Source organism: Sphaerodactylus townsendi, linkage group LG04 (assembly GCF_021028975.2).
Source record: "Sphaerodactylus townsendi isolate TG3544 linkage group LG04, MPM_Stown_v2.3, whole genome shotgun sequence".
Classification (NCBI taxonomy): domain Eukaryota; kingdom Metazoa; phylum Chordata; class Lepidosauria; order Squamata; family Sphaerodactylidae; genus Sphaerodactylus; species Sphaerodactylus townsendi.
The window spans coordinates 68,215,683-68,504,040 of NC_059428.1; the positions used below are offsets into that span (position 1 = coordinate 68,215,683).

Sequence of the window (288,358 nt, forward strand, 5' to 3'; positions counted from 1 at the left end):
CTCTGAAGGTGATATGGTTTGAAGAAAAATTACATCCATGAATGATGCGCTCCCCTTTAAATTTAATGCTTCGTGCAGGGAAGCAACATCTATATTTGAATACACACTGAAAAAATAAAGTGCACCTGAAAACAATTCTGTATTTTTCAAATTCAGGTTTTGGGAAGAGCACAAATATTGGTATTTCATGCTATTTGTATTCATTATATTTTTGGCATTTTGGTTCAGGCTTTTGAACATTTTTTTATTCTGATTTTTTTCAGATGCATAATTTCTCATGGGAAACTTTTCCAGGAGGGGTGACGTTGAAGTTTTTCAAGCAAGTGATATCAAAACTGTAGGGAATGTATTCCTGTCTATCTACCAGGGACTCTCCAAGCAGATTGGATCAAGACATCCAGTTCTATGGGTCCCAAAATTCTACATATGCTCCCAGCCATCCTACTTGTCTTGTTTCCTCTGATTAGAAAAAATCCTTGTTTTCTCCAGAGCAAAGAAGCCAATAGCCAAACATGCAAGAGCAACCACAGCCTAAAAGCCTCCAAATGCAAACAGAACCAATAAGAGCAAAAGAACCAACATCAAACTAGGGAATCCAAGATAAACCAATCTGGCAAGTTCAGTATCAATGAAAAACATTTACACACACATATGTTGCTTCCCGAAAAGGACAACACAGAAATATCTTTCTTTAGCTATAGAAGAACTACTGTAAAATGAGAACCATAAGAATATAGAAAGTTAAACTTTAGAACAGTGAAAACTTTAGAAACACAGAAAATGGAGATTTGTATAAATTATAGAACACATCAAGAAAAGATGACTGAACCCTTTTAACAACAGCACAAGACAAAACCAAGAAAAACCATTTTTAAAGGACGAAAATGAAAAGGGCTCTCTCTCTGCACCTACAACCCCCCCAGGCAAAAATGAAAAACATACCAAGAAACTTGAAATAATGTTTTGAAACACAGTCAGTAACTAGACAAGCAGTATTGAAAAAGGCACAGAAAGTGTTCCCAGCCTGGCAGCAGCACTTGAAGGCAGAGACCAAAACTGCAGCAGCAGCATTCCAAGAGATCTATCCATGAAATGGACTCCACTTGTAGGCCTTTTATTCTCTATGCTCATGCTTGGAGATCCATAGAGAGATGACAGATTGTCATGATTGGGCAGACAGTTCAAGTGCCAAGCTCTGATCCCACTGCTTGAATCCTTTCATTGCCCAGGGGTCCTACTAATTTGAAAAGGAAAGGATGGCACCCCAATTCCTGGATATTTATGAACTTTTCCAGTATTTTGGAGACCTGATTACCTGTATCCCCAAAATCCTGAATATCCTTTGGATAATTGAGTATATCTGAAAAATACCAGTAAGGTATTTTTTGGACATGTATTCAAACCAGACATATCCAATCACAGATCTCTTCATTAGGATGCATGCACTGTAAAGGGATGTGGTAGTCTTGCCAGAGGATTAATTTCAATTGCCATGCACTTAGCCATTTAAATACCTTTTAATATAAGGTAATATCAACTGATGCCACAGCAACAGGGTCATGCTTCCTCTAGTTCATGACAACTGTTTGCTGGTGGATAGTCTCAAACCCCTTTGTCAAGGGATGCTAGAACTGGCAAAAAAAATGGAGCTCATTTCTCATGGCTCATTTCTTATGGCTCATTTCTTGCCCATTTCAAAGGACTACTTAGTAAAGAGGTGTTGGAGTGAGCAAAAAAGCTTTGGATACCTGGTAGGCATATTTGCAAGAACAAAAGAAGTCTCTTACTTGGACACTATTTAGAACTGTTTTAGCTTTTATACCTTTTGTCATGAGCCAGCCCCTGGGTACTTACCAGGACACAGAGGACTCTGAAACAGAACCTAAGAACACAGTGCAGCCAGAGGTTTCTGCTTCTGGGGAAGACCAGGCAGCAGAGCCAATGCTCAGCCCTTCCCTGACTGATGACAAACAGGTGGAGGAGCTTGCAGATCCTCCCAGGGAACCCAGTGATGAGCCAGCTGTGCATAGGAGGCAGAAGCAGAGGCTGCTACTGCAGAAGCAAAGAAGGAGTGCTCGTTTGGCAGCAAGATATGGGAGACTAGAAGTCTCTTCATCTGATGAGGATTAACTCCTTGCAGAATCCCAGTCCCTTGAACAAGACTCTCTATATAAGCCTTACTGCGAGCTTGTTTCTGTGTGGTTGCAACAAATGTGTTACCTGTTGCTGCTGTGTGCTTGGTACTTCGTTGATTCCCAGCCTACTCTTTGGTTCTCCTGTGCCTTGACCTATTGGACTGTGACCTGACTACGCCTTGCCTGCTGCCTGCCTTGACCTATTGGACTGTGACCTGACTATGCCTTGCCTGCTGCCTGCCTTGACCTATTGGACTGTGACCTGACTACGCCTTGCCTGCTGCCTGCCTTGACCAATTGGACTGTGACCTGACTACGCCTTGCCTGCTGCCTGCCTTGACCTATTGGACTGTGACCTGACTACACCTTGCCTGCTGCCTACCTTGATTCATTGGACTGTGACCTGACCATGCCTGTGTTTGCCACCCACTTGGCCCTGCAGGGTCAGACCTGAACATGCCCCTGCCTGCTGGCAGCACACCTTTATACTTGGATTTGCCACTGCATCCTCCTGGGAGTTAATACCAATGCTGGCTTCATGGCAAGTGTCTCTGTATAACATATGTAGTTCCAAACATTCACATTACATTTTAGGTCCACACATCAAATTTCTTAAATGTAAATGGAAAATCATAATGTTTAGAATTCATATATTACCATGCCTCCACAAAACACACTTTTGTAGATTAATAGGTTTGTCAAATTTTATTGCCTCATCCCCTAGGGAACACCCCCCTTTTCTATGTTGAACCATATTCTATAGGGACCCCCAACTTTCAAGAGAAACTTAGGGAACAGTTTAGGGAGGCATAAATGGCTGAAATGGAAAGGGGGGGATAGAAAATTTTTTTAATATTGTTCTACATGTGGTAATCTATGCATGTCTACTTGAATATGAGCCATCATGTCAAGAGTCTCTTGCTCTTCAGATGCTTTAAGGCACAGACATATATGACAAAATCACAGCTCTCTGTGTGGAAAAGACACATTGCTCATTTGGACTGTGGTTATGCATAATGGGGGGAGACAAGATTTAATCCTTTGTCCACCGTAAGGTGTCCAGTTTAAGTTGTATGTGATTGCTATCATGGGATGAGCCATTCAGCAAATCAGGTGTCCTCTACATAACTACAAATGTTCAAAAAAATCCCTGCATTCACACACATTCAATGCAACATCAATGCAACATACTCCCCCTGTTTTTTAATCCTACATGCCCTCATTATAATTGTCCGTGATTCTACTACAAAGGGCAGAGCCAATAATGCACATTTTCCTGACTTGATTGCTTCTATCTCCAGCTAGGTGACAGCAAAGGAAAATTTCAAACACTGGCCCCATCCATATGGGTGTGTTTTTCTTTCTAAAGTGCTATTTACATTTCAGGCCATTCCTGTTGCTACAATTACTAAATTTAATTGAGAAACTCAAAGCTCTTCAGGGAATGAATGAGGAACATGTGTGAGTGGTGTCAATAGTCTCTGAGGAAAAAAAGAGTCACAGTTTACTTATATCTTCTCAAATTTAAGGCAGCTGTTTTGTTCTGGCATGGGCTGCATACTTAACCATAAGAACGGCAGTAGTCCAAACCTCTGGATTCCTATGGTTGCATATTGATGACATTAAATGGCTGCTTGTTGATGCTATTCTGGAGAGAAATTGTGTTTTGCTGACATTTATTTCTTTGGAGATAATTTTTTCACATAAGAAGACATATTACACCAGGGGACGGGGGGTGCGTTGTGCACCGGGCGATGCCTGGGGGTGCAAAAATCACCCCCAGGCCTGTCCCCCCATGGCGCCCCTACCCCCCTTCCCACATTTACCTTAATTCCTTTTTCAGGCTTCAAAAGGCCTTGTTCTCAGTAAAAACGGCCTGAGGAACTACAATTCCCAGGAGACCTTGGGGCTCACAAGGTTTCCTGGGAAGTATAGTTCCCATCAGGCCTTTGGGGAAGGGGAAGGGGGAAGGGGAAGGGGCATGGGGGACGGAAAATGTGGAATGCACACCGGGCACAGTTTGGCCCAGCTACGCCTCTGTATTACACCACCCCAACAAGAGCATTATCTGGTCCTGCAAACAAAGTACTTGCTTGTGGACCCATTCTTGCTAATTATGATATAATTTGAAGGGGGAGGGAGTTTGTGGTATATGGGGACATAGGTATCAGTAAACAAGACCCTATAGGTTATTTTTCTGTCTTTTCTTTCTATATGTTAGTGATTTATTTCTGGAAAACCCATCAAAACCAATAGTGCCTAAAGCATGTTGGAACCATTAAGGCAAGACAAAGCCTCTCTCTCTTGATTTCTACTTAGTGCTTCCCAATGTTCAATTCTGGTGTCTTGTAAATAGTGAAGGAAACATTACACATGAGCTCAGAAAGAAACAATGATCAGATTGGCAACACACATTCTAGGATATCAGCTCTGGCTGTGTTTATTACAAGAACAGCATAATGCACTGAACCTGCTGTATATTTAATTCTAGATGAACCTGTCACTTTCTCAGTGGAAATAGGTGTTTGACAATTTTTGTTGCTCTTTTTTTTGAAGAAGAAAAATATTTCGGTTTATTCAAAGCCTTCTTGTCTTGTTTATTTGGGCACCAAGGCCTTGAAGGGACTTTGATCAAGTTTCTTCAAAGATTAACTGACTCTCTAAAAGTACACTGCTTTTTTTTAAAAGCAGGTATTTGCTTAGCTCAAACAGGGCATTGAATTCTATGGAATTATACAGTTTCCTGGTCTTTGCTGTAGGTTTCCTTAAGACATACTGCTGACATCACAAAGTCTCCTCTCAGATTCCCTCCCCTCCCTCTGATTTCCTCTTTCAGGTAATTCCAGCTGAGACTCTAACTTGTTTTTGACTGACAGTGAGTATGAGAACACTTTAGGTGGGAGTGGTGAAGGAGGGCTTTCAAAAGCACACATATATACATTTCTTGAAGAACACACTTCTTCGATGAAGGACCATCCAGCTTGTCATGAGAGTAACTTCAAGAAAGAAATTTGAACCTTGCTCCTTTACAGGTAAGAGGAAATTATAAAAAAGAAATATGCATAGTTCTTTCATGACAGTTGGAAAACTTTGTGTTGAAATTGAAAGCACTGATTAATGGTCTGAACCCTTTAAAGGTTACACAAAATTCCTTGGACGGAAAGCCTGCCTGTGAACTTCTGTCTGACGAGTATAAAGGTATGTAGTACGGCTTCGTTCTACTGATATGATGATACCTCAAATATATGACTGATTTTTTTGATCTGCTCGTGAATGATGGTAGTATCAAACCCCAGAACTTTACTTTGCAAGTCCTTTTCCTATGATATGATTTTTGAAGAGTTTCCAAATGTTTATTTTGTTGTTGTTTTTCTGATATTTTTTCTTTTAAAAATCAGATTTGCTGTTATTTAACTTGACCAGAACTCTTCAAAATCTTTATTACCTACACATAGAAAGGAATATTCTGCAAGAAGATTTTGAGGGTGGAAGGAGAGTACACACTTAGAAAACATGATGAATTTGCATCTAGGAGCAGCAGTGGCGTAGGAGGTTAAGAGCTCATGTATCTAATCTGGAGGAACCGGGTTTGATTCCCAGCTCTGCCGCCTGAGCTGTGGAGGCTTATCTGGGGAATTCAGATTAGCCTGTACACTCCCACACACGCCAGCTGGGTGACCTTGGGCTAGTCACAGCTCTTCTGAGCTCTCTCAGCCCCACCCACCTCACAGGGTGTTTGTTGTGAGGGAAGAAGGGCAAGGAGATTGTAAGCCCCTTTGAGCCTCCTGCAGGAGAGAAAGGGGGGATATAAATCCAAACTCTTCTCTTCTTCTTTTTCTTCTAAAATTATGAAAGTTTTGATCTGAGTTGTAGATTTCCAAGTTGATTTAGTGCAACTTGGTTTAACCTTACCGCTACTATTCCATTTTTCAATCTTCATCCTGAACAAATTTATAGCTAATATGATACCTGTGTTATACCAGTTGCAGAAATCAACAAAATCCAAATGCCTAACGAAGATATGCTATATTTAACTTTGGTAGATTATCCATTTACAAAGTGTTTTGTTGATACTTACGTAATTGTTCTAATTTCCAATTTCATTTCAAATAACTTTTGATACAAATGTCCGTACTAGAATCTATCTTCATAAATTAGAGGTAAAATGGGTCTGAAAACAGAATGCAGTTAAATAACTACCTCCATGTACTCAATTGTCACTGATTTATATAGAAGAGTTAAACATGCTTCCGTTAAATCAACTGGACATAGAACTTTCTGGATTGTGTAATTTGTTTTCACTATTTTCTCAAGGTACCAAAAACTCACTAATCAACCATAATTTAAACATATAAGATCCCCTTCGGGGATGGGGCGGTATAAAAGTATAATAATAATAATAATAATAATAATAATAATAATAATAATAATAATAATAATAATAATAATAATAATAATAATAATAATAATTTATGTGCTGTGAACTGGTATTGCTATTGTAAACAAGGCCTAGAGACTATGCTGAAGTTGATGGCCTGGACTCTTAAGAGCTATCCTGAATATAATATATGATGAGACAGTAAGACTGCCAAAAGCTGCCAGACACTCCTTTTTCCGCCTGAAAGTAGGAGGCAGTCTTTCTAATGCATGCCATATAAAAACCCCTCTATCTAATAGAGCATGGCAACTTTGAAGAAGGGTTTGTTATAGCCTTGATGAGCTGGGTTTCTGCACACAGAAAGCACTTAGGGAAGAATTCAAAATTATGACTAAACATTGCCTTCTGAAGTAATACACTCCACAACCCTACCATTGTGGTGTGTAGAATGGCTCAGTGACCAAAACACAAACAAAACAAGAATTGTTCCAGAACTGTCAAGGTAGGCACCCTGGAATTTGTCCTGTTAAAAGCATGGTCAAGCAAAGAAAATAAGTAAATGTGACAATCGTAGACAAAGCAGCACCAAACTTTATTGATTGTTTGCAGAGATCTTACTGATAGTGCCATTTCTTCTTTCTATTACTTAAGAGGTGGTTTGCTGATATAGACAGCTTGTAGCCTCTGGTACTAAGGAGAGAAGTAAACTCCAAAGTATCAGACTGTGCCTAAGTTTTCAGCCAAGAAAAAAAAGAATGTAACTGTTTTGCATGCTGATCCTGAGGCTGTTTTAGAACTAAGATGGGTTTTCCTTGACTTCAGAAAACCTAAAGTACATCTTGTAATTTTTACAGTCCTTTTTGTGTGTAATTATGTAAAGGCACAATCATTTGTTCTGTATTAACTACAAGGTTGTGCATTACAGTGTTAAAATTAAACTTTCCAGTCTCATAGAATCTGTGAACCGTCAAATACTTGAAGTTGCTGTCCTGCTGTACCTAACCAATTGGAATGAAAAAACACTCATGAATGAATTACTAGATTCCGGGGGCACTTTAATATTTTGTTTAAATTAGTCTATAGATATTCTCCTGACATTAAATACTCTCCTGGATCAATATTTGTTTGTTTGACAAAGTATACTTTGCCTGTCAAACGTATCATTCAAGATAATTTGCAAAATCTTAAAGCAGTAAAATAACCCTAAATAAAACAGAGAAGAATTTTTAACTATGTACTCTGCTCATTTATACCCTGTCTTTCTCCCCAACAGGGAGCCACAACAGCTTACATCATTATATCCTCCATTTTATCCTTACAACAGCCCTGTAAGATAGCTCAAGCTGAGAGTACATGACTGGCCCAAGGTCACCCAGAAAGTGCCCATGGGGGAGTTAGGATTTGAACCTGAGCTCCCAGAATTAGTCCAGCACTCTAACAGCTACAATTGAATAAGACTGGGGATGGAGTTCCATAACCAGGGTGCCACCACAGGAAAAGTCCTTTCTTTGGTTACCAACAAGCTGGGAGTCAGTGAAATTCTTTCCATATTGAAGAAATAAGTTTCTGATGGCTAGTCTTAGGCCTTTTATCTGGTTGTTATGTTCCAGTTTCTGAACAATCTTCAACAAATCGCCCATATTACAGTAATCAAGCTTGGATGACATCTGTCATGGCTATCAGATATCATGTCTGGCACCCTAAAGCACAACCCTAAGGCAGAGTTGAACCCATCTAAGCCAGTGAAGTGACGGGCTTAGAAGGGTATAACTTGATTTAGGATTGTGCTGTTATTTTTAGAGTCAATACATGTGGGGGATACAATGACTGGACAGTGACTGTACACAAGCTAACCCTGTACCTGTGTTTTATAAAACTGACCCCAGGTGCCCTTGGTGTATGTCTCATGTGAATCAGATGTAATGATATGATAGGGGCACAAATATAGTATTTGAGCATGGTGCAGACAAATTCAATATTTTTCTGTCCCATTGGTGGCAATGAGAGCATGAACATAGCATGTTACTGTGCTCATATGCTGCCTCCCTCCCTCCCCCTGCCACTTACAGAGTCTGGTTTTAGACTTCTTGGTTTACAAAACCTTAATCAAATTGGTGTGATATCTGAATGCAAGTGCCTGATCAAAATGGGGGTATATTTCGTCCCTTTGTCCAAAATGGCAGATAAGTCTGTTGAAAGCAATGAGACTTAACAGTGGTGATATGCATTTATAGCTATGTACTTATTTTACTTTTAATCATTTTGGGTTTTTTTCTGTAATTGTTATTACATAGGTTCAATTTCTTTCTTCCGATCTTTGTTTCTATTTGCTATTTTCCACCCAACTGTGATTCTTTCTGCACAGCAGAAATAAAATGTTCTGCAGAAGTTTTAAAATGATCCATTTTGGTCTTTTGTGTTTCCACAGCACAAAAAACAAATGTGTTGTTAGCCAAAACAGTTCTTTTTTCCCACCTGATGACCAATAGAGCTCTGGTCAATTTCAGAGTTGTGCCCACCATTTTGTGTGCTACTGCAGAGATTCTCTTGCCTCCACCATTTGGGGAAGATTTTTCCCAGAGGTTTCCCCTGCTTGCATCTCATCGGCCAGGGGCATACCGCCCAGGGGGACATATGGGGTCAAATGTTCTTGGGCTGCTGCCATTTAATGGGGGGGAGGTGGAAAATCGCCACCCATGCCCCACATTGTTTGGTCATGGTGGGGGAGGGTGCTTGCCCATATGTGGGGGGGGGGACTAAGATTTTGCACCGGGCTACATTTTCCTTAGATACGCCTCTGTCATCTGCCCGCCATTTCTGTGTAAAAAGTAGATGAATAAAGGTTTTTTTGCCTAGCAATTTCGCACATGTGTCATTTTTCCTTTTTTTGGTTTCAGAGGAATGTCTGTGAAGCTATAACATACAAACATGCACATATTGCAGCTTCTCTAATCATGACATTGTAGCTTCACAGACATCTCCCAAAAACAAAAAAGGAAAAATGACACATATGCAGGATCACTAGGCAAAACAAACTTTAATCATCTACTTTTCATACGAAAATCATGTGTGGTTGAGCTGCAAGCAGAGGCAACCTCTGTGGGGAACCTTCAGAGAATCTCTGCTGCAGCACGCAAAATGGCAGCCATAATCAGTAAAAATGAAAGTGCAAGGTTTAAGTGGGAGAAATAAAGCATTTCCAGCTTACTTTGGTTCATTCATCTGGCAGGAAACATTTTCAACCTGGGTGGGGGGAAAAGATTGTTAGTTTAGCAATTTTTGAAAAACTTTGGTTGAGAGAAATAAACCTTTTGGACATTTTGGGGGTGGGCAGGAATGGAGCTGTACAAATTTCTTTCTCAAAACAGTTTTCAGAATGTCCTCAAGACATTTTATTTCTGTGTGGAAGTCACCTGTGATAACCTTTTTCAAGGACTGTACCCCTTGCTCAAAAGATTCTATCCACCATATTTGCAGTAATTAGGATGAAAATTCACGGCTGTATGGTGGCAATGCAAAGTGCTGCCAAGTCACAACTGAGTTAGGGCAAGGCAACCCCTTGAGGCTTTCAAGGCAAGAGATGTTTGGATGTGGTTTGCCATTGCCTGTCTCCATGTGAGCCAAGATAGTTCAAGAAAATTATGACTGGCTCAAAGTCACCCAGCAGGCTTCATGAAGAGCAGTGGGGAATTGAATCTGAGTCTCTAGATTATAATTCACCCTCTTAACCATTATACCATGGTGGCTCTCTTTATAGGCAGGGCAAAATTTCAGCTACATTGCAGTTAAAAGCAAACGGCAACCCAAGAAAACAGATACTAGACGGAAACAATATAGAATTTGGAGCTTTATGAATTCATTCCCATATGAAATGGGAATAGCGAGGCATCTAAGGAGGGCACACTAGATGTGTACCTTATTTTGCTACATTTTCAGTACTTTTCTCCCAGCCCAGTTCTGAGAGTGGCAATGGTCTTGAGGCATCTGTAGTCACTCATTTCCCAGTTTGAATTAGTTACAGCTATTGTATTAAAGAATTGGGTTTGGATTAGTAATTAACTGCACGTACCTGATTAAACGTGTTTACCTTTCTCTGGAATGTACCATCAGTTTTAAGGCAACCGGGTCTTCCAGAATTAGATGGTGGCATGGTATTTACCCTTCATAAATTTTATGGAGAAAGACTTGATGAGTGGGTTTCTCGCAAGCCATCATGGGTTGCTAAATTTTGGGTCAGGGAGGAATTTTCCACCAGGACAAACTAGTTAGTGGTGACTTGAAGGGTGGGGTTTCTTTTTTTTTCTTTCCATAGTAGCCCAAGGCTTGGCTCATTTCCTTGAATCACCTGGAGCTATTGCTGTTATCAGTAGCTGATTGCCATACCCCCATCTCTCTTGGTTGCACTAATTCAAGTGGTGTTGATGGTGACATGTGGATGAAAAGGAAGAGGAGAACCCAGAATTTAACCTTCTATGTAGGGGAGAGAAAAATTGTATCTATAGAACTTATCTCTTTGTGAGATGCACAAAAGTCTATGCCTCATTTGCTTCTGATCATCTTGAGCTTCAATGGTCCTGTCTTTTATGAGGAGAACTAATGTTTGTACTCGATAGGGTATGGATCCCTTCTGCCCCCAATATTGCTTTATGAAATGTCTGTGAGTCAGTCATATTTTTAAGATTGTTGCTCACTGTATTATTCATGTCACTTAGATGATCAATACACATAAAATAAAATTACAAATCCCCAGATAGTTGGTAGTTACTTCAGCATTTCAAGTCTCCAAGTTGTGGAATGGATGCAATGTTGGTGGGTATAGATGACTCCAGATATTCCTGTACCGTCAATTCAAGGTTTGCATATGGAGCCCACTTAAAAATTCTGCAAATTGAAAGGGGTAATTTTTGCTGATTTCACCTCCTATGGCAAACTTCTAACTCCCCAAACTATTCCTGGGGCCCATCAGTCCCCATAAGCAGCATTTCAGGGAACATTTTGCGACTGAATTGGGTGGAGTAGATGAAGTCATATTCCATGGACAGAAATTTTTCTATCCACAGAAAAATTAGGTAGGATCCAAGCAATGGTGTGTAAAATAATTGTTCCGGTACTGCGCTTATCAAATTAATTCCTTTAGATATTGCAGTAATTAATGAAATATTAACTACCATCCTTTCTATGCCAATTTTCCTCTCCACCTGATTAAACTGCCACATTGCTTAGGTTTTTCTCTTGTGGTTTTTATCCTGAAAACTATCACAAACCTGTCAATCGCTTGACAATAATATCTGTTCTATTAAAGTGGATGATGTTGTAAACACCATTAGATCTTCCAACCTTCCTTAGGATCTGAAAAGTCAACAAAAACAGATGAATTCTAGAATGTGCTTGTGCACAAACTGCAAAATTATGACCGTGTGATTGTTAATTCTGATTAAAGGATATATCAGTTCATTGGCAAACATGAGCATTATTTAGCACAATCATTTCAGAAATCAAGTTTGACTTTCTCAAGACTATTGAACTGTTGAGCAGAGACAAAGCCATAAAGAAAAAGTAATAAAGATAAGACATCACAGAATGTAAATAAATAAGTCGCACACATACATACAAAACCTCATTTTGCAACAGTCATGTTTGCTTGATAAGGGAATGTTTGGGGAGTTTTCTGGCAATGTAACATTGCAAAACCTTCCACAATAAAAATATCATTTAAGACACAATAGCAAACCTATCCCAGAATGTTTTGATGGGTAGATTTTACCTCAGTGAAGTGCTGTGGTGGCTCTTTAACACACCAGTTTCCTTTTAATTTTAGTACTGATCACATTCCTAAAGATAAGAATGCATTTAATTGCTTTTTTAATATATGGAGTAGAAATACTCAACATACTTGTAAAGCCAAGTCCATCATTCACACAATCCTCCAGTGGTTCAGAGCTTTACAGTGGAAAATCTTTAGTCAGATAAAACATGTACTGTGGAGTTCTCAGCGTTGTTCAACAGGAGCCTGTTTATAACTCTGTGTGCGTAAAGGATAGCAGAACTATGGCTGCCTACCCTGGACAGTCTATTGGAATCTCTACAAATGTGCAAGTGTATGTACATCGGTTCTGTATGCATGATCAGGCCCTGATTTTGGCAGAGTTTCCAATCACTTGTATATGATGTAAGGGATTCCTACAGATTTTTTGGGGGGATATATACAGATATCTGGGATGTGGACAATAGGTGTGATACCAATCCATTCTTCATGCACACAACCATACATGCTTTGAATAAAGGAAATAACAATAGTGGGCATAAATCTCTTATGTTGTTTAGGAAAGAGCATAACTATGCTGCCTCCTATATACTGGGAAGTCAAAGAGGACATTGGGATTTCCTTGGCAGCTTTTTGCTGTGCTCTCAGAAGGTTTATCTTAGAGAGTGAACTGATATATAAAAGGTTGCCTCTCTCCTCTCAATACTCACAATGCTCCTCTCAATACTTAACCTTGTGCACGGCATAGTTGCATTACATTTACTTGCCTCCTCCGACTGTATTGTCCATCATTTCTCCTGCTGCCCACTAGCTTGAAGTCTTTTATTTATTTTTATTTATTTTATTTGTGTTTACTGCTTGTGAAACTTCAGTGATCATACTTCCTCCACTAAAACCTTTCCCTTAATCTTTATTACACTGTCTTTTCTGTCACTTGGCCTGGTATTGCTAAACTTGATCCTGCTATGGCGCCATCTTGGACTAGATACTATTATAGGGACAGCCCTAATCCTGATTATGCAAATATGTCTCCATTTTCCATGAATGCCTCCAGGCGTTGGCCTTTTTCTGCCACTGTGAAGTTTATGTTCTGCATATTTGTGTGGATCACCTATATATAAATAAATATAATGTGCCTAAACCCTCATGCTTATCCATAAATCATATGTACCATCTTTTCCTCATATACAAATCAATGTCCTTTGCCACTCCTTCAAGTTTATCAACTTGGCTAGTAAAGTACTAGTTATATTTAAAGTATATTAAAAGTACTAGTTACTAGTTATATTTAATACATGACTAGTAAAGTTCTAGTAAAGTACTAGTTATACTTAATATTTTTGCTTGGTTCGTTTTCTTCTCCAAAGAGGTACATCTGAGAGCTGCAATGTATCACCAAGAGATCCATGTCAGAAATTTTGGGCATCCACCTGCTCTTGTTATCCCTATGGAAACTACAGTTGAAAGGCAGTACTCTCAGAATCTTGTGGAATACATGAGACACTCCTTGTGGCTTTGATGGGTATGTGGGAAAGCATCTATAGGAGCAGTTCTAATATCTGGCTCAGCACTTTACATTTTAAATCAAGAAAGCCTGGGTTTGGGTAGTCAAGACAGATATTTGTTTGTGAAACACCTTCAAGAAATCTCAAACATTCCAATAATTAGAATATGTTGCTTACACCAACTGGAGCATCAATGGCTTCTTTCGAATGAGCCAATTTGGAAATCAATATAATCCACAATACTGTGTGGACCTCTGAAAATGTAGTCTGTAGTCACTGCTTTATCTTTGCTTCAAGCAAGATAGCACAGTTCCCTGCCTTTTTACAAAACACTGCAGCCTATTAACTTTTTTTCATTAAAGAAAGGATATGAAGCGGCAGCTGAAAGCTATTATTTAATTATAAAATGCTCAATATTTTTCTTCATTGGGCTTTGATGTTTTCACCTCCCTCATAAACATCAATGATTTCAAGAGTGTTTTTGACATGGTAGTGAAATGAAATAAAGAAACATGGCATCTTATTCTCCTCCTACTTTACAATCATTTTGTAATAACTGTCCCCTTTGTTTCTTTCTACATGTCCTAGGCAATTTCAAACAGTATTTGATTTTCATACATCAGACTTCTTTATATTTAAAATATCTGTGCTTCCATGTTCCCAACTGGTAACAACAGGTATAGGAAAATTCCTCTGGAGCCCTTTCTTTCATTTTCCCAAGTATATGCAGAAATGGAAAGGGAGAGGGGGATTTTCCATTCATTGCATGGAGAGTAAGAAATTTGGCATACTCCCCAGCCTTGTGCTGGAATTTGGGTGGGTCTCGGAAAAAGCACAGACTTCAGTGGAAAACATATATGGGTGTGCGTGTGAAAAAGTATTTTAAACCAAAAATTTACCACATACATAGATGGGTGAGAAAAAAAATATTCAAAATTAAATCAGGAAATTATAGGAAAGCATTTTGGCATTGCAATGGTTATGATTTAAGAAGGAGCTGGTCTAAAACTGCACATATGTATATTTCAGATTTGAAGTGTTTCTGTCCATATCTCATTTATTTTAAAAGGGCTTTTAAAACCACCCTTTCTTGTGTGCATTGTCATTTTAGTGGCAATGAGAAGAGCTGGATCAGACCAGTGGTCCATTTAATCTAACATTAAGTTTCAATAAGTGGCCAACTAGTTACCCTGGAGGACTAACTACAGAACAGAAAGGCCAAGACCTTCCCCTGATGTTGCCTTCTGGTGTTGGTATTTAGAGACTTCTGACCTCTGTCATCAATGCTGGTAGCTGCATATAGACCAAACCTTCACGAATCTATCTAATCCCTCTTTAAAGCCCTCTCTGATAGTGACCATATCCTCCAACAGAGAATTCTATATTTTAATAACTAATTTTATTTTGTCTGCCATGAATCTGTTGCCCATCAACTTTATTGGCTGCCCTCAGTGTAGCATTAGTATAAGTAGGGAAAGAGAAAAGACTCCCTGTATAAACACCACCCACTCTATGCATAATTTTATAAATCTCTATGTGGTCCCACTTATCTATTTTGTTTCCTAAACTAAAAATATGTCAGACTCTACCTAAAAGTGGGTTTCAATCCAATCCCCTAATTGCTGCATTAAGCAGGAGGACTGAATAAAAGTCTAATCTGGATGACTTTATAGAATTTTATTTATAGAACAAAGAATTATATAGAACAATATAATTTATAGAACAAAGTAAAGCTGTTGTTGCAATTCATATCCTAGTCCAGGCAGCACCATGAAATTTTTGGATCCAGTCATCATTAAAGCAGAAGAGAAATGGCTTCTGGGTACTGATCACCTCTTTTCAAAAAGGCTGCAGAGGTGTCCAGGCCATTTAACTTACCAGGAAAGTATCCAGTATGCTGCTGGCCTGGAGGGCCACTGCCAGTGAGTAGGAAGCATACGTAAGGCAGTGTAGCGCCAATGGGATGGGCAGGCATGACGCCCTGGGCATGCGTGGGCAGGCGGCAGGGGTACACGTGCCCCGGGCGCAGTTCCCCCTCACTCCGCCCCTGACCTGCAAACAGTAGGCCTGCAAACAGAGACCTATTTCTTTGGGAGCTAATTTAAAGGGCTGTTGTGAATTTACCAAGATAAAGTACAGGAAGTGATATGTGCCATTAGGAAAAAATACCATATTATTTACTTATTACATATTAATTAATGTATATGATTATTATGATTTGTGGCATTACAGCAATTTCCTAAGATGACTAAGGATGCTGTACCACAGCTCCTACAGCAAGAAAGACTGTGAGTACATATGCACAATGAGTACATAGGAGAGGATGAAGATGACATAAGAAGGAGCAAGGCTGAATATGGTTCATGTAGATTGCACATGTAGACTACAGTAAATCCAGTTGTACTAGGGTAACTCCACAGATACTGGTAGATATTCTAGTAGGTAGGCAAAATGAAACTGCAGAAACTGATAAGAAACTTATGCTCTGTTTATTGTCTTTTCATGAAATGTTGCTGCACTAAGGTCAGTGCAAAGACTCCTCTGAAGAGAATGTGATTGAAACTGCCATGTGACACATATCTTGTGCTCTTAAGAAATCTGAGATAGGGATTAGGTTAGAATGAAAGTAATACCATCTTTTGTTTCAGCTTTGCAAATTAGCTAATGTTTATCTGTCCAAATATATAATTCATTTTTGACACTCTGAACAACTGCACAGGTTTTAATTAAACAAAGCACACTGATGAATTTGTTTGACTGCTTCTCCACGTCTTAGTTTTTTTAAAGAAATCTATTTGCTCAGCTGTTAATTTCATGTGACAAAACAGCCCCAGCTCTCCAACGAGTTTTCATTTGTATGTTACCTGTACAATGCAATTAATAAATCAGTAATCATAAACTTGTTATCAAACTTCTATCAACAGCTATAACTCTGTGTACTTTGTTGCTGAAGCAAAATCCAATGAACTTTAACAGCAGCAGCATGTAAAATCATAAAGATGGTAACAGAGTATTCTCTAACCTTTGCACACTTCTCCTATTCGTCAACATCCTTTAAAAATGTTGAGCCAGGCAGAGTTATTTTTTCTTCTAACTTCCAAAGGGATTCCCAGTAGCTCTAATGAGGGCAGAGCTCAGTCCTCTTTGATTAAAGCTTGTGCCCATCAAGCAGATTTATGGAGGAAAAGTTGATCTATGGCTACCAATCTTGATCCTCCTTGATCTGAGATTGCAAATGCCTTAGTAGACCAGGGTGCTGGGGAGCAGCCAGAGGCGTACCTGAGGTAAATGGCGCCCGGAGACAAATTGTCTCTGGGACACCCTCAGGCTCCGCCCCCCACTGCTGCGGGGTGCCCTTGACCCCACCCATGTCACCATGAACATGGGCAAGGTCTAGTGTGCTTAACTCCCCCCAGACTCCCCCTGCTGGCTGGGCTCCCACCTGGCAGCCTGCAGCCTCTTCTGACCTCCCCTCTGGGCAGGCCAAAAGAGACTGCAGTCCCCAGCCTCAGAGACCTGCTTTATAAGCACTGAGGCAAGGGGTGCGACTTCCTGCTCCCCAAGCCCCACCCCCACCCTCAGTGATTATAAAAGCAGGTCTCTGAGGCCGGGGACTGCAGCCTCTTCTGGCCTGCCCAGAGAGGAGGTCAGAAGAGACTGCAGGTTGCTGGCTGGGAGTCCAGCTGGCAGGGGAGGGGAGGAAGGGAGGGGGAGTCCATGGCGACATGGGTGGGGTTGAGGGCGCTTAGAGTTCCTGCTACTCGTTTTCGCATGCCTCGACCCCGTCCTTGTGTCACTGTCACTGACATGGGCGGAGTCAGGGGTTCTCAGAGACAATGAGGCAGCAGGACTTCCTGGGCCTGGTCTGGTTTGGTAGGGAACCTGCAAGAATCTACAGAGCATGCCATACTTTCCCCTTCCTCACATTAGCTCCTTTTCTCCTCCATCTGACAGCTCCTATATCCTCACCTTTCTCTGATTCCTTCACTCCCTCCCACCCACCAAGCAACCTACCTTTTACCTGCCACTCAACTTCAGCTATATTTATTACCACTTATACCCCACCTTTCTCCAAAGCAGCTTAAATTATTATTCTTCCTTTTTTCTTTACAACAACCCTGTGAGATAAATTAGGCTGAGAGTATGTGACTGGCCCAAGATCACCCAATGAGCTTCCATAGCAGTAGGGATTCAAATCTAGGCCTTTGAGTAGCCAGGCCTGGGTGAATCAAAGAAATCCTTGGTAGCAGGTTGCCAGGTGTTTGCTGCCAGGCTGGCCTGAATGATCACAACACAAAAAGATTTCATCATTCTCTCTCTTCAATCCCATGCACTTAAAGGTAACCCAGATTGTTTCCATGGGCTCCAGTCACTGCCTGAATGGGTAAAAGGGATACATGTGAAAAGGAAAATGGGGTCCTTTACAACAACTGCAGCCTGTTATACATATGCTGTGTGGAATCTACCAAAATGAGAGGTCAGGGCATGGATGAGAGGAGACCAACCTCATGCTCAACCCTGATGATCAAAGGAAAAAGGAAAGCTTAAAACTAGTACACCAAGAAAGGGATAGCAGCCAGTGGTTTGAGATGCCTGCTCTATGTTTCTGACTGCTGCTCATTCATTACAGAATCTGTATAGGTCATTGATTACTTTAGGTTAGTTTCCTCCTATGTAAGTAAATGGGGATAGGAAAAACTTTCTCTGCAAAGCTGTGGCTAGGATAATCAATGTTTGTTTTGCACTTTGAAAATGGAAAGTGATACAGAATCAAGAGTTCAGTATTGTTTTTGTAAGCATGTGAATAAGATCACTTATAAATTACAGTTTAACTCCAACATTTAGACCTATAAGAATGAAAATTTAAGCCCTTTAATGAGCAGATGTCTGTGTGAAAACTTGCTGTCTTCAAGAGGCAAATAATATTCATGCAGCGTAAGCTGGAGGTGGAAAATCAGTGATTTCTGCTTTGGGTGTCTAGCTGTGAAAGTGGTTGAATTCCAGGAAATCATAGCACCACAAGAGAGATAAGAAAAAAATCTGAATGTTTTGTAAGTCCATAAATTTTATTCATAAAAAGTCTTAACACAGCAGGGTTTGGTGGGGGGTGGGGGGGTGGGGAGGCTCTTTTCATGAAGTGTTTGTGTCCCAATAGCATTTTTTAGAACTACTGTTATTTAAAAAATAGCAGAAGATAGATAGAAGATACTACAGTTTTTATTTCTAGATGAATTTGATTCCTGTAATAAAAAAAATCTAGATCAATAAGTCTCAAATAAAGTAAAGCCTGCTGGTCACTAAACAACAGTTGTAACAAGCCTGTCTATGTTGAATGGATTATGGCTGTGGTCCTAAAGCTTTTTCCCACAAGCAAATCTAACTAAAATCAATGCATTTGTCTCATAACATAAATGCTTTATGATCATAGGTCACATGCCATAAACCTATTGGGTTCACTTCATCCTTGGCACATAAATCTTTCATGTGTAAGTATCAGATATTGTTTTATAAATCTCAGAGTGTAAATATATAGATAGTCTTTGATAACCAGTAGGGGTTGCAAATGAGTAAACTATTAAATAGCAATATTTTAGTACTTTATGTAGGAATACTTGGAAGATGTTTATAAAACAGCAAGAAAGGAAGCATGTCTGTTTTTAATAAGAAGGGTATTTTAAAAGTATTTCAAAGGATCTCAGAAAGAAAGTCTGGAAAGTCTTTTCTCTGCCAGAGACCCTGTAAAGCTGCTGCCAGATTAGACCGTACTGGATGGACCCATGGGATGACTGAGAATAAGGTGGATTCAAGTGATCATGTTCTAAATACTGAAGGCCATCATCATGATAAGATTAGCATCAAAGGCCCTGCTTCAGTTCCCCCCACCATCAGAAAGAATTGCCTCAGAAAGACTGAGGTGTTCCACAGCAACAACCCCTCATTCAAGGGACTTCCTTGCTGCTGCGAGTCCACTGGCCAGTTTCAGATACCAGCCTAAGACCATTTTGTTCACCCAGGCTTATGTGTGTGGGGTTGGCTGTATTCTTGATTGTTGCTTGCTGGTTTTAAGAAGTTTTAGAATGTTGATATTGCTATATGCTGTCTTAATAATCAGTTTCAGGGTTCCATTATAAGACATTTTTATGTTTTGTTTGGAAGCCACCCTAGAAACCTATGGCTGGGAACTGGAACAGAATCAATAAGACAAGTAAAATAAGACTGTAAACATGTGCACAAAGTTAATTTTTGTAAGCTGAGCCACAAGCTGTAATACACAGATTACAGAAACATCATAAGCAACACTTAACACATACCAGTATTACAGACAAACAACAGTCATTCTCTACAGGAATAAATGAATTCCTAAAGGTCTGTCCCACTAATGATTTCATTCCTTCCAACTCAAAAGAATTTGATCCTAACGTGCTTTGTTGAAATTCTCCAGCATCAAGTGGAGCTCTTAGTGTACAGAAGAAGTACTAATACCCTTTCTCCTCCTCCTCTTTGCTTGTTCCTTGTACCCAGGACTTTTATATTTTGTTTTGTCCCAGGAAAGTGTCTTTAGAATTGCATGCTGGGTATTCTCCCAGGGCATTAATAATGACATTGGCTTTCATCAGCTAGGACAGCCCTGATCAATTTCATTTTCGGTATGCTGGGAAAGTACATCTGAAGTCCTATGAAGCACAATCCAATCCAATGAGTACACCAATGGGAGGTAAAGTAATTTTGTAACTGAACTCTCATACATAAGATCATTCCTAAGCCTTTCAGTTCAGTCTTTATGGGTGCTTCCGCACTTACTGTGTTGTACCGGTTTCTACTCAGGTTCAACTCAGTGTATCCGCACTACAACCGAGCTCGACGTTGTCTTGTCTCTTGTCTGTTTGTCTACCTATCCATCCCCCCCCATCTATCTCTCATGCCTTTCTACTAAAAGCATTTGAAGAAGTTCTGTTTTCCTGAGGAAATGCAGTTGTATACATGATGTGAGGTAGAATGATGAGGTTAAGATCTCTAGATGATAAAAACTCACTAAATTACAGTTTTCCAGGACTCTTTGGGCTGTTATTATTAAAATAGAATAAAATGGTTGTCTATAAGAGAGACTGGCACATATAACCCAACACGTAGGGCTCTCTCTCTCTCTCTCTCTCTCTCTCTCTCTCTCTCTTTCTGTCAAACACAATCCCTTGCATGCACTGCTACCAACTCACTCTGATTTTACAACATGGTCCAGCCTCACAGCCAGTCCCTCTTCATTTCAGGTGCCTTCCAACCTCCCAGCTAGTCTTCTTAATCTACCTAGATCTTTCTAACTTCCACTCTAACTCCACAGTTTTCCTGAAACCATTCTTACAAGCATTTACTCTTACCACTGTAGAAGATGGATAGGAATAAGACAGGCCCATCATTTCCTTTCAGTCTGTGTTCCAGCACAAGAATAAGGGATCACTTGTCAGCAACAAAAGAAGGAGGATGCTAATCTGGCACAAAGAAATCTTTTCCATCTCTACGCAAAATCAGGCTGGGGAACACATTGGCCCACCATATGTCATTGACAATGAAAAGACAAGAAAAATGGTCTGCATATTTATAGGAGTAACTGGAATATCCAGTGTTACAACAGCAAATATTGGAATAAACAAAGCAGAGGTTTGGAAAGAATGCAATCTTTCATGCTTCCAGGCACAAGTCAGTCAATTTGGGAAGAAGGAGGGAGGGGGGGGGAAAGAGAAATGAGAATTGCCTTTAAGGATAAACTCACTGCCTGCCTCGGGGTATTTTCCTCTGGTGCAGCTAGTGTGGGCTGAAAGAGAGTGATTACTGACCTGATGCAGCACACCAAGCACAGCAGAGAAAAACGTGGAAGTTCTTCAGTCTAAAGTCTCCAGCATGCATTTGTAAAGATACAAACAACCGAAATTCAGGATCGTGTGAGCAGAGAAATGATGAAGGAAACAGCGTGCAGGAAGTTAGGGAGGAAAGGCCAAGGTTCGGATGGGATCCATTCCAAGAGATGAAAGGAAGTGACTCACTGGTACATGAATGCTCCCTAATAAAGAATACAAATGAAGAGAGGAAGGTTCCAAGGACTGGTGAGATACTATTCTAATACTTGTTTAATAGTCTAAGGTCAAGATCCAGAAATTGTTTGCTGTGTAACATTGACAACAGAGGAGACACAGCCTGAAAATATAAGCAGGAAAATGAAAGATCACAGGAGTGAGGGGCATATGAAATGCAAGGCCAGTTGTACTCATAGGTCATGCAGGAGTAAGACTTACATGTTACCTTTGAAATTGATACCCTGAAAAAGTTCCTGCTCAGGAACAATCCAGCGAGGAAAATAGCGCTGTCTTGGAAATTCACAAATGTTCTCCAAGTTTATTCATAGATCAATGTAGGCTGATCTGAAACAACAAAGCTCTGAAAGGCTTTGAGCCCCTCTGACTACTTCTGTGTCCCAGCTAGACCTCTTATGAGTACCTGAGAACACTGGGATCAAAATAACAGCACATGAAGGGCACATCCAAAAGTATTCTTCAGGGCTGCTCCTCAGACCTGGAGCTTCCCTCCACCTGAAAGGTTTGTGTTATTAAGGCACGCATCTTTCATGAGTTTATTCTTCCCCCTTTTCTATTTTAGATGGTTTAAAAATAATTTCAATCATCAAACAGAAAAGAAATAGAAAATATGACAATTGTGGCAAGATTTTAAAAATTCTGATGAAAATAAAAGTTATATGTGGGGACAGAGAAAGAACTAAGGAAACACCTGTTCAAATTAATGGAAAATATGTGGGGACGATGGAGATAAAGTGGGTCATGGGTTCCTAGTGCCATGGTATAATTTTCCTCAGAATTCCAGATTTGCTACTTCAATGGAGTCATGAAATTTCAGAACACAGCTTGTTTTCCTTTGCCTGATTCAGACTTTCCATCTTCCAGTGTTTATTATGGCAGTTGTCTAGGCAGCTCGCATTTCTGGGTAAAAGCTGTTACTCAAACCTGGGCTTTAATTGGTTCTGGTGGGTTTTCCGGGCTGTGTGGCCGTGGTCTGGTGGATTTTGTTCCTAACGTTTCGCCTGTATCTGTGGCTGGCATCTTCAGAGGTGTATCACAGAGAAAAGTCTGTTTCACACTGTGTCACACTCTGAAGATGCCAGCCACAGATGCAGGTGAAACGTTAGGAACAAAATCCACCAGACCACGGCCACACAGCCCAGAAAACCCACCAGAACCAGTTGAATCCGGCCGTGAAAGCCTTCAACAATACACTGGGCTTTAATATTGATAAGGTTCTGTCTCTGATCAAGGCTCCATATTTGGTGATGAGAAGTTTCTCCATCTTTACTCCAAGATTTGTGGACATAACGTTAAATAAAGTGTAGTGTTCCAAGCTAATTTCTGGGTGGAGCAACATGGCAGGGTGCTTCCTGCTGAGCAGATCCATGCACATTACAGGGAGCAAGCCAGTAGTGGGATCCAAAAATTTTAATAACAGGTTCTGATGGTGGTGGGATTCAAACAGTGGCGCCGCCGCACACATGCACCTCCAGTCCCTATTGGGCAGGGAGGTTGCTTTAGTAACCCCTTCTCAGCACTCAGAAAAAATTAGTAACCACTTCTAGAGAAGTGGTGAGAACTGGTTGGATCCCACCTCTGGAGCAAGCTATCTTTGTAAGTACCTCTTTGTTGAGACGGAAGATTATAGACTCCAATGCCAATTTTAATGTATTTATTTTGATTTATACCCCACTTTTCTTCCCAATAGCACTTTTCTTCCCAGCACAATTTACAAAAAATACTTTTCTCCTCCTCCATTCTATCCACACAACAATAACACTGTGAGGTGCGTAAAGAGAGAAAGTAATTGGCCCAAGGTCACCCAGTGATTTGAATGGAAAAATGGGGATTGGAACCTGGGTGTCCTATGTCCTATTCTGACATTCTACTAAGTGCACTGTACTGGCTCTCAGAACTGAAATTCTTCTTTACCAACTGATTCTGACAAGAGTCCATTCTGCATAGCACAAATAAAATATATTGAGGATGCAAAAAAAGGCATCTCAGGGAGGAACTCTGTTCAGCTTTTTCTCCAAGACGTTCCCAGGACACCTTATTTCAGCTCAAGCCATCCTGCTACCTGTGTGGAGCTCAAGAGCTGACCTGCCCAACAATTAAAGCCTTTTTTTCAGTTTCCTCTACTGTTGGCACTTGACATTTTGTGCTGCAGGGATTCTCTGTGCTTCCAACTATTTGGTGAAGGTCACCCTGAATGTTTTCTCTGCAGGCTCCAATCCTGGGTACCTTTTCAGTCTGAAAAGTACATGGTTGTACTTTGCTCATCCTGCTTATTCTGGTAATATATAGACTTCCCTTTTAAAAAAATCGATGAGTTGTCTTCAAAGAAATAGAGACACAATTTCAGAATCATAGCCAATTTTCATATTGTGTCTGTGTAACTTTGAAGACAGCTCTTCAGAAACAAAAAAGGGAAGACTATATATTGCTGGAATCAGCAGGATGTGTAGAGTATAACCAGTGGTGGCATTCAACAGGTTTGCACAACTTCAGCAGAACTGGTTGTTAAAATGGCGCTTGTAAACAGCCAGTTGTTAAATTATTTGAATCCGACCACCGGAACCGGTTGTTAAATTATATGAATTCCACCACTGAGTACAACCATGTACTTTTCAAGATCTTCTAAGATCGGAGACTGCAGAGCAAAAATCCAGGGTAATCTTCACCAAATAGATGCGTGCATGGAGAATCCTTGCAGCACAAGTCAGGCACCAGTGGAAGAGGAAGAGGAATCCTTGCAGCACAAGTCAGGCACCAATGACAAGAGGCTTTAACCGGGGAAGGAGGGCAGGACTCTTTCTCCTCTGATGCCTTTTTTGTCTGTGCTGTCCGAACAAAAAATTAGGAGGTGACTTTTTGAAAAAATGTCCCCAGGATGTTTTGTTTGTGCATAATGGAACACGGACGTTTTATACAAGAATTGAACTCACGAAACAGAAACATTTGCTTGCTGTCTCTCTACGTTTTTTATGAATCTCTTGGAGTTTCCTAGAATAGATGGGGTAGAGATTTTTTGATTAATAAATAAATAGCAATGAAAGCTGACTATACAAGAAGGATCATGCTTGTAAAAAAGGTTTCTACTGACAACAATCAAGCCCTCATTTTTAAAATGGATTTACTTATGAGTAAACAATCCAAGCTGTAGTATTTGTACTAATGCAATTCCTGTGAGAAAAGAAATGAAGATCATTGGCTTGGGGTCAGTCTTATCCCAAAGAACTTGTGCCTGTGTGTGACTCCAGATACCCCATTTGAACATTTCCTCTGGGTTCAGGGAGCAGTCTGATGGACATGTGGAGCTTCTACCCCTAAGGGATTTTTCATTCAGGTTTTGTCCACACAAAATAATCTACTGCTTCTGTGCAGTGACTGGGTGCATCCCTGTCAAAGGATCGCTTAGGGGTGGATCCCTGCCATACCAGCTCTATTTGTGTATCAAAGAGCATTTATATTTTACTCAGGTTGTAGAAACAAAAGGAGGAATCGTCACGGGAAAGGGGGGGGGTAAACATTCCATACCAACTTACTCTCAATTTGATTTAAAAATACAAATATCTGTAATTGTCCAGAGTGTGATCAGCTGTGGACCCTCTTGATTTACCAAGTCATGTATCTCCCCTCCCCCCCCCACGGTTTTCCTGTGGGAATCTGCATGTTGTTAGTTCTGCATGTTGTTTGGCTGCATTTCCTTAGTTCTATTTCTGACTTTTTAGCTTGTTTAAACAGCATTTGTGAATGGATTGCTATCGCCATTGATATGCTCCTGCTCTCTATTGTTGTTCAGATTACTCAAGGTATTGTAATCTCTTTTTCCTGTTCATTGTCTAGATATGTTGTAGAGTGTATGTGTGTTTATTTGACAGTCCCATTATTATTATTTTAATGCACTGGAATCATTCAGTGAAGTAAACCTTAGAGGAAAGGAGTTCAGTCTTAATAGTTGTAGCTGCTAAAGGAAATAAGGCTAAAACTGTCATTTACCTTCATCCTGCCAGCAGTTACTTAGTCATGGGTGTAAACATGAATATTCTTCTACTGACAAAACAGGAAAGTTACAATCATGAATAATTACATTGCTATCCTCAGCTGGCAGACATCTCTACTACAAGTCCGTCTTTGCCTTCCAGAAATGATCTTTTAAGTAGTTACAAGAAAGAATTATTTTTTTCCTGTGGTTCATAAAAATGAATCACTTATTAAAGCGCTCTTTTTAATGCCAAACAATGGAACAAAACAATACTAGCTTCACAAAGCAGCAAACTACAAAGGATGCAAGTTGGGGAGCTTTTTTTTTTTTAGGAACAGGAAGTTTTGTTATTGGAAACTCCTGTTAATTTGCTCTGGCCTTGTACTACGTAACCACCTTCTGATCCTGGAAACCATGTCCTTTTTTGTCTCTTCATGCTGGCCAAGGCAGACTATTCCCCTGCTCTCTGCTTTGTTCAGTCTGGGATGTAGGCACACTTAATCTCCATTTGGACAGAACTGGGATACACAGTAAGCAAATGCGGAGAATTTTGTGGCCCACGGTCATCTGTGGTTGCTCTCAGCTGGGCCCAAGTGTTCTAAAGCTGTATTTGTGAAGTACCTCCAGCTTTCCCCTTTGAAGTGGAAGAGGGAGATAATGTCAAAGCTTTGAAGATTTTTCAGGTGCAAATATTTTTTCCAAAATGTTTTTCTGTGTTCAAAAGACTGTTTTCCTGTGTCTCAAACGCAGTTGCATGTTCAATGTAGAAATAATTGTTTCATTTGTGAAAATTACACTCAAAATTGTTGTTAAAAATATCTTTGCCAGCGTTTCCAGAGGTGGCATAAATCCAGGTTTGGTTTGGAGGGTTCATGTTAAACAAATCTAGTTTTCTTGAAAGACCATTCTCTTGAGTGCCTGTGTTTCATTTGTTGCCATACATTCGATACTTGAGAAGCTTTATAGTACAAGAAAGAGTTAATGTGATACAATTATTTTTCAAATAGACCATCAATATTGATGTGGAAATCAGAAATATTATTTTCTGCTTAGCACATTTCACACTACTTCCAAAACTTTAAAATCTAACTTTTTCTGACTATACAAATGTAACAAAATCACAATCCTTCAGTAATTTTAATGCAGAGTCTATTCATTATGCTGGTGCTGATGTTTTCTTAACTAACCATTTCCCACTCTCTTTTTAGGTCTGAGACACTGACAATGGAAGCCACACAGATCAACATGTCTCAAAGCCCCCTAGTAAATGGGGCCATTGGTGCTAAAGTGAAGAAATGCAAACCTCGTGTGATGTCAAAAAGTGGCCACAGTAATGTCAGGATTGATAAGGTGGATGGTATTTACTTGCTTTATCTTCAAGATCTGTGGACCACAGTTATTGACATGAAATGGAGATATAAACTTACTTTGTTTGTAGCTACTTTTGTAATGACTTGGTTTCTTTTTGGAGTCATTTACTATGCCATTGCATTTATTCATGGAGACTTGGAAGAAAACAAATACTCTCGCAAACATGTCCCCTGTGTCATGAATGTTGACTCCTTAACTGGCGCATTTCTCTTTTCTTTGGAGTCCCAAACAACCATTGGTTATGGCTTTCGTTTTATCACTGAGGAGTGCCCTCATGCCATTTTCCTCTTAGTTGCTCAACTGGTCATCACAACTTTGGTTGAAATCTTCATCACGGGTACCTTCCTAGCCAAAATTGCCAGGCCTAAAAAACGGGCTGAGACCATTAAATTCAGTCATTGTGCTGTCATCACTAAACACAATGAGCAACTTTGCCTGGTGATCCGTGTGGCAAATATGAGAAAGAGCCTTCTGATTCAATGCCAGCTGTCTGGAAAGCTTCTGCAGACCTATGAAACTAAAGAAGGAGAGAGGATCCTGCTTAACCAAGTCAGTGTCAAATTCCATGTTGATTCCTCATCTGAAAGTCCTTTCTTGATTTTACCTTTGACTTTTTACCATATATTGGATGAGAACAGTCCTTTGAGAGATCTTACACCCCACAACCTAAAAGAAAAAGATTTTGAACTTGTTGTCCTTTTGAATGCTACAGTTGAGTCAACAAGCGCTGTTTGCCAGAGCCGAACCTCGTACATTCCAGAGGAGATCTTCTGGGGTTATGAGTTTATGCCTGTGATTTCTCTCTCTCAGAATGGGAAATATGTTGCAGATTTCAGTCAGTTTGAGCAGATCCGAAGTTCAGATTGCAACTTGTATAGTATGGATTCTGAAAAGCAAAAACTGGAAGAGCAGTATAGAAAGGAAGACCAAAGGGACAGAGAACGCAGAACAATGTTATTTCAGCAAAGCAATGTTTGAATTCTTGTTCATCGCTAACTATATCCGAGTGTATATTTTTTCGGCAAATGGATAGGCAGCAATATGTTGTCTAAAAAGCTATGATGCCGACAGTATCTGAATACATCATGATTCAGTTTGCTTAAGTTGAGTGGAGCTGTTTGAGGTTATAATGTGGGATAACGAAGATGGATTTCTCTTAAGGGTCTACCATATGCCAACTTTTGTGGCAAACCCTTTTGTTTTTCAGCTGATAGGTGGAGTTTGATATGTTGAATAAATGTGTCCAAATACATATTCAAAATAATTTAGTTGTATTAGTAGGATAAAAGAGTTGTTTTGAAAGGTAATCTTCAGGACTTTATTTACCTAGTTTCAGATGAGTTTAGAAAAGAAAAAAACCTGTGTTGTGGGGTTAGAAATCAGAATTGTACAAACCAGTTTTCTCAGAGAAAAAACTATTTGTCTGATAATATCAGGCAGACCATTAAATGGTTGCTCAGATGTCATGAGAGCTTAAGGAGAGGTTGGTTAGAGCAACATTTTTTGTGCCAATGCAGATCCTCCTTTGAAAACTGTGACCCTTCTGACTGCTGAAGAGTTATCCAGAAGCAAACATCTAGAGTAAATTGTCCTTCCCAAAGCCAGAGGAAATACCTATGTTATGTCTGAGGAACAAGGGAGCAGGTCTTTGCACAGCTTTTCTCCCCCTCCCCTGGTCCAACAATTAAAGTAGCGTCTATAACAGTTTCTTCCCTTTCTGACATGCATATTTGGTAGGCTAAGAGTAGCGTTCATTCACCAGTGTAACTCGTTAGCTTGGCACTAAGTAATAGAAAGATCTTGGGTGTTTCAGAGAACGGTCTGCTTTTTTTTGTAAGAAAAACGGATACAAATTTAAGCATTAGGGTGAAAATAGTTGTTTAAAAAGTAAGAAAAATGCTATTGCAGTTAACACTTCTGTTTTTATGCAGTGTATATAGCAGTATAATAGCATATTGCAAAAGATCACTTGCTTTGCTTTGGACCATTATGTAATATTTCTGAATAAAATTCTCTGAAACATTTACAGTCAAATGTTTCACACAGTCTGTTTAATGTTTAGCTTGCCTATAAAAAAGAATTTTTTGATTTCATATGAGATAGCAAGGCCAACCATAAAGTTACCCTATATTTTATTGTGCATTGGTTGCTTTTAAAACAAGTGTCTGATATGGTTGGCACTCATGGCAAAGATCCATGTACACAGGGATGCAGGGGAGGGGAAAGTCATGCTTTTGTGCGTAGATTTTAAATGAGATCCAACCCATATACTTAAGAGTGCCACCAATTTTTTAATCCACCGGTTTTTCAATCAAAAGTGTGATGGTAGGGGAGAAAACAAAATGGAACTCTTTTGCTACCAGCTTTAAATCTGCTTCTCCTCCCAGTCTGCAAGTTTGCTACAGTTTTTTGATCAGTCTGTTCCCAAGATCATCTTAGCTAGTCAGGAATCACATGCTGACATTATGTCATCATCCAGCCAATCAGACTTGGATGCCATCATCAAGACAATCAGAATGAGGACTGGAAGAAAGACTCCACTTCAGATAGGTTTGTTGATAATGCCACATACTCAACTAGATTTAGCTATGTGATGATATCACAAAGACAAATTAGAATAAATTCAGTGTTTCATGCTTTCACCCTGCACTGCACCCTCTAAAGATGTGACCAAATTACATGAAAGCACTGTTTTCATTGAAAAAGCCCAATTTCTGGCATGGGTTGATCCTATTTACGGTAGTATGCTGATGACACCCAACTCATCCTTGCAATGGAGGGTCAGCTGGACTCCGCCCCTGATGCTCTCCACCATTGTTTACAAGCTGTGGCTGGTTGGTGGAAAACAAGCAGACTGAAACTTAATCCAGCGAAGACAGAGATCCTGTGACTGGGTCGGGGGGTGGGGGTGGAGAGGCCGGGGAACTTCCAACTGCCAGTCTTAGATGGTGAGGTCCTACATCTGGCCTCATCACTGAAGAGTCTTGGTGGGACCTTGGACTCTACCCTCTCGTTGGAGGCCCAGGTCATAAAAACAGCCCAGATAGTGTTTTTCCACCTTTGCCAGGTGAGGCAGTTGGCCCCCTACCTCTCCCAATCTGACATCGCCACAGTTATTCATGCAATAGTCACCTCCAGGCTAGATTATTGCAACTTGCTCTATGCTGACTGACCTTTGTCTCTGATACAGAAATTAAAACTTGTCCAAAATGCAGCCATGAGGCTGCTTACAGGAGCAGCCAGTAGAGACCATATAACACCGGTTCTGGAATATCTACACTGGCTGTCCATTGAGTATTGGATCATCTTCAAAATTTTGGTGTTAACCCATAAGGCCCTAAGTGGCCTTTGACCCACATACTTGCAGGACCGCATCTCCCAATATCACCCTCAGAGACCTTTCTTCTCTGCAAAGGGTTAGGGTTAGGGTGGTGGTCCCAGGCCCTAGGGATATCTGGCTGGCTGTAACAAGAGCCAGCACCATAAAGGTCTGATGGAACATGCTGCTGAGTAACATCAGGACCCTGTGGAGGACCCAATTCTGCAGGGCCTGGAAAATTGAGCTATTCTGCCAAGCCTTTTCATCAAGCCAGCCGGATGTTTCCCAATTACAATGGTTGAATCCCCACAGGGAAATTCTATCTAGATCAAACCAAGTTTGAAAATAAATGGCACCTTTTCATCGAGGTTTCCCCATTGCAGCATATTTCCACTGAAGTCATCTAGGCCTATCTTGCATTTTTTTATTCCCTGACACGAGGGGGGGGGGCGCAGAGGAGGCAGACATACTAGAGAGGCACAGAGCAGTGCGCGCGGGACTTGCTGGAGGCTAGAGCAGGCTGGCCCCTGCTCGAGCGGCAGGGGCAGAGGAAGAGGGAGCCAACCATTTTTTCTAAACTAAAACCACAGCATTCAGGTTAAATTGTCGGCTTGGCACTTTGCGATAAATAAGGGGGATTTCGGTTGCAATTTGGGCACTCAGTCTGAAAAAGGTTCGCCATCACTGCTCTAAGTCCCCAAGTGTAGATACTATCTGGGCTAACATATTCACCACCCTGGATGCTCTATACTCCTAGTTTCTCAACTTCCACATAGTCCTGCGTGGTAACTTCTTGAAATATCTTATAATCTACACTGCCTTCATGCAGGGGCAGAACGAGGGGGAACTGCGCTCGACGCAGAGGCGCACCCTGCACCCTTGCCCCGGTGCCGTTTTCCCCCTCCCTGGAACACTCCTGGAACACCCTGGAATGCCACGCCTTGGCCACACTCCCCCTGCGGCGTGTGCCCAGGGCATTGGGCCCCCCACCCCATTGGCACTATGTCACTGCCTTCATGGAACCATGTATGATTCCTCTCTTGGTGCTTATACACACCAGGGCATTAGCACCAGTGGTGGGATTCAGCAGGTTCACACTACTTTGCCAGAACTGGTTGTTAAAATGGTGCTTGTAAACAACCAGTTGTTAAATTATTTGAATCCTACCACTGATTAGCATAATAGATTACAACTCAACCTCATCATTGCTATTACAATGTATTCACCATTTTGAAGTAGGCAATAGGACTGAGAGTGATCACTGTCCTTTAAGTATGTCACTTGGCTTCTCAGATACAGTTTTTCTTAACAGAGTGCAGGATCTTCCTGAATGGGCCCAAAAGGAGAAAGAATTAAGTGGTCTGTTCATCTGTATTCTAATATGGAAGATGGTGTATTCAATTGACTATATCAAGCACCAAGGTATGGTTTGGATACTTTGGAACTCTTTGAGGAAATTGTTCATCTTTAGACTCTTTCTCTCTAGTGACAGATCTCCAAAATCTAGATCATATTTTTCTGTAGGCTGGTTTGACCAGTGAAGAGCAGCTAGGAGGAAGCATGTTCATTGTGTATGCCAGGTGTGCAGTCTTGAATCTGGAGCCTTCCCTATTGCCCTTACATCTCTCAAGTCATCTTACAAAATGCTTCTAAAGCTATATAAGCATGCTTGTGTAAATTTCCAAAGGGGACACCCATACTGTTTCCTTGCTGATCTTTTATCTTGAGTTAATTTAACCTCAATTAAAAGTGCAAGCACCACGTATATTGTGGACTCATTTTTGACTGAATGTTCTGTAAAATTCTTGGAAGGGAAAGGTTGATGAAAACGTCTCGGATTTTTGGACCCTTCCATGCACCACAGTCAATTTTGCATAGCAAACAGGAATCCAAACTTTTTAAACACATGAAAGAGAAAGGGTGGAGAAATACTTTCCTTCTCCAGGAAGTTATTAAGCATGTAAGAGACTGGGAGCCAATTGGCTGTGTTTCCCTTGCTTTCTTCTTTTACCACATCACTTCAGTGGTCTGATCCTCAAAGAGTCTGGTTCAAATAAGTAAGGTTTAAGCTGGCAAAGCATTTCGTTCTAGCCCTTCATCTCTTTCAAAAAAGATAATATAGAAACTGTCGGGGGAAATCTGGACAGTGCAGTAAAATATACAGAAGCACCTGCTTAGTTTTTCTTTTAAAAAAGTAATAAAAGCCTTTTTTCCCAGACAGTATGATTTTGAGATGTTTCCTTTACATGAGACTGTTATGCTTTTTCTATCCATCTGTACCTTCCTTGGCAATCTCCAATAAGAACTCATAAATCTGGTCAAGTGTTTTTAAAAGGTTGGGGGAGAGTCATCGGAAAAGAAACACATTTTTTGAAGTTTCACACACAAGATATAGTATAAAAGCATGTAGCATTCAAACTAGTATCTTAAGCACCCTGTTCTTGATATGTGAGTTAGTTGCAAATATATTTGCATACTACTGGACAATAGTTCAGCCATCAATTCTTGCAGTTCCAATTGTGTAATGCAACCTGATCTTCTCCACAGTTCAGTTGCCTGTACAATTTAGCTTTCATGGTATATATTTGTGTAAGGATATAAAAAAGCCAGTTCACAAGATCTGGGTGGCAGCTCACCATATGTGACTCTCACTCTTTACAGTCTAAATATTTAGCAACTTGTTAGAGCAGACTGATGAATAATCTGCAAATATAAGGTGTTAAACTGTAGGAACATCGAGTATTGTTTGCTAATTATAGCAAAAATCAAAGATAAGCATGTTGGGAAGCAGGGTATTTTGTTTGTAATAAAAACTGCCCTTCTTTCGCCACTGTGCAAAACTCCTCTGTAGCAGAAACAGGGCCAGTTTTCCTGCCTCGCCACTCCGGCCTACCCCACCAATGAACAGGTACTGAGAAGCGGTGCCCTCCCCCCACTTGCAGTGAAAAAAAATGGAGGGAAAAACCTTGATTTTTATAAAGAAGGGAGAAACCTTGGGCAAAAAAGTGGCATGTGCAGGTGCTGCGAACGGGAGGGCTGCAATTCTCTTGCACACACAAGGATTTTAGATTTACATTTTAGATGGGGTGGTGGTGGAGGAGGACAGCAATCCCATTGCACATGCAAGGATTTTAGACCGGGGTGGGGTGGGGTAGCGTGGCGAGGGCGCTGATTATTAGTGCCTGATTTTTCAGTCATGTAAAACAAAGTAGTGAAAGTGAGTGGGAGGAATGGGGTGAGATTCAGCCAATCCATAGGAAACGGAGGCTGCCCGTGCATGCATGAAAGAAACTACAGAAGAACTTGCAGTGCTTAAGCAGTGCTTATGGAAAAGCCTCGGGCTTGTGGGGAACCATTTGGGGGTTCCCTCACAGGCCCTCACTCGAGCGAAGAAAGAGCCGGGCAGCAATGGGGAACTACAAGCAGGGTGAAAAGCCCTGCAGCAGGTATGCTCCTCGGCTAAGCCATGGTGCATTTAGAAAGTGCAAAATCAGCTTTAATGTGTTTTAAACTGCAATACTAAGCAGAATTATTTGGAAGATCATGGACTTCCAATAATAACTTGGACAGAACATCAGTTCACATACTGCAGAAAGCAGCACTTCTAGGAACTGCAGACATTCTACACAAATAGCTCTAATATCCTAGGTCCTTGGGAAGGACTCGACATTCAGAGGTGAATTCCAGACACTTGTGCTGTGTTGCTGAGGCCGTCCCAGTGATAATCAGCACGCTGGGCGCAATTCGAAAACACTAGGGCAGCACTTGAAACACCTTCAAATTGACAAAATTGACATCTGTCAAATTCAGAAGGCAGCCCTGCTGGGATCCGCATGAATACTATGCCGATACATTACAAGTTCCTAGGCCTCTGAGTGAGGCTTGAATTGTAATGATTAGCCAACAACCAGCTGAAGATCTGGCAGCTGTGAAATCTACAATAATAATTATTATTGTGCCCACACCTGGTGTTGCTTTGCTTAAATTTACATAGTTAGTGAGGTTTTTGGGAAACTTGGGCCTATATTTTCCAGTGAGTTCAGAACCCATTTAAAGTAATAGGTGACATTTCCATTAAAAAAAACTGAGTGCTCTGAGCACCTGGCATTCACTATTTCAGTGATCCTTGCACTCATCTTGTTATACAGGTTAGTATTTTTCATCTCTGAACTGTAGATGCAGACAACTGTGTAGGCATGGCTTGCCTATAGCCACCTGATGAGTTTGTGGCTGTGGAGATTCTTAGCTACTGAACTACAGTAACTCAGCTTTGTTCAGGTGTCCTCTGAATGTTAACTGATACTGCAAGGAGAACTCTTAGCACCCATTTCTTTCTTAAACATGCCCTTTGCCTTGGTGCTGTCTTTGCCTTGTACAATGCCTTGGTGCATTGTATTTCAGCCTTTTATTTCACATTATGCAACACTTTGTTCAATGGAAAAACCAATTATTTAAGCATGGATTGATTTCAATGGCCTTCATAAGAATGCGGTCTCAACCATCAGCATGGGGAGCCAACCATCTGCATACCTTCTTTTTTGTTGGCTAAATGGTCTGAACATGCAGTCTTGAAATCCAGCAAGATAAACGGTCCTCCAAAGCAACCCTCTGGAAGTTGAGGGATATGACCTAGCAAACTTCAACCAAAGGAGTAATGATGTTTCATTTATCTTGAACACTTGTACATTTATGACCTTTTCTCTTTTTGTCAGATCCATTATTAAATTATTCCAACAACATTCCATATTTATGTTAAACCATGTATCAGTTGTTTCTTATTAGACTTCTGGCACTTCTCCTATGCACAGTAGGCAGAAAGATCTTTAACTGTAAGATTCAAGAATCAGAAGAGTAACAAAGATGACAGCAATTCCAAATTATACAGAAGCCAACGGCATAGCTGCCACAGGGACATGTGGGGACATGTGCCCTGGGCACACACCAATTAGTCATGTGGGGGTACCAAATGCCCCCCCACATGACTATGCCACTGAGCCTGGGATCAGGAAGCAGCGCGGCCACTGTTGGAGCGCTCCAGCTGTGGCTGCGCTGCTTCCCACTCTGAACCGAGACTAGAGGCTGGAGTGTCCCTCCCTCTCAGAGAGGGGTGCTCTAGCCTTCAGCCTCAGTGCTTTTTTTTAAGCTGAGAGAGACCTCAGCTTAAAAAAAGAAAAGCACCAAGGCTGCAGGTTGGCAGCTGGAGAGCCCCTCCCTCTCTGAGAGGGAGGGAGCTACAGCCTTGGAACTTTTTTAAAGCTCTTGGCTTAAAAAAAGGAAGGGAGGGAGGCAGGGTGGGTGGGTCGTTGGGTTTTTCTCTGGCCCGGGGGTCTGCCTGGGCTGCAGCCCTGCCCCCAGCAGCTTCCCAGCCAGTCCCCGGGCTAATGAAGGAGGCAGGGAGGGTTTTTCCCTGGCCCGGGAGTCTGCCTGGGCTGCAGTCCTGCCTCCAGCAACTTCCCCAGCCAGTCCCTGGGCCAAGGAGGGAGGCAGGGAGGGGCTTTCTCCAGCTTGTGAATCTGGCTGGGTTGCTGCTGAGCCCAAGAGAAGGGAAGGCAGCACCTGGTTCCAGGACGTAAGTGAGGCATGGCGTGGGCATGGTGCAGGGGCTTATGGGGGGAAGGCGGAAAACTCAGAGTCCACATCAGGCTCCATTTTGGCCAGCTACGCTTCTGACAAAAGCCCAGTAGCACTTTAATCTATTCTAAATTTGTGACCATGTTCCCTTTCTCTCTCCACTCACTCTTTCCCATCAGCTTAAATGACCATCCTGTGTACAGCAGGCTGTTTCTTTGCACCATGCACTTAGCAAATATGTTTGTGCAGAATTTTACTCAGAAGACAGAAAGCAGGAAACTGCTGTATTTACTTCCACTTGGCATCTCTATAAGGAAATATCAGTAAAATACATTGTCAACAATAACAGCGTGTGAATTAGCTGTATAAACCACATCTTAGAAACATTTTCACGGGAAATCTGTTTAATAATATGGATGACTTTTCTCCTGTACCTAATTTTTTTGGCCATTAGCCACTGTAACTAATGTGAACACAAGAGCTTTACAGCAATTCAAGCCTGTCCTGTGTGCCACTGCATGTTTTTTGAATCCTCCACACAAATCCTTTTTTTCAGTACCATCTATTCTTTGGTGTGGCTGCATTCCTCTGTTCCAGGAGTTGTTTCAAAAGCCTCTTGCACTGACAAAAGTCTCCTTGCATAAAGTAAGTCACCAGGAGTGGGGGGGGGGACACACTCACATGATTGGTTACAATGTTCTCAAACTATTGTCTTCAACTCTTTCACTCCCAGGCAAATCCAATAATTGTTTCCCATGCCAAACCACCAGAGATACCATTTGTTCAAAATATAATCATAAAATTACTGACTAGCAAGGATTAGAGGGAACACATCTTGCTGGTGTTGAAAGAACTACCCTAGGGCTAATTAATCACCAGGTAAAATCCAGTGTACAGTCCTAAAGGGGTATACAAAGCAATGCCTACTTTCATATAAACCTACCCAGAAGAAGACAACTTTCTCAGAGGCCCTGCTCTTGTGTTCTCACTTTTGGAGACAAAATGGTCAGTGTTTTGTATTGGATCACATTAGGTTTTGGGAGACCCAGGTTCAAATCTTCATCTGTGCAACCTTGCTAGGTGACCGTGGGCCAGCCACTCATTCTTAAGCCTAATTTACCTTATGTATTGTGAGGATAAATGGAGGAAAAGAGAGCAATATAAGCTGCTTTGGATCCACATTGGGATAAAGTAATTGAATTAAAACATAGACAGATGGACAGACAGACAGAGCCTGGTAGCATATAGACCTGAGCAAGCAAGCATCATGAGTACTCAAGAAGCAACATTACCTGCCTCTGCATCTTGAAACTTGGTCTCTTCAGAGTAGATCGTTCTTCACAGTGAAGAGATGTAGGAAGTATGTTGTTAAACCTCAGAGATAAAGTACAATGTATTTGTGAGCAGACCTTCCATGAACATATCAAGATAATGAATTGTGTATCGCTCGATAAGGTGAGATCAATTCTCCTTCTTCAAATTGTGTCCAACTGAGCATTGGCAACCTGTCTGTCTTTGCTGCTCTCTAATGGAGACTGCTTGGCAAGGATGGAGGGTTTGACAGAGACATTGCTCAGAGGCAGTTGGTCACAGGATAGATGGTGCTTTTCTCTCCCACTCAATCTGCCACTGACAGCTGGCACTTATGGGAAGCGCTGCTGAACCCAGGCTGCTGGAAGAGACCTGAGCCTTTCTTCCTTTGCATATTCCAGCTGTAAGGCAGATGTCAATTGCTTCTTGCTGAGTTTGCTTGTTCAAGAGCTTGAAATTATTGGGTACAGTGACAACCTGTGCGTTTGCCTTTCTTCCTACTTCTCCATATGTCTGGCCACTGGTGGCAACAGATGGGGATTTTTGCTATTATGAAAACACAGGATTTCCAAGAAAATATACAATATATAACATTAACCAAGTACCTACAGAAATTAACTGATGATTGCAAAATATTTCTAGACTGTTTTCTTAATTTCCCAAATAATCTAATTTCATGATACATAGGCCCAGTGGCAGTCACTTAACCTATCTAAAATGTAGACACACATTTACTCAAATTTCCAGAATATTATCAAACAGTTATCCTTTATAAATGTACAATTTACTTCACAGCTGAGAAGCAGTCCTTATTCGAAGTGAGGCTTCCCTGTGTCTTTTTGTTTGCATTTGGTGTTAACCTACCCCAAAGTGTCTCTATCTGGGCCAATCTGACACCCCCCCCCACCCCCCACCAAACCCAACTTTCTTTTATCTTGCCATGTATTTTGGGAGGTTGTCTGTGTTTTTGTTGTGGTTGTTATTGTTGTTTGTTTGTTTAGAGGCCATCCAATCTATCAATACTTCACTGGAAAAGTTGCTTGTCTTTTTGTTTGTTTGTTTTGGGGCCTTCTGATCTATCAATAGTTCACTGGACAGAAGATCTTCATTCTACTCTGCTGGCATTCACAAACCAGCTAGGAAAGAGCAACAATGGAAATAAAGTCTTGCAGGAGGGGAGGGAGGGAGGGAGGAAAGAAGCCAATGACAGTTGTGTGTGTGTGAGGTGGGGTGGGGGTAAGAGATGAAGCATGGAAGGCAGGCAAAAACAAACCCAGCCTTGTCAATTTCAAGAGCTTCACCACTCCAGCAATACACTTTAAACATAAAAAAGAAGAAAGCAGGGCAACCTGATCATCCTGAAATGGTGGCCAGTAGGGTGGGTGGTAATGTGGTATTGGTGGATGAAAGTGGGGAGGAATGAGAAAACCCAAGGAAATGCTCAGGCTTATGGATTTCCTTTGCTTTTTCTGCAAAGGGAAAAAAGAAAGTCACACTTAAAAGAGCTTTCAGAAACTGCAGGGATTCTCTGATCTGAGAGCGGGGTGAGTACCAAAGAGATGGAAATGTGTGCATAACCAAGAATCAAATCTGAAGGGAATGTACTCTCAATGTGAAGAAGACCACACGAGCATAAATAGCCAATGTTAAGATACATAACTTGGAGCTACAAATTGCAGCTTCGTCTCTCATAAGTTTAAATTGCTATTTTTCTTCTGAGCAAAACATCTCTCTCTAGGCAGCAGCCTGTTGAAATATTCTTAATGGTGGATGTGCTTTCAAGCAATTCATGCACATTACCATAACAAATATGAACAGTTTCAGTTCCATCCATCATTTAACTGCCTTACACTGAACATTATGCACAAAGAAAGGCTTCAAGAATATCCAAGGAAGACATTACTAGCCAATGTTAAAGGAAGGCATGAGGCTCATTTTCCAAAATTTGTACAGAATAACAGTTTTACGTTGTCTTTAGCATTCTGTGGAGCAAAAAATCTTCATCTATCCTGCTGAGATTATCTGATCTGAAGCTGTTGTTTTAGAATCATACATGCTAAGAGACAAAGGATGGAACATATGGCAAATTCTTGCTCTTGAAGACACTCAAATAGCCTGGAATCTATCAAGAGGATTCACATGTTGAACAGTCATAGCAGAGACTTAAAATGGCTCATTGATCAACAAAAGGGCTTAAGTTACATGATGGTGATACTAGAGAGGCAGTGAAGTTACATTTAAGGATGTAATAGCCTCATCTTCAAGGAGTGCTTTCATAGGAAACAAACCTCTATTTGTGATATTGCCCTTGTAATGCTAACACATTCAAAACACAAATACATTGACTGTTGAATTATCTGCTAGCTATTTCCAGTAGCCTGTGTGTGTTTGTCTAAACTCTCTGCTCCCTTCTCTCTTTTTTGAACTGTGACACATAGCTTGCACACTATCACATGTAACTAGGGCAGTCCCAGTGTTTCTACTGATCTGCTGGCCAGAGAAAGTGCTGTTCCCTGAGAGGAGATTGATCATCATTGCACTAAAAAGGTTTATCCTAAAACTGCTCATTTTGTTTTAAGAAACTTGCTTGTTCTACTAGTGGCATAGGTCCTTCACATTTGCACAGGCACATATTTTATACTCAGTCCACATGAATACGAACAAGATTTTTGGAAAGTCAAAAGAGAAACTGAGACTTGGCATTTATAAATGTTTGTCACTACTCAGAAAATATCTGCCATTCTCATCTGACCTTCAGTCAATCTGCCATTCTCATCTGACCTTCAGTCTCATCTGACCTTGATTTGACTCTCAAGAACTAATTGTGTGTTACAGAGAAATTAGAAGGAGGATTTGTGCTGGCCTATCCTCTAATCCAGGGGTAGGGAACCTTTAACACTCAAAGAGCCATTTGGACCCATTTTCCACAGGAAAAGAAAACACTTGGAGCCGCAAATAATTTTTGACATTTAAAATAAAGATAACACTGTATATATTGGGTTTTTTTACCTTTTACTCTGCTCATTCTGAGAAGCACATGGATTCGTCCGCCCTGCTACCTGCAGGGCGGGCAAGGATGGGGCCAGCGGCTTGGCCTCGCCGCTCCAACGGGGTGGGTGAGAGGGGAAGCCAGGCAATTGGTGCGCCCACCCTGCTGCCTGCAGGGCAGGCAAGGATGAAGCCGGCGGCTTGGCCTTGCCGGCCGCCGGGAAAGCGCCCGCCCCGTTCGAACAGGGCGGGTGAGAGGGGAAGCCTGCGGCGCGGCCCAGCCAGCCATGGGCAATAGGTGCGCTTGCCCTGCTGCCTGCAGGGAGGGCAAGGATGGGGCCAGCGGCTCGGCTCGTGGAGCCGCAGTGCAAGGGCAGAAGACTGCATGCGGCTCTCGAGCCACAGGTTCCCTTCCCCTGGTCTAACCATTTCCTGGGGAATTCTGAGCAATACCGGGAGGCCATGGCTGCATTTCTGGGTACAATTAATAAATCTCATGGATCTCAACAGGACTGACTTCTGAGAAGGCATGCTTAGGTTTGCACTGTGTTTCTCTTAACATCAGGAATGAGAGGAAAGTGTAAGACAACACAACCCACAATCGTCCATGTCTGTACATTGCAGGGGACATTTGGAAGGAGTGGGCAAAATGTCTTTCAGGAAAGCAAGTCTATGAATACAAATGTGCAGGAACTATGGATCAGTGGTACAGCATCTACTTGGCATGCAGTAGGTTCCAGATTCAATCTCTGGCATTTCCAGTTAAGGATCAGATAGTAAATGACATGAAAAATCTCCACATGAAACCTTGTAGATCTGCCATCAGTCTGTGCAGCCTGCATGAACCCTAATGAACTAGTGGTCTGATTCAATATAAGGCAGCTTCACGTGTAAGTGATGAGAAATGTACATGTGTAGATTCCATCTGTCTGACTTGGAATGTTATTTTTCTAATGGTCTTGACCATGAAATGGAGCCTAGGTACATATAATTTGTATGTGCATTTAAATACTATAATCATATCGGGTCATTCACCCATCGTGTGTAATAGATTTTTGAAAGTCCTTGATGTATTCTATGCTAAGCACTTAGTGGCCATTATGTCAATTCCTAGTGTTGAAATTACTAGGAACAACTCTTTGTTATTGGAACAAAGAAGAAGGAGACTGCATGCAGTGTTTCTTCATTTGTGAAAGAAGACAAAAACCTTTAGGAGTTTTTTTTTCTTAAAGAAGAAATCAAGCATGAAGAAATTAGAAGTTAAATGACCAGGCAAGTTTTTCTACAAAACCAAAAGACAAATGACCCGTTGATCATCCAGAAGTCTCAAAGGTGTCTCAAGGCAAATGTAACTACAAATGTTAATGGACTGGTAACCCAACCCACAATACAATGCACTCAACCACACCTTTGCACAGCAAGTTCCACCCAAACACTTACTGATTGGTTCCCCACCCTGGGTCATGGATAATATATACCCCACTAAACATTCTCTTCTCACTAGACAGTGTGTAACAGACTTCTCTCTATGATACACCTCTGAAGATGCCAGCCACAGATGCAGGCTAAACATTAGGAACAAGATCTACCAGACCACGGCCACACAGCCCAGAAAACCCACAACAACCAGTTGAATCCAGCCGTGAAAGCCTTTGAAAATATTCCCTTTTCTAAATTGTGTTTATATGATAATAATCATTGAGGAAGGGTACTGATGGCATTACCAAATGAAAAGTCATTACATGTTGTGGTGGTTTTAATACCATATTAATCAAAATATTTGTGTAAAGTCCAGTGAATTTTATGTTATTCTAGGCCTGGTTTGATGACTTGGCCACATCAGCAAATAACTGTGATACGATACTGTTGCAGTTACATAACAGTTCAACTTGTTGAGTCACAGTGATGTCACAGGCTCACCTAGGACATATGTCCTGATTCGGACTTTCAGCAGATGTGGGTGATGCTGGGGCAAGAAAGAAGTTTGGTCACCAGGGATCCAGATTTAATTATATTTATCTGATGTGGAGTGATGGATTGTAATGGAAATGGAAAACACAAGCACAGCAAGACAGACATGAATTGTGCCATCAATATGAATTGACAGGTAGGAATCCCAAATCTCTTGATATAACTTTCTATGTAGGCATGAAAGAAAAACAGAACTTTGGCGTGGAGAGGGAGAAAAAAAGACCAAACATTTCCCAGTGGCTTCCAAGAACATTTTTTTCATATCTTAATTCTTACAAATGTTCTTGTCTTTGCTTCTGCTTTCTATACTATTTTTCCATTATTATGAGGCTTTCATCTTTTTACCAATTTTGTACAGATGGAATAAGAGATAATTGAATATGCAGGATATTAATTTGTAGAAGCAAAATAAAGCAATAGTTCAGTAGTACTTGAAAGACTAATAAAATGAATTCCAGCATACATTTAAATGAATCAGCAATCACTGCATTAGATGTATGAAGTATGCGTCCACTAGGCAGATACACTTATATAAAAAGCTGGTCTGGAAATGTACTATCTGGATTTTATATTTTATATTTTCTGGTCTTTGACCAAAATAAAATAGAGACCCTGACACATATTTTTTTACGATGCCCCACTCACAAAGAAATGAGGGCAAAACTGTTTGACTCTCTTCCAACATCAATTTTTCTTGGCCCTGAGGATTGTGCCATGGAAAGACTATTAGAAGATGCCAATCCGAATATAACCAGAGAGGTGGCAAAATTTAGTGCTTATGTGGTTAAAAGGCGTGTGCTTATGTGGTTAAAAGGCGTGGACAAGTAGGGCAATAAAAATAGGAATTCTGGATCAATGATTTTATCTTTTATTCAAATTTTATTCCAATTTTTAACTTGAACTTATATTATGGTTTGGACAAACAGTCTTTGGAAACTGGTTACCTCAATTTTATTTTGTATCTGGTCTGGAAATGTACTATATGGATTTTATATTTTATATTTTCTGGTCTTTGACTGAAATAAAATATTGGTTGATTGATTGAAGCTGCAACAAAACAGAAAGTCAGGGGAGAAGTTACAAGAGAAAAAGACTTTAAAACAAATTCTAATCAAAATAATAACCACCCCCATCTATTTGTGGATAGGTAAAGTAGGATTAACATAAAATCAGATTTAATTTAGGAAATTAGAGACATAATAAGCAGATTGTCAAAGTATAGAGATGCGGCTGAGCAAATTAATACCTGTAAGGGGTGGTATGTAAATATAAATGTAAGGACCGATAATGAGTGAAAAATTCCATTACCATCCTAAGGTATGTGTCGGGGGTGTGGGGAGGAGATATTGTTGATAAGTTATCTCTTGAGACAAGAAATGTTTTGTTCTGAAATGGTTATTTTAGGTGCATTCTTGCTGTGGGATATATTCTCACCTGTGATTAGACATATTTTTCAATGGCCTCTGATTTCAAGCAAGAAAATTGAGCTGAATTGTTCAATAGTCTTGTTTAAAGGAGTTCCTAAGCAAAGAATATGGAAGGAGTGAGCATTCAGAAACCTTCAGATAGCACAGCCTTCTCTTTTACTGAATTGTATTGCCACCTTTTGGTGGAAAGTAGTATATAAATATAGTAAATGTATTGTTATTCTTGGTGCTTCATGCAACTCAGTCACTAGTATATCATAGCCAAGGACTGTAGAAAGCCTTTCTCACAGACCAGTACTTACTGCAAGTATATGTGGTTTCGAAGGTCTTCTCTTTCTATAGGAACTAAGGAAAAAATTAAGGTTCAGAGTGATTGTTTCTTCCCCTGACAAAGAAATAGATTTTGTTTTTTAAAAAATCAGTTCATGATGGATTGTCATGAGATATTTTGTATCTGGTTATGGATAACCAAGTATAAAATACATACTTATACCAACAATTCTGAAAAACTTATACCTTTGCCATAGTTGTATTTGTGTATTTAAAATACACGTCAGTCCTTCATAATGGATGTAGTATGCCAAATTTTAAAAATGTGAATAAATAAGAATTGCTTTGAGTTTGATTATGAATTAGGAAAAAAAACCTAGCTGTAAAGCCCATTTTATGAGAAAAGCAAATGTGCTTTAGACAACTGTAGGTAGGTTAAGCATGCTCACTGAAGAGGGCAAGCCTCCCCCCCCCCCGCCAAAGTTTGCCCCACTGGTCAATTTTTGATATTCACCGCCTCTCCCTTTCTGCCTACTTCTTTCTCTCTCTCTTGCTCACACATTCACACACTCCCATTCCCAGGAGGATTTCTCTGTGTTCTTCTCCCTACCCCCCCCCTTTATTCTTTGCTGCTCTTTGTTCCATCATCATCCTTCCCCACATGAGTGAAGGCTCTGTGCTTGGTTTGTCTCCTGTGCTCAAAACATTGCCTCAGGCCCATATCATGGTCAAATGTGTGGAAGAAGGAAAGAGGGAGGGAATGAAAAAGTGGTTGCCATGGAGAGAAAAGTACAGGGAAGGCAGCCAGGAAACGGCAGTGGAATGGGCGGAGGAAAGGAGGGTGGGAGGCAGTGACGTAGGTATAGATTTTTTATGGGGGGCATGGCCTCACCTCCCCAAGTCCTGCCCCTGGCCTCAGTGCTTATAAAAGCAGCTCTCCCAGGCCAGGGATGGCAGACCCCCTGCCCCACCCGCCCCGCCCCGCACTACCCCGCCCACCCAGAGGCTGGGCTCCCAGTTGGCAGCCAGTAGTCCCTTCTCCCTCCCCTCCAGGCAGAGGGGTAGCTAAGGAAAATGGAGCCCAGTGCAATATCTGAGGTTTCCGGGGGCCCCCCTCATGGATGGCTGCTGTAATGCTGGAATCCCCCCAAAAAACAGCATCACTTTCAATTGTGTTTAAATTAGGGAGCCCAGATTCTCTTTTTAAATCCATCTTAAAGGGAGAATCTGGGGTCCCCAGTTAAAACAACATTGAAAGTGATGCTGTTTTGGGGTGGATTATCCCCCACTCTGAAACAGCATCACTTTCAATGTTTAAACTGGGGACCTCAGATTCTCCCTTTAAATCCATGCCAAAGGGGGTAGATTTAAAAGGAGAATCTGGGGAAATTTGGAGGGTGCCTGCTGTCCAGGGAGTCCTTGGACCCTCAAAGGTGTAGCCCCCATCTTCTATTAGCTCCCATTGGAAACAATGGGGAATGGGGCACCTTCTTTGGGAGTCCATAACTTTGGACCCCTTGAACCAACCTTCACCAAACCTGGGTGGTATCAGCAAGAGTCTATTCTGATGGTATCACCTAGGTTTGGTGAAGTTTGGTTCAGGGGGTCCAAAGTTATGGACCCCAAAAAGGGATGCTCCCATCCCCCATTGTTTCCAATGGGAGCTAATAGTAGATGGAGCTACCCTTTTGAGGGTCCATATCTTTGGACCCCCTGAATCAAACTTCACTAAATTGGCTGGTATCATCAGGAGTGTCACCTGACGATAGCCTGAAATTTTGGTGCCGCTAGCCTAAAAATGCACCCCCTGCTGGCCAAAAACCGAAAAACACTTCAAAAATGCAAAAACCCCACAAACAGGGGGTGGAACTTTGGACATGCAATGGGGGGTTGAATCCGAGAAAAAAACCCTTACCTACGTCCTTGGTTGGAGGGAATTAAAAGCAGCCACCTTTCAGTTATGAGACTTTGGGATTATGTCTCAGTGATTGGCTGGGAGTGGGGAGTGAATCATCAGTGTTGACCCATCCTTCAGCAGTTGGAGCCATCACCATTGTGCACCTCACCCTCAAAGTTGAGTGTGCTAGGCCATCACACTAGTGTACAGTGATTGGCTAGAATTTTTTTGTCACCACCTAGCCAGGGTCTTAATTATATATGCAGATAAAAAGATCAATTGATCTCCACACAGCATCTTCATATCATTCTGACCTCCCTGTTAGAAACATCACATTAATATAGAGTTGTACATCATAGCAGCACATAGATGGGTGAATGCCTGCTAGGATATTTATCTGGAGATACAGCTAAACTAATTCATATCTGTAAGGAGTGTGATATAGCCTAAACCTATGCAATAGGATTGTCTCATAGCACTTATAGGGACACAAATCAAGGATGGAGAGTATGGCAGGTAAGGTTGCCACCTTGGATGTAGAAGTCTTTAGTAATTGCGCCCAGATGTGCAGAGGTTGCTTCTGGTGAAATAACCACAGGACACATCTTGGAATTAAATTGGGCCACAGCCCTTTATTGAGGAAGAAGCTGGGCAAGCAAGAGGAGAGCATCTGTATTGTGGCCAGTCAGCACCCCTGGCTGACCCCAGCACCACATCCCAATCCATATTGGGGAGGACAGGAGGTACTGGGCCACCTGAGCGCCCGCCCACTGTGGCCTCCTTTCTGCTGGGGTGTAAGGCTCAAATTGTAGAGGCCTCCACGGCATGCGCCATGAGCCCACCACACCCCAAACCTCTTATGGAGGCCCCCAACCACAGGGAGGACTGGTGTGCAAGCTTGGCCTCCCCTAAAGATGTGCTCCTCTGCCCAAACCACCACGAGTTGACCCTTCAGCTCCCGCCACAGCTTCACAAGCCCTCCAACAAGTCCAAGAGTGCCCGCTGCATGGCATGTAGCCAGATGTCCAGTCCCCATTCAGAGAGGTGCACAACATCCGGATTGAAAAGCACACACTGCCGGGTGGTTATTGCAGGGTGCAGGATGACGCTCCCACAGAGCTCCCAGGCCACCCATGCTACCGCCTTGCACACCTTGCGGCGTGCCACATCCACTTTCTTTGGCTCCCAAGCATACCTCCAGCGAAGACATGGCAGCAGTCGAGACCAAAACAGTTTAACGTCCGGGAGCAATTCCAGGACTTCACAGAGGCCATCCACCATTCACAAGGACAGTTCCAAATCATTTAAAGCTGAGAGGTCATTCTCGCCAGGTGAATGACAAGCCCATGAGGTGCACCAAACCTCTGAAGAGCCTCCCGTATGGCTGGCAACAGGGTCTCCCAATGCATCCCTCGCTGGCCGAGCCAAACGACATCCATGCCCTTGCCAAAAGCCAGATCTGTGCCCCAAGGAGTTGAGCGTGCGTAAATGCTGGCCCAGTGGATGTTACTATGCCCGATTATCCATATATGGGTCCGGCTTTCTTGCAGTAAAAAACAGTAAAACAACAGGTGAGATCCCACCACCATTTATTTGGTTTTTTCAGCAACCAGTGACCCCACCACCAGGCTTCACGCTTGGTGGCCAATCCTTGACTGCATCTTGGCAAATGGGTCTGGACTCTGTCACGGAAAAACCCCAAACACTGATGCCCCTAGCACACTGAGCCACCCAGTTGTACGATAGGCTACCGCCGAGCTGCATCAGGCAAACCTTGCGCTTACAGAGCTTCAGACCCATAGGCTGGAAGCTTAGCCACTGGGTACCCAACATGCCCAAAGAGGGAGGAAACCCAGGTAACCCTCAGCTAGCCACCTACCTTCATAAACCACCTGATGGGAAACCACTGTCTCAACCGTGGCAGCAATGGCCTTAAGCCCGGGAAGCCCAGCCAATGGGTAAAGATGACACTGCCTTCCAAACAGGGTCCCTTTAGTCCACCATAAGTTGGTCTGGTACCCTTCCCCTTAAAAAAATTCTAAAAGAGTTGTGTAGAATTCTACATTTTGAAAAATGTCTTTGGGCTCAACAATCCATAGACAGTAAACTGCTCAGGTCTGTGAAATGCAGAAGAAACAATTCAATCTACCTTATTTTTAGGGATTACTTTAATACATGACTTTTCAAATACAGTGCCAAATAATTGAGATAATTTCAAAACTGTATGCAAAATTTCACTTGGAGTGGTATAAGGTTAATAGAACCAGTCTCTGATCTCGAAAACGTGTTTGATTCCCCACTCCTACACATGAGTGGCTGATGAACTGGATTTGTTTCCTCACTCCTAAACCTGAAGCTTTCTGGGTGAAGTTGGGCTAGTCACAGTTCTCTCAGAATTCTCCCAGCCCTACCTACCTCACAATATGTCAGTTGTGGGGAGAGGAAAGGAAGGGATTTGTGAGTCACTTTGAGGCTCCTTACAGGGGAGAGAGGCAGGGTATAAATCCAAACGCCTCCTCTTCTTCATTTTGTAATTTGTGCCCAATTAACCAGTATCTTTCAATTACAGTAAATGATGTTATTGCCCCCCAAAATAAGGTAAATAATAATCACTTTATAACATTAATAGGAAAACAGAACAAATGTAAGAGGACAACTAATGCGTAAAAAATAGTTTGTGTAAATAATGTGATGGTAGCCTTCATAAAAAATCAGGTGCGAAGTCCTGCCTAGGAATCCTGCTGAATTTGATTGATTATATTTCTATTACGAATTATTTCAAAATTTTCTAAGACGGCAAATTTGTGAAATACTATTATCAAAATCAATATGATAGGTAGCAAAGTGCCAGTCATCAGCTAAGAAATTTGTCATAAGTAATTAGTAATTAGATATCTTATGGAGTACCGGTAGTTTGATAAGTATTACTACTCTAGTACTACATCATTCATGAAGTGCTGGCACTGGAATCCCCTTGGGCCATCCCATAATGATCTGCATCTTTCCCTGTTGCTTCCCTCTGTCACCTCTCATTGGAATTCTGATTCTTTTACCTTTACACTGCAACTGCTGCTCCTTGTCCTCAAGGTCCCATTCATCACCTGACAAATTTCAAGATTGGGCAGAAATCCAATAACATGCCTCAGGTAGACTGCATTAATGGGAGAAAGGGTGGCAGTGATTCCTTCAAGGCTGGAGCCTTTAGAGCTAGAATTAAAATGGAGTCCTGGCCACTAATGCACTGTGAAAGGTCATGTCACTAAGAAGTTGCTCTGTACTATATGAGCAGAGGGGCAATGAGTCAAGTAGGCTGTGGGAACCAAAGCAAGGTAATTTTTACAGCTACTGTTCCAAAAATGAAAAATGTATTATACACACAAATTTACAAATGTTTGAAATACAAAATTTATGCACTAAGTAAAATGATAATGTGGCATAGCTCACTCTTGTACATGTTTACTTGGAAGTAAACCTCATTGTATCCAATGACTATAGTTAAGAACATAGTTTTTATTCAGAACCCAGGTTTCAAAGAATTAGATGTTTAAAATGTAGTTGGCGGCAGGGGGGCAGTATTTTTGTTACATTATGAACTTCCAGCATAGTTCTAAATAAGGTTCTGTTGAGTCTTCTCTAAGTATTCATTGTAAATGTAAGAAGGAAAATTAGCATAAATTGAGCACATAATATAACAACACATAACAATGAAGAGTAACATCCAGGCAAATGTCCTACTATTTTAATGAAACTGATACAGACACTGATAGCAACCATAGGATGACAAGAGCAGTCACTTTTCTAAGGTAGACTAAATATATATTTTTAATATCAGATATTTTTTTGAAGTTGATTCTAGCCTACAAATTAGAGAACTTCTGTTCATCAGGTGACCAGGCACCTGGTCAGGATTCTTCCTGTACACTTTACAGTTATGTAGAAAAGCACAATGCCAGATGGAACTTCAGACATCCCTGCAGCACCATGAGATAACAATGTATACTTGTCAAAACTCCATCTTCTACATGACTGTCAATAGTTTGGGCATAGTGACCTCTAATGCTTGTGGTCATAGAAAGTGTTTTTCAAACATGATGAGAGCTCAGTAAATATCTTCTCCAAGAATTTTGAAACTTTATAAATTTTCCCACTGAACTGATTTACTGTATTTCAAGTTTAAAATACAGGACATTTCAAGGTATTGTTAATGGGCTTTTTTAGATCTTAGTGTTGATGGAAAAGCCAATAATAGTCATTCCACCAAAAAGATAAGGATGAGATTTGGGGGATAAACAATACAACTACAGATTCAAAAGAACAAAGTTCCCTGTTTTAAAGCTGCGAGGTCACTTGTTATCATCAAATGGATTAAAGTCCTGAGATCAGTAGTTCAAACTATCTAGGCATGAGACATGGTCAGATAACATAAGACAGCTCAACAGGGGATTGAAAACTTTACATGCCTTTAATATTCTGTCTTTAATTTTCTCACAAAGGACTGAAATTTAGAAATTAGCAAATTATGGACATAGGCAGTTTCTGCACGGCCAGGAGGCGCCCCCACGCCGGCAGGAGTTCTGCCGGCGTGGGGGCGGGAGCCTGCTCGCACGCAAGCGTGCGAGCAGGCAAAGGGGAGGCCGGCAGACAGCAGGCCGCTCCGCATGGAGCCGCCTCTGCGCCCTCCCCCACCCCACTCACGGTGTCCTCCCTCGTCAAGCCTCATGGGCGTCATAGCCCCGCTTCATCGCTGCCCTCCGACCCCTGGAGGTCGGAGGACAGTGTGGGAGGGGTTGGACGCCCCGCAGGCTTAATGCAGGAGGACACCGTGAGTGGGCGGAGACGGAGACAAGCGCCTGGCGGCGCTGGTTTGCACCGCGCCGCGAAGACGCCTTCCCCAACAACAACCCTTTAAAGGGTTGTTGTTTAGGGCGGCTTGATGCCGCCCTGGGGGGAGGGAAGAAGAGTCAGGTCGCCGCTGCCTGCTGCAGCAGTGGGATCGAAGGCCTGGGGGCTTTTTGGCTCTCAGGTCAGCCATAAATGGGCCGTGCAGAAACGGCCATAGGGATTTTGTAAACAACAGTTCTCATTCTTTGATCAACAAAAGAACCAAGACCTAACCCTACTTTCAAGTAAAACCATTGATTGTCCCTCCACGAGCTTCTACAGGTTGGAGATGATGATATAAAATTTAGCATGAATCTGTGGCATCTAGTATTACAAACAAATGCACTAAATCAGAGTACTTGCATTTAAGCATCGTCAATAGGCTGATATGCTAACTGTTCCTTTTTAGGCAAGAAGCATGATTTTAAAAACAGTGTTGGTCCTTCTTAGACTTTGCCTGGGTTTTGACAACATATATTTCCAATTAAGGCCAATTGGTGAAAGTCTAGTTGCTTATGTGAGAGGCAAACAAAAGGCAGGTCTGCTTTCTTGCAAGCTGTGCAAGGTTTGCATGTCATCTGTATTGTAATTGACATTACTTTATGAAATCTGAAATAACTATTTAGTTTAGCAAAGCTTCTCTTGCACAGAGTAAAGCACTGCTTAGATGTAATTGGAGTTCAGCATAAATGTTTCACAATATAAAGCACCTAAATTGTTTTTGGTTTTGACAAACATATATTTTGCAAGTATATGTGAAAAACTCAAAAACCTGAAATGGTCCCAATAAATGTTAGAATTAACAGGTGAGCAAAACAGGCAGTATCACATCAAGAGTTAATTGCATGGGATTTCACAGCTATACGTGATTCAAAAGTGCCATCCAAAACAGAGTTATAGCCTTCTAAGTCTATTAAAGGCAGTGAGTTTAGAAGAGTATAAAATATAACAAATCTCCACTGGCACCTTAAAGACTTACAACATTATTTCAGTGTGAGCTTTCATAATGATCCTGCAAGTGACAATAAAGCATGATGATAGAGTTTTCTGCTTGCTCAGTTTTTAAAAATAAGAATAACTTAATTTATTTAATAACTATTAAAGAATAGTGTAGTGTATAATTATGGATTCTTTTAGAGTTACTGAACATTGCTCCAAAGCAAAGGATAACACAATTAATTTAAAGACTGGACCATTTAGTGTGTGCTTTATGTTTTAAATCATCAGGCTGTATTTTCACTTGGGTTATTTTACCAAGAAAATGGCCTAGAAATACATATCTTTTTTAAAAAAGAAAATAGACAGATTATCTGAGAATAAGAACAGAGTGGTAAGAGATGGGAAAATAGGTTAGTGAGACTAGAAAACAGGGAAACTAGTAATGAATGGTGTAGAATATGGATTTAAAATTATTTTAGCTGTGGTTCTTTAGAGTGGAAGAACACACACACAACAAACATGGCAGCTGTCAAAAACAGCAGTCTCCTCTGTTAATGTCTAGCAGGGCATCATCATGTTGAGAGTTACCCTGCTCCTGCAAGTCACAGTCAACGAACTGACACAGGTGTGGAAAAACTCAGTAAGAAATGACGTCACATTTTGTTTCACTAGATGTGAACCAAGGAAGGATGAGATGTGTCATTGCTGGTAGCCATACCTACTCTGTCTCTTCCAGATCTATATTCTAGTGGAATTTTCAGTAGCCAGAGTTATTAGAGCTGTGATAAACACTTTTGATGACAATTTTTGAAATGAAATTACACTTCTGAAACACAACGTGGTTAGCGTCAGGGTCAAAAGAGATGAAAATGCAGACTACAGTGTCAATGAGAATTGCCATGCTGCGGCAAGCTTATTTTATTACATACATTCTACTACTAGTTAAGTTCATAATGTAAACATGAAGCATACAGAGTTAAAATTCAAGGCCACAATATTTCTGATTGTCCCTTTCTATGCCTTTGGTTGGCCGAGATCAACTCGTAGTGTATAAATGCATAAGTTATATAATTATTATATAAAAAGAAAAAATAATGTTGACTTGTATATTTCATTCTGACAAACGCACAGCGTTCGCGACTCAGAAAAGAAAAATGGGCACTGCCTAACAAAAATAACTATATGATTTCCAACTTTGGCAACTGGGGATTGTCTCTGACCTTTAACCAGTAGAAAACAAATTCCCTTAAGATGAGGTCTAAATGTCACTTTTAAGTATAAAACAATTCCAGTTTTACATTTTGATAAAGAAATGCATACTCTGATACTACTACCTTCCTCTTTTGGACTTAAAAAAAATCAAGTCCTTGATAACACTGAAAATGGCATAATACTGAACACAATAGTTCTCAAGTCCAAACAAGTAATTCTTCGAAGTTCAAAAACTGTCCAGTTTTCAGTTTCCCACATTTCCAGACAAAATATCTCCTTTACTCTTATTACCTTTGTCCTCCTCTTACCCCTTTCTATTAATGCGTCGACACAGCACTACAGTAGCGCTCTTGTGCAGTCATTCTTCATTTCAGCAGGGTTTACTCCTCTTGGGTTTGCCCCTTACCTTACAATCACACACTTGCCCTTCAGCACATTCTCAGTCCCAATGGTTGGCTCAGAGCTTGTTAACACTGTCAAGGAATCTTAAGCTTGCATTGTCTTCACAGTTTGAAACAGGTGATCCCTTCTTAATGGAATGTATTAATTTCATCCCAAATAAAACTGTTGCATTAAAAAAAACCAGGTCCTGGTCTAGACAAACATTTATGAAACTGTTCTGCATTTTTGTTAAAAAAATACAGGGCTTTTAAAATAAATTTATATGTTCACATAGTATATCTTAGGTCATAATAGAATCATCCTTATATTGCTATAGCAGAGTCCAGTTTGCATTAGCATATCAAACATGATACAAAAGCTTATAAACTTTTTTCCATTCCCCACTTCATCATTACATACTTTTATGTATAACAGTATTTCATCATGTCTGATCTGTTGATTCAATGACAACATTCTTTACATAGTAGCATCTTTAATACTCTCCAGTAATCCTTATTTTTTAAAAAAGAAAGGCACTTTTAGGCACTTTAAAAAAATGTTCTCCAATACAGTTCATTGTATTCCATGCAGAAATGTCCTTTAAAAATATTTTTCTTCTTTTAGTAGTAAGTGCCAAGGTGAGAAGGCATGTGCGTGGCTGGAAGCCTAGTATTAGGGTAGATACTTCCAGTTGGTGAATTCCAGTATGGAGTGGGTCCAGCGAAAAAGTTGGAGGAAGTGACAGGCAAAGCAGGAGCATGGGGAGCAACGTAGTTCATTTTCTGGGGATGGGCATGATAGGAACTCATGTAGGGCAGATCTGAAGGATATTTGTACATGGATGATTCTGGAGGATGTGGCTGGAGGGCTTGAGCAATTCCATGGAAGTCAAACTTGTAGGCATAACGTTTACCATGGACTTTAGTCATAATATTTTTATCATAATAATAACGGAGAGCACGGCTGAGCTTATCATAGTTCATGTTGGGTTTGCTTTTTCTTTCTCCCCAGCGCCGAGCTACTTCATCAGGGTCAGTCATTTTGAACTCTCCATTGGTGCCTTCCCAGGTGATACAATTAGAGTTGGAACTATCTGACAGGAGCTCCAACAGGAACTGCCATAGCTGTATCTGCCCACTCCCTGTGGACATAATAAAAGAAAGGAAAAAGGAGAAATAGCCAACTGCATGCAACTTACAATTGTTCTTTATGTATTTTTTCAAGATTCCAGAGATTGCCTAAATCTCACTATCTCCAGTCTAACCCCCAAACTGTCATGATTTTATTAAAAATTAATTGGAATGCAGCCTTACAAAATACAGTCATACCTCGGGTTTCGTCGCCTTTGGAAATTGTTGGTTTTGGTTTTCACTGATGGGATCCAGCTGTTTATTGCCTTTGTTTTTTGTCGGTCACCTTGGATTTCGCCAGCACACCAACAAAATCCAAGGCGACTTTTGCATAAGTTGCTACACCATTTGCGTTGCGCCTGCGCAAATGACGTAGTCTCGGTTTAAGTTGGTTTCGGTTTTCGACGAGGTAATCCGCATGGATTACCGACAAAAACCGAGGTATGACTGTAAACAAAACAATATATAAGTGGATTGGGAGAGGAAATAATTATACAATAGAAATTGGAATTCTCTGTATCTTACAAACAACACGAGAAACAGATTTGTGAAGTATTGTAAGAATGATCCCATGAAATATACCTTGACATGTGATTACTTTAAAATAAGTCCATTGAGTTCAATAGGACATATATGCTATTAAATAATATTTTAACCAATCATGGGTAATCAAGTGTAGCACCACACAGCTATGCTATGAATTTCATAAACTTAAGGGAATTATAGGTTCCCCCCCCTAAAAGCTGCCAATATTCCATGTGGCAAATTTCTTTTGGAACTAAGAAGAGTTACAAACATTGTGATAGAGCATGGTGGGGGTATTATTTTAATAGAGAACTGTGTTTTCTAGTTTGCTCCTGTTTGCATTTGGTCAATGAATAGAGATTAAATATTGTAAGGCAAACTTCAGGAGAATCCAAGAATATCTAATTCAATCACTCATGTCTTGAGACAACAATATACTCTCATCAGCATCTCTATGTGACCTTTGTAGGGAAAAATCTAATTCAGAAAATAATCTAAATCAGAAATATTACTTCATACCTGGATTTGCAAGACGGCTGCTGGTTGGTCCAAGTATTTGGTAAGGGTCTACAAAAAAGAGAGAGAGGAGGCCCAAATTACGTATGAACATTAGGACGTTAATATTAAAATGCAGGTTATACACTAATATATGTAAGATTAGAATATTGTAAATTAGTTCAGCAAACACACACATACATGGGGGACCCCAAGCTCTTATGGGGATCACTTCATTCCTCTGAATCCCCTACCCCACATTATTTCCTCTTTCCCTCCTCCAGAGCCCATATTTTGTCCCTTTCCATGCTTCCTGTTCTCCTTCCCACTCACCAATCAACCTATTTTTTCCCTGCCTTCACAGTCTTCAGTTTTATTTATTATGTGCATAATTGATAACCCCACTTTTCCCCTTAATGGAAACCCAAAGTGCTTACATCATTCTCCTCTCCTCCATTTTATTCTCATAACAGCACTATGAGGTTGATTAGGTTAAGAGATAGTGACTAGCTCATGGTCAACCAGCAAGTTCCATAGCAAAGTAGGGATTTGAACCTAGGTCTTCCAGATCTTATTCTAACAATCTAATGACTACATGCAACGCTGGCTCTCAGCTTTCCCTCTTTCTGTCTCCTGGGAGTCTCTCTGAAAAAGTCTGGCCAAGTCTGGCCCAGGGAAAAGTCTGGTCAAGCTTCAGATGTCATTTGGTAGCAGGTGCTCAAGTGATCTGTGTGGTGGCCACTGCTGGATCCAGCCAAGTTGCACAAATTGTGTAGAATCTACTGCTGGGCTCAAGTGAGTTATGTGAATTGTGTGGCATCAAATTATCTAAAAGTCACTGCTGTACTTGGGTGACTTGTGTGGGGCAAATTGACCTGTGGTTGCTGCTGGACCAGGGCAGGAAGGGGAGCAGAGGTGGACTGAGAGGCCAAAATAACCCCAGAAAAGGTCCTGCTCCTCCCTCTACCCTTTACAGGCAGAAACCAAGGTGTGAAGGCTGACAATATTGTTGGGATTGCTAGCAATCCCTACAATGGCCACTGAAATCTTAGAAGGCATTCATTTCTTAAAGATACAAGCTCTGCTTTTCTTGAATGGTTTAATGCCACAATGATTTTTTATTTTTTTAAAATTAGATTTGTCTGCATCCCGTATACTTTTTTCAGGTTTGTATGAACAAAGTATCCAGAGATGGGGCCATGTTGACGGATATATTCTAAAGAGAAAAATTTTGAGATTCATGAGTGAAAATTTAGCTTGCCTGCCCTCTCCCCACCACTAATCCTGCCTGCCTAGAAGTATCCTTCCCCACCTCTCTATCTACCAAGCTGCCTGCCTAGAAGTATCCTTCCCCACCTCGCTATCCATCAAGCTGTTCTCCTCCTAGCTGCTATGCCCATTCGTCCCCAGGATGTATCAAGGATGGATTAATCGTATGTAAAACAGCAGACTGCAGTATCATATTGGAAGAATCTGGATGGGAGAAGATGCATCCTTAAATATACACTGTTGAAGGTGACAAAGAAGTATATGCATACATGAAAAATTCAGCCTCGACTGTGATCTGAGGAAGTACTGGGTACTAAAGAGTATGAAACAACCTTTGTAACTGGGAGATCATCAGCTACTTTGTGAAAGAAACTGTTCTACATTATTTCATCTAGAAATTTCATCATAAGGCTTTTCTGTTTGCTGGATATGAATATGTCATCTATTATCGTTCATACATCTTAAGAGTATGTTCAATTCTTGACTGTGGTATTCTTGTGAATTTTTAAAGGGACAGTGTTTTTCTATATATGACTAAAGCAAGCTTATTTGGGGATACATGGAATATTGATCTTTGTGTATCATATATGTTAGACTGGTTACAGTTTTTTTATAGTGTCTATTACACTGCAACTTCTCATTATGTTGATATTAAATGTTCTTAATAGGCTTGACAGAATGATATTACTTGCAGACCCACCTAATTGAGGATGTTGATCTTCTGTTTTGGGTACTGTTGAAGATGATGCTTGAGCAGCTTGAAAAACAAAAATGAATACATTTAGAAAAAATGGATGAAGTTGTAATTACCTATGAAAACTTATTTGCATTAGGAAATGACATATTTACCCTTCAAATAAAGGAAGGGAAATATCCTTAGGCCAATTTATATATTAAAACAAAACTACTAATCACCTTCCCCACAACTGACATGCTAACATATCAACTAACTCTAACTTGTTCTGACATCCAAACTTGGGTGCCTTAACAAACTGAGATTTGCCCCCAATTTCCCTTGCCCATAAGATAATTTTAGTGCTGTGTAGATGCCCTGAGGGGAGAGACAAGTACTATCCCATATAGTTCTCTTAGATTGCTCCATGTATCAGCTCCAGTGATGGGGAAAAATAGCAACAACAGCAAAGCAGAGTACATTGGGTAACTTTATGGATAGTGACTTGAAGAACACCAACTACAAGTAAGTAATCTGTTTTACTTCTTTGTAGCCTTTATGCAGTTCTACATATGAGTCATTAGAAAGCTGCAACCATCTTCTAGAGAAAATTACATTAAATAAAGGCTGGCCAAATATAACGAGTTTTTCAGATATATATTGCAAAACCTCTTCCTGAAGATGCAGGATGTTAATGATGAGGTCATGAAATATGTTGGTGGAGGCACAGCGTCAAATCAACAACATATCCAAATGATGGTGAGAACCCAAGATTCTGTAGTGATCAGTTCCCATGTTGTTTGAAACTGTGTCTAGTATGGTTCCATCTGGTTCCATTGTATGGAGTCAGTAGTAGAGGACTGTGAATGAAATGCAGCTGTCTTCTCTGACAAAGTACTGATCTTTACCAAAGTGTTTGTACCTAGGGCAGTACTGACCTTTACTTAATAGCTACTATTTCTTCTACTTTTTGGAGGTGAAAGTTCAACAGTTTGAAAAACCCTGGGAATTCAAGCAGTTCGCTGTCTCTAATATCCTGTTTATATATATGTGGAACAGATTCACTCTGTTTAAGGGCATGTCTTCAATGAATATTTTAGTAATAGACATAGAGATCAACAAAGCATGCTGGTGAACAGCAGTGACAGGATCCTTCCTGGATATTTTCCTTCCCTCCCTGTCTGTAGAAACTGAGGTAAGTGGTTTGTCTCCCTTTGCTGGAACACAAGTGAACTGGAAGCCAGGTGAATGAAAAGCAAAAGCAAACCTGTTCCTGAATTCAGTATTTACTTTCTAGTCTTCTTTAATGTAGATATTATTGGAAACGCTTTTGAACAAGTTTCTAACAGCATGGCTAGGGTTGGTTAGGCCACCAATGACACAAACTCAGATTGAAGAATTTATATGTACACCAATGACATGTGAAGACTAATATACTTTCTCTACCATTGTAGTTCAACAATTAGCCAGGTTTGTATCCATCATGAAGAAGTCTGATTTATTTATTATGTTTGAACAGAGCCTTATCACCACAGATGTTAATTCCAAGATGCAAATAATTTATATATATGATCCATTATCTAATTAAACCAGTCAATATATATAGTGTATTTTGAGGTCCTTTATGTACTGTCTTAAATAGGGTACCAAGGGTTTGTTAAAGCCACATTCTTTGGTATCAGTTACAGTACAAGATACTTTACCTTTTGACTGTGAGGCAGGATGACTGTGGCTAGTCCAGGCTGACCTCCGGGCTGGTTCATATGGTATATCTGTACAGAAAACAAACCACCTCAAATATACATGTATACAAAAGTGGGAAACAAAGTAGAATCAGATAGTGTTGGAAAATTTGAGTGTAGGAGTATGAAATGAAGCAGGCCAGTGACTTATAGAATTCTGTAAAGACAAGTTATTCTTTGTGAGCATGCTTCAGCCAACCGTGCACATCACTGGATGACCAATACAGGAATCAAAATGATTACATCATCAGAAGCAGAAGATTCTCTCTGCTAAAACAAGACCAAAAGATGATTGTGGTACAGACTATCAACTGTTAATACTGAAGATCAGAATAAAGCTGAAGAAAAACACTAAAACATTCATAGTGCCAAAATATAACCTAAACAACATTCCTAAAGAATCAAAAGATGTAAAGAACAGATTTGCATTATTAAGGTAAAGTGAAAATGAACCAGAAGTACTATAGGCTGAAAGTTAAGATACTATCAAGGAAGAATGAGCAAATTTATTTCTTTAGCCAAAGGAAATGAAAAGCATCAATAAATGATGAATCTCTTAAAATTGCCAAAGGAGCAAGTGTAAATCATAATAAAGAAACAAGTGAAAGGAGACAAAAAAAAAAAGAATTGGAAGTCTAAATACAATGTTCCAGCAGCTGGCACTTAGAGACAAACAGAACCATGAGAGGATAGTGTGAGAGGGCAGTGTTTGAACATGATTGGATATTTATAGCCTGATGGAGAGTGTTTTCTGTTTGGTTCTGTTCGGGTTTTTTGTCTGGTTTGCTGGTGACTGAGGATGATCTGTTTGCCATCCAGTCACAGCTGACCTATAACACTTGCACCATTCTCTGGTGCACTGAACAGAGTGCCCCAGACATTCTATTTGTGTCCATTGCTTCCTATAGGGGAAAATTCAAAGAAACCAATAGCACACAAGAAGAACCACTGGTCAAATGCCTCCAAATGCAAACAAAATCAACAAGCCCAACAGAGCCCATGCCAAACTAGAGAATCCAAGCCAAACCAACCTTGTATTTTTAAAATACCTAATTCTGCATCTACAATTAACTGTAATTAAAGCTTACCCAACATTTTCTTCAGAACCTGGCACAAGAATTACTTTTTAAAAAACCAACAGGAACACCCCAAAACTCCACAACATTACTTTCCTCCCCAAATACAGAAATATCTTTACTGCAACGATAGAAGAACAACTGTAAATCAAAAGAATGCAAAAAGATAAGCCTTTTAAAACAGTAACCAGCTTGGAAATCTTCCTTCCAAAAGCAGAAATCCTTTAAAAGATGTTTTTTTAAAAAAACCTTTTAGAAAGAGAAAAAACGCAAAGCAATTTTAAAACAAGCCAAGAGAGCAACATAAAAACAATGCAAAACAAAATCAAGAAAAGCTGTTTTTGATGAATTTAAAAAGGAAAAAGCTCCTTCTTCCCCTAATTATAATCCATGCTAAACAAAAAACAGAAAAACTTGAAATAATAATGATTGGGCAGACAGTTGTGACCCCCCCTTTCAGATCTGGAGAACAGCCTTCCTCCCCCGCTCCCCTGTTGCATGGGAGTCCCATAAATTTGAAGAAAAAACATAAGAAGAGCAGCCCTGGAACCCAATGATTTAGTATCCCTCAAAATCCCATCTAAATTACTATGAATGAGTTTGAAAACTGGACAATGAAGAAAGATGACGGGAAGAAAGTAGATTCCTTTGAAATGTAATGTTGAAGGAGAGTTTTATGAATACCATGGACTGCAGAAAAGTGATTTCTAAATCAAATCAAACCTGAACACTCTCTAGAAGCTAAACTGAGGCAACTGCACTTTGGTCATTATGAGAAAAACAGGAATCACTGCAAAAGACACAAGTACTAGGAGAAATTGAAGGCAGCAGAAAAAAAGGAAAACCCAACATGAGATGGATTTAGTTTATAATGGAAGTCAGGGCTCTCAGTTTTCAAAACCTAAGCAAGGCGGTTAACCATGTTTTGGAAGACATTGATTCACAGAGTTGCCATGAGTTGGAGGTAACTTGATAGCACTTAACACACGCACAAAATCCCAAACATTGGCTCCTTCCGCACAGGCGGAATATGGCACCCTGGGGACGGCAAAAACGCCATCCCCAGGGAGCCATTCGCACAGGGGGCGCAGCTGCTTCACAGCTGCGCTGCCCTCGCTCCGCCTGACCGGTGCGAAGCCGCCGTTTTCCGACCTCGCTTGGGAAGCGAGGTTTTCGGAAAACGGTGGCTTGGAGCCACTGCCGTGCGAACGGCAGCAGCTCCAAGGCACCCTCCCTCCCCCCTCTCCACTGTTCACCTACCATGTCTGTGGCTGTCCGGCGCATCGCTGAGGCCTGGGGACATGCCCCCCTGCCCTGCGACGCCGGAGCAGTCGTGCAGGGCAGGGGGGGTGTGTCCCCAGGCCTCGGTGACGCACTAGATGGCCACGGACATGGCAGGTCGGCCGGGCGACGGCGCTCCGAAGCGCCGTCTTCCCGGCTGTTTCTTGGACCGTTCGTGCGAACGGTCCCAGGGGGGTTGGGTCGGCGTGGAATACACCAACCCAAGCCCAATCGTCGCCGTGTGGAAACGGCCTTTGTCTGTAAATTCCTAAAACGCTAGGGCATATGTATACAGACCAGATATATCTAATTGGATCCCTAGATCTATCCATGGATGATACTAACATAGGATTGGAGTACAGGAAATATGCAGAACCTTACATAGACTTTATGTTGGAATGAAATAGTTTTCATAAATAATGAAAAATAAATAATCTTTTATTTCTTTCTGGCCTGAACTGATCTGTAATAAAAATCTGAAATAACTATATTTTTTGCAATGAAAGAGTCCTATATATAGTTGCATTTTCAATGTCATTAAAATGTAAATATTCCTTGAGGCTTATTTTTTAAAAAATGTGTGTCAAATATTAATTTTAAACAGTAAAACAAAAACAAAACCACAACTGTTTTGAGATCTTTACAATGCCAGATATTTTCATAATCATAACAAAATATCACCTTCATTTGAAAAATGTTATATCGGAATATGGTCAGACTTTTTGTGCAGCCAGACTCAGCAGTATGTACATAGAACTGCTAATATAGCCGAGGCAGGTTCTGGGTTAACATATATGTTACATATTATTGTGCTGTGCTCAGAGAGAAACAGATAGGAAGGAGATCAGTAAGCCAGATTGAAGCAAGCAAACAAGCACATAAAAAATCCTTCATCCTGCATACCTGGCCTGGTTGTAATTCTTTGTGTTGCTTCAGGGTAAATTGAAGTATTTGGGAAAATAAAAGCTGCACCTCCTGGAGACGAGAAGACAACAGTAGCAACAAGGATAATTTTGCATTGGCTATTATTTCTTGGAGCAAAGCTTATCAATAAGTAAACTGGAGTAAGACTATGATAGAGAGTATAATCTCCTTGTCAGGTACTCAATCAAACAAAAATCAATTTCAGATTACTGTATTGTCAGAAAATCAAGCTAGGCAGAAGAAAATCACACCCAGTTAGAAAAAAATTGTACTAACTTTCATATTCATTTACCGTATATACTCATGTATAAGTCGAATTTTTCAGCACATTTTTAATGCTGAAAAAGCTCCCCTCGACTTATATGCGGGTCATTAAATTGTTTTGTGTGTTTTTACTTTGCCGGCCAGCAGGGGCGCAGTTTTTATGCTAGCGGCACCAAAATTTCAGGGTACCCTCAGAAGACACTCCTGATGACACCAGCCAAGTTTGGTAAAGTTTGATTCAGGGGGTCCAAAGTTATGGACCCCCAAATGAGGTGCCCCCATTCCCCATTGTTCTCAATGGGAGCTATTAGTAGATGGGGCTACCCTTTTGAGGTTCCATAACTTTGGACCCTCTGAACCAAACTTCACCAAACCTGGCTGGTCTCATTAGGAGAGTCTCTTTATGATACCAGCCAGGTTTGGTGACGTTTGGGTCAGGGGATCCAAAGTTATTGACCCCCAAAGGGGATGCCCCATCCCCCATTGTTTACAATGGAAGCTAATAGTAGATTTTCCATTTCTGATAATATCCCTCTTAAAATCTAAGTTGGGTTACATTTGGACATACAGATGATGATGAGGAATCCAGTTTTGGAGGATTTTAACTCTTGTGTTTTAGCTTGGTATCTGGTTGAGCTAAGGTTTTTGTACTTTTAAAGTTATTGTTGATACCATATTGTTCTTGTTGACCCTCTTTTCCACTTACAGAGCCAGTTTACTGTTTTTCTTTGAAATAAATATTCAAAAACATTTAACCTACTGATGCCTCAATTGATGTAATTTTATTGGCATCTATTTTTATTTTTGAAATTTACCAGCAGCTGCTGCATTTCCCACCCTCGACTTATACGCGAGTCAATAAGTTTTCCCAGTTTTTTGTGGTAAAATTAGGTGCCTCGACTTACACGCGGGTCGACTTATACGCGAGTATATGCGGTAGGTCTGCCAGATTTCATATTAGGTCTGCCAGGCACATCAGGTACATCAATTATTTCCCACACCCTGTATAAGCCTAAATGTGTTTTGTAGTGGTTCACCCTAGGTTTGCTATTCTGGGGTAGCTGAGTGAGTCATATATGATATAGACTGAGGCCTTACATTAGTTATTTTTCAACTTAGGTATATGATTTTATTTCTGTAAAGTCTGAACTCAAGCTTAACCTTTTTCGACATCTGTTTGAGGAAATACAAGTTCTGCAATATGCAGAACTGAACTGTTACTTGTCATACTCACAAAGACATTTGGTTGTGTATGATAATAATGAAAATAAACAAAGCAAAAACTAAAGTCTATATAGTTGAAATACAAGGCTGAAGTCATTAGCCATAAGGTTCCTTGGATCCCATTCAAACCTTGTTTCCTCTGTTACTTTAAAAAGTCTAACTTAGGTTACATTCAAACATCACAAAAACACCATGTTGCTTGTAGTGTGAAAACCCCTATAAATCCTTGTCTTCATTTGCTGCCTCTTTTTTCCTGCCTCCTTGCACACAGCAAAGAAACTTTTTCCTAGTCTTCTGTGATGTGAAAATTCAGACACTTTGGCTGTTTCTGCACAGAGGAAGCTGGTGGAGCGTTGGGACCATCGTCCCGACGATGACACTGCCTGCAGGGGCGGCTCCACACAGAGCCACCCAGGGGGTCCGCGAGGGACTTACCTTGTGTTCCTCTGCAGCTTCGGGCAGCTGGAAAGACACACCCATGCTGCCCTCCAACGCTCGGGGGTCACAGGGCAGCGTGAGCATGTCATTCCAGCTGCCTGGAGCTGCAGAGGAATGCAAGGTAAGTCCCTCGCAGACACTGGAGGGGCCAAAAGTGGCACCCTCATGGCAGTGCAGGTCACACCACGCCGATAGAAAGACGCCACTTTTCAAAAACCTCAATGAGCGAGGTTTAAAAGCAGCATCTTCGCGCTGCTTGGGGGGGCAAGGATGGCGCTGCTGCATCCTGTGCGAACAGCACCCTAGGGATGGTGGTTTTTTCCATCCCTAGGGCGCAGTTTTTTGGCCATATGGAAACGGCCTTTGACAAACTGGTGTTTTCTTATCCAAAAACCAGCATAGTAAACCAGGGTTTATTTAAAATTCTAACTTGTACCAGAAACAAATGAGTCAGATGCCAAAATCCACACATCACAGCATATTCTGATTATATCAAAGACTTCCTTAACAAGCTAGCATGGCATGCAAATAAAAGAAGAAAGGGGGATTTCAGGTTCATTTACACCATGAAAATTAGTGTTTTGTTCTTGACATATTTAGAGAAGTTGCATGAAAATATACTGAGACAGAGTGTGTCAGTTTCTGAGGGGACAACTGTGTACAGCGAAATATGGAAATATGAGCTTAAGTTATTTAACACTGTACTAAATACATATGTACAAAACACATCATTGATTTACTGGAGAGAAAATCAAGGTGAGTTTCGAAACAGGTGCACAGAGTTAACTTTTTTTTCTTTTTCTTATATAGCTGTTATTTCTGGTCACTATAAGTCATGAAAACCCTCAGGCATGATAAGATATCCCAAACATTTATTTCACCAAATTAATGATGTTTTTATAAATCTATATTATCTTTTTGATCCACAAATTCAAGAAGTTCATTTTAGCTACCTTATCTACACCCCAAATTTGACCAAAATTACTGAAGATACTGAAAAGCCAATAAAACGTTTCTTTTTTAAAATGATGATTGAATCTTCTGAACTGCTGCAGGTGAATCAGCTTAAATTAAAGGGGCAGCAGAGTATTCTCTGGTAGGAGCTAATACCACCCCCTGAAGTGGCATAAAAGGCCTCTGCATGAGACAGACAAGTGACAAGAGGAGATGTAAGAGTCTTCTGTTTTCTTACCCCATGGTTCTGATTCTATACAACAGCATAGACTAAAAATGCACCTTGCTTAGGGTGATCTGCATGAGTCTCTTAAGCTCCCTTCTCTCTGGTTCAACTTCTCATGTGAATGTGCCCCTAGTACCAACCCATTAGGATGGTGTTTGATTCTTGTTTCTATCACAATGGCACAAACATGGCATGGGAATGTGAGATTCAGGAAAAATTTTCCTTGGCACTGAGCTAGACTTAGACAGTTCTGTACCTTTTGTCAAACACAAATGCTTACGTAGCTCTTGCAGCTCAACCTGTACTAGAATTGCTATGGCAAATGGGATTAAGGAACTACTGGACAATTAGATGCATTCAGGATGATCCCTACATTTAAGTCATGCTTTTCTTGGAAACAGGCTGAGTAGCCAAATGGGCAGAAGAGACCCCTTTTGGCTTAGTTTTATTTCACATCTCTGTCCCAGAGATATCCTGTTGCAGTGGCCCACGACAGACAACATTAGTTCTTTTTTGTTGTTACAATTTTTGGTCAAACTATACATACGAGGAGATTGTTCCTCTCAGCTATGCATGTTCCTCTCAGTTATCCATGGTACGTACAAATAAGTATCCTAATAATCTTGACCATCTAATCCTATGTATCAAAGCTCAAAAATATACACATTGACCCATTCATGTAGCAGGAAGATCATGGGCAGTGCAATCTCCCTTTATATGCAGTACTGTAATAAATGAAAAGGGCATTATGCATGTTGATCATTGTGTATAGAGGAAGAGTTCACTGTCCCTGCATCCCACCTACACATGGCTGCTGGCTCATGATTCTGGAGTCTATGTACAGAGAGTATATGTGTATACGTTCTATCCATATAATTGGGTACATTTGAAAAAAACCCAGCACATAATCTCGTCTGTATGCACATTGCTTTCTATATGCACAATGCTCTATGTTGAGGGATAGTGTCATGATAAATTGCTTAGGTGTTTTTTTAAAATAAGTCTTCTGATAGAATATTAGGGAGAAGGCAAACATGAATCCTTTTTCACAGCACACGAGAAGTGTTTTTATGCTATGGGGGAGGGTGTTTGTAGTAAAGGAGAAAGGATGACAAGCAATGGAGGTGAAGTTTTATGGAAGTGTTTTCGTGTGCCCGTGTGGCCAAATATATAGGGGAAATGGGTCAATATTTCTTTCCAGGTGAAGAGCACTACTCACATGGACTTAATTGCAACTACATGTTGCTCTGAATGGCCTCACTCATGTAGGTAATGTGTGTTTGAAAATTTCTCTTAATTACTATAGTAATATTAAACACTTAAATTCTGTCTCCTTTCTTAATTTAGAGTTAGCAGATAAAAAGTATGGCCTATAGAAAGGGGAGCAGAGACAGCATTACCTGTATTTCTAGCATGCATTAACCGTGGAGAGTTTTGTAAGGCCTTATCAACATCATCTGAAGTCAAATGTGGAAGAGGAGCTACAAAACAAAAAGCAACACCAAAATTTTTAAAAAAGATATCCAAAATTATCTTAATAAGCATGTGATTTTATCCTAAGAGCCTTGTTTAGAGGCAATTCTAACATAATTCTTCTCTGTGTGGGGTTGGGTTTATGACACCACTGCAAGCAGTGAATTCATTTAATGCAGAATATTAGAGGGAAATATCCTGAAGATTAGTAAGGCTAAGAAAAAGACAATGTCATATTGGTGTTGCATTGCCTGAATTTTAAAAATAGAATTTGGTCTTTCATCTGTTTATTATTGTGATCTGCAACATTTTCTAAATGCTTTTAGTAACCAATTTATTCTTTTCCGCTTATTTTCAAATGATGCCTACAAGTTTCAGTTTACTTGTGCCTAGTGGGCTCTATACCTGAAAGTCTACAAATCCCATTTCAATGGGAATCTTATGACATGCTCTCTCTGCAGTACTGAACACATATATTTAATCATGCCTGGCATTTCTTTATGAATCAATGAGTCTATCATCTCATTTGGAATTCTATTTTCAATAATGGAAAACAAGAAAAATCATGTGACCAGAAAAAACACTACTACCGGTACATATTTTCATGTAGATGGTATTCACACTGATTTTTTATCTTTGTGAATAAGAAAGTTCACAATATATTTCATAGCATTTGAACTATCACAGTAGGGAAATATAGTGAACAAAACCTTTTTTTAAAAAAATAGGTAAGGTCTTACTTTCTCTGAGGTAGTGTAGGTGCGAGAGAAGAATGTCTGCATTATAACTTGGTGTGAGCCTCTGGAAGTCATCTTTGGTCATCTTACACAATTCCTTCCCATCAATGTTTTGGAACAACAAGATGTCCACGTCTGGAAGGCCATATTCTTTGATGGCCCATTCCAACCACTGGCGTACATGGTCTGTACTCCATAATGTGGGATCTGTTTGAAAAAGGAGAAAGTTTAATCATGGAGAAGTAGTTTTTTTTCCTCGCAAACATGCTAAAACAACACTGAACAGCATTAATTATTCTGCTTCAGGATTCTAAATTAATTCATAATCTTTACCTGGGTGATTCTTGCCACTAAAGAAGGAATGTGGTTACAGATCCAGCTCATACCTATGCAACAATGTATTTTGTTTTATGTACTACAGCAATGCATTGTTTTAAAATAGTTGTCCAAAAGCCTGCCTGACAAGCCAACAAAGATTACTCCAGCAAAGAGCCCCTATTTTTCAAGAACATTTTTCAATTTAATAGTATAAAAATAAACTCTATTCCCATCAACTTTTAAAATATGATACACTGATGCACCAAACTGAGTCAGAGAATGCCTTTGCTTTGTGCAGGTGCACTTGGTACATGCCTGGCTGAGCACTGATGTAAACAACTGGGAGCATGGATATCTGAATGTGTTCTTTTGATGATGTCAGTTCACTTGCAGACTACATTTACAGAGAGAGAAGTACCTTTTTCATCTTTTTCTGTGTGCAATTTATCTTTTTGTTCAGGTGAGAAATTTTAATATGAAAACCAAGCCCTATGCAATGTATTAGCTTAACTGAGAATTATAAATCTTGCTTTCTCCCTCCATTTTTGCTTTGCCACATCATCCTGCTGCATGCTGAAACTGCTCTGTATAAGTGAAAACATCTGGCAACCAGACAGCAGAGCTTTATCCAATTTTTTCTTGAGCTGCTTGGCAAACAGCTGTTTTTGCATACAGACCTCTTGCTTTCAGAAGAACTATTGCATTCATTTCCAAATATATTTCTTAAGAGAGATGAGGATAGGAGAAAGCTATTTGTGATCACTTATAGTTTGAACACTGCAAAAAGGTAGCAGTGGTAAACCTTCTCACTCCATACTGCCTTAGGCCCTTTCTGCATGGGCCAAAAACAACAGCCTGGGGGCGGTAAAAACGCTGCCCCCAGGCCGCCGTTCGCACAGGCGGCGCTGCTGCAATGCAGCAGCGCCGACCTGACTGCACTCCCCCTCCCCCAGGGCGGCGTCAGGCCGCCCTAAACAACAACCCTTTAAAGGGTTGTTGTTGGGGGGAAAGCGTCTTCCCGGCGGCGCGGTGCGAACCGCACCACCGGGAACACGCTGTCTCCCTGCCCCGTCCCACTCACCTTGTCCCTGTCGTCGCTTCGTTGGTTGAAGTCGGCCCCGCTTCATGCTGTCCTCTGACCCTGGAGGTCGGAGGGCAAAGGCATGGGCTTCACGGCCAGCAGGCTTAATGCACGGGACAAGGAGAGTGGGACGGGCAGGGGAAGAGGCAGCTGCGGCGGAGCCGCCTGCCGCTTGTCGGTTCTTCGTTGAGGCCGCCCGCGACGCATGCGAAGTTTCGCCTCCACGCCATGGGCGAATTCTTGCCGGGCGTATGAGGCGACAGGGAGGCCGTGCGGAAACGGCCTTAGAGTCACATGGGGCTGTGGTTGAATATGTTATCATTCAGTGAAGCAGTTTTGCTGTAGCTCAGAAAATCACTGTCTCAATAGATGTGGAATATTATGCAACAAGTCTGGAGCTTGACAAATAACTGACAGAATGACAGCTTGCAGTTTTAGCCACAACTAGCGTTCTTGCAAATCTTTGCCACTATATAACTGTAGGAATATTAAGCAATACAACAGCAACACAGCAGAAACAGAAATGATTTATATTCAGTAATTTTGGAAGACTGGGAATAAAAGCAAATGCTTTTTTCTTGGTAATCATTATCCTCCCATGGATGACCACTAGTGCAAAATAATGGTAAAGGAATATTACTGATTTCATTTTTTAATCAAGGCTAGTGTTTTTTATTATCCCAGAACTGTGCATAAATTAGAGGAACTGATTATTATCCTAGGTAATATATCAACAGCAACTGACCAAAGAAGGCACCATTATTTGATGTTCAAGGTCAGAAATGAATACAGTAGATGGAATAAAATACTGTAGGCGGAGAGCTGGGTGCATATATGCAGCCATTACTTTACTACTGCTGTTATGTGTGCATATTTCACCTTGAAAATATACTTCCCTGTATCATAGGCCCTTTCCGCACGGGCACTGTATGGCGCCCTGGGGACGGCAGAAACGCCGTCCCCAGGGAGCCATTCGCACAGGGGGTGCAGCTGCTGCGCAGCCGTGCCGCCCTCGCGCCGCCCGACCAGCGCCAAGCCGGCGTTTCCAGAGTGTGCTTGGAAGCGCACTTTCCTGGAAACGCCAGCTGGGAGCCGCTGCCGTTCGCATGGCAGCGGCTTCCAGGCGCTTCCCCCCCCCACTCCCTCCCTTCACTTACCTTGCCCCCTGCCCTGCGACGCTGCAGCAGGCGCGCAGGGCAGGGGAGGTGTGTCCCCAGGCCCCGGCGATGCACTGGAGGGCCGGAGACCAGGTAAGTCCACCGGGCGACGGCGCCCAGTGGTGCCGTCTTCCCGGTTCTTTCTGGGACCGTCCATGCAGACGGTCCCAGCGGCATTGGGTTGGCATCAAATACGCCGACCCGGCCGCTTCCGCCTCCATGCAGAAGCGGCCATAGGGAGGGGCCATGTCTCAATGGCCGAACATCTTCCTTGTGTGCAGAAGGTTCCAGTGTTCAATCCACAGCATCTCTATATTAAAGGTAATGACATATACCTGGGTCCCTGCAGAGCCACTGCCAACCAGAGTAGACATAGTGACTTTGACTGACTCATGTGTTTATGAAATTTGTTACAACCACTGTTAAGAACCACTGTTGCTATAACCATTGTTAAGAAAATAGTACTTCTTCCTATGCACATTCCCAAAATAAGTTAGCAAAGGTGGGTTTGTGTGTATAAATGCCGCTGATAAAGTGATCTTCATTAGTATTTATTCATATTTTAGATGTTTGTGGTATTTTTACAGCTATCAGAAATGGATATGCATTAGGTGCTTGGTGGTTTCAGCTGAGGTTTGTACTGATACACAACCAAAAAGGATGGCCTTCTTTTGTGAAACCGCAAGAATGAGCACAAATGGATGAAAATGCAAGCTTCCTTTAGTGTGCTGACTATCATTTAAGGAAGTCAATACATGGGATCCAGATCTCTCCCTTTGCTTGGAAAGTGATTTGCTGTGTTACATGGCATGAAAATAATTCTAAGAAGGGTGGCTTGTCTCTCTGAGTGGGGGCCAAGGGTGGAGAAATTCTACACAGCACTAGCTTCCACCATCTATAACTCAAGTTGCCTCCAATTCTGGTCTTTGACTGTACTCCATTCAATTCAGTTTCATGGTACCTTGAGAAGTGGTGGGATTCAAATAATTTAACAACTGGTTGTTTACAACAACCATTTTAACAACCAGTTCTGCCGAAGTGGTGCGAACCTGCTGAATCCCACCACTAACCTTGAGTCTTACTTTGGGAGAAAGACCTATACATACAAATAAATAAGTTTCCTAACACACTAGCCAACACAGCACTCAAACTTATTATCTACTTTCACATCACTATAATCTATTTTCAGCATGGGTATGTGCATATATCAATTTATTATTTTTATTTATTTTATTTATTTTATTTATTTTATTTCTAAACCGCCCTCCCCCTAGAGGCTCAGGGCGGTGAACAACAATGATAAAACAACTTAAAAACATACCATAAAAACTGATTCGCAAAAATAAGAATAAAAAATGGAACTATATCTCATCAGATTGCGTCAAGAATTTTGTACATCTCTTGCCTTGAAATCCCCATGGGGTTGCCATAAGTCAGCTGCGGCTAGATGGCAACTTTCCAGCACAGCCATGCATATATTATTATGCATTTGGGGGCTTTACAGAAAAAGCATACCCAAAAGGGTAAAATACATGGTTGTAAATACCTTACTGACCAGATAAATCCCTTCACATTACAGGATATCCTAATCTCACAGCAAAATGTCAAACTCTGCAAAGGTTTTACTGGGCTAGGATTTCACACGATAACTGGTAGCAGAATGTGGATGCTGACTCATCTGAAAAGCAGGAGTCACTATCCAATGAAAGTTAAGAACCTTCAATACCATTGTTTTCAATGAAAGAGAATTAATGTATTGTTGAAGGCTTTAATGGCCAGATTCAACTGGTTGTGGTGGGTTTTCCGGGCTGTGTGAAGTGGTCTTGTTCCTAACGTGGATCTTGTTCCTAAAGTTTTGTCTGCATCTGTGGCTGGCATCTTCAGAGGTGTATCAGAGAAGGAAGTCTGTTACACACTGTGTCCAGAATTAAGTTTGTACTTGTGGCTCCTATTAAATCAGTGCTTAACTTGATGGTTTGTGCTCATATTAAGTGATGAGACAGGTCTTACTAAATTTCTATTTACCAAAAGAAATATCTCACCTGCTGGTACAATAACTCTCCGTTCATTGGTGGTCATGTTTGGTGGTGGAATATGTTTTTCTTCCATGTAGCTTCCATAGTTCATTCCAGCATTTTCTGTGTTGCTGGCCATCTTTCCGCCTTTTGCCACACTGCAATTGTCAGGGGAATTCCTAAGAAAATAATTTAGTTTTCAGGATAACAGACCACCACTTAAAACATTTCAGTAAACAGAATTAATTTTGGAAGAGGATTTTTTGCATGGCACTTATTTAAGAATCTCTATCTTTCCTATAAACCTGTTTCTGATCTTGCTGGTTTTAAAAAGACATGCCAGGTTCTCAACTGTGTTTATGAAAATCTTTAATACTGGATCCCAGATTGGCATCTTGGTTAATCCAAGGCAGCAAATATAATTAGGAGTCCGGTGGCGCCTTAAAAATGACCAGCACGATATTCCAGCATCATTTTTTGTGGATTAGAGCCCTCATCTTCAGATGCAATGGCCTTACGCCTGAATACAATTTGTTAGTCTTTAAAAGTACCGTATGACTTCTAAAATATTGGAGATCTGACTTTGTATATAGGGTTGCCTAATGGCTGGCAGCTGGTGGGAAGATTGTGAGGGTGAAGACTTAATTTTTTTTGGGGGGGGGGCTTTGTGACACCTTCATACTACTATTTCTGGCATGAGCCAAAAGTTATCTCATTGCACTGTGACAATACTTTGGTATTTACCTCAATCACTTGGGAAAGCTTAATGTACACAAATAGGCTCTCTCATCTTTGATAATTAGGAGTGATGTCCTAAATCAGCAAGGCAGTTGTTTTCTGACCATTTAATGACCCTAAATCACACTCCAAATTGATTTAATTATAGCTTTCTTCCACTTAGGCTCAAACAGCATGAGGGTAGTTCAAAGGAACCTTTTCTCTTATGCTGCAAAATACCAAGGATTGAGTCAGATATCTCAAAGTAATTAATAACAGCGCCATGAGCCAAAGTAGTGTACTAGTTTGAATGTCAGACTGGAACCAGGATCAAATTCCTACTCAGCCATAAAGTTTATTGGATGATCTTGGGTCAGTCGTTTTCTCTTATAACTACCTCGAAGAGTTGTGGAGTAAAGTAGAGAAGGAGAGAACCATGTATGTCTGAACTCCTTGAAAAAAGGACAGGAAAAAATGAGATGCAGAGACACATCTGAAGCAATAAAACATGTCAATTGTTCAAATTCTGAAACGGTGGAATATTTTTTTTTTAATTTTAAGCCACATAGTTACACTGGAAGCCATAAAATATGTCAGCTTCATCCATTTATGCACACATTATACATATCTTTTCCAATTCAAACAGTAACAGTATAATAATCATAATGATAGGCATATACAAACTTCATTGTAAAAAGATATTTTTGACTCATCTCTTAACTGTGGATGAATACACACACTTATGGCCTCCATTACTTTTGGACATTATCACTTCCTATGAATGACTTACAGTACAAAAGGAGTTTTGCTGAAGCCATATTGCACAATGTCAAATGTCAAATGGGGTGAAATTTAAACTCTTTTCTAGTATACCCTACTTGATACTAAAAATCTGCCATGAAAGTCTGTATAGGGTTTGAAGCTAGGAACCTTTCTCTGAATGTACTGAAAGCAGCTTTAAAGATTCCAAAGGAAATCCCTTAACATCATTTTTTCTGCCAGAAATAGTTAGATGTTTAATCTAGTTTTCTACATATATGACATTTAGTATAAAGACAAATATAGATTAAATGTAGAAGCTAGAAGGCAAGGAGTTCAGAAAATGCCAGAAATCCCACTCCCCCACCCCCACTGCCAGAAAGCCCCATAGGGCTAATAGGACATACACCACCAAAAGTGTGGCGTAAGACCAAGGGCCGGGGTATGACACTTCTGGCCCTCAAACCTTGGAAGAAGCTGACTAATGTTGGCTCCAACCCTGGAACACCCCACCCTACCACCCACAGTGGTGTCCAAGTGAAACACCAGCACAGCCCTGCCACTGCCTGGATTTCTGGGTTCTATGGTGATGGGTCTGATGGGCTGTGGGCTGTGGGATGGGCAGCCACCAGTGTATTTGTCCCCTCCACCAGGGTAAGTGCACAAGGCCATGCTACTCCATCTAGCCCTTTTGCCCCCCCCCCCACTTTGGATGAGGCTGAAAACGTATAACAAAACAGGGAGCTGGGTCTGTACTAATGAGTCACAGGATACAACACAGAAAACACCTGCCTTCTCCTCCTTCTCCTCCACCCACACCCCAGATTCTTGGAGTGTTCATTCAGTGCTTCATCCTCCACTCAAGAGATAGAAATTATTTGTTGTGTATAAACAAAATATACACATTTTCTTATCAATACTGAGAATTTGGACTTGGTGCTATCCTACAACATCATTGGATCTCAATACTGCATCTTAGAATTCTGAACTTTTCTCAGTGGTGGTAGAAAATGCCATCAAGTTGCACCTGATGTATGGCAACCTCTCATGGGGTTTTCAAGGGAAGAGACTTAAACCGGTGGTTTGTCATTGAAAACTTCTGTATAGCAACCTGGACTTCCCCAGTACTCTCCCATCCAAGCTCTAACCAGGGCCAACCCTGCTCAGCTTTTGAGCCTGGGCCATTAAGATCAGAGCCTTTCCTCAGTATACATCCAAAAATAAACTAGGGCCATTTCCGCACGGGCGGAATATGGCGGCCTGGGGACGGCAAAAACGCAGCGGCTTCCAGGCGCTTCCCCTCCCCTCCCCACTCTCTCCCTTCACTTACCTTGTCCCTGGCCCTCCAGCACGTCACCGAGGCCTGGGGACATGCCCCCTGCCCTGCAACTCTGCAGCAGGCGCGCAGGGCCGGGGGGCGTGTCCCCTGGCCTCGGCAATGTGCCGGAGGGCTGCGGGACTGGTGAGTCGCTGTGACGATGGCGCAGCTTTGCGCCGTCATCCCAGCCAGTTCCCGGACCGTCTATGCGGATGGTCCCAGCATCGTCGGGTCGGCATGGCTTATGCCGACCCGACCGCTTCCGCCTCTGTACACTGTGCGGAAGCGGCCTAGGTTAAACATGACAACCTACTGTTGTAATTTTCTTTAAAAAATTACTTTCCATACCAGTTAAATGTGTAAGTTTGCTGCTACATTGATACTAAGGAAAGGTTTGCCAAAGTCTAATATTGCTTTAAAAAAATTAAATGGAAGTATTTGCACAAACAGAACTGATAGCTTCAATACATTTTTATTGTTGTGCATAGTTTTATTTATAACCTTGTAAGTGTTCCATATGAAGATAAAACTTAAGGAAGTGTGTTCCATTTGGTAATGCTGACAATACATAACTGAAAACCAAGTGGTTTTGTCAATGAAAATAATTCCAAATTATTTGGAAAGAAAAGATGCTAATCCTTCTTTAGATCTTTTTGTAAATTGAAAAACATCCTTGAATTGTGAAGAACATATACTTCTTATAGCTATTCAGTACATCATCAATTTTTTCTTCAATTTACATGGGCAACAATGCACTGAAAGTACAATAAATACCTTCCACTTTATTTTGTAATAGAGTGACAGTGCAGTCCTAAGGTAGGGGTAAGTAGACTCAGGAAACTGACTGATCTATATACCAGCATATCCTTGAGATAGAAGGATCATTGCACTGCTCTTGGGCACCAATGCAGCTCTGCAGCAGCTGCACTCTGATGCAACTCAGGCACAGGGAACTATGCTGGTGTCGATGTGAGTGGACTGCGAGACATGGCCAGTCTGCTTCCTAAGCCACTTCAACCCAGAAATGCCTTTGAGAGAGAGGCAAAGTTCCACTATAAAATGGCAGTGCAGCCCATAGATGCCCATGTAACAGAAAAAATAAGTTCTCCTCACTCCACAGAAACACTCATTAGACCTTAAGCAGCGTTGGATGCCAACTAAGGGGGCGACCAATTACCTCCTTTCCCTGCAGTGGCCAAGCCACCTCTCCAGCACCCAACTGTAGCACACTTAACCCTACGAAAACCCCAGTCAAGCACCCCCTATCTCATGAGGTAGGGGACGTGGAATGGGATTCTCTCTGATGGCTCCCTGGGAAAAGTACAGGGAGGGCATTTAGAACTACTGGGTGAGCACAAACACCCAACAAGGAGAGTAAAATCTACAGTGTATGGCTGACCTCTCTCAGTTTTGAACCCTAACAGGTACTCCATCTTCTCAGGAAGGACAGCCCTCTAAAAAGTAAGGAGGGGACATTTTCCAACCTCCTTCTCCTCTTCCCCTGATCAATGGCCATGAGTTGTCCTGGAAATACTACATCCTGAACCTTCATGAGTCCTGCTCCCCTACTGGTGGAGGGTATTGTCATGACATCCAGTTCCTTCACATTTTATTGTTTAGGATATTTTTAAGCCATTTTTCCATCAAAAGTTTTCTGAGTTGTTTAGTATTCATCATAAGGCATACAGGATATGGTAGTGAAATTATGACGCCAGCATGGGTAACATGGATGTCATGGTTACTGGATTGGGAGTAGGGGGTTAGATCTGCAAGGGAACTGAGGAACTCATATCCAATGTGCAGCAACCAACTTGTACCAAAATGCATAAGGTCAGCCTAGCACCTTTGAATTCTATCTTCTTCATCTCTGGATCTGTTTGGATGCATGTCTTGAAATATCACTATACCACAGAATGACAAGTAAATATTATAGAGTAGCAGCAGTCAATTCAATAATACAAAAGTATATGCAAAGGCTATGTGTTTTCAATAATGCAACACAGCTTTGTGAAAACAGACCATTCATCCTCCATTTCATTGGCTCCCTGCACTCTCCAGCTGCTCTGAGCCTTAAGGCCATCACAGAAAATTAAGGCAGTCAACATCTGGCCCACTAGAGGCCAAGCAAGCTATAAATATTACCAGCACTGCTCTTTGTTTTTGCAGTTCAGGGAAACAGCTGGTTAAATTTTACTATGCTTGATTCTTTCTCCATGAGAGCAGACACTTCAATATTTCTTATGTGTGAGGTTAAGGTGAAGAAAGAGTGAAGGGGGTGGGAAACGTAACTGCCAGTTACAAAATGATGTTCTATGTATACCTAATTTACAATTTAACTACTAGTGGGAGAATTCTGAAACACTGATACCAAGCAATAAACCACAATAGTTTCTCAGTTGGCCTACAGCTTTCTAAATCTACATTCTCTTATTTTGCTCTTCATTATTTTTACAGAAATTCTACTGTAATGACAATGGCTTGTATTTCTCATATTGTATTTCATTTCAGAAACCTGTAAGCATATTATTGTTGTGGTTTCATAAAATAAGTGTTCACTGGAAATTATACCTACCCTGTGCCTTATTTTTGTGAGTCGGAATTGCATGTCATTAGAGGTTTCTAAAACAGCATGCTGTTATAATCAGAAATGAATTATTATGTAGAAATCTATTCCATGCTTTTGGTGGAATTCCTGCAAGTTTTATTTAATCATAATGTCATCTGTTCAAGGTTCCTAATGTAAACCAAAACTGCCAACATAATATGAAGCAAGAGTATATGTGGAATTTAAGATTATATTTAACTAAGAACTTGTCCCCATGAAGATCTTCTACAATTGTAATTGATTCCAAGTCAATAATTTTATCTAAACCTCAGCTTGGACTAGGAGCCTTGTTGGAGTTTCTTCCCTTCCCAAGCTAATTTCTACCTTATACTACTACACTGGCATTAGACATTAACTCAGCACCCACATTATTAGATGCCTTCCAGCAAATCAAGGATATTATAGCACTTGCAAAAAAATTCTATGAAAACTATAATTTTTTTTCATCCCCTAGAGAAAACTTTTTCTCATCCACTAGAGAATCCCCTCAAGTATGATGACACTTCTGCATCAACCAGAAGTGATGTCATCACTTAGATATGCCCCCAACTCCACCTCCCACCTGTTGTGAGGAGGGACCTGGTAACCCTATACATTTATATAGAAGTTATCGTTTGGCATAACCTGAAGATAATGGGAAGAAAGACCTAGAAATGATTCATGCTTTCTTCCTGTTCTGTGAATATGAATGCATTTGCAACACTTTTCCCACAACCCCAGTAGAAATAGTGTTCAGCTGTTTACAAAACCAGTAAAAATCTCCACTGTTTCTATAGATTCTAGCAGCCTCTGTCAGATGGGAATACCAAGACTGAATTATGAAACTATTATTCTTTGCAATGATTCTTTGTGCATTCCAATAACAGCAGTATATGGATATTCATCGCAGCATGCCCCACTATTAAAGCTCAATTTCTTTTCTTTTTTAAAAAATTATTACCATATAGCATACAATAACAAAAAAAATGGTAAGTCAAAAGTTATTTAACTGAGAACTGAGAATAAGTTTGAAATTTGTCTACTAAAAAATCAAAGTACAGTATCAAACTAATATTCTTATTTATTAGAAAATACAATTAATTTGGACCCTAGTTAATTTAAGAAATGAAGTAATTAGGCTATCACATAGATTCAATTTGATCTTACATATTTATCTACGATTACTCTTTCTCAGTTTCTGCTATGTTTAAAGAAGAAAAGAAGAAGAAGTGTTTGGATTTATATCCCCCCTTTCTCTCCTGTAGGAGACTCAAAGGGGCTTACAATCTCCTTGCCCTTCCCCCCTCACAGCAAACACCCTGTGAGGTAAGTGGGGCTGAGAGAGCTCCGAAAAGCTGTGACTAGCCCAAGGTCACCCAGCTGGTGTGTGTGGAAGTGCATAGGCTAATCTGAATTCCACAGATAAACCTCCACAACTCAGGCGGCAGAGCTGGGAATCAAACCCGGTTCCTCCAGATCAGAGTGCACCTGCTCTTAGCCACTATGCCACTGCTGCTCAGAGAACATTTGTAAGATGGTGCATGAGTGGCACCTTTTACTGTTGCTAGAATTGCTAGAATTCTAACTAGAATCGATGGAAACAGTGCAGTTTGCTGATTTTGTGAACAGTCAAATGCTATTACACATGTAGTGGTATTGTAAAAGAGAAAAATCCCTTTGGGCTTCAATAATTAAATTGATGTCTGCCCCATTTAAGGAATCTGAAGAAATTATTTGATTTTCTCTTGTTAATTATACACTGGACAGAAGGTGGCATGGTATAGTCCAGTATTAATACATGAAAGAGAGACCTTCAAGGAAAACTCTTCATATGAACAAATAAAAGCCCAATATAAACAGGATATTAAAGAATGGGGAATAAGCAAAAAAACCTAATGAATTGGATAAAATACTGTTAACAGAACAAAAAAAGACTTAGACATACAAATTATTATTAAATTTAATATTGGAAAAAGAAGATGTAAAAGAAGTGATGGTAAACGGCAAGGGATTTCAAGAAAGTAATAACATACCAAGAATGGGAAGACACTTGGCAGATAAATAGTAAATTTTCGGCTAGCTTAGGGTTACGAGAAAACTTCCTGAAATTGTTCCACCGTTGGTATCTTACTCCATCGCAATTGGCAAAAATAACTAAGGATAATAATTCAAATTGTTGGAGATGCCATAAAGAAACAGGAACCATGTTACATATGTGGTGGACATGCCCTAAGATAAGGAAATTTTGGAAGAGAATACACAATAATGTAACTCAGATACTGAACATTCCAATTGTTTACTCCGGAACTATATCTATTGGGGATAGGACTAAGAAAGATTCCTAATATGAATGTGGAACTCTTCTGTTACATGACTACTGCGGCCAAAATTAAAATTGCTAAAAACTGGAAAAGTAAACAATTGTTAACAATTGAAGATTAGCTGTTGACTTTGTCAGAGTATATGCAGCTAGATAAGCTCTCAGTTACTGTAAAGGACCTACCATGGAGCAAATTCCAGAAAACTTGGAAAGAATATTTATTTTATTTGGAAATGTATAAAACAAACAGTAAGTAAATATGTATTAATGGAAAATTAATGTAAATATGGAAAACTAAATACACACAGATATACTTAAGATTATTCTAGAAATATTTTAGACGAGTAATTATATATGTTAAGGTTTCAATACTTGTTTAATATATGATTTTTTTTCTTAACTCTCCAGATTTAGCTTACCCGATGGGGAAGTTTGAATACGTATTTGCTATATTATTTGGAAAGGGAAAGTTTAATAGAAGAATCAACTATATTAAACATTTATTAGATTAAATAGAATAATGTAGAGTTTATGTTAGTGAATTTGTTAAGTGGTGTATGATTTGTTCATTTCACTGACATTCTTTTATTATTTCTTACTATGTAATATGTAATAAACTATATAATAAACTTTAAAAAAAGGAAAACTCTTCAAAGGAATGGAATGGCAAACCACCTCTGCTTTTCACTTGCCTTAACAGTCCCTTGCTGGGGTTGCAGCAAGTTGACTATGACTTGACAGCACTATACACATACTTTTGTACAGCCTTTTTTCCCACAGCAGGATCAGGTTATTGCACTGAATTTAGTGAATGGTCTTTGATAACTCTGGAAACCAAAGTTTAGACCATTTGTGGCCAGATATGCAGATGCTCTGTAATAATCACAGAACACGGCTTGGATTAAATTGGGCTGCAGCCTTTTGTAATATACACAAGCTGGGTGAGCAAGAGGAGCGCATCATTAGGAGCCGGTCAGCCCCCATGGCTTCCCCCAGCGACAACCCCAATTCTCATTGGGGAGGACAGAGAGGTACTGGGCCAGGGGGTATCCACCCGTCCTTGTGACCCCCAAACTGTTAGGGTGTCAGGCTTGCCTGCAGAGGCTTCCGCAGCATGCGCCTGGAGCCTGCCCCACCACAAGCCTCTTATGGAGGCCCCATATGCGGGGAGATCCGGCACGCAAGCTCGCCTCCCCCCAAGGATGTGCTCCTCTGCCCAAACCGCCCAGGGCTGTGACAATAAAAAGAAACAAAACCCCAACCCTTACTTCAGGGAGGGTGGGTGGGTCAGTTTGCTTCCAGGCGCCGAAAAGGCTGGAGCAACCATGTGCTGCCTAATATATATAGGGAAAAAATGTTTAGTAAGTACACCGTCAGGTATGGCTATAAAACCTCTAGATTAGGTTTTTATTTCGGCAGTCCTTTGTCAAGCCAATAATTGTTGTACAAAGTATTCTTTTTCTTACTCCTCTAGGAGCACAACTGTTTTCTCTTACACTAGATAGTTTCCAAACTGAATTTCAAGTTTCACTTCAATGGCTCTTCTTTAAATAGTCCTTCTCTCTGGATATCAGGATCTCATGTGAGAGCCACGTGCTGCCTAATATATATAGGGAGCATTGCTCCACCCTCAAGCCCACATGCGTGTTGCGTGACCATTGCTGGGTGGTGAGGCTCAGCTGCCAGGCCGGCCCAGGATCATGCATGCTCCCTGCCTCAGGAGCTATTACCACGCCCCTTGCCCCCTGTCGCAATTACGGGCCTAGTTGATTCTAGTGCCATGGTTAATAAGTGATAGGCTAAATAAAGTCAAAGAAGAGTATAAGTTGCTGAAATTAATTTTGTTAAAAAGATCTCAAGATACTGAAAGTGTTACGAGATTTGTTGACTATAAAAACTAAACACTTCCATGCTGTGCACATTTAAATTTAAAAAGCAGATTCTAACTTTGAATGAGTGATATTGATTTACTACTAAAGTATATGAATGCATACTTTTGTACTATAGGGGGAAAAAAGACAGCATATAGGTTTTTAAAGTTCCTCTAGCAAAAAAGCAAAACAACCAAAAAACTCAGTTAATACATTGTGTCTTAGGCTGATTTTGAATGTACTCTGCTAATGTAAGCCCACATCACCATGAAGCATTTTGAAAATCAGATTGTGGTCGGTTTACAATTTATGGCCTTGCAACCTGAAGAACAAAATGTGGAGTAATTAAAAAAAATTAAACACAGTGCACACTTTTGATATACTAATTGCCAGATCTATTATAATATGTTTTCCCTCTCAGCTCACTGTAGATCAGTAGACTTGCTATATTTGCTAGAGGCACAGAAGTTATAATTACTTGGATTGTCCAAGCATACCATGATAAGATAATATAAAGGAGCTCCCAGGAAGTAAAGCATGAACAATCTCATGTTTAAATAACCACTAGATCTTCCTGTTTTACCATTCACCTGTTCTAAAGGGAGGAAACATACATGCTTTCAGCTCACTCCCCCTCCCTGACTGGAGAGAATTCTCAGAAAAAGCATCTTATCCAAATTGGCCCAAAGGGAGCTTCATTTCCGACCCTCATGTTAGGTCTTTACCTTGAGCCATTAACTTGACTTGGATTGCATTCCATCTTAATGGTCACTCTGGTTGTAGGTTGTGACAACCAATCCTGCTGGGGGACACGAGGACTCATCTTTGATGTCTGCCCATATTCACTGGAAGAGGAGGCTGTCATCTCGGTCTTACCAAGGTGGGGAGTTCCGTATGCACACTCAAACAATGACTGATCTTCACTCACAACTGATAATGCTTCCTGAAAGTCAGAGAAGAGAAAGAAAAAGATGATAATCAAAAAGGCAAATTGCACTGAACATATACTTTATTCAGGCATTCTTCCAGATAACAATAATATTTACACCGAGAACAAACTTTAAAACCTAATGAAGGTCCATTCCGCACAGCAAATGTATAACAGGTTGCCATCGTGATAAAGGAATCCATTTTCCTGCTTTCCCATTCACATGTGTTCCATGCAAGCAGTGATTGGAGGCCACAGAAACAATCTGGGTTGCTGTCATGCCTTCACACAGAGATGTTTCTGTTTGTTTTTTTTTTACCTGCTACATATGTGTAGCTACCAACGCCCCATGGTATGATCGGCTGCACCTGTGTAGCTATTCAGATTGAAGCTGCAAGATTTTTAAAAAAGGAAAAGGGGCCTCCCTGCAATGACCAGACAATGGCAGATGGCTTCTCCCTGATTGTGGAGGACAGGGTGGAAGGGAGGGAAATAAAGTGCCTCCTGCCTGGTTGTTCTCTCGGGAGTGGCTCCAACCTGGGATTTTTCAAAAGGATTGCTTGTTAAGTGATTTTCAAAAACCCGGGAGGGGGAAATAAACAGACTCATTTTGGGGATGAACCTGTGGGAAGTCCTCCCCACAAAACGGGTTATATAACGTCCTACATATTTCTTGGGATGTGCAGAATGGGCCAAACGCCTAGATTCTTCAGCAGCAGTAGTGTAAAGAGGGGACTGGAATGCTGACAGTTAGTATTCACACCTGCTGTTTTGTCTTATCTCTGCTTGGCATTTTTCCCAGACTGGCCTGGCTTGGTGTGTGAACTGGGCTGTGTAGGCTGGGCCAGAGTTCTCTTGATGTCTGTCTGTACTTTTCTAATCAGTTCTTGCAAGGACTCTGAATGAATCGTGCCATGTTTAATAAAGATCTTTCTGTTTTTCAAGAAGGATTCAAGAAGATTCTATTGCATGGTCTCCGTTTGTTACAAGTAGTAACATTAGCTCTAGCTCTATGTAAGATTCTCACTCACATTTGTGAAACACCTCTTTAGCTAGGAGCCTCGGATATAAAGTACATTATTAATATTCCCTACAACATAATAAGAAATTATTTTGCTGAATAATGAGAAGTGTGCCTTCCTCCCTGCCTAGGAGGATAAGGTCATGCCCTTTCCTGGATAGAAGAAAGAGAGGAAGAGTCTGAAACATTTGTAACTGCTGCTTCAGTGACGTTTCTTTGTGTTTCTTTTTAATGGGAGTGAAATGCAATCCAGGTTACCCTCACATTGGTGAGCCTCTCCCTCACAAATTCTGACTTTTGAGCTCACTAACAAGTACTCTGGACTCCTTATATTCCTTGGGATGGTATGAATGACCATGCTCCGTTACTTTTATAAAAGGGTTTCTCTATTCTATTTTCACTTTTTAAAATCTTATCAGTAATAAGCACTCCTCAAAATGAAAGTAAGAGAAATACTCTATATTAAGGGCCCTAAAAGTATGCATATTAAATACTGTGTGCAAATTGTTCCAAGTTACACAATTTACTCCAATTGAAAGAGCTGGGCTTTCATATGCTTGGAATGCATATAGCACTTTTTAAAAACCCTTTGGCTAAAGGTATTAAACCAGTCAATTAAACAGCAACAGATGCTGAAAACAAGGCTCTCCAATATGGAAAATGCATCTCTGCCTATGAAGCACTGACAGAATGATTTGTTGCTGTATATTCCTACCTCTTCCTTTCACATATGAAGCCATTCAAAAGCTTAGTCCTTCACTTGATGAACAGCATTAGATTTTGAACAAACTGAAGAATTGATAAGCATTTAGTGAAGCAGAGGCCATTATGGGAATGTTGTTCAAATGTCATAGCTCCTGCTGTACCAGAATTAGGTTTGAAGACAAGTCTGTGAATTAATCATTTTACAGCACCACCTTAAGCAGACTTTTAAGTCTGTTGAAGTCAATAGATTTAGAGAGGTGTAACTCCTTAGGATGGCACTGACCAGCCTTAGCAGTTTGATCATTTAACCTAGAATACAAAGATCCTTTATCTTTCCACCATCTAACTTACCATTAATGCTAATTCTGCCATTAAAATTCAATAAAACCCCCTTTAACCTGGAACATGTCATTTGTGATTTATGAAGGTTAGAAAGTGGGTGAAAGCAATGTTCAAATCTAGTATACATTGTACATTTGAATTACAAATGTAAAAAATGCAAAAAAAATTCCCAAAACCCTCCCACCTCAAAAAATCATGGTGAAAACAACCAGCACACTTGCAGGCACCTGTGTTAAGAACTGTAACACACATCTGGAATATATTCTCTTTCAAACAAACTGAATGGAACAACATGCCACATAGTGTACTCATGAAAGCACTGATGAACAGCAAAAACATTTGTGAAGAAAATCATGAAAGACAGCTGGTTGTCTTAACCTCCAGATATAAGAATTCTATTTTCATTTTGGAAAATATCTATTTAAATTGGTTATGCAGAATGATTAGCTCAATAAAGAAACAGGTAAAAGATACTTAAACTGAGAATGTAAAGAAGTACTTGAAACTACTAGCTTAAATTTGTGTCAAAATAAAACTAGAAAATACAAGGTCAACATCAGAGATGGCATAACAAGGCCATAAGGATGCTACTCCTGCCCAACAAGTACAATAAAGAGAGGTAAACAGAACAAGCAATCACAATATACCCCCCAAAAGAGGTAACAAATTATTTTACAATTATCAATTTTACTCAAGAGTAGTACCAGTAATAGCAATCAAAAATCTAATTTGCACAGGAGTAGTAAGAATGCAAACTGTACAAATCAATAAATAATTTATCAGAATACATAACTAAACATCAAAACAAAACAATATCTCAGTACAAGTGGGAGTCAAAGTAAAGCACTGAACCAAAGCGTGTGATTTGGGGGGGGGGGGCACTGTTGCCCTTTTTTGCAGAGCAGCAGAATCTTCTGAATATCTTACCAATATTTTGCCAGTTTGCACAAATTGACTGAAGCACATTTGGACAAGCACAATGTAAATGTATAGATGTAGTTCAATTATTTTCCAGATTTATGCCGACTTATAAATTCTTGGTATTAAATAGCATGTGCTGATGTAATCATGGGGGAAGCCCTCACAGTTTCACCAGCCACACTGCTATTTAGTAGTTTCTTTTCTTTTTTAAAGTCCAAAGGAACATTAATGTACATTATCCAACCTGCAGTCTGAAGTGATACAGTCTCAAGAGAACTTTGTCATGTATTTTTCTGAGCATATAGAATGAATCTTAGACTGATATTTATGACTGATGGATATGGGGTATACTACTGCCATAAGTCTACCAGAGTAGTCAAACAGAACAGCAAGAGACCTCCTTTTCCACACAGCTTAGAGCAAAATAATAATGAAGAAATTTCTTAATCATAATACCATTCAAAATTTTTACAACTGGTTCTGGTGGGTTTTCCGGGCTGTTTGGCCGTTATCTGGTGGATCTTGTTCCTAACATTTTGCCTGCATCTTCAGAGGTGTATCACAGAGGGAAGTCTGTTACACACGGTGTAAATTTTTTACATTTTTAAAAATAATCTGGTTGTAACAAACTGGTTATGTATAAAATAATAAATGGAGACAAAAATGTAGTTGAAGGAAATATGTTTTAAAAATATTGAGTTTGGGGAATGTAGGATTTTTTTTGAAGGCTACTGCATTAAATATTCATTAAACATAAATTAGGAAAATATGCAAGCAGTTGCTATTTCATTGCTTCCCTAAATATACCTGTTTCCTATAAACCATTCCTATGTCTTTTGCATTGAAGCCAACTTCCCAGTAAACCAGCAGGAAAACAAAGTGTGAACTCCAGGCAACCCACTTCCACAGAACAATGTGCCACACCAAATATAAAGAATTTTTTGTTTTGGTCTGACCCAGAGACTTGAAGAAAAAAGGAAGAAGGAACTTTAAAAATTAAAGGAACAGAGTTGTATAACTGTAAATATGCTGCTGGCAGACTGCCAATGATTTCAAAGGATTTGAGGTTTCAAAATTACCCAGAAGCCCAACTGAAGTTCACTAGAGGTTTTGAGTTTCCAGGAAAGCTTTGGTAGGTCATAGTACTACAAGAAATCAACATAACTTAGGTTGTACTGATGTAATAAATGCAGTTATATAAGCAATTTAAATGCAACACTGATATGGTAAACTGGAGTCAAATAGTACATCACCCTGTCAAAGTAAATATAATTGAAATGAAATTTAGATTCAAGGCAATTGGATTTTTAAGTTAAAGAGATGCACTTTAAGCTAACCCAGTTTCAGAAATCTGTGAAAATACCTGTGAAGAATCAGGTCTTTATTGTATAAATTGCAGACTGACTAAAAAGTTCCAGCCCTTTAACTTTTTCAGTATGCACCATACTATATAAGTCAGCAAATCTTATTCTCTTCCATGAGATTTAGGTAGCCCTTGTCTTAATTGCACCCAAAGGATATTTAATACTGGTGACTGTTATAAATAACAGTGCAAATTAAAATGAAAAGAAAATTAGTATTAGACATATCACTAATCTTTATGCATTTGTACTTTATATTTCCTATTACATTGATCATTTGTTGTCAGTTCAAATAAATCACAGGTTCCAAGAGTATTAGAAAAGGTCAAAACAGCTCTGAAATTAATATGAGGTATGGAAATTAAAACAAAAAGGGAATTCTACATAAAGAATAATATGGGGGGCGGGGGGCAGGGGGCAGGGATGGGACTGGATCTTCTCCTTAGATTACAGGAACAACTACAACAACAAATGTATCAAGTGCCCCGAAAGTCAGCAGTACACAGAACAAGTGTCTGGTTAACGTGTCCCATGTTCCTGGGTTCTGCAAAAGATGAATGGAAGACTACTGTTGTATGAATAAAATAGCATTTGTATTCAATAAACAAGCTGAGATAAAAAATAATTTCGCTAAATTTTATGTTTTAGTGATAAAACCTCTTAAACACTGACAATAAAAAACTTGTTTGTCTTAAATTAATTATTGGACAGCTGAGAAAACTATCATAACATCTCTATTTTGTAAGTTCCACTAAGAAAGGTACTTTAAAATATACATTAACCTACTATTCGAAAAACATCAGACTTGAAATATAGCCAAGTATAATATTTGGGTCATTCATTCCCTGCAACACAGAACATAGCCTTTATACAATAAGTTAGCTCAGGGGATGCTGAAATGTGAAGAAGTGGGGGGAAGCTTAACTCTAGTAGTAACTCTTCAGTCTTTCAGGCAAAAGCTCTGCTTAACAGGATGCCTATAAAAATGAACATACTCCGTGAAGATGCCTGAGCTGTTGCTGCCAAAGTAATGTTGTTGTTGTAAAAAATTACAGTCAATCGAGTTACACTGCACTAAAGCCCTACCTGGATTCACCTACTTTCTGAAGATACACCACAAAAAGATGTATGTGGGCACCATGACACACATAGGTGCCATATTTATGACCTCTGAGTTAGCTCGACATCTGACATAGAATATGAAAATATTATATAAGAATGATAGTGCTCTTTTGGAGGCATTTATATGGTAAAAATGCCTTTCGCGTAGTTTGGCCTGACCAACCCTTAATCATATAGTGGCCATATTGGTATGGAAACCATTTCACATGACCTGGCTTATCATCTACAAATATATTCAACCAAAGCATCACCTTTTCAAGCTACTAGGTTTGTATGAATTGCTGCCTGTTTTGCCTTGACCTTTTATTCATTGTCGACATTTTCTACCCCATGCATAATTTTATATTCAATCATATCCCCCCTCAGATGTCTCCTCTCTAAACTAAAGAGTCCCAACCTCTACAGTCTCTCCTCTTAGGGAAGGTGCTCCAGTCCCTCAGTCATCCTCACTGCCCTTCTCTGCACTTTTTCTATCTTTTTGACATCCTTTTTGAGATGTGGCGACCAGAACTGAACACAGCACTCCAAGTGCAGTTGCACCACTGCTTTACATAAGGGCATGACAATCTTTGCATTTTTATTATCAATTCCTTTCCTAATTATCCCCAGCACAGAGTTTGCCTTTTTCACAGCTGCCATGCATTGAGTTGACATTCCTGTGGAACTATCAACTAAGATGCCCAAATCCCTTTCCTGGTCTGTGACTGATAGCACTGACCCCTGTAGCGTGTATGTGAAGTTTGGATATTTTGCCCTTATGTACATCACTTTACATTTTGCTACATTGAACTGCATTTGCCATTTCTTAGCCTACTCACCTAATTTATAAAGGTCAGCTTGGAGCTCTTCGCAATCCTTTGCGGTTCTCACCACCCTACATAATTTGGTATCATCTGCAAACTTGGCCACCACGCTACCTACCCCTACTTGCAGGTCATTTATGAGTAGGTTAAAGAGCACCCGTCCCAAAATGGATCCTTGGGGGACACCACTCCCTACATCTCTCCATTGTGAGAACTTCCCATTAACACCCACCCTTTGCTTCCTGTTTCTCAACCAGTTTTTAATCCATAGGAGGACTTCCCCTCTTATTCCTTCATTGCTGAGTTTTCTCAATAGTCTCTGGTGAGGAACTTTTTCAAAAGCCTTTTGGAAATCCACAAGCCTGTTTACACCCTCAAAGAACTCTAGTAAGTTTGTGAGGCAGGATTTGCCTCTGCAAAAGCCATGCTGACTCTTCCTCAGCAGGTCTTGCTTTTCTACATGTTTTATAATGTTATATTTAATGATAGATTCTACTAATTTACCAGAAACAGATGTCAAACTGACTGGCCTGTAACTTCTTGGGTCCCCCCTAGATCCTTTCTCAAAGATTAGGGTGACATTGGCCATCTTCCAGTCTTCAGGAATGGAGGCTGATTTCAGGGATAAGGTGCATATTAAAGTGAGAAGATCAGCAATTTCATGCTTGAGCTCTTTAAGAACTCTTGGGTGAATGCAAGAATGCTTGGGTGAATCTGGACCAGGGGATTTGGTAGCATTTAGTTTATCAGTGGTTGCCGGAACGTCTTCCTTATCTACCAAAATCTTTGCTAGTTCCTTGGATTTGCCTCCTAAGAAGCTTGGTTCACATGCAGGAATTTTCCTCACCTCCTCTTGGGTGAAAACAGATGCAAAGAATTCATTCAACCTCTGCAATCTCCCTGTCATCCTTTAGCACACCTTTTGTTCCTTCATCATCTAACAGGCCTACCACTTCCCTAGCTGGCTTCCTACTTTTGATGTACTTGAAAAACTGTTTGTTGCTGGTCTTGATGTTCACAGCCATCCTTTCCTCAGAATCCTTTTTTGCCTCCCTTACAGCTAACTTGCTTCTCTCTTGCCACCATTTGTGTTCCTTCTCATATTCTTCATCAGTCAAGCTGGACTTCCATTTTCTAAAAGACATTTTTTCATTTTTCTGATAGTTCCCACAACGTATTGTCGGAGGCTTTCACGGCCGGAATCACTTGGGTGCTGTGTGGTTTCCGGGCTGTATGGCCGTGTTCTGGCAGCATTCTCTCCTGACGTTTCGCCTGCATCTGTGGCTGGCATCTTCAGAGGATCTTCCTCTGAAGATGCCAGCCACAGATGCAGGCAAAACGTCAGGAGAGAATGCTGCCAGAACACGGCCATACAGCCCGGAAACCACACAGCACCCAAGTTCCCACAACCTCCCTTGTTAACCATGGTGGCTTTCTTTTGGACTGGGTGCTGTCTTTCCTAACCTGCAGAAAACATTCCAGCTGAGCTTTTATTACTGTGTTTTTAAATAACCTCCAAGCATCTTGGACAGATTTGATTCTCTTGATTTTCCCTTTCATCTTCCTGTGCATTATCCTCCATATCTTCAAGAAATTTCCCCTTCTAAAGGCGAATGTAATTACATTAGTAGTTGTCAGCTGCTCGCATGCAGAGATACTGAATTCCTTAGATTTTTCACTGTGGACAAGTCTACATAGGGACCACCAAACACAGTGCTCAGACACGAATCAAAGAACACGAAAGGCACTGCAGACTAATTTAGCCAGAAAAATCAGCAATAGCAGAACACATGATAAATCAACCTGGACACAGAATATTATTTGAAAACACAGAAATTCTGGACCACTCTGACAACCACTATGTCAGACTACACAAAGAAGCCATTGAAATCCACAAGCACATGGACAATTTCAACAGAAAGAAACCATGAAAATGAACAAAACTTGGCTACCAGTGTTGAAAAACACTAGAGTCAAGACAGTGACTAATCAACTCCAAACAAATATAGGATGACTATAGATAGTCATGAACCAAGGATGAATCATATAGCTAGAAGGCTGCACTTCTCCAAGCATTTATCCTCAAATAACTAATATTCATCTAACAAACTAGGATCAGACAGTGATTTAGATAATTCTGGTAGTAGAAAAGTAGCTATTAACTTTTATTGCTTTTAAAAAATGCAACCTGTTTTCAAAAGCTTGCTGTGCCTGCCATGTTGGTCTCCCTTATCCTGGCAATATATACAAAAGTAAAATGCGAGAGATACTGCTTGAATCTTTTCTCTTATTCTCCTTTTTTCTCTTCATGAGATTAAACCTTCTTAAAATCATGGAAATGCTTCTTGTAGCAGCAAAGTGTGATGCTGACTATACGCCAGGACAGGAAGTTCTGTGGAAACACAAAAGCTAGTCTGTTGATTGGTATTAATATTTGTTTTCTGGTTCTGGAATTTACAGAAGTTATATGGAAGGAACAGAATAGCCATCACCATTGTGTTATTTTTGTTATATCAGAACTCCCAAAATAAATCTAGAATTCTATAGACTGTTTTTTAAAGGAGTGATCTCATGTACAGCAGTAGGCTAATTTTGCCAAAAATTCCCAGATTACTTATTTATGCTCCTCTTGGATCAGAGTGACTTATTATTTGTATAAGTAGGTGACCCATAGATATGACTTATAGATACATATTCTAAATTCACCCAGTCCAATGAAATTTTATCAAGAAATGTATCCTTTTGCCACTGCTCCCATACAACTATGTTAACAGATGTGGCTAGAACATGAATAAATTGAGGACTGTGGAGAATAGAAATGGTCCTAAAGATTTTACAGTTTCCACCCCTTTGTTCAGGGTCTGATGCCCACATGTGATTATGGGAAGTTAAATTAGTATATCTTTTTATATAACTTCTAGGATGTAAACATCATTCAATTACTTTAGACCAGATGCGTTAAAAAAAGAGGAAAAGAGATATCAGTTTTGGATAACTGCTTCACTTCCTAGAGTTATACCTGTTTCTACAAACACATAAAAATGCATGTCAGAAGTTTAAAAGTTGCATGCTAAAGAAAATATGCCTGTGGGGAAGCTGTCCTGAAATTTGCATATATTCTTTCTGCACTGCTGGCCTGCACTGTGCCATACAGCAAGTCATCTGAACCAAACAATGAGAAATGCACGGTGAATGGATTATTTCCTGACCATGTGCAAACTAGATTACAGCACTTTCAGGCATCCACACCCTTGTATTTTTGAACTTTTTAACTTATTATCTTATGCGATGAATATTGCTTCTAATTTGCATTCAGTATTTGTACAGCAAAAAAAATCACCAGCCTAGATTGAAATGAAAGCTCAAGAAGCAGATATGCAAACACAGAGGACCCCTGTTTATTTTGGAGCAGGGGTTACTTTAGCATAAGACTCTCAAAAACTGCCCCACAAGAAACAAAGTACACATTTGTAATTAGGACTGCACAGAAACAGCATTTAGTACATTAGACCCTTATACTCCATACTTTAGGAAATTGATTCTTACAAAAGAAATAGTTAAAAGAATGTCAAATTTTCCATTTTCCCCAGTTGAACTAATCCACAGTTGTTGCTGAGAAATCCTTTTAAGAGATTTCAGGAAATAACAAAATGTGGTCTTAAAATTGAAACAGTAGTCTGCTTCTGTCAGTGCTGGCATCTCAAAGGAGGCCTTGAGATGAAGTTGCTTAAGTTTTGTTCATTAAGAGGGTTAATTCAAAGCCATTCAATTGTTTCAGTTGTTTATGAATCTCAGCCTTCATAATACTATGGAAATGTGCTATCTCTTAAAGATGTTCTTTGGTGATATGACACACATTTCATATTGTTCCATGGTATACAAGCATTAAATATCCTAGAGGTAATCCATCCTTTTTTTAACGGCTGATGACAGGTCCAATGCCTGAGCAAAATCAGTTGAAGGAAAGGGAAGTCTTGTCGGAAATGAGATTAATCTTGTAATGAGTGTTCAGCCCTGATAACCCATCTGTGCAGAGAACTGCTTTAACTGGAGTGCAATTAACCTTCACCTGACAAGTTCTGTCTCAACTATATAATCAACATTTAAGACTTCCCTCTGCAGGCAACACAATCACATCTGAATTATGTGATTACAGTTATGAACAACAAGGTACTAAGGATAATTGAAGAGAAAAAATATTCAATTATTAATAGACATCCATAGTCAGGAATCTGACAGTGCCATCCTGTCCAGAGTGACATCATTTAAGTGCACTTAAGTCAGTGGGCTTCGAAGTTTGTAACTCTGTTTAGGATTGCACAGATAGTTTGATCAGTGAAACCATGCTGTTGATCTAATTTGAATCAAGTTCTCCACAACTTAATACTACCAGAGAATCAGCGTGGTGTAGTGGTTAAGGGCAGGTGGATTACAATCTGGAGAACTGGGTTTGATTCCCCACTTCTACATTCCTGCTGGGTGACCTTGGGCTAGTCACAGTTCATTTAAAACTTTCTCAGCTTCACCTTCCTCACAAGGTGTCTATTGTGGGGAGAGGAAGGGAAAGAAGTTTGTAGGCCACCTTGAGTCTCCTTACAGGAGAGAAAGGTGGGGTATAAATCCAAACTCTTCTTCTTCCTAAGCGTGATGTCGTGGTTAAGAGTAGGTGCACTCTGATCTGGAGAACCGGGTTTGATTCTTCTGCCACTTGAGTTGTGGAGGCTTATCTGACGAACTAGATTAGCCTGTGCACTCCAACACACGCCAGCTGGGTGACCTTGGACTAGTCATAGTTCTTCGGAGCTCTCTCAGCCCCACCCACCTCACAGGGTATTTGTTGTGGAGGAAGGGAAAGCAGATTGGAAGTCCCTTTGAGTCTCCTACAGGAGAGAAAGGGGGGATATAAATCCAAACTCCTCCTCCTCCTCTTCTTTTTCTTCTGCTGCTTCTGCTTCTTCTAACAGTTGTAAAGATCATATGTCTTTCTATAACTTGTGTCTACATTTGCCCTGAGTTGATTCAAATACATTGTATTGATTAAACCATCATTCAGAGCACTTATTATTAATAGCAAAAAGAAAATGAGTACCTGAATAGTAAAAAAAAACTTCTACAATGTTATCTTGGCAATGTTTTTGTTCTCCACAGGAACCATTTAGATACACTCTAGCTGGCTATCTTGCTGAATAATACATGCTGTAGATACAGAATGAGGCTTTCATCTTTTCTTTCTAACTTCCAAATTAATAAAACACATTCACTGTTCCTATCCATATTACTGCTGGATTACAGAACCAATATGTGTTTTATAAACATATCTCCATGACCCAAATCAGATTTTTTAAATGTATTCATTTATTTCCTGTCTTTCTTCCCAATTGGAAACCCAAAGCAGATTACATTCCCCTCTTCTCCATTTTATCCTTGCAACAATCCTATCAGGTAGGTTAGGCTGAGAGTGAGTGACTGGGCCAAGTCCCCAGTAAGCTTCCATGGCAGAGCAAGAATTTGAACCAGGGTCTCCTAGATCCTGGTCCAACACTATAGTCACTATAATACATTGGGTCTCAAAAAGGGTACTTGTGCATTGTTCTAGAAGCCACTCCTTAAGAATCAACAATGATTTCCCCATGTTTTCATACCCAATGTAAAAAGCAAGTAGAGGACATTATACTCAATGGTAAAAGGTTTGTTCTTCTTAATGAATTAAATAGTAGTGGGCAGGAAATTCCAATTGAAAGCACTTCCTGTAATGGTAGTTCCTGATCTGGTAAGCTATCACAATAGGAAATGGAGACAGGAAGTATCTGTCTATGGGTTTGTTATCACTACCATGAGTGTTGTTAGAGCATATTTACTGTTTATTAAAGTAATAAACATATTTGTAAAAAAACGTTTTCAAATCCCAAGAATTACAAATGTCTATCCAAAACATTACTTTTTAGCATTGTTTAAGTGCCAGGGTTTTGTTTGCTTTCTGTCCAATAGTTGAAATTCAGAATGGGAAATGTATCTAGCATTTCAATGACAGCATTATTTAAAGAGAGAAAACAGACCGAAGAGGCATTTTATTCTCTTTAATCCTTCTTCCTACCCTTCTTTACTTAAATATTTCATGCACATTCCATTTTACCAGTCTGCAAAGTTAATATTAACTGTGGCAATGTAATAACTACTGTATTTGTTTATTTAACAGCCAAATCCAGATGTTCGGTCTGAATCCACTTGTGGAGACAGTGCGGCCCTACACCAATGTGTTTACCTATGCCAATGTGTTTGCCTTCTCTGTCACTGCAAGGGGCCCCTACACTGGCAGAAGGAGCAAAGGCGCCGGTGACTAGCCACCAATCCCTTCCATGGAAATCCGGTCTACCGCAGAGCTACACTGGCATCCCAATTGGATGGGCAGGCTGGGGCATTTCCAAGGGAGGAGCAAACATTAGTCAGCTTCGACCTCAGTTTTACAACTGGTAAAGTCCTGGACTTACGTCACCTTTTTGGGTGCTGTAAGTCCATTAAGACCTATAGAGAGCCTTCCAGTAGCAGTGTTTATCTATCTATCATCTATCTATCTATCTATCTATCTATCTATCTATCTATCTATCTATCTATCTATCTATCTATCTATCTATCTATCTATCTATCTATCTATCTATCTATCTATCTATCTATCTATCTATCTATCTATCTGTTGCTTTTTCTGCCTCACTGCACTGCCAGAAAACCCTCCGGAGGTGGCGGGGTGGATTCACAGCAGCTCCATTCCCAGTCTCCTGGGGTTCTGAATTGGGCTGCTCAACATTTATTAGTTATCTTTCTACTTTATAGGAAATCAAACTGGCTTACAATGTAAAAAATCCCAACATAATAATCACTAATTAAAATGAACAACTTAAAACTGCCAGTACACAGAAGAACTAATCAAAGGTCATAATGAATAAAATTGTCTTCAGTCTCCTTGAGATCAATAGAGTGGGTGAACTGCATAGATTATATCATGCTAACTTACAACAATGCACAAGGTAAAGGAGTAGATAAATCCCAGCTTAAGCAACTGTTTGCTGATGCTGCTAGCATGGAGCCTTTTGTAAATACTTTCCTCCAGCTATCTTTTTCTTCCTGTGTATGAAATGCTAGTTTTTCCCCATTTATAATTTATTTATTGATTGATTGATTTTTTTTTTATATTGCCCACCCCCGGAGGGCTCTGGGCAGTGTACAAGATAAAATAACATAACATAACAAGAAGAGCACAATCATAATCGAATAATCATAATCTCCAATATAAATGTGGCTCTATAACATTAAAATACTAACCCATTTAAAATACAGCATATATTATATAGCATCCAACAGTTTAAAAACCCCACCTGAGAGAGGGAATGGAAGGCCCCATAGATATAATAAGGACCACCTGGGTTAAAAGGAGGGGTGCCATCAGTAGCCAGCCTCCCCAAAAGCCTGGTGGAACAACTCAGTCTTACAGGCCCTGCAGAATTCACCATGGTCCCGCAGGGCCTGGACAGCTGGAGGAAGAGTGTTCCCTGGCCCTAGTGGAGGCCAGCGGCATCATAGAGGGGCCAGGAACCACCAGGAGATTGGCCTCTGTCGACCGCAGAGCCTGAACAGGGACATATAGGGTCAGACGGTCCCGTAGGTAAGATTTGTCCCAGGCTTCATAAGACCTTAAAGGTTAGCACCAACACCTTGAAGATGACTCAGAATTCAACAGGGAGCCAATTCAGGCAGCGCAACACAGGCAAGATATGATCTCTAATGGCACCACCAGTGAGCAAAAGAGCCGCCGCATTTTGGACCAGTTTCAACTTCTGGATCAAACACAAATGAACTGCATTTAACCTATGTAACTATAGTACTTATCCTAACCTGGACAGCCCAGGCTAGCCTGGTCTCGGAAACTAAGTAGGGTTGGTCCTGGTCAGTAGTTGGATGGTAGACCACCAAGGAATACAAGGGTTGTTACACAGAAGCAATCAACACAAAACAACTCCAACCAACTCTATATGATAGCCCTTCAAGTATTTGAAGATGGCTATTATATCACCTCTCAGTCACCACCTCCCCAGGCTAAACATACCCAGCTCCTTCAACCTTTCCTTATAGAACTTTGCCTCTAGACACTCATCAATTTCATTACTACTGTAGCAGTAGAATTGGAAGAAACCCTCTTTAAAAAAACAAACCTAGTTAAGCACAATCATGCCAAGCAGTTCAAAGTTTAAATATTCCTCCCTTCTTCTCCATTATAGCTTATGGGAATCTTTCTGGGGCTCTGGGGGGACTTTTTTGTAAGTTAAAAGCACCGAATTTTTAGCTGTTGATGACTCTCCTTACAATAACCACCAAAGTTGGTAAAGATTGGGTTGTGGGTCCAATTTTATGCCCCCCCCCACTTTCCCCCCATTGTTTCCAATACAGGATGAATGGGAGGACTCTCTTTGGGAGCCCATAAAAAAGAACACCCTGACCTAATCATTACCAAACATGGGAATTCCTGTAAGGAAAGTCACCAGGAGGTACTTCCTGTGCCCAGGAAAGATGGGGACATGGAGGTACACTTTTGTGAAGTCTATGGAGGTATGGAACTCCCCTGGTTGGAGACACTTCACTTTGGACCTTAGGGTCTCTATGCAAGTGGCTCAGTCTTATGTATTTATTGATAAATTTCAGGTCAAAAATTGCCCTCCAATCCACATTTCTTTTGGGTACAGTGAAAAAGATGAAGTAGACGTCATCTCTGGAATAGGTTTGATGGCTTGTATCTCCAGCAGATGTTGGACTGTGGCTCTGTTTCTGGCATGTTTGTTGTCGTTCAGAGACAGAAAGAAGACTAGCATGCAGCTGGAAAAGCAGGCAAGTGAACTCGATCTTGTACCCCGATTATACAACCATGATGGCCCAGCTGCCAGTCTTTGAATGAATCCATGTCTGGGTGAAGAATGCTAGTCTGCCTTCCCTCCTGAGGTGTCTTGGCATCATGCCTTGCTAGGCTTGGGTTTCTGATCAGCTATGTCATTTCTGGAGGGAAACTTGTGGTTGAACTGGTTCCTGCAAAATTGCTGTCTGGGATGGCTCCAGCTGCTTTGTTTGTAGTTCTGTTGAAACTTGGGTAGAATGTGTTGGGAATGAAAGGACTGCTGTCCAAAGGTCTGTCAATCTGATCATCTGAGAGTCTTGAGCATGGTCTTGGTTTTGGAGGTCTTTAAAGGCTGCTAGTGAGAAAGGGTCTCCTTGAGTGTAGCAGCATACTGTAAAAGTATGCTAGAGTCCTCAAAGTCTCAGGAGCAGCAGTTTGAAGTTGCGGGGGCCAACTTGTCCATTTTTTGCACTTTTTGGTCAAGGTGCTGGAGTGGCCATCACTGTGTTTTCCCCTTGGAAAGCAGCTGTAGCTGGCATGCTTGAGGCATCCATCAACATCCCGGCTTCCAGAGGCAAGGCTAACTCAACCTCTGAGAGAAGATCCTCCAAGTCAGGACCCTTGTGCATGGTGGACTTGGCTAGCTGGCAGTGGCTAGGAGAAAAAAGGGGGTGGACCTTCATGGACCATGGCTTGTGAGCTGCCATGGTTGTTTTCCTGGTAAGGTGGAAATGAATGAAGACAGGGAGGTAAAGCTGAGAAGCAATAGAAATAGGCGGAAAGGAGAAAAGACAGAGAAATAATTGGAGAAAAGGCTAGAGAAAGCACAGATATGCAGATGTCACCTAACTATGCTGCTTCTCCCCTTGACACAGGAATAAGATAGGGGGTGATCCCACTCCAAAGAGGAAGAGGAAAAAAGAATCATTTCTTTCCTCCCTGATTAGAAGATATCTTCCAGCTCAGGAGAAAAAGTATATATAATTTCCTCAAGTCCATATAAGAGGTACACATTATAATAATATTGATGTAAGGGTGGAAAGGGCAGGAATTGCAGAATATAGTGTGCAGAGGATCTAGAGAAATGGCCAATTAAGATGGCATACTATTCTCCCCAGGTGTTATAAGCCACATTTCTCAGCAACATAAAATTATGACAACTAAGTAACTTGTAAGTGGCTAAAAACACTCCCATTGGAATAAATGGAGAATTTATCCTCCACCTACTCAGCTCTATTAAGGGAATGATACACACTAAAAAGATCCCAACACAAAACAGGACCAGAGCAAATTTACACAAGAACACTTACAGCCCAATCCAGACCGTGGAGATGGCCAGGAATGGCACTGCTGCTGTGCCTCCTCACTGCCTCCGGAGGGCTTTCCAGAGGTCTAGGGAGACAGAAAACAGTAAAACCCCTCCCTGCCTCTAAAAAGCCCTCCATTGGGGCCAATAGATTTACACCACCCAAAAAGATTATTACTGTAGACTGATTAATGTCTTCAACACATGGTTATTATAACAGCACTGAGAGAAATATGTGATATTTTGTTTTATTTAGAAGAAGAAGAAGAAGAAGAAGAAGAAGAAGAAGAAGAAGAAGAAGAGGAGGAGGAGGAGGAGGAGGAGGAGGAGGAGTTTGGATTTATATGCCCCCTTTCTCTCCTGTAGGAGACTCAAAGGGGCTTACAATCTCCTTGCCCTTCCCCCCTCACAACAAACACCCTGTGAGGAAGGTGGGGCTGAGAGAGTGCCAAAAAGCTGTGACTAGCCCAAGTTCACACAGCTGGCGTGTGTGGGAGTGCACAAGCTAATCTGAATTCCCCAGATAAGCCTCCACAGCTCAGGCGGCAGAGCGGGGAATCAAACCCAGTTCCTCCAGATTAGAATGTACCTGCTCTTAACCACTACGCCACTGCTGCTCTTACATTGTTTATAGTCCATTTTTCTCAGAGGGGCTCAAAACAGATTGCACATAGTGAGTCAAAAGATATTCAGTAAACAATAAAGTGGCATTTGTTGTAGAACCAACCAGATATATATAAAAAAATAACTCAGAAATGAGGGAAAGTACAAGTGTCAACATGCCTATGCTGTCCAATAGGCATGGCTATATCTTTACCTTTGTATTCCTTTATATGGTGACACCATCTGCTTATTGAATTATTGTTAATTCATGGTAAACTCGTCTCAATTGATTTAATTGTATATATGATGTTTATATGTTCTATTATTACTATATTGTATGGATTTTATAGGTACTATAATGCTATGTCTATGTTGCTATATTTATATTATGTTTATGATGTTATGATCCTATATTTATTGACCCTATGTTTATTGATGTGTTTATTGATGGTTATTGTACAATGGTATGATTTATGATGCTATGTTTATTGACGCATTTATTGATGGTTGTTCTACGATGTTATGTTTATTGATGTTAATATGTTGTTGTGCATCGCCCTGAGCCTTTCGGGGGGAGGGCGGTATATAAATTAAACATACCATTCAATACCATGACACATTAAATGATGCAGAATTACATAGTGGGTTCCAACTATATGCAGTAGTATAGACCACAGTCCCTAGTAATTTGTCCAAGTGACTTTGTGAAGCATTGTGAAGCAATTTGTCCAAGTAACTTTGTGAAGCATTGTCTATTGCCTGTTTAGAAAAGCCCTCTTGAATAACATAGCTTTGCATAGTTTGTGGGAAGCCATGATAGTGGTAGCCGTCCTGATCTCCTCAGGCAGGTCATTCCACAAAGTGGGGGCCACAACAGAGAAAGCAGGTGTGCAGGCAGTTGCTGGTTTTGCTCGTTTTTAAGACTGGCACCTGCAGAATACCTAACTTAGGTGAGCAAAGATGACCTGGCAGAGCATAGGGAAGAGATGATCTTGCAGATAGGAGGGTTCATGAAGGGTTTCTGCTGTAATAGCCGGAACTTTAAATTGAGTCCAGTAATTGATGAACAGCTAGTGGAATGGAGGGACTATATAGTGGGACAAATAAGCACATTCCATAGCTGAGCTGCAAAATTCTGCAGCAAATGGAGTTCATGAATTGTTTCTGAAGAGGGACCAGTGTACAGTGCATTACAGTAATCTATGTGGTGACAGCTGCTAGGTGTTCTATGAGGATTGATGCCATTATTATTATGTAGCCTCTTTCTCTACTGCTATAATAATACCTTTGGGTTTGCTACTGGGAGAGCTTAGGTTACCAACTACCCAAGCTGTTATATGATACAGAATTGTGGCAATCATCTGAAAAATTTACAAAGCTGTGATGATTCCTTCCAAAACCAAACTATCTTCAAATCCTAAACTTGAAATAACTATTCCAATTGGTTTAAAGCATGGGATAACTGTGAGATTCTCCTCCCTTCCTTCTTTTCTTTCCACTTAACAAATTTTCTATAAATAAGGATCACTTCAGCATGGTAAACAGTACTTTGTTGTACTTAGCTAATCACATTTATTTATACTACAATCACATAAAAATAAGTTTTCCCCCCATTTTAAGAGCCTTCAAGTGTATTATAGGGAAGTTTAATCTTGTGGATTTGATATCACAGGCCTAATGAAATCTCTTGGACCTCCTGGATAAATATTATGCATTATTTCTTTTAAAAAATAAATCAAGCATTAGACATTTCTTACTTGGAGAATCTCATTTAACTGAAATGCCAAAAATCTGGATCATCCACAGGTGCAATCAGCAATGGGCTAGGACTAAATTTTAATAGTTATTTGATAAACACCTTATGTGTTCCTGCTATGTACATCAAATGAAGAGCTGAAGATTTATGCTTGTGGTCTCAAAGAGGAAATAGTTATTGCCTGATTCTTAGAATTTAGGACCATAACAAGCATTTGCATAACGTCAAAGCAAACTACCATCTAAAATAAATGAAAGCAATTTTACTATCTAAAGAGCAACACACGTACACCCCAGTTCTAATGTAGCCAACATTTTACAAGCCAAGGGAAAGGGTCTTGCCTGATTAGCCATGCATCCTTATATTTCCATGGGAGAAAAATCCATCTGTTTCTGAATAGGACACAAGGATTGTATTTTGACTACTGGTACTATTTACCTTGTTGGAGGTAAATATATGTGTAAGTGGATTGATATACTTAAGGAGAAAGGGATTATACAAATAAAGGAGAAAGTGTATAAATTGTTTTTATGCTGATGTGTAACACTAGAAATAAGGAAAGAGGAAATAATTGATAATGCTGAACTCTGCCCTATATTGTCATCACATATCTTTAAATATAATATTTTTCAGGTCTCAAAATGCAGTGTCATCTACCTTTCTTAATGCAATTCAATTCAGCCTTAGAAATGATTTTACAAACTAAATTTCATACACTGATTATTATTATTATTATTATTATTATTATTATTATTATTATTATTATTATTATTATTATTATTATTATTATTATTATTATTATTATTTCTAAACCGCCCTCCCCCGAAGGGCTCAAGCAATGCCTTTAGCAATTATACAGAAATCAACTATATATCTGTAGTTACCTTTCAACCCTCAAATATGCTCATTACAGATATGTAAGTATGTTATCTTGGACACCAAAACATTCAATCAAATCACCACCACTACCCCCAAAAAAGGAAACTAGCAATTAAAATATGACTGGGTATATGTATAGGTTGAGTCAACTATCTACAAGTGTAATTAGTAAACCTTCCACTTGTTATCTTGAGCTGATGTTCTGAGTTCCTGAGGTCTGTATTTTGTTAACTGTTTTAATCAGTATATTTGTAATATCTGTACATTTTATGATTTTAATTCTTTTGGATCTTGCTGGTCAATGACCGTAAATAAACTATGTATGTATGTGTAATTAGTAACCAATTTGCAGTATATGAAATATATGAAGTATATGAACCAATTTGCAGTATATGAAGTACTAACAGACTTTTATCTCAAAACTGTAACTGCTCCAGGAGCAAAAGAAGCAAGGAGGGAGCAATTTTTTTTACCACCCCCAGGGAGACCTCTGATCTCCCCAAGTTGCTCCTAGAGCTTGCCATGGTTATTGGTGTAGGCATTTTGGTCAGTCATAGGAGGGAGAAATCATAGAAAATTTACAATCATACCTGCAGAAATCTAGCCAGGATCCAATGTCTACTATGTCCGAATGCTGCAGATCATAACCCATTTGGGAATTGTGTTAGAATTTTTATTTTAAAAACGATGAACCTATTTATTATGGCATTATAGCATCCCAGTGAAAACAGCATAATCATGGGCACTTTCGCACAAGCAGCATAATGAACTTCCAATCCACTTTCAATGCACTTTGCAGCTGGATTTTACTGTGTGAAATAGCAAAATCCACTTGCAAACAATTGTGAAAGTGGATTGAAAGTGCATTATTTTGCATGTGTGAAAGTGCCCCATGATTTTTAGGCAGTAAAACCAGAGCAAATTGTATTTTTAAGAGCAATTGATTTTATTCTTCTCCTATGCACAGCAATCATTTTTAAAATGTTCAGGTTCAAAGCATATAAACTGAGGATCAGTCTTATTGTAATTTGTAAAGTACAAGTTATTTTGAATGCAGAAATATGTTCAGCGCTTGTACACTGCGGTCATTATTCTAACCAAAACAGTTTAATAATAGCTCTTTGATTTTAATATGACTAAATTGGCTTAAAACACATTTCCAAAGATTTAAACAAGCAGCTATTCAAATATCTGATGACTGTAGTACATGGAATAAGAATATAATTGATCCAGATAGAAGATTAACTTTTTCCAGGATTATTTTTCAGAAATTTCCTATTTCAACTCTAATATTTTACAACTATATGTTTACAAAATTTATCTGCAATTTCCAACTATCTATAAAATTGCTCTGAAGAATTAATAATGTACAAACTGGCAGATGACAAACACCTACAGTTTGTTTGCAACAAATAAGAATGTAACCTAGTGTGAAGCTCTTTATTGACAAAAGCATAAGCTAACAAAATTCCAAAGCATCACATTGTTGTGATAGTTATTACTTAGTTTTTCTGCCAAAAGACTCAAGTATATACATGTGAAGGGCCAACAGATTGAGGAGTATGTATATTTATCACCATTTTTTAAGTGTAAGCCTGCACAAGTGGTCTAACCCCCTGCCCCCAACAAATTAGAGGGATTACCATGCAAAACAAAGTTGAATTTTGATGTCAGTAGACAGAATTATGAAAACATTACTGGTTATAAAAGGGAAAAGATCTTCCAGCCATACAGTGAAAATTTCACTGAGATTTTTCAATATTTGGCAATACAAAAGCTTTGATAGACAGTTCTGCTATCTCAGAAAATTGTGAAGCTTAAACAAGAAACAAACTCAAGCTAAATCTAAAGTGCAATTCTATGCATTTTTACTCAAAAATAAGTTCCACTGAGTTCAACAATCCTACAGTTAAAAGTGCAGCCTTAGAGAGCACATCCTTAAATGATCTACTCAGAAATTATCCATTTTATTCAATATAGTTTCGTTCCAGTAAAATGTTCTTGGGATCACAGTCTATTGTTCTAGCTTTGTTGTGATTATTATAATATAAATATCCCAGTTTCCTGAGAAATGTATAAAAATGTTTAATAGTTTGCATGAATAGAATTGGTAAGTGATGATGGAAAATATCTCATTCATATAAATCCCATTTCATTTTCATCAGATTTAAAACAACACAGGTCTCATTATAGCAGCAATTAATCACCGCTCACTGCAGCATATTACTGAAATACACGCTATGCATGGATCAATCTAATTGAACAACAAATACTTTAAAACTCAGCAAAACCATCACAAGTTTTTTAAAAGGAACGAAGAAATGGATCACAAATTTAAGAACGTATTAAATTACTTAGGATGTTCTTTAAAAATATACCCTAAGACATCAACTGAATTATTACCAACGTGATCATTTATCACACTTCTTGCATATTAGAAACAACACCAATAAAACCAAATCAACAATATCTGAATGACAAAAAAATCAGAACAAGTATTTCTTTATTCCTATGAACATACAGTTGTAGCCATGCCTAAAAGGAAAAATGCAAAAGAATAAAAGATTGTTTCAATTTAAATTCCCGATAATTACTTTCCCCCCTTACAGCTGTCCAGATTCTAATCCAGATACATATCCAAATTTGTTTAAATGATGTCAACAAGAAAATTCAGAAGGTCTTCCCTCAAAAATGCTTTGCAAGTATAATCCACAGCACTGAACACTGAAAAAAAAACCACCCAATTTTTTTCTGAGTTTCAAGTTTTTAAGCCTTGTGGACAGTTGGAATAGGAAAAAGGAAATTTACTAGGCAGTACAAAGGAAATCTTCTTGTCCTCTATTGTGGCTGTGGGGGTGTTGCCCAGTTCTAGTTATTGCTGTTCAGAAAGGAACTCAACGAGTATTATTTTTTAAAAAGAATCTATTAAAAAGATATTCCCTTTCTTACCTTAATAGTGCTCGCCATAATGTGATCTAGTTTATTGATTGCTAATAATTTTCAATAATAATTATTGCTTCACTCTGACCAGAAAGAAGTTTTTATGAAGTTATTTAGAGCGGATGAGATTGTGCTAACTCTGGGAAATGAAGTCAGCCAGTGACAGGAAGAGGTTTCTATTGGTCCTGGCTACTGCAGTTTGAAGAAACAGGATATTTGGGAGCTAAAAGATAAGAGGTCCTAAAACAATGTTGTTTTTCTTGCCGATATGCAGCTACAAGATTTTTTTTAAAATGTCAATTGGCTATGACAGTGTCAGCAGGTGTGATATGATGTGCAGTAAATATGATCTGCCACACTGAAGCAGGATACAGATGTTGCATGAACTGGGCCAAAAGTGATGCGGGGTTCTCCAGAGAATTACAGATTTAGGGCCAAAGTTAGATTGGGAGTAAATTGTTGCAACCTTATAGACATCAATGAAAGGCACCATGTCTACAATAGAGAATCTTATCATTGAGCAAATGCCTAAAGTCAGTTGTTTACAACCTTCCAGAGCTGTTTGATTGTGCTTATTAGCAATACCCTGAAGCTCTGTTCAGGATCTTTAAGAGGGGAGTGGACATGTTCATGGAGGATAGGGCTATGAATGGTTATTAGTCAAAATGGATGCTAGTCATGATGAAATACATATTCTCTCCAGCATCAGAGCAGCATGCTCATTACATTGGGAGCTGAGGAACATGGGTAAGACAGTGTTGCTGCAGTTGTCTTGTTTGTGGCTCCCTAGAGGCACTTGTTTGGCCACTGTGTGAACAAACTGCTGGACTTTATGCGACTTGGTCTGATCCAGCATGGCTTCTCTTATGTTCTTATGACCATCAATCAAGTGGAAGAATGTGCTGAGGGAGAGAGATTGTGTGTTATAAAGGGAAGACAGCACTTGACTTCAGAGAACTATAGTAAGTAGTTCTGCAATGTCATTAGACAATTTGGTTTTGTCCTAATACAAGTTGTTCTTGTCCTAATAAAGCACTGGATGTTTCATCAACATATTACTTTATTGACCCCCATGGACATACTGCTTCATGCTGGCTCTTTTCTCTTGCCAATGAAGATAGATTTTGTCCAGTAGAGGGCTCCTTCTGATAATGAAATGGAGTTCTTGGATTTCATCCTTTATGTATTTGGGTGATCCAGAAATAGTAATGTCAAATTTTATGTTACCAAACTGAGCTGACAAAGACAGTTTCAAGCTTTCATGCTAAAGATTTGCTCAACTTGCTTGGTAAGCTGAGGGTTTAAACGCTATGGCCATTTGGGATAGGGCAGGATAGAAATGTGATAAATAAAATTCTTGTAATGTATAAAACACCATACATAGCCAATTAATGAATCTCTACTAAAAACTGCTAGAATTAAAATAAAGCATTAAAAGATAAAGCACTGGATCATTATGATGTTTAATAAAGCATATTGCCAGCAAAAATGACAAATGCTATGCTATTATCTTACATAAACATTTTAGCATTATCAAAAGTTCTTGACTGGAGGGTTATTCTTGGTTTTCCTGACCAAAATATGATATTGAGCAATATTGTCAGTTTTACTGCAATCCAACAAAACAGTGATCAACATTTAAATTCTTCTGAAAATCAATAAGACTTAATTTTTGCAAGCATAAAGTTTGAATTGCAGCTTATTGTTATCTCACAAGACACTTCATGGTTGAGTTGTTCAGACGCATCACAACCAAAATGCCATCATTATATCAAGGTCTAGAACAGTTATATTAATTGGCTTGGCCTTATGCTACCTAAGGCTCTTCTGAGCATTATTCCCCAATGTGGAACATACTTTGTGTTCCAGGAAAGCCATTGAGCTAGAGGGTTTATGGTTGGAAGATTGTTTTCACCTTGAGACAGAGATTGGAAGATGGATAAACTACAGGCCTCATGTCAGGGATGGGAATAAAGGGTCTGTCCTCAGAGATGGAGCTACAATGGGGCCAGGGGGTGCACGTTGCACCGGGCGCGTGCCTGGGGGCAGCAAAATTTTCAGGTTTGTTTTTTGTATTTTTTAGTGTTTTTCAGTTTGTGGCCTGCAGAGGATGCAGTTTTTAGGCTAGCAGCACCAACATTTCAGGGAGTTTTTGGGAGACTCCTGATGATACCACCCAAGTTGGGTGATGTTTGGTTCAGGGGGTCCAAAGTTATGGACTCTCAAAGGTGTAGCCCCATCTCCTATTAGCTCCCATTGGAAACAATGGGGGATGGGGCACCCCTTTTGGGAGTCCATAACTTTGGATCCCCTGAACCAAACTTCACCAAACCCAGCTGGTATCAACAGGATAGTTTCCTAAAGATACCCTGAAATTTTGATGCTGCTAGCCTAAAAACTGTACCCCCTGCAGGCCGAAAACTGAAAAAACACTGAAAAAATACAAAAAGCACAAACAAACATGGAGGGGGGCAGCAAAACTCAGATTTTGCACCAGGCTCCATTTTCCCTAGCTACGCCTCTGGTCCTCTCCAGTAGCCCTTCAACCCTTAATGGCAGCTTGGGCTTCCCACCATTCAGGAAGCATCCAGGGAATAGTAAGCTGTTCACAAAGAAGAGAAGGCACAATCACCACTATAGCAGCCACCCATAAAAACAGTAAGCTAGCCACGGTGGGAGTAGTGGTGGTGGCTGTACTCCCCTTGCTCCAACATGTGCTTGCTGTCTTACAGATACCTTGGTAATCTGACTGTCATCTGAGCTGCTGTTTCTAATTCCAATTCCAAAGCCTTTATTGGCATTATAAACTACAGAGTTAGTAGAAAAGTAGAAAAGAGGCATTTATCTACTAACTGCTGCTGTTTCTCATGATGTGAAGTCAGCAGGAAGGCAGAAATTGAAGTGATTCATTTCACTCCAAGTACACAAGCTTGAAGCTTGAACAGTGGTATGGAGATAAGGTTAGAGTTATATATTTAATATTAAGGGAATGTATCTAGACTAAGTTTTCCACCAATGGAACACAAAATGCCACCCCTCTCCCTCCCTCCCTCCCTTCCCTTTCCCTCCGCTAGGGTGGGTGGGTCATATCAATATGCTGGGCCCCCTGCCTCCCCTCCCTTGCATGCCACCCCTCACTCTCTCCCCTCTCTCACTTCTCTTCCCTTGCATGCCTCCCCCTCTGTCCCTTTCCTCTCCCTCCCTCTCTTCCCTTGCATGCCACCCCACCCCACCCTCGCCCCCCCTCCCTTCCCTCGTGTGTATGTGTGTGTATGTGTTTCACTTCCACTCGAGTTACTGCCTATGTACTGCTTTCACTGCTCATATCTGGCCACCTGAGTGAACATTCTAAGGGCACGGACATTCTAAGGGTGACAGTTACACACAGGCAGCTGCCTGTCCTTCACCATGGAGCGCCAGGAAAAAGGTGTTTTACCTGGGCCAGGTGTGAAATTTCAGGTATGTGAACATCTAAAAACACTCTCGCCTGGCTGACTATAGTGGCTGGGAATTTTCAGAGGAATTGGCCCAGCAATTACTGAGGTATACCATCATCAACAAAAACACTATTAGCTTTTTATATATATAGACTAGCAGGGCCCAGCCACGCGTTGCTGTGGCTTATTGTGGTGAAATGGAAAAGGAACAGTAGCAGCAAATCAATTGCAGAGGCCAGCAGTATGTACTCATGCAAACACGCAGCCTGATACTGTGCAATGTCATTGATGTGTGTGCCCGCATTCCTTGGGGGGGATGGAAAGGCACCCCTCCCACACATCTAGGCTGGCTGGTCATGATCCACCTGGGAGTAAGTTTGGTTGGTGGCAATGGGTGTCACTTCTGAGGAAAACCTCCGAGGAGCGTGATGCAGCCATTCAAAGTATGTCACAGTTGCTGTACTGAGCTTACTCCTGAGTAATGCGTGCCTGGTTTTCTTAACTGTAACCGCAGTATTCAGGGAATCTAGGGTGCCTGGCCCCTCCCTCCCGTCCCTTGCATGCCACCCCTCACTCTCTTCCCTCCCTCACTTCTCTTTCCTTGCATGCCACCCCTCCCCCTCCTTCCCTTCCCTTTCCCTCCGCTAGGGTAGGTGGGTCATATCAAGATGCTGGCCCCCCTGCCTCCCCTCTCTTGCATGCCACCCACCCCTCCCTCCCTCTCCCTCCCTCCCTTCCCTCTCTCTTGTGTGTATGTGTGTATATGTGTTTCACTTCCACTCGAGTTACTGCCTATGTGCTGTTTTCACTGCTCATATCTGGCCATCTGAGTGAACATTCTAAGCAGCACGAACATTCTAAGGGTGACAGTTACACACAGGCAGCTGCCTGTCCTTCACCAGGGAGCGCCAGGAAAAAGGTGTTTTACCTGGGCCAGGTGTGAAATTGCAGGTATGTGAACATCTAAAAACACTCTCGTCTGGCTGACTATAGTGGCTGGGAATTTTCAGAGGAATTGGCCCAGCAGTTACTGAGGTATACTGTCATCAACAAAAACACTGTTAGCTTTTTATATATGTAGATTGATGGTCAGGAGGATGACAAGTTGTGTTTTTTCTTGGCAGATGTTTTCCCTATGGTCACTGTTAAGGTGGCCATTTTTATGTTTTTAGCTACTATTTCAAGGAAGAAATTAGTTACAGATCAAGCTAAAGTGTAGTGTGTGAATTTTATGTTACACTAGCGTAGCCCAGCCACGCGTTGTTGTGGCTTATTGTGGTGAAATGGAAAAGGAACAGTAGCAGCAAATCAATTGCAGAGGCCAGCAGTACGTGCTCATGCAAACACGCAGCCTGATACTGTGCAATGTCATTGATGTGTGTACCTGCATTCCTTGGGGGGGATGGAAAGGCACCCCTCCCACACATCTAGGCTAGCTGGTCATGATCCTTTACCTAGGAGTAAGTTTGGTTGGTGGCAATGGGTGTCACTTCTGAGGAAACCTTCTGAGGGGCGCGACGCAGCCATTTAAAGTATGTCACAGTTGCTGTACCGAGCTTACTCCTCAGTAATGCGTGCCTGGTTTTCTTAACTGTAACTGCAGTATTCAGGGTATCTAGGGTGCCTGGCCCCTGCCTCCCCTCCCTTGCATGCCACCCCTCACTCTCTCCCCTCTCTCACTTCTCTTCCCTTGCATGCCTCCCACTCCGTCCCTTTCCTTTCCTTTCCCTCCCTTTCTTCCCTTGCATGCCACCCCTCCCTCCCCCTCCCTCCCCTCTCCCTCATGTGTATGTGTGTGTATGTGTTTCACCTCCACTCGAGTTACTGCCTGTGTACTGTTTTCACTGCTCATATCTGGCCGTCTGAGTGAACATTCTAAGCAGCACGAACATTCTAAAAGTGACAGTTACACACAGGCAGCTGCCTGTCCTTCACCAGGGAGGGCCAGGAAAAAGGCATTTTACCTGGGCCAGGTGTGAAATTTCAGGTATGTGAACATCTAAAAACACTCTTGTCTGGCTGACTATAGTGGCTGGGAATTTTCAGAGGAATTGGCCCAGCAGTTACTGAGGTATACTGTCATCAACAAAAACACTGTTAGCTTTTTATATATATAGATTGTTACATTTGGTATAATTATTAGTGTATTTATGGGATTTTAGGATATATTTTTGAAATTGTGATGGCCTATGGCTGTAATAAAATCACTACTACTACTACTACTACTACTACTACTACTACTACTACTACAATAATTATAACAAGTATGCATTCTCTTCAAATCATATAATGGAACGAATCAGACTACATGTTGTATAAAATGGAAATTATATCAACCACAATTTTGAGTTCTATGAGCATGAATGCAAATATGCATTTTAATCACTAGATGGTGCTTGGAGTTCTACAGTAAAACCTTTAGGTAAGTTAAATACTTGGACAATCAGCAGATATAATGTCTCCTTCTCTCAGAGCACACGTGATTAAATTACCTTCCTTTAGTTTAACTCACTTCATTTCTACTTCACATTGGACATACTGAGAAGAGTTTTTGGACCAGCATCCTTCTCCTCTTTCATCTAAGGGACCATCACACATTCTTCTGACTCTATACTACTTCCTTAAGTCCATACCTGTATCTATGGACACTGAATGGCATTATTGCAGAATGTCAATATAAGGATGTAAGAAAAGCATAGCTAGTACAAACCAGGTAGTTCATCTAGACCAACGTTCTTTTTCACACAGTGACCAACCAGCTGCTTTGTAGGGCCACAAACAAGAAAAAAGTTTTAGAATATGGAAGTTCCCTTTAATTACTGTAGTAGCCATTGATGGACTATTCTCCATAAATCTATTTAACCACCCTTTCAAGGATGTAAGTAAGGGGGGTTCTCGGGTTCAACCCCCCCCCCATTACATGTCGAAAGCTCCACCCCTCGTTTGTGGGTTTTTTGTATTTTTAGTGTTTTTTGGTTTTGGGCCTGCAAGGGGCACAGTTTTTAGGTTAGCAGCACCATAATTTCAGAGATTTTTTTGGGAAAATCTCCTGATGATACTACCCAGGTTTGGTGAGGTTTGGTTCAGGAGGTTCAAAGTTATGGACTCCCAAAGGGGGTGCCCCATCCCCCATTGTTTCCAAAGTCCAGGGGGTAAGTGGTAGATTTCACAGTTGCCAGTACCTTGTCAACATCAGCCTGTGAGAGCAGACTGAATTTGTCCAATAGTAGACCTGAAAATGGCCAAAGAGTCTACAGTTTCTTTACTTATCAAGTGTCACCAGAAGGTTGTGGTAGAGCATCAAAACTGTCCACAAAAAAGTTCACAAAAGCCTCACAGCTAATGGCCAAATTATTAACATTTTTAGATCCTATAGCGAGGGATTTCAAGGACCGAATTACCTTAAATAATTGTGTCAGGCAAGACCTAGTAGACACAATAGAGGCCACATAGAATTTCTTTTTCATGGCTTTCATAAAGTCCTGTATGATGTTTTTGTAACTTCATTGTGAATATATCACTAACCTTGCTCTAGCCATCTCAGCTCCAGTTTCACAATTAGTTGCTCCTTAGTATACCAGGGAGTTTGGTGAACACAAGGGTGGAGAAGACACTGGGGAGTGATCTCAATGGCTTTGGAGAACCAGACATTCCAATCCTCCACCAGCTCATCAAGGGATCACCATTGGATCTAGGATCCCACCACAGGGCATTCTGAAAACCAACTGGATCCATAACTTCGTAGCTTTAGCTGAAGCTTGCATACATTCATATACAACTAGCTTCTGCTAAGTTCACTGGGGCTTGCTCTCAAATAAGCATGCAGAAAAAATGTTTTATCTGAAAACCTGGGGTATGGGAATAATTATAATTATTTAGACATAAGCTAGATTCTTTCTAGGAGTAGACAAGTGTCTAATATTGGGATGGTAAACTGACTGTGCTTCTTAGTGACTATAAACATGAAACAGATGTGAAATATTTGAATTTAGCAAACCAGAAATACTGGAACTAATCCAGATCATTCTTAACAAGTCAGAGCTGTCACCCTTTGGCCACCAAGGGTTTTTTTCCCCTCTCCCACATGCTGTGGCTGTTATACAATGTGACTGAGATCCAGTTTTGGTTTTTTGGTTTTTTCTGTAAGCATGCCTAACAATGTTCCTTCCAAGCACAAATAGGAAAAAACTATTTTCTTTTATAATAACGTGTTCTGAAGTTGAAGAATTATAACAACTAACTTCATTTTTGGCTGTTTTGAACATTAGACACTAAACTGTCTCATAGCATTTTTACTAGTAATTTTGATAGAAAATGAAGTCATAGCACCATCTGCCATTTTGGTGTAACTTTACAAGGTCCATTTCAATTTGTCATGATCAGCATTCCATTCAACATGTATTTACAGAAAAGCATTTACTTACAGAAAAGCATTTACTTACAGTAAAACAATTAGTAGATTGCCCCCATGGATCCAGTTTCGGTTTTCAGCCCAAATACAAGTATATGAATACATTTGTATACAATGGCATGAATACAGCCTGTTACAAAGATCACATTCTTGTATACAACATACTTGTATACAACAACCAACTGTGGCTTTAGAAAGTAATTGCTTTTCAGTAATGTGAAACAGCATCTTCAAACACCACATCTAGTCAGCACCCTAATTATTTCCCACAACAGTTAATGCAGCTGGTTTCCATTGTCAACTGTAGCAGGCAAAGAACCATGAATGCAAGCGGTTCTGTGGCCCCACAGCCACAGTGTGAAAGTCCTTATGATACCACTACACACACTGGATTGTATCTAATGTATTTTTGGAGCATGGAACTTTTTTCTCTTCTTTCAAAGTTAGGCTTGCACATATCCTTTATTCATCATACATTGTTAACTTCCAATCTTTCATCCTCTCTCAATGACTTATGAACAATAGCCTATTTCATGGACAGTTTTCCAAATGCATGCATATCTACAGTGCCGCACAGGGAAGCTTGCACGACACAGGTAGAGTAACTACTCTGCACTTTGAAAGTGGGAATCAATGTGTCCTACTGCATTACCAGTTATAACTGAAATTTCTTTATAACAGCCATTTGCTAAACAGTAAATAAACTGGATGTCTCCAGTCTAGCCAGTTTCAATATACTAACTTGCTCAAGTGCTTTGAATCCAATTCATTTATTACATGCCACAGCAACATTAAGGAGATGCTGTAGCTGGTGCTGTAGTCAATTTTCTGCATGTATTTTCTATTGCAGATAATTATATAAAATAGTTTTAAAATGGGAATTAAGTAGTAGTAATAATAAGTTTATTGTCTTGACCACAGGCCTCACAATCTCCTCGTACACAACATCATAAAATTAGAATGTACACAAGACACCCCATATATACTAACATACTAATATAACTGAGTTAATACCATAGATATCTTTATCCGTAATACAACACAACATCATTACACTGTACTTAACCTGATTCTTCTGGCAGCATGAGCAAAAAGTGCTACTCGATTGGTAATATATGGATCACCATAATATAATAGACAGATCAATTTTCCGGTATTATCAGTGCCCCCCGCAATTGGAAGAAGCCCTTTAATGTATTTGGTTCTTATGCTATCATAGAGGGGACACTCAAGAACATAGTGCAGAATGTCCTCATCTGCGTCACTACCACAGATACATCTGTAATTAGATACTAGTACATTACTACATTGTGCACTATACACTGATTTAAAGGCAGTAAGTGGCTTCGCCCTACAAACCTGTATGCTGGTATACAAGAATTTAGAAATATGTACTATGACTGATGGCCCAGCCAAATCTGTGGCACTGTACTGACTTTGAAAACAAAGACTTGTATGTTCACACAGAGACCAGTACATGCCTCTTAAGATCTATTCAGTCATTACATCCTGGGGAGATTTCTCAACTTGGACTTTGATTTGGGTCCTGTGCTCCTCTCCACTTTTCTATGGGAATAAATACAGCAGTCCAGATAGTTGGTTCCCAGGTTCATGGGCCTGTTAGAGAACAATAGCCTTGGGAGTTGGGAAGACTGCAGTGAGTGGGGAAGAGGGTGAAATCATTCTCATAAATACGCACAGCAGTACTGACAGAAGCAGCAAGAAAATTTATTTTACCTCCTTCTCCTTTCTCACTGCAACTATTACAGCTATTGTTGTGCATCGGTTTGGTGATGTCAGGAATGAACTCTCTTGAAATCAGAAAGGACTGCTGGGGGGAGTGGGAACTGGGGAAGATTGGCCTGTCAGTGAATTCCACTGATGGATACAAGTCAATGACCAAGCTGTTTATTTGAATGTGGCAAAAGTCCATCCACCTGATACATCCTTGGGTAAAAAAAGTGTTTACATGCATGTGTTCATGTTGCAAGAGAGACACTGGATTCTTACATTTCTATGGGGAAAATGGGGGCATTCATGATGGGGGGGGTCTCCACCCTGTGTAATATGCTCGTTTAAGTTATGGGCTCTCCTTAATTCCTGCAAATGTAGTACCTAATTCAGATTACAGCATGCATGGAGAAGGGGGTTCAGACTTCCCTTTGCACTATTTTCCTCACTTAAACAGCCCTGTTCAAACAGCACAGCCTCAAGACCATTGGAACCTAGGGAAACAGCACAGGGTAGGAGAGGGGGGAGTCTGAAGCTGCTTGTCCTTGTGTGTCATGGCTGCATTGGGCACCATACATGTGAGAATTAAGGAGAATCTGTAACACTTGTGTGAATGTTACACGGTCACAGAGTAAGATCTTAGACCCATATTATGCAATGTGTGGCTCAAACATGTCACAGAAGGTTGAGCATTCTCTCCAGAATGTAATGAGTAAGGAGATACAGAGCCCCATCCAAAGGGCAGGCGTGCAATAGGACTTGAGGGAGTGGCACAATCTCACATGTTTGCTCTCTCCAGAGCACTTGCCCCAGAGTAGGAGGCAGACATGCTGGTGGCCACCTGCCCCTCAGCCCCATTGTGGTGAAACCCAAAAGATTAGACTGTGGCAGGGCTGTGCTGGCATCCCAAACAGACATTAGTGGAGGCAGTGGGCTGGCTGGAGAATTCCCGGAGGTGGAGCTGACGCTAATTGTCTCCTAGTGTTTGGGGCTGGGTGTGTGGTGCCTTAGTCTGCAGTCTTACACCACCCTTTGGATGGGTGTGTGTGTGTGTGTGGAGCTTTTTCTGGTCCTTGCAACTCCAGAAAATCCTCTTGGAAATGGCAGGGTGGTGTTGCATGGGTGCTACATCCCACTGCCTCTGGCTTTGGATGCAGCTGCCCAAGTTCAACAAGTTTGATTTGCCACAACAAAAAGCAGTGAGAATCACATCTGTGTATAAAGTGAATAATACCTTAACTGAAGGGGCAAGCAAGAGAAAGGTTTACTTTTCATTCCCAGATCAAAATCTAGGTCTTTATCATGATCCTACCTTTTTGTGAGGCATTCCTTATATATATATTTTAATCTATATATATAAAAAGCTAACAGTGACTTTGTTAGTCATGCCCTAACGCCAAAACGGCTGGATGGATCGCCCCCAAATTTTCACATGACATCCCTCCCTGTTGCGGGCAGGTAATCGGACCTTCAAATCGCCGAAAGTCCATACCTGAGCCAGGTAAAACGTCTTTTTCCTGGCGCACCAGGCCATGAAGCTGGCTGTGTTTAACTGTCACCCTTAGAATGTTCGTGCAGCCTGTCTGTCTGTGGCCTGAGGGCTTGGTATGCCCTTAGAATGTTCACGCAGATGGCCAGAGATGACCAGTTAAAACAGTAAATAGGTAATACTGTTAGGTAATACGAGTGGAAGTGAAACACATACACACTTTGCCATGTGAGACGTCAGGTGGGGTTCCCCCCCACATGAAGGTAACTTTCACTCTCTGTGCCTCACCCACTGCTACCACACAACACACATACTCTCATACACATCCAGCTCATCCTCACACACCTCACTCTGCCCTCCCTCACATTCAACCACCACTTACCCACTTCCTCACCCATATTCGCCACAGCTCTCTTTTACTAAAAGCGAGCTGGAGTTTGCCTTTTTCTTCTAAGAAAATCCACGGGGTGGGGGCAGAGGTGGGATCCAACCAGTTTTCACCACTTCTCTAGAAGTGGTTACTAATTTTTTCTGAGTGCCGAGAAGGGGTTACTAAAGCAACCTCCCTGCCCAATAAGGACTGGAGGTGCGTGTGTGCGGCGATGCCACTGTTTGAATCCCACCACCATCGGAACCTGTTATTAAAATTTTTGGATCCCACCACTGGTTGGGGGCGAACCAACACTACTGGCTCCGCTTCTTTTGCACATGCCCCTTTAAGAACCCAGGGAGCTGGCCTCAATCTGAATGCCTCACCATCCTGCCTCTGCTGCCTGACTGGGATAGTCTCCTTGCCCCAGTTCTGCCTTACCCAAGCCAGGACTGTGCGTGTCAACCAGCCTCATGGACAGCAGGATTTGCACTCTGGACAGTTCCGTTGTGGAATGGAAAGGGTTACCTTATACTAACAAAACAAGACACCATCATAGAACAATGTGAATTGAAAAGGGAAAGAGGGATTCCATTTGACCTGTGCGGATCATTGGACCTGCATGGACATCTGTGTGGGTTGCGGACTGTGATGAGATGGAAGATTGCCACAGCAACGTGTGGCCGGGCCCCGCTAGTATACTATATTGTAGCTGGTGCCTTTAACTGCCCTGGTGCATTGCTGTAGCTAAAATATCCTCCTATGAGAGACATATTTTAAGGGCAGCACAAGAGCTCTGCACAAGACCTAGGTGACAGTACCAGCCAGCATTCCTAATGACAGCTGCTAGACCAAGAATGCAGTAGGAGGTCTGTTTAAGCATTAGAATGAGGAAAGCAACCCTGTCCTTTAATTGTTGCTGGAATCTTTATACTCTGCTGTGAACCAATCCATCAAGGCAGCAGCTTGAACTGGCCATTAAGAACTATATTTTTACAGTCTACACTAAAGCCAGCCTTTTATTAAATAAACATATTTCTCCCAATATTAGAAATGTAATCCAGCTAGTCATAGCAAAGTTTGCCATCTCTCCAAGTCTCTCCAGGAGGGAAAAACATGGAATGTAGTATCTGACTTAAGCTCACATAAATGCATTAAAATTTGCTAAATGGTTTTAGTCAATTGCCAAGAAGTAGGGGTTTTGTGATTCCTGAATTTTCAGGAGATACAGCAAGTGTCTTGAGATGCTGCTGAATTCCTGTTCTAGAGCTAGAAGATGGACATAAATCTTTGGCAACAGACTGTGTTCAAGATATACACTTTCCAGTGGTCTCACTCAAATCAGTGGTGATGTCACTTCTGAGTTTGCCAAGACTGATTCCCCCCTCCCATTTTGATCCTGTTGCTTCATGGAGCAGCACCAGGAGCCCAGGGAGGCAGAAATGAAGGTTTCCCCAGCATGCTGGCCTTGAATAGACCTAAACAAGATTCTGAGTAGGCTTGTTCAGGATTGCTGTCAAGTATAAGTCAAGTTCAAATGTGTAAAGGAGATCAAGAAATATGACAACCTGGGTGGGGGGGGGCGGGGAGAGACCTGAGAATTTCTCCACCCCCACCCCCCATGAGTTTTTTTCCCCTTCAATTTGGGGAACACTGAAAAAACTTCTTATGAAGCTGTTTCTTATTTGGAATGAGTGAAATGCCTCTTGAGACAAGTGCCCTTTTTACACAAATCATCTAAAACATTTGGAAAACATTTTCAATCTCCACCTCTATTATGATGTAAGTATGTCTTCACTCACCCCTTTGAAATGATTCATGGCTGCCATTATGTGTGTCCCCCCTCTATTTTTAGCTGATGAATCAATGCTTCAGCATTGCACAACTTTGTGGGCAATTCTTTATACCTTGTATGATCAATGCCTCAAAGATTACCCCCCAAAATTTTTTTAAAAACTCACATAAATAATCAAATAAACAGTTGAGGAGGAACAGAGAGTGAGCTCAGAAAATGGTGCCAAGGAGGAAGGTCAGGGATGGCAGAGAGGAATGGAAAAAATGTTAAAGAGATCATACAGCAGCAAAGCCCATTTTAACAATTTTTCAACCTAAATGATCATTTTTAAAGGGGATTCACTGAAAGTATTTTGAGGTTGGAAATAAAACATTTTCAGACCCAAAAGGGGAAAAAACAATGTGTTACTTCATGTTTCCTGACTCAAATTTTTTAAAAAAGTTTGTGTGGAAAGGGCCATTGTTTTACTTGCACAAAGTATTAATTGGTTTAATGGAACAGTGTCTACCGTTTTAGATAATGATAGTTCCTATTAGGTATATAAAGGCCAGGGAGAAGGGGAAAGGGGGGGGGGGTAGTTCCCTCTTCCTCAAAAAGAGATTTCAAAAGCCTCTACTGGAATGGGTGAAATGCTTTTCATTACCAGACTTTACTAACTCAAAATGTATAGCATAATACAATAGATAATCTACAGCATAATACAATAATTTCTGTCAGTACTGTTGAAATATATAACACATTTTCTAACATATTCTTTTTGTTTAAATATGAATAATTTTGGCAACAATTAATATAATATATTTGATAATAAATTATTAGAGACTAGTTTTATCAGTAGTACAAAATTTAACTTGATATCCATATGCCACTAGTCCTATTATGATTATATGAGACTGTTTCTGTCCAAAAAATATACTGTCTTTGTTTACTAATTTCAATTCCCCCCTCCTAAGATGGCAAAACATTAAGAGCAGTATACTAAGGTAGAATAGAGGTGCAGCAATTTGCAGCTCTCTCTCTCTCTCTCTCTCTCTCTCTGGTCCCTTCCGCACACGCAAAATAATGCGTTTTCAAACCACTTTCACAACTGTTTGCAAGTGGATTTTGCTATTCCACACAGCATCAAAGAGCACTGAAAGCAGTTTGAAAGTGCATTATTCTGCATGTGCGGAATGAGCCCTCCCCCCCCTCTCCGTCTTTCTCAAGTGATGTATGTATTTTGTTTGATCATTATGTGTTTTATTTAATCAATCCAAAACTGCATTTAGCCTAGCATCTTGCTTCCAACAATGGCTAGCCAGTGCATCTGGGAAACCCACTAAAAAAGAAAATAGTCTTCCAGTAGTATTTCCCTCCCAAAAACATTCAGAGATATAACACTTTTGAAGCAGGAAATTCTACTTAGTTCTCATGAATCTAGTTCTCATGATCTATCAATTAGTTCTCATTATCTATCAATTGTTATCCACCAGTGTTTTGTTTACCCAATCCAGAAAGTGTTTTTGAGCTTTCTGGTGTCCACTTGAATTTTTACCACCTTGAATAATCTGGTATCATCCACAAACCTGACTGTCCCACTCTTTGCTCTTGACTATGATGGCTAACCTTAAAATGGGGTCTGGAGAGCTTTCGGGATTAGAACTTATCTCCAGACTATAAAGATCAATTTCCCTGGAGAAGTGGCAACTTGAGACTGTAGGGTGCTACCTGCCTGCTAAATTCCCTTCCTTCCCCAAGCTCTGTTCTCACCAGGTACCACACCAAATCTCCAGGAATTCTCCAAACTGGAGCTGGCAACCCTGATTTGACTTCAAATCTATGAATAAGTTGTTCGTGAGGTAGGGTTTCCCCTTGACATACCCAAGTTAATTTTTGCTTTAAAATTCTGAATGTTTTAATAATATTTTCCAGCTATTTACTCCAGATGATTTGTTGTTTAGCATTACAAAATTTTTACTCACCTTTCCATCCTTATGATGGTCACCAAGGTGGCTAGCAATCAAATTGCATTTTAAAACTATTAAAACTAACAACCCCCCCAAGAGCAAAAATACAAACAAAAGATAACAACAATTAAAGCACTGGGCAGGAAGGAGGGATCATGGAAGAAATGTCAAATGAAACAGAAAAGTCTTCACTCACTAATAGAAAATGCCAACAGAAGGGCGCTGACAAACTTGTTAAGATAATGAGTCTGTAATTTCCCATTCCTAGTCAACCTCCTTTGATCTTTTATAAATGCACTTTAGGTCTCACTATGGAGGAACAAGGAATAGCACAGAAATATATGAAATATTCCTTGGCTACCCTTCAGATGGGGTGCATAGAGAAATCAGGGATATCACTGAAAGGATGGGGAAAGGGTAAAAGCAGCAAAATGAGGAACAGAGATTAAAACAAGGTAGAACTAGAGTGGTTTGAGAAATATTTTTTCAGAAGATTTCTTTGTTTATGACAACATTTCAAAAACAGCAAAGTAAAACTAACATCCCAGATTTCCAACAAGAGAGAACAATATAGTTACTTAAATCTTTGTGTTATACAGTGAGTATGCTTGTGGGCTAAACCCTAGGAGATGCCCCTAAATGATAAAAAGCTGTTCCCTGGGGAGAAATCCTAAATGTACATGCCATCAAAATCTTGTGTACAAAAATTATTTGAACTTTCCAAAAAGGGTTTTTTGAAGATGCTTGCCAATAGAACATTGTGCCTTATAGCTATAATATGATAAAATCAATTTGATTTAAATTAATATATTTGGGCAGACAGCTATATTAGAATTCTTGTTGTTTTTGCTCTTATAATGGTAGCCTGTGGTATGACTCATCCTATTCAAAAATCTGTTCAGTTATTGCCTCTCTTTTGCCTAGGGTATATCACATGTTTTTGATTTCAATAAGTTGCAAAGCACTACCTCATTAAAAGAAACCTTTATGCAAAAGAAAAGGATGTGTATTTGTCAGTTTTGTGAAGATGGCATTGTTGCAAAAAAGAAAATCAAGCAGCTATCACTGTAGTCAGCATCTATACCTTGGACAACCTGGATTAAGATTCTAAATTAATTTGGGGTGACAATGGGGTGACAATGGAGAATACAGAGAAAGAAAGGGGAAACTAAGTAAAGTTGAAGGAACCCATCATCTTTCAAAATAAATTTTAATTTCACTGTCCTATGAATTTTTGCATTTAAACTTTTTGCTTCTGCTATGCAGCACTTCAATTTATGAGGCCCCTTGCTACATAGAGAACATAATTTTATGTGCCAATTGTCATTATGACTTTTATATATCAACTAGCAATAAAGCCCATGGGGGCGGATATAATATCCTTTAGAAAACAGGGTCTTCGGTTGGCAGCTTGGACTGAGTTCATTTGCCAGTTTGGTCAGAGGGAGGAGAGGGGGTTGCTCCTCCAGCACCAGCACTGCCTCAGGTGACTGGGAGAAAGAGACCCCAGCTAAGGGGACTGGCCCAGTTGAGCTCGTGCAGGGAAAGAGCCACTTTCTCTTCAGTTGCCACTTGTGTTACTCCTCCTGCTGGTGGCAGTTAAATGAAAGAATGTTCATGCAGCCGGTCCCCCTTCCTTTCCTAAGCACAAATGTGTGTGCTTTTTTTCCTGCCTCTCCCTCCACTCCACCCCGATAGTAGTGGTTAAGTGCAGGTAAACTCTAATCTGGAGAACCAGGTTTGATTCCCCACTCCTCCACATGAGTGGTGGACTCTTATCGGTGAACCCTACATTTCAGCTGGGTGCCCTTGGGCTAGTTACAGTTCTTTGGAATGCCCTCAGACTCACCTACTTCACAAGGTATCTGTTGTGAGGAGAAGAAGAGAAAGAAGATTGTAAGATGCAGTGAATCTCCTTACAGGACAGAAAAGCAGGGTATAAATTTAAACTCTTTTTCTCCTTTGGTTCTTTCCTTCTCTCTGGAGTCACTTCCCTTCCCAACTCCCCCCCCCCCCCTCCCGCCCAGCTTTGGCTTAAGCAGGAGGAGCCATTGACACTGCCAGGTAGGAGGGGAAGAAGGGGGGAAAGATACCCCCTCACATAGACACACACATAATAGGTAAGGTGGACTACCCTGGCTCAGTCAATCTGCTGCTCCCATATAGAAGAGGCCTCAGAGCTTTACCAATCATAACAGAGCTCACAGACTTCATCCAAGAGGTGGCTGGTACTAGGGAGGAGGTGAGTGACTTGTGGGAGGGCAGATATAGGAGAAGAGCACAACAGAGGCAGTAGGTTGTGCTGATGTGAGCATGTGCATAAAATAAAGGGGCAGTGGTGGAATTCAAATAATTTAATAACCGGTTCTGGTGGTGGGATTCAAATAATTTAACAACTGGTTGTTTACCACCACCAATTTTAACAACCGGTTCTGCTGAAGTGGTGCGAACCTGCTGATTCCCATCAGTGGGGATAGGGGGGAAGAAAATCCAGGGTTAAACATGAAACATTGACCGATGCAAGTAACACAGGTCTTTCCTACCAAATATTAAACTGTATTTTGAAGCTATATGATTAGTTTGACCAAAAGAGTGGTTTATATTGAAAAACACTAGACCTGGTGTTGGAAGGGGCGGGCTTGAGATTCAGTTGGCACACTTATCTCTGGGATAATAAGTTAACAAACAGTCCCCCCACCACCCCACTAGGTTTGCTTTGTTAAGAATCTGGAAGAAATACCACAGATATTGTACTCTAATTTGCTGCTCTGGGTTTCACCACATGAAGCAGTGCTTGGCAGATGTTAAGACAGATAATGACAGTTGTGTAAGATAGATATAGTTTAAAATCAAGTAAGAAATGGAACATTACAATATAGGCTAAAATCACAACAGAGAGCAACTGTGATTGGTGGCTACTCAGACAACCTAAGAACTGTTCTGACAAAGATAAAAAATGTTTAAAGACACAGATGTATTTGAAAATTACTTATTGAAGACAAACTCACATCTGATTAAAAAAAGATGGACAAAGTCTGTCTAGCTTTAGACACAAAGAAAAATAATGTAAAGGGTGATATGATAAGTTCGGCAAGAAATATGGGACATAATATCATGATATACACCTGGGAAAAATTATGAACCAAAGAGTTAAACTTCACAAAGAGTTATTACATTATAGAGAACTATTAAAATATCTTTTTTCATTGGCACATGACACCTCATATGCTAGCTAAGATGAAACAAGATTCTGACAGGTGTTGGAAATGCAAAAAGGAATTAAGTACTTTATTTCATCAGTGGTGGACTTGCAGGAAGACTAAAGTTTTCTGGCAACAGATACATGGAGAAATATCAGAGGTCGTAAATTGTAAGAGAGAGATGAAGCCGGAAATGTACTTGCTAGGAATTCTAGATGTTAAGAATAATAGGAGATAATGCAGATTTGTTTAGATACCTATCCACTGCTGCAGAAATAATTTGGGCCTAAAGATGTCTCAAACCCCACTTGCATACTGAAGACTGCTCATACCTGCTAAGGACATGCTCAGCAGCTATTCTCTCTGCTAAGGACATGCACACACAGAGGGAGCAGAAACTCTGGAAGCTCTGTTCAGCTAGAAGTGCAGCTCAGACAAACTCAGGGAAGAATGGGGGCAGTTTTTTGAAACAAAAAAAACATGGCCACAGTGGCCAATCAGGACAGATTGAGTGAAGTCAAGTGGACATATTAGTGATAATGTGATAGGTCACATCATTGATAGAGTGCTTGTGCAAAAAAGAAGTAAAATATAAGGTAAAGGGGTGCCTGTTCATCCAGCATGACCATTTCCCAAGTCACAACTGATGTGATGGCACCCACTGAACAAATCGCCTTCTATATGGACAAGATGAAACTGACTAAAGTAAAACAACGATTCAAAGGTAGGCATGTGGACAAAGTTGTGGAAAACAACTACAAGCCTCTGAAATCAAAACCGTATATAATATGGGATAAGTGCTATATGTGGGAAAGACTGCAATCTTGTAGATATGAGGGTCCATGTGATAGATAATACCTTATATTGAAGCCAATAACTGACAGGAACCAGTGAAGAGCCTGTAAAATGGGAGGTTTGGGTATGCTCCATCTAGTTCTCAATAACAGCTGAGATATGGCATTCTCTACCAACTGGAGTTTCTGAAGTGAAGTGATTTTGAGAGGAGACCAATGTACAGTGCATTGCAATAGTCTAGTCTCAAAGTTAATGTGGTGTGGATCCTGGAGGCTAGATCAGCCATATTAAGGTGAGAAGTCATGTTCTGCTAGGCTCTTAGCTGAGACAGCAAGGTTGGCTAAACTCCATCAAAAATAGGGAGCAAAATGTCCTTTGATATTTCCCTCTTTCCAACTAAAACTGCATCTGTCTTTTCAGGGTGAGTTTCAATTTGGTCACTTTTAGCCAATTTATCACGGCTGCCAGAAGTTTATCAGGATCTCAATTGCATCACCAGGGGATTTGGATAAGTATATATAGAGCTTAGCATATTGATTACATCAACCCACACCGTCCCCTATTTATATATACATCCAATGCTAGATTTTCTGCTTTCTGCTGGTTTTTTGTTGTCTGTATTTTAAGCTAATTCTGTTTTAATTGTTAGTTATGACTTTTAATTGTTTTATCCTTTGTACACCGCCCAGAGCCCTCCAGCCATGGGTGGCAGAGTAAATCAAATAAATAATAATAATAACCCTGAAGCTACGAATGATCTCTCATAAGGGCTTCTCATAGAGATTAAAAAGCATAGGAAAGTCCCACACTGATGACAACTAGTCTCCCACAGCAACCCTCTGAATGTGATCTGTGAGTATTTGCTGAAGATGCTGTATGTTATATCTTGCATTATTCCAATATGATGCTTCCAAAGTCAAATATTTGAGGAACATTCTTTATGCCTATCCCAGATTCCATGATAAAGATAAGCTTCAGCTTCTGCTCGATGATCAGAGAATATATGCTACATGTACAATCTCTTTGTTTTGGAAGTCTGCAAGATTAGTGAAATAATTTTTTCCCGGTCCATTTGTTGTTCCCTCCGATGGAGACAATTGAGTATAGCCGTGTAGCTCCAAGGGGTCAGGGGTGCGCGCGACACACCAGGCACACGTCCCTGTGGGGGTGTGGTGGGGGCGTTCCGGGGGCATTCTGGGGGCATGGCGGGGGCATTCTGGGGCAGGAAGGGGGTGTTCCAGGGCAGAGGACACACCTGTGCACCGGGCATTTTCCCCCCTTGCTACACCTCTGATAGCCAGTGTTTTGTAGTAAATGTAAATGTAATTATTTTAACTTGAATACTGTTAATGTTTCTACTGAAGTATCTAACCCTAGTGTTTTGCCTAGTGTTGACCATATCGCAATGTGTGACAATCATTGATTTTGAATAAATTATTGATTTTGATGGCCCAGCTTACAAAGATAACAATAGCTTTCCATTAATAAGAAAATGGAATTATTCTTTTCCCCAAAGCTCACACGGTCTAATTTAATATCTGTATTATGGGAAGGTGGAAAACATTATGATGGTGGCAATAGCCCAGGAGTATTGATCATGAGCAAATGAGACATTTCAGCCAAAGCAAGACAGATATAACAATCACAGAATAAGTAACTCTTACAATCTCAGTAGCTACTACCATGAACTCCAATATCTTTGCATTCAAGATTCATGTGTACAACTAGAACTTCCAAATGAACTTTTGTAGGAAGAAAGGCCAAAACAAACTGGACTTGCTCATACTTCTTCCCAATATTGAAATCATAGTTGGTCATACTGGTACAAACCAACAAACAACTATTATACATCATCAAGTTATTGCTAGAAATCTAGCAATGGCAAAAAATCTTGTTCATTCAAATATACTACCAAACTTCTGCCCATTGCTTACAGGAGCTCCCACACTGTCCATTTCCACTGCACTGTTTATTGCCTTTTCCTAGAAAGGAGTTAATAATACTGCAAGGAACATCATGAACCTTTTCATTAACATTGATGAATATAATGAAGTTCAGTATCTACCCATTACATTTTACTGGTTATTCAAGCCTGTTTGCACACTTTCTTCAATGTTCCTAAGAAATATAAGTGTCAGATTTTGAAGATTTTTCTGCACACATGTTTAAGAGAAGCTTGTTTGTAAATGCCAGTACTAAGATTAATATGTTTCACTGGGGGTTCTCAAGATGTTTATAGGACAAATTACATCATTATTACTCCAGGCTTAATAAATGTTTACTCCAACCACATTTTGGAAGGTTGTGAAATGCCAGAGAACTACTATGATCATTAAATTTGTACAGCACATTTCCAATGTTGCTTCAGATGCTCGTTAAGTGTCAAAATATACGATTAATGAAGGGACTCACACTCATATTTGCACTGATTTGAAGTTTTAACACTTGCCAAAGTTCTCTTTTAATCTTTCTGGAAAATCAAACTGACAGCAAATTATGCAAATTAACTTGATAAAGCCCAGATACCTTCTTATAAAAATATTTAAAACAAGCTACTGAAAAATTAAAACAAAATAAATATAATGAGTGAATGATGTAGAAAAGCTATCTTACAGACCTTCTATTGTAATCTAATATGGTGCAGAGATATTAAGAGTAGCAATATTTACCTTAAATTTCATTAATTCCATTTAAATTGCAATTAATTAAAACTGACTATTAATACAATGGTCCTAAACTATTATATTACCGGTATTTTGGTACATTCTTAGATATGATTGGTTGTGTGGTGTCTGGAGCAAATCTAGAGTAATAAAATGTTATCAGTATGCAATTATAATCACAAATTTAAATTCAATAGCTGTGATAGCATATCATTGCATTAGATGAGATAATGAAACTGACAGCTAATGACAATGAAACTGACAGCTAATGACATGACAGCTAATTACATACTCTGTGAATTCCACAACAAATTCCATTCATATTCTGGTTTTATATAAGTATTTCTATGAACACTTTCAGAAGGTTTTCTGCCTTGAAAACAGTTTTCTTTACCTGCCACAGAACACAGAGGGTTTATCTCTCTTAGATCGAAGCATGTAAATATCATATCCTGATCTCCTGTCCATGCAAGCATTCTTACACTTTCTGAAAAGTTCTTGCTTCTCAAATAAAATAATGATCTTAAACCACAACCACATGCTGTTGTTGTTGTTTTTTTAAAAAAGATAACGACAGAGGAAACTGTTTGCCTAGCCAAGTCAGTCACACTTTTGGCTACAGAACAATCTTCCTGTGTTTTCAAAGCCAAAAGCACTAAAACCAACAGTCTTGCCATTATATGGCCTGATGCACAACACAACTAAGCCAAAGTCCCTGAGTTAAAGCTGATTTAATATCATTTATTACATTGGCTCAAATCCAACTACCCAGACAAACTAGAATTGTAGATAATGTCTGAAGCCAGAAATTCCAAAATTGTCCTCAATTCCAGACAAATACATGACAATGATTGTGAAATGTTTTATACAGCACATAAGAGTTGCATATCAGACAATGTATACAGCCAATGTATAAAAATTATGTCTAAAATTCATATTTTCAAAGTTTCTCATGGTATCTGCTCCTTTTGCATTTCGTCTTCTACCATAGGATCAAAGTGGCAGCATTCCCATTCTGCTTTGCATACCACAGCATACAGGTATTTACAAGCATTAAGAAATGCACAAATGGATAAGGAAAGAGAGAGAGAGAGAGAGAGAGAGAGAGAGAGAGAGAGAGAGAGAGAGAGCTCTTCAAACTCTGTTCTTGATAGGGAATATCTGCACTCTGACAAAATTACTAGTTTAAGCAATTGTTCCAACAACCCCCCTTTGGACAAAGCTGGGGGAAAGGGTGGGATTTGGCCATGGCTTGGTAGGAATGGAGAGTCACCTGAACTGACACCACATACCTTATGCAAGGTGTCAGGGATGGCTCAAAGGAGGTCACATAAGAGCCAACCTCTGATCTGTATTGTAGAAGGCTTTCATGGCTGGAATCACTGGAATGTTGCTGATCTGCAAATCAAGCTTGCTAATTGCACCCTTTACACTTGTTAACAGGCAAATGGTTCTTTCTCCCACCCTGGACATTCCACAGGTATATATACTCCACTTGCTTTACTACCATCAGATCCTCTGAAGATGCCAGCCACAGATGCAGGTGAAACATCAGAAGAAAATGCTATGAACAAAGCAATACAGCCCAGAAACCACACAGCCTCTGCTCTGTTCACCTTTTCTTGTCCCAGCAACAGGCAGCAAGGTAGAAGGAAGGGAAGGAGCATGAATAGTAATGCCTGAGAGGAATAAGTATTGAAGGTAGGTCCCCTTAGGGACTGATAGCTTCTAGTCCACCAGGCTTCTCTCAGACTTAAACAGCCTTCCATCCATGGGTAGACCAAGCAGTATGGCCGAATTCCCACTGAAAATGTAATCTAGATACAACCAAGTTTCAAAAGAATTGGCACCTTTTCATTCAAGTTCCAACATTCTCACTGCAGCATGTTTCTAGTGAAGACATATAGGCCAATTGTTAAGCTAACAGCACCAAAATTTCAGAGTATCTCGAAGAGATCCTCCTGATGACACCACCCAGGTTTAGTGAATTTTGGTTCATGGGAGCCAAAGTTATGTACCTCCATCTCAAACATGTACCTCCATCTCCTATTAACTCCCACTGGAAACAATGGGGGATGGGGGCACCCCCTTTGAGAGTCCATAGCTTTGGACTCCCTGGATCAAACTTCACAAAACCTGGGTGGTATAAGTAGGAGACTCTTCTGATAATACCACCCAGGTTTGGTGAAGTTTGGTTCATGGGGACCAAAGTTATGGACCCTCAAATGTGTAGCCCCCATCTCCTATTAGCTCCCACTGGAGTGTTTTTTTACAAAAAGGTGTTTGTTTGTTTGTTTGTTTGTTTGTTTGTTTGTTTGTTTGTTTGTTTGTTTGTTTGTTTGTTCAATTTATATACCGCCCGATCCCCGAAGGGCGGTATAAAAGCAGGTTCAGGAAAATCCTGTGATAAGGGGGTGGGAGCACCAGAAATTGAACTGATCTGTGTTCTACAGTTCAGCTGTGAGGAGATCTCGGGTGACTATCCCAGGATTAATCGCCAGTGAGGAAATCACCTATGTTTGGTCTACGCCGAACACAGATTCATCAAGGTTCTGCCGCTCCCCCCCCATATCATGTGTTTTTCCCGAACCTGCACGAATGTGAACCTTTTTAAAAAACACGTCTCCAATCCAGATTGGTGGAGAGGTTCAGGGGTCTAATGTGGTTTCAAATTTCCTGTAGAGAGTGAGGCAAATGCCTACCAGCCAATCAAAGTGTGGCGGGCTGTGAACAATTTGCGTGCAGCCATTTTTTTTGTTTCGCTTGGCTGAGGCTATTGTTGAAATGTGTGCATGAATATCAGACTAACAGCCAATGTATAAAAATTACGTCTAAAATTCATATTTTCAAAGTTTCACATAGTATTTGCTTCTGAACAAGAACCACTCTAACATGGGCACAAGAGAACGGGAACCGCTCAAACGTGGGGACAAGGGGCGGAAGAGCAAACATGCACATGTTACCACATACTGTCCCAACAAAAAAAGTTCCCGCCCCTACACAGCACGACAGCCAATCAGGATAGACCCTCCAAGCCAATCTCGGATTGTCACATTGTTTGAAACTGAGATAGGCATAGATGCCTTCACTAGAAACATGCTGCAGTGGGGGGGTTGAAACCTGGATGAAAATGTTCTCTTTTTTTAAAACCTGGTTGTATCTGTATTTAATTTGCAGTGGGGATTCAACCAGGGGCGTAACGAGGCAGCCCTGGGCAAACTGTAGCCCTGGGCAAAACCTGAGTTGGATGCCCCCCCCATGGGCAGCCACTCCACCACGACCAAATTTTTTTGCACCAGGACAATTTCAGCATATCATCAGGGGACTGTCCTTATGCTACTCCCCATGTTTGGTGAGGTTTGGTTCAAGGAGTCCAAAGTTATGGACTCCCAAAGGGGGTGCCCCATCCCCCATTGTTTCCAATGGGAGCTAATAGGAGATGGGGCTACAGTTTTGAGGGTCCATAACTTTGGCCCCCCTGAACCAAACTGCACCAAACTTGGGGGTGCCATCATCTCCAGATGATACCCTGAAATTTTGGTGCCGATACATCCAAAAATGCACCCCCTGCAGGAACATCCTAGAAATTTGCCCAAGAATCTTTGTTCTGCATTGAGTTTTCTGCATTGCTGTCAATGGGGGTTGCAGGCTGTGGGGGGCACATTTCTGAAGGCACAGTCTCAAAACTTTCAGGGTCTCATCAGAGACTGCCCTAATGATACCCCCCAAGTTTGGTGCAGTTTGGTTCAGGGGGGCCAAAGTTATGGACCCTCAAAACTGTAGCCCCCATTTCCTATTAGCTCCCATTGGAAACAATGGGGGATAGGGGCACCCCCTTTGGGAGTCCATAACTTTGGACTCCCTGAACCAAACCTCACCAAACATGGGGGGTAGCATAAGGACAGTCTTCTGATGATATGCTGAAATTTTGGTGCCGCTAGCCTAAAAACTGCACCCCCTGCCAGCCAAAAATGGAAAACCACCAAAATACTCAAAAACGAACCCAGCATTTTGATGCCCCCCACAAGGTGATGCCCTGGGCAGCTGCCCACCTTGCCCAATGGGCATTACGCCAGTGGATTCAACCCCTGTCTTTTCATGGGAACTAAACAAACATATAGACAAGAAAGGCCAGAAGAGTAATGGGACCATGCCTAATTTCATCAAACGTACTGAGGAAAATGGCCTTTGTTGGAGAAATGAGACCAAGCATCACATAGTACTGGTCTATCAGACTCTTATTCAAAGCCTCTCAGTAATCAGTTGATGAACTCTGAGCCACAAAATGATCCTAACGTGCTAGAATTCTGCCAACAACAGCATATTTGTATTCTCCTACAACTCTAATAAAATAGTTACAACCACTTTGGAGTTGCCTGCTGAGATCACATGTCACTGATCCGACCAAAACTATCCCTAACCATAGACTTTCCTTGCCTGGAGATAGCAATCTGTTTTTTCACCTTCTGAAATCTACTCTCCAATGAAAAGCAGTGCCTGTCAGTCCAAGCCTGGAAGGTAGACCCAAAAGATACCACGATCAATGGGTTTAAAGCCACTGAGAAGCCCAGGAAAATCAACATAGTTCCTTTGTACATCAGTCATTGCAGGTCCTATAAGACGCCTGAAACCAAACTGGGAAAGATCCAAACAATCCATCTCAGCCAGAAATGCCTGAAATAGTTACTGCCCAGCACCTGGATTCTGGCCTTAAATGTCAAGTCTCTCGCTCAGATCTACATGGATGGATAGCTGTAGCCCTTTCTCTTTCCTCTTACTTTCTCTTTAACCTTTTGCCTCCTATTTTGAATGGAGTATACTGCACAATGTGTGTGCACACATAATCTGACACCTTTTACCAGGCTTTCTACTATTGGGTACTATAATGAAATATTTAATGACATTTTGATTGCCTGAGTTGATATTATCCTCTTTTTTTAATCATTTTACTCTTTCCAGATTGTTAGTATTTGTTTTAAAGTACCTCTACACCTTGTGAAAGATCCCTTATCACTGTTCCAATTTAGGGCATTACTTCAACTGGGAAGAACTGGGTGTAAAACCTAATCCCAAGCCTGGAACTCTTAGCAGTTAGAGATAACAAAAAGGGCTTTCGTTCATTCGTTCGTTCTGACTATTTAACTGTGCATTTGGGCTTGGATTTCCAAAATGAACTACTTTATGCATGTCTAAGGTACACAATCCCCAAAATCACACATGTTAATAAGAGCATTAATATGTGGCACAGCTCTAATTTCTGGCTGTCACCTTCGTCTTGCAACAAATATTAATTGACAAACTGTGACAATTACTTTCACCCTCTGTGAAATCATGCAAATATTAAACTTTGCTCAGAAACTGCAGAATCAGAAAAATAAAATATAATCAAGATACTTTAACTACTAGAACACTTCTGTTTACATATGCATGACATGATGTATTTACAAATTTTTATCAGTATTTTGTTTAGCTGGCAAATGCTAAACAGACATATTGACTTACTTTGATAATTAATTCTAAACTAACTAATTTTTATAATCACTATTACAGGACATCCAGTATAGGCTTGTACCTTTCAATTTCCACTCCTTAATTTAGAAACATAGTTATCAATTTATTATATCAGAACTTTAATTTATGTAGAAATATGTGACTTTGCTTATCCTAAGTCATTTTGCTGTAGACACCTAAGCCAAGACTGTAAGCAAAATGATAAGAGACTTACTTTCCTACAAAATACAGAATTATATAGATAGTAAGAAAATAAATCCAATGAGAGATAAGAAAACATGGTGTGATTTTTAATTTTTTTTAAAAAAAATGATTGTATAGAATATATATGTAGCAGTTACATACAGCATATTTATTCAGACTATACATTTTGATTTTTAATTGTTACACTGAAAAAGGTTTTTAAAACTCTTCTTACACTAGTATGATAACACTTTAATTTCAACATTGGAATTTGATTTTGCCCGAAGAAATTTGGCTTCATGGGTCTTGATTCTTGATTCATCCAAACATCTGGCTAACACAATCCACACAAAACAATGCACATATGGAAGATCATGCTCCCACAATTTTGCTGGTCCTCAGGAAAGACACGTTGCCTCTGTCTGCATTTCTGCCTGTCTGTGTCCCTTCTTCGTTTTTTAATTTGTAAGACTGCGCATATGTTTCTTACAATCTGCTCTGAATTTTACCAGTCTGTATCATTTCTACAAAACATCTGGCTAAGGCATACTTAAATGGCTCTATTCTATCCAAAGTATGGATGATCAAAATTAAAGCTAATCAATATTCATAGTTATTTTCACATGAGACCAAATCTTGCATTATTTCAGCAGGCTGTTTCACATACTACTTTTATCCACTTTTAAATGGACAAGGTTTAGGGCTGCCAGTACTATCCTGGTAAACAGCAGGAAATTTTGAATACATTGCTCAGGGTATGATGCCTCTGGGTGATGCTCTAGGAATTCTTTCGGTATCTTGGGATGCTGTGAATTTCACTGTGAGCAAATTTGATGGTCGAACTTTAACATGTCTAGGTCCTGGAGATCTGGCCAATTTCCACCCCGTTTCGAATCTTTCGTTTCTGGGGAAGGTAATTGAGAGAGTGGTGTTGGAGCAGCTTCAGGGCTTCCTGGAGGACACATCGGCTTTTGATCTCTTCCAGTCCAGCTTCCGTGCTGGGCATGGGACGGACCCTGTTCTTGTCGCCGTCACAGATATGCTCCATTTGCAACTAGACCAAGGCGGATCGGCGCTGCTAGTATTGTTAGATCTTACCGCAGCGTTTGATGTGGTTGACCACAACTTTTTGGCCCACCGCCTGGCCGCTTCCGGGGTGCGGGGCACTGTCCTTGGGTGGATTGCCTCGTTTCTCTGGGACTGGACCCAGCAAGTGTGGTGTGGGGACCAAGCCTCCCGGAAGTGCTCGCTTTATTGCGGCGTACCTCAGGGAGCGCTGCTGTCCCCACTATTATTCAACATCTATATGCGACCCCTTGCTCAGTTGGTGCGGAGCTTTGGGCTGACGTGCCATCAATATGCCGATGACACTCAGCTCATTCTGTTGATGGAGAGGGGAGCGGTCACCGCCCCTGCAGCTCTCCAGCACTGTCTGGAGGCGGTGGCTGGTTGGTTGCAACAGAGCAGGTTGAAACTGAATCCATCGAAGACGGAGATCCTCTGGCTGGGGCGTGAGGGGGAGGTTGGGGATTTTCAGCTGCTGGTGTGGGAGGGGGCTATATTGGCACCGGCCCCCTCCGTTTGTGACCTGGGGGTCCACCTGGATTCATCTCTTTCAATGGAGACCCAGGTGGCCCATGTAACCCGGGTCGCGTTTTTCCATCTCCGTCAAGCACAGTGGCTGGCCCCCTTCCTCTCCCAAGCTGATCTGGCCATTGTAATCCATGCAACGGTCACCTCCAGGCTAGACTATTGCAACTCGCTCTACACAGGCCTTCCCTTGCGTCTGATCTGGAAACTGAAATTGGTCCAGAATTCAGCGGCTCATATGTTCACAGGGGGTGCCACCAGAGATCACATCACACCTGTGTTACGCCGTCTGCACTGGCTACCGATCGAATTCCGAATCATTTTCAAGGTGCTGGTGTTAACCTTTAAGGCCTTGCACGACCTGGGACCTCTGTACCTGCGGGACCGTCTTACCCCATATGTCCCGAATCGATCTCTGCGCTCGGCAGAGGCCAACCTACTGGTGATCCCTGGCCCCTCAATGATGCGGCTAGCCTCCACCCGGGCCAGAGCCTTTACAGCTCTGGCCCTGGCCTGGTGGAATGCCCTCCCTCCAGCTGTCAGGGCCCTGCAAGACCTTAATGAGTTCTGCAGGGCCTGCAAGACTGAGCTGTTCCACCGGGCCTTTGGGGAGGCTGACCGTTGATGGGCCCCCTTCCCTTTATAACATCAGTGGATCCTGCCGTTCCCCCCCCTTCTTTCTTTTAGGGGACGATAGTAGGTGCCATCTATTATGTTGATTTTAGTATGCTGCATTTTAATGGGGTGGGTTTTATTTTATATAGAGCCAAAATAACTAACATTTAATTGATTTTAGTCTTTGGTCTTATTGTGCTCTATTTATGTTTTTGTTGTTCACTGCCCTGAGCCCTCCGGGGGAGGGCGGTATATAAATATAACCAATAAATGAATGAATGAATGAATGAATGAATGAATGAATGAATGAATGAATGAATGAATGAATGAATAAATAAATAAATAAAAATAAATATACTTACCAGCTATGAATCAATTTTTCCAGTCTGTTCAAATCATGCCAAGCAGCCATGAATGCCTGCCAAACTGGTTTAAATTGGGTATTCCCAAAACTGTACAAGCACAAAGATGCTGCTAATTCAAACTGATCAGCAGCCATTAACATCACTTAGGACTACTTAGATCAGGGGTAGGGAACCTGCAGCTCGAGAGCCGCATGCGGCTCTTCTGCCCTTGCACTGTGGCTCCATTTGCCGAGCTGCCGGCACTGTGGCTCCACTAGCCGAGCTGCCGGCCCCATCCTTGCCCGCCCTGCAGGCAGCAGGGCGGGTGCACCAACTGCCCACGGTCGGCTGGGCTGCGCCACGGGCTTACCCTCTCGCCCACCCCGTTTGAGCGGGGTGGGTGTTTTTTCCCGCCAGCCGGCGAGGCCGAGCCACCAGCTTCATCCTTGCCTGCCCTGCAGGCAGCAGGGCGGGCGCATCCATGCACTTCTCAGAATGAGCGGAGTAAAAGGTTAAAAAACCCTATATATATAGTGTTATCTTTATTTTAAATGTCAAAAATTATTTGTGGCTCCAAGTGTTTTCTTTTCCCGTGGAAAACGGGTCCAAATGGCTCTTTGAGTGTTAAAGGTTCCCTACCCCTGACTTAGATGAACATCAAATGGAGGGATTTTATTGACCCAAAACATTTATGATTGACTGATTTGTAGCATTTGTGAGTGATCTAATTATCTATTTAAACAATTGCTTGTGTAGCAGAGCAATTGGGCAGCAAGGATGGGGAGGTAGCAGACCTCATTAATGCCAAAAAGGACTAATGATGTACTATATTATTGGTAAGGAATACAATGAAACAACCCATCAGACACCCATAAACAGACTGACAAACTATTAAAATGATCACTGAAAAATCATGTCTCTGTTCGCAGAATTGCAGTTGGAAAAACTATCCCAAGCTTTTAAGTAATTAGCCTCAGGGAAAGACACACTCCTCATTTCAATTGCCAAAAGACACGCAGCACAATTGCCACAGTGATCTCGCATTGATAAGGGTTTTTTAATTGCTTGTCAGAGTCTGAGTGGATCAGAATATCTCCCGATTTCTGGGTTCTTCTACATGTTATCAAGGGAGGAACAGAACAACCAGGGAGATCTTGGAGAAGTGGCTAAAATACAGCTAGGATTGTATCTTCTTTTGAGTTTACTGAATTAAGTTCAGATATTAAATATATTATCCTTAGGTATTGGCCACTTCTCCAAGATCTCCCTGGTTGTTCTGTTTCCACTGCAATTCTGTGAATTCTGTATATTTTATAGTCTGCATTTGTAAAAAAAAATACTATAGTAAAAATGGAGAAAATTGAAATTACGCATATCTGAATACACTTCTCGTATCAGGAATGGAATTAAGGAAGCTCCACTTGTTGACTATTTTTTGCGTATGAATCATCCTTGGAATTCACTACACTTTGGAGTTTTAGCCCTTATCTCTGATGTGGAGGAAAATGTGGATTGCAAATTATGTCGCTTTGAGAGTTTCTTTATCTTTCATTTGAATACACTCCATTCCTCCGGTTTGAATCTGTCAATTGACTTTCAACCATTTTTCTAATGAGGGAATGATTGCACCTGGCTATTCTCTCTCTCCTCTTTGTGAATTGAAAAATTAGCCTTGTCTTCTGGTTCCTTTAAGGACTGACCTTGCAAGAAGTGGGAGTCAAGCTCACAGAGCGCAGTACCATTTAGAATCCTTTATATATATTTTTACATTTATTATTTTAGTTTACATAATGGGTTTTGGTTATAAATTGATTGTATTTGTATATAGTTTTTTTAGATTATCCTATTTCATTGTAAAAAGTTGTGTTTCTTAGTACCATTCAGTTTGTAAGTATAAAATTTTTAGATTTTGGACTGGGGGTTTCCTTGCGGACTTTTTTATTTATTTGCATTTTTGCTATAATTTTTACAGAATGAGCCTTTAAGTTTCATTATGAGATAGGCATTGAGTCAAGATTTCAACTAGTTTGTTCTTGTATAGATGGCTAGTTTGTTACATTTCCATGTGTACATTTCCATTTAAGTTTGTAATGAAACATAAGTAAGAAGTCTGTTGTTATTGCACTCCAGTTGGAGTCTTTATTTTGTCAGGATTAAGCTGTAGCCTTATGGTTTTTTCCTTTACTATCTTATGCAATAATACATGCATTCCTGGTTTATAAAGGCAATAATACTGGCTGTGGGAGTGTGCAAAAAGAAAGCTGATATTTTGCAGACTTATATATACTGGACCTGAAAAATATTGGTTTTCCTGATATGTTCAAATTTCAATCAAACTTTTTTGGGGGGGAATCAAACTTTGGAGTGGGGAGAATCTATTTTTGGTCCATTATTTGCTATGGGGAAACTTTCTGGGTGGCAAGAGAGTTGTTTTTGAAGCTACAGGGACCCAAAATGGAGCTGATGGTGCCTGTCCTTTTAATAACCCCCAAATTTCAAGTAGATTGGCCCAAGGGGTCCAATTCTATGAGCCCAAGCAATCTTCATTCTATATGGAGGGACCCCCAAGCTACCTCCAGGGCAAAAGCCATACCTGCAAGCAGCAATCACATGGAAGAACTAATACAAAAGCCCAACAGAACCACTGCAGAATCTAATCATCTAGTAGAACAAGCAGAACTGAAATCAAACCAGAAAATCTCTGGAGTGCTAACTCCAGGTGGGCAGCACTTTTGCAAGTCCAGCAGAACCAATGGTAATGTACAGAAGTCTAGCAGAACCCAGAGCCACCCTTGCAGTGAAGACTTACTGAATGAATGTCAAACCAGAGAATCTCTAAAGTAGCAGTTGAAGAGGGGAACTTTTGCAAGTCCAGCAAACTAATAGCAATGTGCTGATACCCAGTAGAACCCAGTGCCATTCTGGCAGTGCAAACTCAACAGGATTATTGTTAAACCAGAGAATATCTGCAATAGAAGCTTAAGGTGGGGGGTATACTTTTGCAAGCCCAGCAGAACCAACTGCAATGAGCACAAGTTCAACAGAAGCCAGGGGAATTCTGCCAGTGCAAACTCAAAAAAAGTAATGTCAAACCAGAGGATCTCTGCAGTGGAAACTGAAGGTGGGAACACTGTTGCAAACCCAGCAGAACCAATGGCAACGAGCAGCAGAATCCAGGGCCACTGTGGTAGTGCATGCCCAGCAGAGTGAAAGTCAATTTACCCTGGGGCACTCCGGCAGAACCCAGGGGCACTCTGGCAGTGCAAACTCAACAAGACTAATGTCAAACCAGAGGATCACAACAGAGCAAATCCAAGCAAGGGATGCCAGGGGGAGGGTGTCTTTCAAGCCCAACAGAACAAACAGCAATGTACCAAATGTCCAGTAAAGCCCAGTATATTTTATATAGATCAGAAAACAGCAAATGGTGTTCCACAAGTATCTATGGTTTATATTGTAAATCTTCAAGTTTCTATTCATCAGGTAATGCCTCCACAGAACACCACTTGGCAAATCTGCCCTGGACTGCACTGAAATCAACTGTGTGTGATCAAGTACATATGAAAGAGGCAGGCATAGAACTCCCTGAAGACACAAAAACAAAGGAAGAAAAGTAAGGGGAGGAACAGTCCCCAGGAGCCTGCAAACACCGGCTCCTAAGCTTGCTGATAAATCCTGAATATTTCCAAGATTTTTCAGAACCATTTTTTGCTTTCCCCAAAAATTCTGAATATATCTGGGAGACCCTGACTATAAAATACAAAATATTAATGTAAGGAATTCCAAAGAGCAGAAATAAAAGGCTTTTGGATGTAAGACCGTTTATTCAGACATCTTAGAAAGCACACACACACGACATGACAGGAATGAGACCTCCCGCCCAAACTTCAGGTTATAACGTACTCAATCCCTTCCCCCTCCCTGGGCCATCCAGGCCCATCTCATGGGAACGGAATGCTCATCCTGGACAGCAAGATAAGCCGTCCACCAAGGTTGTTGCCGCCGCTTCTGGCTCGCCGCCCGGCTGGGAGAGAACCAAGCAGAACTGCCATCCTTACACTCTGCTTCCCCCAAGAAAACCTCCCCCCCCCCCGGCTTGTCAGGAAAGGCTTTGTGAAAAGCAGAAATAAGGGAGGGGGCATCAATATTTTCTGTATATACCCATTGGTTATGGCCAGAGGGATAGCCAACCCATGAAACTAGATACTGTAGACGATTGCGGGAGAAGCGGGAGTCCAGAATAGCATCTATTTCAAAGTGCTTGTGGCCATCAATTATAACTGGCGGGGGTGGCTCCGGAGGGTCGTGCCAGGCATCTGAAACGGGAGCCTCCTTGAGCAAGCTAGAATGAAAGACAGGGTGAATGTTACTTAATGAGTTAGGCAGTTCCAAACGAGCAGTAACATCATTGATCACCTTTGTAATCCGAAAGGGCCCACAAATTTCTTGCCAAGTTTTGAATATTTGTACACGTCTCTAAGGTTTTCAGTGGACAAATAGACCCACGCCCCAACACGCAAAGGGAAGTCTGAGCGACGCTTGTCCGCCTGAACCTTTTGTGATTCTTGGGCCTGCTGTAAGGTAGACTGCACTGTTTTCCAACCCTCGGCTAGCGAAGAAATCCATTGTTTGAACTCTGGAGGCTGCAGTACCTCTGCAGGCAGTTGGGGCAACAGTGGACATGACCGACCAGAAACAATCTCGAACGGGGTCTTTTGCGTGCTACTATGAATGGCATTGTTATACGCATACTCAGCAAAAGGAAGCAAATCGCACCAATTGTCCTGATGATAGTTAGTATAACAACGTAAATACTGTTCTTAGCGTTCTGTTAAGTCCGTTCGATTGGCCATCACTTTGAACGTGGTAGAAGCGGCGACCGCTGGGGTGGTTCCCACAGCTCCAGGAAAGCCTTCCAAAACTTAGATATGAATTGGGGACCGCGGTCGGATACCACCTTGTTGGGAGAGGAGTGTAGGCGATAGACATGTTGGATAAACAACCGGGCCAGTTTAGGTGCTGACGGGATTGTGGTGCAAGGAATAAAATGCGCCTGTTTAGAAAAAAGATCCACCACCACCCACAAAACAGTGTTCCCGTGGCTTTCCAGCAAATCGGTTATAAAATCCATGGAAATGACCTGCCAGGGTCGAGATGCAACAGGGAGGGGTTTTAATAACCCATGCGGCTTTCCCGGTATCGACTTGGCTTCCTTTGCAGACAGAACACCCTTTGATATACGTTTCAATGTCTTTGGGCATGGGGCACCACCAGAACAGTCGGCGGGGCAGATGCAATGTTTTTTAAAACCCGAAGTGCCCTGCTTGTGGGCATCATGACAAATTTCGAGAACCTGCCTCCGGAGAGGAGGAGGGGCGTATAACACCCTCCCGTTTCCAAAACCATCCTCTAAGCGCAGTTGTGAATCCCCTTCCTCCGCTGACGGTTCGCGGAGCCCGCCTCCTTGAATCCCTGGAGGAAGGGTGAGACGATGTTAGGGATGGTTGGAGGGGGAGGAGCCGCCGTAGTTTGTGATCGGGTGACAGCTAATCCCAGCTGGGAGGGAGAGAGAACTGTGCGCGGGATATCTCGTAGTGAATTCCCCCCCCCCCCTCTCTGGGGAGGCGAGACAGCGCATCAGCCAGTTTGTTGCTTTTACCAGGGAAGAAATGGACTGTGAAAGAGAACCTGGAGAAAAAATCGGCCCAACGCAATTGTTTTGCAGACATTTTGAGTGGTGTGGACAGGGCAGCCAGATTTTTGTGATCTGACCAAACCTGGAAGGGGTGTTTGGCTCCTTCTAGCCAGTGGCGCCAAACACTCAATGCAGCTTTGATAGCCGCGGTTTCCTTATCCCCCACAGTCTAATTTAATTCAGCCCCAGAAAACTTTTTGGATAAGTAAGCACATGGTACCAATTTGTTATCTTTATTTTTCTGCAAGAGGGCAGCGCCTAGCGCCTTATCCGACGCATCCACATGCACGATGAAAGGAAGATCTGGGTCTGGGTGCCTTAATATTGGTTCCGTAGTAAAAGCTGTTTTTAGCTGCTGGAATGCTGACTGGCATTCTTGAGACCAGAGAAGGGGAGCCCCGGGTTTAGAAGCCTGCGAGTCTTTGCCTTTGGTATGTAGGAGATCGGTGAGCGGTAAGGCAATTTCAGCAAATTGGGGAATAAAGTCACAATAGAAATTGGCAAAGCCTAGGAAGGATTGCAGTTCCTTCCTGTTGGTGGGGGCAGGCCATTCAATTACTGCGGCTATTTTTGCTGGGTCCATTTCCAAACCTTTATGAGAGATTCGATAACCCAGATAGTCTATGGAGGAGCGATGGAAACAGCATTTTGACAACTTGACAAAGAGGGAGTTATCTAGTAGACGTTGTAAGACTTCTCGTACTAGCTTCTCATGCTCCTCAATGTTTTGTGAATAAATTAATACATCATCTAAATATCTGACCACCTTTGTATAACAGATCTTGTAAAACTTCGTTTGATAAGAAGGGCCATGAAGGCTCCTGGGAGCTCCAGCTAATCGTCGAATGGCATTGGCCATTAAATATTCATATTGTCCAGAAGCTTTGTATTGAGAAGCTGTCAAAGTGTTCATAGCCTTCCGCAATGTCGAGACTCTCGTAAACTAAGCCTCTCTTAAGTCCAATTTAGTAAAGATCAAAGCTACGCTTTGCCCAATGTACATCCAAGAAGGTCTTTAATTAAGAGGCAAAAGGATACTTGTTGAATCTGGACACTGCATTCAATCCGCGGTAAGCAGTACAAAGTCTTAACGAACCGGCCTTCGTCTTAACAAATAGAACAGGGGCAGCATGGGTATGTTTAGGTAACAAATGCGTCGTATGAACCCGCGAGCCAAGTTTTTATCTAAGAAGGCGCGGAGTTCCTTCTCCTCGGTGGGACTCATGCGATAGATTCTACCTTTAGGTAACTGAGCTCCGGGTTGCAGTAAAATTTTGCAGTCAGTATCCCTATGGGGGGGTAATTGGTCGCACTCCTGTTCTTGAAACACTCTGGACAAGTCTTGATACGCCTGCGGGATTTCCGTAGGACCAGGGGAGGACAATACATTTAAAGCTTTAGGACCCATGAGCTCATTCTCAGTGAGAGGTAGGCTTTCCTCCCCGTTCATGTGATCTCCACAGGGGGGATCCGAGAATTGGAGGATCCGCTCTTTCCATATGATGGTTGGTTCGTGTAAGAGCAACCAAGGCATGCCTAACACAATAGAGTGTTTAGCAAAGGCGGGAGCAAGGATGAATCTTATTTTCTCCCAATGAGTGGCACAACGGAGAAATACTGGCTGGGTTTTAAAACGTGCCGGACCTTTACCGCCTAGAGGGCTGCCATCCATTTGGGTAAAGGGAATGGGTTTCACCAAGGGTACTCGGTCTAAACCAAGTTCGTCAGCCACTTGTGGTCTCATGAGACAGTGGGAACAGCCCGAGTCCACAAGTGCGGAGGCCAGAATGCGTGTATGTTTACTCGGGTTGGCTAGGGCGGTTAAAATGGTAATGGGAGCACTGCCTTCACTCACCGCATCTGGAGTAGGGTTAATGTCCTCGGGTGCTGCTGACAGGCAGGCGCTACATCTCCATCTTGAAATCTTCCTCGATGGCGGCTTTAGAGCCCTTGATCCCTGAAATGGCGGACCTGATTTCTGGCGGAGGCTTGGCTGCCACGCAGTGCGTGTAGTCGAATTTGGGGTTTTGTTTCTTCGGGCAGTTGGCAGCCAGGTGGCCAGGTCCCCATAATAAAGGCACAATCCCAAGCGGCGACGGCATTCCGAAGTGGTTTCAGTTGCGGCGGCAGGAGTTGACTTCGCGAGTACTTGGTGCTGGTGTTGTGGCAGGTTTTGGGTGCGGGCCGGGCCATCTCTTGTGGGCGCCCAGCAAGACGGGCAGCGACTTGTGATCCCAGTTCGATCCATTCGGCTACTGTCCGCAGGATCCGGATGAGGATAACCGTTTCGCGCAGTTTGACGTCCATGCCTTTGAAAAAGTACTCACATTTCATGCGTTCCGGCCAATCTGGAGGAAGTTTACTGGCCGCTGTACGAAATTCCCGGGCATATTCAGCAAAAGAACGGTTACCTTGCTGGATGGTTTTTACTGTACGTATAGCAATGTTTCTGCATCAGGGTCTTGGAAACGAAGGCGTAACGCCTGGAGGAATCCCCCCACTGTGCGAGTGTCGTCAGCCTGTAATTCGTAGAGGGTAACGAACCATTCAGCTGCTATGCCATCCAGTACTGATCCAATGTCACGAACTTTCTCACGTTCAGAACGATATAAATCATCATACTCTTGCATATGGGCATCGAGTTGTAAGATGAAGTAGGGGAGTTTCGATGCAGTCCCGTCAAAACGAGCTGGGTGGTATAGTGGTGAGTATCCCCGCCTGTCACGCGGGAGACCGGGGTTCGATTCCCCGACGGGGAGCCACTGGCTGATGCGCCCTGGGTTGAGGGGCCGCTGGAACCGGGCCTCGAAGTATCGTGCCTCCGGCGGGGAGGGGGGCTGTAGGCGCCCGGTAGAAGGTGTGGGCGTTATCTGGAGCCCTTGCCAGCGTAGCCCGCTGTCTTTGCAAATCCTGTTCTAGGTCGGCCAACTCTCTTTCCTTACGTGAAAAGGCGTCCTGGTGCGCATGCAAGGCCGCCCTTTCACGATCCAATTTAGCACGTTCATCTCGTTGTATGGCTGTAGTCAGTTCATTCTGTGTTTGGATGGCCCTGATGCCCTCGCGCTGGCGTTGTAAATCCATTTTTGATTGATCCAGTACTTTGTCATGAACTGTCAGATTCTGCTGGAACTGTCGACGCAACGCTTCCCTTTCGCGATCCAACTCCATTTGGATTTCTGCGCGTTGCTTCTCACGGTCCCGTTGCAGATTTACGCGTTCCTCTTCCCAGAGTTCGCGTTCGCGCTCCCAGGCAAGTTTGGCTTCACGCAGCAGGGCCACTTCATCGTCCCAACTTTCCTTCGAGGGCATTGGGAATGGGTCAGGGTCGGGATTAAGTTCCACTTCAGATGGACTTCTTTCGATTCCTCCGACCGCTCCACGGAGCTCTTCCATCCGTTCACTTGCTCCTGGCTCTGGAGCCGCAGTTTTAGTATGGAACCCTCTACCGATCATCGATCCGACTCGCGTCATTGTTCCAGCTTCAGCCGTAGTCTTGGGGCGCGCCCCGGTACTATGCCACTGCTGCTCCTTGGGAATATCATCAAAGTACTTGTCTAGGAATCTTTCCATGGATTCCTGGAGTGTCAGCATGGATGGTTGTCAGTCCCAGTTCCTCAGGGACTGGTTGCATTTGGGGTTTGTAATCCACTTTCGTTTAGCCGAGGGAAGCGAACGATTCGACCCGGCCCGATCCATGGATAATGCACCAAACGTTTCATGCATCTCCATGCGATCGAACCCACCTTGTTCATCCCAATGAAACAAGGGCAAACTTGTACTGTCTCTAGGTCTGGAGAGTCACCAGAGAGATCGGGCCATCTCCATCTCCTAGATCCTCGGAATCTGGAAGGAAACAAAGCCCTCTATGGCGCTTCCACATGGTCAAAGCGTACTCAATCTCTGCATGTCGAAACGCAGAGATCCGCCGATCGTAACAGTAAAGGTTAAAAAGTGATTCCTATCATAATGTAAGGAATTCCAAAGAGCAGAAATAAAAGGCTTTTGGATGTAAGACCGTTTATTCAGACATCTTAGAAAGCACACACACACGACATGACAGGAATGAGACCTCCCGCCCAAACTTCAGGTTATAACGTACTCAATCCCTTCCCCCTCCCTGGGCCATCCAGGCCCATCTCATGGGAACGGAATGCTCATCCTGGACAGCAAGATAAGCCGTCCACCAAGGTTGTTGCCGCCGCTTCTGGCTCGCCGCCCGGCTGGAGGCATTCCGTCAAGGCCAGCTGGCTGGGAGAGAACCAAGCAGAACTGCCATCCTTACAATTAATAAGGTTTTATTGGGTATATTTTTCACTTGGATTTAACTGATTGTATAAATTGTACCATTGGTTGTAACACATATAGAAGTCCATTATACTGCTAAGCAGTTGATTGTTTAAACACTAAATGAAAAGTAATATTTTCTCTAGTCTCATTCTGAACTTGAATTTAGTTTTGTTATCCCAAGTGGATCAACAGAATGCATGAAAAACATGTATATCCAGTAGAAATAGGGTTGGTCAGAAAGGAATAAATGACACAAAATGTTACATTTTACCTGGTTCAATGATAAAATCTACTAAATATCTACACAAAGCATCTATCATATCAATATTTGTATGATGGAAGAAAAGGGGGGCATTAGAACCAGCTTTCAAATAAGTTGATTCAAAATCATTCTTCCATCAAATCAACCAATAAATTCCTGCAAATGGTTGGACTCATTCATCCAGCCCTAGGCATTTCAGCCTATGTGTGCACCTCAGTGTGCTCTGTTCTAGGATAGAGGACAGATATTTTCTATAGCAGTGGTTCCCAACCACATGTACATGTACCCCAGGGGTACACACCAGAGCGTTTGGGGCTGTGCAAAATAAATGTAATGGATTTGCTAATATGGGGGTGGGAAAATGGGTTGCCAACGTGTACATGAATGAAAGAAGGTTGGGAATTGCTGTTCTGTTGTTCTACACTGTGGGTAAAATTACACTATACTGTACTCAGGGACTAAAAATATATCTCTCCTTACTACTTCACTTCTTCCAGCAGTTCTTTCATAGCTCAGTCCTTTTTTAAAAATAATTTTTATTGATATTTTGGATCATTTCTTGTTTATGCTTTACAACATTTTATTACATCCTCCATATCCTTTTAACCCCTTTTTTCCCACCCCAACCCCCTGTTTTCTTCCCTCTGTTCTTCAAATGTGTAGCAGCAGGTTCATTCATTCTGTTCTTCTTTTCCAGTTTCCTTCTGTGATTCCAACTTCATTTAACCAGTCTATGAATTCAGTCCAAATCCACAGCATGGCCATTTGTTTTTCTTGCCATATTTGGTTTCTTGTCATTATTTCAAAAATTTCTAATTGCATTTGTTCCCATTTCATAGCTCAGTCCTAGCACATTCTCCTAAGAGTGTGTGTGTGACTTCTAGTGACCCCTGGTGGGGTTTTCAGGGCAAGTGATTAAGCAGAGATGTTTGCCTTTCTCTGCAAAGTCTTCCTTGGAGGTCTCCATTGCAAGTACCAACCCTGTTCAGCTTCTGAGATTTCAAATGATCGGGCTATACCATGCTGCCTTCCCTCCCTCTTCTGAAAGTAAGCTCCACTAAACCAAGCAATTGACTTTTTGGTTCTACCATAAATGTAATTGACCAGAGACTCCCCTTGCATAAAAGTTTGGTTCTAATAAATAACCATAATTATTGATTCTATTAGTACAATTTCCTACATTTTGAAATGTAATTTAAATTACGCTCCCAATTATAAGCACATTTACATTTCATATGATTAACATTGATAAAAGGAGTGCAATGTATATCAAAACTACAATGGAAAATGCATTATACCCAGCCAATTTGTATTTGATACCATTGCAGACTATAGAATTGTGTACAATCATATATGATGCATCATATGCGTAATATACATGTATCACATTCCTATACACATACCAACTCATTAATCATCATACAAGTAATTTCCTATACAGTGATTTTCCTCATTATGTAAATCCTAGTGGACCATAAGTGTAATATTTATGGAAACCATCTGATAATCGCCCATAAATTGGATGATAAGTCCAGCATGTCATCATCTAATATGTCACATATGGACGTGGCTACTGTACAACAGTTCACCATCCATTGACAGGTGGTCCAATCCTTATTAGGACAAAGAGAATCTTCTGTATCAGAGAATCTTCTGCATCAAAATGGAATACACATTAATGTGCCTTTTTCAAAGATATTATTCAGAAATATGATTTTCTGTTGTTATATTCTATTCCAATAATGTGGGTATGTATTCAAAGTGAAAGGGCCATGCAAATACAGATCGGCTGGGTGTAACACGTTTTCCATTGTAGTATATGATTAACCTTACCAGCAGTTTAATAATCAATCTCGATGTGCAATTTTAATGCTATAAATGCTGCTTGCATCTATTTGTGGTTTTATCCCCATGTTAGCATCTAAAATATATTTTCTTTCTAAAAATGTGATTATCATTACAAAGTGCTTTAAACAACAAAAATAATATTGCTTGCTAAACATATCTTGCAAGGAAGTTTTGTGAAATTCTATGCAATTGAAGAACACATTTGCCTCTCTTTAAGGTTATTATTGCGATCAACAAAAAGGTTTCTTTACAATTCATAATCTATTCTTTAATTTTTTGATTAGTATTCAACTTCCAGTAATGAGCAAAGACCATTGCAGCAGCTTTAACAAATGCAAGATAATATTTCAAATTTCCTTTGGAACATGACTGTCAGCCAAATCCATGGGGTGGGGGGGGGGAGAGATGAATCAACTTAGAAGCAGCATGGGCCTGCACCAATGGATTTGCCCTCCCCAGGGCACTTACCCCAGTGGAGGAGGAAACATGCCAGTGGGTAGAGGCTGTGGCCCTCTGGGGTGCCCAGACACAGTGGGGCATGCTGGAGGCATGCCCAGGGTTGGAGGTGACAGTAGTCAGCAGTAGTCCATTTTTTGCTGCTTTATATAAAGACATTAACCATGAACTGCCACTTATTTATGGCTTTGGCTGGGGCAGTCACGTAGCTACAATGGGATGAGGAGTGCCACACCCCAGGCACACACCATTGGGGTCATATATGGGGTGGAGCAGCCTGGTGGGGCCAGACTGCAGGGCTGAGCAGAGCCCAGCCAGGCTGCTTTTTCAACTGGCTGTACTTTGCAGCCTGGTGAACTAAGGTAAGTGGGGGGACAGTGGGGTGGAGGGAAAGTAGGGTAGGGGAGAGTAGGGTGAGAGCAGGGGTGGAGGGGCCACGAGTCAGGCTTTCTCACCCCCACCCCCTATACATACCTTAGTTCAGCCAGCAGCCCAGCCATGCTGGTTTTTCAGCCAGCTGCTCTAAGGCAAGTGGGGAGGGCGCAGGGGGGAAATGAAGGGCAGGGACCTGTTGGGGCAACATGGGGTGGGGCTCGGGCACCATTTCGCCCCAGGCATCATTTTCCCTCTTATGTCCCTGGGCTGGGGCAATAATTAGTAAGTTAAAGATTGTATACTTAATGTTTGGTACCAGCATTATGTTTACTGAGTTTATCCTAACAAAATAGGTACTGTAAAGCTTTTCCACAAACAAGCTTATTTTTATTTATGATATTACTAATTTTAAATTATGTAACAATTTTCATTATTCTTAATTAATTCCTAAATATGTAACATATTTTGATAACCTTCATGATAACCAATTCCAATTCCAAAAAAAGGAGATGTCAAAGATTGCAGCAATTATTGGACCATTGTATTAATTTCTCATGTTAGTAAAGTAATGCTCAAAATTTTACAACAAAGACTGTTAGCACATATGGACTCCATTTCTGTCTTCTCTATGCTTAATTTCTCACTTTACTTTATTCATTTATGAGAGTTTCTAGATTATTAACCAATTTTTCTGAGTCTGTTAGGAAAATTACTATATCATCATCTTAAGTGTCCCCATAATGTATTCTGAGGAGGATTGTGGTCTATTAACATATTAGTAGTAATTCTGGCCAAGTAATTGGAGTGGAGAAATGTGAAACAAACCAACAAAAAGTATTTTTTTAGTCTATAAAGCTGAAAAGAGGAGTTTCTTTCCAAATGTTCCATTTCAGTCATAACATGCTGATGCAACTAAGTAGGGATGAATTCAGATCAATAAGAATGGCACTGGAATGAAAAGGAAAGCACTGGTCATTAGAGATTGTCTGCTGAGGGGTATGGAATGTTATGTGTCCAGGCCTGACCCCCTAAGCCAAGAGGTGTGTCGTTTGCCAGGGAAAGAGAAGCAAATTTTTTCTAAAGACTGAAATAGAATCAGAAATCTAAATGCAATGTTCCAGAGACAAGCATATCATATTCAGACAAAGAGAATTATTATTTTAAAAAGTGTAAGGAAATAGAAGAAAACAAGAACAAGAGATCTGTTCCACAGTATCTAAGAAATCCAGGGAAATGTTAAAGCAAAGTTAGGCATGCTGAAAGATCAACATGGAAAAATATTAACTGAGCAGAACAAAATAAAGGAAGAAAAATGGGAATAAAATACTGAAGAACTGTACGCAAGAGATGAATGGATGACAGATTCATTCCAGGATGAATCTTTTCAAGAAGAACTTGACATTTTTGAAAAGTTAGGTAAAAGCCAATGTGATATAGTAATTGAGAGCGTTGGACTAGTATCTGGAAAACCCAGGTTTGAGTCCATACCCACACCATGGGATATCACTGAGTGACCTTGGTCTAGTCTCACTCTCTTAGCCTAACCTACCTCATAAGGTTGTTGTGAGGGTACAGTGGAGGAAAGGAGAATTATGTAAGGTGCTTAGGTCCCCCATTGGGGGAAAAAGTGAAGTATAAGTTTATTTAAAAAATTAAAAAACTGAAGCAATAGGGAGGAAAATTCACTAGTGTATTGGACATCAATAAAGCTATTCCAAGCCACAGAAATGGAGTCCATCAAAACCTTAACAAGAATACTTCAACAAATATGAAAAGCAAAACAGTGATCCACAGACTGGAAATGCTCAAACTACATTCCAATTCCAAAAACAGGAGATGTCAAAGATTGCAGCAATTATTGGACCATTGTATTAATTTCTCATGTTAGTAAAGTAATGCTCAAAATTTTACAACAAAGACTGTTAGCACATATGGAATAAGAAATGTCAGACATTCAAGTTGGATTCAGAAAAGGAAGAGGCATTAGAGATCATACTGTAAATATGCATTGGTTACTTGAACATACAAGAGATTTCAGAAGAAAATAAACTTGCGTTTCATAGAATACAGCAAAGCTTTTGACTGTGTGAATCATGAAAATCTATGGTTGGTTTTAAAAGAAACTGAGGTGCAGAACGTATCATAAAGTATTCTGGATCAGATTTAGATGAAGGTGGAGTGAAAATTGGTAGAAAGCACATTAACAATTTGAGGTATGCAGTTTACACCACATTACTGGCAGAAAATATTGATGATTTGAGACAAGTACTAATGAAGGTTAAAGCAGGAAGTGCCAAAGTAAGATAATGTAAACATCAAGAAGACGTGCATAATGACTACTGGCATTTGCACAGATTGATTGATTCATTCATTCATTCATGCAGCATGAGGCTGTGAAGCAGTGACACATGGATTCAACAAAGAACTTTAAAAAAACTAGTGCTGATTCAGCAACTCTGTATCCCATCTCTACCAACAGTGAGGTCCAGGAGATGGGATACAGAAATGTTCAGCAGCCCTAAATGTTTAATTTTTATTTATTTAAGAACATAAGAACAAGCCAGCTGGATCAGACCAAAGTCCATCTAGTCCAGCTCTCTGCTACTCGCAGTGGCCCACCAGGTGCTTTTGGGAGCTCACATGTAGGATGTGAACGCAATGGCCTTCTGCGGCTGTTGCTCCCAATCACCCGGTCTGTTAAGGCATTTGCAATCTCAGATCAAGGAGGATCAAGATTGGTAGCCATAAATCGACTTCTCCTCCATAAATCTGTCCAAGCCCCTTTTAAAGCTATCCAGGTTAGTGGCCATCACCACCTCCTGTGGCAGCATATTCCAAACACCAATCACACGTTGCGTGAAGAAGTGTTTCCTTTGATTAGTCCTAATTCTTCCCCCCAGCATTTTCAATGAATGCCCCCTGGTTCTAGTATTGTGACAAAGAGAGAAAAATGTCTCTCTGTCAACATTTTCTACCCCATGCATAATTTTGTAGACTTCAATCATATCCCCCCTCAGCCGCCTCCTCTCCAAACTAAAGAGTCCCAAACGCTGCAGCCTCTCCTCATAGGGAAGGTGCTCCAGTCCCTCAATCATCCTTGTTGCCCTTCTCTGCACTTTTTCTATCTCCTCAATATCCTTTTTGAGATCACGTGACCAGAACTGGACACAGTACTCCAAGTGCTTCCACACCACTGCTTTATATAAGGGCATGACAATCTTTGCAGTTTTATTCTCAATTCCTTTCCTAATTATCCCCAGCATAGAGTTTGCCTTTTTTACAGCTCCCATGCATTGAGTTGACATTCCCATGGAACTATCAACTAAGACGCCTAAATCCCTTTCCTGGTCTGTGACTGATAGCACTGACCCCTGTAGCGTGTATGTGAAGTTTGGATTTTTTGCCCCTATGTGCATCACTTTACATTTTGCTACATTGAACTGCATTTGCCATTTCTGAGCCCACTCACCATCAAGGTCCGCTTGGAGCTCTTCGCAATCCTTTGTGTTTCTCACCACCCTACATAATTTGGTATCATCTGCAAACTTGGCCACCACGCTACCCACCCCTACTTCCAGGTCATTTATGAATAGGTTAAAGAGTACTGGTCCCAAAACGGATCCTTGGGGGACACCACTCCCGACATCTCTCCATTGTGAGAACTTCCCATTTACACCCACTCTTTGTTTTCTGTTTCTCAACCAGTTTTTAATCCATAGGAGGACTTCCCCTCTTATTCCTTCATTGCTGAGTTTTCTCAACAGTCTCTGGTGAGGAACTTTGTCAAAAGCCTTTTGGAAATCCAAGTAGACAATGTCCGGTTCACCCCTGTCCACATGCCTGTTTACACCCTCAAAGAACTCTAGTAAGTTTGTAAGACAGGATTTGCCTCTGCAAAAGCCATGCTGACTCTTTCTCAGCAGGTCTTGCTTTTCTACATGTTTTATAATTTTATCTTTAATGATAGATTCTACTAATTTACCAGGAACAGATGTCAAACAGACTGGCCTGTAATTTCCCGGGTCCCCCCTAGATCCTTTCTTAAAGATTGGTGTGACATTGGCCATCTTCCAGTCTTCAGGGATGGAGCCTGATTTCAGGGATAAGTTGCATATTAAAGTGAGAAGATCAGCAATTTCATGCTTGAGCTCTTTAAGAACTCTTGAGTGAATGCAATCTGGGCCAGGGGATTTGGTAACATTTAGTTTATCAATGGCTGCCAGAACTTCTTCCTTGCATACCACTATCTTCGCTAGTCCCTCAGATTCACCTCCTAAGAAGCTTGGTTCAGGTTCAGGAATTTTCCTCACCTCCTCTTGGGTGAAGACAGATGCAAAGAATTCATTCAGCTTCTCTGCAATCTCCCTGCCATCTTTTAGCACACCCTTTGTTCCTTTGTCATCTAACGGGCCTACCGCTTCCCTTGCTGGCTTCCTGCTTTTGATGTACTTGAAGAACTGTTTGTTGCTGGTCTTGATGTTCGCAGCCATGCGTTCCTCATAATCCTTTTTTGCCTCCCTTACAGCTAACTTGCTTCTCTTTTGCCACCGTTTGTGTTCCCTCTCATAATCTTCATCAGTCAAACTGGACTTCCATTTTCTAAAAGACATTTTCTTTTTTCTGATAATTTCCTCAACCTCTCTTGTTAACCATGGTGGCTTTCTTTTGGACTGGGTGCTGCCTGTTTTAACCTGTGGAACACATTCCAGCTGAGCTTTGATTACTGTGTTTTTAAATAACCTCCAAGCATCCTGGACAGTTTTGACTCTCTTGATTTTCCCTTTCAGCTTCCTGCGCACTATCCCCCTCATCTTTGAGAAATTTCCCTTTCTGAAGGCGAATGTAACTACATTAGTAGTTGCCACTTGTTCGCATGCTGAGATACTGAATCTGACAGCATTGTGGTCGCTGTTCCCTATCGGCTCAACAACACTGACTTCCTGCACCAGGTCCTGGGTCCCACATAGAATTAGATCTAGGATCACCTCTCCCCTGGTTGGTTCCACAACCATCTACTCTAAGCCACAGTCATTTAGCATATCCAGGAATGCTCTCTCCTTACTATGACCTGAACATGCATTTTTCCAGTTTATATGGGGATAGTTAAAATCACCCATTACCACTACATTTTGTTGGCCTCTCTAATTTCTGTTTCCATCTCAGAATCCTCTTGTGCACTTTGGTCTGGGGGGCGCATAATATATTCCTAATATTAAACTGTCCTTCACACACTGGTATTGATATCCACAGTGATTCTGTAGGAGGAACCAGCTCCCCTTGCATTGTCTATTTTGTGAGTGTGATACTATGCTCTCGTTGATGTAAAGGGCAACTCCCATCCCCAATGCGCCCTGTCCTATCCTTCCTATGGGGAGCCTGTAGCCTGGGTATAACAGGTATCCCACTGGTTCTCCTCCCATTTCCACCATGTCTCTGTAATGCCCACTATATCAAAAGTCCACTCCTTCAAAACTCTGTACTCCTAGCTCCTCCCCATTTCCCAGGCTTCAAAGTCGCTTCTAACTAATTAGCATGCAGAGACACTTACCTGTATACCCCTGTCTCTGGTCGCTTAACAGCTTGGGAGTTTTATGTGCTTTAACTCTCCAAGTCTTTTTTTGCAGACACTATCCCTTGTCACATGCACATTGCTAATGTTCCTTGCTTGTATGTGGATTTGATTTAGAAAAACCCTTCCCTCTCTCTGTCTGCATGTCCCCATGTAGATACTGTATTCCAGGGAACTCAGAGTCACCTCCAGCTCCTGTCGGCTTTCCCCCCAGTGATCCCAGTTTAAAAGCTGTTCTGCGCACGCTTTTTTTTAATGTTGAGCTGCCAGCAGCCTGGTTCCTCTTTGGATTTCAAGATGAAGCCCGTCCCGTTTGTACAGGCCTGCGCTTGTCCCAAAAGGTTCCCCAGTTCCACTGACAAAATCTAGAAACCCTGCTGCCTTACACACCACCTTCTCATCCACGCATTTGAGACCCTGTATCTCCTCGGGCTTGCACTAGCTCTGCGCCCTCATGCTTGGCGTGGAACGGGTAGTGGCATTTCTGAGGGTAATGCCACCTTTGGGAGGCCCTGGACTTCCAACCCTGTTTCTAACTAGCAGCCCTAGAATTTAGCTTCCAGAACCTCCCCGGCTTTCCCCCAATGTCGTTGGTGCCAATATGGACCACAACTGCTGACTCCACCCCAGCACACTGTCTAAAAGCCTATCCTAGAGCGAAGGCGTGACATCCGCAGAACCTTCTCAGCACCAGGCAGGAGCCAAGTCACCATCGCGGTCATCATGCCTCTCCCACAAGAGCCCAACTCCTCTACATTTCTAATGATCGAGTCACCCACTACAAGGAGCTCCCCCACCTCCACTGAGGGGAATTAATCTCTCAGTGCTTGAGAGGGATAGCTGATCACACCAGTTAAGGCGAAGGGATCCCATCTAAGGGAGCATCTTCCCCATCTCGTGAACTGGCACCCTCCTGGTCCCCAAGATCTTCATTCTCCATGACATCTGAAAGAGATGTCGCAGCCTTGGGAAGTGGGACCCGGCTGTTAAGTCAGCCTATGAAAGCCTTGTCTGTCACCCTCTCTGCCTCTTTCCAGCTTCTCCAGGTTCGCCACAATCTTGGCTTCAGAGAGAACGCACATGTTCCCTTGGAGCAGGTGCCATGGAGCTCATTGCCAGCTGTAGGGGGGCATATCCACGACTTCTGTCCCTAGTGGCAGATAGTCCATACACATGTGACACTCAGTGCAAAAAAACATTTGGAAAGCCCTCCCCCTGCTGGCTTTCTGCCTTCCAAGTATCTGGATTTGTTTTAAGATATTTAAATATTAAGCTTTTAGTCGAAGATTGCCCCTGGAGCTATCTGCGTATGTACTATCTGTCAAATATATGTCCTTCTTAATTTAAAAAACAAAAAAATTAAATTAAAATTGCGTGCGCTGCTAGGCGCGCGCCACTGGTTCCAGAGACCGAACTAAAGCCCCACCTCTCAGGACAAAAGCCCCACCTCTTAGGACAAAGAGGAACAAGAGATGAACTCTGTTAACCCCTGTTAAGCCCCACCTTCCAGATTCAGCAGCCTTAGCTCACAGGAGCCTTACAAGGAGAAAAAGAGATAACCCCTGTTAAAATACACTGTTTTAAAAGCTGTGGCTTTGAGAAAAGCCCTCCAAAATGAACACCAGCAGGTCACTCTGCTCTTCCTGGCCAAGTCTTCTTCCCACTGCTGCTACTCCTCTCTGCTGGTTCCAGAGACTGAAATTTATTTGCCATTAAGTCACATTTGATTTATAGCAACCCCTGGTAGGGTTTTCAAGGCAAGAAACATTTACAGGTGATTTGCCATTGCCTGCCTCTGTGTGATGACCCTTGTATTCTTTGGAGGTCTCCCATCCAACTACTTGCCAGGCTGGACCCTGTTTAGCTACCGAGATCTGACAAGCCCAAGCTAGCCTGGGCTATCTAGGTCAGGGCAGATGTTTAACAGAAATTATTAAAATTTATAAACAGCCTTGTATCATATTCACAAAAAGGATTAAAGTAACATGCTGCCCTTTGAACAATTCATTAGCACTGTTTTTCATCTGGCCATTGGCAAATATTTTGAGTTTGCTCAGAAATCCTGAGAGTTACAAAACAAAGAAACCATTCTTGCCAGCTTCTTTTTATCAAAATTGAGATACAGACAATAGAAAGCATAATGTTCAAGACTAAATTTAATCAATATATAGCATCCAAGTTACCATATTCATGTAATGTTTTCTACTTGATACTATTTGATCTGTTGTTTATGGTCCTTTTTATATTTTATTGTGTTGTATTTGTTTCAAGTAAAGTAAATAAACTTTTAAATTTCTTGCTTGTGGTTTGGAAACTGATCTTTTCTCCACATGTACAATGAAACTGAATATAAGAGTACATCTGAGACCAGTTCACATGACCATATATACATTTAATGGAGTTTAGTTTTGAAATGAGCCAATTACAGAATTGCATCTAAGAATATCAGAGTGGTAAATTAGTCTGTGAGTGAATGGTATTGTCTGTGATAGAATATTAACCATAACTTATGACAACTCTCCAAAATGACACCTTCAAATGCTCATTCTCAATAATAAAATAAAACAGTAAACTTCCATGCCACATAAAACACACACCCTGCTATCAATCTAAAATACTTGCCACTAAAATTGATGAACTGTTCCTTTTAACTCTGTAATTATTAAGTAATCCAGTTACTTGACACTGCCAAAGTTCCCCACTTCCAATCTATTCAAACGTATCAACAAGAAAATTAATGTTTGTTGAGGCTCAGTGAACAAGTGACAGGCTTCTGAAACAATTCCAGAAATATCTTAATGTCACTGAATAGCTGAAAAGACAAGAACTTAGAGTGTAGTATGTCTCTGTGGCCCTTTCTGCGCGGGCCATATACGGCGCCCTGGAGACGGCAAAAACGCTGTCCCCAGGGAGCTGTTCGCACAGGCGGCGCTGCGAAAATGCAGCAGCGCCGACCTGGCTCCCCTCCACCACCCCCAGGGCAGCGTCAGGCCACCTCCAAAAACCTCCCTCCAGGAACATGCTGTTTTCCCCGTCCCTCTCCCACTCACCTTGTCGCCTTCATCGCTCTACTGGACTAATGAGACCCTCCCTCGCTGTCCTCCAACCCCTGGAGGTTGGAGGGCAGCGTGGGCAGATCTTAGGAGTCCAGCAGGGCAACGAAGGCAACGAGGTGAGTGGGAGAGGGACGGGGAAGAGGCGGCTCCATGCGGAGCCGCCTCTCCCGCGCCAGCCTCTGTGGGGGCCGCTCGCACGCTCCCGTGCGAACGGCCCCCCCTCCACCGGCAGAATTCCTGCCAGTGCAGGGGCGCCCTTTCCGCAGTGTGTGTGATATATAGCTATATATAAATATAGTTATATATATACATTTTTAAAGCTGGTCCCCCAACTTCTGACTCTTTCTCATGCTATTTCAAGCATGGTAAGAGCAAAGAAATGGATGAGGAATGGGAAGTGGGGGTGGATTTTAGCAGAGCTGCCTCACATTGGCTTTTTCCATACAACACAAATAAAACATCTTCAGGACCAAAAAAAAAGCATTTTGGGCAGGAATTCCACACAGCTTTCCCCAAACAATGTTTTGAAAGTTGTCTATTCAGCCCAAAATGTTTTTTTAATGCTTTTTCACTTGGAACATTTTCAAAAACATTTCCTGCTTGCTGTGAGGAGAGCTAAAAACTGTTATTTTTCCTGCCCAAGGTTAAAGATCTGACTTTTGTTTTCTCCACCACTTGAGCCCACCATTTTGTCATGTTTCAGGATTTTGCATGCTATCCACCATTTGCTGAATGTTTTCCATGAACATTTCCTTTGCTGGCATCATGGCTGCCCCCTTTTTAATTTAAGTACATGAATAAACTCGGTACTGCCTGCAAATTCCGGAAACGTGCCATTTTTTCCTTTTTTGTTCGTTTTCTGTAAGCTATCTTCAAAGCTACAGAGACACAATAAGAAAATCATCAATATGCACAGATTTCAAGTTTTCATATGTCTGAAGCTCCAATAACTCACAGAAAACAAAAAAAAAACAACCACAGAAAGAACAGTTGTCACCAGAAACACTTTTTCCTATGCTATGCGGACAGAAAAAGTCAAAACAGTTCCTTTTAAAACATTTGCAAAGTATTTTATATGTTCTTTGTGAAAAAAGCCATTGTTGGTCCTTCCAAGTATCACTGGAATCAAAGCGCAGACTGTCAGTTTCCTTTTGTGATCTCTCTCTTTCTACCACATGCCCATGGTGTGCCTCGTGTTCCATGGCAAAGAGGTCCCCGAGCTACTAAAGATAAAGAGAGCACCACAAGTGAAGGAGAAAAAGCTCTGTAGCTTTTTCCCTTCTTCGCTTTCCACAACCTGTGTGGAAATGAACTGGCATTTGATTGGAATACTATAATCGTATGTAATTAAATCATTAGCTATAAATAGAAACATGAAATTTACCTTGATATGAGCTGCTGGATCTGGGACAGTTTGAATCATGTCCTTCAACAGCTAGTGTATGAACCAGGTCAGACCAAAAGGCAACTGTAGACCCAAGGAAACAGAATCATATGAGTACAATATTTTTAACTTATGTTTTGTAAACATTTTCTAATTCAGCTGCTCCACACTTCTGAAAAAACATATTGACTGATTAGGTAAAAAAACAATGACAGATTATTTGCAGAATTTTGAAGTTTTTTAAATTTGTTACTATGTTGATTTCGCCACCGACCACATCTGAAGCCAATGCCAATCTATACTATGAGCATTAGTGCTTTAAGTAACTAAGGAAATTTGGCAAGCCTGCACTATTACATGTGAAGCTGATAAACTGAGACGTTAAAGACTTTGTGGGGGGGGGGGGGACTCTCTTAATCATCCCATTTTTGTACCTATGTTTGTTTTATCTGCAAAAATCTTAATAAATTCTTTTCAAAGGATACAAAAAATTCTTATTTTAGGTAATCTCTACTAATTTTTCAAGGAGCTTGGTGTGGCATAAAATATTTTCTTTACCATTTTATCCTTAAAACAAGTCTGTGAGTTTAGGCTGAAAGCAGGAAACTGGCACAAGGTCATCCTGTGATCTCCATCATTGAGTAGAGATTTAAAACCAAGGCCTCATTGGTCCTAGTCACACATGCAACATTGGCCCTCCTATTTCAGCCCCATATAGTTAGTTACAAAGTGCCCAGTGTTTCACTCGATCCTGCACTACTTAAAAACAACTACTGTAAGTTAATTTCCTCCCAAACTGCTAAAGTTGTACTATTAGGAGTCCAAAACATACATAAGGTGTTTAGATAGCTGGAAAGTGACCAATGATAATGGGAATATTTTCATAAGATAATGAGAAAGCTAACGAGGAAGCAGAATTCTCTGTTCATTTTTTGGACAGCAAGAAAGAGCTCTTACATTCCTAATACAAAAAGTAAATTAGGAAGATAAAAAGTTGGAATGTAAAAAGAGAGAGATAAGTATGTAGCTTACTCACAGTATCTGCATCCCTGATCCATGAATCAAATCATCATCTACCCACCCGCACTCCAACTAACTGAAATACACTGAGCTTGAGGTGGAACTGGGGATGCAAAGAATCCTACTGCCAGTCCATTTAGGAAGCACTCTAAATTATCTAATAATGTTATGCAGGCCCATAAGGGTTAGCAAGACTCAAGCAGAAGAATCATAGAGTTGGAAGAGACCACAAGGGCCATCAAGTCCAACCCCCTGACATGCAGGAATACACAATCAAAGCAACCTTGACAGATGGCCATTCAGCCTCTGTTTAAAAATCTCCAAAGAAGGAGACTCCACCACCTTCCAAGGCAGTGTATTCCACTGTCGAACAGCCCTTGTTGGCAGGAGGTTTTTCCTAATGTTTAGGTGCACAGTCCTATTGGTTGTAGTTCTTGTCATTGATCTAGTTGCAAAACTTTCACATTGGCTGATCTGGTATTCATCTCATAATGCTTGCTTAAATAAATAAAAACTAACTGCCCTAGTATTTCCTCCCTATTTCAAGGATGTGAAATGAGATTCTGTGCACAGAAATGGAGTCCATCAAAACCTTAACAAGAATACTTCAACAAATATGGAAAGCAAAACAGTGATCCACAGACTGAAAATGCTCAAACTACATTCCAGTTCCATTTCTGTGGCTTGGAATAGCTTTATTGATGTCCAATACACTCGTGAATTTTCCTCCCTATTGCTTCAGTTTTTTTATTTTTTAAATAAACTTATACTTCACTTTTTCCCCCAATGGGGGACCTAAGCACCTTACATAATTCTCCTTTCCTCCACTGTACCCTCACAACAACCTTATGAGGTAGGTTAGGCTAAGAGAGTGAGACTAGACCAAGGTCACTCAGTGATATCCCATGGTGTGGGTATGGACTCAAACCTGGGTTTTCCAGATACTAGTCCAACGCTCTCAATTACTATATCACATTGGCTTTTACCTAACTTTTCAAAAATGTCAAGTTCTTCTTGAAAAGATTCATCCTGAAATGAAAGTCATCCATTCATCTCATAACGCTTGCTTAAATAAATAAAAACTAACTGCCCTAGTATTTCCTCCCTATTTCAAGGATGTGAAATGAGATTCTGTGCAGGAGCAATCACAGATCAGATATCCAAAACTAGCTACTTTTTACATGCACAAAAATTCTGCATTTTAACTCTCCTGTCATAAATTGCTCTGAAATTTTATGAACAGCTCATCCAACCTTCAATTGGCAAAAATCTTTTACACTTACATTATATTGAATGTTATTTACTTGTTTTTGTGCTTGCTTTTTCTCATCCAGGACTATCCCATACCAGTTTGGGTGCGGGGGAGGGGGGAGTTTGGGGAGCTGTCTGTCAGTCATGGTTAGCACCTTCAGTAGGTATATGCATATTAAACTAATCCACAATTTCCATGGAATAATATAATAGTATGCACATGCATGGCCATGTCAGAGTACAAATAACAAGGTTATAAACCAGATAAGAATTCTCAGAAAACAGGTTTTCTATTTTATTTATTTATTTATTTATTTATAACCCACCTTTGTCCACAAGGAGGACTCCAGGTAGCTACAGTATTCTCTTCTCCATTTTCTCCTCACAAAAACCCTGTAAGGAAAGTTGGGCTTAGACTGTGTGTCTGGCCCAAGGTCACCCAGCACTCTGCTGTGGCATGAAATGGAATTCAAACCCAAGCCTCCCAGAAACCAGTCCAACACTCTGAACCACTAAAACACACTGGCTATTTTAGTACTCATGAAGAAAGCTCAAATTCCAAGACATTGGAAGCTTGCCAATCATTATTATTTACTAATATCAATGGAATGGATTGTATGGATGCAGTAGCTTGAAGACAGAAAGTTATTCGCTCAGTGAACTTTCTATAACTTGGCTCTTTCTATATTTGACCTCTGAATAGAATCAATGGAAAACCTTACATTTTAAGACCTAGATCAACATCCATTACTCAGGCAAAACTCCCACTCTCTTGCTGCATGAAATGTCACATTTTGGTACAGAAACAAATATCATCGTGCTTTTTCATTAAATATTGATTGGTTTGGAAATTAATGAAAATGATTTTATAATAGCAAAATCCTTCCTGGATTAAAACACTACCAATAATCTTTTGTAGAATGATTATACTTAGTTCCTAAAATATCGTACGTTAAAACATTAGAACTCTATGAATTGGAAAATGGCAAATTTAACTGAGGCTGACATAATATGCTTAGAAACAGGAGCTAGACACACTTTTGCATGGTTATTATTTCATTTTCTCAGTCATCCTATGGAATTTTTTTACAGTCATTGGAAAAAACATGACAAAGAAAATCTTAAAGAGATTCTGCATCTTAAAAAAAAAAAGGTATTTTAAAAGGCAAGCCACAAGATAAACTACTGCTCCTTTAGAAAAAAAGTGGGGGAAGGATGCACCCATTAAAAGTCCCTCTCACCAAAATTGGCAGACTTCCCAGCAGTACAATATCAACCCTGGGCTTTGGATTCCAGTGACCATGCCCAAATGGAGTGAACCCTGTTAAAAAGAGGCAGTCTGCTGTGGAGACTGGCTGACTGAAAGAAAATCTAGAGGGGCTGTTAAAGTAACAGTTGGCACTTTGAATGGTTGAAAATCTCTACTCTGAGTTGCCAGAAATCTTTGGAGCTTGAATAAGAGGGAAAAGCAGAGTTGTTGGAAACTTTGGCTGAGTAATTTGAACCAGGCAGCTAGAGACATCTCTATCCATTTTTAGTTCTGCTGACTAAAATATTCCCTGGAAAGATGACAGGCCTTCTTCACCTACCTATTCCACTTTCTATGTTATTTGGTCATTATGGCAAGGAGGGGGAAGATCTATTGCTGCACTGACACTGAGGTCACAGGGTGATGTGTGCAAAGATCTTTGGTATTAGCAGCAATATAGTCAGAAAGGATAAAAGAAAAAGGAATGAAAGCAACAATCTTTAGCATTATGAGCCAACCCTTATTGCTAGTCTTCAGGAGGAGTATGGATCTCATGTTCATATATAATTGTACCCTTGTTGGAAATTCCAGTAAGTTACCACAGTATTTCACTAGAACAGAAGTGTATGCAAATGAGTGCAATGCACTAGTTCTATACAATTTCTTTGGCAAAATTTTATAATCTCCACTTGTGTCCAACATCAAATCTCCCGATTGTACAAGGACCCCCCTAAGTCAAATTTAGCTTTTTTCACAATTGAACAAATTGTGATGATCCAGAAGTTATAATGTTCAGAATAGCAGATTTCAGAGCCTGGAAAATGACTGGTCTCTATTTTTATTTGGAGGATATAAAAAGTTATTGGGGAGAGTGTTTTGTTTTTTGAGAATTAACACTCTAACCAGAGCCTTGAAGAATAAGCATTGCACATTTCCATGTCTCAAGCTTAGGCAAATATTTCAGCAATCAAGACTCTAAATAAACATTTTCCAGGAGGTTTTGCTGCAAATTTATTCTTCGCTATTCTTTAAAGAAATGTGTACCTTCTATGATGAGTAAGGTATTCCCCTGGGATAGAGCCTTGGACCTCATTAGACTAGACGAGAGTCATAACTCATCTTTCCTGACTTACTTCTTTGTTCTAATATGCATCTATCTGAGATATGCTGTGAGAATACTGCAAGCAAACAGTGTAGGACAATAAGGTGAAATTACATCAGACTCAGTGCTGTTTCACAGTTAATTAGAAACACCTTTAAATTGCAGACTTCATCAGACAAACAATCCTATTAACATTAATCTGACCTTTTTTTTACATTTAGTAACAAGCTCTTTTCCAGAACAAGAAGACCATCATGGTTTGATGAAAAGAGCAGGAGCAAGGAAGAAGCATGTTAAGACCATTATCTAGAGAAGGCAGATATAATGCATACCACCACTAAAGTACACCTTTGTTTGCCTGCCTGAAATATAAAGTTCTACTACAGAGCAAAGAACTTTGAATAGAGTTCTCTCTCTCTCACTCTCTCTTCCTCCCTCCCTCCCTCCCTCATACACACACATACACACACACACACATTTAACAAGAAAATTCAGGGACTATTTTTAGGGCCATGGTCATGGAACTATGAAGAACAGTGAAGCTCCCTAAATCCCAAAACCGTTACTAGTGACATAGTGATAGTTCTCACACAGATGAAATGATAAAATTGTGCCTGGATTCTACCAATTCATACTACTAGAAGGAGCACATATGACTGCATACTGTTCTATACCAAAAGAAACAAAAATTCCTGCTCATAGATGATAGGGAGAAAAGTTCTAGCCTTACTATCTTTTTGATGTGAATGAGTACCCTTGCACATATAAAAAGCACAAAAAAGTTTTAAAATACAGTGTGCTTGGAATAGTCTAGCCACCAATTTTTGAGATAGATTGATTCATTTTCATTTCATTACCTTTATTAGGCATTGATAAAATAACAATCAGACTAACAACAACAACAACAACAAAAGTTAATGGGTGATCAACAGGAATGAGCAGATTTTTGGTGATAAAGCTGTCACCAAAAACTTTGAAACGTCTGCAGTTCTTTTAGTGCAGCGATCATTCAGGAGCAGACATATCTTGTCTTGGTCAAAAATGGCAAGACGTGAATTAATATGAGGTTCAATGTGAAGACTCCTGAATTCTGTATAGCGAGAACAGTACAAGAGTATATGAGCAGTTATTTCTACTTGGTTGAGCGAACATTGACACGTTCTTGCTTGTAACAAGACCTGAAGAAATCTGTCATGGAGAACTGCAAAGGGGAGTGTATTTAGACAGGCTTGCAGCGTCTCAGTAGTGGGGATGAGAGATTTTTAATGTAGGCTGGAAGGGATCCATCAGGTGGAGGAAGTCCATAGCTCAACAATAAGGAAGGCCTGTTAGTTTTAGATAGCAGTTTTTGACTTTCCAAATCAAGGACTCTTTGTTTTAAGATGCGAAAGGTACTGATCTCATCCAAGTTGGAAAAAAATTCCACAGAAAAACCTAAGGTTATAATATAATTTGTAATTTGTTGGTACCATCTGGAGCAGTATGAATCAACAAGCATGTGCCACGTTAACCTGGCTGGCCTTGCATTATGATGGAGGTGCACCCAAAATTTCAAAGCTGATTTCCAGACTCTCGTTGTCATGAGATTTAAACCCATTTCTAGGCATAGACTGACATATGCAATACAGTTGGTAGTCCAAGAAGGTTGCGAAAAAACTTGGACTCAATAAAGGAAGGCTTGGCTCCCAGTCTGCAAGACCTTAGCAAAGCTGTTAATGACAGGACATTTTGAAGGTTATTAATTTGTAGGGTCACCATAATTTGGAAGAAACTTAACTGCACTTGAGACACACACACAATCACAAATTTATCTCCTCATCTGCTCTGTGTGAAAGCTAGGTCTGATGTTCATAATATTTTAACATCAGAGGTAGGGATTAACAGCAAGCACCTGAGACATCCATGTGGTGGAGGGTATGTCTGGAGCAGTGCATCACTGGTTGTGCTGAGGGTGTGGTTATGAAGAAGCACCCTCTGGTGCTGAACAACATCTTTCCAAACTTGTGAGATGTATGATGCATCAGGCAATGGGGTTGGCCAGAGACAGATAGTTCAAGATACCTTGTTTTCAGGTATAATAGTAAGGGAAAGAGTATATAGCAATCTGGCAGCTGTAACCATAAATAATAACATTTTATCCTGTTTCTGTTTTTCTGTTCTCACCATGTTTAATAGAAATATTTCCAGTTTAAAACTCAACTCTAATAATATTTTAATCAATATATAAATCATCATCCAGAATATTTTAGCTTATTTACATACCCACCACACGTGGAAGAAAGATCCTACTTTTCTATGACAATTCCAACGCATGGGGGATACTGATTTATATATTAGGGGAAGTTTTTTCAGTGTTAGATAAGTTCTGCAGAACATTTTATAACATTTTTGTTTAAGTTTTACACAAACATAAATTTTTGTTCCATAGTTCCAAGCCTTTCCTCATTCTTCTAGATTTATTGTAAGACCAATATTTTCCACCCAATGGATCATAGCTTCTTTTATTATTTCTATACATAAATTTAATGAAATGAGCATCCTTCTGACAGAATTTTTCCCCATACTGACCCCTGCCTGGCAAATTGGTAATTCTTAATATCTATCTTCCATCTCTCTGTCAACTGTAGATACAAAAACCAACTGCACTTGTTCCATCCTGTAATTTCTACCCTATTCTTTATTTTGAGCTGGTATAAACTACAGTCCAAGATCTTACCACAAGTTAAGTATACTTAGTGTCCAATCAATTGTTAGTTTGCTGCAATAGATTAAAGCTAATGAAACTGTAGTTACAGAGCAAGCTGGGTTTCTCTTCAGAAATCTATGTTTCAATAATGTGTGTTTAGGAATCAAGAGGAAAATATACACTGTATTTCTGGATGTTAAAAACAACAGTAGACTCTGGGGAAAATGTGGAAAACAAGGCACTATGAAGACTCATGCAAACTTTTTAATATGAATTCTTCCAAACAGGAACTAATAGAGAATGTGCATTGGTCAGTGATTGCTTCAGAAGGACGCCTTCACTGTGAGTCAGTCTAGATGTTCTCATAAGGACCAAGAACAGTGGCTGCTTTCCAGGAATCCTTGGTCTAAAGAGGTTTCTCAGCCAGCAAAGGCCCTTTCTCCAGTGGTGGGATCCAAAAATTTTAGTAACAGGTTCCCATGGTGGTGGGATTCAAACTGTGGCGTAGCGCCAATGGGGCTGGGTGGGGCACGACGGGGCATGGATGGGCATTCTGGGGGCGGGGCATTCCTGGGCGGGGATGTGGCAAGGACGCAGCCGCTGCGCCGGTCCTTGGGCGGGAAATGAATACACGCAGGCGCAGGCTGCCACACACGCCGGTGCACCTCCTGCTAGACTGCTTCCAGTTCTACACGCTACTGCTGAGATGAGGGGCTTAGCTAAGGTAAAAATCACGTGGCAAAATCACCAATTTGTAACCCCCTCTTGGCACATACAAATAATTAGTAACCTACTCTTGGGAACCTGTGAGAACCTGCTGGATCCCACCTTTGCCTTTCTCCCATTCCTGCTATAACAGTATCATCAACTTATATTCTAATAGTGAAGTTGGCCAAATCCTTAGAGACTTAAATACACTGACTAGAGCTGTGAAAAGGCACAACAGATCCTTCTACAAATGTGAAAAGAGCTCCAGGTTTGCAGGAAAAAAAGTCTGAAATTGAAAAAAATAGATTGGCTTTTTTTAAAAAATGCAAAAATATCAAAGTCTGAGTGACTTCATACCACCTGATTTGCATGACTCAATGAGATATGGCTACCTGTTACTGTTCAACAGCAGCCACACTGTGAAAGCCAGTGTGGTATACTGGTTACAGCTTCAAAGCAGGGTCTCCAAGATCCAGGTTCAAATCTCCATCATGCTGTGGAAATGTACAGGGTGATTTTGTACCAGTAACAGATCTTACGCCTAATCTATCTTACAGGATTGTTGTTGTTGTTGTAAGTAGCAATGTCTAGCATGCAAAAAAAAAAACCCTCAGAAGACGACCCAGCAAGGGGCAGGCAAGTGATCAGCTGTTAGAGATCCTTCCATCCTTTTGTGTCACCTCTTGCCTGTCCCTAGATTGATAATCTCAGGTCTATTTTCTTCCTTCATCTCAGAAGTATCTTCTCCCTCCTTCCCTAGCTAGCAAGGTAGCTGAAGGCTATCTTGTCTACCAGCTTTCCTATCTGAAATATAGTTCTCTAATAAGCATTTAACTGAGCATTTAATTAGTGAGTCCACCACTTCTCTGTATAACTAGCACTCTGCCAACAACTGTGCCAATACAAGGGAAGAGAGGAGAATAATGTAAGCTGCTTTCATCTCACTGTGGAGAAAAACTGATGTTTTCCAAGGTAAAGACTGTAGGGCAGGAGGAGATGGAAAAAATATAGTAAATATTATAGAAAAGCCTTGGTCAGCAGAGTTACGCAAATGAGCAGAGTCAGTTGCTTTTATAAGAAAAGATGCACTTAACGACAAGGGAAAGGTAACTTGTATTTAAAACAACAAATTACTCACTAATTGGCTAACTACATTACCTCTAGCTATCACATGGTGTATAACACACGTGCACATGGACTCACATACTAACAGAGTAACACAAAGAAGACAAAGTTATCTATATAACCTTTGTCCTATGTTAGCCCTGGCATGCAAGTCATGCTGGATGTCTCTGGCCAGTGCCTGATCAATTGACTAGTCATACACCTCTGACCTTGTTAACTAATTAGTATGCACAGCATTAACTCTTTCATGACTGAATTGTGTGGCTGGCACTTGCCAAATACCAACAAAAAATTAAGACAGGCAGATAAAGCTAGGTTCACTGTTGAATGGGAAGGAAATAGGGTTTACAAACTCTAGGCTGGCAAATTCCTGGAGAATTGAGGGATGGAGCCTGGGGAGGGCCCTCAGCAGGGTATAATGCCATAGACTCCACCTTCCAAAGCAGCCAACTAGTGTTCCCGACATCCAGGTGAGAGATCCACCTGGAGAAAATGGCTGCTTTGGAGGGTGGACTCCGATGGCATTATATCAGTATTATATCATTATATATCACTTCCCCCCCCTAACGTCACCCTCCCAAGGTTCCACCCCCAAATCTCAAGCATTTCTCAACCTGAAGGTGGCAACTCTAAAGGAAACTGATCTTTGTAATTGGGAGATCTGTTGTAATTCTGGGAGAGCCACTGCCACCACTGGTGCTGTGGGAGGAAAGAAAGCAGGTGAGAAACTGGGCTGCAGCTGTAGAACTGGGAGAGGAAGTAGATGGGAGGGCAGGAGTGATGCAGGGCAAAAAGAGAGAGTGATGCAGCAGGATGGCAGAAAGAGAGAAAGAGTGATGGAATGTGATGCAGAAAGAGAAAATGAAAGCATGAAGGTGAAAGTAAGAAAAGGGATGGCAGGAGGAAGAAAGAGGGAGAGACTGAAAGAAGCAGGAAGAGAGGGGAGGAGGCAAAGGTGGATGCCTATTTCTGCAAGTTTCTTGTGGACCCATTTGTCTATGTCTGAAGCATGGCTCCCATCTATGGATATCTAAATATGCATACTGGGGCCACACTTACATAAAACAGATGTATCTGCAGAAAAAAACTGACATCTTAAAAAATACAGGGGGGGACAGTAAAGTGCACTGAGAAGAATCACGAGGCACAGGAGTTCCTGCTGCCACTGCTGATTCAGCAAGCTCACCCACGGGAAAGGAACTGGAGGGTTCATTGAGTTCTCGCTCCACCCCCCCACCTCCACCCCCATACACACACTGAACAGTCACCTAGGGAATATGATAGGGAAACACAGGTCCTCATACTGAGCTGGTAATAAGGGATTGTGGGGGCGGGGGTCTGTAACCTATGCCAGTCTGACAGCAGCAATGGGGGAAGGAGGTTGGAAAATAGGGGAAGGCAAAGAAATGAGGGAAATATAAAGATAGGTTTACAAAGAAGGGAAAGGGCAGATGAATGGATAAGGCATGTGGGGGCAAAAGGAGAGAGAGTAGGTTAACAGATATGGGATGGGGAGAATGAGAGAAAAAGAAGATTGACAGAAGGGTAGGGGTGAAAATGATGGGGAAGGTTTTTAGAGAAGAAGGAAGAACAATGGAAGAAATAAGGAATGGATGCAACTGCTCTGTAAGTTTCTTGCAGGTCTCCACTTATATACTCATAACAAAGTCAGACAAAGTTTTGGATACTTAAATCCAGTGACCGAAGCTTTGAAACCCTAAAATCATAACTACAACTGGTGTTAAACAAGGCTGTATCTTGGCCCCTACGTTGTTTAAACTGTTCCTAAATGATTTGGCTCCATCTCTAAAAGCAATAAACGCATTTTGTCCTGTGCTAGGTAACATCTCAATTCCCATCTTGCTCTATGATGATGATGTGATCCTGCTCTCAAGAACTAGAGCAGGTCTTAATCGTCTCATGTCAAAATGTGCAGATTATTGCACCATCAACAGTTTAAGCATAAATACTACGAAAACCAAAATCATGGTCTTTTTTAACAAACTCAAACTACATAAATGGTCTATACATGGAAAGGACATTGAACAGGTTAAATCTTTTAAATACCTAGGGATCCACCTTCAATCTAACACTAAGTGGGTACACCATAGAAATACAGCGGTGAAGGGCTATACCGCTGCTATAAACATGGTAAGTAATTTTTTCCACTCCAAAGGGCAGAACACATTCCTTCTGCCTTAAAGGTTTTTCGAGCCAAAGTCTTGCAGCAACTCTTCTATGGGGTTCCGATATGGATAGCCACCTGGTGCAGTGCGATAGAAATGGTACAGTCAGCATTTCTTTATAAAATATTCGGAGTCCCGCATTGTACTCCATATGCGGTGCTATCCTTAGAAGCTTTGGAGCACATTTTATGTCATTGCCCTAAAATAACCCACTGAGGGAAGCCCTATTATTACCGATTTTGGATAAAGTTCCTCCCAAAGTATGTATGGTTAAATTACTGAACAGTAATGATCCTCCCACTCTAGGGAGAATAGCCCACTACTTGTTGCAGGTCATGTCCTTAAGAGAAACATAATGTTACAGATTACATTCTATCTTCTCAAAATACAATATGACATAAACATGTCTACCAAAAGTCACTGAATTCAAACTCAAATTCAAAATGATCTTCAAACAAATATAAAACCATATCTAAATGTGCAATATTTTCCATCTTTGGTACCCCTGTTACATTCCAGAATGAGGATTTAAGAAGTTAACTGTTATCTGTTGCAATTTCTATATCAAAATGCAATTAGTCTGTATTATTAATTATTATATACCTCCTTAGACAGATCGTGGGGAAGGTTCTATCTTTTTTGAAAATATGTTGAGACTAGGGATCTGCAACAAATATGTTAAACTCAGATTTTAATCTTAACTGAATTATACCTTGACTCATAATTCTTCTGTTTTATAAACTTTTTGTTTTACATCCAAACTAACTGTTACATTTTTAATTCACGTTATCTGTTTTTATAAATGATCTGTTGATGCTGGTATGTATAACTATCCATAGATGGCAAGTATAATTTTCTTTAAATTCAGTATTTGTGTTATTCATACCTCAACATGTTATGCCAATAAAGGTTTATTGTATTGTATCGTATCATATTGTATTGTATTTATCAGTTTTAATTCTGAGATCTCCTGGCACTATTTGGAGGTTGGCGGTCCTAAGTCCTAGACAGATAAAGACCTGGAGTGGGGGAGCAAAATTTCAGGAAAAATTATTCTCTCTTCTGAGAAAAACTGGGAACTTTGAGGGAGCTCTGAAAGAAACTTTTGTGAAACATTGCCTCTCCACTGGAATGATTATTTCCAGTACAGCAGCTATTCTAAGTTCTACACATTCAGCCTTCTTGCTTCAACTCACCTATCTAAATAAACAGCAGTATAAGTAATAAACTACCTTAAAGATAAAATATAGTACATTCCAATATCTGTGAAAAGTGAACCCTTCAGAAATCTTTAATTCTGTCTTCTAAGGGTGATTAAGTATTGTATATCAATAGTTTATTCTCTTCTCATTTATCTGTATGAATGAGTTCAGTCATGCAGGAGCCTCTTCCACTCCTGCCATATTCCGAGAGTTTTCTGGGGGAATACATCTGTGTAGCAGATGCTCTCTAAACCCCTGTCTAGAATGCAGATGTGTGTGGGGAAGTCACATTTCCACACAGCAAGCTAGATAAATCTGTTGGACTATTTAAATTCTAACCCTCACATCTTATGGGAGGAAATTGTACTGAAATTGTTTCTTCCACTGTAAGAACTTTAGCCAGCAACTTGTAAAGGTCACTATTAGGCTGATGCCTCTTTTCTTCTCTTTTTTTTCTGAAAGGCCACATTATTATGCAAAGCTGTATAACTTATATTATGCATCAAAGTGGAATGCAATACAGTTGTTTCTGGATCTCTGAGTTCTCAAGGCAGACCTGGAATTCCCCAGGCGACATCTCTTCAATTCTAGCCACTTACAAATGTGGTTAGAATGAAATTCAAGGAAGGAGAGAAGAAAGGAGATCTTTGAGTCACATCTGACACATTTATCTGCAATGACTTGTTTCCATATTTCAGGGATATGACTGTCTATCTGAGCACGGTCTGGAAGTTTTGGATAATGATTTGTCGCCAGTGCTTATCCTGTTACCGGATACATATACAAATGAACAAGGTACCAAGAACAGGGTTCAGAGGTTTGTACATTTCTTGTAAAAAACCACCAAACCTTCAGAGAATATATATACACAGAGAGAGCAGATACACACACACACAAACTGTACAGTCTGGGGGCAACAGCACCTCATACTGCAGCTTCCACAACATGCTCAATGGTTTTACAGTTGAGCAGGACATCACTGTTGCCAGGTTTGACATTGCACAAACCCCTCCTTCCCACTCACTTGGCAAAGATTCCAGCCAGGGAGGAAGATGCAGTGCAAATGCTGCAGAGCATCCCAGGCTTCTCAACAAGAAACAAGCCCCAATGTCTCTCTCAGAAACTGCAGGGCTGTAATCACCAGGGGTGGGATCATCACCTGGCAAAACATCAGGCACTAGGCAGTAGGACAGGGGTGGCCAACCTATGGTACCCCAGATGTTCATGGACTACAATTCCCATCAGCCCCTGCCAGCATGGCCAATTGGCTGATGGGAATTGTAGTCCATGAACATCTGGAGTGCGATAGGTTGGCCACCCCTGCAGTAGGATGAAGAAAAACCTTAACCAAGGCCAGATGTTAGCGCAGCAGCCCTCACTACCACCAACAATAGTCCAGAAGTGAAAGCCAAGGACCCATTCCAGCATAGCACCAAGGAGGCAATAGCCTGGCAGAATTTCATACAGAAAGAGGACCAGGAAGGGAAGGAAGAGGGCCAGTCTGGTTGGAGAATGCAACTTAAAGGAGTGGCAGTCCAACCCCTGGCTTAGGTGGTGGCAGAGGTAGTGAGGTCAGGGGTTTGGGGCTGGGGCTAGCTGAAGGATTAGGAGGATAAATTTCAGCAGGTTACAATATCTGGCCAAGGAGGAAAGGAGAGATGCTTGCTTTAGCTAAAGCAGCAACATCCTGGGGAAGGTCAGACATGGTTGCTGCAACCCTTGCTCCTATCCACTTTGCCCTTGTTTAACGAGGGAGATGAATATCTGCCAAAGACAGTGAAGAGGAGCTCTTCAGACAATGGAGGAGCTGTGGACTGGAATGGACAGTAGAATCGATGATAGCCAGCAACTATGATGAATTGTGGGGGGAGTGGGAATGCCAACAAGAGATACACTCCAATCATGATTACGACGGGGACCCCAACAAGGAGATTGCAACTGACAAAGTTGAGGAAATGGACAACAAAAGAAGGCTTGTAATTAGCTAAGACGTTTGTGCTCTCTGCAGGTGCCATTCTCAACCCAAGGCAGGAAGAGAACTGAAAAAGGAGGTGACCTCCCATTGAGACAGGTTGAAGATTTGTCCTGCCTCCAGTAATTATGATCCCTTTACCTTAGAGTGAGTACAACAGAATTTGATTTCATATATTTTCAGTGAACTGAACATTCAGGGAACATTGTCCTTCACTTTAAGTTAAACACCCATTTTTGCTAGGTTTTTTTCCTAATGGACTTTCCTGGATAGGATTGGGAAATACCTGGATAGGTTGGGAAATACCTGGAGATTTGGGGTGGGAGGGTGGGTGAAGCCTGATGATGGTGTGGTTTGGTGAGGGAAAGGACTTCAATGCCATAGAATCCACCTTCCAAAATGGCCACTTTCTCAGATGAACTAATCTCTGTTGCCTGGAGATCAGTTGTAACAGGGAGAGATCTCCAGCACCACCTGGAGAGTGGCAATCCTATGGGGAAGGGACTTCAACAGGGTATCATGCCATAATGTCTACCTTCCAAAGTTACCATTTTCTCCAGGCACTGATCTTTGTCTTCTGGAGGTCAGTTGTAAACCCAGGAACTCTCCAGCCACTGCCTGAAGGTTGGCAACACTAAGCCTAGACTATTTATGATTACCACTGCACTACATCCCTTACTATCAGTTAATATCCCTTATGAATCAAAATGAACACATAATTCTACAAAAGTCTACAACATATGACCAAACCAAGGTATACTTACATTTCAGTGCCAGCTACCCAAAACAGGAAGGATTCAGGGATTCGGATGAAGTAATATGAACCTTGGCATGTATTATCATACTACATTTTAATATTTCTCCATTATTTTAACAACATGTTTCCAAAAAGTTGTGATTTGTATAGGAAAGGAAATACAAGTTCCACACTTTTGGAGAGAACTCATGCAAATTAACAAAACACTTCTACAACTTTCTTGAAGTTGCAGAATTTTTTTAAAATAGTAGCTACTCACACAACAAAATTGGACTGCTGTGATCTATTGTTTCACACCCATTAATTAAAAGATAAAGATAGCAGCCTTCATCGCTAAGCCACTACAGCACCAAAATTTGTAAAAATAAAAATGATTTTTTAAATTGCTATCATTGCAAAGCGCTCATGTAATATTAGTAGAAAGGCACTAGACCGGACATTCTTGGAATCTTTTTTATTTATACTACTTCATGATTTTCATCCATGTTATTCTTTGGCATAAACTCCTTAGTTCTATTCATTTTTTAATGTTGGCACCTCTGTTTCAAATGTATGAACTTTAAAAGGGAAAAAATAACAGCTGTACAAACATCAGACATTTTAAAAGAAAAGCCACTTTCAATAAGTATTCATTTTATTGCAAAAATTCTTCTATGAAGTTTATCACAAAGGCTGGTTTTTCCATTGCCATTTTAAACCAGACTTATTAATGAAAATGTTAATATGTATTGCAGAAAACTGAAATATGGTATGCCCACATCTAAACCATGTCTGCTGAATAAGTCATTGCCAATAAATGATCTGATTTCTTGCCTTCCCAGTGTTGTTCTGATTTTTATTTCAAGTACATCTTAATTATTTCTATAAATAGCTTGGTACTGATTGAATGCGTAATTTTGGCCTTTCCTACTTCCCAGTGTCTGAAGACTGTCCTAGTTTCTTCCATAAGCTAAGGAATATCCACATTCTGATCTATAAAATCTAATTAAAACTTTAGAATAATTATTTTCATAACTGCAAATGCATTTCCTAATGTCAACTGGAAATGTTGTATTAACATTTTGCAACACACACCCTCCACATCTACTTAAAAAAGATAATGCCACCTTTATGGCATGTGAATTATTTTAACTTTGATATGCAGTCAACACAACAGAACCATGTGGTTCTTTGTTACTTTAGGAGGGACAGCAGTTTCCTTAGGAGAGTCAGTGATACCGTGATAGAGCAAACACTTTAGTTCCAAGTTCAGTTCCTATCATCATCATTATGTGCCTGAGATTAGGGCTTGGAAAGACAAACTGCAAGTTAGTAGTCATTATTAAGCTAGATGGATCAATAGTTTAATAGATACGAGATCAATTTTATTATATTACAGCATTGTAATCATTAATGTTAAACATGTGCTTCACATTCAGCATGTTGAAATTTTCCAGTTAAGAAAACTGTATTCTACTATGTTCCTGTTTTAAAGGTCAGGAAATATTTCCTAGCATCTGAAGCTCAGAGAATACCCAAGCTTTAGATACAATGGCTGTGAGAACCATACTGACTTCTCTTGTGTGTTTTCCTATTTTCTCTTCAGTTGTGTAACTGAACTAACAAACCACTTCTTTGAGTTTCAGTTATATATTTCAAATAAATATGACAATCCCCAGTGAGAGTCTCTCTAAAATGTACTTTGGGGTTTTTTTTAATTATTTAAATTCTTACATGGTTATAAATCAGTACAACCCATTTTGCCTGCCATCAAGTTGCTTCTGATTTATGGTGACTCATGAATTAATGACCTCCAAAATGTCCTATCATTAACAGCCTTGCTTGGGTGTTGTGAACTGAAGGCTCTGGCTTCCTTTATTGCACTAATCCATCTCCTCTTGAGTCTCGGTATCCATAAAACTCTCATTTAACACCAAATTTCAAATAAATCAACTGTCAGCTTTATTGTCCAACTTTCACACCCATACACAGTAATCCATACCATGAGACCCAGCGTGGTGTAGTGGTTAACAGTGGAGAACTCTAATCTGGAGAACCAGAGTTGATTCCCTGTTCTTCACAAGAAATCTGCTGGGTGACCTTGAGGTAGTCACAACTCTCTCAGAACTATCTCAGTCCCACCTACCTCACAAAATGCCTGTTGTGGAATGGGGGGGAGGAAAGGCAATTGTAAGTCACTTTGAGACTCTTTACAAGAGAGAAAAGTAGGGTATAAAACTCTTCATCTAAGGGGGAATACTATAGTAGGAGTTTTCTTGGTCACCAGCAACACTTCCTTCCAATTAAGGAACTTTTGTAGTTTGTTTTTGACTGCCCTTTCAAGTTTCAATCTCCTTCTGATTTACTGGTTGTAACCTTTCTTTTGGTTGATGATTGAGCCAAAGAATAGAAAATCATTAATAATTTCAATTTCTTTATTGCTGTGCCCTTCCATCTGATGACAGATTCCCAGGATGTCTCATAGTTGTTATTAAGGCCTTTCTGCACAGGCAAAGTACAGCGGGTTGCAGTCGGGGTTAAGCAACCCGTGTTGCCAACAAGGCATTCACATGCCTCCACGCAGGCAGTGAATGGAGCCCACGGAGGCAATGCGGGTTGCCGTCTTTCCTTTGCACGGAGGCCCATTTTTTTCACTCACCTTCCTCCTCTGCGTAGGTACAAAGCCAGGCAGGCATGGGCCTCCACAGCCATGCTGCTGTCCCTGTGCCCCTCCATAACTATGCAGAAGAGAGGTGGGGACTGAAAAAAAGGGAAGCGTGGCCAAGTAAAGTGCTTCTTGGGGCAGCCGTTCACTCAGCCATAGCTGAAATTCACGTTAAAATTAAAGAATTGCTGACAGTGCGATTCTTGAAAAACCCGGGTTGGAGGGGATCGTGGAGAGGACCTGCATTAGGAGCAGGATCTGTGTGAAGCCCCCCCAACACAGGTTTTATACCATGGTTAGTCCGCATTTATTGGCCCGTGCAGAAGGGGCCTAATACTCACATAACACATAAACAATAAATACATAAATAATAACAGTAGATAAAACCATGTGCCATGGTGGTCCAGCTAAGAACCATTAAAGATCCAACAGAATTTCAGGTTCAATTATTACTCACTACTAATAATTGGCAGTCAATAATAATAATAGCCAAATATTGGAGTACAATGCCATTAGCCTCTATGCTCTAAAACTATCCTGGAAGAGAAAGAATTTCACCAGCTAGCAAAAGGCAAGGAGGGGGCAAGAATGGCCTTGTTTAGTAGAGCACTCCACAGGCCCAGACTATCACTGGCAAGGAGCTCACCTTGGTCATCCACAATACTTCTAAATGTGGAGGTGTAACTCCCATGCTCAGAATGGGTTGACCCAGAAAGGGGTGGAGACCCAAAGCAGGAGGAGGCTGCAGAGCTCATGTAGTTTGGAGGAGACAAGGCTACCAGACTTGGACCTTGATTAGTATAAGCCTTCAACACCTTGTTAAGGTTTTTTTATGTTTGTAATGGGTGAGAGTTCTCCTGGAAACCTTCATCATGTTGAATCCTGTTCACCAAGCCCTTGGAGTCTTCAGGAGCCAACCCACTTGCAAAGAAGAATTGGACTTTGCAGTATCAGAAGACTGTAACTAGAAGGACTTGAAGTGAAACCTGACCAGGACCTTGAAGTGTGATGTTAAATGTTGATGTTATATGTTAAGAAAGCAAACCATTTTGTTTGTTTTTTTAATTTGTTGTTGCAAACTCATTCCAAGTTCTGCCCCACAGAACCCACAGATAGAGGTTACAGAGGCACATAGAGAATGGTTTATTCCACTCTCTAAAGACTGAAGGGCTAAATCTCTTTACCATTTAATTTCGCCCTAGCCTTTGAAGATCAATTTCACTTGCTAGGTGTAATGTTCTACTTTTGGCAATAACAATGGGGAGACACCTAAAAATTCCCAATCAACAAAGATTATGTACATGCTGTCTGAAATCTGTAGAGTCTGTTAATCATATATTACTTTATTGCCCTTTCTATAATACAATTAGGAAAAAGTCATTGAGCCCTTTGTGAGACAAAAGGGAGGGTCTTTCTGACCAACAGAAAATATTTTTTTCTATTGAACACTACTGAACATTGGTACTGTAACAGAATCATGTTGTTATGTTTGTAATGGGTGCTGTAACAGAATGATGCTGTAACAGAATCGTGTTGTTAAGCTGCACTCCTAAATGAATGGGAATGGTGGACTATATTTTCCCCTCTGGCTGTAGTTATTTTTATGTTTATGTTTAAGTTAATGGTGATATGCCAATAAAGGTATGATGATGATGAAGGAAAATTGTTTATCCAGATCACTTACGTCCACATAGTCCCATATGGGAGAAGTTGGCCTTTATTCTGCCCCCATGCCAGTAAAGATTTTAAAGGTTAAAAACAGAATTTTTAATTACACCTACAAACCAACTGGTAATTAATGAAATTCATACCAAATTCGAGATTTATGGTCCTGGTAGCTTGCAGTTACCAAATTCTGTCAGTTTCAAAATGTTCTTTATTATTTTTATTTATTTATTATTTGATTTCGTATACCGCCCTATCCCAAAAGGGCTCAGGGCGGTGAACAATATAAAAGCATATATAAACATAAATATATAAAAGTTTAAAATTTTCATTCTAAAACAGTATCCCACGAACCCATATGCAACCCTCCCAAGAAGAGTGATGGGTCCCGATGATGTTAGGGACCCTATACAGCAGGGGGAGGATGAAAGCAGGGCACCCTCAGCTGGTCTCTCCGAAGGCCCGGTGGAACAATTCGGTCTTGCAGGCCCTACGGAACTCTCCAAGGTCCCGCAGGGCCCGGACAGCTGGTGGTAGAGTGTTCCACCAGGCAGGGGCCAGAGCCGTAAAGGCCCTGGCCCGAGTGGAGGCCAGCCGCATCATTGAGGGGCCAGGGATCTCCAGTAAATTGGCCTCTGCTGAGCGCAGAGGTCGACTCGGGACATATGGGGTAATGCGGTCCCGAAGGTCTTCAAAGGTAACCCCACATAGAGCACATTTCAGTTACATCCATTTTTATTCTGAGTAATAATATCAACAGGCCTCAAAAGGAAAAATAACAAGAAATATGCAGCTTAGATAACCACTTCAAATGAAACAAAAATGTCATGGGAGTTCAAAGGAACATACAGCCAAGTCCTATATAACAATACTTCCACTTCCAGAAAGAACAGAATCAAGTGCTGAATATCAGTTAGTGATACCGGAAGCACAATAGCAATGCTGTTGAGACACTGCTTTCCAAAGGTCAGTGTGTCACAGCTGTGTCTGGAGTTGGGAATCTGACCTGTCAAATATTACCAATTAAAGGTCTGGTATTTTAAAAATGTTACCACAGGAAAATCCACTTACATACTATTGCTAAATTGAATTGAAAGTGCATTATCCAATGCATGTGAAAGTACTAGCACAATATGACATTTTATTGGGTCTGATGTTTATGTTTATCAGCAAACAAAATTGTTACCTTGTGAAACAATAAAATTAGCATTTAAGAACTGTGAGACATTATAAATTTTAACAATATTAGATAAGGCTTCTATAAAATGAATGATTAACTGAACAGCTATTCTTTTCAGCTTTTATCCAGCAACCCAAGGCTTAGTTTCCAATTATGATGCCCTAAGAAAAATACCAGGCATCTCACATCTTTCAACATTGACTTATCACCCAATATTATGCTAATGAACACCAGAGAAAGCTAGCCTTTAGCTTTTTTAGTGGAAATGCTGTCAAGTCACAGCTGATTTACAGCAACCCTATAGGGTTTTCAAAGCAAGAGACAGACAGAGCTGGTTTGCCATTGCCTACCTCCACATGGGCTGAGAGAGGTCTGAGAAAACTGTAGCTGGCCCAAGTTCACCCAGAAGGCTTCAAGTGGAGGAGTGGTGCATTGAACCCAGTTCTGCAGACTAGAGTCCGTTGATGTTAACCACTACACTGCACTGACTCATAGCCTTTTTAGACCTCCACTTTAAATGAAGAATGGGAGAGATCATTCTCTCTAGAAGGCCTAAATATACGGATCCAATATAATCCCTCACATATATTTGTAACTGAACTAGCAAAGCAAACAATAGCAAAAATATTTGGCTCTGTAAGAAGGACTGGCTGGTCATTCTTCAATAGGAATTAATACTTTGTAACACTGGGGGAAAAGTTTTTGAAGACAGTCAAATAAAATAGTCATGTTCAATATAAAATCATTCTAGACTGTACCCACAAAGTGTTTTTTGCCAATAGTAATAATTAAAGCCCATCTTTGTTGAGATAACATTCTGACTGACTTCAATTAAAAGGTTCACTAATAGAAAAAGTACCCAAGTCCAGCCTGCTATTATGAGGTCTTTGTAGGATCAACAACCCAGCTGGAGTCATGAGTCAATTGTGTGATTGGTTGGGCAGTCACTATTGACTCATGTTTGCAATTATTAGCTTGCTTGGACTATGTACACTTAAGGGACAGCATCAGTTGTGGGATTCAAATAATTTAACAACCTGTTCTGGTGGTGGGATTCAAGTAATTTAACAACTGGTTGTTTACAAGCACCATTTTAACAACTGGTTCTGCCAAAGTGGTGCAAACCTGCTGAATCCCACCACTGGATAGCATGGCCAGATTGTATCTAACTACTTTAGAGTTTGTTACTTTTTTGCACCTGTGCAGTTGGTAGCATTTATCATGCTTCATGTTCATAACGTTCTGGATTGAGCTAAATTTCCTAGCACGTGATCATGTAAATCCACTTAATAAAAATATTTACCATGCTTGGCTTTGAGGGCAAACTAGGGCAAGGCTAGAAGAGGCCTGAGAGTGCAACAATGTTGATTCTCCTGAACCTCTCAGCAGCTTTCAATAACATTGATCATGGTATCTTTCTGAATCTCCATAATGGGCTGGGATTGGGAGACATCATTTTGTAGTGTTTCCAGTCCTCCTGGGAAGGAATTCTGGTCACTGAATCTAAAAAAAGATATTACAAAATTGTAAGTGCAGAAGAGGCTGTCCAGAACAATAAAAGGGTTGCAAAACCTTTAGTATACAAAACAGATAAATAGTTGTAGACTGTTCAGTTTAGAAAAGACCAAAGGCCATGATAACAGTTAATAAGATGAATCATAATGTACAAAAAGTAGATAGAACTTTTTCTCCCTCTCCTATAAGGTTACAACTTGTGTGCATTAAAATGATTGGTAATCAGTTCAGGAAAGACAAAAAGTACTTAGCGTATATACTCTTGTGTAAGCCGACCCGAATATAAGCCGAGACATCTAATTTTACCACAAAAAACTGGGAAAACTTACTGACTTGATTATAAGCCTAGGGTGGGAAATGCAGCAGCTACTGGTAAATTTCAAAAATAAAAATAGATACCAATAAAATTATATTGAGGCATAAGTAGATTAAATGTTTTTGAATATTTATTTCAAAGAAAAACAGTAAACTAGCTCTGTAAGTGGAAAAGAGGGTGAAAAAAACAATATGGTATCAACAATAACTTTAAAAGTACAAAAACCTTAGCTCAATCAGCAACCAATCTAAAAGACAAGAGTTAAAATCCTTCAAAACTGGATTCCTCCTCATCATCTATATGTCCAAACAGAGCTTCAGCTATAGCTGGTGAGAGGTTATCAGCACATACTAGGGCACATACAGTTGTATATAAATGCCATATATACTTGAGTATAAGCCGACCCAAATATAAGCTGAGGGGGGGCTTTTTCAGCATAAAAAATGTGCTGAAAGGGTCATCTTATACACGAGTATATACGGTATTTGCTGAACAAGCAATTAAATTGAGAAATCACCACCAGTGGATTTAGTGATGGCTACTTTTTAGCCATTGAGAGTGAAGAGAATGTCCATATTTATGGGGACAAAAATCTCTGAGTACCAGTGCTGAGAGGCATTACTGGGGAAGGTTGTTGTCTCTGTGACCTGTTTATTCGCCCTTTAGGTCAGCAGGTTGGTCACTCTGTGAAATAGGTTGCAAGACTTGATGAACTACTGGGCTGAACTAGTACAGCATTTCTTATGTTCTTATTCTATATAGCCAATTTGTAGCAAAGTGATAATTTCTGCTGAAGAACTATAGGAATTCAGTATACTCCACCACTTGTTCTTCATATTTTATTCCCCACCCCCAAAAAGCTACTTTTCTTATAAGGAACCATATTGTTTCCTATATCACTCTATCCTTCTGGTGCGGTAAGGTCCCAGTTCTGATATCTGGAATACAGGGACCTCACAGTTCACATTTATGTCAGCACATCAAAGAGTCTCAAATACTGGGGGGACTCTGCAAATCACACGACATTGAACAGTGTGCACATGTTCCCAATTGTGCAAATCAGCAGGATAGACATATTCCCTCTTAGAGAAATTTCCCACCACCTCCCCCACCCACCTTTCCAACCTGTCTATTGTTTGAAATATTTACATTCCATAATGAGTGATTTACAAATGTGAGGTGTCCCCCTGATTTAGTGGTTAACCGAAAGGCAAGCAAGCTTTACAGACAAGAAATAATTTGGGCATGAGTGTTCTTGCAACCCTGTGCAACAGCTATCACCATCACCAAATAAACCCCCTATTTTCTGTCCACAAAGAAAAATCATCTGTCAGAACACCTTGTCTCTGCGTTAGGAACAAATTCTCTCTTCACAGCTTGGTAAATTTCCTCTTTTTGTGTGTGTTTTTATGGGGAGGTCTATATTTTCCAAAGGAACACACGTTCATGGCTAAGAAAGCCTAGCTTAATTTCATATTTAATACTCTGGGTAAACAGCCTTGGTGTTATTAGTTTATAGGAATAATAGCTGCCAACCTAGGAAGTTGAAATTAAATTGGCAGATGCTTTTTTACCCAGAAAAAATACATTATCTACAAAGAAAGAAGAGAAACATCACTATCTGTGCAGGTGGAAAAGCAGCAGTTGTAACTTCTTAGTTGCTTTTAAGAGAGACATCTTTTAAGAGAGACATTACATATGCATGACCAACAGTTGCTTTTAAGAGAGACATGCTTTTAAGAGAGACATTACATATGCATGACCAACAGCTTCAAGGACATCATGCAGAATGCATCCACTGCACAGATTCAAAACTGCATACAGTTCTGTTTGTAAGCAAGTCATGAAGGCAATAAAAAGAGAGGCTTGACTCCACAGAAACTAAGCATTATATATGTGTTTTAGATATATCAGAGGCGTAGCTAGGGAAAAGGGAGCCCAGGGCAAAATCTGAGTTTTCTGCCCCCCCCCACACCAGATGGGTGTCCGCCCTCCTGCCCCCCCATGACCAAACAAAGTTTTTTTGCACCAAGTCATCTCAAGGTCACTGTCATATTATAAAACATGCCCCAACTCACAAATCTGGGTAAAAGCCGGATGCAAATGATTTTAAACAGATCGTCATGAATTCATATGATTTTTGCATTGGAATGGAATGCAACCATGATGAAACAATAGAACATGTCTTAGTCTACAGGCAGCACCAAAAATCAGGATCCTCCTGATTTTTGCATTTAGTCACCCCAAATCACCAGCACATCACAGCTCATGCCCCTGGCAACATGTCTGAAAACAAATGATCACACATCCGATGCTCTGTGGTGCCACAGTGGCGCAAAAACCTGGTTGGAAAACATGGATCCTCGTGATTTTTGTCACCCCAAAATCACCACCTCTCAGAACAATGCCAACTGAGCTAGGGGTGGGAGTCAAGGGTTGGCTAGGGTTTGGAGAAGGTAGCAAGGGATGGCTAGGGATGGGGGAGATGGGAAGAGGTGTCTAGGAGTGGGGAAAATGGGGCTAGGGGTTGGGGAAGGTGGGAAGGGGTGACTATGGGGGAGAGAAGGCCTCTGCCTGTGGGCCTGGCTGGCCTTTTTAGATGATGGGGGAGGGAAGCCCTCTGCCGGGCCCCCTGAGGGCCTAGCTGGCCTTTTTGGGTGACTGGGGATGCAGCAAGGTCTTTGCCACCCTGCACCGTCCCCTGCACCACCCCATTTACCTGACGGGGCCAGGCAGGGGCGTGTGGCAGCGGCTTCTGTGGGGCCTGGCGGGGTGGGGTGGGGCAAGAGGGAGGGGTCTGGGGTGATTTACCACCTCCCACGTGACCCATCGGTGCCCGCTTGGTGCTCCTGACCCCACCACACCCCCTTATAGCTACACATCTTTTATATATATGTGCTGTACTAAACTAAAAAAGGACCATGTACCACCTTCAAAACTAGCAAATGTATTGTAGCATAAGTTTTGATTCGATCCTCTGATCAAACGTATTCTAGCAAATATATTGTAGCATAATATTCCCCACACAAAGGGAAATATCACTATGGCTACAGCTGCAAGTTTGAATAACTTTCTCTTACAAATGTTTTTCTATTACAATAAGAACTGTAGTATGCTGAAAACATACAAAACAATTCAGAAGCTCATAGTTAAAATTTTCCAGGGAAATACACAAACAAATCCTGAGCATTAAGAGGTCTTCACGTGTGTAAAAAAAAATCTGCAATTGTTATCTTAACCTTACACTTCTAGCCAACTTGTAGCAATCAAGCAAGACACTGCAGAGGGCAGGAAATCTAAAATTAGGTTTTACTACCTATAATGGAGGATTTATGGGATAATTTAATTGGCAGTCTTGGGACAGAAGGTGGGGGGGAGAGAACAAAACCTTATTTCTCAGTTATGAACCTTTCCTGTAGTGCATTTGGAAATCAATTTAAAGCATGCAATATCCTCCTCTGTAATGCTGGGTATGAAATAAGAACAGGGGCTCTGATGGATGCGGAGCTTTCCTTCTCCTTTCTCTATAGAAGAACCATTATGTTAATTCTTTTTCTTTTTCAAACCAGTTCTTTAGCACCTTGTATAACTCTTGAGTAAACAGAAGGTTGTAATTCAGTCCCAGTGCTTTCATGACATCATCAAGTAGGAAGGCCTACTCAACTGTTTTTGAGTGACAGCAAATTGAATTCAGGCTTTTATTTGTTCACTTGGGAACAAGTAGCATTGTTTGTAACTTCTGACAAATCCCCCCCCCCCCCAAAATGCTTTTTAAATTCTGTTTGTAGGGAGATTTATTCTGTAAATTTACACAATAATTATAATCGTAATACAGAAGTTAAATATACTTTTATTTTCCTATGTTACCAGGGAATGATCTTCCATAAAGCAAGTTAGAATCTTTAAGCTACATAAGAACAAGAAACAAAGAAGCCTATTTAAAAAAAAATATTATGACATAAGCACCTGGAGGCTCTCCTCCTACTTTTTCTTTATATTGTAAAGTGTCCTGCACATTGGTGGTGCTATATAAACAAATAAAAACAGCAGATTGTCAGTGTTACTGACATGAAATTAAAGAATTGGTTGTAGTGGGTTTTCCGGGCTGTGTGGCCGTGGTCTGTGGATCTTGTTCCTAACGTTTCACCTGCATCTGTGGCTGGCATCTTCAGAGGTGTACCACAGAGGGAAGTCTGTTACACACTGTGTCAGTGAGAAGGGAATGTTTAGTGGGGTACATATTGTCCATGTCCCAGGGTGGGGAACCAATCAGTAAGTCTTTGGGTGGAACTTGTTATGAAAAGATGTGGTTGATAGTATTGTATTGTGGGTGGGGTTTATCAGTCCAGGGAGTGATTCACATTTTCATTACTATGTAAAATTGTGTGGAATCCTTCACTAAACTCATGGTGTATAGTCACCCCTTGGGAAGCTTAGCACTAGGAACCAGTTCAATTTTACGGTCTGTTTTGCAATATAGAGCCAAGGAATCACATTCTTTTCCCCAAAATATCTGGTTTAGATTTTGGAAAGGCAAGGGAATGCTGACTGAAAGTTCTGATTGGCATTCCAGAGAAGCAGCCACCCCCTCTTCCCTTTTGGTGGAGTATCAGGCAAGGGGGGCTGGAGTGTACATGGCTTCCACAAGGCAAGTCAGTGAACTGCACAATCCGATCTGCCAATTTAATGATTGGATCATGTTCCACCAGACAAGGCATTCCTAGAATTATAAAACTACGGCGCTCTCAGTGTTGGGCACAGTGAAATAATAGTTTTTCAGTTTTGAAGGCAGCAGGAGGCCCTTCCATGGAACGTCCATCAATATGGGTAAACTGGATAAGTCTGCGAAGGGGGGTTGAAATAAGACCTAAACCCTCCACCACACTGGGATGCATTACGCAATGGGAACATCCCAAGTCAACCAGAGCCTGAACCATCATTCTGGTTCCCTTAAGAGAATTGATGACAATCATGGGTAAGACCCTTGTCTTCACTCACCCACACGGTTGCTCCTGGAGGCGGTTGTGGGCCATGGACATTTGCTACATATCCAACCCTCGTTGCTTCCTCATTGGACTCGGGGAAGGATGGAATCTACCCCAGAACCACTTTGGAAGCTCCCTTCTTTGGCTTATTATATATTGGAAATCTAGGCTTGGCTGACCGTGGCTGAGGCAGTCCTCTGACTTCTGGTTTGGCAGGATGAGTGGCAGCCAAATGCTCGCTACCCCCACAGTAAAGAGTGAGACCCAGATGGCATCGGCAGGCATAGGTTTGTTGTTTGATCGTCCAGTGTTACTTCAGAGCCCGCTGGAGCCACCTGCCCCTGATGGAAGCTGGTGGTGGTTTTACTCTCACAGTTATTTGCATCCATCATCCTGACGTCAGCCTCTCCGGCCAATACAATCCATTCCATAAGCGTATATGGGTTGCTACTCATCAGGAACCAGCAGAGAAGTTCGGGATGTAGAGCATCCTTAACTACATGAACAAAGATTTGTTCTGGCCAGTCAGGGATCTTGCTGGCCAAAGCCCTAAATGCCTCTGAGAATTCTACCAAAGGTGCATTACCTTGGTGCATTCGTAATATGTCCTGTTTGTCCCATGTGGCTTTCTCCTCTAGAAATTGGTTTTCAAACCGCCTACATAAGGCCATCATAAACTTAGGAACAGAGCAGAGTTCCTGGAACAACCCCATGCAACAGTCCACTGCCAGTCCCTCAAGTAGGGCACCTACATCATGAACCCATTCAACCTCACTAGCATAATTTCCCCCATCGTCTTGCATGTAAGCATCTACTTGCACCAAAAAGTAAGGCAAACAGTCAGGGGTGCTGTCAAAATGCACTTTCAATTGTCTGCAGGGCATCGGGGGTGCGGCCATTAGCAGTTGCACTGGAGCAGGTGGGACAGGTGGGGTCACTCCAGAAGCCCCTGAAACCCTTGATCCCACAAATTGAGGTGGGGCTGCTGTGTTACGGGCAGAGGGATCGTAGCACCCATCATCTGAGTGCCAAACTGAAAGTGTGCAGGGGTGACTGGGTTGCTCCCCACAGTCTGTGGTCAGGCCAATTCCGCTGCTTCAGCCTGGACCTGCAGCAATCCCATTTTGCAGTGCAGGTGGCAAATCTCAGCCCTGTATTCGTTTTTCTCTTGTCTCCATCAGTTGGCCTCCCACCGCGGGGGAGTCCGGTGATCTAAAGGGTTCAGAGCCTAAGTCCAAATTGTAGTCATATGTTAATTTCTCTGGTTTAGTAAGCCATGTCATGCTTTTCCTGTGCTCAGAGCCTGTTTTCAATAAGGCCCAGAGGTGTGCTCCCCCTGCTGGAAAAGTCCAAGCCTCAGTAGGATATTCCAAAGGCTCTCGGTCAGGTTGTAAGAATCCTCTGACCATGTGCCCAGAGTAAGTCCGTGGATCTGGATTCAACCAGTTCTCTGCCGGAGGTCTACTAGGAGTGGTTCAGTAGTGGTTGTCGACCCCACCTCAGAGCCATGGCTGTCCTTGCTACCAGCCTGACCCTGGATCTCGCTGAGGTGCAACTGTTCAACACCAATTGCAATAGCTTCCACATCGGGTGGATCCCACACCAATTCTGCTATATAGTCCAAAAGTGTAGGGGTTGCCCCATCCCCAGCCAGAGGGTTGCCTGGGCCCCTGGTCCAAAGCCATGATCAACAATAAGGTGTTCGCAAATTCAGCTGGCAATTGTAACATGAAGCTGGAAACAGGAACAATGCAGAACTTTCTTAATGTCAGTTCCCTGCTAAGACAATAAAACACTTGTAGGTCTTCAAGGATTTTATTGAAGACATATGAGAGACAGAAGAAGATAGTTCTGGCGAAAAGGCGCCAAGCACTTGATAATATGGATAGCATAATCCCCACCCCCACGTGGGAACAGAGAGAGGCAGAAGTGTCCAGCCTGGAGGCCCTTCTCAGCTGCAGAACTCTAAGGCCAGAATCAGTGATAGTGATGCACCAGCAAAATCAAAAGCACTCCCAGATAATTCCCCCCTCCCAACAGCAGCATCCTGATAGGCAACAGTGCACTGCATAAGAAATGAAACAGGAGACAGCCACATACAGCAGCCTAGGGTCATATATATTTTTGCATTTAGTAGCAGGGATTTGTTGTTGTTGTTGTTGTTGTTGTTGTTGTTGTTGTTGTTGTTGTTGTTGTTGTTGTTGTTGTTGTTGTTGTGATGGTACACTGAGTACAGGTTACTCTTTTAATGCTCTCCAAAGCCCTGTGGAGTGAACTAGTGGAAATCAGTTCAATCTTACACAAGTACTCACACCTTAAACAAAAAAACAAGCACTGAACACTAGTATTATAACATGGCTGATGCTGTAAGAACATAATTGTAAAGTCCTAAATGGGATTATACACGTCTAAATCAACTGAAATCTCTGAGTGTAGAAGAGTATAATTTTGCTTAGTAAGGCTTCAATTAGTTGTTAGGGAAAGACTGAACTCATGGTAGTCATTTTCTTCCATCTTTATGTAACAAAATAATATAGTTGATCAGCACTTCAACAGAGAGATCCCTAGGCACAACAGGATCTGCACATCATGGAGCTTCAAGCAAGCATCCCTTTATTAGGATTCTTCTGTTTTTCACTATTAGTTGCACTTTATGAAAAAGCCTCCATCTGTAAGCACCCATGCTTCTCTTTCATGGAAGTATGATTCAGAGAAAAATAATTCACCCTGGTACAGTTCTGTTTCTCTTGTCATTTACCCAAATGTGTTTTTCCTTGGACTGATTTTGAATAAAAGACACAATAGTAATTGAGGGAGAGTGTCTATTTTTACAAAAGAGAAAAAATATCATATTCAGTTTAACACAGCTGCATAAAACCATCAATAATGCATGCTGTGTGTGTATTCTATGGAATGGCAGCCTAAGAAAAACACTCCACTTCACATCTGCTCTCATGAAAAAAATACTACAAAAACAGCACACAGTAATTGCCCCAGACAAGTATCACCCTGTAATCCAAAAAGGTTGATGAAGTTATAGAATTGCCCTTTTACATTTTCTACCAATCTTATCATGGTGTATGCATTCCACACTTTTTAACTTTATGAACTCCAAATTGTTTATTAAAATAAAGAACTTGGCAGTGGTTTACAGGACATTAATCCAATAATTTCCAAAACCGAAGCACAACCTACATATTAAGTACGTTTTGCACATAACCCTCAAACTTTACAGTTCCCACTGCTTTTCTCTTGTGAAGAACATCCACAGCTCTGGCAGTACAGCAAAATCTCTGTGAATCCAGAAAGAAACATGGAAATAGCTATAGAAAGTCTATCTTCACCTCTCTTCTTAGTCCAACAGAAACATGACTGGTTACAAGCAAACATCTACCTATTTGAGTATTCCACATGCCTGCCATTTTGTTAGATTGTACAATGTCGAAGTTCATGTACATTTAGTATTAGCAAGATAGCCCTCTGTGATCAAGGTAGCATGTCAGCGCTTCAAATACATGACTTCATTTCTGATTCTGTGCTCCATCTGCCAAAATTGGAGCTCCCAGTTTATTCTCCTAACTCAGACCACCATTTTAACAGTGCATTTTTAACAGTGCATTTTTAACAGTGATGCATGCCCCCACCCATAGTATCTCCATGTCCCTGACAGCAAGCCTTATTTTCCTCCATTTAGGCTGTCTGGACACCCTGATGCCTCTCAGGCTTCATGGGACCACCTGTGTAGCCAAAAGAGGAGCAATCCGTCCCATTAAGTTGTTCTGTTCTTGGTTCATCAGGACCCAGTCCATGGCTTTCAAATATTTGGCTGGTCAATGGATCAAACAGACCAGTTAATACTCATTCTAGAGCAGTGGTGGCGAATCTATGGCACGGGTGCCAGAGGTGGCACTCAGAGCCCTCTCTGTGGGCACGCACGCACAGAGTGCGTCATGGGGGTGGGTGGAAAATTGCCCCCCACACACACATCTGAGGGAGGGGGAGGGGGATGAAACGCCATCTGAAGTTGTACAGTTCCTGGTTTTATTATTGCTAATTAGTTGTTTATGTTATGTTTTTAAACTGTTTTTAACACTGTTGTCCACTGCCCTGAGCCCCTAGGAGGAGGGCGATTTAGAAATCTAAAAAGTAAATAAATAAAATAAATAAACATCTAGGCTGACCTAGGCCACTGGGCATGACGTGCAGGTAACCCTGTTAATTGCTGTTAAACCCCACTGATTTTCATGGGGAGAACTAAAGCGCAATCCTTTACCAGGGAGTAAGCTCGGTTGCTGGCAGTGGGGCTTGCTTCTAAACCGTCCTAGGGGCGTGATTCACCCATTTGAAGCGTTGCATGGTTGCTTCAAACCAAAGCCACCGACTACCACCAAGCTTACTCCCGAGTAATATGCACCTTGGAGCCAACCGTTTTTTCTAAACTAAAACCTCAGTATTCAGGTTAAATTGCCGTGTTGGCGCTTTGCGATAAATAAGTGGGTTTTGGGTTGCAGTTTGGGCACTCGGTCTCAAAAAGGTTCACCATCACTGTTCTAGAGTAAGATTACAGCACTTGAAATCAATAGAAAAATGTAGATAAAGAGAGCAGTCAACCTTTATACTCCCGTGTGCAACAGGACACTTAGAAAGAGATACAAAATATGAGCCTGCTTGGGTATATCGAATTTATTATAGGCACTTCCAGGATATTTAGGCCTTGATCATTTAAAAAAACTCTTCAAATACTCATAATTTCATGTAATGCAAGATCTTCATAATAACAGAAAAAAGTTCGTCAGAAACAAAGTCAAATTATGCTCAAAATGTGAGGGTTAACTTGTTTCACCCAGGTTAACTTGTTTCACTAACAGGATGAGATATACAGCAGTGGCTTAACTCATATGCATGCTTGGAGCATGAAAGTTCTATGCACTATGGGGTAGTCAGATGATCCTCTCTCTTTCTCTTACAGCGTTTAAGTTTCTTCCACAACAGAAGTAGAAATCTGAAATACATACAGCACAAAACACACTGAAAATAAAATCTAAAAACAGAAAATGCCATTGATTCCATAATAGTGAATACCAATCCAGCAGACAGAAAGCCAAGCCAAAATGCAGTAGTACATAAGAGTATGAGAATTCTTCCACCATACACTTTATCAATCCTTGGAAAGGAAATGGGAAGATTTTTTATGGCAGCCAGGAACATAACCATTCTTACAGAATGCAAGTTGTCTTAGTCTTGAACTTTATTATTTATTTATTTATTTATTTATTTATTTATTTATTTATTTATTTATTAATTATACTTGTATACTGCCCTCCCCCAGAGGGCTAGAAAGCAACTACTGCATTGGGGAAGGATGTACACACACTAATAGATCATTGGTTATCAGCTGGTTTGCAATGTACCATAGAGCAAGCAATATGGAATTAAAGATGAAGGACCTTTCTATTTAACACAAGCAAAGAATTTTCCATTTAAAACAAAGAATTTAAATACAACATAGACACCAGCTAAGCCAAGTAATTTTTCTTCTCAAGCGCAAACATGTGAAACAAATCTAAGCGCATTCTGCACAATACAAATAAGATGTCCTGGGGAAAACTCCACACAGCTTCCCCCCCCCCCCCCCCCCCAACCAAGACATTTTCAGCTCAGGGCATCTTTTTTAGGAAGATGCTAAAATGTTAACCTTTTTCCAGAAGCCGTCTGCAAGTCTTATTCTTCCTGCCCAGAGGTGTAGCTAGGTAGACTGGAGCCCGGGGACAAAACTTGAGTTTGGCGCCCCCACCCCCGTGTGGGTGGCCATTCCCCCCCCCCACAACCAAACAATGATTTTTTGCACCAGGTCATTTCTAAATCACCATAGAACATGCCCCAACACAGCAATAGTCTATACCACTCAGCAAAAATCAAACATTTAGACAATTTTTTCAAAATGCTTTCAAAATGTTTTACTACAGCAGTCGTCCCTAGGCAGAAGGGAAAGTAGCTGCCACATCCCTCCAAGCCAGGCAGTGCAAGTAAGCACGTAAATCTCTCACAAATCACCCCCAGCAAAACATTTGCCAAACGAATGTCAGCGTCATCTCTCACAAAACACCTCCCAGCCCCAGCATAACATACATGGCTCTCTCCCCAATCAAATGTCTTTCCTAATTTTGTCCTCACACCAACCCTATGAGGTAGGTTGTTAGCCTGAGAAACAGCTCCCAGGCAGTGCAAGTGGGTATTAAGCATGCAAATCTCTCAAAATCACCCCCAGACAGCTCTACTCCAGCTGTCAAGGATGAGTGGTGTCACCACCACCCCCTTCCTTGCCAGGCTTGTATACAGTTGTCCATGGGCTTAGATTGGAGAACTCTGTATAGCAGTGGTGGCGAACCTATGGCACGGGTGCCAGAGGTGGCACTCAGAGCCCTCTCTGTGGGCATGCACAGAGTCACTTACAGACACACACACACACAGCATTTTATTGGTAACTGATTAATCTTAGATTTAATTATCTGTGACTGCATTCCGGAGGGTCACCCATTTTTCCCCCATCATTCCCACTTCCTCTAGTGCAGTATCACTAGAGTGCTTTCTAAAAACATTGGCTGTGGCTATTGCTATCACACCATCCTGATTAGCCCAGTTGGGTTCAAAGGTTGTCAGGATTTAGAGGCTAAATAGGGTCACCCATGGTCACTACTTGGATAGGAGGAGACTACCAAGGAAGACCAGGTTGCTATGCAGAGGAAAGCAATAGCTAACCACCTCTGTTTCTTGCCTGGAATGCTCCATGCAAAGGATTGTCATGAGTCAGTTGCAACTCAATGGAATGTTCTCTTTAATTTGTATTCCAAAAGTGTGCACTTGAAGTTCTAAAAATCCTTTGCCATGATCTCTGAATTCTCAGCTTTCATTAACACACACCCCCCTCAATAGACTTATTCTTTGCAGAGTTATAAAGCTAGAAATTCAGAAATCATGCTGGTAGATCTTTGGTAGTACACACTTTCTGACCTCCTAAACCTCATTGTGAGGCTGGGAATGGGAAGAAGCAGTGAATTGGTAGATTCTAATTTTTTTTAACAGCTGGATCTTTCCCAACCCAGCTGGGGCGAGCCCCACTCCTTGGAAAGGAGAGTTGCTCAAACCAGCAACCCCTCACCTGGGGGGCTGCTGGAGGCTTCTCTCCTACAAGGGAGGGGCTGGGGAGAAAGGTTGGCTGGGGAGAAGAGGTGAAGAGGAGACACCACAGTTCCATCCCGTAATTTTTAAGCACTTCACTTTATTTTGAATTTTTTAAACCAGGATATGTGTTGGGGATCAGTAATAACAAGGCAATCCTGCAGGCTGCTTATCTCCTGTGCCTGTCTGAGGCCCCCCCCACCTCCTAGCAGGGGTGTCCCCCCCTACAAAGTGCCCCACCCCTAGGAGAGACTCCTAGTTTGGTACAGGGTGCAGGAACCTTTGCCAGCCTGTGTCCACGCCAGGGATTTTCCTGCCCCTGCCAACTTCCCTGCCAGGACTTTGGTCCTTGGCCTTGTCCCAGCCCCCCCCTCATCATAAGGCGCCGAGCTGGCATCCCCACCACCCCTGAAGTTTTCCTTGGGGTTCTGCATCACTACCTGCACCCGCTCCTAACCCACTACTGCTCCCACAAAGTGCCTAGCACCAGCCACAGGAAGGAATCCAGAACTGCCTTTATTTGGGGCGGGAGGAGCCATGGGCCCACGGAGGAAACTAAACAAACCTTCCTCGTGGAGAAGCAACAAGCTGCTGCTAGGACTGGCAGGTCCCCACTCCCATTTCCACGCCCTATTTGGGCGCCTCTAAATAAAGGGAGGGAGCTGACCAGGCCGTCTGTGCCCCCCCCCCCCGGGGCCAGTGCATGCACCCCGCCCCCCCCGGAGCGTGTGCTTGCCGTCTCCTCCACCAGTCCTCCTCCCAGCCAGGAAAGCGCCCTTCGGCGCTGCCGCCCTTCGTTCTCTGCTCAGAACAGGAGGCCCGTGTGCCCAGGCGGCCGCATCCCTCTCCCCCTGCAAGTGCATGAGGTTGAATGGCACCTCCAGCACCCAGCCAGCAGCAACCCCTTCTTTCTCCCTCACTCCCTTCCTAAGCCTCTTCTAAGGCCAGTTGTTATGCCAGGGGGGAGGAGCAATGGAGCCCTTGAGAGAAAACTAAACAAACCTTCCTGGTGGAGAAGCAGCAAGCCCTGCAAGGACTGGAGTCCCCCACTCCCATTCCCGCCTATTTGAGGCACTTCCCTAAATACAGGGAGGGAGCTGACCCAGGCTGTCCTGCGCCCACCCCATGAGTGTCTGCTTGCCACCTACTCTCCCAGCCAGAGCACCCCTTCGGCCGGTGGCCCTGGCTGGCGCACGGGCGGCCCCAGCTGGCCCGGCAGCCGCCCAGCATCCTAAGTTCTCTGCTTTCCAGAACAGGGAGGCCCGTGTGAAGCCCGGCAGCATCCTCCCCTCCCCACCCAGCTTGAGTGCATGAGGAGTCCGAGATAGAAACGCCTCGGCTCCCCAGCCCAGCAGCAACCCCCTTCTTTCTCTCCCTCCCTCCAGCCTCTTCTAAGGCCTTGGTGAAAGTCGTTATGCCAGGGGGGGAGGGGGGGGAACAGCGAAAACTGAGGCCCGCGGGAAAAGGCTAAACAAACCTCCCCTTGAGGGAGAAGCAACAAGCCCTGCAAGGACTGAGTCCCACCTCCCATGCCCACCTATTCCAGGCGCCTCTAAACACAGGAAAGAGGCTGGCGGCGCACCGGCCGGCCCAGATGAGCGTGCCGCCCCGGCGCCCTGTTCTCTCTGCTCAGGCGGAGGCTGTGTGGCGACCGCATCCCCTCCCCGCCGCAAGTGCAGAATTAGAATGAAGCCTCCAGCACCGCTTTAGCCAGCAGCAACCCCCTTGCTTTCTCCCTCACTCCTTCCTAAGCCTAGCTTCTAAAGGCCAGTTGTTATGCCAGGGGGAGGGCAATGGAGCCGATGGATGAAAAAACAAACCTGCTTCCTGTGGCTGCGACTAGGAGGGACACAGGCTGTTGGTCGGCACTGGCAGGACTTTCGAAGGCAAAGCCCGAGAGCCTGCTTCTTTGTTGTCACGTGCCTGTGCTGCCTGCTGCTGCGGCTGCTTGCACTTCCTCCCGGGCCTTCTGCTCACCTCTCCCCTTCCCTTATGTGGCATGCTACAGTCACTCCAGCAGGGGAAGGAGGTTTGTGCAACCTCCGACCCACATGCGCTGAGAAGGAGAAGGAGGCAAAGGCACACTATGGAGTCAAAAAGAGGAGGCGGAGCTTCCCCGCCCGCCGACTCCTGGCAGCTTGTCTGAATGGTGGGACTGGCAGAAGAGGCTACCGTCAGGAGGGTGGGCGTAGCTACGGGCAGGCTGCCGACTGCTATGTAAAGCAACTTGCCGGCGCCTTTTGCTTGGCTTCACATGATCTGGTGCAGTCTGGGGAGGCGGGGGAGGGGCCCGCCGCCCGACATTTTGGCGCCCCCCCACGTGACCGCCATTGTTGCGCCCGGGGACAAGGGGTACCCCTCGTCCCTATGGAGAAACGCCACTGTTCCTGCCTGACCGTTAAGCATTCTGATCAGTTTCCTCCTCAGCTCACACCTGACAGTTTGGATGCTGCTATAGGGAGCTGTATTTGAACATATGCAAACATGCATATGAAATTGTGATTTTCATATGCATGTCCACATATCTTTAAATACAGCTCCTCTAAAATTAAAAAAAAGGAAAATTATATATTACTGAAATTGGCAAGAAGAGCTGAGTACAACTATAAACTCTTCGGGCTGCAAAGGCGCTCAGGATTGGAGCCTGAAGTGCTGCAGCAACCTTCAGCAAATGGAGGCAGCAAACATCCCTTCATCAGCACACCAAATGTTGACTGTGAGATGAGGAAGAAATGGACCAGAGAGGTTAACAGTTGGCTTGGCTGGGGGAAAGCCCCTTTTCCCCACTGATGCCTGTGCTGTTCGGGGAAAAGACATGAGAGGTGGTTTTTTTTAAAGATGTCCCCAAGATGTCTTAATTGTGCTCTCCCTCTGGAGAGCTGCAGCCATCATGGTGCCAGAATCTGGAAGTCTCACACAGTGGTCAATCACTATAAGACCAAAAGCAGAGCATGGCAACAAAGGCCTTCCTCTGATGTTGCCTCCTAGCTTTAGTATCTAGAGGTTTTCTGCCTTGGTATACCTAGCCTTCCTTTAGTCATCATTGCCACATAAGAATTTATATAAAGCCCTCCCATACACATATACACCCAAAAAATTCCAAGGTGCTCACTGGTTCCTTAGCTCACAGAGAGTTGAATGTAAATCTCTTTTCCCCCCTCCACACATAAGTGCACAGTTATTTTCCCTTAACATTACTGGAAATATAAAGTACAAGAAGAATGGACCAAGAAATGAGAAGATGATTTTCCTCTGGGTGGGTTTCAGAGGAGTGGTGGTGCTATGACATTCCCATTATCTTGCTAAATGCCAATAGAAATCAGGAATGAGAGGAGTCCTTTAAACCAAGCTCAGTCACTCAGCCAATGAAATACAAGATATTGAACCAGATGGTTCACTGCACATATATAAACTTCCTAAACCTATTAGTAGTTTTCAAGGTTCAAAAAGCAAACTTTGGAAATGAAGATGAACCTTCGATAGAGATCTGTACATTTTTCTGATGCCCCTTCTCCATTAGCACAGAGTGCCTTCCATGCTGTACAACCTATCCCTCTCAGATTCAGGATTACCAGTAGGTCTTTGCAACCCTTCTCTTCTTTAAAATATAGGCCCCTTCCGCACACGCAAAATAATGTGTTTTCAAACCACTTTCACAACTGTTTGCAAGTGGATTTTGCTATTCCGCACAGCTTCAAAGAGCACTGAAAGCAGTTTGAAAGTGCATTATTCTGCATGTGCAGAATGAGCCTTAGAGAGAGCTGTGACCATTTAACACCTCAAGTCCTCTCTCTCGCTCACAGTTACATTCACTGGTTAGGTAGGTCGGTTCCCTTCAGAATATCTCTCACTTACACAGAGTTATTGAGTAGGGGCTCAAACAATATTCCATTCACACACTGCTGCCATTTCCATATATATCCATATAGATTGAGATATTAAATTATGTGTTTCTTTCCCTCAGACACACAGCCCACAAGATTAAACAAATCAAGAAATAAACTTTTATTAATGGCATTAACATAACACTGAAGAAAGCAATGTATAAATAATAACATTTTGTTTTCATTGAACTTTTGAACCAAGGTTCTTTTCCTGAAACTGGGAACCTTTAGTTACAAATGGGCTAATTTCAGTCCACTATATGTAACATTTCTGCACAGTTTCACTCAGACATCCTCCTTTTCCATCTTAACTCCCCAGCTGCCAACTCCCCACTGCTGTATTTAACTGCTGTTTCCAACTCTCTTGGCAACATTCTGTCAGCTATCATTGGTTGCTCATACAGAGAGACAGAATCTAGCCTGTCCATCACAGTTTCCTTACCTTCACTGCAACAAACTATACACATTCAAATTAATTCAAACACACATTGGGACAATTAGAATTTTGAGCCAATCATAATAAGAAATCTAATACATTTATTATTATTTTGGACTACTGACAAAATATAAATATTAGCTTACTACTGGCATTAGTCAACTCAGATAGTTCTAGACCAGTTATATATCAAATGGTTGAAAGAGTGTTAAGAATGTCTTTTTAAAATGTGCTTTAAAAAGTCAGGATCTTCCCAATGTTTTTCTTCAGTGTTTCTCCTACCTGTGAATTAGCAGTGTAATGATTTGTGGTAAATCCAATTATTATAATCTAAGATTATTTTCATTCTTTATGAACTACAATGGTAAGCCACAAATTCTGGTAATTTTATCAGTTTATGAAACAAAACTTATTCCGGCAGATAATTTAAAGCTGTATATATTTCAATAATGACCAAGAATGTAAACTGGGAAGTCCCTAATTTAGATCTCACCTAGCAATAAGCTATCTTCTCCACAGTATTGGAAAAATAATACTGGCCTACTCTATAGGATTTTTGTAAGAATTACTATGATAAATTATACTAAGTACTTTGAACACTGAGTCATGATTTTTGTTGAAAAAAATCAATGGTTATGGTAGAACTAATTAATAAAAAAGTGTTGACCTATTTTTAACAACCACTTTATTTAACAGATGTTTATTGACATACAAGGATTTCTTTCAGACTAATAGTGTGCCGCCAATGTTTTGAATTTTTCTGCTGTTTTAGAGTTCAGTCTAAGGTGAAGATATTTAACAATATTCAGAGGAGCCCACCTGGTTTGAACCAAGCACATTTGTTCCATTAGCAATGGTGTCTTCTCTAAAACAAGGCACTTTTCCCTGACAGAAAGCTCTTGTAGAAGGGGAACAGATTAGCAGGATGCAACCCATTGATGTACATTTCAAACACCATCTGACATACCTAAGGAGACAGGATATCAACATAGACTATAGTTTTACAATAGACCACTGAAATCTAGCTGACATTTTCTGTGGTTCAACAATGTTGTTAAGACTAGAGACTCATAACATACCAGTAGTTAACAGGCGAATCTTATGCATCAGTATAATGCCCCTGAAAATGCTTAACGGAATCATGACAAGTGAATAAATTCAGCAAGCTATAGAGCAATCCTATGCAAAGAAATAGGTTTATTGAAATCAATAGGTTAGACTGGAGTGACTCTGCTTCAGATTTCACCAGCACCCTGAAACAGCAGCTACAGAACTTTCAGGTGATGATGCAATTTCCTCAAAGTCTGTAAGAACATATGGCTAATACCACTACAGTTTTTTTAAAAAAGGAAAAGCAAGCAGACCAGTCACTGTGTACATTTTTGGTTTCATATTAAGATCTTTATAAAGTATCTCATCATGAGAGCCAGCATGGTGTAGTGGTTAAGAGCAGATGGATTCTAATCTGGAGAACTGGGTTTGATTTCCCACTGCTCCACCTGAGTGGCAGAGGCTTATCTGAGGAATCAGATGTATTTCCACACTGCTACATTCCTACTGAATGACCTTGGGCTATTCACAGTTCTTCAGAACTCACTCAGCCCCACCAACCTCACAAGGTGTCTGTTGTGGGGAGAGGAAGGGAAAGGAGCTTGTAAGCCACCATGAGTCTCCTTACAGGAGAGAAAGGTGGAATATAAATCCAAACTCTTCTTCTAAATCCAAATATCAACAGCTTTTTTTTACATTGGCGGGTGGGGTGGGGTGGGGTGGGGTGGGGGGTGTTAGAATTGTTCACTGAATTCCAATTACCGGTACATTCCAAATCAGTCTGTTACTTTCTGTCGTATGTCCAAACTAGAAAGAGTGTTTGAACAAATGTTGAAATTATTTAAGTTATTATTTTCAAAATGGGCTCTAAGGTCTGATTTCACAAGTTGCATCTGTTTTAAAAATGAGATGCTCCAAATCTAGAAAGTTCTATTTCCCACCTCTCAGCTTTGTTTTTTAAGAAACGTTTCTGAGCAAGTATGCTATTTCAGAAAACGTTTAAAAAGGCCATTATGGTCAGAAAAATGTCTGGCCCTTTTTTTTCTTTACTGTTCTATTTTGTTCCCATTCTACTCACTGCAAGTATTCTGAGTCATGTTTGCTTATTCTAGTGCCTGTGACAGAAACCTAAGATTGTACATAGTAATTCCTGCCTGATTTCCATCTGATTATTTTTTTCATAATTCCATCTTTGTTTATTCAATAAATTTTCTTTTTAATTTTTTTTAACCTGCTTCAGTTCTCCAGTGCTATTTTTAAGGGGATTTGTTGGAGGGGGGGCACCTTGGGGTGAGACAATATTAGCCTGAAACCATCACATGCTACTAGAAAGGGAGCTTATTCCATCAGGTGGGGGCCAGGGCTGAAAAGGCCCTGTCCCTTGTGGAAGCCATCCAAACCTCCTTTGGGCCAGGGTTCTCCAGTAGATTTCCCTCTGATGAGTGGAGGGATCTAGTGGGGCAATATGGGGAGAGGCAGTCCCTTTATGGTTGGCGTTTGTTTTTATTTGTTTTTAATAGTTTATACTAATATATTTTGATAGAAGGATGGAGTGAAAATAAAATACACAGTGCAGTTATAAGCAGAGTTATACCATTCTGACAGCCCAATCCAGAGTGGGGGTGTAAATCCCCCTCTGGAACCAGCACTGCCCAGCACCAGTGTGGGTGCCCACCCCACCAGCACAAAGGGCAAATGTGCCAGTGAGAGGGGTACCAAACCCAGTGGCTGGGCACCATACAGCTCTGTGGCACTTGACACAGAAGCCACCACTATTGCCCAGGCCAGCCAGTGCAAAATGCTGTGCTGGTGTGGCTGGGGGCAGGCCTTCCCTGCCTGGCCAGGTCCAGTGCGCCGGCAGAGTTGCTGGCAGAGATATGCCACAATTTTCATAGCATACCTCCATTCTTCCTTATGAGGGATTCCAGGGGTTTGGTTTTTTCATTTTTCTGGGCTTCCCACACTGCAGGAAAGCCCTATGGAGGGGGCAGGGTGGCACCAGATCAGCACTGCCCCACCCACCAAGCCCCTATGAATAGGGCTGTATGCCCATTCAACATCAATAGTTAGAAGGATAAAGAATTCTACTTAAGTTTGTACTAAAAATATTGTAAATAAAATGAACAAAATTTATTTAAGCACACTTTTTTCTTTTGCAGAAATTAAACCACTGTTTTAATGTTCAAAGCATTTTAAAATGGTGAGCTCAAGAAGCCTGAGGAGAAAGCAGAGGGATCACAATATTGACTATGACCACCAGTGAAATGGCGCAGTTGCTATCAACAACACTGCAACGAACTGACACCACTGCTGTTTCACAACAAAGGGGTTTTTTAGAAATCCATAGCCTAATGGGTTGCTTTAAATAAGAATGGCCCTATAGATACAATAGCACATTTAAACAAATATAAGGTACTGAAGAAGAAGAAGAAGAAGAAGAAGAAGAAGAAGAAGAAGACAACAACGACTGCACCTGCCATTCAAGCATGTGCATCTTTACTCCAATTCAATAAAAACTGCTAAAACCTATTACAGACATGCATTTAAGTGTCTCTCCCAACAGGGAATTAAAATTGGGCCTAAGGACATCTGCTAGATGCAGTTTAATTCTAGATATTAATTTCTTATTTGCAACAATGCTATAGATTATAAAGTTCTACTTCATAGACACTTAATTTTTTAAACAATACATACAAATAGTTAAAAGAGTACAGGCACCAAGTCATACACTCCCACCATTTATAATTCCACTGAAATCAATAGCTGATCTTGACACACATGTGCTAAATGTGCAGGCAGCCCAAGATAATGAGAAACTGACTGTAGGTTTCACAATACATCACGATGAAGATATCTGTCCAGCACATTCAAATCCCATCTGCATGATCATTTCAATCTAGCTATAGAATACACATCTGGAGGCTTCTTCCACATGCATTTCTCCATAGGTATAAAAGTAACTGCCCTGACCAAGATAGCCTAGGCTAACCTGACCTCATCACATCTTAGACACTAAGCACGGCTGGTCCTGGTTAGCACTTGGCTGGAAGATCACTAAAGAATATCAGGATCACCGGGCAGAGGAAGCAAGGGCAAATCTGTTAGTCTCTTGCCTTAAAAACCCTACTTGGCTGCCACACGTTGGCTACAACTTGACAGCACTTTACACAACACAAACAAAAAGATAAAGTTTAATTTAAGAAATATTCTTTTCCATTTACATGTTTTTGTAGCTATAAACAAACTATAAGAAATTTTGCAAAGAACAGTGAGTTGTTCATGAGTCTATGGAAATGGAAATGAATTATGAATCATGTGGACAAGCACAGTGGTATTTAAAGTCAACAATTGCTGTTGTGAAATCTTGCTGATGTAGTATCCATTTTGGGAATCATATTACATTACATGCCCTGAACATTCTACATCAAATGTAGTATCCTTGTCCACATCATAAATAAAAATTTTAAATTTAGCATCCGTTTGAGATTGACTAAATTGCTCTAAAATTAATTTATTTATAAAAAAATTGTAGTTAACAGAAGCAAAACACTCCCTTCCTGAATGCCACAGAAATTACTCCAACCCCCCCCCCCCCGCCCCAAAAGTACACATAGTCACTGTATATGCTGGTATTACTTGAAATCATACTTGCTCAGATGTTAGAATCATCAGATCAATGAGCACATGTGAAGTATTTTATAGCAGAAATTTCTAAAACGCAACCCTTTTGTTTACAATAACCAGATACTGTTCTTCCTCTTATAAGATCACAACATAACTGGGTGTTAGTCTTCAAGGTCTGCTTGATCAGAGCACAGAGCTACTAGAGGTTTATGCCTTCACTGCTATTTAAGAAAACCCTGCTTGCTCCGCTTAAGAGCACAAGATATGCCTGCACATCCACAACCCAACTATCATATTTGAAGACAGGCCAGACAGTTTGCAGTAATAAGTTACAAGTTACAAAAACATAATTTCAGTTCAGTCCTGAATTTTGTATCTCATTACCTCAGAAGTGAAGATCTGCTGTAGCTGGGACTTGGATTTACATGCAGCAAAATCTCCACCCTCAGACAAATTGTAAAATCATAGCAAAGTTCTTTAGTATGTCTTCAGCTCAGCAAAATGCACATTAATTGAAAATACTATACAGCCACAGTCCAAACACCAGGTCCTTCATGAAAGCTATTCAGTATAAAACATGAGACACAAATACTGAAAAACCACAGCCTGAATTATGTGAGCTAATCCATGTATGGTCATAATGATAGTATCATCAGCCAGTCATTATTTTCTAGTCCCATAAGACAAACCACGCTGTGATAGAAAATCCATATCAGTGGTCAGAAAAACCAATACATTTCATACATAGCCTAGAGGTGTGTATTCACCACTAGAGCCGTCAGGGTCTGCCTCTTACATATCATGCCTTTGTTTACAAATAAAAGAGGAGAGTACTTTAAAATGGCCCAATTGGCACGGAACATGCTTCTTGCATCCCAAGGGCCACAGAACATTGAGGGCAACTGAAAATCAGCTGAAAGGGGGATGGAAGAAAGGAGGGAAAGGTGGCCCTCTTATCCTTTAAAAGCTTATAATATCCTCAAAGGGAAGATTATTGTTGGGTGATATGTACTACTCACTACTTCCCTCACAAGCTTTTAACAATGCTTATCCCTATGAAACTAGAGAATTCAGATGAGAGATTAAATAAGATCCATAGAAAGTGCTTCCTCCAACTTTCCTCCAAGTCGATCTTTGGCTACCAATCCTGATCCTCCTTGATCTGAGACTGCAAATACCTTAACAGACCAGGGGCTCAGGAGCAACAGCCGCAGAAGGCCATTGCTTTCACATCCTGCATGTGAGATCCCAAAGGCACCTGGTGGGCCACTGCAAGTAGCAGAGAGCTGGACTAGATGGACTCTGGTCTGATCCAGCTGGCTTGTTCTTATGCTCTTATGTGTTTTATTTGTTTACAGTTACTTTTGCCCTGCTTTTCTCCATTGAGAACTCAAAGCAGTTTGCAATTCAATATGCATAAAATAAAATTTAAGTAAATAAGTACAACCTAAGAAGCCCCTTTGTACAATCTTAAAACAGTTGATGAGCAACAATAATACCCTAGAGAGATGCTGGTTCTGTCAGTATGGCTCATACAGGACCCACTGGCAGAAATGAACAGGCTAAGAGTCAAGAGTTAAAACACGTTCTCTAAAGACCTGCAAAACTGGGGACTTGACCCAGGTCTTATTCAGCTGCATCAGATATCCCTAATGGCCTCTGCCCCTCATGCCCCTCATGCCTCTAGACAAGCCCAGATTTCCAATACCTGCAAAAAGTAGAGAGGCAGATGTTCAGCCCAGATCTTATTTATACTGTGCAATGTTCCTGATTTCTTCCTCCTTAAAATTCACGAGAGGCCCTAATATTTCACAGCATCATGGAGACTGAAATTACCCCCAGAGCTTGCATGCCATGACCCAGCCACCTTCAAATTCAATCTCCCCTCCCACCCACTCCCCTTCAAAAAAACCTCACTCATATAACATGAAGTAGACAGTCCTGTAGTTAAAAATGTCTTGTGTGAATGATGTTAAGTTCAGAAAGAATTTGATTTGATGCAAGCTACATTCAAAACCAATGTAAAAAAACCACTGACAAAGAGAATGTGGCAGCAATGTAACTTTAGGGGGAAAATCCTTTAGGGCACAGTCCCAAACAAAGGAAATTCCATAGAAATTAATGGGAGTTTTTGCCTTCATTCAAATAAGGTATGGGGCCTAAAGCTTTGGCAAAGTCATTCATGTTTATTCTAGATCAAGTATCCTTTCAGTTCTCCAGTCAATGTGAAATATGCCAGGCCCAAGGGGATATTTTATTTTTTTCAAAATAACTACACATTTGATTCTCTGCACATAGTTGTGTCCAGAAATGAAAACACCCTTTGGCTTTCACTGTTAAATCACTATTTCTTGTATTCAACCAAGTTTTCCAGATTACATACATATATCACCACTATACTTTTATAAATAGAAGAGGTTAAAATACAGTTTATGCATAACAAACACATCCACAACACTATATTTAGATATATACCCTTTCATTTTCCCCTCCCCATTGCCTACTTTTACTTACATTTATATTTAGCCAAGTAATTTTAGGCACGAAATACAACTACCTACAATAGCTTTACTATACTACGAAGGAAGCATATTAAATTTTTCATTCATATTCTGCATTTTACGAAGTGCCAAACTAAATTCAACCTCATAGGATTATTCAGAAAAACTTCTAGTATATTCTGATAATCACTCCATATTTTGTCTTTATCATGCTGTAGAAGTAGTGCTGCAGTATAGCTGGGACAGCAACATCACATTGCACCCAGTTTGGCACTTCATATAAATGGAAGGATTCATGGCCACAAGGTAGAAACTGTGGAAGTCAACAGCTTGGCACTATATGCATGCATGTATAAATACGTCCTACTTCATAAGCTCTGGGTAAACTCTTGAGGAAGTTCGCCTGGCTTATGCAGTTTCTGTAAGGAGAAGGCCTCCTGAATGTTCAGACTCTTGCATGACTGAGACCCCTTCCACACGGGCCAATAAACACGGGTTAAGTACAGCAAAAAAAACTGTCGTGGGGAGCAACTGTACATTGATGCCGCCCCTACTGTGAGTCTGCTCCATGCCCCCCCCCCCGCAACAAATCGGGTTTTTCGAGAATTGTAATTTCATCCGCTAGGCTTCCTTTAAATTCTGGGAAGCAGCTGCCTGTGGATGAAACAACCCGATGAGGAGGTGGGTTTCTTGAATTGACAAGCGCTTTCCGTTTTTTCAAATTTCCCGCCTTATATCTGCGTAGTCACGCAGGTGCAATAGGTCAAACTGTGAGACAGCATGGTTATGGGGGTTCATTTGTGCATGCCTGCATAGCTATCCATTGGTGGGTGGCAAAGAAAAAAAACAGTCACACCTCTGTGCGAAAGCACAACAACGACCCGCATTGTTTCCATGAGCTCTAATCGCTGCCTGCACAGCAAAGACAGGAAAGTGGGTTACTTTATCCCAATTGCAACCTGCTATACATTGGCTGTGCAGAAAGGGCCAGAGACTTCCATATTCACTTGCTGCTTGTAGGATATCCATACATATTTTGGAGGGAGGAAAGCACAACTCTGGAGTAAGTGATTTGAGGCTCAGAATATGGTGGAATAAGATATAAAGTTTATGCTTATGGATTTACACTTAATCATTGCAGAACTATATATTCAACATGTTTTGAAAAGTAGTTTTAGTAAATAAATTATTTTCAGGTACCCCAATTTAAATGATGCTGCCGATCTCATTCTCTGAAACCCTATGGAAAGTGTCCATTAATTTCATATACTAATAACAAAAAGTTATCAAGATGTTACTCATTCAAATATTAAAAGATTACTTTTAAAAGTTTTGAACTTTTACAGCTTAACAGGTACCCAAACAGAAATGAGGGCAATTACACTCCAGATATTATATTACATTTCAGATTAACATATTGCAGTATACAATCAGACTGTTCACAAATGAAAACAATTTTAATTCATCTGCTAACTGGCCAATTAAAGCAGTACAATAGCTTAGTAAAAGTAATATTTTGAGAAGAAATTGACTAGATTGATTCATTAAACAAGAGGAAAGTAATTTATTACAAAGAAAATAATCTGAATTGTTCTTACATCAAGAGATGTACATGGCTGCTTACAGAATCACAAGTATTTTCACAGAAGATCACCATGATTAAAATCAAACTAGTGTTATGTTTTGAATCTGCATGTAAAACAGATTAATGAATTCGTCTTTTCAGCATATTATGTAAAACAAGAACACATTTCCCATATCAAAATGGGTTTTATAATGAATTATATTGTGCCCTCTAAACATATTACAGATGTGTAGGTTATTTAAGCACAAAAGAGGTTCACATACTATTGCAAAGAAGGGAGGAGACTGGAAATATGTTTTTAAAAACCCACCCTAAGATCCAAAATAATTAAAGGAAGAAAAAAACTAACCATGAAAACAGCAAAATCCTCAAATAAAAAATAATTATATGTAGAACTAACAGTGACAGATCATTTATACAATTCTTGCCACATGTAACCCTATCCAGCACTACAGGATTTGTTTAAATTTGAGGAACAGATATGATAAAGTGGGGATGGAAGCTGCTCAAAGCTGTAACCTTTAGAGAATACTTGTTGAGCTTTTCACTTTGAAGGAATCCACAGGGCCACTTCACAGGCGATTTTTTTTTACATTAAGCCTGTCTTTCTGTTGGAAAAATGTTCCATATGAAGTGATTGAATCATTCCCTATTTCTACAAAATAGGAGATTTACCACCTTAAAAAGTATTAATATTAACACACAATAGTCATCTGCTTTCCTTTAATCTTTCCTTTCTGAAACGAACAAAAATGTCAAAAATTAGTTTATATGATGTCATAAATCAAGATCATTGGATTTTCTTTCTAAGTCAAAAATAAGTGCACTCCTTATTTCGTTATTCTAACCTGTCGAATAATAGTGTATTCATATGTCTTGAAAAGACATCCTTATGAAATGTTGGTTGGTTCTTTATCTGAACTCAAAGCACTCTTTGTTCCATTTGCTTCAAACAAGCCATAGACATGCGCTTATAGGGTTAAAACTAAGGAATGTGACAGTTCTCCATGTGCAGTCTACAGACCTAACTTTTCCACTTTCCCTAGTGGGGCTCCAAACTGCATGAAAACAATACAGTTCACAAAATACTACTCCATTATTGTGTTAACTACATAGAATGCTTCATTGACCCAAAACAACTTTTATTTTAAAATTAATAGTCACTATAGTATGGGTCCCTTGTTAAAAGAAACAAGTCTGCATGTTCTACCACTTACTGAAATGGCTGAACAAATAGTAGTTAATATTTACTTGACAATCGCCTGGTCACAAAAACTAAAGTTCTTGTATCTAAACATGCCAATACCATGCCCATCAAACCCATGCATCATTTATCACACTGATTAGCATTAGAGTTCCTTTAGGGGGGGGGAGGGGCACAAAGTCAAAAGAAACCACTGCATTAGTTACTGAATTATGCACTACAAGTAAATTTGGAAAAATGTTTTGTGGAAACAGGAGTAAAAGTGTGGAGTGTGTAACACAATAGAAAATAAATAAATGCAAATGACAGCATGGAACACACAGTTAAAATTATCAAAGTTTGCTCAGTAAATGCTGCATTGTAAACTCAAAATGAGATGCACAAAGATCTGAAAGTGAAATCAGTTTCAGATTCCAAGCACTGTGAATATGGTAACATGGATAGCATTGGTGGTTCATGCACTCTTCTACATTTAGCATTGGCGAACTTCTTTTAAAGAATTACTCTTAAAAGAGGCTAAAGGCAGGGAAAATGCGCCAGACCGTGGAATGATGGAAGGGCCAGGCTGCTGAGGAATCCAGTCGGGGAAAACCAGGTAATAACCTTGTGTGCGCTGAGAACTCTTATCGCCAATTTCCGCTACGGCAACCTTGAATGTATAAACTATATTCCTTTTCACAGCTATCTCGAAGGCTCCAGAAACATATGCCCCTTTCAAGTAACTTCCAGGTTGGGGGGGGGGGGGGGGGGGCACTCTTCAAGTAACTTCTAACAAACCTTTTAGCAAGTGGTATCTATCACCAGAAGAAAAGTGAAGAGGGGGTCTGATTAAAAGCAGTTCCTCTCAGGATCTACTTCGCTAAATTCTACCGTTTACCAGCGTTAAAAGCGGAGGTATCAGTTGCGTGACGCCCCTGCAAGTGACGCTGGTGAGGCTCCTCTTTTGCTCTGACTTCTTGAGTTCAGGACCCAATCCGGCGCTATTTCCCACCAGCTGGGCCCGGTCAACAGGACGGCCTTTTAACAAGGCCGCGCCCCGGCTTGAACCTAAGCCGTTAACTCATTCCCTCAGCCTATTTCCAATGCTGAGAATGACAGAAGTAAGCAAGCACAGAGGTCCCCTGCCCTTATGCAGAGTCCTTTCCCCCGTAGGCATCTGCCGTGTCATCCTTCACTCGGACGCGACCTCCTCCGCTCGTGGAAGCTCTACGGGGTCGGGGCCAAAGGCTCGAGGGAGCTGGTCCTTCCCACGAGAGGGAAGAGAAGACGAACCAGCCCCCCACCACTCCGGCCGGCCAGAGGGAGTGCGCCCGCCCGCGCCCCGCCAAGCGCAGCCACCCTCCCGCTCCTTTGGCTTCTTCACCGCGTTTCCCCCGACTCGTCCACGCCGTTCATCTAGAGAGGCCCTCGAGGGAGAAACTTACCTCCCAGCAGCAGAGGGACGGCCGGCCGGACGCGAGCCAGAAGCCGCCGGCGGAGTAGCGGCCGTCCGGTCCCTGGTCGGGCTCAGCCCAGAGTGGCGGTGCTGCTGGCCTCCAGAAGCCGTCCGCGGCTTCCAATCACGGCTCGGCAGCCCAACTCGGGCCCCCTCTCTCCTCCCCCCCCCACCCACCCACCCCCATTTGGCGCGGAGGTCCGAGTCCTCGGCGGGGGCTCCCAGGCCGTCCTGCAGCGGGAGCAGGAGACGAGCCACGCGCGCGGCGGCCAGCCGGCTCCATCCAGAGGCATGGCAGCTGGGCTCCGGGGGCAGCGGAGGGGCTCCCCTTGGCCGCAGTTCCTCGTGCAGCGAGGGGGGAGGGCTCCAGAGTGGATCCCGGCTCACACGTTGGGGCCGAAGGAAGAGCCGCCCGGACGAGGAAGGACTTTTACAACTTGACGTCAACAATAAAAGTCACTTGGCAGGTGGTCCCCCCGGACTGTGGCATTTACCTTTATATATGGTCAGGTTGTTTGTCGCCTCGAAATACTTTTAAATCCCTGTGGCTGGGAGGACGAAAGAGAGATGAATCAAAACTTTCCGACCCCCATCCAAACCGAAAGAAAGTGAATGATCAAACTTTTCAGTAGCCAACGAAGTTTGGGGCAGAAGGGAAGAAGATCCAAAAGGGCCCACCAAGCTGAGTCCAGCGACTTAATCTTCCGCTGGAGCCAAGCGTCGGGGCCAGCCTTTGCAGAGCTGTACGTAATTCGATCCTGCTCGAATCCCAGTGAGGCTTGTTTCTGAGTTACTGGGCTTAGACTCCTCTGTCTCCTGTACATGACTGTACAGGATTCAACCCTAGGACAAATCTTTAGGATCAAAGGACGAAAGGGGTAGAATTGGGTCCATTTGCTCTCTGGTGTCAGATGTTAGACATCTGGGGAGATGCACACCGATGGACAGAGACAGCACAACTTGTAAACAACTAAGTCTGTCAACACCGTATGAGAGACCGGTCTGAGATTTTAACCCACTCCACTCCACAGAAGTGCCCTATCTAGAAAGGAAGATTCTTACCGAAATACCTCTTCTCTCTTGTCTGTTGCCATTACATTTTTCCTGCCGAAAGCAGAGTTGTTCAGTAAGCCCCATTCATTTGTTGATGGTTTCCCTCCTATGCCTGAGTCCTAAAAACAGACGTTTTTCCCTCCCTCCCTCTTCTGCTCTGAAGCCCAGTTACGAATCCCAACAGACAGACACCAGGGCAACCAGGTAAAGAAACTCGAGTACCCCCTTAATTAAAAAAAACAGCGACTAAAAAGTGTCCTAGGTTTTTTTAAAAGAAGAAGCAGAGTTACATAATGTATTAATTGGTGGCTATTAACGCACTTTTATTGAGCATAGCACACAGAAGTCGGATTGTGACTGAGGAGTGTTTTCAATGAAAATGGAGTTATTTTAGCTGCAGACATGTTTACATTTCTGTGGTTTAGTCTATAACTTTCTCTTTTTCTAGCTTCAGAATTCTGCTCCATGAAGCAAAGCCCTTAGCTCCCAGACATTCCAAAAAGTCTGCCAAAATAACAGAAAAAAGAGAAGATTTTTTTAAAAAAAGCACAAGCACACACTGAGACCCCCAAGTCTGGGTCAGGCAGAGGACTGTATACCCTTCCCATTCTCTCCAGTTCAAAAGCCTTCAGGGCTCCATTTCCGGTTTTTAAGGGGGAGATAAAGTGGGTCTACCAGTAGTGATTTTAGCACTAGATCTGGTCAAACAATATCAAGGACTAACAAGCCCTCTCTCACCAAGATCAAGGACACCAATGAGATCATTTGAGAGCTACTTTTCATTAATAGTGCTGATCTGCATAACTGCAGCAGCCACTCGCAACACCTAGAAAATCAGTGTAGTACACAACTTTGGCTGTGGAGAAAAGCAAAATTCTCCTCAGTTGACCATACTACAAGAAGGATAGAAATCCTGTGTGATGACAGGATGTCGGGCAGGCGCTTGTGGAGAAAGCCTCCCATAACCTTGCTCTCTCCTACAACACATACCCCTTTCCAAAAATAGGATTTATAATTTTTATTATGTTTTTTACATTTTCATACATTTATTGTCCCAGTACATTTGCTGATTGTGTACAACTTAGAAAATATTATTTAAAAGCAATCACACCTACATTACAAGATCGGCTTCTTAAGTTTCAAGCCAAGGTAAGATATCTCCTTAGAGTACAGCAAAGTACCTAGATACAGGATTGGATTTATCCTGCAGCATCTAAAAATATATGCCCAAATATGCCAAAATATGAATGTGCTATAAGCACTGCATGTTCATATATGCCAAACACAAGTTGGCCAGAACTGCAGCTGTAGCCTAGATGACTGTCCTGATCGCAGTAACAGTGTGAATCAGTGAATCAGAATTTTAAAATGCAGTTTTAGAAAGCACCTCTCCTGCAAAACGTTATGCTCATCATTCTGGCCTCTGTACGCTATGGGACTGCATTTGTACAGGCCAACCACCGAATTTTTTGATAGCAAAAATTAAGAGGTTTAGATCATGGATTCTCCCCTCCCCCAGGAACAGGCCAGCCTTCAACTAGTCACCTGACTGTGGAGGAGGGGTGCACCCTTCCCTCCAGATCTTCCTTCACTGCCACGAAGAGCCACCCCTTCATGACAACGCACAGCGGGGAAGGAGGGAGAGAAGTGTGCCTGCACGGGTGACCACTAGATGAACAATTGTCACTTAAAGCAACACTATTTTTCATCGCCGTGACTTCTGTACAGTCCCACATGGAAGACAGGCAAGCTTGTATACAGTGGAGATGGGTGTGCACTGTCAGCAAAGCACAGACTGCCATACAGCTTGACCCACATTCTTCTCAGCCCTAGCACCAACATCCACAGTGTAATGCTTGATGAAAGTCAAGGGAGTAGACCACATAGCTGTTCTGCATGTCAATTAAGATCCACCCTGTTTTGACAGGCCTGTCAGGGAGTGAGGTGACAGGCTGTTAGACGCAGCAAATCTATGTCATGATGACATATCGTCCTACCCTGAGGAGATCTACTTCCTGGAGCGGCATCTGGCATTCATCAGTGAAACAAACAAATCCACCTCTGGCATATGCAGAACACTGGTTGGAGATACTTCCTTGCTATTTCCCACTTGTGTTGGGTCTTGCAGGTTCGGCTCAGCTCATCCACCCATGTGTTGGACATGCCAGCCACATGGATTGTGGACACCTCACAGGTTCTTCTTCCCCCTGTAGAAGGTGTTATCCAGAACACATCCAAGAACTGGGAAAAGCCAGCCTCTAGGTCGGCCTCTGCCAGGAAGATAGCTTGATATAATTATAATATTTTGGCAAAGATACATTCAGATAAGCATTTTAAAATGATACATGCCAGGCAGAGATAAACTTTTATGACTGGGAAAATTATAAGATGTTTAAGACTCCATTAAATCAGTCTTCTGCATTAACAGAAAATAGTTAAGAAGACAAAAGTATGGTCATGGATGAAGGAAAGAATATCCATTAGTGTGTAATGGTGAGTACTGAGCTGGGTAAGAATTAAACCTCTAGGAATAAATATTTAGATAACCAACCATTCATACATATATAGCACTTCATCTCCCTACCAGTAAAAATGACCTCAAAGTACCACTTGGAAGGTAACTGTTTTTCCTTTCCAGTTGAGGATGTACTCTCCTCTACATCTCCCAGTCATGATGATAATTATTTTGAGGCAGTGTGTCTGGGGTGAGGGAAGCTACTCATTTTGATGGAAGAAAAATGACCTTTTATTCATATCCTCACTTTTATTTTGAATTAGACCCCCTTCTCACACAGATAAACACGGTGTGTTTGTATGCATGTATTAACAATCCTTTCATTTGTTGTGGCAGCAAACAGTGAAAGTATGACCCTGCTAAAAATGGGGGGAGGCTGAATACTGAATCCACTGAATACAGTGATGTGCATGTGGAAGGAGAGTTTAATCTAAAGAGTTATGATTACCAAGCAGTTGTTTAAAGGGGGGGGGGGGGGGGGAAGGAAGGGAAAAGGTCCCTCCAGAAGATGTTTTATATTAATGTAAGTATTTGTTGCTGGATAATGTCAGGCTCTCTCTCAATGAAATGTCCTACGTGGGCTGCCACACCTGCTAAATATAACCCTCTCTTTCTTTTGAAATTCTATAAAGAGGCCTTTTAAGGTTTACATCCTCCAATCTGGAGATTTAATTGCTTCGTTTATAGTTTTTTTTAAAAGGCCTTGTAAATTTCAGAATTTTGGATATTTCAAAGATGAAGGGGCTGTTCCATGAGGATATGAGGGCTGAAATTTGAAACAATTCACTCTGCTAAATAGAGCATTGATTCTATTATGAAGTGTGGGGGGAGGTCCTGTTTCTCCATTCCATAGGTCCTATTCTTTAGGTAGTATTTCTTACATTGGTTTTATGACTTACTAGCAAGTTCAATATGAAAAAAGCAGCATGGGTTCACTATAGTAAATGCCCACTAGGGAGGAAACAATAGATTTTATTTTATATAAGGTAATGGAGAGTGATCGCCCATAGTAATATTCTTAAATTTACAGAACACAAATTTAGCATGAGGAAGACTCCTTAATTCTATTTTATTAAGAGAAAGTAGGGCAATGCAGGAAAGTGATGGATGAGTTCTTTGTTAAGAAAGAATAGTCACATCTGCTGATTAGATTGACATTTAGAAAAAGAATACATGATATTCATAAGAAGTAAGCGTCATCTTTTCCTTCCTAGGAAAAGGCTGGCTTTACTGCTATGAACAAACAAGGTGTCAGTGGAATGCTTTTGGCATGGTGATGTATATTAAGTGATTAAATTTAATAAAATTCATAATATGAATTCAGATTTTAACATCTATAAAGTCCTCTTGATTCTTACTTGCCTCTAAGTTGATAAAAATTCCCCTGTGGAACCAACAGCAACCAGATGTGTCATCAGATCACACCAGAAAGTGAAATCCCAGAAGACACTGCAAAAAAGTTAATTTTCAAGAAGAGATACAGTAAGCATAGCCTACAATAATAACTGATATGTAGGTATACCACATGAACCACTCAATATTTACTTGGCTGTGGTTGGACTGTGCTTTAATGATTGTGTGGATTTAAATTTTTTATTCAGTTTTATTTATTGTATAGGTGCCCCATGCTGCAGAGTGATAAGCTGTAGTACTGTAGTCAAAACTCTGCTCACAATCTGAGTTGTGTTGCGTCAGCCTTCCGTCATTCTGCGGTTAGTAAAACGAATACCCAGTTTGCTGGGGATAAATGTAGTTGATTGGGAAAGGCAAGGGCAAACTATTCCATAAACATAATCTGTCTAGTAAATGTCATGATATTATGTCACCCCATAGGTCACTATAGAGCTGGTGCTTGCACAGAGGACTACCTTTACCTTTTAAATTTTATTTTATTTACCTTGTTTATAGTCTGCCTATCTCATAGTGGCTTTCACAGAGTGAGTCAATAAAATTAACAGGTTAGGACATTCAGTAAACAATACAATGGGATCGCATTATAGAACCAATCAGAAATCTAAAAATAGACACCAGAGGCGTATCGAGGAAAATGACGCCCGGGGACAACACCTGCTGTGGGTGCCCCCTGGCCCTGTGCCCCCACCCCTGCACCCCCATGCACTCGGGGGAGGGGCTCAGGGTTGGGCTCAGAGGTGGATTGGCTTGGAGGGGCACCACAGCAGCAGGCCGGGTCCTGAGCTGGCCTGCTGTCACAACACCCGACAAAGCCACACACACACCGCCTCCTTGCAGACTGCCTTCTGCCCTCCCTAGGCCCTGGGGAGGGCAAAAGCCGGCCTGCAGGGAAGCAGGGGGCAGGGCACTGCAGCAGGTGTCCAAGGAGTCTGCCTGCCTCCGCAGTGCCTGTCCGAACCGCCTCTGCCCTGCCTCTGAGCCCTGCCCTGAGGACCTGGGGAGGGAAGGAGGGAGCTCAGACAGGTGCTGTGTACTGGCCACAGGGATGGGGGGGTCAAATGACCCCCAGGTCAGCACGGGGAGGAGGTGTGTGTGTGACTTTGCCAGGTGTTGTGACAGCAGACCAGCCCAGCATGATTTTGGGCCCCCACCAGTGCACCTGGGGTCATTTGACACCCCCTCATCTCTGTGGGCGGTATGCCCCTGAAGCAAAGCATATGTATTAACATGACACATTAAATGATTTCAGCAAGTTAAATGCAGTAGTGTAGACAACGGTTCTTAATAATTTATCAAAGTAACTTTGTTAGTCATTTTGTACAATGCAACCTTATTGGCTGAAGAGAAAAGCCCTCTTGAACAATTCAGGTTTGCACAGTTTGTGGAAAGTCAGGAGAATGGGAGCCTTCCTGACTTTCTCAGGCAGGCCATTCCACAAGATGAAGGCCACAGCAAAGGCTTGTGTATGGACAGTGTTGCTTTTTCCTATTTGCAGATTGGTACCTGCAGAAAACCTTGCTCGGATGAGTGAAACCGTTATGGTGGTACATAGGGGGTGAGGCAGTATTGCACATATGAGGGTCCAAGGCCATGAAGGGCTTTTTATGTGATGGCCAATACCTTAAGTTAACTCTGGTAACTGTTGGGCAGACAGTGGATTGATTGTAGAATGGTAATTTGCAGGTTCCATCTAGCTCCCAACATTTATTTTCTTTTTATTCAGTCTGTGCCATGCTCTTCCCAGCATTCAAATAAGATGAGGCATTGGCAACTGAAAATACCATGTGAGGACTAATTATTATTATTAATCAAAGTCTGACAATCCCCCACAGACCTGTTGTCATTGCTCATTATTTAGCAGCCAATTGTACAAACAGTAATTAATCAGCTAATGATTAAAAATAAACACTTTGCTTTTTAAAAGAAGTTATACCTTTGGTATTTAAGTCTGTGTTATTGAGGTTATTTCATGCATGCATATTTTTGCACAGCCTTATGGAATGCATGGCTCCCTCACACATATATCATTTAACTGCCTAACATTTAATTACCATGATTCTGGGCAAGAACTGATTTCACTTGTGGTGAACATACAAAAATGCATGCAAGGCAGAGAAATTAATCACATTACATGCCAAAAGATCAGTTTTCACACCCCCATCACCAATACCATCAATTCAATGTTAATGGGAGTTTATGTTATATCTGCTTGCTATGGAGTTACTGGCAACAATGAGTGGTGTAAACTGATTGCTTTATACGTGGGGAAACTTGGATAGTTCTTTGATTCTGAAATGCCCCCTATGGCAAAGGATCTTGAAGCTAAATCCATATTGTGTAAAGCATTCTCCACATAAAACATCTGTAATTACCATTAGTCAACATGAGCAAAACTTACTTGTAACTTCAATTAGTATTGCTGCCCTTGCTGTTTAACAATCACATATTGTGTGTCATCAGTGCACAAGCTGCTGAATGGAACAGTATAACATTGTCATCTTTAGCAGAGTTACATCCTTATGAGATCGTTGGAATCAACTGGGTCAGAATGGTGCAACTCTGCTTAGACTGTTATTCTCTCCAATCCAGTAACTTCCAAAGTGTTGTGACAGAGCTGCAAATTTACCATGAGATACTAATTGTCTGACATGAACTCAAGCTACCTCTGTGCCAAGAGGGTTTTCAGTGCATCTCTACATGATTTGTTACTTTAGCCTGGCCTCTTTTGGATCAGAAGACACAATCAGAGCAATTGCTCATGTAGAAACATAAATTAAGTTCTCCTGAGAACAGCAAATTCCTCTTCTTCCACACTCAACATAAAAAATTTTCAGGTGAATCAATAAAGCATGCTTCCATCTTCAAATCAGCAAAACAAGAATTCTGATTCAATTTTGCAATATGTTAGATTGTTAACGTCTGAATAAAGAATAGCCTAACACATCTGAAGTATAAAATTGAGTTTGTAATAATAAAAAGAAGTTAAAACTATTAGGATTTCTTCTTGTTTTCTTCTTAACCATTGCTGAGTGTGCCCCTTGCAGCTGAAATCGCCAGTATAAACAGCAGTTCCCAATAACACAGGTTGACCTTAAAGTGCTCCATCAAATTGCATTATGTATAATTCCTATCAACTGGTCTGGTACACAAAACAAAGATTACATGAAACACATTGTACATCTGTCACTAAGCTCTGGTGACAAATTTATGCAGGGAAACAAGTTTAGACTTGTATACAAAATAAATCACAAACATATTTACCATTTTAAATCAGAGAGTCATACCATTACATATGTTAAGTAGCTGTGATTCACCACTACGACTGCACTTCTAAACACATTTGCCCAAAAGTCAGTCCTCTTTGTAAGAATTACCCTGCCAAGCATGCGATCATTTTTAAACATCAAAAGCCCAGTTGCTGAAATTCTTTTACAGTACAATTTGTATCACCTTGCCAGCCCCAGTACACTCAATTCCCAGCTTCCCAGACACTCAATACAAAAAAACATGATTAAGGCAAACTGCAAATAAAGTAGGCTAGGTTAGAATTTCAGTTATACAAGGATACTGTATTATAATATTGGTGAACTGTGGTATTTTTATATTTTGAAACTAATTCTGTTACGTAAGAATAAATTTGGACTCCTTAATTATTGCAACTCAGCCAGTAGGAATCTTTCGTCCTGTTTCAATTGCATGCATACAATATCAATTAATTTATACATTCTGTCCCAGTTATATACACAGCAATACATGTTCACCATGGGAGAAGCTGGAGTCATTCCTGCTCCTTTATCTAAGCAACTGGCTGGTACTATTGCCTTTTATTTGACTGGGGCTGGCTGTTAGAGCAAACCTGGAATCATGCACTCAGCATTGCTTTCTGTATGTCATTCCAGGCAGAAACATAAGCAAAGAAACCAGCTTCCTTCCACACATTTATACCTCTGGATTGGAACACTAGAATTTAAAAGTGCAAGACATGCTCACCCCTATAAGAACCCTCCTTTTGTTCTAATCACACATAAAACATTTGTATCAGCAGGACTCCTGGTAGATCAAGTGGAGCAGCCAACCTGCTTTGTGACATTCTTGTGGGAGATAGCTCCACTGTGCACCCAGAACCAAGAAGAAATTGCTGTTTCAGGATGACGATTTTTATTTTAGCACAGAGGAAAGATTAATGAGAAACATGGGAACAGTTTTCAAATATTTAAAATGTTACCATATACAAGATAGAAGGGTTTTGGACAGTAATGCTTTGGGCTGAGTATTAGGTTTCAGGACTCTTCCAGCTTTCGTTCTTTGTTTAATGTGGGGCAAGGTGGTTCTGCCATTTGTCACTTGAAGTAAATGTTACCAAACACAGATGCATTGCAAAGAAGTTTCACTTGCCACTGTTACATTGCTGTTCAAAATAGTTTAGACAACTATGAATACTAAAATTTTATTTTATACAAACCTAAAATACTAAGTATTGTTTGTGGAGTTTGCACTACTCAAGCTAAATGTAGCCATATTCATCTCAAGGTATGAAACATTTAGAAGAGGCAAATATGCTTCTTGATGGAGAAAAAAATGTTTTCTTTGTAGAAAAAATTGTTTTGTCAGTTACCTTTCTCATTAAAATAAAATAAATTGTGAGTTCCTGCATGGCAGGGGGTTGGGCTTGATGGCCCTTGTGGTCTCTTCCAACTCTATGATTCTATTATTCTAAAGCCTATATTTCAGAGCTTCACAAAATTTAGGCATAAAGCATTAGGAGGACAGAGGTGCTAGCTACTTTTACCACAGTAGATAAATAACTTAGTAATTATTGTCAGGCCCAGTTTGAAAACATTGTCCAAGAAATTCATTGAAATTTAGTGCAATCTATGATTTTTCTGTGAACAACTATATATCTGAAAATGTTGTTCACATTTGTGTGTGTCCGGCTGAACAAATACAAACAGATTTTTAAAACCCTGAACAAATCTGACTGAGTGCATTCTCTTTAGACTCAGTGTTTTTTGGATAAATCAAGACTAACACTGAATAAGACTCAAAAGCATTAGACTTTTGATCCAGAGAACATCCTGAGAATTTTGATGTTTGGCTGAGGTTTATCTAAATTTTCTTAGGATTCTTTAGCGGACAAAACAAGGATATGGATCTCATGAAAACAAATCTTTTCATGGTATTTTGGTGTTTTAGCCTCTGGACCTGGTAAGAATGCCAAGCAGCAAAGGAATTCAAAATGTAGAAAAAGAAAAACAAACAAGTTGAGTTCAATAACACTGATGTTTCATGTTAAGAACATAAGAACATAAGAACAAGCCAGCTGGATCAGACCAAAGTCCCTCTAGTCCAGCTCTCTGCTACTCGCAGTGGCCCACCAGGTGCCTTTGGGAGCTCACATGTAGGATGTGAAAGCAATGGCCTTCTGCGGCTGTTGCTCCCGATCACCTGGTCTGTTAAGGCATTTGCAATCTCAGATCAAGGAGGATCAAGATTGGTAGCCATAAATCGACTTCTCCTCCATAAATCTGTCCAAGCCCCTTTTAAAGCTATCCAGGTTAGTGGCCATCACCACCTCCTGTGGCAGCATATTCCAAACACCAATCAGGGAATCATACTGTTCATACTGTAGTATTTGAAATGGAGGGCATTTTATTCAACCACTTTGCTAACCTAGGGTTGCATTGACACTTCTTTTTCAAATTAACACTTGCAGTTAATCATTTATTGAATCAAAGACAACGCAGCTCTACAGGTTCATTAACATAATTATTACAAAGGTCTAGTGTAATTTGACATCAGAACTACAATCCTTTCTCCAAGGCCGTTTCCGCACGGGCGGAATATGGCGGCCTGGGGACGGCAAAAATGCCGTCCCCAGGCCACCATTCGCACAGGGGGCGCAGCTGCCAAGCAGTCGCTGCCCGCCTCGTGCAGTCACTTTGCTAATTCGGGCGCCGAGTCGGGTATTTCCAGAGTGCGCTGGGAAGCGCGACTTTTCTGGTAACGCTAACTGGAAGCCGCTGCCGCATAATCCGCAGCAGCTTCCTCGGCAGTTTCCCCCCCACTGGCTCCTTTCCCTTACCTGCTTTCCTCAGTATTACGCTGCCTGGGGACATGCCCCCCTGCTCTGCGACACGGAAACAGGCACGCAGGGCAGGGGAGGCGTGTCCCCAGGCCCCGGTGATGCACTGGAGGGCCGGAGAGCAGTTAAGTCAACCGGGCGACGGCGCCCAACAGCGCCGTCTCCCCGGTTCTTTTTGGGACCGTCCATGCGGACGGTCCCAGCGTCGTCGGGTCGGCGTCAAAAACGCGGACCCAAGCCCTTCCGCCTCCTTGCGGAAAGGGCCCAAGTGTTTCCACAAAAAAGTAGCATAGTGGTTACTATCTATATATAGTTTCAGGTGGGTAGCCATGTGAGCCTGCAGGAGCAGAATTATATTTGAGTTCCATACACAAAAGAAGAAATAGACATAAATCTGACATTAAAAATCACAACACTCAAAAAAACAGTAGGGGAGCATTCTGCTTTCCAGGACATTCCATTGCTGACCTAAGAGTGGCAACTTTCCTAAAAAGAAGTTTCAAAGGGAAATTACAACATGAGATGGCTGAACTAGAATTCTTCAACAAATTCAGGGCAATGGACCTCCTAGAACTGAATAGGGACAAACTATTCTTATCTCATTACAGAGTGTGATTTTTTGTACTCTCAGTGCATATCTCCTAGCTGTCATCAAACTGATTCCATTTTGCATTGTACCTCTGCGTACTGACTCCTATTTGATCCTTCTCTGCAACTCTTCTCCTGACTCAGTTGAAGAGCTGATAGACCTGCATTCTATTTCTATCTTAGAAAATGAGCTTTGACTAATGAGACTTATACCCTAGAAAATTTTGTTGGTCTTTAAGGTGCTACTGGACTCAAATTTTGTTCGACTGTATACATCTGTTTTCAAAGTCGTTTTTTGATAATCTTTTAGAGCACTTCCTGATGTCGCAGAGAGATGAATGAGAGAACACATTTAAAAGCAAGAACATGTAGAGTGACAGAAAAATGTGGCTTTGCAAGTTTACCTTCAAAGTCAGATACATTTGATACAAAAAGTCTGTCACAACTACATGCTGCAGTTTGGGAAGGTTCCTTGGGGATCATCTGTGAAAGACTTGGTTACAGGGACATGTGTTTCATGCATATTTGGATACTATCCCCTCCTACATTGCTTTTAAAATAAAATAAAATAAAATGAGCTTCAGGAAACTATGGCAAAAACGCTGTCCTTGGGGAGCTGTTTGCACAGCTGGCGCTGCTGCATTGCAGCAGTGCCGGCCTCACCGCCCCCAAGTGGCACAAAGATGCCGCTTTTAAACCTCTCTCAGGTTGGAGGGCAGTGTGGGCATGTCTTTTCAGTCGTCCCGAGCTGCACAGGAAGGCAAGTCCCTTGCACACACCTTGGGCGGCTCCGTGTGGAGCCATCCCTGGGACTGCTCACATGGAACCGTGCAAGCAGTTCCCGACACTCCACTGGCTTTCTTTAAGCTGGTGGACAGCTGCTGCCTCGGCCGTGCGGAAACGGCCTATAATTGGGAATGCAGAAGCAGTATGGGAAGGTGTATGTAACCCTTCCCCTGCCCAGTTTTCCTGTCACAACTTTTCTCCAAGTGCCTTTTCCCATTGCAGGGTTTCTTAAGGAGGGTAGTGGTGTGGAGGGGGTGGGGTGGAGCGTGGGGAGGAATCCCATAGAAAAATTAAAAAGAAAAAATAAGTCTATAATGTTTGCATTGATTCCTAGAACTATCCTTTGTCACTTCTAGGGAACTCTAGGGCCCCTTCCACACATGCAGAATAATGCACTTCCAATCTACTTTCATGACTTTTTGCAAGTGGATTTTGCTATTCTGCACAGCGGCAAAATGCATTGAAAGTGGATTGAAAGTGCATTATTCTGCATGTGCGGAGGGGGCCTAGGATATGCCAGGAACTCTATGGTAAGATCATCCTGTAAATAAACATGGCTTGTAAAAAACATTCTCCTTCCACTGCTGGAAATGTCAGCAGACAACAGAATCTTGGGGCAGGGATGCCCCACTCTCAATGGCGGTTGGCAGTCCTAGTTTTTATGCACATTTTTTTAACCAACAGGGAAAGTTAGAACAGAGAAACTATAGGTACAGAACGGGTTAAGTGCCTTCCTACCCTGCTTCTCTGCATCCAGTTACTCTTGAAACAAGATGAGCTACTGGAAGATCTACAGAAGAGTTTCCACAGTGGTTTTTTTTTTTACAACTGTATTGCATTTGCAAGGAACCCTGATCCAACTGGGCAGGAATTCTGTAAATGTTTTCTCCCTCACTTTCCCAGCCTCAAATAAACCCCTGAGTTGCTTTCCGGCCTGCTGAGGGAAACACACTCTGCATATTTCCTCCAGTGGGGCAAACCAATTTAAATAGTAGTGATTTAGCAATAAAAATGCATTCGGAATCTTTTATGGGTCTTCCAGCATTCAATCTACTTCACAGATCTTCTAAGTCTTGTCACATTTAACTGTAGAATAAAAACTGTGTTGGGTTTAATCAAACTCTCTGTTGCGTCGAGTTCCTACTAGTTATTGTCTCAATTTCTGAAGTACGGTGAAATTGCTTACAAACTGCTAAGTGGTTTTAAAAATGGTTAGTGCACTAGGAGTTGATCATGGTGACTGCTGCTGATGTGAAGGGGTTCAAAAGAGGTGAGAGCACAAAGAGCTCTTATAATGTTTATGAGTGGTTATGTGAATCCTTGTTTGTATAAGAAAATAGGATGTATGTGGGACAATGAAGACAGAAGGACCGCCAAGGCCTTTTCCACATACCGGTAAATTGTTTACAATGCATCTTGCCACCAAATACTACAGCTTTTTTCTTTTAATTCCACACATTCTTCCTCTATTTGGTTTCAGAAATGCTTTTCCTTCATTGGTTTCCCAAGTACTTTTACAACAATTTTTTTTAATAATCTATTTTCAAACCAGCTTCCCTTTAATATACTATCATGTTGAAATTGTATTTCTCCACTCCATCAAATACCTGGCCCTTATTCCCACCCCCATGTGGGAATCCAACTTACCCTTCAACCATTTTCTCCTTCCCCGCCCCCAATCCTCTATTTTCAAAAGCATTTCTTAAATTTTTTAAAAATTGCATTAGTGATGTAATGTCAGGGCACCGAGATGAGCCAGATCAGTTGTATCAGCTTTGTCAATTTCATCTTGTGTGTTACTGCAGTTCTAATTTGTCTGAAAATATGGTTCTTTATGGAGATGGTAGCAGTGGTGGGATCCAAACATTTTAATAACAGGTTCCAATGGTGGTGGGATTCAAACAGTGGCGCCGCCGCACACACGCACCTCCAGTCCCTATTAAGCAGGGAGGTTGCTTTAGTAACCCCTTCTTGGCACTCAGAAAAAATTAGTAACCACTTCTAGAGAAGTGGTGAGAACTGGTTGGATCCCACCTCTGGATGGTAGGCTACATGTTACTTTTCCTTCAGATAATGGTGCTTGCTCCAGTAGTTTTTTTTTGGGGGGGGGGCGGGGATTGGCTTCAATTTTCTGCAAACACCTGGTCATTATGTACACTCCCAGTAGTTGTTCAAACTCTTCTTCAACTATTTTCTCCTCCCTCTTTTTCTTCATTTTCAAAGGGTCTGTTTTATTTTTTATTTTGTCATATTGAACTATTGAAGTAATGTCGAGGTAGAGATACAAACTAGCATGGCCAACTGGATCTGTCACTTTCACATGGAATTTACAATCTTAAAGTTGAGGCAGAAATACAAGCTAGCTTTGTCAATTTCTTATTGAACTACCGATGTAACATTAGGGCAGAGAGTGATTTTGAAGCTGGGCGTGATTGAAAAGAATAGTAGGAGTAATTGCTGCATATAATCAGGGACTTACTGTGCAGTACTGCAGATCAAATTTGGCTTTAAACTGTGACTCTTTGTGTTTGGGGTGGGGAGCCATGTGTTTCTGTTCTTTCAGGTAATAGTGCCAGCTCCAGGAGTTATTTTGACTTCTTTTATGGGTTGGTATTTCTCCATAGTAGAAATGGAAGCTGAGACATTTCTGAATTGCTGGTTCAAAATGTAACTCTGCTGTAACACTAGAGCACCATCTGAAGACATCCTACTCCACATCAGGAATAATAAATTTTCAACAGTAATGTGTGGAATAATTGCAACTAAAGAGAGGGGGGAACCCCAAAATCACAGGGGGAAAGGACGTATGCAGAATAATTTCACAGAAAACGTTTCCGAGTCACAAGGTTTAGCCACTGGGAAAATCTGTGGTAAGGTGGACATGTGACCCAAGAAAGTATTTCACACAAGAATGTGTATGTTACAGACTGTGAGTGGCAGATCACATCTATGTATATAGGGAAGATCATACTAAAAAAAACTCCCTGCAACACTTGCATATTAGAAAGAATTGTCTTAGCCTTCTGATTCTTATGCTAAGAATAGTTTTCCTTTGCAGGAAGTGTATTTTTATATTTTTCCAATAGGAGAGGGAAACTGTACCCCTTGAAATAGCACGAATTCTTCCTGGATTGCACCATAAGTACATTCAAAAGGCGCTGGGAGAAGGACTTCAGGGGAAGCAACCTGAAGTATAAACCTAAAGACATTTTGGCCATACACATACACAAAGAAATCTAATATTTGGGTAGCTATGACTGACAAGTGGCACAGCAGGACTGATTTGTCAAGCATATGATACTGCTGAAATTGCATTAGTACCGTGGTGGCGAACCTTTGGCACTCCAGATGTTATGGACTACAATTCCCATCAGCCCCTTCCAGCATGGCCAATTGGCCATGCTGGAAGGGGCTGATGGGAATTGTAGTCCATAACATCTGGAGTGCCAAAGGTTCGCCACCATTGCATTAGTATATGCCACAGGAATTGTCATTAACAATGCAATCCTATATAGTGTTACTCCAGTCTAAACTCACTGACTTCAGAGGGGTTAGGTTTCCCTGTTAATGGCACAGTAAAATGGGTACCCTATAGCAATCACAAAAGTAACATTCACACTCAAGTTAGATGTTTCTACATATTTTGACACTGTCTGGGTAGGAATTAAATATATGACTTCATAAATTAACCAAAATAAAATGAAAGGACTTCCCAAAAGAGCTTGATGAAGTCTATGTTGAGAGCAGTCAGAATCAGTTAACGCGGGGACTGGTGGGAGATGGGGAAAAGTAGAATGATGTAAGGCAATTTGGGTCCCCACTGGGAAGAATGGCTGGGAATAAATGATGTAATTAAATTATCTACTCAAACCCATAAGAGTTTACATAATTGTAGAGGTTTCTGTGTGAAGTGGGGGGTGGAGGAATTTTCAAATCATTTATTTCTTCTACTCTGCAATTTTTTGTAGATCCTCAGCTTCTATATATACAGAATTGGGGTGTCTGAGTGAAACAGAAAAGAACCATATTGCTTTTAACAAATAATAACAAACCTTTGCTTTACACCTAACAATTATGGGATAATGCAGAAATAGGTATTCTAAGAATTTATACTATAAGATGAAGAACACTGAATGAGAACTGTGGCTGTTTGCAATGAATAATAATCATTTCAGACCATGGATGTTTCCCAGCATCTTCACAGAGGAGAACAGCAGAAGAACTAACATGGAAATCAAATGCTGAGAAAAAGTGAAATCATTGGATAGAAAAACTAAATAATTAATTTAGACCAGATTAGTATGTCTACACATTTGAGAGACCTAATTACAAGGAAAAGAACAAAAATATTAAGAGATAATAAAACTGGCATAAAATCTGGGACAATAAGAACAAAATCTTTGGCCGTTTCCGCACGAAGGCGGAAGCGGCCGGGTCGGCGTTTATGACGCCGACCCGACGACGCTGGAACTGCCCGCACGGCGACGATTCGTCCTAGGAAACAGGTCGAGAAGCCGGTAGCTTGCAGAGCGCCGGCGCCCGGCCAACCCGGCATGTCCCCGGGCCTCCGGTAGCGTCGCCGAGCCTGGACTGCAGCCCTGGCCTGTGCACCTGCTCCAGCGGCGCAGGGCAGGGGGGGTGTCCCCAGGCCTCGCCGACACGCTGGAGGCCCGGGGACAAGGTAAGTGCCGGGTGGGGGAGGCGCCGCGAAGCCGCTGCCGTTCGCTCGGCAGTGGCTTTGAGGTGGCGTTTCCCCAAAAAGAGCACTTCAAAGCGCTCTGGGGAAATGCGACCCGGCCTCGCCGAGCGGGCGAGGCCGTACGAGAGGCGGCTTATTACCGAGCTGCGATGCAGCTCATGCCTGTGCAAATGGCAGCCTGGAGACGGCATTTTTACCGTCTCCAGGCCGCCATTCATTGCCCGTGCGGAAACGGCCTTTATTAAAAAATAAACCAATCTGAATTGGTAGACAGAATTGTTGAAAAGTGCAATGCTATCCTTAGTTTATTCTGGCTGAGGGAGGGATTACAACTAAATCCTCTTACATTACTGTACTGAAAGTCACAGTAGTGTAGTACCATTTTGCCCATATGATATTATGTCAATATCACTTCAAGTCACTGTAAGAACTATATGATTGCCAAATATCAGCATAACATGAAGAAAAAGAAGTTAACAGTGGTGTGGTGGAAAAGAAATGGGGAAATGGCCAGATTATTTGGCATTCTCAAGAGCAGGTCCTGTTCCTGTCCACTAGGGCAAAATCATACATGGCAATTAACTAAAATAAACCCATTCTAATTAACGGATGGCCCTAAACTGTAATCCCCTTTTCATCCTTAGCTATTTTAGTAGGCAATGAACCAATCATGGCACAACATCAGCAAAGGAACATGAATTATGAAGTATCCAAAACTATAGAACTCTGAGTTTAAGAGGTACCCTGCTGGATCATCACTCTGTGCATAATCCTGTCTCACACAGTGGCCAAGCAGCTGCCATAGAGAGCCACTAACAAGCCATAAATGCTATGTAAATAATTAGGTAATTTTATATGTATAACCTTTGATGGACTTTCTTATGTAATTGAGATATATTTATGTATAATTTTAACTCAGTTATTCTATTTATAAATTAAATATTTAACTCATATTAATATAATAATATTTTAATCAGTAAAGAACACATATTTGTAATGTATTTAATTTGTATAATATATTTAATTTGTATACACTAATTTTAGCCAGGTACTTAGATATCATTCTATATACTGTCTAGTATTGCAAATGGGATATTTGTTCCAGGTTAGAACTGAAATAGTGATCCCTTATATTCTGTGCGGAAGACAGAATCATGTTGTTGAAGGAGTGGGATTATTTCCATGCAACAGGAGTATACCACAGAACTTGTCCCACCTTGATTGTGGATTCTATTCAAGTTACCTACCTTGATTGTGGACTTTTTGATAGTTACCATCTTCATTTCGGCCCTTTCTTACCACTTCTGTTGTGGATTCCTTAAATGTTATTGATTGTTTAAAGGTTCATGTGATACCGATTGACATTTACAGCCTTGGCTTTAGCACTTATTTGTATTTTCCATTGGTTGCACTTATATTTTTTATTAAATTTACATGTGTATAGCATATTTGTTATTTACACTTCCTTGTAGCCTGGATAAAGCATTTTGGGTTTAATCCCCTTTTAAAGCCATCTAAGCTAGTGAGTGGCCATTACTACATCCACTGGCAATGAAGCTGTACTTCATTTTGTCTTTCATTGATTTAACTGGATACCCCCTGTGTTGCAGTATTGTTGTAGTATTGTTATAGTATTGTTGTAGTATTAAGGGAAAGAGGGAAAAGGTTCTTTCAATCTACTTTCTTCACCTCCATGCCTAATCTTATTTTTTGGTAATTTATTTCTCTAAACTGAGAATCCCTGCATACACCAGAGCACTCGTGAGATCTGAGATGGTGGGAGTAAGCATAAAAAGAACACTATTCACAACATTTATAGCCAAAGGAAAAAATATGAATAACATTTACATTCTCCATTCCCAAACTCTTGGACCCAAACACACATTAAGGACCTCATCTCCTCAGCGACAATTGGGGAAGCAAGGACAAGGTACACAACAAAGACAAACAGCGTGGAATTTGAAATGCTTATATCCAGTGCAGTGTGAAGAAAATAATGTCCTCATACCCTTTCGGGAGTGGAATCAGCACAACATGGAAATGGTGCAAAATTACCATTGTGTAAGAGGCCATAGAGGATTATATGTGGCACATGTATCAGAAGATTTGGAATACCATATAACAATAGCGTAAAAATCATGGAAAGTGGCTTATTTTCAGGTTGATTTGTAAAAAAAAAGTAGGTTACAGACATTTTCTGCAACACTACATCACATAATAAATGTCCAACCCCTAGAAAACACTGTAGAAGTTGTATAGTTCTGCTGTCCATATTAAAATTTAAAAAGCAACATTACATGACTATGGGTTTGGGAAAACATCACCATAGAATCATAGAATTGGAAGAGGCCATACAACCCTTGGCTCAATGCAGAATCAGTCTAGAATCAGTCCTTGACAAGTCCAGCTGCTGTTTAAAGACAGCCAGTGAAGGAGAGCTCACTACCTCTCCACTGTGTAACTGCGTCCAGTTACACACTGTATCCACAGTGTGTAATAGACTTCTCTCTGTGATATACCTCTGAAGATGCCAGCCACAGATGCAGGCGAAATGTTAGGAACAAGATCTACCAGACCACGGCCACACAGCCGGAAAATCCACAACAACCAGTTTAAATAAACAGTTTGTTTATGTCATATCAACTATATCTTATATTATTTTTCTATACTTTTTTCCTACTTAGAATGTTGAAATCAAACAAATAGTAATATCACCTTCCCCAGGATGTTGGTTTTTAAAATATTGTCACACCATCTAAAATTACTCCCAACGAATTGTGAAATCAATTGAAAATCTTCTTGTTCCCCCCTGGGGCCAAGTTTTACTTAAAATGTGTGCTGTGTATGCTGAGAAGTATAATAAAGTTGTAAGGTTCTCTATAGAGGTTTCTTTCTCATTTGAATTGGCTGTACTTCGGCTCGGATTATAAACTCTCTCTGCATGAGATGCACCTGGTTTTAGAACAGCATCTATTGTTTCATCCCCCAAAGCCGTCTGAAAAGGAGAACACTATGTAATGTTTCAACGGCAGTGTAAATAATGGTGTAGTTTGGGCTCTCTCTTTCTTGCAAGCTGTTTTCATCCTACACCCCCCCCCCGCCCCGCCAACTGAACCACACCTCTCTAAAAATACTTACTTTTTAATGAAAGCCATATTTTAAAGCCATTGTTTATATGTGCCTGACCTGCTGAAAAAGCCTGCAGAGACTTTAATGTCAGTTTCAGATGACACATGTCATTTTTTAAAAAAAAGTCTGGGATCCAGCTTTTGTCTGGCCCTGGGAGATTCGTCCCAAATCTTTATGAGAAAGAGGGACAAGAACTTCTGGTTTTGGCATTTTGTACTGGAGCCTGTTTTAAGCTCACAAGGGGAGGGGCGGGGGAGACCAGCAACGTAGAGTCTAGACAGAAGAGATTGGGTTGAAATCTGGAAGCTATTCAGTGAGACTGCAGCACATGGCAGCTTGACTGCAGAAAGTGATCACATTACACAGCCTAATTACACATGAAAAATGTACACATCACTCCCCTTAAATGCCTTGGAAAAATAGATGTTCAGATGGCAATTGTGAACTGCAGCTACACAGGCAATAGAACATTGCTGGAATGTTTCACAAACTGGCATTGTAAAAAGCTGGGTGTTTTTATGGTTTCTGAGTCTTTTACAATGGATCTTCAATCAGTGTTCATGAAGTAATTTTTAAGTATTCTAAATATAGATGGTGGTTATTCTGAAAATAGGCTAATAGAAGTGAAAGTACATTGAGTGAAATAAAAAATAATCCAAATTCTACTCCCATTTAAATCAGTAATCAAACAAAGACAGGGTAAGTAAAACAGTTGTAAGGCAAAATATAAAAGACTCTGAGTTTGCAACATATTCAGATTGTATGAGGACCTTTCAGAGGAAAGGAGAATCACACAATCAAATAAACTGAACCTTATAGCACTGTGTCCTGGTCCTCTGCAACTTCACTCAGAAGTAAGTCCAAAGATGTTGGGTGAATGGGGTTTATTGTTATGTTCTTGAATTCAGTAGAACTTCCTTTCAAGTGAATGTCCACCATGGAAACTCTTCACAGTGACATTTGGTAAAATGTCTAGGGCTCTGTGATGATGGGGTGGGGGCATAACTACAATGATATTGCTTTCAGTGCTTTAAAGGGGGTGCAAGTGTACACTTCAGTGTGGGGGAGAAGGGATATATCACTTCCAAAGAAGTAGATATAAAATAAATTCAAGAGTAGTTTGAATTGTTTAGAGGGGAGGGAATGTAGTCTTGTTCATTTTTAAATATGTGTGAAAACCTGAAAAATCCTTAACATAAACAGTAAAGAGGAGATTATCTCCAACCAAAAATAATCAGCTGGAAAGAGCCCTGAAGATAAAAAGCAGCAGGCATGCACATCTGTGCTGTGCCACATAACTATCAAGAGGCTATGCTTGGATGACATTAGAGATTGCAATGGGTCACAGATAAGAAAGTCACATCTATGGCCAGAATCCATAGAACTCTGAAACTGTTCTGGTAACCCAAGGCAGATTTAGGTTTGTGTACTTAAACAGCAGCCCTCTTCTACTGGATTTATTTATTAATTTAATTACATTTACTCTCTGCCTCTCTCCCCAATGGGGACCCAAAGTGGCTAACATCATTCTCTCTATTCCACTTTATCCTCAGAACAACCTTGTGAGGTAGGTTAAGCTGAGAGATGGTGACTGGCCCAAGGTCACTCAGCAAGCTTTTATGGCAAGAGTGGGGATTTGAACTCAGCTTTCCCAGATACCAGTTCAACACTTTTACACCCCCAAACCCTACATTGGCTAGTCCATTTTGAAACAGCAGGATGACTAAATGCCTTGATTTTCAAGAGGACAAAATTCCATTATGCACAGGTATTTTGTAAAGGAGATGCATCAAATATCCTTTTTGTAATGTTTTGGCATCCTGGTCTATGTTCTGGAAGTTCTGTTCCATGTAACTCTTTATTTTTAGAAGTGCATGAATAACCTGAGGGCCCCAACTCTACAAATACTTAGGTATATGATTACTTTTATTAGCAAACGTTGAATAGATTCCCTTCTTCAGGTGAAAAGTCATGATTTCCAATAGTTTTGCCCACATTACTATTTCCATGTTTAAGCCAGAGTTAATAAATAGAAGTTTGCAATTTTGTATATTTAATAATTTCAGCTGCAATAGTAGAAGCCATTTAACTCATGGGAAACTTCTTTATCTTGAACATGCAAGAAAATGAATCATATTTATTTGCCTACCATGAATTCACAGGTGGTAGTGTGTGCCTACAATAGTAAAAAATAATGTTTAAATGTCATGGAGTTTTAGAAAGAATATGTATCTCCCATGTAAGACTCCTCAAGAAAAGAAACAAAATTGGTATTTTCATAATCTCTTATAGTATTATGTGAACCAGTAGACATTAAATGACATTTTTACAGTGGCATTCATAGCTAATACTTGCATAATCTCATGGCCCACAGCAGGACAATACAGTACACATAGGCTGTGAAATGATGTCATAAAATCTGGAGACAAAAAGCTTTGAGGTTAAATTTTTACTCTAGTGTTTTCTCCTGTGAAGTTCTGGCCCCTTCTGCATGGGTGGAATACGGCGGCCTGGGGATGGCAAAAACGCCGTCCCCAAGGAGCCGTTCAAACAGGGGGCGCAGCTGCTTCGCAGCCGCGCCGCCCGAGCGGCGCAAAGCCGCTGTTTTCCAACCTCGCTTGCCCAGCGAGGTTTTTGGAAAACAGCAGCTTGGAGTCGCTGCCGTGTGAACGGCAGCGGCTCCACAGCGCCTTCTCTCCCCCCATGTCTGGGCGACCTACCTGTCCTGCGGCCCTCCAGCGTGTCGCTGAGGCCTGGGGACACGCCCCCTCTGCCCTGTGACTCCAGAGCGGTCGCACAGGGCAGGGGGGCGTGTCCCCTGGCCTCGGCGACGTGCCAGAGGGCCGCAGGACAGGTAGGTCGGCCTGATGACGGCGCAGCTCTGACGTCGTCTACGCCACCCGACCCCTTCCGCCGTCGTGCAGAAATGGACTCTGACTCCGTAATGTCCACCTGGCAAATAACTCTATAGCACACTTGCTGGCCCACATCTGCCTGAAGAAAGCTGCAAAAGTAGGTCCCTCAGACATACTGGGAGGGCTCCCTAGCAGGCAGGAAAATATAATTTATAAATCCCCCCAATCTACTTAACAGTTCTCTGATGAGGATGGTAAATGATAAAGAAGGTATCAAGAAGAGGATCACCTACTCTACTCAGGAATCCTGACGAAAGAGATTTTGACTACTGGTAGAGGGATTTCGGAAGTGTTTCTTTCATGGTTCCTCACCTGGTCACTATAACACTATAATATCTGGTTCCAAATATGATAATGAATTCAGGAAAACTGGCCCACACAAGATTTTGTACATTAGCCAGGAAGGTGGGGGAGGGGAAAACTGTGTGAAGATGATTAAATAGACTCCAGAAGAGACAAAGGCCGTTTCCGCACGAATGCGGAAGTGGCCGGGTCGGCGTACTCGACACCGACCCGACAACGCTAGGACCGTCCACATGGACGGTCCTAGAAAGAGCCGGGCAGCTGGCGCTGCGGAGCGCTGGTGACCGGCTGACCCGGCGTGTCCCCGGGCCTCTGGCATGTCGCCGAGGCCTGGGGACATGCCCCCCAGGCCCTGCGCGCCTGCAGCAGCTTCCAGCCGGCGTTTCCTCAACAAGTGCGCTTCGAAGCGCACTGGGAAAACGCCGGCGTCGGGATGGGCGGGCGGCGCGAGGGCGGCGCGGCTGCGACGCAGCTGCCCTCCCTGTGCGAACGGCGGCCTGGGGACGGTATTTTTGCCGTCCCCAAGCCGCCATTTATGGCCCATGCAGAAAGGGCCAAAGTTTTAAGATCATCTCAGAAGCAGAAAGGGGAAAGGGAGCGAAGAAATTAGCTAGCCCTAACCCCTGAGAAACCCTGACCTGGATGGCCCTGGCTAGCCCAATCTTGGAGTTTGAAAGCTAAGCAGTGTGGGTCCTGATAAGTATTTGAATTGGAGATCATCAGGGTATTCCAGGGTCAGTTTGCAGAGGAATGCAATGGCAAACCACCTGTTAACCTTTTGCCTTGAAAAACATACCAGGTCACCATAAGTCAGATTTGACTTGATGGCACTTTACACATATACAACCAGTGGTGGGATTCAAATAATTTAACAACCAGTTCCGGTGGTGGGATTCAAATAATTTAATTTCAGAAATTGCTTTGCACAGGTAGCATTTTAGTTCAAACTCGGTCACGTTTTTTAACCTTATCAAGCCAATCCGGGAAGCAGAGAATTATTGAAACTACTTTTGCCAGGCTCCCAAGATCAACAGATACTCTGCACAAGCTCTAGGCCCTACCTATGAGACCTGATGTCTTCCCTACAACTAGGTTTTCTACATCATAAGGGTAAGCTTAAGGTAAGGAGGAGCAATAACAGGAATGCTAATAGCAGTTCTAGTCCATTACATGTTTGAGCTTTGTTCATAATGGCTCATCTCAACAGAAACTTGTTTCCAACTCTTCCTTACCAAGTTTCAGCACCATCACTTGGTAGAACTCCCATTACCACAAGGACTCTTCACTCAAGCAATATTCTTCTGGCAAACATTTCACAATTTTTCAGGCTAAGTGGCAATGCTTAGTGCAAACACATATCATAACAGTGTGCAAATGGATCCATGTGTGTGTGCGTGTAACCTCAGATTGTGGGTTCTGCGGGGCAGAACTTGGAATGAGTTTGCAACAACAAATTTTAAAAACAAAATGGTTTACTTTCTTAACATATAACATCAATATTTAACATCACACTTCAAGGTCCTGTTCAGGTTGCATTTTCAAGTCCTTATATTTACAGTCTACTGATACTGCCAAGTCCAATTCTTCTTTGCAAGTGGGTTGGCTCCTGAAGACTCCAAGGGCTTGGATGTGAACAGGGATTCAACATGATAAAGCAAAGGTTTCCAGGAGAACTCTCACCCACTACAAACATAAAAAACCCTGAAACAATAAACTCCAACATTTACAACATAACAAAAACAAACAACTACCTTCCCAGTAGTTCCCAACAACATTGCAGTTACCTTAACAAGGTGTTAAGGACTTATACAAACCAAGGTCCGAGTCTGGTAGCCTTGTCTCCTCCAAACTACATGAGGTCTGCAGCCTTCTCCTGCTTTGGGTCTCCACCCCTTTCTGGGTCAACCCATTCTGAGCATGGGGGTTACATGCGCATGCTCGCACTGTTGTATAAATACAGGGAAGCTTAAAATTTTGGTAGCAAATACAAGCTAGTTTGGGCACCCGCATCCTTTCATCCTGTCGCACCTAAGTCAGAGACATCTATGGTGGTTTCTGCACAGCACATTAATAACCTGTGTAATACCTTATTAATGAACCCAGTTTCCCCTGTTTGCCTTCACACTGGAGATTTCCCCCTCCAGGAAGCGATTGCAAACTGTCCGGGTTGCTGTGGCTCTTTTGGTTTCTCCCAAAAGATTGCTAGTTTAGCTATTTTTGTAAAACCGGGGTTGCGGAAAATATAACGGGCTGAACTTATTATGGGGAAGAGCCCTGTGCAAAGTTCTTCCCCAAAATGGAATAAACTTCCTCCGCCTGTTATATTTGGGCTGTGCAGAAATCACCACTGATTTTCTAGTAAAGTAAATAGGTTTGTAAGCCTGAAAGTTATCAGCACTACAGGTGAAACGCAGGGGACAGTGAACATGAGCCATACAATGAGGGAAATATTAGCATAGCAATCCATATGAATTTATTAATGAGTTCCTTATGATAGACCTTAAATCACTTTCAGTTGTTTCCTCTTCAGCCCATGCTCTCAAAAGCCAGTGGCACAACAGAGCCCACAGGAAATATACCACTTCCTGTAATAATATCTCTGCCTGTGGTGAAGCTATTTTTAACAAATCTTATTAATTTTACAGTCTTGTCTTCTGGGCGTACATTTTAGAGGACTAGTAACAAATGAAGCACGAAAGAAAACAGTATACTGTTTGGAGCACATATTTGCTGCCAAGGATCTTGCAAAAAAGGTAGCTATGGTGCAAAAGATTTGGCTTCCTGGCACCAAGTCTTGTGGTCCACTTGTCTTTGGCTAGAAGAACAAAAGGCTATTTTAAGTCCACAGTATTGCTTCAGAAAGGCACAATGTTTTAGGTATTTCATTTGCTAAAAATATTACATTGGAGTTCTAGAATAATTATATTAGAGACTTGATTCAGTCTAGGATTTCCAAGTGAAGAAAGATCCCATGTTCTAAAATCTGTACAGAAGGAAAAAATAATCTGACAGAGAGACATCCTCCCATTCCAGCACCATGAGGGGAATAGTTGTGCTACTCTGGGAAAAATTGGCAGCATAGTTGTTAAAGGAACAGAAACCTTTTCAGAGTCAACCTGGCAAAGTTATCATTACTTCATTGGAACCCGCTTGTCAGTTTTGAAAGGAATAATTTTGATTCTTGATTTTCAAAAGATTCACAGGTGGCAAGTGCAACAGTACTGTAATAACAAATCCAAGTTTCTAAGTTTACATGAAACCTCATTTCCTAAAGAATTCAGAACAGTTGCAGGTAAACCTTTCATATACCCATTCCCATGAGTCCCGTGTAGGCAGAGGTTGGAGCCTATGGAAACAATCTGGGTTGCTGTCATGCCTTTGCAAGGAGGCATTTCTCTCTGTTTTTTTTAAAAAAAATTTCAAGCAAAACATGCATAGCTATGAAGGCATGCAGACATGAACCTACACAGCCATGTCAATCGTCCCATGATATGACCGGCTGCACCTGCATAGCTACACAGATGCAACCTGCAAAATAAGAAAAAAAAGGAAAAGGGGCCTCCTTGGAACTGCTGGGCAATGGCAGGTGGCTTTTCCCTCCCCGTGGAGGATGCGGTGAAAGGGAGGCAAATAAAATACCTCCTGCTTGGTTGTTGGGAGTGGCTCCAACCTGGGATTTTTCAAAAGAATTGCTAGTTTAGCAATTTTTTAAACAACCTGGGTTGGGGGAAATAAAATAGGGCAGACTCATTTTGGAGGGGGGGGGGCTGTGCAAAGTCCCACACACACACAAAGGGTTTTATAGTGTCCCACACCCGTGTTTCTTGGTCCATGTGGAATGGGCCAAGGAGAAAGCATCTATGTGTCCCTTGGCTGCATGAAAATTTACATATTGGATTGACCCAGAAAGGGGTGGAGACTGAAAGCAGTAGGAGGCTGCAAAACTCATGAAGTTGGAGGAAGCAAGGCTACCAGGCTGGGACCTTGAGTTATTTCTTTTATAAACTCTTAACACTTTGTTTAAGGTAACTGCAATGTTGTTGGGAACTAGTGGGAAGGGAGTTATTTATTTTGCTATATTGTAAATGTTAGAATTTATTGTTTCAGGGTTTTTTTGTGTGTGAATGGTGAGAGTTCTTTTGAGGACCTTCATCATCTTGAATCTAGTACACAAAACTTCTGGAGTTTCATGAGCCATGCACATGCAGGAAGAAATGGTCTTGTAATTAGACTGTAATTAGAAGGACTGTAATTAGAAGGACTTGAAATGAAACTTAACAGGACTTTGAAGTGTTATGTTAAATGTTAATGTTTGATGTTATAGGTTAAGAAAAGTAAACCATTTTGTTTAAAATTTAGTTGTTGCAAACTCCTTCCAAATTCTGCCCCACAGAACCCATAAGCTGAGGTTGCATGTGGCAATAACCAGCTGAAGCTTTTCGCATCATGAAGGTAAATCATATTCCATCCCATTAAGCTTCTATTAAATGATTTTTTTCTTCAAGCCAGTTGGCAACCCTGCTAGTTATTGCGCATCTGTTTTAAGACATGTTTGTATGATGTCAAGGAAAGAAATGATGCTATTCTAGCTTGTCAATGGTCATGCAATTCCCAGCCTTTTGTATTTCAAGCATTTACTTGAAGTGACCAATGTGATGTGTAGAGCACAAACAAAGAAAGTTGCCTCTGAGCATGTACTATGTTTTATGTGAAAATGGAATAATGATCCATAATTCAATTGTATGGTGAATAAAAGAGATGTAGGAGTGCACCACAGGTTTGCAAAATGAAAGTGAACCTTTTATTTTGAATTTTTACTGAGAACTACTGAAGGTGGCAGGCCTTTTGTCAAATATTTTGTTGTAATGCAATTGACTTTCATTAATTTCAGGATGATGATGATGATGACGACAATGACGATGATGATGTATTATTTATTTGAATAGCCTGGAGGACATCCAAGACTGTTTTCATGGCATGGAAGTAAATAACATCACTGGGTAAATAATATCCCATTAAGCCTTTATAGCAGGAACAGAACTCTTTTATCAAGACTTGTTGATAACTTTACCTCAAGGTCCACAAAATCAAATGTATATTGTAAATTCTGTGCTGGGGATTTAATCTCAGGCAAGTAACCTATTAGAGCTTCATATTGTTGGGGTGCATCTAGATTTCACTAGTGGGGAAAATAGCACCGATCAGGAAATAGCAGGAAAAGAGGAAGATTCACCATGAGATGGATTGACTCAGTAAAGCAAGCCAAGTGATTTGTTTGTCATATTTGGGTTGGATTGGGATTATATTGAGAAGTTGGATTGGTTGGGTTGGATTGGGATTATATTGAAAATTTTATCTGGAGGTACATGTAGCCCTAGTAATAAATTGCCCAGTCACTCCTTTCCCCAAACTCATTAAATGAAGGGTCATTCCAGACTTTACTAGAGGGTAGCACAATTGTTTCCACATCTAGGATCACATTTTATTTCACATTTTGACAAGGGGTTCAACAGCAGTGTCATCCATCAACATCCTGGGATTGATCATGTTAACTCACTCCTTACCTTTATGGAGGTTCTAAGGGTCTAATTATCTAAACTTTACCAGATAATGGTTGGTTTTGTCAATGCCCTCATTACCAAGTCATGCATTTTGTCCCCAAATACTCCGGTAAAATGTCATGGTTGCCATGAGAATCATGAAATAGTGGACATCAAGGAAGAAATAGGGTCTATTCTTCATGGTAAAATATTGAAAGGGCCCTATTTGGTAAATAAATGAAGTATAAATTAATTCTTAGAAATTGCAATAGTACATGAGGGAGTCTCATGGCCACCATGAAGAATGAAACCAGCCTCTTTGTGTGCATGTTTGACTTTCAGCTGACTTGGTTTCAAAGCTAGGCAAGAATTGATATAAAATTTCCATCAATTTGCAAGAAACTTACCATTCCCATGTTAAAAGTTGGAAACTCTGAAGATTACAGACACAATAGTTGCTTCAAAATATACTCCATTCTCTTTTTGTAAATTCTCTTTTCCAGTTCAGACATCACTTTCAAAAAGAGATTGTTAAACAGCATTCTATTTTTAAAAGTTTCAGACTATATTTCTTTGGAATTTTTTAACACAGTGTAGCTTTTGAATAAATTTTGGCAATACACTTACATAAAGGCACTATTATGAGGGTTAGAAAAGGCCTTTCAACAGCAGGCTGCCAGCTCTAAAGTCTCGTCCAGTATTACTCCAAACAAGGAATATATAAAAATGAAACATCCCAGGGGTTTCATGAAACACCAGTTCGCACTTTTATAAAATGTGCTTCTAAACTACACTACAAATCTGGCAGATCATAGGGTTACAAATCTTGCAGAGTTGGGTTTAGATTAATTTGTCTCTGAAGGCAGAAGTATAATGGTTCTCTCTGGTCTTGATTTAAAAAAAACATCATGTTGTTAAGGCTTTCTTTACTCCTATTAGAATCAACTAATAAGAAAAACGAAAGATCAAACACACAGCTTTTCAAAGGAACATATTTGATGAATGTGCATGAAGAGAAGATGAATTCAAGCATTAGAAACTGAAGCAAGAATTCAAATATTATATGACAAAGATGAAAAATATTTTGCGCTTTAGATTGGAATTAGACATTCAATTAGTGCTACAGTCCTCAATTTAATAGGAAGTAAGTCCTATTGTTTTTTTATGTGCCCATTGGCCTTTGTTCACTGCTCAGAGCCCTTCGGGGATTGGGCGGTATAAGAAAATAAATTATCATCATCATCATCATCATCATCATCATCATCATCATCATCATCAACAAACAACAACAACAACAACAACAACAACAACAACAACAACAACAACAACAATAATAATAATAATAATAATAATAATAATAATAATAATAATAATAGGACAAGGAAGTGACCATCATTGACATAGCAGTCCCCGGTGACAGCAGGGTCATTGAAAAAGAACACGAGAAGGTCACTAGATACCACGATTTGAAAATCGAGCTGCAGAGTCTGTGGCACGAACCAGCTGAGGTCGTCCCAGTAGTAATAGGCATGCTGGGCACCATCCCGAAAACACTAGGGCAGCACTTGAAACATCTTCGAATTGACAAAATTAACATTGGTCAAATTCAGAAGGCAGCCCTGCTGGGATCCGCATGAATACTACGCCAATACTACAACTTCCTAGGCCTCTGGGTGAGGCTCGAATTGTAATGAAGGCCAACAACCAGCTAAAGATCTGGCAGCTGTGAAATCTACCATAATAATAATAATATTGAACTAATTGGATCTTATATCTTACCAAACCGGCATAGGTTCCAGCAATGTGCAAGTGGAAGCATAAATGGACTTAGCACTGTTTGACCTGCAGAAGATCTTGTGCAACTCCTAGTGCTTTCTTCACTATCTATTGTAGTGCCCAGAAACTGGTTCCACGAGCATAAGTAGAAAGTTTTCACTGGATCCAACCCATGAGATTGGCAGTAGGCTTTTTAAATCAACTTATTTAGCATCAGCTTAAAGTCTTAAATCAGGATGAAGTTTAGAAACAAAGACTACAATTACACACATACACAAGATTTCAAATTAAGGCTGAGCAAGTTTGCACAGGCTGTGATGAAAGGCTGTGATCCTAAGCAACTATATATGTGGGTGAAAAGAAAAGAAGGACATGGCTAGTTGGTCTTGTTTGCCAGGACTGTGCCCCTGCAGTCCAGAGCAATGATTATTCAAAACAGAGTCCCACTGTGGAATTGACTTCCAAGAAATTATTGCAGAGGTTTTGTTGGTGGATATACATTACTAGCAGAGGTTAGCAGATACCAACAAAGATCCAGATACTAGTGAGTTGCATAGTATAACAGTTTGCTAGCTAAAAGGATAGGGTAACATGGTGATAAAACAAAAAATACTATACTGTACTGTTACATATTTACAGTTGACTCAGCCCATGGCTAGAACTAACTCTAAATCTGAATCTGATAGAACAAAGAAAGCAAGTTAATGTTATAACTTCAGGTGAACAATTTTATAACAAACGTGAGCAATGGCTATTCAAACTGGCCCTGTACCCTCACTTTCAGAGGTGTGGTTCATGGTGACAGACCTTGCAGTCTGTTGAACGTCCTTCGCCTTGAAGCTCACCTGCACCTACTGTACTCTTTTCAGATGTCAGGCCAAAATGTTTCTTTTTACACAGGCTTTTAATTAGGTTATCCTTTAACATAGTTTTCATAGTCTTCTAGCCTGAGAACTATTTTATGAGACTTGTTTGAAGCTGCTCATTGTATTATGCTGGATTTTTAATGTTTTATGAGTTGGTTACAGCTTTGCAATGTTCTATATTTTTATTCTGTTTTACTTGTAACCACCTAATGCAAGTTCTCTACAGATGGCAAAGCTATTTTCTTAGGAATAAATAAATAAAATTATAGTGATCTTTACTTTGTAAAGTAGACTGGTATCCCCGCATTCATACAAGAGGTTGAGGCACAGCAATTTGCTTAGGGCTGTGGCGACATATGAAGTAGGGACTTTATTCATAAGTCATAGGGGATCAATTTATATTTATTTACATTTCATACTGTTCAGCCACAACTCAGTCATGGGTTTTCTAATTGGTAAGTCCACTCTAGAATGGAAAATAACTTTTATTAACTGCATTTAAGAATGGCTACAAAGTTTTATTTCAGAGGGCATTTGGTGCAAAGTAAACTGCTTAGATGGAATTGAAGGCAGCATGCTATAGTTCAATCTTGTCAGATCTTGGAAAATAAGCATGGTTGGTTCTTGGATAGGAGAGCGCCAAGGAAGGCTCTACAGAGGAAGACAATGGGAAACCACCTCTCACTTGCCTTGAAAGTCCCTTGCTGGGCTTGCCATAAGTAGATTGTGACTTGATGGCACATACATACAAATCTGGCTGTGATAGTAATCTGCCTGTTGTTTTTTAATTTCTTGGTATTTTAATCCTTATTTTTTATATGTAATGGTTTTTAAAATGTTTATTATTACCTTTCTTGGTTTGCTTTTATCTTGATAAGTAGTGTATCTATTTGTTTTCCTGCAGATTGTTTCTTTATTGTTATCTGCCTTGGATCAAAAAGAAAAGCCAGGATAGAATTCTTTAAATAAATTAATTTGTAAAGTGGAAGACTTTTTAAAGAATGAAACATGAAGTGAGCAGGGAGGGGAGTTAAATTATACTTCTTTCCCACCTAGATAACAGATTTGAAGCACTTTCCCCTCGGTCCAGCTAAGGGTTTCCAAGTGCCTGCTAATGGTGGGCAATCACCTACCAATTCCTTCCATTGCACAGCAAAATTCACCGGATTGGTGGACAGGAGCATGCTGACTGAAAGAGGGGGGGATCAGTATGTGGGTATGATGACATTACTTCTGGTGCAATACAGGAGGGCCAGCATCGCACCAAGGGGATGCCCTATAATTCTCCCCAAAGCTCTTTGGATGTCAAAGTATGCACCCTGATCACTGCCCCCATCTTCTCAGATCTCCCACTGATTGCAAGAAGAGATCTGGCAATCCTAGTCCACTCCAGTAGTTGAAATGAGAGGGAGGAAAAGAAAAATGCTTCAAGTAATGAAGCATAACAAGATAAGATAGGAGTGGGCACAGGGCTGTATTATCCATAAGGCTGAGTAGGGTGAAACTTAAGGGGGCCAGAGATCCATCAATTTCTTTTTGCTGAGGCAATGTTACCAGCCCTCTAAGGCTTCGGCTTTTCTGGCAGGTGTTGACTGAGCGAGTATACAAGGCAGTTGAGATCAAGTTGCAACGCACATTTGTAGTCAGCTGAGGTTTGTTTTGAATCAATGGAGACAGTGGGCCAACAGCACTCTAGCATCAGGTTTGTGAAATCATAACACCTCTTCCTTTATTACACCTCCATGAGCAATACAGTCTAGTCATAACCTTGATTGTGTGTGAGTGACTAAAATTGTGAGTAAAATTTTTCAGGAGACCCTCAAAATGTATATAGGGCTATGTAATGCGGTCTAGTACCTGCTGTACCAGGGTCAGACTGTCAGCTGTAGTGGGGTGAAAGATTTAAGTGCCAGAGGGGGCTCGAAGTACCTGAAAGCGTAGGGGCCTGGCCATGGTATATGACCCTGAGGGAGGCAGAGTCTGGCTCTCTTTTTCCTCATGGTCAGTTTTCTGTAAAAATATAAATTCCCCCATTCCATGGCATGGATCACATCTAATTTGGCTCTAAGCAGGTTTCCTTAAGAAAATGTACCTAGTAGGAGGGGAGATAAACATTATGGTTTTGAAACTATTGCTTTAGCCATTGGATTACTACTGGTCAGAGCAATAGTTTTCAAACTTTATATCCTTTTTATGCAGGAAATCAATTTCACATCTATTTCTCCTCTTAGGTGATGATCCTGGATCACTTATATGCCATGTTTTCAGTTCATACTGGACAGTACACTTGCCATGTCTGCTTGGCATAGGGCCACTGACAGGGAGATCTAGGGGTACAAAATTCTCTGGTCCCAAGTTATCTTGAGGGTCCAGTGAAAATGGAATCATCCTTTCTTCAGCTGAAAGCATCTTCAGTTCATATTACTTTTAGTGCAAGTCTGCACTGCAGCCTCTAGGGGAGCAGGAAAGGCAGAGGAAACAGACCGCAGGTTGGTAGTGTTTGCTGCCCTTTAATAAGCAATGGTTTTTAAAGTAAGCTCTCCATGGCTGCAAACTGCAAGGGTGAAGTAAACATTTGCCTATGCCTATCAACCGAACTGATATGGTTTCATTTCTCTCCCCGCCCCCACTTCTCCACCTTTTTCCTTCTCACTCCTCTATGTTATGAATAGAAAGGAGGGGGAGTTTAAAGTTAATATTTCAAATATATCAGAATAGTGCAAGGGCAATTCCAATCCCACACATTTTACATACACTGCGATCTGTACTGATGTGTAATAGAGGTTACAAATGTGGAGTTACAGATGCCTTAGTTCAGGGGTCTTCAAACTATGGTCCTCCAGATGTTCAGGAAGTACAATTCCCATCAGCCTCTGCCAGCATGGCCAAGTAGCAGGGCTGATGGGAATTGTAGTTCCTGAACATCTGGAGGGCCATAGTTTGAAGACCTCTGCCTTAGTTGAATGCTTCAGTTTATATTGAAGCAAACAATAGCTTAAATATGTGACTATAATTTCTATTTGTAGTTTAAAATATACCTTGGTTTACATTTTATTAATGGAGTTGTGAAGTCTGAGATTAGAAGTTAGTTCTGGAGCCTTTGAAGTACTAAAGATCTTTACCTTCACCCTGGCCAGGAGCATCAACTGAGAGCCTTCGGAAATTATTCTGGGATAATTTCAATTGACCAGACAGCCCTTGCTCTCCTGCTTTCATGTTTCTGTTTAAGGAGGCAGCAGCAAGAGATGAAGGGAAGGGAAAGGAAAGGAAGGGAAGGGAGAGCTGGTTGGCTTTCAGCATCTAGGAACTAGAGTCACTTTGTAAAGTTAGCACAGTTAGAGATAAACAACACACCATTGGGAGACTTGTTTTGTTTCAGGTTAGTAGAAATATTTTTGAAGTATTTTTGCACTTCAGTATGTAATTTATATCTCACCTGTATTTAATTAATAGTACACTTCAGTGTTCAGGGTAGCTTTGTGGGTTGGGGAGTTTTCCTGATTATTCATTTTGTTTGTTTGTTTTGCACCACAAGCCATTGCAATGTGCACTGCGTAAATCATAAATGCAATCTATTCTTTAATGATCCAGTCCCTTTTCTATTAATGTTTCCTACCTAGTGAACAATTATTAGTCTATTCATAGTAATAGAAAGCCAAGTGATTTGTTTTGTTATGATATTTATTTTGGATCAGGGTCAGGAAGGGGGGGGGGCAGATGGAATTTTTGCCTGGAAGTCTTATGGTAGCTCTTGGTAGCTCTGACTGACCCTTGCTGTCTCTCTACACTAACAGAAAGTGCAACCTAGAACACACACCAAATACACTGCAAGCAAGGCTAGTAGTTCTGGGAGTGCCATTTTTCGAGGAAGTTTGTCTAACATTCCTTATCTTCTCACTGAGGAGCACCTTAACATTCTGAAAGCCTCTGGATTAGAGCACTAGTGAGACCTCTTCACTTCTTAGAGGGAACACTTGAATTCCTGGTGATAGCAAATATGACAACAGCAGGGATAGACTGTTAGAACAAGAAGTGCTGCCAAAGAAGTAACAGAATATTTACTTAGGACGTGCTTAAGGAGAACCAAAGTGCATGCAGTCACATACACACATACACACAGAGTTCATCTATCGAGACATCTACTATATAATATAGCTTTGGGCCAATGTTCAAATGGCATGTTTTTATTCACAGATGACACTTTCTCATCATAATTCAATACTAGCACAGAGCATAGCCCCTTGATGGCAGGAGCAATGTCTTAACTTCCAAGTTCAAGAGGAGATCCATCACAATGCCTTGTTGTGTGGGCTGGCAAAGATTAGGCACATTCGACACATTCTTGGCTACTGTCACAAGCCGAGAGGGGGCCTTCTGAGTGTATCTTGTATTGCAGTCCTGGATCTAAACAGCTTTCAGCTGCAAAGGATGCTTTCTGGCTTCTCTGAAAGAAGAAAAAAAGATGTAGGAATCAAATCACTGGAAAGGGTGGATTTTAAAGAGGATTAAGATGACAGCCAAGAAGATGAAGAGTGTTGGAAAACTCAGGAGCCCCACAGCTTCTGTCTAGTGCATGCCTGCCAAGTCACACAGATTGGAGTGTGACACATGTCTTCCATTTTGGATCACATGACCACACAAATAACTCACTTGTTCATGAGGGTTTTTTTTAACAGGTTCCATCTCTCCTTGCTGTAAAGTGCCAGCACCACACACTGTTTACTACTGTATGGTTTCTTTCTTCTTCATCTTTCCCTAAAGTATTTATTGATTTTAAGAATAAAAACAACATACAGAATGTACCACAGAACTTACGCTGATGTAATTTTTTGCAAGTAAATAATTCCTCTGGAGTTCCATAAAACTGATCTCTTTCTGTCTTCCCACATATTCTTTCTTGTGGAAGTGAAGGAAAAGAGGCAGACCCAAAGGAGATTAGAAAATGGAATGACAGGAAGCTCACATTTTATGCTCATCCAGTTTTGAACTAAGATTTCCTGATATTTCTTATGTTCTTATGATATGCTGAAGGTCTAGGAAAAAAAGCATAATCAAATTTACCCAACCAACTGGATAATATTGAAGAGTGCCCAGTATCCAGTTTAGGCAGGAGTCAAGCAATATAATTGCAAAAAAACTGTATAGTGATCAGCAGCGTTCTGCTACTCATTGTTTTCTAAGTCCCAAAACAGGCCTCACTCCTCATCATGTACACAGACATGTGCTTTCTTTTGTCCCATTTAGCTCTGTGCGCATGCTCTGCCACTGAGCCACAGTCCTTGCTCTGACTCAGTAAACCATGGTAATATGACCACAAATGAATTACTACCAAAGCCTGTTTTCCAGAAACAGGATGAAACTATATAGCACTAGCCCCTCTTCTCAGCTGCTTTCAACTCTTTGAAAAAAGTATCAGCAATGTTCAGCCTCAGTTTGTTGGTTTGAACCTGGAAGACACAAACTCTTCTCATTCCCATAACCTACTTAACATGATTGTTGTGGAGATGGTAAATGAGAAAGAGGAGGAGGAGGAGGACTAGTTGAGGAGGAGGAGTTTGGATTTATACCCAGCTTTTCTCTCATGTAAGGAATCCCAAAGTAGCTTACAAACTCCTTCATTTCCTCTCCTTCAAATGGACACCTTGTGAGGTAGGTGGGACTGAGAGAGTTCTGAAGAACTGTAATTAGCCCAAGTTCACCCAGCAGGCTTCCTGTGTAGGAGTGAGGAAATGAACCCAGTTCATGTGGAGGAGTGGGGAATTAAGTCTAGTTCTCCAGATTAGAGTTCACCACTCTTAACCACTGTACCACACTGGATCTCAACTTAAATGAGAACTGTAAAGCACTTGGTATGTTGAATCTCTATGGGTCTCTCTTGCTGGCCAGGGACATATAACATTAAGGCTTTCGGTAAAAAATGTACTCAGGTTCAACAGTTGGCTTTGAGCCTCTAGGTTCAACAGCTGTCATTACGTCATCATGTTCACTTCACTTTAACTCCCCATTTTAACAGCGAGAATAATATTAATGTACCTGTTGTAAGTTCAAACCAAGATATATATATATCTTCTGTTGGCACAGGGAATGCCCTGATGCAATCGGGAGTTTTGCACAGCCCCCAGTGCTGCAGCATGGCTGCCACGTTTCTGCCCCGGAACTGCCCCACAGCAATGGCTTTGCTCCATGAATTTCCTGAACCGCAAAGGTTGAGGTCCTTTTGAAATGCCCCTTTGTTGCTCAGGAGGCTTCCACCGGTGTGCAAAACTCCTCTGTAGCATAAACGGGGCCAGTTTTCCCGCCTTGCTGCTCTGACCCACCCCACCAATGGGCAGGCGCTGAAAAGCAGGGCCCTCCCCCCCCCCCATTTTGCAGTGAAAATGGAGAAGGAACCTTGAATTTTATAAAGGAGGGAGAAACCTTGGGGGAACAGGAGGGCAGTGATTTGCTTGCACACGCAAGGATTTTAGATTTACATTTTAGACAGAGGGGGGGTGGGGGACGGTGAACCCAATGCACATGCAAGAATTTTGGATTTACATTTTAGACAGAGGGGAGGAGAGGACAGTGATCCCATCGCACATGCAAGGATTTTAGATGGGGGTGGGATGAAGGCGCCGATTGTCAGCGTCTGTTTTGTGTTCAGAGTCATGTAAAACTAAAATAGTGAAAGTGAGTGGGAAGAATGGGGCGAGATTCAGCCACTCCAAATGCAGAAAACAGAGGCTACCCGTGTTTGCGTGAAAGAGACTATGGAAGAGGTTGCGGTACTTAAGTGGTGCTTATGGGAACGCCCTGGGATTGTGGGGTACCATTTGGGGCTCCCCTCACCAGCCCTGACTCGAACGAAGGAAAGAGCCGGGCAGCAGTAGGAAACTACAAGCAGGGTGAGAAGCTCCACAGCAGGTACGCTCCCCAGCTCAGCCATGGAGCATTTAGAAAGTGCAAAATCAGCCAAAGTTAAGAGAATAGAAAGAGCTCCTCTTTGTATTCACACACTACACCAATTTGTATAGTAATAAGAGCATACAAGCTCCCAATATTTCATCAGGCAACATGAAAAGATAACATTCAGATCTAATGAAAAAGCCTATTTGTTTCCAGATACTAATTATTTTTACTAGACTACAACTCCTGCTAGTCAGTTGTATGTGACTAAAGTGAAATGTTGTGAGTTTCAAATTATTATTTTTTTAGATAGTAATGTTCTCTGTTTAGCTGAAAATTAGCACTTCCAATATTTGGCAAACCCCTCCCCCCCCCAAAAAAAACCCACCCAGTTATATGAATTCACCATTACATATGCCACTAGCAAATAAACCAATTAATTCAGTTTCTGTGAATGTTGTGTCCTATCAGGGGTAGACACAGTAGAATCCTTCATTTTTATAGGTAACCAAGGGATTGTGGGTGTTACTAGAAATAATAACAATCCTGATCATGTATTCCACTTTGAAATTCACTTTACATGAATTTGTGCCAGTGAAATTCAATAACCTTACAAATGTTCAAAGAAAAAGTAACATGAAAAGGGATACAAGCTTGGCAAAAATGAATCTATTTAGACTCTCAAATGAATGTGCAGGGAAAATCCATGCAGTGTTCCCTCTGCTCAAAGGCTCACCAGTCACAAAACCAGACCTCAAAGAGCAGGATTGTTTTGTTAGCTGACTCTTTCACCTTCCCACAAACGTGGCAATCAGTAGGAGCATAAAAACGAATCTCTCCTCCCAAAAAAATTTATTGCAGAATGCTCCAAAGAAAAAAAGATTCAAGACTAAAAAGATAATAAATCTCAGAGAGATAGTTTCAACAAGTTAACTTCCTACCATAAATGTAATGTGTATCATACTTTGAGCAAGCTGAGTAGTAAAACTAACATTCAGCATGTTCAAGGTCCCAGATTCAGTCATCCAGATTCAGAAGGATTACTGAAGTGGAATGGCTGTGGCTCACTAGTAGAATATCTAACCTACATGGAGAACATCCAAAGTTCAATTCATAGCACCTACAATTAAAAAGAGCAGATACAGGGAAAACTACAAAGCACTTATGCAAAATTGGGTAGCTAATACTGAGCTATATGGACCCAAAGACTGATCACCATCATCAGGTTTCAGGAAGCAAGCTTAAGAATGCTGTCTACCTCATATCTGGAGAAACCATGACAGTTAAAGCTAATAATGGTGAGCTATGTAAACCCATGGTCTGTCTCACGATAATGCTGCTTCTCATACAAATATAGATGATGAAGAATCCACCTGAGGTTTTATAGGCTGCTTTAATTTAATCATATATATGACCCGTGGAGCGAAATTGGCTCAGATGTAGCACAAAACCATGGTTTATTTATTCATTTTAAAGGGCTATTATTCATATGATTATGCATAAACACCTGTCCTAGAAATCATTCGTAATAACAGTCCAGAACTGATGAAGGCACAGAGAAAGGGCATAACAATCACTGTCTACCAAGTATCCATCACAGTTATACCAAAATGTATTTTATTTTATACCTGGTAATTAGTCCAAGATGGCATCAGAACAGAACATACTAGCCTGAACTCTGTGAGATGTTTTACTTTTGTGATGGTTAAGGTAATATAGTTTCCCATTTTAAGGTGCCTTTTGTCTACTAATCATTGGAAGAAATGTTTATATTACATCTTAGACTATTCTCGCTAGTTAAGAGTTGCATTTATGTTCAATCCATGCTGGAAAAGTTGAAACCACTTGAACTGCTTGGATCAGGAAACATAGGTTGCAGTCATCCACATGACAGCAAGCACTGCCGCTACGAGAGACTGAGGTAGTGGTGTGGGGTGAAGGCCATAGGCAAGCCCTGGAACCAGGCAATGGAAAACAGTGGAGTGGCTGGAAACGGTGGAGACAGCAACAATCCAGCAAGATTTCCAGAGTCCTTTTCCTGTCTTAAGGAAAGACCTGATGTGGCTGTCTTTGCAGAGAGTGGTCGGTAAAGCTGTAGTTGCTACAGCTGGGATTGGAGGCTAGTTTTCACCTACGGGAGCAACCAGCATACCAGCTCCAACAAGAAATAGAATCTGTGGACCAACAGGGCTACCAAGCCTGGCAGGATGCCAGGACCTGGGGCCAAAGGAAATTGATGCCCGTGGAGTGAATAAACGAGGTCCCTTTTTAGTGAGTCTTCTAATGAATGACATTATCATTCCTTGCCAACAACATTCTTCAGGCGCCGACATTCTGCCCAGAGGCATAGCTTTTCTGCCCCCCCCCACCACTTACTTTAGGAAACCAAGCAGGCTGGAGGCCTGTTCTGGTGGGAACTACATTTCCCAGGGTATTCTGGGAAATGTAGTTCCCACACAGGCAGGCCTGTTCTGCAGCCTGCTCAGTTTCCTAAAGTAAGTGTGGGGGGCACCGCAGGGGGGGCGTGTGGGGGGAAATCACGCCCCCTGCAGTGCCCCCTCCCCACACTTACTTTAGGAAACCAAGCAGGCTAGACAACAGGCCTTCCTGTTCTGGTGGGAATTACATTTCCCAGGGTCTCCTGGGAAATTTAGCTCTCACACAGGCAGGCCTGTTCTGCAGCCTGCTTGGTTTCCTAAAGTAAGTGAGGGGGGCCGAGGGGGTGTGATTTTTCCCCTTACGGTGCCCCCCCTGCGGCCCCCTCCACACACTTATTTTTGGAAACCGAGCAGGCTGCAGAACAGGCCTGCCTGTGTGGGAACTACATTTCCCCGGGTCTCCTGGGAAATGTAGTTCCCACCAGAACCGGTAGGCCTGTTCTCTAGCCTGCTCGGTTTCCTAAAGTAAGTGGGGGGGCGCCGTGGGGGAAGGGGGGCGCAGAGGGAAGGGGGGCCGGGGGATTTTGCACCCCCATGTGACCCAAATCCATGCGCCCAGTGTGTGGTGCACCCCCCCTGCCCCCTGGGAGCTTCACCGCTGATTCTGCCTGAGATCTTTAGGATAGAACTTGCAACCTCTTCTGTGCCAGCAGAGGACAGGCTTACTGAACTGGAAACAGAGATTTGAGCAGTTTTGGAGGACTGTGAACAACTCATTTCCCCTTTGGTATCAAAGCATCTATGGTGTTTTATTACATCTAGACTGAGAACAATCAGAGGATTCCTTACTGGACTATGGTGAACTGCTGTTCCCTGAATTTGGGTACTGTAGGACTCTGATTTAGTTGAGCTTATTAGTGTATTGTCATCTTACAGATGTACTATCAATAATGGAGATCGCTGGGACAGGGGCTGGCCTGAAGGAGAAAGCCTCCCAGATGAGCACAGACACACACACCCCTGGGCCCTTGTTTGGGACTAGCGGTGTGTCCAATCCTCTGAAGGTACCATCAGATCCATCTCCACTGGTACCCCCTTTGCAAAGTTGGGGAGCCAGCACGATGACTGTGAAGATTGAGAGACTTCCTAGGCAGAGAATTGTAGTTGGTCCATGTAATAGGCTGAGAAAAGATTTCTTCTATTCATGATTCAGAAGGCACTTTTCTGTCCTTGGAAAAACATTGATTTGGCTTTTTAAAAAACTGACATTTAACAATGCAAAGCCTTTTGTAAAAGTTGGAAAAGGTCACTGTGTATTTTCTTCTCAAGGAAAATGGCAGAGGCCACATTTATACAAATTAATGTTTGCACAGACAAGAGGGATACTGTGGAAGAAATTTCCACTGTGTTTGCAGAAACGGAAGCAAAACATTATCTTTTACATAAAGCAAACATGTCAACTGTCTTGACCTCATGAGGGAGATACTTTCACTTGAGCTGCTTCTCTTCTAAGCTACTATTGCTTTCCTAGAATCAGAGGATAGCAAAATGACTGAATGAAAGACAAAACAGCCCATAACTCTAGAACAGCTGAAATGGAGTTTAAACTAATTCTTTTCTTTAATGTGCTCTGCTGAAATATGAGTACAAAGGGAGGCCAACAAAGTTAAATATTCTGTCATGAGGTAATTCAGCTCTGAATTAGAGAATACAATGATACCAGTGTGCTTTCTATTTCCATAAAATTTCACAGGACAGTAAGCTCAACAGACCCCTACAGCTGAAAAGGGAATATATACAGTCCTCCAGATCAAAATGTCAAATTAAATATCCTACATAGATAGCAAACCAGCTGCTGATTGGTCTCCATGTAAAACATTTAGAATTATTTTCAGTTAATATGCAGCTTCTAGCATGTGTTTTGTTTTCCTACCCCCTACAACCTGCAACTGGTAACTCTGTGGTAATACTGATAATAAATCATGTCATGATGGTGAATCCACATGGGCGGCTGCAGCACATGAATGGCTCTTTGCATGGAGTACAGTTTGTTTTTAAGTGGCCCTCTTGTGGCAGCTGTATAACAAGAAGCAGCTATCTGTGCAAAAAAACGCACCAAAAACAGTGTGCCCAACTACATCGAGGTGGCAAAGGGTGTGATACAACATGTGAATGCAGTTCACATCTCTGTTTCTCCCCTGGAGAGGTAGTTGTGATTCAATTTTACCACTTCCCAGACCATAGTTTTTTGTGGTATGGCTACATTTGAGCACATCTCCATTGGTTACCTTTTTGTAACTTCTGCAGCCATGCAATAAACCTGAATACTTTGGTGATAAGCACATCACCCTTCATCTAAAAAAGAGAAGCAACTCATCTGTACTTATTCATATGAATGGACAGCAAGATAACTTTACATTGGATTTACCAAACCCATCCATTCACATTTATCGTTAAATAAAAGTGAGTTTTTACATTTTTGCACTATTTTTAAACACTTTTTCTTCCTGATGCACTGACTTGCTCCAAGGGGTTGCCATGGTAACTCATGATATCATGCTAAATAGATCATGTTCATTGTTGAAAATACTGAGACCCCATTTATTTCAATATGGAACAAACAGGTATGTTACCACAACTGTCCTTATTTGATGGAGAAAATCGCTATTTCCTAGTAGTCTCTGGAAAAATAATATCCCTATTTCTTCCTGATTTTGCCTTTAAAATACCACACAAAATGTCAATAGTGTAAAATTGTCATTCATCAGGTACATCCACATTTTATCGATTAAATCTGTGGGTCTCAAAAAGGATACATATAGTCTCCATGTACACTGTATGATGTCTTAGTGTTCACATATATGTTAGTGTATATCCTGCCAGGTGCTCAGATGTGGTTTGGACCACTGGTAACATTATAGGATCATTGTGGTTTTGTAGGAATCTTTAATGCAAAAAACAAACACTCCTGTTTTTCCAGTCAGTGGAGGACAAGTTGAATGCAGCAAATGGAGTAAATGCTTGAGTACCAAGCCTTTTCAAGCATGTGTTTATTTTTTTGTAATAGTGGAGAGTACTATGAACAACCACTGCAATTGCTGCAGTGTATTCTGGCCATTTTGCCATTTGCACTGACCTCTATAATTCAGATTTAGGGCTTAAATACTATGCAGCAATAAGTACATAGAGGTAGAGGAATATAGATTTGAATTGTGGATAGTCCAAGTCCATTATGTAAATATTCAGTATTTTTATCATGGTAAGATGTGTTTCTAAACATGCCTCTGAAGATGCCAGCCATAGATGCCATCAAAACATTAGACATGGGCAAAACATTTGGAACAAAAGCTACCAGACCACAGCCATTCAGCCTGGAAAACCCACAACAGCCATAGCCCGGTATGTTGAAGTTGTTTTGTGTAATTATGAGTACTGATGACCTTATTTGTCTTGTACAGTACTGTATACTGATGAAGGCTATTGAAACAGGATAGAACTGGCAGCCTGTTCTGTGAATTGTTTGGAAGTATTTTGGACAAAACTACTAAACAATGGAAACAAAATAAAGAACTATGACCGCAGTACAAGTGTTTTTAAGAATCTTATGACAAAAACTCTGCAAAGAAAGCCTTTGTGACACAGGACTCCTTGTTTCTTGTTTTGTTCATATTACACTGTATTTTCCCATCATTTGTGTATCAATGTGTATCATGATTTATTTGGAAAATGGCAAAGCATTAGGAGCAAAAACTACCAGACCAAAACCATACAGCCTGGAAACCCTACAAAAGACAGAAGATATAATTTTATTTATGAAGGTTTAAAGTATGTGCAATATTGTTTTGAAACAAACTAATTCTTGAGTAGAGAAGTATGGGATAATGGATAAGTATCACAAACATTATGATTATCATACGTGGTGATGCTCACTTACACAACCAGCTTGTTACAGCACATACCCAATCCACGTAGGAAAAAACTTTGCAGAGACAGAAGAAAGTGAAACTTCCGAAATTAATTTGGGAGTTTTTCAATAATAATGATTTACTTAGCTAGATTTCTTTACTAGATTGCCCATGTGAATTTTCAAACAATTTCTATATCATCCAGGTGATGGCAGTAAAAGCAAATACTTACTTGCAGTACTATACCACAAGGCATTTGTGTTCACCACAGCATAATTTTACAACCACCCATCTTTTCATCATTTATGTCCGTACTTCCTAGGTTGTTCAGTGTACAAAACCTTGTGATATTGCTGAGATCAAACATGATGGCAAATGCTTTATAAAAATGAAAGGAAGGGTATAGCTAGCTATATTCATTACACGGAAATTCAGAAGCATTTGTATTGTCTTTTTTTTTCAAAAGATGATGTAGAAATTTTTGGCATGTTGCCAGAATTGGCTATGGTGCCAAGATAAAAGCATTTCATATTAGCATATGTCAAAAGAGCTGTGAATGGAACTGTTCCTAAGGGCCTTCTGAAACAAATAAAGCAATCAAATGTGCAAGAGGTTGCTTTGATGCATGAGGAGACAATGTTGGGCCAGGCTATTGCATGTGTGTGCTTGCTCATGTGCGAGAGTGAGAGAAAGAAAACATTTTTCCCATATTCCTCATGTACATAATTTAAATTCATTTATCTTTAATTTTATATACCAAAGTTAAGATACACTACAAAATCCCTATATATTTGCATTATATGGCAAACAGTGGATTTCCAACCCCATATCTGTCTTATGATGGTAATGCAGAGTGAGGAAAATTTGCAGTGGAAAACTGCTGGGTAAAAGGTAAAGGTGCTAGCACCAGTCATTACTGACCCATGGGGTGACATCACATCACAATATTTACTAGGCAGACTTTGTTTATGAGGTGATTTACAATTGCCTTCCCCATTACTACCCACAGCAATCTGGGTATTCATTTTACCAATCTTGGAAGGATGGAAGGCTGAGTCGAAAATCAACTGCTGTTGGAATCGAATTCAGGTCATGAGCAGAACTTAGATTGCAGTATTGCAGCTTACCACACTGTGCCACTGGGCTCCTTCCAACAGCAGCTGAGAAGGGATACTTAATCCCCTATGGTGTTATTCTCCTCTGCAAGTCTTTTTCTGGCTTTAGCTGCCGTGAAGTTGAAATTGGCAGGGCAGAAAAGGAAGACCTGGAAAGAAGAACTGAATGTGGGATTTAAGAAAGGAGAGAAAGGCATTACTCTTGCACGGTTTTTCTTTGCAAATGGGCCTGTTCCCAACCCCACATGCAAAGGAATCACTTTTGGTTCCTATTTTGTCCCTGAAAGGAGCGATCTGCACAGAAACAAGAGCCCTGTGGGCATCTAATGAGTGTAATGTTATTTTATTGAAAGATTTGGGAAGTATCTGTTACAAGAGAGCTTCGCTGAATAAGATAGAGAAGTTCAAGTCATAGAGTGAGGTTACTAGCTCATCTTGAGTGAGGTTACTAGAGTGAGGTTACTAGCTCATCTTGCTGAACCTTTGGCTACTAAGGAAACAAAGCCATTACCTTGAAAGTGGATTTAATGAGACAGGATTAGTTTGAGATCAATGACTAGGGTTGCCAACCCCAAATTCAGTTCCAGGAGATTTGAGTGGTAGCACCTGGTGGGATATGAAGAGGAGAGGAACCTCAGTGAGATATAATTCCATAGAGTCCGCCCTCCAAAGTAGCAATTTTCTCCAGGGAAATGGTCTCTATCAGCTGGAAATCAGTTGTAATTCCAGTAGATCTCCTGGTCCCAACTGGACGTTGGCAATCATATCCATGACCAGACAGGGAGATACCATCAGGTGAGATCTTTACAAAATTGTTTTAATATTGTTTGCTGTATTGGGGTGACTTGCAGAAAGCTGGCACCGAAATCTTTTAGATGACAATAAATAATTATTGACCAAACAAGGAGCAATATTCCTCAGGTAGGTATGAAGCCCACAATGTTGCCAGGACAATTCTAAGAGATGAGAGATGGGAAGATCTTTTGACTACAGATGGACCAGGGATTCCTGGGACTTCGTGAATGAACAAAATCTATTCCTCTTAGATGTATAGGATCTATGCATGAATAGTTTTATGTATTTTAGAAGTAACTGGTCTTACTAACTGCTGTTGGGGAGAATTATCAGTCATGTTACTAGATTCATGATGGGAATGTCCAGGTATAAGATTTTGAGCCTTCATTGTGGGAGAGGAAATCCTCTGCCCTAGAAGTATGATGAACATTCCCTCAGCCCTGAACAAATGCAGCCAAGACCAACATGGGGTGAGTAAGATACAGATTGCTCCATCTTGAATTAATGTGTTGTTTTATAAGGGGAATTGGAAGAAACATATGCATATGTTATCCATGCGGTTTTATAGCTAGCTAACCATTTCTGGTTGCTGTTCCCCTTGCTCTGACTGAAAGTACATTTGAATTAACAGTACTGAGAATGGTTATCAGCACAAATATGACTGCCCTGAAGACATCTGGCATGATTATTGGAAAAAGTTTGTGTATTATGTGTCTTTCAGTGCTCTCTGCACTTATGTCCCCATGTTGCATCTCTTCGTGTCATGTTGTCTCTAATTTTCCTGCACTATTTGTGCACATGTGCAAATAACAACATAGAGACTAATGAGGCTAGGCACCTTCAAGCGACATGTTGCCACACCCATTGAAGGATTAGGCTAAATGGGAAGGGCAGAGGGAATACAATGAATAAAATAAGTTTGTTCAAAGTAAGCATAATTTGAAGTGACACATTGCCATGCTTCCTAATTCAAGAATAAGTGCTCCGGTATGCCATTTGAATCTTCTAAGTGGTATGGTTAATATTCTTCTTGAGCAAGCCTTGTTCTTCTAGATGTTTAATGATTCTAGATGTAATCATGCTTTCCACTAATTTACTTGAAAGGGACTCTAAGCAGGTAGCAGCCCTACCTGTTCTGGGCATTGGTTCAACACTGCCATTAGCCCAGCGAGTTATGAACATGGCTGGGTGAGAAATAGCATTGCACCGCGGCTGGTAAGATGGAAACTATATTTGCAATCTAGTTAAGCCAAGGAACCCCAGGCCAAAGGAAGAGGAATGCAGCACTGAAGGAAATGGCAGAAAGATCACTTTGACTGAAGAAATCTTGAGGATGAAGCTCCAGGGCAGGGAGAAGCTGTGGAAGGAGAATGGTGATTTACCTATGGATCATTCCTGCCCGTGATGGAGGGAGAAGAGGTCTGACAGCCCTGTCCTGTAAAGTGAACAAAGGACTGCAAGCAAAGTGGGCTCATCGTGGGCATTAGGCTCCATCCCACGTCTGCTTTTTGTTTTGTAAGGTCAGGTTTTCTTGGGCACCTTCCAGTCACCTTGCAATTTTAGGGACAAAGGGCATATTTTGTTGGCAAATCACCAATTTTTCATTTTAGTTATTTAAGAATTTGTTGGGATGTGCCAATTGGGTCTCATAGAACTTCCCCTCCTGTTTCTGCTAGTTGACTTTGTTCTTCAAGTTGACCACCACAAAAAAAGTGGTTCTGGCATAAGTGTCTATCCCAAATCTTTTCACAGTGATGTCTGACACAAAGAATTGATTTAGCTTCTGTGTAAACTCTCTACAGCAGTGGCGTAGGAGGTTAAGAGTTCGTGTATCTAATCTGGAGGAACCGGGTTTGATTCCCCGCTCTGCCGCCTGAGCTGTGGAGACTTATCTGGGGAATTCAGATTAGCCTGTACACTCCCACACACGCCAGCTGGGTGACCTTGGGCTAGTCACAGCTTCTCGGAGCTCTCTCAGCCCCACCTACCTCACAGGGTGTTCGTTGTGAGGGGGGAAGGGCAAGGAGATTGTAAGCCCCTTTGAGTCTCCTGCAGGAGAGAAAGGGGGGATATAAATCCAAACTCTTCTTCTTCTTCTTCTTCTACCCTCCTTCAGCACTCCTTTCCTTTCTTGTGTAATAGCTCTGTTTCATCTCTTGGAAGTTTCTTGCATCAACTATAATTGACTTCATGTTTTTTGGCACTTGATCCCCAAAATCTTATTTTTGGGTTGCATCATTCTCATTCAAGCAAGGCTTGCCTATTTAATTTTTTTGCCGCTTTTGCCTAGACCCTGGTACTGAAAATATCTATAGCCTTAAATGCTCCCCCCCCCCCCAGTAGTTATATTGAACTTAATGGCTTTATGTTTACATGTATAATGCTACAGCCCTAAACAGATGTACATCCTTCTAAATCAGTTGATCGTCATTGGTTTAGAAGGGTGCTTATGGCTTCACTGTAAATGTTTTGGGAGAATGGATTTATCAAGTTGGTATGAATGTAGCTCCTTATTAATATTTTTCTCAAACTGCCTTCTGAAAAATCCTGCCTCTAAAGCTAACTGAATCTCAACAGAAAACTGTAAGTGGCAGTTTTCAGAAAACTGAAGCCGCTGTCGACAGGACCTTAGCTGCTGTTAGACCTACTACCTGTCCTCTGGATCCGTGCCCGTCTTGGCTTGTAAAGCCTGCGGCCCGGAGCCTCACGGCCCCATCTGTTGAGTATCATCAATAGCTCCCTTGAGCAAGGAGTTTTCCCGGATGGGCTGAAGGAGGCAGTGGTCCACCCACTCTTAAAAAGACCATCATTAGATCCTGGGGATCTGGCCAATTACCGCCCATCTCGAATCTTTGAACAGGAAGGTGGTGAGAGTGTTGGAGCAGCTTCAGGTTTCCTGGATGGCATCGGCTTTTGACCCTTCCAGTCCGCTTCCGTGCTGGGCATGGGGACGGAGACTGTTCTTGTCGCGTCACAGACACACTCCGTATTCAGCTTGACTGGCCGGATCGGCGCTGCTGGTGTTGTTAGATCTTACACTTGGCGTTTGATGTGAGTGCGACCATGACCTTTTGACTCCACAGCCTGGCGCCTCTGGAGTCGCGGGGCACTGTCCTTCAATGGATTGCTTCGCTTTCTCGAGGTCCAGAGTCGAAAGCAAAAGTGAAGGTGAGGATGAGGCCTCGGAAGTACCAGCTTCGTGCGGTGTACCCCGAGAGGCGCTATTATCCCCACTGTTATTTAATATCTATATGCGACCCCTTGCTCAGCTGAATTACCCGGAGTTTTGGGCTGTCTTGTCATCAGATATGCGGATGACCCAGCTCGTCTGTTGATGGAGAGGCGGCGCCGCCCTGCAGCTCTACAGCATTGTTTGAGCGGTCGCTGGTTAGTTCGCGACAAACGGGTTAAGCTGAATCCATCGAAGACGGAGATCCTCTGGCTAGGCAGCGAGAGGGGATGTTTAAGCCCGCGTGGGAGGAGGTCACGTAGCACCGACCCTCCGTCACCCAACCTGGGGTCCACCTGGATTCGTCTCTATCCGCGGGGCCAAATTGGCCCCATATAACCAGGTTGCTTTTTTCCATCTTCGTCCGGAGCCCGTGGTTGGCCTTCTCTCCCCAGGCCGACCACAGCCCACAGTGATCCATGCAACGGTCATCTCAGGTTAGACTATTGTAACTTCGCTCTAAGCTGGCCTTCCCCGCTTGCGTCTGATTGAGTTAAACTGGTCCAAAATGCGGCTGCGGTTTGCTCACAGGCAGTGCCATCTGGGAGCATATCAGCCTGTTGCACCAGCATTGGCTCCCGGTAAATTCATCTTCAAAGGTGTTGGTATTTGACCTTTAAGGCCTTACTGTGACCTGGGACGCTTATTATCTTGAGACGTGATTACCCCACATGTCCTATGCGGCCTCTTACCGTTCAGCGGAGGCCAACTTGCACTGGCAGTCCCTGGCCTCGATGATCTGGCTGGCCTCCCGCGGGCCAAACGCTGCGGCTCTGTGGCCCCAGCCTGATGAACGCTCTTCCGCCCAGCGGGGCCCTGCAGGATCTTACTAGCAGTCCATGAGACATATGCGCTTCGAGACTGTTCCATGGCCTTTGGAGGAACCAGCCGTTGATGGTGCCCCCCCGGCTTTTTTACATCTACGCCTTTTGCCATCTGGGGACTGGCGGCTCTTCCCTCCTGAAAGAGAGTTTAAAATGGAATTGTCGGACGCCATCCTTTAAATCATCCTTTAAATCACTTTACTATGTTTAGTGTTCCTGTCCCATAGCATATGCATGCTTTTAATAGTTTTAACAGTTTAGTTGTTTATTTTACATTTATTGAATTCTGATGTTGTGTACACAGCTCAAACAGAGCGCCTCCAGAGTTCTCGAGAGTGATGCATAAAATTGAATAATAAATAAATAAAAATAAATAAATAAGTACAATGGTAAATTATTGTGCATTGGAAATATTTTTCACAATCTAATTTTCTACCAAGCAAAGTATAATTTTGAGTAAAGTCAATTCATACTTTAAAATAAAACCCAGGAGGGATATTTGAAATTAATAGACAGAAATCAGGAGTACAAATGCAAACCCCCCCCCCCACACACACACACACACCCTCAAATACATTTTAGAGAAGAATTTTATCAGTGTACAAGGTGAGTTTCTTTTTTTAATTAAAAAAAATGTCAGATCCCCTGAAGGCAATCAGATTATGCTCACAGGAAAGGCATTATTGCTCTCAGTAGAGAAACAAGGAAGAGATTTTTGCTACATTATGAAAAGCAGATAGCTACTCTTACCAAGCCAAACATGAGTCATAATTATCTGCAAATTTGACTGGATGTCTATAATCTCAGTCTTGGGCTTCTTGAGGATCCTACATGACATAGAGGTAAAAGATAGCTACTAGTAGTAGCTGTGTTCTATTCATAAACTGATTCTTTGTCCTAGAGAAACATTTCCCATGGGACTTCATCTGAGTTGTGTTTGGTCTTACCAAAGAACTTGTACAGAACAAGATTCTGGTTTTTCAAGTAGCTATCAGAATCTTGAAGAAGCAGCATCTGCCAAAATACTGTCTCCAAAATGAACAGTGACAGTACAAGAACACCCACTGAGCACTTAATAAGGCAATCTTAAGCAGTGCTTAATTCGCAAAATAAAAAAAGCTAACGCTCATCTATTTGGGCATATACTACTTTGATGTGGAAGGCCTTTTCTCATATCTTTGGTGTGTCTCTACTAGCAGAGAAGCAGGGGAAAGTTCAGTATCTATTTGCTGAAGAGCATTTTCATTAAGCATTTCTCTCTACAGGTCTAAGATATGAACCCTTATCACTGCAAATCTCATCCCCCACTTAAAAGAATACTGAATAAGAGTGGCTGAAAACACACACATTCTTCCTTGGTGTTATTATCTTCTTGTGTATTTTTCCCACTTTTCCTCTACTGTGTAAAGGTTTGAGTAGTAAAGTTCTCATATGGCAAGGACCTCTCTTCTGGTAACTCCATAAAATGCACAAAGATTTTACTATATAAAATGATTTTACTGGTTTGTTTGTTCATTCACCAATATCTATATCCTGCCTTTTTGCTCTCACAAGGGCCACCAAGATGGCTAACAAATTAAAACATACATGATAAAATCACATTTAAAACTAGTAAAAACAATCCCCCCAAAATTATTAAAATAAGAACAGAGTACAATATTTGTGTGTGTGTGTGTGTGTGTGTGTGTGTGTGTGTGTGTGTGTGTGTTTTTCTGCCATCAAGTCACAGCTGACTTATGGTGACCCTGTAGGATTTTCAAGGCAAGAGACATTCAGAGGTGGCTTTCCATTGCCAGCCTCCTTGTCGCACTCTTGATATTCCTTGGAGGTTTCCCAACTAAATTCTTGCCAGGGTTGAGGCTGAGAGTATGTGACTGATCCAAGGTCACCCTGCAAGTTTTCATGGCAGACTGAGGATTTGAACGTGGGTTTCCCAGTATCTAGTCCAATACCTTAACTCCTACACCATGCTGGCTCTCTACACAATGCTAGTTAAGTTGTATCTCTTATAAAAACATCGCTTGAGATACTGGTTAGGAAGGAAGGATATAAGCATAGTGAAGAAACAGTCAGGAGAGATCAAAGAATCATAGAGTTGGAAGAGACCTCAAGGGCCATCAAGTCCAACCCCCTGTAATCAGGAACACACAATCAAAGCATACCTGACAGATGGCCATCCAGCCTCTCTTTAAAAACCTCCAGACTCCACCATACTCCAAGGTAGTGCATTCCACTGTCGTACAGCCTTTACTGTCACAAAGTTTTTCCTGATATTTAGAAGGAGAGTTTGGATTTATATCCCCCCTTTCTCTCCTGTAGGAGACTCAAAAGGCTTACAATCTCCTTGCCCTTCCCCCCTCCCCCCCTCACAACAAACACCCTGTGAGGTGGATGGCTGAGAGAGGTCTGAAAAGCTGTGACTAGTCAAGGTCACCCAGCTGGCGTGTGTGGGAGTGCACAGGCTAATCTGAATTCCCCAGATTAGCCTCCACAGCTCAAGTGGCAGAGCGGGGAATCAAACCCGGTTCCTCCAGATTAGAATGCACCTGCTCTTAACCACTATGCAATTGCTGCTCTGTTTAGGTGGAATCTCTTTTCCTTCATCTTGAACCAATTACTCCTGGTCCCAATCTCTGGAGCAACAGAAAACAAGCTTCCTCCCTCTTCAACGTGACATCCCTTCAAATATTCAAACATGGCTATCATGTCACCTCTTAACCTTCTCTTCACCAAACTAAACATACCCAGCTCCCTAACTCTCTCCTCGTTGGGCATGGATTCCAGACCTTTTACCATTTTGGTTGCTTTCCTCTGGACCCATTCCAGTTTGTTAATATCCTTCTTGAATTGCAGTGCCCAGAAATGTATACAATATTCCAGGTGAGGTCTAACCAATGCAGAATAGAGAGATACAATTACATCCCTCAATCCAGACACTATACTCTTATTGATACAGCCCAGAATTGCATTGGCTTTCTTGGGCACCGCATCACACTGCTGACTCATGATCAGTTTGTCGTCTACTAAGACTCCCAGATCCCTTTTGCATATATTGTTGTCAAGCCAGGTGTCACCCATCCTATATCTGTGAAGCTCATTTTTTCTGCCTAAGTGCAGTATCTTACATTTATCTCTGTTGAAATTCATTTTGTTTGTTTTGGCCCAACTTTCTAATGTGTCCAGGTCATTTTGAATTTTGACTCTGTCCTCTGGGATATTAGCTACCCCTCGTATTTTGGTGTCATGTGCAAATTTGATTAGCATGCCCTCTATTCCATCCAAGTCATAGATAAAAATATTGAATAGCACTGGGCCTAGGACAGAACCTTGTGGCACCCCACTAGTCACTTCTTTCCAGGATGAAGATGAGCCATTAACGAGCACCCTTTGAGGTCGATCAGTCAACCAATTACAAATCCAACTAATAGTAGCATTGTCAAGTCCACATTTCACTAGCTTACTTGAAAGAATATTATGGGGCACCTTGTCAAAAGCTTTACTAAAATCAAGATATGCTACATACACAACATTCCCTTCATCTACCAAGCTTGTCATTTTATCAAAAAAAGAGATAAGATTAGTCTGGCATTACTTGTTTTTCAGAAACCCATGCTGACTTCTTGTGATCACAGTATTCCTTTCTAGGCGCTGGCAGACTGTCTGTTTAATGATCTGCTCCAGAATCTTCCCTGATATTGACGTCAGGCTGACTGGATAGTAATTATTATGGTACTCCTTTCCCCCCTTTTTCAGCCAATGCCATCTTGACCATCACTTTAATAAGCCTTGCTGACCATTTGTTTGTTTGTTTGTTTTAAAAAAACAAAGCTAGTTCTCCAGCTAGGCCACCCAAGTGCCCACCTGGTGAGCACAGTTAAGAAAGAATGCTGCTGGGACCTTCTCTTGTGGATATACAGGGTGAAGTAACACCTATAGCCTCTACCCATCATTCCCTTTGGTAGCCTATTCACCCACCATCTTGTTCAAGTGCCTGGAAAACTAGCATTTGAATTTAGTTGCTCCCTGCCGATGGTTCCAGAAAAGCAGGCAATGGGACTAGCACAGTGAGGGTGAACCTTTTCGAGACCGAGTGCCCAAACTGCAATTCAAAACCCACTTACCGTATATACTCGTGTATAAGTCGACCCGCATATAAGTCGAGGCATCTAATTTTACCACAAAAAACTGGGAAAACTTATTGACTCGCGTATAAGTCGAGGGTGGGAAATGCAGCAGCTGCTGGTAAATTTCAAAAATAAAAATAGATGCCAATAAAATTACATCAATTGAGGCATCAGTAGGTTAAATGTTTTTGAATATTTATTTCAAAGAAAAACAGTAAACTGGTTCTGTAAGTGGAAAAGAGGGTCAACAAGAACAATATGGTATCAACAATAACTTTAAAAGTACAAAAACCTTACCTCAACCAGCAACCAAGCTAAAACACAAGAGTTAAAACCCTTCAAAACTGAATTCCTCATCATCATCTGTATGTCCAAATGTAACCCAGCATGTAGTTAAGATTTTAAGAGGGATATGGTCATCCAAAGAAATGGAAAATCTACTATTAGCTTCCCATTGTAAACAATGGGGGGATGGGGCATCCCTTTGGTCACCGGTCCAATAACTTTGGATCCTGACCCAAACTTCTCACCAAACCTGACTGAAATTATCATAAAAGGGACTCTCCTGATGAGACCAGCCAGGTTTGTTAGAAGCGAAGTAGCTTATTCAGAAAGGGTCCAAAGTTATGAACCTCCTCAAAAGCAGTTCCATTCTACTAATAGCTCCCATTGAAAACAATGAGGAATGGGGGCACCTCCTTTGGGGGTCCATAACTTTGGACCCCTGAACCAAACTTTACCAAACTTGGCTGGTATCATCAGGAGTGTCTTCTGAGAGTACCCTGAAATTTTGGTGCCGCTAGCTTAAAAACTGCGCCCCCTACTGGCCGGCAAAGTAAAAAAACACACAAAATTTTAATGACCCGCATATAAGTCGAGGGGAGCTTTTTCAGCATTAAAAATGTGCTGAAAAATTTGCCTTATACATGAGTATATACGGTATTTATCGCAAAGTGCCAATACTGCAATTTAACCTGAATACTGAGGTTTTACAGGTTCTGGTGGTTTTCTGGGTTGTGTGGCTGTGGTCTGGTGGATCTTACTCCTAATGTTTCACCTGCATCTGTGTCTGGCATCTTCAGAGGTGTATCACAGAGGGAAGTCTGTTACAACTGTGATACACTCTGTGACTTCCCTCTGTGATACACCTCTGAAGATGCCAGACACAGATGCAGGCCATGGACCCTGTGATCCATGGGCAGAGAAAGCTTGATGGGTGGGCGGCTGGATGGATCAAAGGAGACTGGAGCGCCACTCTCTCTCTGAGAGGTAGCCTCCCAGAGAGAAGTGGGCTCCAGCCCTTCCTCTCAGAGAGAGAGGGGACCTCCAGCCTCTGCATTTGTTTGGGGATTTTTAATGCTGAGAAAGGTCCCTTTCTCGGCTTAAAAAAATGCCCAGGCTGGAGTTTTGGAGGCCACCGAGCAGGTTGCCGCCGCCGTCTCCCCCTCTGACCAAGGGAGAAGGCAGCCACCTTCTCCCTCAGGCAGAGGGGTTGCCTGCTCGGTGCCGCCGGCTCCCTCGCCGCAAGAGCAGGTGGCCCCAAGCAAGTCACCACCGCCATTCCCCCTCTGCCCCAGGGAGAAGGTGGCTGCCTTTTCCCTCGGGCAGAGGGGGAATGGCGGCGGTGACCTGCTCGGGGGAGGGGGAGATTCGGGCACTCGCGTGCCCGGCAAGAGGCCTCCGCGTGCCACCTCTGGCATGCGTGCCATAGGTTCGCCATTACGGGCCTAGCATGTGCTTTACCAACCAGACCCACACTATGTTCAAACAGCAGGTCCAAGCCAAGCTCCTCTGGCATCACTAGCACCATTTAGTGGCTCAGCTTGTTTTCCTGGGCCAGGCAACAGACAACACACCTGCTTGCAGCAGAAAACACCTTGAACCTGCCTGTGTTTATAATACCTCTAACATATTTTAAATTCCTGAAATTAAGCACCTGTCTTCTCAGACTTATTCCTATACATATTCTGCACTGGGTGGTAATTCTCAGAATTCTCAGCACAACATGTTGAGTGAGTAGTTAGCTTCAAGTGCGAACTGTCCATCAGAGCTAGCTGCCTCATCACAGAGCTTTTCTATACGCAAAGCTTACATTGGGCTAGGTCCATTTGCCATTTGCATGGTGGGGAACCAGCAAGGACTTTTTGGGGCACCTCCCTTTTCCCTATATCCCTTCCCTCCTCTTGGTAACCCCCATATCCTTATATTTCCCTGCTTCCTTTTCTTCCCACCTGCCAACCAACCTTTTAGCAGCCACCCATCTTCACCTACATTTATTATTCATTTATTATTTTTCCACAATGGAGTTCCAGAGCAGCTTACATTATTCTCACCTCCATTTTATCCTGAGGTAGGATACCAAGGTCACACCATGAGTTTTCATGCATGGTTGCCAACTTCCAAATGGGACCTGGAAATCTCCTGGAATTACAACTGGTTTCCAGACTACTGGAAACCAGTTTTCCTGGAGGTTCCTTCAGAGGGGGTACTGTATGACTTCAAACATATGAACACAAGAAAAGCCCAGCTGGATCACACCAGTCATCCATCTAGTCCAGCATCCTGTCTTTCAGAGTGGCCAACCAGTTAGACTGGAAGACCAACAACAGGGAGTAGCTTCTTAGCTTCTCAGGTCAACAGCCCGGCCTCCAGGGAATGAATGTATTCCCAGAGTGCCAAGAGCTCCATGCATCAAGCACGCACCCACAATTTCTGCCCAGTTGGCACATAATAATACATGTAGTACTCTTTGAAAAAACACTGGATAACCTCTGCTCTCCTGCTGGCTTTCTACCTCCATGCCTGGCTTGATAATTCAAAAGTGAAATAAGCTGATTTCCTGAATCTGTATGGATTTTCATAGCACGAAGGACAGCACTTTCACTGCTGATGCAGAACATGTATGTTCTCATTTTTAGGAAACTTAGACTACAGGGGTTCTCTCCTGGTCCCCCTTGACCTCCCATGCTGAATTCTCAAGCTCAACACCCCTGTTCAAAGCTGTAATATGCAAGCCCCTCCTCATCCCCAGGAAACCTCTGTGTCTTCTTACTAAGTCATGCCTGTAATCAATTCTGCTTTACAGCTACTAGTTATGACTCCACCCTTGGGTGGTAGATAATATCAGGCAGCTGACTCACCTCACTAAGCAGAAGCCCCTCCTAACAGGACCATGTTCTTCTAGAGCACTCACCAAAAGCTAGGCTAAACAAACTTTATTCATCTACTTTTTACAGCAAAATAGCAAACAGATAAGCTGTAAGCAGAGGAAACCTCCATGGGGAATCTCCTGCAGCACACAAAATGGTGGGTACAAATGGTGGAAATGAAAGTAAGAGGTTTGGGACAGAGAAACAAAGCATTTCCTCTCTGCTTGTGTTCACTCAGGCCCCTTTCGCACGGGTCAGTAAATGCAGGTTAACAACAATATAAAAACCATTTTGGAGGGGAAATCCGCACAGATCCCACTCCCAACGTGAGTCCACTCTATGTTTCCCCCCACCCATCGGGTTTTTCAAGAATCACACTATCTATTATTCTTTTGTTTAACTTGGCTTGCAGCCACTCCCAAGCGAGCAGCTGGCAGGGAAGCACTCTCCGTGGCCACACTTCCCTCTGTTTTCCAAGGTCCTGCCTGTCGGCTGCATAGTCACGCAGGGTCACAGGGGTATTAGCATGGCTGCAGGTGTCCATGCCTGCTTGCCCACATAGCTACGCAGCAGAGAAGGTGGTTTTTTTTAAAATGTGCCTTTCCCCACATTGCTTCCACGGGCTCCGTTCACTGCCTGCACAGAGGCATGCGAATGTCCTGACGGCAATGCAGGTTGCTTAATCCTGACTGCAGCCCACTGTACTTTGCCTGTGCAGAAGAGGTCTGATTACCAATACTTACATACAGAATCTTTTTAAAACTATTATCTCTTTATCCAGAGTTCTGGTAGTATTAATCCACACATGTATATTTACTTTTTTGCTGTCCCTCATGTATTAGATAGCCTCTGCTTTTTTAAAGTATATTTTGTAAATAATTTCAGCACCATCCCCTCCCATCACTTATTCTGTACCTCTAATTTTCCCAGCTTAATATACTGTACTTTAAAGGACTTTAGAGGGTTTTTTATTTTTGCAAATAAATATCTTGCTTATGTATCAAGGATCTTCTGCTGAGTTCCATTAGAGGTAAAAACTGGTGCTTCTGGTAGCCACCATCTAAAGAAAATGCCTTTTCTTCTTTAGAGTTCTGTAAAAAACTTGTATTTTTTCCTCTTCATAAAAATCTCCCTTGGCAGCTCCTTCATGATTACCAAGTCCTGTCCCAAATACTGCAATCTGTTTTTAAAATGCACGCAAGGTATTTCTTCTTTCATTGATCTTAATGTCAGATACATCATGCAGTCTTGGAGCCCCTTTTTCTTTTGTGCAGCAAGTGATTTCACATGATGTATTTTATCCACTTTTGCTTGTATTGCTGGATCTGGGATGGACATATATTTTGCTAGGTCTGGTAGAAAGTCTTCTCTATCTAATTCTGGTAAGGCACGGATTCTCAATGCAAATTCCTTCTGCTTTAACTCCAGGCTATTATTGAATGGTAGCAAGCAGCCAGTCCTGAGTGAATCATGGAAGTCAAGCAGTATCATGTTGTCTTTTCATTGGTGCCAAGCCTAGCCTTTCTCAGTCCTTCCTCAAAGGGTGAATTTCCACCGACAATATCAACCGTGATACGGTGAAAAACGCAGTTTAAAGAATGACTCCTCACCGCATACATTCCGAAGACGTGTTCATCTAGGTTCTGATGTGTGTTCGACCCCTCATCGTGCGCTTTTCCAGGACCTGCTTGAAAGTGCATTTTTTAAAAAACATGCCCCAATGCCAGATGTGCTTGTATTATTTTTAAAAACATGAATCTTTTCTAGTTCCTTTATGTCTGTCCTTCCCAGTCTCAATTTCCTTCTGATTTTTTGATTGCAGTATCTTTTTTTTTAGTTTATGATAGAGTCAAGGAATAGAAAACCTTCAACAATCTAATTTATTTCATCATCTATCTTAAAATGATGTAAGTTCCCAGTAGTCAAGAAGCAATCTTCTTGATATTCAGCTGCTTTAGCATTTTTTGCTTTAACCTTTATCAGAAATTGTTTCAAGTTCTCACTATTTTCTGTCAGTAATGTGATGTTATCTGCATATTACAAATTGTTAAAGTGCCTTCCAAAAAATTTCCAGGTTTTCTTATGATATTTCTGCATATGAATTGAACTGATAGGACGGACCTCAGTTCTGAAGACCTGAGCAAGTCTGTTAACATTTTGTAATATATTAATTTTGGAATATATTAATTTAGAGGGTAGCCAGAAGTCAGAAGCACCTTGTTGACTTTTAATTTTAGTGTAAATTAATTTGCAAGGGACAATGGAGAGCTCACAGTATTCAGAAACAATACAATAAGCAATAGGCACAGAAGCAGCCCTGCATGTTTTATGAAAACTTTCCCTCCTCATATTGCCTCCTCCTAAACTATGAGCCCACTATTATTGAATTTCCAACCTGTTCATAATGGGGCAGGAGTTAATTTCTGGAATACTAGCATCCAGCTGAGTCTCCTGGATAAGGTTTGCTGCTCAGGTCTCAGGTACAAATATGATCCACCATCAACACTTTTGAGGAAAGGGAGGAAAACAATTTTTTTAGTAGAAGTCATATCAGAATGAATAAGATATACAATATTCTAACAGGCTGTATTATCAAAGAGATCATGCTCCCATTAAACTGAAAGTATTCACACATTCCTGGAATTGGATCTATTCAAGAAATCACCATCACCAAAAGAGCTGCAGAAGTCTGTTTTTTTGGAACTGCAAAAGGGTTAGAATTACGTTAGACGTCAGTATGTTATTATCCTTTGAAATATGTTCTGTTCAGTTTAACTTTCTTTGTCCTTAGATGGAATATTATAATGGTTTTTACAACACAATAAAAAAACTGTACAGTGTCAAGACTATTTTCATTCACACGGTGCCACCACCACAGTGTTTGCTCAATTTTTTTTAAATCAGATGAATCAGTGTTTACCCATATGGGTGGAAACAGTTCACTGTGTGCCCCAAACCTTTATAGCGTTAATAGTTAACCTAAGCACTCAGGTAATTAATTGTAACTACGGTGGTTGTTTCCAATACCATTTTGTTCATTTGCAATAATTCAATATAGTGGAGACAGAAATGGCATGTTTTAAAAGAGAGAGAGAGAGATACAGAAGCAAATTCACTTTTAACAGTAATGGCAAATTATGTTTCCATGATCTCATGTTTTTCATGCTATTTTTAATGGAACTCCTTTTATAACAGCTGTCCCTGCCTGATTCACATTCAGCCCAGGCCTTTCACCACTCCTATGTTAACAGAGCTCTGAATTAAAAAAATTCCTTGAATACAATTTATGAATGCTGGGAAAATTTTTCAAGTGTTGTGGTTTGAAAAGAAGCTAGGGTTTCTACTGAGTTACCTGACATGCAAGCACCATGAGAACTATTTCATGTTCACAGTGAGTTTCACATTTTATGCCATTGATTCAGTTCATATATTTAGAAGGCCCCTGAGCCTCATCGTGTAGTTGAGAGAGACATGTGTTCCTCTCCTCTGCCATGCACATGAATGTAGCAGTAGACACTACAGATGGAGAAATGATTCATAGGAGTTTTATTTGTAGCATTCTTCCCCTCTTAAAAAAAGAGGAAAGGATTCCAGAAATTTGGTGGAAACACATACAGATGTTCTCTGGGGAGGGGGAGGGAACAGAACCTAGCCACAGCATACAACTTCTCTAGCACTGCAATTTTACCCTAATGGTTATATAACTTACCTTTGGTTCCAGGTCCCCCATTTCATGATACATGTTGTCATATGGAAGGTAAACTTCAGATAGTGTGCTCAGGAGAAACAGATTACTTCAGTAGCTGTCTTTTACCCTATGTGTTAGGATTAAAATGTATAACTTCCTTTCAGAATGTGTTGCAGTTTATAGTGTCTGGTACCCTATGTGTATGGAGAAGAGTCTGTATGTTGTAAGGATATCCTTGATAGTACAGTGTATAATTCACTGGTACACTGCACCACAGGTAGAAGCCCTATTATTGGAGGCTGGGCCACCTGATGTTACCCTAGGTAGTTAGTTTCCACAGAGCAAGAGAGAATGACTGGGACCGATTATGCACAAGGTGTTTGTCACATGGTTGTGGTGAATGTCCGCTGCAGCAAGATTTCTTGTATGGATGTATTTTCTCTAGCCTTGCTTTCACTTTTCACTCTCTCCACAGCAAGGAAAACCACTTGTCACACAAATTTAATTTTCTTCACCACCAGAGTGCGGTAGACTTGTCAGTGGGTACAGCTTTGCCCTAGACCTCTTTCCTCTGCCCATGGCCAGCCTGCTGACCTAACCCCAATCTCATACTGCTTTGCATGCCCTCCTCCTCGCCTCGCCGTTTCTTTCTTCTCCTGCCTGATCGATTTAATTGATGGATTGGTTAATCCTACGACACACACACCCTTCTGTGTTCCTTGCTGGTTGCCCCATAAATGCATCTTTTAAAAAAAATATATTAATATATCAAAATGTCAATGAAAAAATAATAATACAAGTCTATCCCTCTAAACACCCAATTTTCTGTGCATTCAGTCCCCCATTTCCAGATCATAAACCTGGAGGATCTGGGCTCTTGTAAATCCACCCCTGCCTCAGGTAAGGAGGGATTCAATGGTGCCTGCGACATTCCCATTGCTCCCCTAGAGAACTCTTTTTCTTTGTCTCTCAACTTTTGCTCCTCCAACATTCTAGTCCTTGATCACGGTGCGAACCTAGATAAGACACACATCTCTAGAGGCACCCAGGAAGGTATGTTCCACACTATGACATCCCCCTGTTTGCAATTACCTTTCTAATGTCGAAATTTGGTATTTCTACAAACTATAGAGAATCTCTGAGGTCAGAGAGGCGTTTTGTGGTGTTTGCATGGGAGCGAGTGGGTGGAAGTAGAATTTATTAATTTTCTTCCTTCTGCCATGGTCACAAGAATTTCTGGCATCTCATGGGAGGGAGGGAAGCCATCCGGACAAAAACAATGCAAACAAGCTCTTAGGTAAATTAGCTTTAAAGTGCACCTTTTAGTGGAGGATAACCTGGCTGTGCTGCCAGGAGACAGAGGCGTGGCTGGGTCTGACCCCACAGGGCAAAGCAGGTGGCAAGCACAAGCATGGTCAGGTCACAGTCCAATGGATCAAGGCAGGCGGCAGGCAAGTCAGGTCACAGTCCAATAGGTCAAGACACAGGAGAACTGAGGAATAGGCTAGGAATCAATGAAGAACCAGGCACACAGCGGCGACAGGTAACACACTTGTTGCACCCAGGCAGAAGAGAAGCTCACAGCAAGGTTTATATAGAGACTCTTGTTCAAGGGGCTGGGATTCTGCAAGGAGTTAATCCTCATCAGATTCAGAGACTTCTAATCTCCCATACTTTGCTGCCAAACGAGCACTCCTTCTGTGCTTCTGCAGTAGCAGCCTCTGCTTCTGCCTCCTATGCACGGCTGGCTCATCACTGGGTTCCCTAGGAGGATCTGCAGGCTCCTCCACCTGTATGTCGTCAGGCAGGGAAGGACTTGGCATTGGTTCTGCTGCCTGGTCTTCCCCAGAAGCAGCCAACTCTGGCTGCACTATGCCCTCAGGTTCTGCCTCAGAGTCCTGTGTGTCCTGGTAAGTATCCAGAGGCTGGCTCATGACACTGGCAAACCTGTTTGGGGGGCACACTCAAGCTGGCTGACATACTGCCACTCAGAGTTTGGGAATATTTAATCTGGAAAAGAGGAGATTGAATAGGGGCATGATTTTTTAAACTATTTGAAGGGCTGTCACTTAGCAGTGAACAGGGAGCTATTTCGATTGGCAGCAGAGTATAAGACTTGCAATTATCTGTTTATATTACGAACAGAAAGGTACCAGCTGGATATTAGTAGGGGGGTTGGACTAGATGGCCTATATGAGCAGCCAACTTCTAACTCTATGATTCTATTATCTGAGTGGTAGGATACATGCCAGATTTCCCTATACAGGTAAAGAAAAATCTTTCTCTTAAATGAGTATAAAAGGGACTCTGAGGCCCCTTCAGCACAGGCAAAATAATGCGTTTTCAAACCACTTTCACAACTGTTTGCAACTGGATTTTGCTATTCCGCACTGCTTCAAAGAGCACTGAAAGCAGTTTGAAAGTGCATTATTCTGCATGTGCTGAATGAGCCTTAGTGTCATAACTGGTGAAGGGATTAAATTTCCCCTTTTTATTATGAGTTCAATAAATTTGATGATAGGCAGATTTAGTCACCTTTAAACTATGCCCCATATGGTATTAAAAGTTAAAGACATAAGAATCTAAGAAGATCCCTGCGGGATCAGTCTAATGGTCCATCTAGTCCAGTGTACTGTCTAACACAGAAGCCAACCAGTTACTCTGAAAGGCTAACAGGGCATATGTTGCCTTCTGGCTCTGGTATTCAGAGGTTCACTGCCTCATGATGTAGAGATCCTTTAAGTTGCCCTGGCTAGTAGCCACTGATAGATCTATCCCCTATGAATCTGTCCAGTTTTCTTTTAAAGCCATCTATGCCTGTGGCCATCACTATATAATCTGGCAGTGAAATAATTCCATATTTTAATTGCTCATAGAGTAAAGGAAGCATTGCCTTTTGTTCAGCATGAATCTATATATGGCTTGGGACCAGGGTATCTGAATGACCATTTTCTTACATTCATTCCTCCCTGGGAACTAAGATCACAAGAAGAAGCCATCTTGATTGTCCCATTAATCAAAGAAGCTTGTCTGATGGGTACTTGGGGGGGAGGGGGACTTTTCAATAGCACCTCCCCGGTAGATGTGCCTAGCCCCCTCACTCTCAGTCTTTAAGACCCCAGCTGTCTCTTTCTGTCCCACTAACTCAATTCTGTTTTTAAGTTTCTGCCCTGTTAACTCCAGCTCTCTTTCTCTGTCTTTCTGCCTCATCTACCTCAGCTCTCACTGGCTCTTTCTGCACAGCGCAAATAAAACATCTTGCAGGCTTCTAAAAAGATCAATTTTGTTGTCCACATAGTGTGCCCCAACCCCGCTCTTACTTTCAGTTTCCACTGAGCATCTCATGCCCACCATTTTCTGTCCTCTTCAGGAGACTCTGTGCTGTTGCCATTTGTAAAATGTTGCCACGGAGTTTCACTTGCTTGCAGCTCATCCACACGGCATTTTCAGTGTATAAAGTTTATTAATAAAGTTAGTTTTTCCTGGCAATTTTATGCATGTATCATTTTTTTCTTTTTAAATGAGATATCTTCTAAGCTGTGATGTCATTATTTGAGAATCAGTTGCAACTCTCGTGTTATTATATCTAGTCTCATTAATAGTTGGACTGAAGTTTATCTATGATAAAAGGGGTGATAGTCTGACATATAAAACGGGGAGGAGAATAATAAAGATTTTGTTAAAAGAAAGGCTATATATTTGATATATATACACAAATCCAAACATATGAGGTCTGGGTGAATGAGTGGTTTCTCTCTTTAAATTACCTCTAAATGTATTCCATTCCTCACTAGAAGAATACTGTAAATGCATAATTAAATTATGGATTTGTGAAGACTAGTACAATTAAAACTAGGGGTTAGGAGACTCAAAAGATTAATTCTGTTAAATCAACATTTTTCTAATTTAGTGAACAGGAAATACAATTAAGGGAAATATATTAAAAAACAACTACACAAATATCAAAACATCTCCTGAGTGCATTAAAATTTGTGTCCATATAAGAAACGAGACAACTCCATTTCCTTAATAAAATCAAATTAGAAAACTGAACTCATTCATTCCCTAGAGAAAAATTTACACCTCAAAACATGCTGAACAAAATGTAGGCGGAAGCTGAAAGGAAATCACTACATTATTTACATGCTTCTATAACACTCTGGGCGTATCATTTGAGACACCAATTCGTACGTTAAAAATGGATTTTCGAGGGGAAAAACAGGCTGCTTTCCATAATAAAACACGCTTGCTTTTATTGTGAAAAAAATAAGAAACAACGCTTTTGTGCATTTGTAAAATAAAACAGTTACCCTCGTCCCTCCAAAAATAGATGGGTATTCTACTGAGGGTTATCTTTAGCTATTAAGTACATTTCCTAGAACTCACCCACTCCATAGATTGGTTTACATAATTAGTAATTTTCATACAGCCACCTTCTGCAGCACACAGGCTGGGGGGGGGGGAGGGCAGTCACAGTAAGGGCAGTGAAGTTAAAATATCCGTGAGGGGAAACAATAACCTTTTAGAGTAGCACCACTTTTTCCAGCTGAATGAAAAATTATGTTTACTCCTATTACTTGGAAATAGGCATAAACACAATTTACTTGAGAGTAAGCCTCACTGAATTTAATTGGACTAATTTCAAAAACAAACATTCATCAGATCTGGCTCCACATTTGTAATCCCAAGCCACAATGAAACTTTCTTCTGAATTAACATGCCTACAGTTGGTAACAAGGTTGCTATATTCAATTTAAAGTAAGATCCAGTTGTGAGTTGGAGTTATTAAATCCACTTGTTTTGAAGTAAATTGCAGTGATTTTAATGGGACTTTTATGGTGAAGTTTAGACACAGTATGGAAAAGAGAAAATCACAGGTAGTATTTCAGTTCAAACTTTTCACTTTCCCTCTTGGAAATCCACAGGATTGAGGAAGTGATCAGAATATTACACACAGATAGGATGTCTGAAAGTTGCCTTGACCCCCTGAGCGAAAATTCTGTCTCTTCCTCATCTGACCCTGATCCAAATCAAATATTGTAACAAAACAAATCATGTTGCAGTATAATAGGTGAACAATAGATAAAAAGAAAAAGAGGCAGGATTAAGGAACAGATTTTATTTAATTTGTGGTTTTCACACAGGAATAAAACAGGGCAATTCCCTCCCCACTTTTGAATAACCACTAATAAGCACATGTCAACATTAAAAGAGAAGATTGAAGAAGAAATCTTTTGAAGAAATCTGGTGGACTTTTAGTGAGCGAATAGTTTGATAACATTATCAAAGTTGATTTGGGGGCAGGCTGTGCCTCTGTCACCAAGTAGCTGACAGACTGTCTCCTGCTCGCCCAGACCCCAGCTGAACTTCCTGCTTCCTACCAAACTCTCCCAGCCAACTCCCCTACCACTGCCACAACCAGATGTGTTGCCTTTGCAGGAAGGGCTTTCTGGGTGTGCAGAACTCTCCTCTCCCGCCCCAACTTCTTTCTCCACCCATGGTGGTGAGGCCCTGGGAGAGTGGATGTGGGGCTGAGGGTGCCTCCTGGCCAGAGCCACATGTGATGGGCAGAGCTGCGGTGCAAGGACGACTCCCTCCCGCCAACATGACTCTGCCATGTGCCTGGCTGCTGCTGCTGCTGGCCCCGGCTTGGGCTCAGGAGCCCCCCACCAAGCACCTGCACACTGAGGTGGGCAGTCGCCTCTTTGCTGTCAAGTAAAACCACACCAAAAAGGTTTGGGGGAGGGTTTTGTTGTTGTTGTTTGCAGTTGTAGAGCAGCAGTGGGGGGCAGAGGGGGGAGTTTGGCAAGAGCAGCGGAGTTCATAAAAGTCTCTGCAGGTTCTCACTTGCGTTACACTCATTTTCAAGCTTTTTATAAATGCTCAGAAGAGTTTCATTTTTTAATATTGAAAGATGGGTTTCAATAGCAATGACCTGAGGACATTACCCTCATTTATTGTGATGGGATAAGTATGTCATCTCACTACATTCTGATCATAAAACTTTCCACCTTTTCTTTGTTTCTTTGTAATGTGTATCATCAAACTGGTTCTAAAGGAAAAATTCTTGATTCTGTAAAATATGTCATCACATCTGTGTTTAAGATCAATACAACCCCTATTGGAATAATAGCGATACCACATGAAAACAAAATAAAATGCGAAAAGCAACCATAGCTTCAGTTGTATCACATACTTTGTATGTACAAGTATTTCCGAGTATCTAGTTCCCAAGTACATGTTCTGCTAAGGGGATCTCAATAGCAGGGCTAGGAGAGAGCTATAGTTGAGAGACCCAAGACAGTCACCACCAGTCAGTATGCAAAGTATCAGGTTAGATGGATCAGTCATCTGACACAGTATAATGCAGCTTCATGTGTTCAGTATCAACTTACAAAATATTAAATAGCTCTCCATAGTTTTCAAATTATTCTGAGGATATATATACACTCAGTAAAAGGTGCCTTACAAATTATTCTTCCCTTTTGAGCAGAATACCTGTACTTCTGAATTCACAGCTCTCTCCTGAAGCCTTAGAAGACTATTTGCATGCACATGTGCAGATATTCCCTCACCATTGACCACTGACACATTTCTTAGTTGGAATAGAAATTGGCCGCAGCCCATTTATTAATAATCAGCATAGGAAGCTGGGCAAGCATAAGGGGCACATCTTGGCTGCCAGGCAGCAATTGCTGAACCTGGCATATGGGCAGCAAGCAAGATTGACAGCCTTAACATTAATATGTGGCTTTTTGTCTGGGAAATATTAAATGGGTTGGCAACAGAAAATTAAAACATAAGAATAGCCTTGAGGTAAGCTCTCCATGCGTAATGGGCCTGAAATTGGGAGAATGGAATGGTTTGCTGGAATAATCTTTATTACAAATGTGGGATTAACTGAAAAAAATTTTAGAGCAGTTTTCTATTTGCAAAAGGGTATTTTCAAGATACTGCACTGACACTACATGTAGTGCCTTATACTTCACTATTCACTTAATATCATATGTAAGACAAGAACTCTTTGCAGAGGTCTGATCTGCACAGTTCCTTCTCCTAAAGAAGGAGGTATTATACGTATGATTCTCTATATGAAGTACTGCTTCATATCTGACTCTGTGTGGGAGAAGGGCTTACACCCCTGCACAATATGAACTTGAGCACAATGGCCACTGCACCAATATATGTCACAATGTGGCACCCCAAGAAGCACTGCAGGCTGACTCAGATAGTGTGTTGCTGCTGCTGCAGCAGCAGCACAACTGTTACCAATATACTGAGACAATTAACCATTAACAGATGCTGGTCAGGCCACCACACAAAGCAGTCACCCCGCATAGAAGCAGGCAGAGTGATTGACTCAATGTTTCAGCTCATGCTTTCCAGAATAAATGTTAATGGCCACCAGAACATAATGTGTGGGAGAGGGCAGAGACACAGCTGCTGTATATACCATGCAAGGAGCATGATGCATGTGTGTGTTGTGAAGCACAAAAATATGTCTGAAGGCAGAGGGACCACCACGAAAATCACAAGATAAACTATGTGAAAATTGGTTCAGAAGTAGACTTTCCATATTTGTGCAGGTATTCAGAGCTGGCGCAAAATGTTCTGGCATACAAGACAGTAAATCCAAATGAGACCATAATTTAAAAAAATGTGTAGTTATGTGCAGCTTGCTGTCTTTTAAATATCCTCCTAAACAATTTGTGAAGGGGTCTGATGGCAGGTCTGGTCCTGGAAAATTTAATCTCTCTAGGCTACAACGTGCAGCATCTTCAACAGCACACACATCATAACTGACAAAATGTTTAGTAGTAGTACAAGTAATAATAGTAAGCTGCAATTGTTTTGTTCAATGTTGGTACACACACAAAATAAATCATTGTAAGTGTCACTTCATTTGATTATCTACATTTTGTATTATCAAATACATGTCATGTATACATGTCATGCAAAGATGGAAAGTGAAGCTGCTTGAATGCATACTATAAACAGTATCACTACATCCTCTGTGATGTTGCAAGATATCCTTATTCACATTCTGCAGTTGGTTTGATTTGTTTCTTCATATTAGAGAATGGAAATCTTCCTTTACCACATTATGACCCAAATAAATACAGATGGACCCAACCAACTTTTCAGCTAGTTAAAAAGGAAGAACTACGCAAACTACAATGCTGAGATTCATGGGACTTGCATGTACAAAAGCTTTGTGGGATAGTGGCTTCAGTATGTTAGGGAATAGGATGAAAAACCTGAGTGGATCCAACTCTATGGAAGGAGAACAAACTCTGGATGGGCACATTCAAATGAATGAGGTCACATTTTTCTCAGGTGCCAGATGTTGTTCAGGTCTGTTTTAACACCAGAGGTGAAGTTCCATTCTGTCTTCCATGCCCATTTGGAGGCCTAGAGACGCCAAAGTCAGGTCAAGATTCAGACTGAGTAGGAATGCGAGCTTATAAGAGGCAGCTGTGAACAGTAAGCGTTGCTGGAGTTACTTTGGAAAACAGCCTGATAGTTTCTGCAGTCCCTGCTCTTGGAAAATATTTTTCTATTGTGACTTGACCAATCTGGCCACATTGATCCATTCCATGGTGAACTTGAGGCTAGACTATCATAATGCAGGCAGTAGATGATTTGAAAAGTTTTCACCTAGGACCCTGAAGAACCAATGCCATGCAAATAAACAATGCTGAATTTTTGGTTTTAATTTTTTTAATAATACCTAGAAGCAATTTAACAACAAGCAAGTTACAAAGATTGCAAATCTAAATAGGTACATATGTTTATCCTATGATCTTCCAATTTTGTCTGCACAGCATTAATTAAAAAAACTTCTTGTTCTTTATTAACAAAAAAGATATCCCTAAAAACATCACTGATAAATTGCTAAATGTCACATTTTCTCAATTAAATCTTAATTTTAAAATATAAATACAAGACTTTAAAACCACTAGTCATACGTTGTTTTTAACTTTTTATCTAGAGGTCTCCAATTGCCCAAAAATTTGTTCAAACCCCCTTCTAAGCAAAAAAACAAGTTTAGCCATTTCTGCTAATTCTAATACCTTCATCCATCATTCTTCAATTGTAGGAATAGCTGGAGATTCCATTTTTGCACTTATATTTTTCTTACGAATGTTGTCATATAAAAAACAAAGATCCATGTTTCCTTTCCATAGTTCTCCCCCTTCCCCCCCCCCCCACAAAGACCTCTGTTCTCATTTGTAAATTCATCTTTAAAACATTTTGGATTGCTGAATGTATCATTCTCCAAAATTCCCTAGCCTTGTCACAAGTTCACTGTAGATGACAGAATGTTTCTTGCACAAAATGTAAAATATCACGGTATACAGTCCTTTTCTCTTCAAAGTTAATTTCACTAAAAATGCCACCTTGGTGTTTTTTGACAAAGTCTAGGTTTCTTTTCTATCCCATATCCTGAGAATGGCATGTCTAATGTAATGATTGTTAAAATCCTTATTAACATTAGTTTTATCATACCATAAATAGGCATAGTGAATTTGATGGATCGATTGTCTGATTCAGTATAAGACCACTTCATGTGTTCATGTGTGTTCAGTGTCTCTGTCTTAATTTTGTTCTGTGAATAAAATGATGAAATTAGCCAGTTTTAAGCACATGCACTCTAGGTCACTCCTGCTGAACCTTTTTATTTATCGTATTTATTTATATTACTTATGTTCTACCTGTCTCACTGAGGCTCAAGATGGATTACATAGTTTAAGTAAGACCACAATGCAACCGGATGAGATGTCCAAGAAACAGAACAATACATTCTGGATTGCAGAAATCTGAAAATAAGCAGAAATCTGAAACAGAGATGGAACCAATCTGGAACAGAGCACAATCGTTTAAAGATGACATGTTAAACTAGGCAGAAATTACACAGGCAAATGTACAGGCAACTGAAGCCATTTTTAAAATTTAAACTAAAGAATTGTTTTAAAAGGGCATTCATTTGTTAGGCACAGGGCAGAGCCCTGTGTTCAGAGCTAAAACTCTGTCCGGTTACTCACAAATAACCATCCATAAGCTTCTTCAGTGTTAAGAGTTTTATTGTTCAATTGCTCATGAGAAGAGGGAACTCTCCTCCTGCCAGCAACAGGAGGGAGGTTCAGCTGTTGCTTGTGTAACATAATTTATACCTTCTTACAAACATCCCTCCTTGTCTTCTTGACCATTGGTTTGAGCCAAGAAGACGCATTGCATCCTGTCATTTCATCCCACCTTTTACCACACCTTTTCATCCCATATTGGGTGCAACTTAAGTTAAAAACATTTTACGCAAAGGTTTCCATAACAACTAAGTTTCTATTTTACTGTTATCTGTATTTTGTTTCAAGCACTCCCTGTCTCCATGGTGGGCCCTGTTCAGGCTGCTTTTATGAGTTTCGCTTTCAACGGTAGCAGTGTTTCCTGAAGTGCTTAGTGCCCAGTGAATTACACTTATATAACTTATATGATTAAATACAATGGCTTAAACATTACAAACTATTTGTTCATATCAATCCATCCTTTCCTTTTTTTCCATACTGTTTGAAGCCACTAAAACTTGCATTTACATAATTGTATTATGTTTCTCTGCGTTAACTTGGTGCTCTTCTAAAATAAGTGTGCTTTTCTATAACTAGAGCCATTGAACCTTGTCATGTGTAGCATGTGCACAACTGCCCAAAAGTGATAAACATTGCATACAAATACATATAATAACCCATTACTATGTCACCATTAAAATAAACATAAAAACATTTTTCAACTACAAATAGAAAATTCAATTAATAAGCCACCCAACCCATCTCTCAAGCAGAAAAAGGCTCTCTAGAGCATACCTAATATTTTAAAACATTTGCCACTGATAACATTAACTTTACTACTTTATAAAACTCATTATTATAACATCCTGCATACACCGGGGAAAGGTAACCCTTATATCACTAATATAATGCATGTACTATATGACACCACTTATATCAAAAGAATTGATTACAATATTAAGCACTATTTTACTTTCAATTAGAGTACTGTAGGCCTCAGTCCTGATACCTCTACCACCGTACTCAAAAATTTATTCGTCTCAGAAGCTAGAAGCTTCTTTTCTCTCCTTTCCATAATAACAATAAAAACAGTGCACCCTCCCCACTATCTGAAAACTCTTATATCTCCCATTTCTACACAAAAGTCTTTCCATAAGGAAATCATGAGGGGGTTTTAAAATTAAAAGCAAAGTTTTGTAATTTCTTTCTCTTGCATTAACAGATTGTCTTCTTTATAGTTTTCAACTGTCAATGTCCTGAAGTTAAATATTAAAATTTAAGTTCAGTTTTGTTGTCTGGCTTTCTTTTCAAAGTCAGTTTAAACAGCTGGTCTGGATGCATAACAGCAGTTCAGGCTCAAGAGGCAATGAAGCTTTTTTCTGTATATAATGCTACCTATCCACTTCTGTCCCATTGATACCTCTGTCGCCAACAGCACTTAATAAGGCCTCGTCCCACTTTGGCTCTTATCTAGTGCTTTAACAGGACTCCAGTCTCCAGGCAAGAACTTATGATCTGACTCCAGGATCTGATTCGTGTGATAAAGTCAGCCTCGTCAGAAAACAAAACAGAAACAAAGGCCAGACCAGCACATCTAATAACAATCATTAATTTCAAAATCACCACCTCATGTGGTAAAATGACATCCCATATAAAAATGCTGCACATCACTTAAAAAGCAAAAAGTATAATTCCATGGTTATGTTTGAACTCTAAATAAACTAAAAAAAAGAATTTTTATTTAAAACAAACTTTTCCTTAACTTGGCTAGAATTTGCTTAACTATATTTACCCATATTCCAATTTCTACTTTTTCCAACTTTTCTTTACATATATTTCATAATTACATACCCCTTGACCTTTCTCCCTATATTACTTTCTAAAAACTATATATTTAATACATTTTATAAAACACAAACCCTTTTTTCTCCTTATAAATTTTATAATTCTTTATGGCAATTATTTACTCCTATCTCTCATTATGTCTCATCAAAACATTTATTGTTTCCAACACACTGGGATACCCCTGTGAGCTATCCCATGCAGCACCAAACAGGCGCCACTGCTCTACCAACCCACCTTTTGATCATCTTCTATAAAACCACACCCCTGATTCTAGAACAACTTTTTTTCTTCTCCCCTTCTATCTTAGAAACCTCTTTTTTTTTTCCAAAAAGTATAACACCCCAAAAGCATTCCATCTTGGTATTTTAAATAATTGCAATGCCTGATTCAATGTATAAAGCTCAGAATTTGGGCTGACCAGGTATTGTGTTGTGCCCCCCTGGCTCAAAATGCATTTGTTTCCCCATCCACTATTGCAAACCCATTGTGCCTTTTTCCCTTTATTCACCCTAGAAAACCCATTTAGTTCAGTCACCCTCTGTGCTATTATGCCCTAAATATTTTTCTTCCCTTCCACTTAGTCAGCCAAAATTTCAGAGTGTCACTTGTTTGATGCCCTTTTGACATGTAGCACTAATACTTGGCTTGCGAGTTCTAGAGCTTCTAGAACTTTTTCCACTAACTGTTCGTGTGCCAAAAATTTGCCCCTTGTATTCAAAAGACCCCTTCCCATAATTTTTCAAAGGCCTGAATAACCCTATATGAATATTTTAAATCTGTACAGATATTTACATTCCCATTTCTTCTTAACAACAATGCTCTTCACAGTGCATATAATTTACATGTCTGGGCTGACCAACCAAGGGGCAAGGAACCTTGCTCTAGAATTTAGTTCTTAAAGAACTGCATATTCATTGGCTACATCAGCTTCTCTTCCATCTCGAGAAGAACCATCACTTTAATGATTCGCAGCTCTTTTAATGGGATCTTCCTCCAAGTCCCACCTTGTCTTCTGACTATTAGTGTGTCAATTTTAAACAATCATGGTCAATTTCTACTTCTATGCTCCCATCTACTTGCAGGAAAGATGCTGGGTTCCAGTAACACAGCTTCTTATTTGAGCAACTAAGCATGTCATAAATTTCCTGGCAGTTTGCCATCCCAAATCAAGGAGGATCAAAATTGGTAGCCATAGTTCGGCTTCTCCTCCATAAATCTGTCCAAACCCCTCTTAAAGCTATCCAGGCTAGTGGCCATCCCCACCTCCTGTGGCAGCATATTTTAAACACTAATCACACATTAAGAAAGAAATGTTTCTTTATTAATCCTAATTCTCCCTTGTATCCCAACATTTCAATGTATGCCCCCCCTGCTTTTAATACCATAAGAAAGAGAAAAATTTCTCTCTGTCAACATTTTTTTACATACTCTTATGTAAACCCCAATCATATATCCCCCCCCCCAACGCCTCTCTTCTCTAAACTAAAAAAATCCTAAACACTGCAGCCTTTCCTTTATAAGGAAAGTGCTCTAACTTCAATTATCTTCATTGACTTTCACACCCTTTGCTAAGTGAAGCTGTTTCATCTCACAGTTAGAAAAGGGTTAATTTCTTATCTCCTTTTTCTTCAGGCATGCAGCCTGCCATCTCATCTACTTAATTTAATACAGCTTTTTTCTCCTGAACAATTTGGAAGCAAACAGCTCTGTCAAGAATACCGCTTTGTTCCCTTGGAAGCTCTACTTTCAATTTCAAATCTAAAATTTAAATTTTAAAAGTGCAAACATGTGCCCCAGTTTCCCTTTGATTTCTCCTGTACTGTTAAAACTGGTTCTTGATACTCAAAAACTTCCTGCCTGAATTTTTGGAGTCTTTGGAAACTGGCACAAGGCTGTACCATCTTCAAAACAGGTCTATTTTTTTTTGAATTTTCTTAAAACTACTATGCCATTCATATTTTGTTGCATTACTAAAACATGTCATTTCATTAAGGAAACTAACTAACTCAGCCCCCTTTTCTTTCTGTTACTTTAACTTACTCAAACATACTTTACCATTTCCAAAAAACACATTTGCTTTCTCCCAATTAATGTTGCAACATTTTAGCTTCCCCTTCTCTTGTAAAATGAGGAATTTCCCATGTTATCTTTTTTTTTACAATTTTATCTTTTTTTTTCTTTTACAATTTATGTTTTATAAATGTCCATCCTATTTTCAATTTGCGTTCTTATTTAACTTCCATCGTAAATTCATCTTTAAACATCATTCTGCTTCCCTTTCTGCATTTTATACTCTGATTCCTTCTCGAGGCAGAGGGTTGTTTCCAAGGGTGGCAACCCCCTTCTCTCCCTCCTTCTCCCCTTTCTCATTTTCTACATTCTTTAACTTAAAAACTCTTTGCTTTTCCATGCCTCTAGTCTCTGTAACTAAACAGAATCCTATGGGGCAGCTGCAGCTCCTCCTTCTTTCTCATAGTCCCCGCTACATCGCTAAAAAAAAGCCTCTCACACAAACATGATCGAACCACTGAGCAGGATTTTCATCCCTCTCCTGCTTTAAAAATACTGCTCTAAAAGCATTTTTTTTCTTTTTTACTCAAAACAGCCTGTTTTAATCTTTTTATCAGGAAATATTTTTTTTTTAAAATAAAAGAGTTTCTAGAAATGAGCTAAACTCTCACAAAAGAAGACTTTAAATACACAATCTTTTACACTCTTTACAGCTATTTAAACTTTTACCTTTGTTCTAATATAAGACATCCTTGAAAACAAGACACAGCACATCTTTAAGCAAAATCAACATAAGATACCGTTTTATATTTGGGGAAACACGTAATTACATACCTTTTTTAAAACAATAGGGTCATCTTTGGTCCTAATTGACCTCAACCTTATTGCTAGGGGGTCTCCGTGTATCCTTACCACTATATTCCCATCTAGAACCTCTGAAAGAGCTGCGACTTTCCCTCTCCCTTTATTTTACCTGCCCTAAGGGGTTTCTTATAGTCTGAGGGGCTATGCCCCTGTCTTGGACCCTCTGAGAAAACGCTTTTCCTCCTCCCTTTCTTCTCCTGTGTGTAGTGTATTTCACAATCACTACTCACCATCTTGTCCCTGTATTAGGACCTACTCCAGGATATCCGTGCTCTAGGAATCCTTGCTCTAACTGTTACCTTCAAAATATTCTCTATTGCAGGGACCCCCTAATTCAGGAATCCTCTGCTAAAAGTCTGAGCACTGAAGAATTGGCTCTAAAAGTTGTTCAGTCTTCAATCCCGATACTGAGCTGTAGAATGAACAGTGGCCCTGACCACCTAAAGGAGGCGGGCTTCTCAGAGAGACTGTCCAAACCAGAGCTAGATCAAACATTTCACTCCCCGTGACGTGGGCCACCACTATTAGGCACAGGGCAGAGCCCTGTGTTCAGAGCTAAAACTCTGTCCGGGTTATCACTTCTCACAAATAACCATCCATAAGCTTCTTCAGTGTTAAGAGCTTTATTGTTCACTCCTGCGCAGAAGAGGAACCTCCCTCTGTCAGCACAGGGAGGAGGTTCAAAGGGGCTGCTGCTTGTGTAACATACCCTATACCTTCTTACAAACATCCCTCCTGTCTTCTGACTATTGGTTTGAGTCAAGAAGACGCATGCACCCCTGTCATTTCATCCCACCTTTTACCACACCTTTCATCCCATACTGCGCAACTTAAGCTAAAACATTTCACGCAGTTAGGTTTCCATAACAACTAAGTTTCTATTTTACTGTTATCTGTATTTGTGAGCTTCTGCTAATTCCTTATCTCCATGGTGGGGCCCTGTTCAGGCTGCTTTATGAGTTTCGTTTCTTTCAACGAAAGTAAGTTTCTGAAGTGCTTAGTGCCCAGTGAATTACACTTATATAACTTATATGATTAAATACAATGGCTTAAAACATTACAAACTATTTGTTCATATCACATTGAAAACATTTTGAGGCTGCAAATAAGGGGGTAAAAACAATTCAGAACCCCTTGGAGGAAACGTTTTATTTCCTGCCTCAAAATGTTTTAAAGTGACTGTGCAGAAAGCACCATATTACTTAACTGAATATAACTCATAGATATAGATATATATGGAAAGATAAATTAACATTACACTTATCTTCCTATATGTATATATGTAGAATACATTTGTGCAATAGATTTATTTGGCAAGTGTATGAAAGATTAAATGAATTATTTACAGTGCAAGCCGATGCAGAGGAATACTCCGGCTTAGACCGGAGTAACTGCCTATGGCTGCACTTTTTAAAAGCTGTTACACTGTACTGTCATGTATGCATTTACATTCTTTGGCACAGGATTTTATTCCTTAGTCACAGGTACATGCTGGGTTTTTAAAAGGGGGGGGGGCTGCCTTAGCCTGTTAATAGAGTGTAGAAATAACCCTGGAGGGTAAAGCAGACTTGGAGTTTATTGCATACATAGATATTTTGGGCTGAAGATAATGATGCTCTTTATGTAATGAGTTTTAATAAAGTAAAGACTGGTGTGATTTTATGACAGTGTCCTCACCTCAGTTACTATATGAAAATGCCAGACTTCCAAACCTGGCAGAGCAAGCCTTTTCATTGGTGCAAGAGGGTCAGTTCTGCTGGATTCCTGTGCCTTACTTCAGCTCCTCATTTCTTGTGCCATGGTGTCCATGGGGTTCCCACAACTTCTAGTTTCTTGGAATTATGGGGCTGCTTGGGAAAGAACAAGAAAGATCTGCAGATTTGCCACCATGAGCAGCTTTTGTTCAGTTTTTAGCATCTGATCCAAAGCTAGAAAAATATTATTCTTTCCCCAGCCAATAAAACTGTTGGAATGTGGCAAAGTAAGTATCATGGTCACTTGTCATGAGTGATACAATACTTTCATGTCTATGCTATGGTATAAAACTACTGCTTAGACTTCAGCAAGAGTCAGATGAGGCCCTAGGTTTTTTAGACCTAGCAGTTGTTTTTTGCTACCGAAGGACTTGTGGATGTTAGTTAGTGTTAGTGCAACTATTATTTATTAAATTCTAATATTAGCATTAGCTGTTAGCAAGCTGTTAACAAGCTGAAATGATAGGAAAGTTGCTGGGGAGTCCATCTGCTGCTAGCCTGTTTTTTCCACCTGATGAACAGTGCTTTGGCGGGCGACGAAGCTCCTGTGAGCTGAGGAGAGAGTTGTAAGGTTTGCTTGGGCCAGGAGATGTCCCTTTGACTCCTGGGTGGCCTTGGTATAGGGAGTCAATAGCAGCAGCCCTTCAACAGCGACTGGTCAAGGCACCCGGACCGTGGTTCCAGGGTTCCCACAGGCCACGAGATGTCCCTTCGACTCCTGAGTGGCCCTGGTATGGGGAGTCAGTGGCAGCGGCCCCTCAACAGCAATAGCATTCGACTGAGGCATCCAGGCAGCGACTGGCTGGGCAAGACTGCATGAGGCAAATCTTCAGGCAACAGCGTTCATGCCCATGGGGGCGGTTGCAGCGATGACCCACCAGCATTGAGAGTGCTGGGGAACATCTGTCCATCACTGGTAGCCCCTGGACAGCAAAGGGGGCCAGTGGGAGGGGTTCCCATGGACTGCAAAGGACTATCATGCTTGGAACTCTCTTGCTCGGAACTATTATGCTGGAACTATCATACATGGAACTCTCTTGCTCAACAGTCGTGGCGAGAACATGGCGGCAGACTACCACAC

The 288,358-nt window shown here is 41.2% G+C and overlaps 2 protein-coding genes across 14 annotated transcripts; one reads left to right on the forward strand and one right to left on the reverse strand.

The window, feature by feature from the left end:
* Positions 1 to 4,976: 4,976 nt before the first annotated feature.
* Positions 4,977 to 29,241, forward strand: KCNJ15 (potassium inwardly rectifying channel subfamily J member 15). Of its 6 annotated transcripts, XM_048492424.1 has the most exons (6): positions 4,977 to 5,167; positions 5,273 to 5,333; positions 19,211 to 19,268; positions 20,400 to 20,497; positions 21,580 to 21,878; positions 27,045 to 29,241. In XM_048492424.1, the coding sequence occupies exon 6, from the start codon at positions 27,061 to 27,063 to the stop codon at positions 28,183 to 28,185; it is 1,125 nt and encodes a 374-aa protein (XP_048348381.1). In that variant the 5' UTR covers positions 4,977 to 5,167; positions 5,273 to 5,333; positions 19,211 to 19,268; positions 20,400 to 20,497; positions 21,580 to 21,878; positions 27,045 to 27,060; the 3' UTR covers positions 28,186 to 29,241. The 6 variants fall into 6 exon arrangements, with proteins under 6 accessions (XP_048348381.1, XP_048348378.1, XP_048348379.1 ...); XM_048492421.1 differs by lacking the exon at positions 21,580 to 21,878 and having other exon boundaries at positions 20,331 to 20,497; XM_048492422.1 differs by lacking the exon at positions 21,580 to 21,878.
* A 23,424-nt stretch (positions 29,242 to 52,665) lies between these two features.
* On the reverse strand, positions 52,666 to 209,121 carry ERG (ETS transcription factor ERG). 8 transcript variants are annotated; one of them, XM_048495144.1, is made up of 11 exons: positions 208,973 to 209,121; positions 158,523 to 158,606; positions 82,671 to 82,888; positions 72,404 to 72,555; positions 67,809 to 68,012; positions 66,996 to 67,076; positions 62,469 to 62,540; positions 59,170 to 59,238; positions 57,494 to 57,550; positions 55,549 to 55,596; positions 52,666 to 54,515 (listed from the first exon to the last, which is right to left on the reverse strand). In XM_048495144.1, exons 2-11 carry the CDS (start codon positions 158,559 to 158,561, stop codon positions 53,995 to 53,997), a joined length of 1,461 nt encoding a protein of 486 aa, XP_048351101.1. In that variant the 5' UTR covers positions 158,562 to 158,606; positions 208,973 to 209,121; the 3' UTR covers positions 52,666 to 53,994. The 8 variants fall into 8 exon arrangements, with proteins under 8 accessions (XP_048351101.1, XP_048351102.1, XP_048351106.1 ...); XM_048495145.1 differs by lacking the exon at positions 208,973 to 209,121 and adding an exon at positions 180,573 to 180,683; XM_048495149.1 differs by lacking the exon at positions 158,523 to 158,606.
* Between the last annotated feature and the right edge of the window lie 79,237 nt (positions 209,122 to 288,358).

Bases quoted from the DNA above. Each gene is read 5' to 3' on its own strand.
- ERG (XM_048495144.1), bottom strand. From the start codon at position 158,561: ATGATTCAAACTGTCCCAGATCCAGCAGCTCATATCAAG. The intron at 57,551-59,169 runs GTAAAGTATCTT...TTGTTTTTCAAG, and splicing joins TCCTGCCTCACAGTCAAAAG to CTGCTCAAGCATCATCTTCA. The intron at 55,597-57,493 runs GTGGGTCTGCAA...TCTTTTTTGTAG, and splicing joins AGATCAACATCCTCAATTAG to ACCCTTACCAAATACTTGGA.
- KCNJ15 (XM_048492421.1), top strand. From the start codon at position 27,061: ATGGAAGCCACACAGATCAACATGTCTCAAAGCCCCCTAGTAAATGGG.